General features: G+C 43.1%; 1 protein-coding gene across 4 annotated transcripts; it reads right to left on the bottom strand.

The window, feature by feature from the left end:
- Positions 1 to 46,293: 46,293 nt before the first annotated feature.
- On the bottom strand, positions 46,294 to 283,186 carry lamb2l (laminin, beta 2-like). Of its 4 annotated transcripts, XM_034172153.1 has the most exons (36): positions 283,108 to 283,159; positions 282,428 to 282,473; positions 236,311 to 236,377; positions 196,094 to 196,272; positions 178,647 to 178,782; positions 172,016 to 172,089; positions 157,506 to 157,694; positions 149,422 to 149,485; positions 146,415 to 146,617; positions 145,715 to 145,835; positions 145,109 to 145,297; positions 139,252 to 139,431; positions 139,031 to 139,143; positions 137,108 to 137,187; positions 135,840 to 135,996; positions 123,039 to 123,179; positions 111,253 to 111,414; positions 111,015 to 111,136; positions 99,181 to 99,301; positions 98,394 to 98,586; positions 98,157 to 98,300; positions 83,931 to 84,162; positions 83,691 to 83,854; positions 75,543 to 75,767; positions 74,975 to 75,189; positions 74,789 to 74,885; positions 64,022 to 64,403; positions 63,765 to 63,949; positions 59,443 to 59,690; positions 58,966 to 59,181; positions 58,564 to 58,708; positions 58,183 to 58,390; positions 52,647 to 52,788; positions 51,903 to 52,079; positions 51,624 to 51,786; positions 46,294 to 46,826 (listed from the first exon to the last, which is right to left on the bottom strand). In XM_034172153.1, exons 3-36 carry the CDS (start codon positions 236,360 to 236,362, stop codon positions 46,690 to 46,692), a joined length of 5,556 nt encoding a protein of 1,851 aa, XP_034028044.1. In that variant the 5' UTR covers positions 236,363 to 236,377; positions 282,428 to 282,473; positions 283,108 to 283,159; the 3' UTR covers positions 46,294 to 46,689. The 4 variants fall into 4 exon arrangements, with proteins under 4 accessions (XP_034028044.1, XP_034028041.1, XP_034028043.1 ...); XM_034172150.1 differs by lacking the exon at positions 282,428 to 282,473 and having other exon boundaries at positions 283,108 to 283,186; XM_034172152.1 differs by lacking the exons at positions 282,428 to 282,473; positions 283,108 to 283,159 and adding an exon at positions 248,325 to 248,448.
- Positions 283,187 to 288,358: the final 5,172 nt, after the last annotated feature.

Here is a 288,358-nt window from a genome sequence, read left to right as displayed (position 1 = left end):
GTTGAAACAGCTGTGTCCCATAATGGGTGACAGTTGTCACCTTGGCTGCTCTCACCAGGTGGCGACGCCCTCTGGTGGTGGTGGGCCAGCAGTACCTCCTCTTCAGCGGCCCACACATAACAGGACCCCCCCCTCAACGGGCGCCTCCTGGCGCACGACCGGGCTTCCCCGGATGGCGACGGTAAAAGTCGGCCAGGAGGGCCGGGTCCAGGATGAAGCTCCTCTTCACCCAGGAGCGTTCCTCGGGGCCGTACCCCTCCCAGTCCACCAGGTACTGAAGACCCCGGCCCATTCGACGGACATCGAGGAGCCGACGCACGGTCCATGCCGGTTCCCCGTCGATGATCCGGGCAGGAGGTGGTGCCGGACCCGGGGTGCAGAGGGGTGAGGTGTGATGGGGCTTTATCCGGGAGACGTGGAATACTGGGTGAATCCGCAGCGAGGCCGGCAACCGAAGCCTCACTGCGGCGGGATTGATGATCTTGAGGATCGTGAAGGGGCCGATGTATCGGTCCTGGAGCTTGGGGGAGTCCACTTGAAGGGGAATGTCCTTGGTGGATAACCACACCTCCTGCCCAGGACGATATGCGGGAGCCGGGGCCCGCCGCCGGTCTGCATGTGTCTTCGCCCTCGTCCGGGCCTTCAACAAGGCAGAGCGGGCGGTACGCCACACCCGACGGCACTTCCGTAGGTGGGCCTGGACCGAGGGCACACCGACCTCTCCCTTGACCACCGGAAACAAGGGGGGCTGATACCCCAAGCACACGTCAAACGGGGAGAGGCCGGTGGCAGATGACACTTGGCTGTTGTGAGCGTACTCGATCCAGGCCAGGTGGGTACTCCAGGCCGTCGGGTGCGCGGCTGTCACACAGCGTAGTGTCTGCTCCAAGTCCTGGTTCGCCCGCTCTGCTTGCCCGTTGGTCTGGGGATGATACCCAGACGAGAGGCTGACCGTGGCCCCCAGTTCCCGGCAGAAGCTCCTCCAGACATGTGAGGTGAACTGGGGACCGCGATCGGAGACGATGTCTGATGGTATACCATGCAGACGGACGACGTGGTGGACCAGGAGGTCCGCTGTCTCCTGGGCCGTCGGAAGCTTCGGGAGGGCCACGAAGTGGGCCGCCTTGGAGAACCGGTCCACTATCGTGAAGACGACGGTGTTTCCCTGGGACGGCGGGAGACCCGTGACGAAGTCCAGGCCGATGTGGGACCAGGGGCGATGAGGCACGGGCAGTGGCTGTAGCTGCCCTGAGGTCTTCTGGTGATTGGCCTTGCCCCTGGCGCAGGTGGTACAAGCCTGGACGTAGTCCCGGACGTCGGTCTCCAGGGATGCCCACCAGAAGCGTTGCCGGACGACTGCCACGGTCCTTCGCACCCCTGGGTGACAGGAGAGCTTAGAACCGTGACAGAAGTCTAGGACTGCGGCCCTGGCCTCTGGTGGGACGTATAGTTTGTTCTTTGGTCCGTTTCCGGGGTCCGGGACACGGGTCAGGGCCTCCCGGACGGTCTTCTCCACGTCCCAGGTGAGGGCGGCCACGATAGCGGACTCCGGGATGATGGGATCCGGGGGATCCGACGGTTCCGTTCTGACCTCCTCTTCGTGCACCCGGGACAATGCATCCGATCGCTGGTTCTTGGTCCCGGGGCGGTAGGTAATCCGGAAGTCAAAACGGCCAAAGAACAATGACCAGTGGGCTTGCCTGGGGTTCAGACGCTTAGCAGTCCTGATGTACTCCAGGTTCCGATGGTCAGTGAAAACCGTGAATGGCACGGCTGTTCCCTCCAACAGATGTCTCCACTCTTCGAGGGCCTCTTTCACAGCAAGGAGTTCCCGATTGCCGACGTCATAGTTCCGTTCAGCGGGGGTCAACCTGCGGGAAAAATAGGCACACGGGTGAAGGACCTTATCGGTCTTCCCGCTCTGGGAGAGCACCGCTCCTATCCCTGAGTCCGAGGCATCCACTTCAACCACTAACTGGCTGCTAGGATCGGGCTGCACCAGAACTGGTGCAGACGAGAAGCGCCGTTTCAACTCCTTGAACGCGGCCTCGCACCGGTCCGACCAGGTGAAGGGAACTTTTGGAGAGGTCAGGGCTGTCAGGGGGCTAACTACCTGACTGTAGCCCTTAATGAACCTCCTGTAGAAATTCGCAAAGCCGAGGAACTGTTGCAGCTTCCTACGGCTAGTGGGTTGGGGCCAATCTCTCACCGCCGCAACCTTGGCCGGATCCGGGGCGACGGAGTTAGAGGAGATGATAAACCCCAGGAAGGACAAAGAAGTGCGGTGGAACTCACACTTCTCGCCCTTCACAAACAGACGGTTCTCCAACAACCGCTGCAGGACCTGACGGACATGCCGGACATGAGTCTCAGGATCCGGGGAAAAGATGAGTATATCGTCTAGATATACGAAGACAAACCGGTGCAGGAAGTCCCGCAAGACATCGTTTACCAACGCTTGGAAGGTCGCGGGAGCATTAGTGAGACCGAACGGCATGACCAGGTACTCAAAATGACCTAAGGGGGTGTTGCATGCCGTCTTCCATTCGTCTCCCTTCCGAATCCGAACCAAATGATACGCATTCCTAAGATCCAGCTTGGTGAACATCTTGGCTCCATGCAGGGGGGTGAACACCGAATCTAACAAGGGCAACGGGTATCGATTGCGAACCGTGATCTCGTTCAACCCCCTATAATCAATGCATGGACGAAGCCCGCCATCCTTTTTACCCACAAAAAAGAAACCTGCGCCCATCGGTGAGGTGGAATTCCGGATCAACCCGGCAGCTAATGAGTCCCGGATGTAGGTCTCCATGGATTCGCGTTCCGGCCGTGAGAGGTTGTACAGCCTACTGGACGGAAACTCACTGCCTGGAACCAAATCAATGGCACAATCATACGGGCGGTGGGGAGGTAGCGTGAGGGCCAGATCCTTGCTGAACACGTCAGCGAGGTCATGGTACTCCGCTGGCACCGCCTTCAGATTGGGCGGGACTCGGACCTCCTCCTTAGCTTGGGAGCCAGGAGGAACCGAGGAACCGAGACACTCCCGATGGCAGGTTTCGCTCCACTGTACCACTACCCCGGACGGCCAATCAATCCGGGGATTGTGCTTCAGCATCCATGGAAACCCTAAAACCACACGGGAGGTGGCCTGAGTCACGAAGAACTCGATCACCTCCCGGTGGTTACCTGACACCACCAGAGTTACTGGAGGTGTCTTGTGCGTGATTGGTGGGAGTAGGGAGCCATCTAGTGCCCGAACCTGCACAGGCGAGGTAAGAGCCACCAGAGGGAGCCCTATCTCCCTGGCCCATCTGCTGTCAAGCAGATTCCCCTCAGAGCCCGTGTCCACCAGTGCTGGGGCCTTCAGGGTAGAATCCTCATACAGGATCGTGACTGGGAGTCGTGTAGCAATGTGGGTGTGTCCCACGTGCATGTTTTGGCCCACCCCTGGCCCAGTCTCTAGGGGCGGGCGTTGGAGTTTAACCGCTCGGGGCAGTCATTTGCCATATGCTCACTCGAGCCACAAACATAACAAGCTCCGTGGGCCCGCCTCCTTTGTGCTCCAGGTGCCCTAAATGTTGCCCTGCTCGTGTCCATAGCTTCGTCAGCAGGGGGAGCCGTAAGCGCACGGAGCGCCGGAACAGAGGAGCGTGGGGACGGCGGAACTCGACCGGACCCGGAAGGGAGAGGGACGACCCGTGCCTGGCCACGCCCTTCGCCTCGCTCCCGGCGACGTTCTTCTAACCGGTTGTCAAGCCGTATGACCAGATCTATGAGCCCATCTAAATCCCGCGGTTCGTCTTTAGCCACCAGGTGCTCTTTTAGGACCAGAGACAATCCATTTACAAAGGCAGCGCGGAGGGCAGTGCTATTCCAGCCGGATCTCGCTGCCGCGATGCGGAAGGCGACTGCATAGGCAGCTGCGCTCCGACGTCCCTGTCGTATGGACAGTAATGCGGTTGAAGCGGACTCTCCTCTGTTGGGATGATCGAACACCGTTCTGAGCTCCCGTACAAACCCGTCGTATGACTGAAGGAGCCGTGAGTTCTGCTCCCAGAGCGCTGTAGCCCAAGCGCGTGCCTCCCCGCGAAGCAGCTTTATCACATAAGCTACCCTGCTAGCATCAGCTGCGTACATCACGGGACGCTGAGCGAAGACGAGCGAACATTGCATAAGGAAGTCCGCGCACGTCTCCACACAGCCGTCGTACGGTTCTGGAGGGCTTATGTATGCTTCTGGGGACGGAGGAAGGGACCGTTGAACGACCAGAGGAACGTTACTTTCGCGCGCAGGGTCCTCAGGAGGGAGAGCCGCAGCGGCGCCCGAAGGGCGCGCTTCCACTTGTGCGGCGAGAGCCTCCACCCTGCGGTTCAGGAGTACGTGCTGCTCGGTCATCAAGTCGATCCGAGAGGTGAAAGCGGTGAGGATCCGCTGCAACTCACCGAGTACCCCTCCCGAAGCCTCCGCCGCGCCTTGGTCTTCCATTGGCCGTTCAACAGCCGGTTGACGCCCCTCGGAGTCCATGACGCTGGCCGAGATATCCTGTTGTGGAAGTGTAGGAACACGGACCCACAACAGGGGCGCAATGAACGGACAATGGAGGAAGATAAATAACAAGTTTTACTATTGTGAAACAAGCACAATAATTACAACAATCACACTTTGGGGCCGAATCCGCTGGTGTCGTGTGGGCAGGCTCGAAGGTAGGAGACGCCCGTCTCAGTAGAACCGGAACCACCCAGATCTCCTCTGCCACCGAACCCTGGAGATGCTGGAACCGCCAAGTCCCGAATTCCCAGGTGGCCACTGCCTCCGCTCGTCGGATCCGGTACTGCTGGCAGGAGAGAGCACACACACAGGTGGGATGCGAGCACCCGATAATGGAGAGGGGAGAAGCCGCCTCCACCTCTTGTCAATGTACAACAGGAAGGTGAGTACTTATCCAAGCAATAAGCTCCTAGTAGTCAACACTCCTGAAAAGGCTTTACAAATGATTAGTCAGTTTACACTAAATGTGCATGCGGAGATTACTACCTCAGTCGTAGACGATATCTCGGCACTGAGGTGGAGACGCCGTCCTCCTGATATACCCTGGTGCTGAGTTGAAACAGCTGTGTCCCATAATGGGTGACAGTTGTCACCTTGGCTGCTCTCACCAGGTGGCGACGCCCTCTGGTGGTGGTGGGCCAGCAGTACCTCCTCTTCAGCGGCCCACACATAACAGTCTCGCTTCCAAAGCGAATCGGTCGTGACGCGTGAAGCCTCCGCGCAGCTTTCCATGACAAAATCTCTTGTTAAAAGTGAAATCTGCCGGAAAATGGCTGATGTCCAGCTCTTGTGATAACCAGAGAAAGAGCACACGACGGTCTCATATACACAGAGCCATCCGTTTAAAAATGGTCCGGTGGCTTGTTCCGCGTCATCACAGCTCGGAGCGCGGTGCGCCGAGCGTCCTTAAAGGGGTCCTTAAAGCTGTACTAACAGACCTTATTCTCTGTGAAGCCTGTAAAATTTTCACCAAAAGCCAGATAAATTTTTCGAATGGTTTCCAGGTGCCAGTCTCTAACAGCTTCTGAAAAAATTCTGATGGAAAAAAAACCCAAATCATTCCGCCATTTCCAGACAATGAAAATCCGACGACGGGGCGGGACCACTCCTTCCACAAGGCGTGCTCACAGGCGAATGACGTCACCGACAGGCGTGGAAAAACTCACGCATGTGCACGAGGGTTCAAGCTTGTCTGACGTGAAAACATATGAATCAAATCCATATAGTTTTAAAAAAAAATAAAAAGGTACAATACTTTATGGACAGACCTCGTACATTGTTAGGGTTAGGGTTATGCACCATTGGCAGCCTTTGGGACGGCAATAGCTCAGTTGGCAGAACAAGCCATCTTATGACCGAATAATCAGCGGCTCGAATCCCAAGCAGTCAAAAAAAAAAAATGCATGTTGCCATTGTGTCCTTGGGCAAGACAGTTAACCCACTTTGCCTGTGCATGAATGAGGTGGTGGTCGGAGGGCCCACATGCGCAAAATGGCAGCTAGGCTTCCATCAGTTTGCCCCAGGGCAGCCGTGGCTACACAAGTAGCTTACCAAAACCAATGTGTGTGAATGTGCGAGTGAATGAATAATGCAACTTCTAAAACGTTTTGGGTGTCTTGAAAAGCGCTCTATAAATCCGAGTCTTTAATTACAGCATCAAGACATCTTGCAAACAACCCCAATTCCATTGAAGTTGGGATGTTGTGTAAAATGTAAATAAAAAGAGAGTACAATGATTTGCAAATCCTCTTCAACCTATATTCAATTGAATACACCACAAAGGAAGATATTTAATGTTCAAACTGATAAACTTCATTGTTTTTGTTTTTGTTCTTCACTTAGCCTGGAAAAAGAGTCTGTTGCTCTATAAAAAAGCCCTCCGTAAAGCTAGGACTTCTTTCTACTCATCACTAATTGAAGAAAATAAGAACAACCCCAGGATTCTTTTCAGCACTGTAGCCAGGCTGACAAAGAGTCAGAGCTCTATTGAGCTGAGTATTCCATTACTTTAACTAGTAATGACTTCATGACTTTCTTTGCTAACAAAATTTTAACTATTAGAGAAAAAATTACTCATAACCATCCCAAAGACGTATCGTTATCTTTGGCTGCTTTCAGTGATGCCGGTATTTGGTTAGACTCTTTCTCTCCGATTGTTCTGTCTGAGTTATTTTCATTAGTTACTTCATCCAAACCATCAACATGTTTATTAGACCCCATTCCTACCAGGCTGCTCAAGGAAGCCCTACCATTATTTAATGCTTCGATCTTAAATATGATCAATCTATCTTTGTTAGTTGGCTATGTACCACAGGCTTTTAAGGTGGCAGTAATTAAACCATTACTTAAAAATTCTTGAAAAGGGTAGTTGTAAAACAGCTAACTGATCATCTGCAGAGGAATGGTCTATTTGAAGAGTTTCAGTCAGGGTTTAGAATTCATCATAGTACAGAAACAGCATTAGTGAAGGTTACAAATGATCTTCTTATGGCCTCGGACAGTGGACTCATCTCTGTGCTTGTTCTGTTAGACCTCAGTGCTGCTTTTGATACTGTTGACCATAAAATTTTATTACAGAGATTAGAGCATGCCATAGGTATTAAAGGCACTGCGCTGCGGTGGTTTGAATCATATTTGTCTAATAGATTACGATTTGTTCATGTAAATGGGGAATCTTCTTCACAGACTAAAGTTAATTATGGAGTTCCACAAGGTTCTGTGCTAGGACCAATTTTATTCACTTTATACATGCTTCCCTTAGGCAGTATTATTAGACGGTATTGCTTACATTTTCATTGTTACGCAGATGATACCCAGCTTTATCTGTCCATGAAGCCAGAGGACACACACCAATTAGCTAAACTGCAGGATTGTCTTACAGACATAAAGACATGGATGACCTCTAATTTCCTGCTTTTAAACTCAGATAAAACTGAAGTTATTGTACTTGGCCCCACAAATCTTAGAAACATGGTGTCTAACCAGATCCTTACTCTGGATGGCATTACCCTGACCTCTAGTAATACTGTGAGAAATCTTGGAGTCATTTTTTATCAGGATATGTCATTCAAAGCGCATATTAAACAAATATGTAGGACTGCTTTTTTGCATTTACGCAATATCTCTAAAATTAGAAAGGTCTTGTCTCAGAGTGATGCTGAAAAACTAATTCATGCATTTATTTCCTCTAGGCTGGACTATTGTAATTCATTATTATCAGGTTGTCCTAAAAGTTTCCTAAAAAGCCTTCAGTTAATTCAAAATGCTGCAGCTAGAGTACTAACGGGGACTAGAAGGAGAGAGCATATCTCACCCATATTGGCCTCTCTTCATTGGCTTCCTGTTAATTCTAGAATAGAATTTAAAATTCTTCTTCTTACTTATAAGGTTTTGAATAATCAGGTCCCATCTTATCTTAGGGACCTCGTAGTACCATATCACCCCAATAGAGCGCTTCGCTCTCAGACTGCAGGCTTACTTGTAGTTCCTAGGGTTTGTAAGAGTAGAATGGGAGGCAGAGCCTTCAGCTTTCAGGCTCCTCTCCTGTGGAACCAGCTCCCAATTCAGATCAGGGAGACAGACACCCTCTCTACTTTTAAGATTAGGCTTAAAACTTTCCTTTTTGCTAAAGCTTATAGCTAGGGCTGGATCAGGTGACCCTGAACCATCCCTTAGTTATGCTGCTATAGACGTAGACTGCTGGGGGGTTCCCATGATGCACTGTTTCTTTTTGCTCTGTATGCACCACTCTGCATTTAATCATTAGTGATCGATCTCTGCTCCCCTCCACAGCATGTCTTTTTCCTGGTTCTCTCCCTCAGCCCCAACCAGTCCCAGCAGAAGACTGCCCCTCCCTGAGCCTGGTTCTGCTGGAGGTTTCTTCCTGTTAAAAGGGAGTTTTTCCTTCCCACTGTAGCCAAGTGCTTGCTCACAGGGGGTCGTTTTGACCGTTGGGGTTTTACATAATTATTGTATGGCCTTGCCTTACAATATAAAGCACCTTGGGGCAACTGTTTGTTGTGATTTGGCGCTATATAAAAAAAAAAAATTGATTGAAAATTGATTGATTGATTGTTTTTGTATAAATATTTGCTCATTTTGAAATGGATGCCTGCAACACGTTTCAAAAAAGCTATGACAGTGGTATGTTTACCACTGTGTTACATCACCTTTCCTTCTAACAACACTCAATAAGCGTGTGAGAACTGAGGACACAAATTGTTGAAGCTTTGTCGGTGGAATTCTTTCCCATTCTTGCTTGATGTATGACTTCAGTTGTTCAACAGTCCGGCGTCTCCGTTGTCGTATTTTGCGCTTCATAATGTGCCACACATTTTCAATGGGCGACAGGTCTGGACTGCAGGCAGGCCAGTCAAGTACCGACACTCTTCTACTACGAAGCCACGCTGTTGTCACGTGCAGAATGTGGCTTGGCATTGTCTTGCTGAAATAAGCAGGGATGTCCCTGAAAAAGACATTGCTTGAATGGCAACATGTGTTGCTCCAAATCTTGGATGTACCTTTCAGCATTGATGGTGCCATCACAGATGTGTAAGTTGCTCATGCCATGGGCCCTAACATACCCCCATACACACCTCCATACAGATGCTGGCTTTTGAACTTTTGCGCTCATAACAATCTGGTCTTTTTCGTCTTTTGTCTGGAGGACACGACAGCTATGATTTCCAAATTCCAAAAACAATTTCACGTGTAGACTCATCAGACCACAGCACACTTTTCCATTTTGAGTCTGTCCATTTCAAATGAGCTCGGGCCCAGAGAAGGCAGCGGCGTTTCTGGATATTGGTGATGTATGGCTTTCGCTTTGCATGGTAGAGTTTTAACTTGCACTTGTAGATGTAGCGACAAACTGTGTTAACTGACAATGGTTTTCTGAGGTGTTCCTGAACCCACGCGGTAAGATCCTTTACACAATGATGTTGGTTTTTAATGCAGTGCTATCTGAGGGATCGAAGGTAACGGGCATTCAATGTTGGTTTTCGGCCTTGCCGCTTACATATAGAAAGTTCTCCAGATTCTCTGAATTTTCTGATTATATTATGGACTGCAGATGATGGAATCCCTAAATTCCTTGCAATTGAACATTGAGAAACATTGTTCTTAAACTGTTGGACTATTTTTCCACACAGTTGTTCACAAAGTGTTGATCCTCACCCCATCTTTGCTTGTGAATGGCTGAGCCTTTTGGGGATGCTCCTTTTATACCCTCACCTGTTTCCAATTAACCTGTTCACCTGTGGAATGTTCTGTTAGAAAAGTAATGGACATTTTTATGTTTTCCAAAAACCATATGGATTTTTTGAATCACGTGTGATTGCATCAGCCAAGCTTGAACCTTCGTGCACATGCATGAGTTTTTTCACGCCTGTCAGTTGCGTCATTCGCCTGTGAGCACGCTTTGTGGGAGGAGTGGTCCAGCCCCCACGGTGGATTTTTATTGTCAGGAAAATGGCTGAGCGACTGCCGCTTTGCTGCTTCAAAATTTTTTTCAGAAACTGTGAGAGACAGCCAGGTGGAAACCATTCAGAAAATTCAGATGGCTTTCGGTGAAGATTCAATGGGCATCACAGAGATTAAGGAGCATTACAACTGGATTAAAGATGGCCCACAGCGGGCTGAGGGCGCGCCGCGCTCCGAACGGCCATCGACAGGCTGAAACGACCAGATCATTTCCAAAGTGAAGGCTGTGTTGATCCGGGACATCATGTGACAACCAGAGAAATAGCAAGAGAGGTGGACATAGCACTTTTTCGGCACATTACACTGTTACAGGAGATTTTGTAATGAAAGACGTGCAGCAGAATTTGCCCGTCAGGATGGAACCGCGTAATGGCGCAGAACAAAAAGCACCTCCGTGTTGGAAGTCTCACAGGACATGCCCAGCTCTTCAACCATTCGGAAGATTCAGATGGCTTTCCAGTCGAGTGAGTATCCGAGAAATTGTCGAAGAGCTGAGCATGTCACAACATGTCCTGTGAGACCAACACGGAGGTGCTTTTGTTCCGTGCCATTAGCGGCTCCGTGGCGAATTCCTCCGCTCCTGTTTTCATGACAAAATCTCCTTTGCCATTTCTCTGGCCAGACGACATCCCGGATCAACACAGCCTTCGCTTTGGAAATGATCCGTTCGTTTCAGCCTGTCGATGGCCGCTTGAAGCGCGGCGCGCCCTCAGCCGCTGTGGGCCGTCTTTAATCCGGTTGTCATGCTCCTTAATCTCTGTTATGTCCATAAGATTTTCACCAAAAGCCATCTGAATTTTCCGAATGGTTTCGACCTGGCTGTCTCTCACAGTTTCTGGAAAAATTTGATGCATTGCTGCTCCAGCTGTTCAGACATTTTCCTCACAATGAAAATCCGACAAGGGGGGAGGACCAGTGCTCACTCAAAGTGTGTTCACAGGTGAATGACGCAGGCGTGAAAAAACTCACGTATGCGCACGAAGGTTCAAGCTTGGCTGATGCAATCACACATGATTCAAATCCATAAGGTTATTGCAAAAAATAAAAAGGTCCGTTACTTTTCTAACAGGCCTCGTATTTGCACAAAAACAAAAAACTCTATTAGTTTGAACATTAAATATCTTGTCTTTGTGGTCTATTCAACTGAATATAGGTTCAAATCAAATCAAATCAAATCAATTTTATTTATATAGTGCCAAATCACAACAAACAGTTGCCCCAAGGTGCTTTATATTGTAAGGCAAAGCCATACAATAATTACGGAAAAACCCCAATGGTCAAAACGACCCCCTGTGAGCAAGCACTTGGCGACAGTGGGAAGGAAAAACTCCCTTTTAACAGGAAGAAACCTACAGCAGAACCAGGCTCAGGGAGGGGCAGTCTTCTGCTGGGACTGGTTGGGGCTGAGGGAGAGAACCAGGAAAAAGACATGCTGTGGAGGGAAGCAGAGATCAATCACTAATGATTAAATGCAGAGTGGTGCATACAGAGCAAAAAGAGAAAGAAACACTCAGTGCATCATGGGAACCCCCCAACAGTCTAAGTCTATAGCAGCATAACTAAGGGATGGTTCAGGGATCCAGCCCTAACTATAAGCTTTAGCAAAAAGGAAAGTTTTAAGCCTAATCTTAAAAGTAGAGAGGGTGTCTGTCTCCCTGATCCGAATTGGGAGCTGGCTCCAGAGGAGAGGAGCCTGAAAGCTGAAGGCTCTGCCTCCCATTCTACTCTTACAAACCCTAGGAACTACAAGTAAGCCTGCAGTCTGAGAGTGAAGCGCTCTATTGGGGTGATATGGTACTATGAGGTCCCTAAGATAAGATGGGACCTGATTATTCAAAACCTTATAAGTAAGAAGAAGAATTTTAAATTCTATTCTAGAATTAACAGGAAGCCAATGAAGAGAAGCCAATATGGGTGAAATATGCTCTCTCCTTCTAGTCCCTGTCAGTACTCTAGCTGCAGCATTTTGAATTAACTGAAGGCTTTTCAGGGAACTTTTAGGACAACCTGATAATAATGAATTACAATAGTCCAGCCTAGAGGAAATGAATGCATGAATTAGTTTTTCAGCATCACTCTGAGACAAGACCTTTCTAATTTTAGAGATATTGCACAAATGCAAAAAAGCAGTCCTACATATTTGTTTAATATGCGCATTGAATGACATATCTTGATCAAAAATGACTCCAACATTTCTCACAGTATTACTAGAGGTCAGGGTAATGCCATCCAGAGTAAGGATCTGGTTAGACACCATGTTTCTAAGATTTGTGGGGCCGAGTACAATAACTTCAGTTTTATCTGAGTTTAAAAGCAGGAAATTAGAGGTCATCCATGTCTTTATGTCTGTAAGACAATCCTGCAGTTTAGCTAATTGGTGTGTGTCCTCTGGCTTCATGGATAGATAAACCTGGGTATCATCTGCATAACAATGAAAATTTAAGCAATGCTGTCTAATAATACTGCCTAAGGGAAGCATGTATAAAGTGAATAAAATTGGTCCTAGCACAGAACCTTGTGGAACTCCACAATTAACCTTAGTCTGTGAAGAAGATTCCCCATTTATATGAACAAATTGTAATCTATTAGATAAATATGATTCAAACCACCGCAGCGCAGTGCCTTTAATACCTACGCCATGCTCTAATCTCTGTAATAAAATTTTATGGTCAACAGTATCAAAAGCAGCACTGAGGTCTAACAGAACAAGCACAGAGATGAGTCCACTGTCTGAGGCCATAAGACGCTCATTTGTAACCTTCTCTAATGCTGTTTCTGTACTATGATGAATTCTAAACCCTGACTGAAACTCTTCAAATAGACCATTCCTCTGCAGATGATCAGTTAGCTGTTTTACAACTACCCTTTCAAGAATTTTTGAGAGAAAAGGAAGGTTGGAGATTGGCCTATAATTAGCTAAGATAGCTGGGTCAAGTGATGGCTTTTTAAGTAATGGTTTAATTACTGCCACCTTAAAAGCCTGTGGTACATAGCCTACTAATAAAGATAGATTGATCATATTTAAGATCGAAGCATTAATTAATGGTAGGGCTTCCTTGAGCAGCCTGGTAGGAATCGGGTCTAATAGACATGTTGATGGTTTGGAGGAAGTAACTAATGAAAATAACTCAGACAGAACAATCGGAGAGAAAGAGTCTAACCAAATACCGGCATCACTGAAAGCAGCCAAAGAGAACGATATGTCTTTGGGATAGTTATGAGTAATTTTTTCTCTAATAGTTAAAATTTTATTAGCAAAGAAAGTCATGAAGTCATTACTAGTTAAAGTTAAAGAATACTCGGCTCAATAGAGCTCTGACTCTTTGTCAGCCTGGCTACAGTGCTGAAAAGAAACCTGGGGTTGTTCTTATTTTCTTCAATTAGTGATGAGTAGTAAGATGTCCTAGCTTTAGGGAGGGCTTTTTTATAGAGCAACAGATTATTTTTCCAGGCTAAGTGAAGATCTTCTAAATTAGTGAGACACCATTTCCTCTCCAGCTCACAGGTTATCTGCTTTAAGCTGCGAGTTTGTGAGTTATACCACGGAGTCAGGCACTTCTGATTTAAGACTCTCTTTTTCAGAGGAGCTACAGCATCCATAGTTGTCCTCAATGAGGATATAAAACTACTGACGAGATAATCTATCTCACTCACAGAGTTTAGGTAGCTACTCTGCCCTGTGTTGGTATATGGTATTGGAGAACATAAAGAAGAAATCATATCCTTAAACCTAGTTACAGCGCTTTCTGAAAGACTTCTACTGTAATGAAACTTATTCCCCACTGCTGGGTATTCCATCAGAGTAAATGTAAATGTTATTAAGAAATGATCAGACAGAAGGGGGTTTTCAGGGAATACTATTAAGTCTTCAATTTCCATACCATAAGTCAGAACAAGATCTAAGGTATGATTAAAGTGGTGGGTGGACTCATTTACATTTTGAGCAAAGCCAATCGAGTCTAACAATAGATTAAATGCAGTGCTGAGGCTGTCATTCTCAGCATCTGTGTGGATGTTAAAATCACCCACTATAATTATCTTATCTGAGCTAAGCACTAAGTCAGACAAAAGGTCCGAAAATTCACAGAGAAACTCACAGTAACAACCAGGACGATGATAGATAACAACAAATAAAACTGGTTTTTGGGACTTCCAATTTGGATGGACAAGACTAAGAGTCAAGCTTTCAAATGAATTAAAGCTCTGTCTGGGTTTTTGACTAATTAATAAGCTGGAATGGAAGATTGCTGCTAATCCTCCGCCTTGGCCCATGCTACGAGTGTTCTGGCAGTTAGTTAGGGGTGTTGACTCATTTAAACTAACATATTCATCCTGCTGTAACTAGGTTTCTGTAAGGCAGAATAAATCAATATGTTGATCAATTATTATATCATTTACTAACAGGGACTTAGAAGAGAGAGATCTAATGTTTAATAGACCACATTTAACTGTTTTATTCTGTGGTGCAGTTGAAGGTGCTATATTATTTTTTCTTTTTGAATTTTTATGCTTAAATACATTTTTGCTGGTTATTGGTAGTCTGGGAGCAGGCACCATCTCTACGGGGATGGGGTAATGAGGGGATGGCAGGGGGAGAGAAGCTGCAGAGAGGTGTGTAAGACTACAACTCTGCTTCCTGGTCCCAACCCTGGATAGTCACGGTTTGGAGGATTTAATAAAATTGGCCAGATTTCTAGAAATGAGAGCTGCTCCATCCAAAGTGGGATGGATGCCGTCTCTCCTAACAAGACCAGGTTTTCCCCAGAAGCTTTGCCAATTATCTAGAAGCCCACCTCATTTTTTGGACACCACTCAGACAGCCAGCAATTCAGGGAGAACATGCGGCTAAACATGTCACTCCCGGTCCGATTGGGGAGGGGCCCAGAGAAAACTACAGAGTCCGACATTGTTTTTGCAAAGTTACACACCGATTCAATGTTAATTTTAGTGACCTCCGATTGGCGTAACCGGGTGTCATTACTGCCGATGTGAATTACAATCTTACCAAATTTACGCTTAGCCTTAGCCAGCAGTTTCAAATTTCCTTCAATGTCGCCTGCTCTGGCCCCCGGAAGACAATTGACTATGGTTGCTGGTGTCGCTAACTTCACATTTCTCAAAACAGAGTCGCCAATAACCAGAGTTTGTTCCTTGGCGGGTGTGTCGCCGAGTGGGGAAAAACGGTTAGAAATGTGAACGGGTTGGCGGTGTACACTGGGCTTCTGTTTAGGACTACGCTTCCTCCTCCCAGTCACCCAGTCGGCCTGCTTTCCCAGCTGCTGGGGATCCGCTGGAAGGTAACTAACGGCGGCTAAGCTACCTTGGTCCGCACCGACTACAGGGGCCTGGCTAGCTGTAGGATTTTCCAAGGTGCAAGAGGATTTGCAAATCATTGTATTCTGTTTTTATTTACATTTTACACAACGTCCCAACTTCATTGGAATTGGGGTTGTAATCCAAGAAATCTTGTGTTGTAAAAGGAGAGTGACTTACATGTGGTTGTCAATGAATAAGTGTTGCCACCGTGTTGAACAAGAACTTTGAGTTATGCTTGTTTTTGTTGATCAAATCAGAGTAATAGGTCCACTTTGTAGCCAGTAGTGCATGCTTATAGTCTATGATAGCGTCATCCTACGCGAGGTGGCACACTTCTAATTCTGAACTATGCCATTTTCATTCTCGACCTCTAGCCTTATGCTTGAGATCACGCAAGCAATCTTTGAACCAAAGGTGACTGTGTTTTGGGGAGTGTGATTTTAATATAGGTGGCACAATCACGTCCAGTGTAATTTTGAGTGCTGAGTTTAAATTGTACACAAGACTGTCTACTGATTGAGCATTTTCCAAACGTGAAACTAAGATATTAGGCAGTATAGCTTCAAGTTCAGTTTTAGTTGAGGAGTTAATATGTCGCCGCAATGATAAATAAGGCTGTTGTTCCACTAAACACGGCAGTGAAACTGTAAACCTAATAAGTGAGTAATCGGAGACCACTGATGCAAGATGCATGATGTCAATATTCGTGACAGCAATACCACGTGTGAGAAGCAAATCCAGGGTATTTCCACTAATGTGTGTTGAATCCTGAATGCATTGTTGGAATCCTAATACATCCACAATTTCCATAAATGATTTGTAGAGGGGATCAAAAGGCTTATTTATATGAATGTTGAAGTCACCAATAATCATAATGTTGTCTGCACTAGTTAACAAGTTAAAGATGAACGCACCAAATCCATCTAAGAATTCAGAATATTGGCCAGGGGGCCTATATACAGTGATAAAGTAATATGGTTGATTTTTATTCTTGTGACCTTGGCAATACATAGCATCATAGGCAGAGTGGAGAATCAGATGTTCAAACAAATTATATTTGTGACCCCCAACAGCAAATAAACTAAACATAGATTTATAATTAAGAACAACACCCCCACCTTGCTTCGCATCACGAGGGACATGACTAAATGTGTACGCCAGTGCGCAGGCCTCATTTAAGGGGAGGACAGCTGTCAGTTTAAACCAGGTTTCACATAACCCAATCATATCTGAGTGGTGGACCATAATTAGATCATTAATTAACATTGATTTTGAGGACAGTGATCTTATGTTAATGACACCCAGACTAAGGACCTCAGTGGGACTGACAGTTAGATTGTTTGGATTTAGGGGTGGTTCCAGAGTAGCATATATAAGATGCCTGGAAGTAGGTTTAGGTTTGAGACATTCCATGTGGGTTGTTGGTAGTAACACAAAATATTTGATATTGCTGGAACAGGCAGCGGGCCATCCTCAATTTTAACATCATCCATAATGGGTATTAAGTTTGCAAAGCATGTCCCTCTATGATTTTTATGGGGATTTCTACAGAAACAGGCCACAGTGTCAACTGGACAAATTTCCCTCTCTGCCACATAAACTGCACTATCACCATAGTGGATTTTCTGCACTAATTTCTCCGCTAATGGATTCCACACCCACATTTGTCATAAGCCTTGCAGGGTCTCTAATCACCTGCTCTGTGGCCTGCTGTAAAGTCCTAATGTTACCCTCCCTGTAGAGCTCTATGTTTGCAGACAAGATGGTGGCGCCTTCTCCGATAGGGTGAAGGCCATCCTGCATCAGCAAGCCACGGCAGCCCCAAAACGATGACCAGTTATCAATAAAACTAAAGCCTTGCTGTCTACAAAATTGCGCCAGCCACCTATTTAACAATATCAGCCTGCTAAATGCCTCATCATTACCCTGGGAGGGGAGGGGACTATTAATTGATGCTGACACATCTTTCTGGCAAGGTCACAAGTCTGCTCTATGTCCATTTTTGAGACCTCAGAGTGCTTCATTCTCACATCATAGGTGCCGACATGAATAACTATGTCGCTGTATCTAGTGTCATGTTCCTTTGTCTGTATGCCCTTCTGCAGCGGCAGCACCCTAAGATGAGAGGCAATATCGGGAGCACTGGCCCCAGGAATACATTTAACATCAGCCGGCATCTCTAACCTGACTTTGCAGGCAATAGAATCCCCTACCACAAAAGGTCAGCATTTCAGCCTGGAGATAGGAGTGGACGATATCAAATTAAAGGGCTAACAACAGTCATATCGAAAGGAGAAAACCGGTTCACGGTTCACAGTGGCGAGTGTGACTGGGGTACCGCAACCGGGTACCAAGCCCTACGTGACTTCCTCCACCTAACCATGGTCTGAAAGCTGTCATCCACAGCCGGCATTTCTAGGCTAATGCTAATGGGCATGCTAGCCAGCCCAACACTAACCTCGTCTCTAGTGCCTGTAACATCTATAGGTACGGTCGGAAATCCGGGTCCTTGATGCACACACACATAGCAACGAACATAGTAACCAGAGAGCCGCTGAAAACAAACCACTGTCGTGCTCATTTCCTACTTGACGTCCATAGCGCTTGCATCATTTTGCCACGTTTTTTTCTAAATATACAGTCTTGATGATGATGGTATCTGACCGTCTTCGAACCTCAGACTTTCATTCTTGATTAATGAAAACATTCTTGGCAAATGCTTTCGCTTTCATCCGTCCTGTGCCGGTCCAAGAATTTCACCTCTAGTGGCACAATATGAATGCCCCCGGATGTCCCTCTTAATCATGGCCCCAGTTCAGAGAAGGAAAACCCACAAATTGAACCGAAGTCCTATTCCATTATTCCTAGCTGGGTTATTCAGGCGACCAGGCCTGTTTTGAACACTCTAATTTTTTCACAGTAAACGCTTCGGACACCGCGGGACACTCAGCTAAGAGCATTGAGGGGGTGCCAAGAGACTGAGGCTGGTACAGACGGCAGCTCACCTAGTGGTGGACCGTCAGCTCAATCCTGAGATCCAACTACGAGCTTTTTAACTGCAGCAACTTTTGCACACCTATCAAGGCTCTCCACATACTCATATGCCATTTGGCATGACCAAATTGGCAGGCCTTTGTGAATAAACAGCTATAAAGACGACCATATCAACAATGGTTGTGAGTGCACGTATGGTTTGTTTTCAGTGGTGATCCAAAATGACGATGTAAATGATGTAGGTCTGACCGTACCTATCTCCACTGAACAAAGAAGCTGTTCTAGCTTACGGACACAGGTCTCTAAGAGAGCCACCCTATCTGCCAACATCACGCAGGATTAATGTAAAGTGTAAAGTAGTGTACTTTGTGCACCAGAAAATCCAAGAGTGTAGCCAAACTAGCACAAGCTAACTGCTAACAAAAATGCTCACTACTCTGAAGATTCACACAGGAGTGAAATAATGAGCTTCAATTCACAGCAGTTACACTGAAAAACTAACAGAAGTATTAGACTGGTAACAGTAATAAATAGGGATGGTATTGATAAGATTTTATCGATATCGATACATTATCAATTCCGTTTATCGATCTGATTCCTTATCGATTCCCTTATCTATACCTCTTGTGAATTTTTTGTGTACTAAAAGTAGGCTTTACAGGTTTTCTATGTCAAAGGGTCAAAGAGCTTTTTCTTATCGTGCACCCGCTCTGTGGAGCGGTCTTCTTGCGACCATGAGGCAGTCAGAGTCCGTGGACATTTTTAAGTGAAGACTTAAAGCCTATTTTTATTCTCTTTCTTATGAATAGTTTTTATTTTTTTTTTATCTGTTATATTCTTTTACTTCTGTTTTTAATTATGTATTTGCTTTTTTAAATTTATTTATTTAAATTTTTTATGTTGAACTGTTTTATGTGAGGCGCCTTGAGATGGCTTTTGTTGTGATTTGGCGCTTTATAAGCCAATTAAATTGAAATTGAACAACATTTTATTGTGTCTTAAAGCAAATGAATATGAAATTGGTCACTGGATCCTTAAACTTTGGACATAATAAACTCTACATGGTGGATCCTTGATCTCTGGACATAAAATAAATATGAAATTGGTCACTGGATCCTTAAACTTTGGACATAATAAACTCTACATGGTGGATCCTTGATCTCTGGACATAAATAGAAATAAACAAAATCTGTAGTTTTTGTCAAAAGCATTTCCTTTCAGACATTATTGGCATGAATGTCTTTCCATATATCTCAGCTGAGCCCAGCTGGCTGTGCTGCGCATCAGGATGTAATTTATAAAGAATGCAGGACGTCTCATTTTGGGATAAAAAAAAAATGTTTTAGTCGATTGCAGTTTCTTGTCTGTATTACAACATTTGTAAGCGGTGTCATTTTATTCAAAGTGGCAATTTGTTTTGAAGTTATTCATTCTGACCGGACTCTGTCTCAGCAGAGAGATGCACAGCATTTGGAGCTGTGCTAACAGAAGGACGATTCACGTTTCCTGACTGCAACAAGACAAGAGTCCCAATTAGTGACTTTAATCCACACAAAAGTGACTCATGATATTTTAATGGCTTTGAGAGGGGTTACAAAGCGGACTTGCCGTTTCTGAAGAGCAGCGAATCAAAGAACCATGAGCCAGTCGATCGAAGCATTCATACTTCAAAGTGGTGTCGCGCTGCAGAAACGGTTGATTACAGAGCCGCTGCAGGGTCTGTAATCAACGTAGAGGAATGATCATTTTCCAGACAAACACCCCCAAAAACAATGGCTGTTCTGAAGGACTGATAAGGGAATCGTTAAGCAAAAAGGCTATTGATATCGGTGGATGGAATCATTTCTTAACGATACTCAAAAAGAAACGGTTCTCGATACGCATCCCTAGTAATAAAATAAAAAGATTACAGAGAAAAAAAAACATGGCACCAACCTAGCACAAGCTACCCGCTAACGAAAATGCTAACCACTCCCTAAGATTAAAACATGAGAATTTTAGTTAAATAAGATTCACAAAAAATGCACTTAAAAAAAAAAAGCAGAAATAGAAGTAATGAATACAACCTTGTAGTGATTAGAAGAACGTAATTCAGCATGCAGTTCGTTGGAAGCAAGTTGCCAGATCTGTGAACCAACGTCAGCACTCAGATTTGATGGGGAGTGTTGGTACACAGCCATTTTTAGATCTGTCCAGAGGTGTTCAATCATATTCAGGTCTGGGACCTGACTGGTCCACTCAAGGACATTCAAAGAGTTGTCCTGAAGCCGCTCCTTTGTTATCATGGCTGTGTGCTTAAGGTCATTGTCCTGCTGAAAGATGAACCGTCACAGGAGATTTTCATCCCGGATTTCTCAGTACATTGATGCATTCATCTGTCCCTTAATCCTGACTAGTCTCCCAGTTCTTGTTGCTGAAAAACATACACACAGCGTGATGCTGCCACAACCATGCTTCAGGGATGGTGCCTGGTTTCCTCCAAACATGACGTCTGGCATTCATGCTAAAGAGTTCAATCTTAGTCTCATCAGACCAGAGAATTTTGTTTCTCATTGTCCGAGAGTCCTTGAATGCCTTTTGGCAAACTCCAAGTGGGCTGCCATGTGTCTTTTATTAAGGAGTGGCTTCCCTCTGGCCGCTCTACCATACAGGCCAGATTGGTTGATTTCGTCAGAGATGGTTGTCCATCTGGAAGGTTCTCCTCTCTCCACAGAGGAATGCTGAAGCTCTAACAGAGTGGCCATCGGGTTCTTGGTCATCTCCTTGACTAAGGCCGTTACCCCCCGATTGCTTGGTTTACACGGACGGCCAGCTCTGGGAAGAGTCCTGGTGGATCTGAACTTCTTGCATTTACAGATGATGAAGGCCACTGTGCTCACTGGGAACTTCAAAGCATCCGAAATGTTTCTGTACCCTTCCCCAGATTTGTGCCTCAAGACAATCCTGTCTCTGAGGTCTACAGACAATTCCTTTGACTTTATGCTTGGTTTGTGCTCTGACCTGCACTGTCAGATGTTCAGGTGACCTTATATGTAGACAGGTGTGTGCCTTTCCAAACTATGTCCAGTCAACTGAATTTACCCCAGGTGGACTCCAATTAAGCTGTAGAAACATTTCAAGAATGATCAGTGGAAACAGGAGGGACCTGAGCTCAATTTTGAGCTTCATGTCAGAGGCTGTGAATACTTATGCACATGTGATTTCTTAGTTTTTTGTTGTGTGTCGTCCTGGTACCTGCTCTCTCTCTCTATCACTTCCCAGGTGGCATTCCTTGTGGAGCTGATGAGCACACCTGTCTGCAATCAACCTGCCTCCATATAAACCTTGGTTTAAGTACGGAACGTCATGCCAACCGCCACCACACCCCGGCCCCCATCTACCAGCCCGGGCAGGAGGTGTGGCTCGCCTTGTGGAACATTCCTCTGCAGACGGAGTCTCCCAAGCTCGCTCCTCGCTCCATTGGCCCGTTTGTAATTGATCGGGTGATCAACCCTACCTCTGTGCGACTCCGTCTGCCTCATTCCCTACGGATCCACCTGGTCTTCCACATGTCCCAGCTCAAGCCTGTCTGCTCCAGTCCACTGTGTTCACCTGCTCCGCAGCCTCCTCCTGCCCGGATTGTCGACGGTCATCAACAAGATCTTGGATGTTCATCAGCGCAGTCGGGGATTGCAATATCTGGTAGACTGGGAGGGCCTGATGGATGCTCCTGGGTCAAGCAGAGCCTCATCTTGGACCCTTCCCTCCTCCGGGACTTCTGCCGGGAGCATCCTGATCAGACCAGGCTCCCATTGAGCTGGGGGGGGGGGGGTTACTGTTGTGTGTCGTCCTGGTACCTGCTCTCTCTCTCTCTCTCTTCACAGGTGGCATTCCTTGTGGAGCTGATGAGCACACCTGTCTGCAATCAACCTGCCACCATATAAACCCTGGTTCAGCAGCTCATCGGTGCCAGAAACTCAGTGTTCATGACCTGGAACCTGGCCTATTTCTGGATAGAGCCTTTCTGTCTGCGTTCCGTCACAGTGTTCTCTTGACTCTCTGTTTGGCTACCTGCATGTTTCCTGTCACCTGTTCTAGTTTGGGTCTGAGTAATTGTGAGCAGTTACCCTCATACTGTTTCTCCTCCTCCATAGTGATACCGCTCTCCGTCAGCTCCACAGGGGGCCACCTGGACCACGGACCACTCACAACTCCACACCTTGGATCTCCACCTGCACACTGGGTCTATTTGGGCTGCGACCATCTGTATCCACCGTAACATTTTTATTTTTAATAAATTTGAAAAAAGATTTAAAAAAGCAAAACCCAAAAGAAAACCCCACCTTTTTCACATTGTCATTATGGGATATTGTGTGTGGAATTTTGAGGGAAAAAAGAGAAGAATTTCATCAATTTTGGAATAAGGCTGTAACAAAACAAAATGTGGAAAAAGTGAAGCACCGTGAATACTTTCCAGATGCACTGTAAATGAGTATTTCTGCATGTTTTCTTTGAGCTCACTGTGCCTCCAGCTCTTATGCAAGCTGCGAAGCCAACCCAACCTGATGTTATGGTTAGAGTAAAGACAAGAGAGAGGATTATAACTAGTAACATTTTTAAAAATGTGTCACAAAAGTGGGGCACTTTCTTGATGGAGGCACGAAAATGAAGCATGAGACTGGGCTGAGCCTCACACAGGATGAGCTGATGAGAAATAAATCAGCTCTGACATGAAATCTAGCCAACATTGCACGGTTTGGTATCAAGTTAATCAATTTCAATTTCTTTTCTGATTAATGTGATAAGTGATCTAGAAAACTTTCTTTAATATCCTACTCCCATTAATAACAATCAATATTCTCCAAACACTGTTTATGTGAAAATTAAAAATATGGAAATTTCAGAGGTGATATTTTCCTGGCATGCTCATGAATTAAAAACACATTTATACACATTAACACTAGGCTGTTTAAGACTTTGTGCCGTACTGTACGCAAAGTGACATAAGTTCTGACATTGAATGAGTGGACTCAACATTTACTCAACTTATATTAAAATGATAAAAGAAATGCTGATAAAATGCTTCCCATCTGCATGCGAGGAATCCTTTCCTTTCTACATGGTGGAAACCGGTTTAATTTCCTCTTTTAATATGTTATTGACTGTTTCCTTAGATAATGATGAAATCAATGAACTGTAATGTAAGTTAGCTCACATCAGAGCTTACCCTGCACATTTTAAAGGGTCTAAATGCTCAGTGCATCACTTTGGTCTAAATATTAACCCTGGTTAATGGGACTCCAATGGGACTGGCAAATATAACCCATGTGCCAGTCTCCTTAAGGGACTAAAAGAAAGATTTACCCTTCAATCTGAGACACTCAAATATGACCACTTACTTTGCCTGATTAAATCTGTCCAGTGATGGTAAACACTGTCCATTTCACATTGCCAGTTTTTTTTTTTTTTTTTTGCGGGGGGGGCAGTTTTTATTAATTAGGCTCTCACTAATTTGTAAAAAGTAAGCCCCTTCTGCTGTTCCCTTGTTTTTGCACTCGGGGTCGCCACAGGAAATCCAAGGTGGATCTGCATGTGTTAGTGGCACCTGGTCTGTTGTGTTTGTCAGTTCGTTATTTGACTGGCATCCATTCATCAACATTCTGATCAGATCTTTTTTTTATTCAGTACTTCTTCCTGGTCTTGTGTGGATAAGCAGGGAACAACCGAAAATAAAGACAGTTGTCATTCATTGTTCGTTGGGATTCGCTCATTAACAGATATCACATCATATGTACGCTGGTGCTAACTGAGCATAATACAGATTTCATTCAGAAAAGTTGGTACAGTATAGAAGATGCAAATATAATAATAAACCCTGCAGTGATTCTTCTTTGACTTTTATTTCATTGCAGACAGTGTGAACCCAAGATATTTTATATTTGGTATGGTCATCATTTCATTTGTTAATATACATTCATCCCTGCATTTCAGGCCTCCAACACATCACAAAAATGTAGGGATGGGGGAAATTTAGGGATAGTAACAAGATACAAAAAAAGTTATTTAAAAATTTTTCAATTTCTATTTTCAAAAGTGATGTAAGCAGGTGACGGCAATCACGGTTTCGTACAAAAGCAGTATCCATAAAAGGCTGTCTATGAGTTAGGCTGTCTAAAAGTTTGAACTGGGGTCGAAGTCCTTCTAACTACATTCAGAGTATTCTGATCGTGTTCGAGGGAACCTCAAAATGGATCAGGCACACCAAACCCTGCCAGCATGATTGTGCCCCCCCGGTGCATCCTGTTTGGGGTGTGCAAAGGAAATATTGTAATGTTCAAAGTCTGTGGCACACAATCATTATGTGCACTAGATGTGAACATTGTGCAATCACACCAAATACACTGTGTCACAGCCAGTCAGTGCGCCTCAGAGCCACAGCTGTCACATCCATAATCAGTGTTGCCACAGTTACTTTGAAAAGTAAAGTAATCCAATTACTGATTACTCCTTGAAAAGTAACTTAGTTACTTTACTGATTACTCAATTGGAAAAGTAACTAAGTTAGATTACTAGTTACTTTAGTTACTTTCCTCAGCTGCCGACAACAACCCTCTGCCACCTCAACATGACAATGATACCTGTTTTGCCAAAACTCACTTTATAGTCACCCTTTTTTGGCTTCAATGAAAATAAATACTTGTTTTATAAAAGTAAAATAAAGACCTCTTTCTTGACCTCATATTTAACTGTTGACAGCACTGTAACAGTAAAACTTGCAATTTCTAACCTACATTGTTTATAAATGTAACTATTAAATTCATTCTAACATTTAAATTCTCTCTAAACATTTTACTTGTCGAAATTATTATTATTTTAAGTAGTATTAGTAGTTGTAGTAAAAAAACGACTTCAAAACTGGACCTTTAATCCAGGGGTGTTGGGGGGGCACATCCTTGCCTAACGCCCCATTCTATCTGGATTCACCCCTGCTTTGGTGTTTGAGCACAAAGAATAGATAACATTTATTTATGCAGAAAACATGACCAGATTTACAGGTAAGAAAGTTTTATTGTGTTTTCACATCATGTGGTCCTCAGAAAGAGAGTTTAGGTGCATTTGAGTGGAAAATGGTGTTAGTTGTTGACACGTCGCGGTGGATCAGCTGTTTTTAGCAGCAGATACAGAGCGGCTCAGCTTAGAATTCTAAATAAAGGAGAAAATAAAGCATAAAAATGTCTTTGTAAAGCTCAGTGCATGTGTGCTGTTGTCACCGTGCTTTAAGAGGTGAGGACGAGTCGTAGCTGCTGCAAAAAAACGCGGATGAAAAGCTCACAGCTCACTTAAAGTGGGCAGTTCAGTCAAACCCCGACCCCCTGCCCACGGACCAAGTTTAATGCTGCTATCGACCCACAATGTAAAAATAATAGTAACGCACAGTGACTTGGAGAAGTAACTTTAATCTGATTACTGATTTGGAAAGATTAACGCGTTAGATTACTTGTTACTAAAAAAAGTGGTTAGAGTAACGCGTTACTAAGTAACGCATTACCGGCATCACTGTCCATAGTAGAGATTACAGGTACAATGACATCCCCACTTATGGGACAGATAATGTACCTGTATTACTGTGTGTAACATGCGTGGCGATACATCCTCTGACACATGGTGGACTGACAATGAATGCGTGATATCATGCTCATTCTGGACATTACACCGTGATCACAGGCGCCACGCGTCAACATGTCTCTGTGACCCTGTACACAGGTTCACTGCATTGCACCATGACTGGTGGCTATTACCAGTAATAACGGCTGTGGGTGTGCACATCGGTGATCAAATGTCCATAATACTCCAATCTTACATGCAATATAGTGAAGCAATTGTCTGGGGACCCTGGTTTACATGTAATCGGTCCATGGGTTGGATGTCATTCGACACCCAGCAGTGTGACACTGCAGGTCTTCAACAGAACAGACCACAGCGATTGCCCTGCCACCCCCCCTCACTTACCTTCCACCCAGACCTCAGGTGGCATGTACGGCATTGGAGGGAGATTCTGCATATTTCTGCTGCAGTCTGATGGAATTGTGGGGTTTCAAACTGTTATTTTAATTCTTCGAATTTTTCATTTTATTCTGTTTTAATTTTTCGTGTTACGTGTCCGCATTCAACCTGTATTCTGGGTAGTTGACCTGGATTCAGGAGCTGCTGCACTCCGAATGTGCACAAATCACCCGGGGCGGAGTGATGGGTGGGCCCGAATGTGCACAGGCCCAGCCAGATTGACAGATTGCCCACCCAGTGAGATATATGATTTATTTTTAAATATAATTTGCTTTAAAGGTTTCATGATATTTTTTTCTTGAACATTTAGAATTGAATATGGCCTACACAAAAAAATAAAAACAAACTTCATCTTTCACGTGATTGACTGATGTCTCACAATACTTAAGTTCAATAGCAATCAGAAGGCGGGTTATTTGGAGCAGGTGGATACAGCTGTTGACCAATGGCTCAACAGTTATCTTTGAGCCAGTTTTTCAAAAAACCACATTGTCTACAGACTGAAGAAAATTTGGATCATGCTGTGCAAGAGGCTGGTCATTACGAGGCATTTATTGGATCAGGGAATGAGGGAAAAATGTCCTCATTGCCATCACAGGAGAGTCATGCTAGCTTTTGTGCTAATGAACTAGCTCCAACCCACAGACCGCCACTGGTGGTATCTAATGAGTCAATCTGGATACCTTTGGATTTATCATCAATGGAGGAACCAGCCACTCAACCAAAGTTGATAAGATTTCCAGCTACTATTGTTGTTGGCAGTTTCCTCGCTTGCGAGTATAGTGGGAAGGCCTTTTTTTTTTAGTTTATTTTCTACAAGCCCTCTGGTGGCTGAAAAGTCTGATGTGGGATGCACAAGACCTGTTACACTTGGGGCAAATGAACACTTGAGTAGGCTGGGCTTGTGCTGCTGCCCGCTCTTTCTGTCTTTGATGCTTCTGGCGTGAGGCCTCTTTCTGCCTCAAACTTCAGGCTGGCGGATTTGATGCTGGAATGCCAGCTGAGTCTATCTGTAGCTAGATGCTGCCATGACTGATGCTGAATGCCTGCAAGGGAGAGGTGTTTCTTCAGCTGGTCCTTATAGCGCTTTTTGGGGGCCCCTTGGTTTCGTCTCCCTTCCTTGAGCTCGCCAAAGAGAATTAATTTCGGCATGCATGTATCATCCATCCTGGCTACGTGACCCGCCCAACAAAGCTGTTGTTTGAGTATAATAGACTCCATGCTGGGCAATTTGGCTCTGGTAAGGATGTCCTCATTTGAGACGTAGTCCTGCCACTTGATCCCGAAGATGTTTTGGAGACAACGCTGATGAAAGCGTTCCAGTAATCTGATCTGCTGGCGATACAGAACCCAGGTTTCAGCTCCATACAGGAGGGTAGGGACCACAATGGCTCTGTAGACCTGCACTTTTGTGGAAAGGCACAGTGCATGATTCTGCCAAACTTTCTTTGAGAGTCGACCAAAAGAACTGCTGGCCTTGGCAAGGTGACTGTCTAGGTCCTTGGCAACAGATGCGTCGTTTGAGATAACACTACCGAGATACGTGAAGTGCTCTACTGCATTCAGGCTGGTACCCTCGATGTTGACTTGGGATGGGGTATATGCTGTATGGGGGACCGGTTGATATAGCACTTCTGTCTTTCTCAGGCTGATGGTGAGGCCGAAGGCTCTTGCTGCTTCAGCAAAACAGTTGACAATGTGCTGCAAGGCTTGCTCCGTGTGGGTGACGAGGGCGCAGTCATCTGCGAAGAGCAGCTCCATGATTAGCTGTTCTGTGATCTTAGTGTGGGACAGAAGGCGCCGCAAGTTAAACAGACTTCCGTCGGTTCTGAAGCGGATATAGATGCCGTCTGTCAAGTCTTCTTTGGCCTCACGAAGCATCATGCTGAAGAAGATGGAGAACAGAGTGGGCACGAGGATGCAACCTTGTTTGACGCCATTTGAGATGGGGAAGCTGCCGGACAGAGTCCCGTTGTACTTCACTTGTCCCATCTGGCCTTCATGCAGCTGGCGGATGATGGTGAGGAGCTTTGGAGGGCAGCCAAGGCATGCAAGAATCTTCCACAAACCCTCACGACTGACGTGTCAAAAGCCTTGGTTAGGTCTATGAAGGCTGCATAAAGGGCCATGTTCTGTTCTCTGCACTTCTCCTGGATCTGTCTCAGGACGAAGATCATGTCGGTGGTTCCCCTGTTGGCCCGAAATCCGCACTGACTCTCGGGAGTATTTTCATGCGCTATGGTAGGGGTAAGCCTGTTGAGCAGCACTCGAGCCAAAAATCTTACCTGCTATTGAGAGGAGAGTGATGCCCTGGTAATTAGAACAGTCGGACTTGTCGCCCTTGTTCTTGTACAGGGAGACAATGACCGCATCCCGAAGGTCATGTGGAACCATTTCCTTTTCCCAGCAACTGGAGAAGATAATCTGAATCTTGAATCCAGCTACTATAATAGGTGGAAAAATCGCGGTCATTCAATGGCAACTGGTATGGGAAGTACAAATGGACTGAATGCAGTAAAGAACAAGATGCAGTATTTTGTAAAGCTTGCAGACATTTTCTGGAGATGAACACAGAGACAACTTTTATTAGAGGTGGCTACAAAAAATGGAAACGTCTCGGAGATGCCTGCGACAAACATGAGTGTAGTAAGCCGCATGCCATTGCGCTAACAAAACTGGCATGATTCAGGAGCAGCCATGGTGTTGTGTGGGCTGCTGAAGAGGAGGTACTGCTGGCCCACCACCACCAGATGGCGCCCTGCTTGAAGTGCGGGCTTCAAGCACGAGAGGGCGTCATAGCAACCGGGAGTGACAGCTGTCACTCATCATCAGCACCAGCTGTCACTCATCCACATCACCACCACCATAAAGGTCGGACTGCAACTCCACCTCCCCGCCGAGAAATCAGCTACCAGAAGAGGTAATTTCTCTGCTAAACTTAACTCTGACTTATAGTCTGATACCTTTTTGCAGCCATTTTCCTGTAGTGGTGCCTTATCTGTGGGATTGGCGTTTGGTGTGATCAGCGACGGCTTCGCTTCACACCCCAACCAGATAAGTGGTTAGACAGGAGCTGCACGAGTGTGTGATTGGAGGTGGAGGTGCTCCCTCCCAAAAGAACACAGACTGTGGGATTACTGAGTGTGCGAACTCACACTCATCTATACTGTTTCTGTTCTCTGCCAGCAGTACCAGGTCTGACAGCTGGAGACGGTGGCCACCTGGGGATCCAGGACTTGGCGGCTCCGGTGTTCTTCAGATCCGTTGGCGGTGAAGGCCGTGTGGGATCCGGCTCGGTTCTGGACGGACGTCTCCTATCCTCAAGCCTGCCCACACGTCACTCAACATATAATTGTTTGTAGTACCAAAACTGTATTTGTCTGTATTCCGTTGTGCACTTCACAACATTAAATTGTTACTGTTTGGCTTATCCATTGCCCGTTCATTTAACGCCCCCTGTTGTGGGTCCGTGTTCCTACATCTTCACAACACATGGACTGCAAAGCCGCAGGACAGTGTTGAACCAGCTGCACGGTGATGCGCCGGCATTTGTGGAGAGAAACCGGGAACATGTTAAAGTTGTCCTGGACATCGTTATATTGTGTGCCAAGCTTGAAATCCCATTCAGGGCCGACAGAGAAACCGGAGATGCTCAACAAGGGTAATTTTTTGGAGCTTTTTAAGTTTGTCTTAAAATATGCACCAGAAAATGAAAACTGACTGAAGGAACTGCCACGAAATGCGACATTGATGAGCCACCAGGTTCAGGATGAGCTGCTTGAGGCTGCAACATCAATCCTGTTTTGTAAGATAAAGGCTGAACTGCATGGACAATATTTTGCAATACTTGCAGATGAGTATAAAGATCTGGTGAAACAAGAGCTAATTGCTGTTTGTGTCAGATTCCTTCATGGAGGAGTGATCAAAGAGTGGGCAGTGGGCTTTGTCAAGGCCGTGGATTTGTCTGCCCAGGGACTATCACAGAAGATCCAGGAGGTCCTTCATCCACTTGACCTGGATCCTACTGTCTGTGTCGGGTTCTGTTTTAATGGAGCATGTGTTATGTCGGGACACAGGGCCGGAGTTCAGGTTGTCCTGAGAGAACATTTCCCTCAAGTCATTTATGTACATTGTAACTCTCATCGGCTTAACTTAGTGTTGTGCAGCCAAAGAATCTGGGCATGTCAGTATCTTTTTCGACGTTGTGAATCAAATACACAGTTTCTTCACGGGGGCTCAGCAGCACGCTTGGTTTATTGAGATCCAAAAGGAAATGCACCCCGACCGTCACAGCATGGAACTGGAGCAACCGAGTGACACCAGATGGAGCCCAAAATCTGGGTCGGTCCACAAGATACTGAAATTGTTGGATGTTACTGGAGGCTCTAGCTGAAGCTCTGTGGAACTGTGTTCTGGACAGGCAGATATTAGAGTTAAGCTGCTGATTTAAAGAGGACACATTTGGAGTCATGAACACATTGGCCTCTTTTGCACCTGGATCTGCCACGTTTGGCGACAAAGACATTTTAAAGGCTCCGTGTGACTTGTGTGGGATTGAAATAGCTGATGCCGAACATACTGTGTTCACTCAGCACATCAGAAGGAACACTGATCGGGGCAACTTCCCAACACTGATGGAAATACTGGGCAGCTGCCTTCCGGACATTTTTCCCAATATGAACAGTCTGTTAAGAGCCACCATAACGCTCCCTTTAAGCTCCTGCAGCATCGAGAGACTTTTCTTCACAACAAACAGGATCCAGATGCGCCTGAGATCATCCATGCTGTCTGGATGCCTCAAAAACTTGACACTTGTCATTTGAATAAGAAATGACTGACAGTTCGGATTATGATGACATAATCAATGCGTTTAACTTAAAGCCCAGAAGACTCCGCCTTGTGTAAAAACTGCCGGTAAGACACTGACTTTATTTCATGTATTCTGGCCCACTGTGGCATGTTATGATCGTGGTTGTGTTAGTTCCGCACTTCAGCCCAGGTGAGCTGATGTAGAGCTGTCCGAATGTTGCTCCTGGTCTGGAAATGAGGAAGAAAATTTAAGATAAAATGAATGAATGATGTTTGTTTGTTTGTTTGTTTTAGGGGGTCAAAGCTCTGATCTTTATTGGTACAGCGGACTAGTTATAACAGTTAGGAGAGATCGGCGCTGTTTGTAACAGTAATATTCGGGTTAAGGTCATTATTATATACCTATAAATGATACGCCAACGTGATTGGATAAAACACTAAAGAATAAATAGCAATACACCCTTTTCGCAGACGGGTAATATTTTTCATACCACCCGAGTAATCAGCCAATCAGGTGTCACATGCAATTCTTTCCGCCTCGCTTAGAAAACAGCGCTTGGAACTTGAGGTGGATGGATGATGAAAAAAGCAAAACACCTTTGCAATTTATGTTGCTATTTTAATGAATTTCTTCATTTACAGCAGCTTCATTAAACAAACGTACTCAAATGATTATCAGCACGACGGCAAGCTTACAGGCTAACCTCCGCTAACACTAGAAGACAGTTGCCAGTTATGGCTTCTGAAACAAGGGAGGAAAAAAAAAGAAACAGCACCGTTCAGCTGAAACATTAGTGGACGTAAAATATTCTGTCTGTTAAGAGCTTCACCTCTTGTTCCACGTGTGTATTTCCCACCGGTGTCACGTACTTCCACTAATGCTTCAGCTGAACCGTGCTGTTTCTTTTTTTTCTCCCTTCTTCAGGATGTAAAGCCATATTCATTGGTGAACAACTTCATAAATGATAATATTCCGGTTTCTGAATCATTAGGAATAACCCGTTCACATGCTTAAGCAGACAGAGTTACTCCTGTATACGAGGTCTGTTAGAAAACTATCCGACCTTTTCATTTTTTAAAAAAATTATATGGATTTAAATCATGTGTGCTTGCATCAGCCAAGCTTGAACCTTCGTGCGCATGCCTGAGTTTTTTTCACGCCTGTCGGTTGCATCATTCGCCTGTGGGCAGGCTTTGAGTGAGCACTGGTCCAGCCCCCTCATCGGATTTTCATTGTCAGGAAAATGGCTGAGCGATTGGAGCAGCGCTGAATCAAATTTTTCCAGAAACTGTGAGAGACAGCCAGGTGGAAACCATTTGGAAGATTCAGACGGCTTTCGATGAGGATACTCTGGGCATCACACAGATTAAGGAGCGTTACAACCGGTTTAAAGACAGTGCACAATGGCCGAGGGCGCGCCGCGCTCCGAGGGGCCATCGACAGGCTGAAATGACCAGATGATTTCCAAAGTGAATGCTGTGTTGATCTGGGACGTCGTCTGACTACCAGAGAAATTGCAGAAGAGTTGGACATCAGCACTTTTGCGGCACATTCCACTGTTACAGGAGATTTTGTAATGAAAGACGTGTGAAGGAATTCGTGCGTCAGGACGGAGCCGCAATGGCGCGCAACAAAAAGCACGTCCGTGTTGGAACTCTCACAGGACAAGTTGTGACATGCCCAGCTGTTACACAATTTCTCGGATACTCACTCGACTGAAAAGCCACCGAAAGCCGTCTGAATCTTCCGAATGGTTTCCAACACGGACGTGCTTTTTGTTGCGCACCATTGCGGCTCCGTCCCGACGCGTGAATTCCAAAGCATTTAATTAAGTGGTTTGGTATACTTAATTTGCTTTGTCCTCTACACTGTTAATTCATTTTTACCAATTTAATTTAAGGGTTTTGGTGTTATTAGTTAGCCATATTATTTAAGTTATTCGAGCTTCTTTATTTTGCCTCCATTCCACTCAGTAATGTTCATGAAAATTATTACCTTAGTTTTCTCTCTCTCTCTCTCTCTCTCACACACACACACACTCTCTCTCTCTCTTTTTTGGAAGGTGGTGTGAACATTGTAGTTTGTACAAAATGTTCGTCATTTGAGGAATTTTTCCATATTTTTCCATGTTTTTCCCCATTCAGCTGATTTGTACGGCATTTGCGCTCATTCATGCCGTTTGTGTGACGGGGCCCTTATATTTGCATCACGTATGATTGAGTTTTGACACCTGTGAAACTGATCATTGGCTCTACCTGTCCGACTGTTAAAAATTAAAATGGCTTGTCTGCTTTTTCAAGAGTAATGTCAAAGGAGTATTTATGATGAATTTGGTGCTTGTATCAACATTTGAAACATTCCTCTGTACATATTCTGTTATCTGCTGCAATATTTGTAGATATTTGTGGTGTGTAAATGTATTATCTCACAAAATGTCTATAATAAACCATGACTAATTTAAAGACTGCCTTTTTTTAAAGCTAAATTTGTATACGTTTACTGATATACGAGGTCTATTAGATAATAAACTGACCATTTTATTTTTTCAAAAACTATATGGATTTGAATGACATGCGATTACACCAATCATGCTTGAACCCTCGTGCGCATGCGTGAGTTTTTTCACGCGTGTCGGTGACGTCATTTCCCTGTGGGCAGGCCTTGAGTGAGATTTGGTCCCGCCCTCTCGGCTGAATTCCTTTGTTTCACACGCTGCTCGAGACGGCGCGCGTGAGGAATATCCGAGTGGACACTATTCGAGAAATTAAGCTGGTTTTCGGTGAAAAGTTTAACGGCTGATGAGAGATTATGGGGTGTTTCTGTCGGTGTAAGGACTTCCCACGGAGCGGGACGTCGTGCAGCGCTTCCAGGCGCCGTCGGCCTGTTTCGACCTGAAAACATCCTAATTTAAGGCTTAATTCACCCAGGACGTCGTGAGAGAACAGAGAAGATTCAGAAGAGGCCGGCATGAGGACTTTATGCGGACATTCCACTGTTTAAGGACATTTTTTAATGAAAGACGTGCGCGCAAATTTGCCGAGTCGTTTCCGTGACGACTCTGCAAATCTGTGTGCGCCGCGACAGGAAAAACACCTCCGTGTTGAAAACCATTTGTAACTGAGAAATTGTTTAACAGCTTGGGCATGTTCCAACTTGCCCGTTAAGGTTTCCAACACGGAGGTGTTTTTCCTGTCGCGACCCCCCGCGGTCGGGTCCGGCCCGACATGCGACTCTGCCCGCACGTTCCTTCATTACAAAATGTCCGTTAACAATGGAATGTCCGAATAAACTCCTCATGCCGACTTCTTCTGAAAGTTCTCTCTTCTCTGACGACTTACTGGGTCAACAGAGCCTGAAATGTGGAAGTTTTCAACTTGAAACGGCGAGACGCTGCCGCCTCGAAGCGCAGATCGCCGTCAGGCACCGTGGGCCATCCTTACGGCGACACTACCAGACCAAAATCTCTCATCAGCCGTTAAAATGTTTACCGAAAACCAGCTGAATTTATTGAATGGTGTCCACTCAGTTGTGCCTTACAGTTTTGAAAAAATTTTGATCAAACAAAGCAGCAGTCTCTGAGCCATTCCTAAACAATGAAAAAAATCGACGAGAGGGTGGGCGACTCCTCACTCAAAGACTGCCCACAGGCGAATGACGTAACCGACAGGCGTGAAAAAACTCTTGCATGCCCACGAGGGTTCAAGCATGTCTGATGTAATCACACGTGATTCAAATCCATATGGTTTTTGAAAAAAATAATAAGGTCGGATACTTTTCTAATAGACCTCGTAAAACATAATGTGCTGATCTTATTCTCATCTTAGAGTCAAAATTTCACTTTATTGCAGTGTTGATAGAATAATGGCCGAACTGTTTAAAATGTATTACCAGTTCTTCAAGCCTACCTGCCAAATGAAGTTTTTTCCTCAAACATTGCAATACATGATCATACATAATTTCCCACGCTTGCTTCATCGTAGTTTAGTCCAGTATGAAACCCATGGACATCGTAATGTTTGGGGAGGTGATGGTCTAGTGGTTAAGCATTGGGCTTGAGACCAGAGGATCCTCTGTTCAAATCCTAGCCTGAATGGAAATTCTCAAAGGGCCCATGGGCAAGGTCCTTAATCCCCTAGTTGCTCTCGGTGTGTAGTGAGCACCTTGTATGGCAGCACCCTGACATCGGGGTGAATGTGAGGCATTAGTGTGTAAAGTGCTTTGAGTGTCTGATGCAGATGGATAAGTGCTATATAAATGCAGTCCATTTCAATGTTTATAGCTCTCTTGTGACCAGATAAAAAACTACAAGGTCAAGGCATGGTCAGATGTCTAATTATGAGGATGAATATACATTACAGTGATGCAAATAAGACGAGACGACGAAAAGGAAGCAGAGACTGGGGACTCAGAGGCAGACTCATCCATTACCCAGGCCGAAGTCACTGAGGTGGTTAGAAAGCTCCTCTGTGGCAAGGCTCCTGGGGTGGATGAAATCCGTCCTGAGTACCTTAAGTCTCTGGATGTTGTGGGACTGTCTTGGCTGACACGCCTCTGCAACATCGCGTGGCAGTCGGGGATAGTGCCTCTGGACTGGCAGACCGGGGTGGTGGTCCCTCTGTTTAAGAAGGGGGACTGGAAGGTGCGTTCCAACTACAGGGGGATCACACTCCTCAGCCTCCCCGGAAAGGTCTATTCCAGAGTACTGGAGAGGAGAATTCGACCGATAGTCGAACCTCAGATTCAGGAGGAGCAGTGTGGTTTTTGTCCTGGTCGCGGCACACTGGACCAGCTCTACATGCTCCATCGGGTGCTCGAGGGTTCATGGGAGTTCGCCCAACCAGTCCACATGTGCTTTGTGGATCTGGATAAGGCAATCGACTGTGTCCCTCTGGGGCACCCTGCGGGGGGTGCTCCAGGAGTACGGGGTCCGGGGTCCTTTGCTAAGGGCTATCCGGTCCCTGTACGACCACAGCAGGAGCTTGGTTCGTATTGCCGGTAGTAAGTCAAACCTGTTTCCAGTGCATGTTGGCCTCTGCCAGGGCTGCCCTTTGTCACCGGTTCTGTTCATTATCTTTATGGACAGAATTTCTAGGCGTCTGGTTTGGGAACCGCAGAATCTCGTCTCTGCTGTTTGCAGACGATGTGGTTGGTTCTGTTGGCTTCGTCAAATCAGGACCTTCAGCGCGCAATGGGGCAGTTTGCAGCCGAGTGTGAAGCGTCTGGGATGAAAATCAACACCTCCAAATCCAAGGCCATGGTTCTCGACCGGAAAAAGGTTCTTTGCCCTCTTCAGGTCAGTGGAGTGTCCTTGCCTCAAGTGGAGGAGTTTAAGTATCTCGGAGTCTTGTTCACGAGTGAGGGACGGATGGAGCGTGAGATCGATAGACGGATCGGTGCAGCATCTGCAGTGATGCGGTCGCTGTATCGGACCGTCGTGGTGAAGAGAGAGCTGAGTAGGGGGGCAAAGCTCTCGATTTACCGATTGATCTACGTTCCGATCCTCAGCTATGGTCATGAGATTTGGCTCATGACCGAAAGAACAAGATCGCGAGTACAAGCGGCCGAGATGGGTTTCCTCCGCAGGGTGGCTGGGCGCTCCCTTAGAGATAGGGTGAGGAGCTTGGTCACTCGGGAGGAGCTCAGAGTCGAGCCGCTGCTCCTCCATGTCAAAAGGAACCAGTTGAGGTGGCTCGGGCATCTTTTCCGGAAGCCCCCTGGATGCCTCGCTGGAGAGGTGTTCCAGGCAGGCCCCGGGGAAGACCCAGGACACGCTGGAGGGACTACGTCTCTTGGCTGGCTTGGGAACGCCTTGGGGTTCCCCCGGAGGAGCTGGGCGAGGTGTGTGGATCGGGAGGTCTGGGCAGCTTTGCTTGAGCTGCTGCCCCCACGACCCGACTCCGGATAAAGCGGAAGAAAATGAATGGATGGATGGATGCAAATAAGTATTTGATCCACTGTCGATTTTGCAAGTTTTCCCACCTACAAAGAATGAAGAGATCTGTATTTTTTATCGTAGGTACACTTCAACTGTGAGAGACAGAATCTAAAAAAAAATAAAAAATCAGAAAATCACATGTATGATTTTTAAATAATTAATTTGCATTTTACTGCATGAAATAAGTATTTGATCCACTATAAAAACAGACGTTAATATTTGGTACAGAAATAATTCTTGGTAATTACAGAGGTCAGACGTTTCCTGTAGTTCTTGACCAAGTTTGCACACTGCAGCAGGGATTTTGGTCCACTCCTCCATACAGATCGTCTCCAGATCTTTCAGGTTTCGAGTTTCAGCTCCCTCCAAAGATTTTCTATTGAGTTCAGGTCTGGAGACTGGCCAGGCCACTCCAGTACCTTGAAATGCTTCTGACGGAGCCCCTCCTTAGCTGCCCTGGCTGTGTCTTTGGGGTCATTGTCATGCTGGAAGACTCAGCCACGACCCATCTTCAATGCTCCTACTGAGGGAAGTGGATTGTTTTCCAAAATCTTGCGATGCATGACCTCATCCATCCTCCCTTCACTACGGTGCAGTCGTCCTGTCCCCTTTGCAGAAAAGCACCCCCAAAAATCATGTTTCCACCCCCATGCGTCACAGTTGGGACGGTGTTGTTGGGGTTGTTCTCATCCTCCAAACACGGCGAGTGGAGTTGATGCCAATAACCTCAATTTTGGTCTCATCTGACAACATGATCTTCTCCCATGCCTCCTCTGGAACATCCAGATGGTCACTTGTGAACTTCAAACAGGCCTGGACATGTGCTGGTGTGAGCAGGGGGATCTTGCTTCCCTGCAGCAATTTAAACCATGACACCGTAGTGTGTTACTAATGTAATCTTTGTGAATGTGGTCCCAGCTCTCTTCAGGTCATTGACCAGGTCCTCCCTTGTAGTTCTGGGCTTTCTCAGAATCATCCTTACTCCACGAGGTGAGATCTTGCATGGACCCGCAGACCGAGGAAGATTGACAGTCATCTTGTGTTTCTTCCATTTTCTAATAATTATGCCAACAGTTGCTGTCTTCTCACCAAGCTGGTTGCTTATTGTCCTGTAGTCTATCCCAGCCTTGTGCAGATCTACAATTTTGTCCCTGGTGTCCTTAGACAGCTTGCTGGTCTTGGCCATAGTGGATAGGCTGGAGTGTGACTGATTGTGTGCACAGGTGTCATTTATACAGGTAAACAAGTTCATACAAGTGAAATTAATACAGGTAAAGAATGCAGAATAAGAGGGCTGCTGAAAGAAGAACTAACAAGTCTGTGAGAGCCAGAATTCTTGTTGGTTGGGAGGTGATCAAATACTTATTTCATGCAATAAAATGAAAATTAATTATTTAAAAATCATATAATGTGATTTTCTGAATTTTTTTTAGATTCTGTCTCTCATAGTTGAAGTGTACCTATGATAAAAATGACAGACCTCTCCATTCATTGTAGGTGGGAAAACTTGCAAAATCGACAGTGGATCAAATACTTATTTGCCTCATTGTATGTGCATTTCAGAGGTCTTTATATGTAATGTTAGGAGTCAAACTTATTATAATTGCTCTTGTTGTTCAGTGACATCACTCAATTGCACAGTGTATCCAGAAAGTACTCACAGTACTTCACTTTTCCACATTTTATGTTACAGCCTTATTCCAAAATGGAGTAAATTAATTTTTTTCCTCAAACTTCAACTCGCAGCACCCAATAATGACAACATGAAAAATGTTTTTTTTTTTTTTGGAACTTTATTAAAACTAAAAACTAATTAATCACATGTGCATAAGTATTCACACCCTTTGCTCTATATTTTGTTGCTGCACCTTTGGCAGCAATTACAGCCTCAAGTCTTCTTGAATATGATGCCACAAGCTTGGCACACCTATCTTTGGGCAGTTTTGCCAATTCCTCTTTACAGCATCTCTCAAGCTCCATCAGGTTGGATGGGGAGAGTCAGTGCACAGCCATTTTCAGATCTTTCCAGTCTGTTCAGTCAAATTCAGGTCTGGGCTCTGGCTGGGCCACTCAAGGACATTCACAGAGTTGTCCTGAAGCCACTTCTTTAATATCTTGGTTGTGTGTATCATTGTCCTGTAGAATGAACCGTCGCCCCAGTCTGAGATCAACAGGGCTCTGGAGCAGGTTTTCATCCAGGATGTCTCTGTACATTGCAGCATTCATCTGTCCCCTCCATCCTGACTAGTCTCTGAGTTCCTGCCGCTGAAAAACATCCAAGCAGCATGATGCTGCCACCAGCATGCTTCACTGTAGGCAGTGGTAGGCACAGCTAACCAAAACGTTAGCTTCGATAACCACTAATCCGGTAACTTAAAAGTTAACTTTTACAACGCTAAACTGATAAATCGCTAAAAAGTTACAGCTAATCACTAACTTTGAGTATTGACTCTGATACACTGACAAGCCACTTTCGAGTTTAAGCACCTCCAACGCTTTTGAGTAAAATCAAAGGCGATCACAAACTCAACATGAGCAACGGGTCAGAGCTTCTGTCTGCGGGTGCTGTGCCCACTGCTGTAAGGATGTGTTATTTACCTACAACATGGAACAGCACAGACGTGTGGCAGAAGACATTAAAAGTAAGGCAGTTTTCACTTATGGTTTGATTCATAAACAAAACTAATTCCAGACAGTTTATCGTCATTAACATCAACTCTGTCATTGTTACAAAGTGAAAATATCGCACATATCTTTTAGTTTTAAAGTAATGCGCTAATTCTGAAGGTTTGAGCATATATGCAAATATGTCATTTTCATTTGTTAAAAAATTTGTAAAACTGAAAATTCTGTTTGTTAAGTGTGATTCTGCACAAAACTGTGGTTGTTGGTCGTTATTCACACTTCCATCCAGTAGATGGCAGTGTTCTGTGCATTTTGACCCACTTAAAGAGAATTTTCAGTTTTGCAAATGCCTTTTTTTACAAATGAAAAAAGGCAATTTACAAATACACATTTATTTGTAAAAAAAAAAAAAAAAAAAACCAACATACACATTACAGTAACTTGTGTGTTGGTTTTTACAAATAAATAAACCAACTAACCAGTGATGACAGGAGGCTCATTTTCCCCCAATGCCTTTCGGTATCTGTGTGTGTTAATGCTCAAACTTTCAGAATTAGCACATTACTTTAAAACTAAAAGATGTGTGTGATATTTTCACTTTGTAAAAATGACAGAGTTGACGTTAATGTCAATAAACTGCCGGGAATTAGTTTTGCTTATAAATCAAACCATAAGTGAAAACTGCCTTGCTTTTGATGTCTTCTGCTACATGCCTAGGGCACTGTATGCTGAGTGTAAATTACTTTTTTTTATAACAGCCTGGCAGCCAGGCATCTTCTGCTGGGTTAGGGTTGAGCTCAGCTCCGTACAGCTGCCTGAGTGCTGCAAAACATGTAACAGATAGGAACTAACATGTATGGTTTTAGGGTTTACAAACACTTTTGACCCTTCAGCTTTACTAACTATTCCAGCAAAAAAATGTCAGTGAACTGAGAGTTAGCAGAACTCCTGTCTTGGAGGTCTACAGACGATTCCTTTGTGTTCATGCTTGGTTTGTGCTCTGACATGCACTGTCAACTGTGGGACATTATATGTAGACAGGTGTGTGTCTTTCCAAATCATGTCCAATCAACTGAATTTACCCCAGTTGGACTCCAATTAAGGTGTAGAAGCATCTCAAGGATGATAAGGAAACAGGATGCAGCTGAGCTCAATTTTGTGCTTCATGGCAAAGGTTGTGAATACTTATGTACATATGATTTCTTTCTTTCTTTTTATTTTTAAATAAATTTGCAAAAAAAAACAAAAAAAAAAAAAAAAACAAACAAAAACAAAAATGTGGTCATAATTTTGAAGGGAAAAATGAATTTCATCCATTTTGAAACACAACTGTAACATAAGAAAATGTGGGGAAAAAGGGAAGCGCTGTAAATCCTTTCTGAATGCACTGTATATCCAGAGTCTGAGGATCAGGATTGATGTGTTGTTATTCTAAAGTCCATCTCATGTTTTCCAAAGAGCCTTCATGGAAATGACGAGCATTGCCAGAGCAGGAATGCATGCTCCCATATGGATGGATTAGATTCCCTTTTGATTGCCCCAGTGAGCACAATGTGCACAAGCACAGATCCGTCTTGTGCATGTTGACACTCAGAGCATCAACCTCATCCAGTGCTTGGTGTGATATTTCCCATTAAAGTTTACAGTCAGGCAGGCAGAAACAGAGGGCAAGGTTCCATCATGATGCAATAAATAATCACATCTGCATGAAAAATGTGTCTGGTTCTGTTCAGGTTACCAGATTAAATTGAATCAGACTTTTTTTGTTTGTTTTGCCAGATCAGATCTGATTTTACTGTCAGTTCTGGATAACTTACATGTGTCCCTTAATCTGGTTCACCTCTGATCCCTGGAGATGTGACTACTATAGAACATAAAAAAAAACAGATTTCATGATGTGTCACACATTGGCCTGATTATAGTCAAGTAGGAATAACATTTAAGGGCTCCTTTGACTTAAATATATGCACCACAAGTTTCTATTTATTATGTAATGTGCACAGGTGTTTGAGACGTACATCAGCAGTAGCACAGAGATGGTTGTAAATCTGTCATATTACACATTCTCTGTGCTACCAGAGGACAGTACGTCTTTGTTACAGCCCAGGATCCAGTGCCAAAATGCAACATACAACAGCTCAGCTTCATCACAGTAAGATGGGATGAAAGGGAACAGAAAGTAAATGGCCTCCTGTTTTGGAAAGAAATCATAGAGCTCACCATCAAAGTGCTGAGCAGCAACTTAGTTTGATTATGTGAAAGAGTTGTGTGTGTGTGTGTGTGTGTGTTTGCATAACAAATAAACTTGCATAATCTGTTGATTCTGTAAGAAAGAGCACAGGTGCAATAGAGGGTGCCCCTTAGTGACCACCAACTTAAACATTATCTGTGGCATTTTGGTTCAAGGTGTTATGAATGGCAGTTTAAACATTACTCTGGCAAACAACTGTTTATTTGTGTCAAGTTTTATATAAGGATCCCAGATAACGAGTGCCAAATTGCGTGGGCAGTCCAAACTTGTGCATGTTGACATGGGCACATTTTTGCATGTGATTTACTAAAAATGAGTGCACAATTGACAGTTGGCGGTAACTTGACGTAAGTAGTACGTAAATGAGGATTTTGAGAGTTTTTATTGTAAACACAACACAAAAACAAGAGCAATCAGAGATGTCTCACATCCGCCAATCCGGATCAGAATCACCTCCAAAATTCACAAGAGTCTTCCATGGCTGAATGTTTGGTTAGAATCTGTTAAGTAGTTTTGACGTAATCCTTCAAAGGGTATATAAAGAGCAATCTTGATCCAGAATCCAGATCCGGATCCAGATCCCCTCCCAAATTCAGTGGAGTCTTCTATGGCCTAATATGTATCTGTGATGCAAATTTTGTGAGAATCTCTGAAGTAATCCTTCAAAGCCTGTATAATGTGAAAGTTGATCCAGAATCCAGTTCACCTCCAAAATTTAATAGTGTCTTCCATGGCCTAATATGTATCTGTAGTAAAAATTTTGTGAGAATCCGTGCACTAGTTTCGACGCAATCCTGCTAGCAGTAATCCTTCCAAGCCTATATAAAGTGAAACTTGATCCAGAATCCAGATCCGGATCCGGATCACCTCCAAAATTCAGTTGAGTCTTCCATGCCCTAATATCTATGAGGTCTATTAGAAAAGAAACCGACCTTTTTATTTTTTCAAAAACTATATTGATTTGAATCACGTGCGATTACATCAGACAAGCTTGAACCCTCATGCGCATGCGTGAGTTTTTTCACGCCTGTTGGTTGCGTCATTTGCCTGTGAGCAGGCTTTGAGTGAGCACTGGTCCACCCCTCCCGTTGGAATTCCTTTGTCTGAGAACTTCCTGAGAGACTGGCGCTTTGCTTGATCAAAATTTTTTCAGAAACTGTAAGGCACATCCAAGTGGACACCATTCGAGAAATTCAGACAGTTTTCGGTGAAAATTTTAACGGCTGATGAGAGATTAAGGAGTGTTACTATCGCTTTAAGGACAGCCCACGGCGCCGTACGGCGCGGTGCGCCCCGAGCCGCCATCGTCAGCCTGTTTCAAGCTGAAAACTTCCAAATTTAAGCCTCTGTTGACCCAGGACGTCGTGAGAGAGCAGAGAAGTTTCAGAAGAGGTCGGGATCAGCAGTTTATCCGGACATTCCACTGTTAAAGGAGATTTTGTAATGAAAGACGTGCGGACGGATTCGCGCGTCGGCACGCAGCCGCTCATCGCACGGCGCCACAGAAAAACACCTCCGTGTTGATAACCATTCGTAAGATTCAGGCGGTTTTCGATGGCTTTCAGTCGAGTGAGTATCCGAGAAATTGTTCAAACTTGTCCTGTGAGACTTCCAACGGAGTTGTTTTGCTGTGGCGCCGCGCCATGAGTGGCTGGGTGCCGACGCGCGAATCCGTCCGCACGTCTTTCATTACAAAATCTCCTTTAACAGTGGAATGTCCGGATAAACTGCTGATCCCGACCTCTTCTGAAACTTCTCTGCTCTCTCACGACGCCCTGGGTCAAGGAGGCTTTTCTCAAATTACCTTATTCAGCTTTTTTTTACAGGAATGTACGAAAGTGTATTGCATTCACTAGATGAAAAAAAAATTTGACCGCTCATCTCGTAATTACAAGAAAAGATCTCATAATTACGAGAAAAGATCTTGTAATTACGACATCAGGATCTTGTAATAACGAGAAAAGATCTCGGAATTACGACATTAGGCTATTTTTATGTTTATTTCTTGTGTGCACTGTTGGCAAAGTAACTTTGGAAAGTTACTTCATTAGTTACATTATACTGTTATACTATTTTACAGTTACTTTATCCAGTTACCTCATTAGCAGCTGCGGACAACTTGTCGGCAGCTGCTGAATGTAATTAATAAAGTAACTCATAATCTAATTTGGTTATTTTTAAGATTTGGTACTCAGAAAAGTAACTTTTAGTTACTTTGCTGATGAGTTGCTTTGCTGATTGCTCAATCTTAAAAGTAACCAAGTTAGATTACTAGTTACCTTATTAGTTACATTACTTATTAGATGCAAGTTTTCGGCAGATTCTAATAAAGTAAATGCATAAAGCTGCTAATGAAGTAACTGCATCAAGTAACTGTATAAAGCAACTAAAAAAGTAACTAAAAAAGTAACTTGTCAAAGTTACTTTCACAACACTGATTTTGTGTATGTGTGTGTGTGTGTGTGTGTAATCGCTTCCGTACTTCCAGTCAAAGTCGTACTTCTTGTCTTCCAGTCGTACTTCTTGTCTTTCCTCAGGAATTTTTACGCTTGTCTTTCCTGAGGCGAGGCACGGGGCCCACAGACTGACATGCGCCTGGGTGGAAGTGAGCCCCACTTTGTCCCTCAGTGGTCTTTGGGTCTGTGTGAGTGAAAGCTGGAAGACGCCCCGTGCTCCTCCCTGGACATTCATCAGGGAGCACTTCAGGGGAAAATTCACACTTTGTGTTTGATTACAGTGTGTTATCATCGGCTGAGCTCAGCCCGCCTCTTTACTGAGGGACTGGAAGCACGGAAGTACGAGGTCTGTCCGTAAAGTATAGGTCCTTTTTATTTTTTTCAAAAACTATATGGATTTCATTCATATGTTTTTACGTCAGACATGCTTGCACCCTCGTGCGCATGCGTGAGTTTTTCCATGCCTGTCGGTGACGTCATTCGCCTGTGAGCACTCCTTGTGGGAGGAGTCGTCCAGCCCCTCGTCGGAATTCCTTTGTCTGAGAAGTTGCTGAGAGACTGGCGCTTTGTTTGATCAAAATTTTTTCTAAACCTGTGAGACACATCGAAGTGGACATGGTTCGAAAAATTAAGCTGGTCTTCAGTGAAAATTTTAACAGCTGATGAGAGATTTTGAGGTGATTCTGTCGCTTTAAGGACTTTTCACGGTGCGAGACGTTGCGCAGCGCTCTCAGGCAGCGTCATCAGCCTGTTTCAAGCTTAAAACCTCCACATTTCAGGCTCTGTTGATCCAGGACGTCGTGAGAGAACAGAGAAGTTTCAGAAGAAGTCGGTTTCAGCATTTTATCCGGATATTCCACTGTTAAAGGAGATTTTTTTTAATGAAAGACGTGCGGGGCGGATTGCAGCGTTGGCTCGCAGCCGCCGCGACGCTCCGCCACAGGAAAAACACCTCTGTTGGAAGCCTTGAGGACAAGTTGGAACATCTCCAGCTGATAAACAATTTCTCATATACCCACTACACTGAAAGCCATCAAAAGCCAACTGGATTTTAACAAATGGTTATCAACACGGAGGTGTTTTTCCTGTGCCGCCGCGCCGCGTCGGCTGCGTCCCGACGCGCGGACCCGTCCGCACGTCTTTCATTAAAAAAATCTCCTTTAACAGTGGAATATCCGGATAAAATGCTGAAACCGACTTCTTCTAAAACTTCTCTGTTCTCTCACGACGTCCTGGATCAATAGAACCTGAAATGTGGAGGTTTTAAGCTTGAAACAGGCTGACGACGGCGCCTGAGAGCGCTGCACGACGTCTCGCACCGTGAAAAGTCCTTAAAGTGACAGAATCGCCTCAAAATCTCTCATCAGCTGTTAAAATTTTCACTGAAAACCAGCTTAATTTTTCGAACCATGTCCACTTCGATGTGTCTCATAGGTTTAGAAAAAATTTTGATCAAACAAAGCGCCAGTCTCTCAGCAACTTCTCAGACAAAGGAATTCCGACGAGGGGCTGGACGACTCCTCCCACAAGGAGTGCTCACAGGCGAATGACGTCACCGACAGGCATGGAAAAACTCACGCATGCGCACGAGGGTGCAAGCATGTCTGACGTAAAAACATATGAATGAAATCCATATAGTTTTTGAAAAAAATAAAAAGGACCTATACTTTACGGACAGCCCTCGTATATACATAAAACAATTTAGACACCTGATCTTTTCTCATAATTACGAAATCCTGATGTTGTAATTATGAGATCTTTTCTCGTAATTACGAGATCAGCGGTCAATTTTTTTTTTTTTTATCCAGTGAATGCAATACGCTTCTGTAGGAATGTGAGCATGTAAAAGCATAAAAATATGGACAAATGACGGGAAACATACAAAAGATTTTTGGTCAAAACAGAAAATTTACAACATATTCAAATATATTTATTCTGTGTATCTTATGAAATTAATTAACATGAGCTATACAGTGAAACTTGTTTTCATAGCTTAAAGACATTAACACCATACAGTAGCATTGATATCCTTGAGTCAAAATGTGACATAGTACATGAACAAAGAAAGGTATTCTGTGGAAATGATAATCTGTAAAATTTGAAATTCCACTGAAAGATCACAGGCACCAGAGCTGTGTCTGATTTTAGTGGTGATGTAGTTTTCTGTGAGTCACAAATCTCTTCTGGACTACAGCACCAAACAGTAAACAGAACCTTGACATCCTCACACACAGGTACTGTACTTTTGCACATGATTCTGGATCTCCTCTCGCGCTACAGTGGCGTTTCTCTCCAGCTCCGCCAGCTCTTCACGCTGCTCCTGCATGCGCTGCTCATTACTCTTGAATTTTTTCTCCAGTTCTGCAACAACACAAAAAAACAGAGATCAAACAGGGAAAAGTTAAGGAAAGTCTACACCTGATAACATATTAAATTAGACGGCCCTCGATGACGTGCATAATGACACAGTGGTTGAGGAATTACTCAGATCTTTTATTTCAGTAAAAGTGCTGCAGTAATGCCCAATGTAGAAATACTCTGCTACAAGTAAAAGACTTGCATTGAAGATTGTACTTAAATAAAAGCACAACAGAATTAACATCAAACTATGCTTACAATACCAAAAGTGAAAGTATACATATTCATTCATTCATTCATTTTCTATACTCTCTTGCTTCAATCAAAGGTCACGGGGGGCTGGAGCCTATACAAGCAGACATCAGATGAGAGGCAGGGTACATTCTGGACAGGATGCCAGTTTAGAGTCACCTTGACACATGCACGAATTTGATCCCTGTACTGCTGCGCAATTCGTCGTGCCAATGTGACCCGCTTTGTCTTACTGGACGCCACACTTTGTCTCGCTTGATGCCACTTCATATAAAATAATCATTTCATAGCCAGTGACACATTTGCTCTCAGAATGCGGCTGATGAAACCATCTCTTATCACTCCCAGAATCACAGAGCAATTATCTACAGCTGCAGGTTGTCTCATGCACATCGTGTGGTGGAGAATGCATTTGGAATCATCTCAAAGGTAATGATTTATAATGTTTATGGGTGATTCTTTAACTATGGGCACTATTGGCCTTGTAAATGTAATTTCCACCACACCATTGCACCACCAATATAAAGCACCTTGGGACAACTGTTTGTTGTGATTTGGCGCTATATACATGTGCTCTGATGTCACTGTTTATCTCCATAGAAACTACCCAAACAATCTTTCATACAAACTGTTTAGGGACATTACAGTGTTGTGGTGGAAATTACGGCAATAGTGTGGCACAACTACATTTTGTTTAAAAAAATCACAACAGTTGTATGACATTGAATACCCCAATTATGTTTTGATTATTTTACTGATATTTTATTCAAAGATATTTTAAAACATTAGAAAAAATGTTTCTTTACCATTCATTTTTATCATTGAAGATCAAAAGTGTGGGTGTGGGACAAGCACAAAACGGCAATATTTGCATATAATGATGCTGAAAAAAGGTGAAAAAGTCATCATAGACTACTAGAACAAATTTCTTAACACACTTTCATTGTAAAGATAACTATAAAAGTGTGAAATTTCCCCTTTTTTCTGTTTTTCATACAATATGATCAAAGGACATAATAAGTGCCCGTAGTCTAAGAATCACCCTTATATTGTAATGGCTTGGTAAAACAGTTGCATTTTCATTCCTTCTTGTGAGTTAGATAATGTATCTGTAAAATTATGTTTATTATGGAAGCAACATCTCGTCAATCGGTCAGATGCCCTGTGCACAATGAATTGCAGTAACACGCAGTGTTTTTGAATAGTTTGAGCAATGTTCACTATTAGTTCACAAAATTAATGCGTGCCAGAAGTTTTGAACATTTAGCACCCAATAGTCACAAGAAAACAAAACAACAACAACAACAACAAAACAGGATTCAGCTAAATGGGCTTGTTTTTGTCAGCCCAAATTGTCTAAAGCATCAGTTTCCATTTGCCTTCATACAGTTGTATGCAAAAGTTTGGGCTCCCCTGATAATTTTCATGATTTTCCTTTATAAATCATTGGTTGTTTGGCTCAGCAATTTCAGTTAAATATATTATATAGCAGACAAACACAGTGATATTTGAGAAGTGAAATTAATTAAGCTTATAGGATTTACAGAAAGTGTGCAATAATTCTTTAAACAAAGTTAGGCAGGTGCATAATTTTGGGCACCCCAACAGAAAAAATACATCAATATTTAGTAGAGCCTCCTTTTGCAGAAATAACAACCTCTAAACACTTCCTATAGCTTCCAATGAGAGTCTGGATTCTGGTTGAGGTTATTTTGGACCATTCTTCTTTACAAAACATCTCAGGTTTGTTGGTTTCTGAGCATGGACAGCCCACTTAAAATCACACCAGAGAGTTTCAATAATATTCAGGTCTGGGGACTGAGATGGCCATTCCAGAATGTTGTACTTGTTCATCTGCATGAATGCCTTAGTAGATTTTAAGGAGTGTTTAGGGTCGTTGTCTTGTTGAAAGATCCAGTACAACTTGAACTTTCTCACTGATTCATGAACATTGTTCTCAAGAATCTGCTGATATTGACTGGAATCCATGTGACCCTCAACTTTAACAAGATTCCCAATACCTGCACTGGCCACACAGCCCCATAGCATGATGGAACCACCACCAAATTTTAATGTAGGTAGCAAGTGTTTTTCTTGGAATGCTGTGTTCTTTTTCAGCCATGCATCCTGCCCCTTGTTATGTCCAAATAACTCTATTTTAGTTTCATCAGTCTACAGCACCAAATTCCAAAATGAAGCTGGCTTGTCCAAATACGTTTTAGCATACCTCAAGCGACTGTTTGTGGCGTGTACGCAGAAAAGGCTTACTCTACATTACAGCATCTCCTTGTGCACTGTATAGTTGAACAATGCACAGAGACACTATCTAGAGCAAGATCATGCTGTAGGTCCTTGGAGCAGGTCTGTGGGTTGACTATGACTGTTCTCTCAATCCTTCTCTTGAGCTTATCTTAGATTTTTCTTGGCCTGCCACTTCAGGCCTTAACTAGTACTGTGCCTGGGGTCTTCCATTTCTTCACTATGTTCCTCACAGTGGAAACTGACAGCTGAAATCTCTAAGATAGCTTTTTGTATCCTTCCCCTAAACCATGATGTTGAACAATCTTTGTTTTCAGGTCATTTAAGATTTGTTTAGAGGCTCCCATGTTGCAACTCATTAGAAGAGATGGAAAGATGGGAAACATTTACAAATGGCCACCTTAAACACCCTTTATCATGATTGGATTCACCTGTGTAAGGAAGTCAAGGGTCAATGAGCTTACCAAACCAATTTTGTGTTCCAATAATTCGTGCTACATGTATTCAAATCAATAAAATGACAAGGGTGCCCAAATTTATGCACCTGCCCAATTTTGTTTAAATAATTATTGCATACTTTCTGTAAATAGTAGAAACTTCATTTCATTTCTCAATATCAGCATGTTCATCTGCTATATGATATATTTAACTGAAATTTCTGATCCAGACAACCAATGATTTATAAAGGAAAATCATGAAAATTATCAGGGGTGCCCAAACTTTTGCATACAACTGTAGTGTGCATAGAGTCACAAGTGCCTGGCACACTCCCTTAATTTGCTCAGTATCTGGGCTGATTTCTTGCTAGCCCAACCCCCTGCTCCAGGAGCTTCCATTCATTTTCATGGTGTAGTGAGTGACAAGTGTCATGGTAGGCCTTCTTGATTTGGTCAACTTTTGGGCTAACTTCAATCAGCCCAGAGGCCTGAATTTCGACAAATGACAGCAGACGTTAAGAGTGTTGTGAGCGTGTGATGACGGGGGGGACCTTAGCAAACAAAGTGGTAGTTCTTTTTGTAGAATCCTTGTGTACCACTGAGATGCCTTTGTGTCAAATGAATGATTACTTTGGGAAATTCAGATGAGGACTATCACTTGCATTGTGAGGGAACATCAGGCCATGTGGCACGTTTTTCTTGGTATGATCCAGTGTAAGGGTACGACCATGATTCATATGGCTGTGGCAGACGGATGGCTACTTTCAAGAGTTAAAGATGGGCCATTTGTCTGCTTAGTGATTGCCACCCAAGACCTAATATTGTTACCTAATATTGTTACCTCCCTGCAAATACACAAGTGATGGTTCCTGTTTGCACTCACTGTGTGGAAAAGGGGGAGGGGGGTGAGTATGTATGTGAATATATATATATATGTATATTATACATCTTTTAATAAAAAAAACTGATCACAAAAAGGATCAGAATGCAGTAAGATGTGATGGTCTGTCTCTTCTGGATGCCCTCAGCATCCGAGAAAACAGAGACCATGAACTTTCCAGCAGATGAGACAGCTTGGACTTCCTTTGATGGGAGAGAACCCACGTTTCCATTACTTCAATTGTTTGAACGCTGGTTCGAAGTGATGGACCAAGGTCTCGTGTATGGCCAGGGATTGTCGCTTGACGTTATCCAGATCTGCCTCAAAAAGCAAAAGATTCTCCCTGGACATCTGGAACCTTGAGCATTTCTGAGTGGCCATGAGAAGCTTTGGGACCTGACGTGCTAAAAGTTTTATCATTCCCTGTTCTTCCATCAGAATGAAATTAACTCTCTCCTGGGAAATGCCTACAGTACTGGCTATGTGATGCTCATTTACTCTTCTGTTAGTGAGGACCATAATCATGAATCTTCTGGATCATATTGGTCGAGGTGGCAGTTCTGGGTCTTCCTGATACTGTTCTATCTTCAATGCTTGTTCTGCCCCTCTTGAATTCAGCTGACCAGCGTTTAACTGTAGCACAAGATGGGGCATCCTCCCTGAATGTCATCACCATGTCCTCATGGATCTCCTTTCGGAATCATTCCCTTTTTCATGAGATAGTGAATCACAGCACGCCCATTAGCTTTGTCCATTTTATCAATCTGACACTCCCCTACTCACTTCACTGAAGTATTGTGTCTGCAACATTGCACCCAGTGAGCCAAACTTTCACACATTCTCAAGAGAAATGTTGGTTTCTCAGAATGCTAAAGATGCAGAACCATGCCCTACTTTTTCTGGGTCAGACTGAAAGAGTTTTCATTCACCCCTTACAATGACAGCAGTTTAAACAGCTTTTGGCTTACTCACTCTTTAGTTTGTCTATCCCCTTGTTGGCTTTCTTGAGAAGGTCTTCTGCCTCCTTCTTCATATCCATAGCCTTCTGGTTGACATTTCCCATTACTCCAGACCCACTAAGAGAGTCCACCTTCTTTTGCAGCTCGTCGTACTGCTTCTCTGTGTCATTAAGACTCTGACAAACAGGAGAACATAAGCCACAGTGGCAGTGCAACTAATGCAGGAAAACAAATGGCATTTTCCCATCATCCACATCAGTTCAACCAAACACAATAAAGGTACGTAACTCACCTGAACCAGTGAGGATGCCAGCTCTGTGGCATTGTTTGCCAGTGCTTTGGCATCCATTGCCATCTCCATATTCTGCGCTGTTTTATTCTTGAGAGCATCCAAATCCACAGAGAGATTCTTCAAACGCATTATGATGTCCATCTGCTTGTCATCCAGCTGCATCAGCCTCTCTGCCACCTACAAAAAATGTAGGTGGCATAAAAAAATGTAGGTGATATAAACTTGTCAATACAATTTCATTTACATAACACACAACCTTACTTCAACGAGTGGACTCAACATGTTTTGCAATGAAACATGAAATCCATTGAATGCAAAGTATAAACATGCTCGCACGCACGCACATACTCACAAACCAGGTAGATTTAGCAGAAAAGCAGGCGAAACATTTCCACTGCAGGTTACAGTTGAGGTCACTTGATATTTTTAGCCATCACTGCACTTTCACACCCATAGCTTGTCTGTTTGGTATTCAGACCAGGAATAAAAATGCTACAGTGTTGCACTTTTCCCTCGGTTAAGTTTATTTTCACATGGCAGTATTTGTAAATTGATTTTTAAGATTTGTAAGTGATTTGTAAGTACTTTTTAAGACGCTGAATGTGGCCAGTAAGATAGTGGGCGTGAAGTTCAGTAGTCTTACTGAAATTCTGAACAAACATATCCAAGAATGACACTGGGTTCTAAATTTGTGTTTGAACCTCCCATTCTCGGAAACACACAATGCTTTCAAACAAACAGTACCTCATCAGTTGCATTTCTTGTGCTGTTCAGGTTCTTAATGGCCTCCTTCAGTGCCGCTGTTGCCTTCTTGATAGCCTTCTGAGAAGCATCCACTGCCTGCTTGGTACTGTTGGCTCTGTCCTTCACTCTGTCTGCTTGGCTCCTACACATTGACAACAAACACTACAGTTACACCATGCTGACAGGCAACAAACTGAACCATTTACTAGCCACAGCAGGGAGTGCATGAGGGAATCAGGATAGGAAAAAAGATTCAGAGTGGTATTTTGACAGTAAAACACAAAATCACTGTGAAATGTACTTAATTTAAGCTGTAATTAACTGTAAACAAAAATATATCATGACTGAAAGCAGTGGCACAAACAGTCTGTTTTATTGCACTGTAGCTGGGACATGGTTTTGAACAGAGATGATTGTTCATGTACAGCTACCACACAGTGTTACCTGTTCATGCACCCATGAACAATTATTCAATTATCTAAGTTCTGTTTAGTTGCAGACCCAGTGAGAAAACTGCACTGCACTATGGCAAGTACATCAGACTGATGCACTCTGGAGTGGCTTTCGCAACCGCTCACCAATGGAGCCTTAGCAGGATCACTAGGTATATTCCCAGAAAAGATAACTGAACAAGACCACCTCAAAGTTTTTTTCTGGTAAGGTTCTTTGGGTGCGTCATCACAGAGCAGGTGGCATGAAGCCTTCTGCTTCTCAGAGAGAACATAGCCTCCCTACATGATGACCACTGAATCTACAAAAAGCTGCAAAACATCATCACTGAGTTGACTGGACAGAGCCATCCTTAGTCCTTCTGAAACCTCTTATTCAAGAAACCAGAATCTTTACTTGTATGTAGCAGATGTTGGACCATTCAAGATGCTGGTTCCAGCTGGATGGCTGTAACATAGAGGACGTGACTGAGCATGTTGTTTTTGCACAGATTCATACCTACAGCAAATATGACCTGGCTCCAGTTGCAGCAGCCCTCTGATGTGCCTTGACAGATGATCATCTGACAGTGTAAACACAATGGTCTGTGAAGGATCAGATACCTGCAAAGACCTATGAGCCTTGAAAAGACTCCCAGACTGTACCAACTCTGCTTGCAACACGGTGGTGGCTTCTACTTCCTAGTGAGAAAGTACTTTTTCACATTTGTTAGCCTGATGTTTGTTCTCACATCTGACGCACCAATCTAGTACTCCAATCTAACAATGTTTGACATTTAAGTATTGTTTCCCAGGCTCTGTTTAATATTATGTCTAAATCACCAAACTTGAGGGTGTCCAGTTTGTTGATGTCAAATTTGCATCTCTCCTTCATGGATTGTCCCATCAGGGTCAGGGGAGAGTTACTGCCCCAAGTGTAGATTTTCAAGTATCTCAGGGTCTTGTTCACAAGTGGGGGTAAGATAGAGCATGACGTCAGACAGATTGGTGTTGTGTCCGAGGACCTGAGAACACTGTGCGGGACATCCATGGTGACCAAAGAGCTGAGCCAGAAGACAAGGCTCTAGATTTACCAGTCGATGTATGCTCCTATCCTCACCTATGGTCATGAGCTTTGGGCAATGGCTGAAAGAACAAGGTCGCAGATACAAGCAGTGAAAATAAGGTTCCTCCATAGGGTATCGGGGCTTACACTCAGGGACAGCTTGAGAAATTGTAATATCTGGGAGGGTCTTGGAGTAGAGCTGCTTCTTCACATCAAATGGAATTAGCTAAGGTAGTGAGAATGCCCCCTGGTCATCTCTTTAGGAAGGTCTTTCAGCGCATCAAACTAGGAGGAGACCCCAGGGAATACCCAGGACATGCTGGAGGTGTTATATTTCCCATTTGTCTTGGGAACACCCCAAGATCCTCCAGGAAGGGTTAGAGGACTTGGGTGAAGATAAAGGAATCTGGGATGAGCTGCTTCTTCTGCTGCCACTGTGACCTGGACCCAGATAAGCAGTATAAATTAAATGAATCAACCAATCAAAATCCTAAAAGAGACTATCATGCTTCAGGATGTTTCACTCATGTTTCACATGGTGCAGGAATGACATAAGGCAGGGGTAGGCAACCTGTTCCAGAAAGAGCCATGAGGGTGCAGGTTTTCTTTGCAGCCACTGACTCCACCAGGTGATTTCACTGATTAATATCACTTTGAGCAGATGGAATCAGTTAATTAGTGAAATCACCTGGTGGAGTCAGTGGCTGCAAAGAAAACCTGCACCCTCATGGCTCTTTCTGGAACAGGTTGCCTACCCCTGACATAAGGCCATGGAGATTTACTCTGGAAAGATCAGCATATTTTATCCTCAGACACAGGGGCTAGCAGAGCAATTTAATAAAACACTCAAAATTATAATAAAAATATTTGTGAGTGAGGATGCCTATAATTGACAAATAAAGCTAAACCCTCTGTTGCTTGGATGGAAGGAGTTGTCAGTTTCTATCAAGGACATCCAGGTCCTGATTTTAAAAAATAATAATAGGAGAAAGGTCCAAATCAGATCAAAAATAACGAGCAATATGTGCTGGACCTGAAAGTGAATCTGCCTGCACAAGATTCAAAATCCTACTGCTACTCCTCATACTACTCCCATCTTGTAACTCAAAATTACTCATCAGGTGGCAAGGGCCGTTTGCAGACCGTTTGCAGGGCCGTAGCTAGACACACCTTACACAGCACCACATACAGACATTCCCACTGAGTGACAATAACACAAACTGTACTGACTAGCTGAGTATAAAAATACAGGTTAGGAAGCAGAACTAGACTTGATGACCTCCTGTGGTAGAAAAGTCACACGGCTCCTTGTGTCATCTCATTTCACAAGATTCCAGTGTAAAGTTTTTACTGTTATCTTTGCTTATGAAAGACACCTGGAGAAAATCTGATCTTTCAGATCTGACCTATAATTCCTGTTGTGAGGATGTTTGTCGGCGCCTGGTGTTATTCCGTCAACTGGTAGGCTGAAATGGGTCAGACTGCTTCCAAACTGTGTGTGTGAAATAATGCCATTAATTATTCTAAGTCTATACAATACAGAATGTGAAACAATAAAGTCAAAATTAAAATAATCAATAATCAATATCTTAACACAAGTTGGGTCATTTTACTGCAATCATACAGACAAAAGGAATCAGTGAGCAAAAAGTAAGTCCCTTCGTTGCTTTACACTGGATGCCCTTCCTGATGTAGCTCCATTTTACACGGAGAAATGTGGCAGGGGTAGGGCTTGAACCGGTGGGTAGGTGATAATACTGCTACAGACTTGCATTGCAGGGGGTTAGAGGGATATATCCAGGATGGGGGTAAGATATCCTAGGACAACTAGGTACATATTGTCCATCTAAAAACTTACATTTTTGCATATTTAAACAATGCAATACATCCATCTTGACATGAGTCAAACCTCAGACTGAAGAGGAACAATGCGGGTTCCGTCCTGGTCATGGAACAACCGACCAGCATTTCCGGTGGATGTTGGCCTTCGCCAGGGCTTCGTTGGCCTTCGCCTTCTCACCAATCCTGTTTGTGACATCCATGGACAGGATATTGAGATATTAGTTGGGGGGAGGAGGGTTTCCCGTTTGGTGGGCTCAGGGTCTCATCACTGTTTTTTGCAGATGATGTGATCCTGTTGGCTTCATCAGCCTGTGACCTCCAACACTCACTGGATGGGTTCGCAGCTGAGTGTGAAGCGGCTGGGATGAGGATCAGCAGCTCTAAATCTGAGGCCATGGTTCTCAGCAGAAAATTGATGGATTGCCTACTCTGTGTAGGGAACACACTCTTGCCCCAAGTGAAGGAGATCAAGTACCTCGGGGTCTTATTCACGAGCGAGGAGACAATGGAGCATGAGATTGGCTGGAGAAACGGTGCAGCAGGGGCTGTATTGTATTCGCTCTACTGTACTGTTGTGACAAAAAGGGAGCTGAGCCAAAAGGCGAAGCTCTTGATCTACTGGTCAATCTGCGTTCCTACTCTCACCTATGGTCATGAGGGTTGGGTCATGACTGAAAGAACTAGATTGCCGGTATAAGCAGGTGAAATGGGCTTCCTTAGGAGGGTGGCAGGTGTCCCCCTTAGAGGTAGGGTGAGAAGCTCAGTCATCCATGGGGAGCTCAGAGTAGAGCACCTGCTCCTTCGTGTTGAAAGGAGTCAGTTCAGGTGTCTGGTAAAGTTCCCCCCTGAGCGCCTTCCTAGGGAGGTGTTCCAGGCACGTCCATCCGGGAGGAGATCCTTGGGAAGACCCAGGACTAAGTGGAGAGATTATATCTCCACACTGGCCTGGGAACACCTCGGGATCCCCCAGTCAGAGGTGGTCAATGTGGCCCGGGAAAGGGAAGTCTGGGGTCCCCTGCTGGAGTTGTTGCCCCATGACCCGATCCCGGATAAGCAGTTGAAGATGAGTGATAAGTGAAAATAACAACAAATATCCTGAGCATTTTAAAGTATGAACAGAAAATCTGATGTTGTTTGTCTTTCAGCTGCCCGGAGTGTTCAGGGTCCCCACAGTGGGTCCAGTACAGATTTGCATCTGGATTTTGGCACAAGCCTTATGCTGGTTGGCATTCCTGACACAACTCCAGTTCCACATTGAGAATCACACACAGTCTCCCAAAGAGGTGCCCCAACCAAATGTGCATCACAATCTACTCTGCTTCACTTCTGACCTCTGACAGGATCAGGTACACGCAAAGCAGCATGACTGAAAAGAAAAAAAAAGCTAAAATATTTAATACCTGCAAAAACATTTTGTTAGTGTATACGATATTTTTGTTGTATTTTATATTCGCAAAAATGGCAAATTTTCTGCTTTCTACTATGGCTTATTTCTTTATGTAGTGACTGCAAAACAAACATACCTGCCATTTTTGAATAATAATATTTATTTATTTATTTTTTGCCAATATACTTGTTTGTGCAGTGGTGGAGAAACTGTCCAACATGCAGAACGTGGTGAAAGCTCAGGATGCTGAAGCATGGTCGTACACATGTCAAGCATGGAAACGTTCAACCCAGTAAATTCAAATATGTTTGAGTCACCTCTCCAACTGGGAGAGGTGAAAGTTTCAAATGCCTTTCATCTGTACCAACAGAATATGATACTACTTATGATACTGAACTAATCTATAATGAAGTATCACCAACATTTTTTTAAACAAATGACATATTTCTGAGTCGCCCATCTGTATAGATAGCACATACATATAATCAAAATGTTTCAACTTATTATGTTTTTATGACTGATGGCGGCATCAAGGTTTTGACCGTGAACTATTTTTATCCATGTCACAAAGATCACAGAGCATTCATATGGTAACTAAGATTTTGGTCCAGAGAGGATGTGTATCCAATATGAAAGAAATACCTGCTCGTGTTGATGAATTGTTGTCACAAGAAGTGTGACGGACACACAGAAGCATTTATGAATGGATACAAACCATTTTACTGTCCTCCTTCTGGAGGGCATGGGAGAATAACTGATGAACTTTGCTGCCCTAAAATGGTCCAATTTCTTGGGTCCCTCCCCAACACTTACTTGACAGCTTTAGCTTTGCTGAGCAGCTCCTTGGCTTTGTTAACTTGCTCTGATGTTTGGTTGACAACCCCCTCAATGTTTGTGAGGTTGGAAAGGCTGCCTTTTATCTGTTCGACCATTTTGTTCAGACTGGTCTTATTGACCGGTAGGGTGATGGACAATACCTGTCGAGCCACCTTCTCAATGCTTTCTGGATCTGCTCCTTCCTCTGCACATCAAAGCAGAAAAAGAGGAGAAAATAGATGAAAAAGAAAATAACACCCACAAATACATCCTCAACAATATTTCTGTGAGAGCAGAGGTTCAGATGCAGGTGAACTCAAGTTGGACATAAAAATCATTAAAATTTTGCACCAGTCAAAGTAATTAATAGCAACATACCAGTGAGGAAGTCTCTGATCTTCTTAATAAATTCTTTGAGCTTCTTGCTAGACTTTTCAAAGTGCTCCTTCTTTTTCTGAGCTTTTGCTAGAGTGGTCATAGCCTGGTTCTTCACATCCTGCGTCAGAGAGAATATATCCTGCAGCTGGACAAAGAAAACCACTATTTGAGTTTAAACGATAAACCTTGCAGGTGAGATAATCTGTGAAGGTAGAAAACAGGATATATCACCCTTTATGGATAAACAACTGATCAAATACAGAAAATAGAAAATATGAAAATATACAGAAAATATGCCCAAACATAATTTAAGCATTTCACCCTATATGTCAACAATCTCAAATCCATTCCGAAATCCATCATATTAAAATTAAATAATAGTGTTTGAATATTTTAAAGCACCTTTCTTGCTACAGCTTGCAGCTCCTCATTGGCAGAGGTCAGATTGTTGGCAACATTCTTGGCATGTTTCAGTGCTGCTACTGAGGTGCCCACGGTCCCATTACAGCCTTCACCACCACAAACAGGATTACCTTTGTCATCAAGGCAACCGGCACCACCACATTGACTGCCTGGACAACTGCCATTGACGCTGGTATTGTAATGGCTACCGCACACCTAGGTGACGTAACATAACAGTTCACATAATGAACAAGAAAAGAACAAGAAGGAACAGTCGTGAGCTGAGCATCTGCAGTGGAAATTTGTACCATGACTTTGTCGGCTTATTGTTGACTTGATCACTTTGGTTGATAAATTTTTTTCTTCATCTAAAAAAAAAAAAGCTTCCCAAAGTGGGATGGCATTTTTTGCTTTCATGTGCAAGGTGTTCCCTGTGTGCAAAGTATAACGGGTAGACATACTGCCAACACTGCCTACCTTGTGACTGAGATGCTGGATCTTCTTATCCATGTCATCAGCTTTATCTTGCAGCTCCTCCAGCGATTTGTTCTGAGCAGCTAGATCATGGAGGAACTTGTTGTTTTGGGCATTCAGAAGGCCTTTGGTGACTGCACGGGTTTCTTTGGACTGTTCAACAGGACTAGAAGAACCAAACACTGAAGCGTTGCATTTCATCTCAGCCTCCACTGACTCCTGGTAGAACTTCTTCACATTGTCATACTGATCTGTGAGAGAAACAGTCAGTACAATGTGTACTGTGCAGCAGATACTGCAAGACAAATTCAGGCTGGCAGGGGAGTATCTCTTATAATTTGTAAATGAACAAAGTAGACAACATGGGAATATGAACATTCTCTTCAGCAGCTTGTCGATATTGACAGCAAATTCACTAGAGCCCCATTAACGTGTCTCAGCTATCCTATGTCATCCACACACGAAATCTCCATTGTGTAGTAGTAACAATAATAACTGCCAATAAAACACAATATTTCTTTCCTCAAACAACTGTATATTAACCATTTAAAACTAAGTAATTACAAATTTATCTGTGTCATTATTAACAAGACCTTATAACTGCAGACAGCAGCTAACAGAGTTGATAGCAGGATTTAATTAAACTGCCATCACACGGGGTGTTCTGACCAGATGTGGCAAACGTAATTTTTTTATAATGTGTTTTTGGCATATACCTGGTAACGTGCGACTTTTTAAGAACATAAAACATTAATAATAGCTTTTTTGTCATTCACTCTACTTTGTGATAACAGATGAAATAAGTACGGGTTCAAGCATAGATTTGTAGACGACTGGAGATTACAAAGGACTCAAGCTGTGACGATACATTCAGCTCACAAGACAAGACAGTACAAGACAAGACGGTACAAGACAAGATGGTACACAATATTGGGTTGTTGGCAGCTGCTAATAAAGTAACTGTATAAATCTGCTAATAAAGTAACTGTATAATTTCAATTTCAATTTATTAATTTGTATAGCGCCATCTCACGACAGAGTCGCCCCAAGGCACTTCACATAACACACAATTCATAACAACAGAGCAAATTAAAATCAACAAGGACACAATAAAAAGGTAAAACACAATAGAATAAAAAGATATTACAAGGCAAACATAAAAACAGAATAAACTGATGATAAGACAGTCTAAAAAAGTGGGTCTTCAGTCTTGATTTAAATGTCTCCACCGTGTCGGACTGCCTTATAGCTGCAGGTAGATCGTTCCAGAGAGTAGGGCCACGGCAGGAGAAGGCTCTATACCCCACATACTTCTTATTCACCCTTGGAACACACAGACGCTCTGCACCCTGCGAACGCAAGGGCCGCACCGGTACACAGGGCTTGACCAAGTCCACCAGGTAGGAAGGAGCCAGTCCGTGAACAATTTTACAGACCAGAAAAAGAACTTTAAAATCAGATCTGGCAGAAACCGGAAGCTAGTGAATGAGTGTAATGTGGTCAAACTTTCCACTTTGTGTGAAAGGTCTGGCAGCAGCATTCTGCACTAACTGTAGACCACTAATGCTGGACTGCGGCAGACCAGAAAATAAAGCATTACAATAATCCAATCTGGAAGAGATAAATGCATGTAAAATCTCAGCATTAGCCATAGACAGGATGGGACGAATCCTCGCTATGTTTCGCAGATGGAAGAAGGCAGTCCTCGTAATATCTCTAATGTGGAGGTCAAAGGACAACATAGGATCAAAAAGTACCCCAAGATTCCTCACCTTGTCCATATGTTGTATAACAAACAAACCCAAACTAAGCACCAGCTGGTCAAATTGATGCCGATGTCTGGATGGACCAAGAACCATCAGAATTTAAGAGCAGGAAGTTACTGGACAACCAACGTCTCACAGATACAAGGCAATCTTCTAAGGATTATATATGGGTAAGATTACCAGCAGTTATTGGCATGTATAATTGCATATCATCAGCATAGTAATGAAAGGCAATCCCATAATGCCGCAGAATATGCCCAAGGGGCGCTATATAAAGTGAGAAAAGCAAGGGGCCTAACACAGACCCCTGTGGAACCCAAATTTCATTTCACCAAGGTCAGAGGTAGTGTTATTATACACAACACAATGAGAACGACTGGACAAGTATGACGTCAACCAAGCAAGGACACTTCCAGTAATCCCAAAGTAATTTTCCAGCCTATCAAGTAAAACAGGATGATCCACAGTATCAAACACAGCACTAAGATCTAAAAGCACCAAAACCATCGTGGTGTCCAAATCCACTGCCTGCAGAAAATCATTCACCACTCTAATAAGCACTATCTCTGTGGAGTGATGTTTTCTAAAAGCAGACTGCAGTGGCTCAAAAAGATCATTCTCAGTAAGGTGGTCCACAAGCTGCCGTGAAACCACTTTTTCCAGAATTTTAGAGCAGAATGACAGATTTGATATCAGCCTATAATTATTCAATACACCAGGATCAAGACTAGATTTCTTAAGCAATGGTTTAATCACTGCAGATTTAAAACACCTAGGAACAGAAGCAGAGGTTAATACAAGATTAACAATTTCCAGCACAGTCGGCCCAAGAACAGGCCATAAGTCCTTAAACAACTTTGTTGGTATCGGATCAAATAAGCAGGTTGTGCTGTTTGTAGATGTCACGATACATTAACTTATAATGTAACTGTCTAAAGTTACTAATAAAGTAACTTTTCAAAGTAACTGTGGCAACACTGTTTGTAAATACATAAAAAATACATCGATGACAGAGGAAAGCAAAAACTCATTTCCACTGTGGTTCATTTAAAAATCAAATGACAAATTAGAAGTAATAATAAAATATAATAATACTGATAATAATAATAATAATGATGATGATGATGATAATAATAATAGTGTGTATATGATAACAAGAACCTAAACTATTTATAAATACATTAAGAAAGCAAATTAACATAAAAAAATTATGGGAAATACAGGAAGTAAAAGGGTTGAGTTCTTCTTTAAAAAATGTTGAGGTCTAAGGTTTTAAAACATTCTGGACTCACACGCCATTCCAACTCATTATAGAATATTTGCATAATTTATTACCACCCCTGAAAAATGTCAGCTACCTATTTTATAAACACTACCCATTCTAGAGCCTGTGGAGGAGCAACAGGGTAGTTTTTTTTTTTTTAATTTTGCTGACAGTTCAAGCCCCAGCCTCTGGCTGCCTGGGAAATCTTGTAGTTGCTTAAGTGGCGTCTCTCTCTCTCTCTCTCTCTCTCTCCTCTCGACACATGCACACTCTTCTTATAACTATTTACAACTGACTGGTGTGGATTAGAGAAGATCCAGAATTTAGTCAAACTTGTGCACCTGTTTCTTTTTTAAAAGTCATTAATGATGTATGCTGTGAATCCAACCTGGTCTCACGGCAAGTCGTGATTCAGCAGCACGAAATATACATGAATCTAAAGTGTCTCATTTTCATCACAGCAGCACGAATTCTTTCTAATTCATTCCGTGATGGCTGCACGAAATTAAAAGTGAAGCGGAGGGCTGGGGTGGTTATGGTTAGGGTGGGGGAAAGAGTAAGATTAGGTTATGGTTAAGGTTAGGGTCGGTGGTAGGAGTAAGGATAGGAATAGTGAGTTAAAAAAAACCCCGTCATGAAAATTTGACTCATTTAGTCACGAGAGCATGAAAAAAAACAAAAAAACAACAACAAAAAAAACGTGAGACTGGGCTGTGTAAATCATTCCACTCCGGCATGAACAGTTCAAAGACATCATTAAAAGGCCAAAATTACCATGACTTTCATGTCCATGATGAGCGCATGTAAATGTCCGACCACAACTCTATCTATCTATCTATCTATCTATCTATCTATCTATCTATCTATCTATCTATCTATCTATCTATCTATCCATCTATCTATCCATCTATCCATCTATCTATCTATCTATCTATCTATCTATCTATCTATCTATCTATCTATCTATCTATCTATCTATCTATCTATCTATCTATCTATCTATCTATCTATCTATCTATCTATCGTGCTTAAATGGAACTTATAAACATTCAATTGTCATTGCTCTAGATTTGGGACCTGTTACTGGTTCCTTAGTCTGTGGTTTTACCAAACAATTAATTAATAATGATGCCATCAGTGGTTGGTTGACTTACTCCACCCAAATTTCATGACATAATTGTCCACTTAAACAAAAAAGCTTAAATTATGCAACCCTCATTGCTGTCTATGACATTATTGCTGTAAATTTGATATATGTCACAAGTCATCCGTCAGATGACACATTTGCAATGTACCTGTAAATCCTGAGTTGATGTAGTTCTGCAGCTCATTCTGTTTACGAGCCACAGTCGTGTTGATGTCCCTCAGCTCCCGTTCCAGGTCACTCAGTGTGCGGCTCAATGCACCTTCTTTTTCTGCTGTTGCGTTTAGCTCCCGTGCAATCCCCATTAGACGCCCGTCAGTCAAGGCAATCTCAGCCCTAGAATTCACACAGAGCAGGGTGAGGACATGGTGGCTGTCTGTCTGAGGTCAGTGTTGATGATTTCATTACCTGATGTCATCGATGCTCTGTCCAATCAGCTGGTAGATTCTATCACTGTCCTCGCCACTAATCAGATACAGAATCTGCTTCAGCTTCTTTTCCAGTTCTTTTATGCGCATGTCCCCAACCCCAGGTGTGACCCCATGTGCTCCACTTTCAAGGATCTTCTGCATGGTGTACTGGATATATTCCAGGTCCCTTTTAATCTGACACACCACATCGTCCCACAGCTCGAAACATGGGTGACAGTGCACACACTTCGGGAAGATGCCTGTGAAGCCTCGAGCGCATTCATCACAGTGTTTCCCTGCTGCTCCTTCCACACATTCGCACACACCTGTTACGCTGTCACACTGAGCCATCTGTGAGCCAAAAGGGTGGCAGTTACACTCTGAATGGAAGGAGTAGAGAAGAGAAACAGAAAATGTAAGTGTGAAGCTCCAGGGTTAACATAAAATGCAGACAGAGTGCTAAAAAATTAATATTTCACAGCCTCAAAATGCCATGTTGATGAGTTTTGCTATTGCAAAAACCAAAGTGTGGTCATAACATCAGGATGCAAAGCTCTATCGTATTTGAAATGGGAAAGACAACTTCTCTTAATGTTTCTACAACATTCATCCTGTAATTGCTGAACATATCCAGCATTACTTTGAAAATGTGACCGATTTATGGAAACAAAGGCAACTAAAATTTTAATGGACTCAAGCTGGTCTCCCACTGCCGACTGTACTTTCTACCCACAAAAAACAATTGGATATGAAATGTGAATGAAAACATGCATTACCTGTGGTATTGGCAGTGTTGTAAAACATTGTGACCAATCGGGAAGATTTTGAACATGTTCAAAAAATTTGTGATTCCAGGATGAATGGTGATACCACAAAAGTGAGCTTTTGTGGTATCACAAAATGTGTTATCAGTAGATCTTAATTTAATTTTAATTTAATTTATTAATTTATGTAGCGCCAAATCATGACAAAGTCACACCAAGGCGCTTCACATAATTCACAACAACACAAATTAATCTAAATTCAAAATTAAAAGCAAGAAAAGCACAGTTAAAAGATAAAACACAGTAGAATAAAAATAAATTACAAAGCAAACACAAACAGATTAAAAAATTAATGATAAGACAGTCTAAAAAAGTGGGTCTTCAGTCTTGATTTAAAAATCTCCACCGTGTCAGACTGCCGAATAACAGCAGGTAGATCATTCCAAAGAGCCGGACCACGGTAGGAAAAGGCTCTATACCCCACAGACTTTTTGTTCATCCTCGGAACACACAGAAGCCCTGCGCCCTGCGAACGCAAAGGCCTCGCAGGTACGTAGGGCTTAACCAAGTCCGCCAAGTAGGAAGGCGCCAGTCCATGAACAATTTTATAAACCAACAATAAAACTTTAAAATCCAATCTGGCAGAAACCGGTAGCCAATGAAGGGATGCCAGAATGGGAGTAATGTGGTCAAACCTTGTACTTTGTGTCAAAATTCTGGCAGCAGCATTCTGTACCAACTGAAGTCCTCGAATGCTAGACTGTGGCAGACCAGAAAATAAAGCATTACAATAATCCAATCTAGAAGAGACAAATGCGTGAATCAGAGTCTCAGCATCAGCCATAGACAGGATGGGGCGAATCTTTGCTATATTTCTCAGATGAAAGAAAGCAGTCCTCGTAATGTCCCTAATGTGGAGGTCAAAGGACAACGTAGGATCAAAGATTACCCCAAGGTTCCTCACTTTGTCAGTATGATGTATAACACATGAACCTAGGCTAAGCACCAGCTGATCAAATTGGTGCCGATGTCTTGCTGGGCCAAGAACCATCATTGCAGTCTTGGCTTGCCTCTACTGGTGGTTGGCTCTCACTGCGGTATTGTATCACTTCCTGTTCCGGAGCACAGCGGTGTTTTTCTGTATCTGTTAGCTGTTTAATCTGCGCAGTTAGATTGATCTAGTTATCTAGATTACGATTTGTTTCCCAGTGTAATCTTTACGTGCCTTAACTAAAGCACTCCTTCTGCTGAATCACCTCTAAATTATTTACACATTATTCACTTTGCGTGTTTTTAGGAATCCGCTAGCTTAGCGTAGCTACTAGCTCTTAGCCGATTTAGCATGGCGGCTTCTCCTGTCTCTCCCGCACTTTTCTGCTCTGGGTGTGAAATGTTTAGTTATTCCTCGGCCTCCTTTAGCAGTAATGGTACTTGTAATAAGTGTAGCTTATTCGTAGCTTTGGAGGCCAGGCTGGGCGAATTGGAGACTCGGCTCCGCACCGTGGAAAATTCTACAGCTAGCCAGGCCCCTGTAGTCGGTGCGGACCAAGGTAGCTTAGCCGCCGTTAGTTCCCCCCTGGCAGATCCCGAGCAGCCGGGAAAGCAGGCTGACTGGGTGACTGTGAGGAGGAAGCGTAGCCCTAAACAGAAGCCCCGTGTACACCGCCAACCCGTTCACATCTCTAACCGTTTTTCCCCACTCGACGACACACCCGCCGAGGATCAAACTCTGGTTATTGGCGACTCTGTTTTGAGAAATGTGAAGTTAGCGACACCAGCAACCATAGTCAATTGTCTTCCGGGGGCCAGAGCAGGCGACATTGAAGGAAATTTGAAACTGCTGGTTAAGGCTAAGCGTAAATTTGGTAAGATTGTAATTCACGTCGGCAGTAATGACACCCGGTTACGCCAATCGGAGGTCACTAAAATTAACATTAAATCGGTGTGTAACTTTGCAAAAACAATGTCGGACTCTGTAGTTTTCTCTGGGCCCCTCCCCAATCAGACCGGGAGTGACATGTTTAGCCGCATGTTCTCCTTGAATTGCTGGCTGTCTGAGTGGTGTCCAAAAAATGAGGTGGGCTTCATAGATAATTGGCAAAGCTTCTGGGGAAAACCTGGTCTTGTTAGGAGAGACGGCATCCATCCCACTTTGGATGGAGCAGCTCTCATTTCTAGAAATCTGGCTAATTTTCTTAAATCCTCCAAACCGTGACTATCCAGGGTTGGGACCAGGAAGCAGAGTTGTAGTCTTACACACCTCTCTGCAGCTTCTCTCCCCCTGCCATCCCCTCATTACCCCATCCCCGTAGAGACGGTGCCTGCTCCCAGACTACCAATAACCAGCAAAAATCTATTTAAGCATAAAAATTCAAAAAGAAAAAATAATATAGCACCTTCAACTGCACCACAGACTAAAACAGTTAAATGTGGTCTATTAAACATTAGGTCTCTCTCTTCTAAGTCCCTGTTGGTAAATGATATAATAATTGATCAACATATTGATTTATTCTGCCTAACAGAAACCTGGTTACAGCAGGATGAATATGTTAGTTTAAATGAGTCAACACCCCCGAGTCACACTAACTGTCAGAATGCTCGTAGCACGGGCCGGGGCGGTGGATTAGCAGCAATCTTCCATTCCAGCTTATTAATTAATCAAAAACCCAGACAGAGCTTTAATTAATTTGAAAGCTTGTCTCTTAGTCTTGTCCATCCAAATTGGAAGTCCCAAAAACCAGTTTTATTTGTTATTATCTATCGTCCACCTGGTCGTTACTGTGAGTTTCTCTGTGAATTTTCAGACCTTTTGTCTGACTTAGTGCTTAGCTCAGATAAGATAATTATAGTGGGCGATTTTAACATCCACACAGATGCTGAGAATGACAGCCTCAACACTGCATTTAATCTATTATTAGACTCTATTGGCTTTGCTCAAAAAGTAAATGAGTCCACCCACCACTTTAATCATATCTTAGATCTTGTTCTGACTTATGGTATGGAAATAGAAGACTTAACAGTATTCCCTGAAAACTCCCTTCTGTCTGATCATTTTTTAATAACATTTACATTTACTCTGATGGACTACCCAGCAGTAGGGAATAAGTTTCATTACACTAGAAGTCTTTCAGAAAGCGCTGTAACTAGGTTTAAGGATATGATTCCTTCTTTATGTTCTCTAATGCCATATAACAACACAGTGCAGAGTAGCTACCTAAACTCTGTAAGGGAGATAGAGTATCTCGTCAATAGTTTTACATCCTCATTGAAGACAGCTTTGGATGCTGTAGCTCCTCTGAAAAAGAGAGCTTTAAATCAGAAGTGTCTGACTCCATGGTATAACTCTCAAACTCGTAGCTTAAAGCAGATAACCCGTAAGTTGGAGAGGAAATGGCGTCTCACTAATTTAGAAGATCTTCACTTAGCCTGGAAAAAGAGTCTGTTGCTCTATAAAAAAGCCCTCCGTAAAGCTAGGACATCTTTCTACTCATCACTAATTGAAGAAAATAAGAACAACCCCAGGTTTCTTTTCAGCACTGTAGCCAGGCTGACAAAGAGTCAGAGCTCTATTGAGCTGAGTATTCCATTAACTTTAACTAGTAATGAGTTCATGACTTTCTTTGCTAACAAAATTTTAACTATTAGAGAAAAAATTACTCATAACCATCCCAAAGACGTATCGTTATCTTTGGCTGCTTTCAGTGATGCCGGTATTTGGTTAGACTCTTTCTCTCCGATTGTTCTGTCTGAGTTATTTTCATTAGTTACTTCATCCAAACCATCAACATGTTTATTAGACCCCATTCCTACCAGGCTGCTCAAGGAAGCCCTACCATTATTTAATGCTTCGATCTTAAATATGATCAATCTATCTTTGTTAGTTGGCTATGTACCACAGGCTTTTAAGGTGGCAGTAATTAAACCATTACTTAAAAAGCCATCACTTGACCCAGCTATCTTAGCTAATTATAGGCCAATCTCCAACCTTCCTTTTCTCTCAAAAATTCTTGAAAGGGTAGTTGTAAAACAGCTAACTGATCATCTGCAGAGGAATGGTCTATTTGAAGAGTTTCAGTCAGGTTTTAGAATTCATCATAGTACAGAAACAGCATTAGTGAAGGTTACAAATGATCTTCTTATGGCCTCGGACAGTGGACTCATCTCTGTGCTTGTTCTGTTAGACCTCAGTGCTGCTTTTGATACTGTTGACCATAAAATTTTATTACAGAGATTAGAGCATGCCATAGGTATTAAAGGCACTGCGCTGCGGTGGTTTGAATCATATTTGTCTAATAGATTACAATTTGTTCATGTAAATGGGGAATCTTCTTCACAGACTAAAGTTAATTATGGAGTTCCACAAGGTTCTGTGCTAGGACCAATTTTATTCACTTTATATATGCTTCCCTTAGGCAGTATTATTAGACGGTATTGCTTAAATTTTCATTGTTACGCAGATGATACCCAGCTTTATCTATCCATGAAGCCAGACGACACACACCAATTAGCTAAACTGCAGGATTGTCTTACAGACATAAAGACATGGATGACCTCTAATTTCCTGCTTTTAAACTCAGATAAAACTGAAGTTATTGTACTTGGCCCCACAAATCTTAGAAACATGGTGTCTAACCAGATCCTTACTGTGGATGGCATTACCCTGACCTCTAGTAATACTGTGAGAAATCTTGGAGTCATTTTTGATCAGGATATGTCATTCAAAGCGCATATTAAACAAATATGTAGGACTGCTTTTTTGCATTTACGCAATATCTCTAAAATCAGAAAGGTCTTGTCTCAGAGTGATGCTGAAAAACTAATTCATGCATTTATTTCCTCTAGGCTGGACTATTGTAATTCATTATTATCAGGTTGTCCTAAAAGTTCCCTAAAAAGCCTTCAGTTAATTCAAAATGCTGCAGCTAGAGTACTGACGGGGACTAGAAGGAGAGAGCATATCTCACCCATATTGGCCTCTCTTCATTGGCTTCCTGTTAATTCTAGAATAGAATTTAAAATTCTTCTTCTTACTTATAAGGTTTTGAATAATCAGGTCCCATCTTATCTTAGGGACCTCGTAGTACCATATCACCCCAATAGAGCGCTTCGCTCTCAGACTGCAGGCTTACTTGTAGTTCCTAGGGTTTGTAAGAGTAGAATGGGAGGCAGAGCCTTCAGCTTTCAGGCTCCTCTCCTGTGGAACCAGCTCCCAATTCAGATCAGGGAGACAGACACCCTCTCTACTTTTAAGATTAGGCTTAAAACTTTCCTTTTTGCTAAAGCTTATAGTTAGGGCTGGATCAGGTGACCCTGAACCATCCCTTAGTTATGCTGCTATAGACGTAGACTGCTGGGGGGTTCCCATGATGCACTGTTTCTTTCTCTTTTTGCTCTGTATGCACCACTCTGCATTTAATCATTAGTGATCGATCTCTGCTCCCCTCCACAGCATGTCTTTTTCCTGGTTCTCTCCCTCAGCCCCAACCAGTCCCAGCAGAAGACTGCCCCTCCCTGAGCCTGGTTCTGCTGGAGGTTTCTTCCTGTTAAAAGGGAGTTTTTCCTTCCCACTGTAGCCAAGTGCTTGCTCACAGGGGGTCGTTTTGACCGTTGGGGTTTTACATAATTATTGTATGGCCTTGCCTTACAATATAAAGCGCCTTGGGGCAACTGTTTGTTGTGATTTGGCGCTATATAAAAAAAATTGATTGATTGATTGATTATCAGAGTTCAAAAGTAGAAAGTTGCTAGGCATCCAACTTTTCACTGCTGCAAGACAGTCCTGTAAAGATTTTATGTGGACAGGATTTCCAGCAGCTATCGGCATATACAACTGAGTATCATCAGCATAACAATGAAAAGCAACCCCAAAACGCCGCAAAATGTTCCCAAGGGGTGCCATATACAGGGAAAAATGCAAGGGACCCAGAACGGATCCCTGTGGAACCCCGAACTTCATGCCCTTAAAGTCAGAGGTAGTGTCATTGCACAAAACACAATGGGAACGACCAGACAGATAAGACGTCACCCACACAAGAGCAGTTCCAGTAATCCCGAAACAGTTTTCTAGCCTATCAAGTAGAATATGATGACCAACTGTGTCAAACGCAGCACTGAGCTCCAACAACACCAATGCTGTAGTAGTATCCGAGTCCATTGCTCGCAGAAGATCATTAACTACTTTAATAAGTGCTGTTTCTGTGGAGTGATGCCTTCTAAAAGCAGACTGCAGTGGCTCAAAAAGGTCATTCTCAGTAAGATAGTCCACAAGCTGCCGTGAAACCACCTTTTCCAGAATTTTAGAGCAGAATGATAGATTTGATATCGGCCTATAATTTTTCAATTCACCAGGATCAAGATTAGATTTCTTGAGTAGTGGTTTAACCACTGCAGATTTAAAACAATTTGGAACAGATCCAGAGTTTAAAGAAAGGCTGACAATTTCCAGCACAGTCGGCCCAAGAATGGGCCAAAGATCCTTAAACAATTTTGTTGGTATAAGATCAAATAAACAAGTTGTGCTTCTAGTAGACATCATGAGTTTCGTCAGCACACCTTGTGAGATACTGTTAAATTCCGTGAATCTAGGTAGCACCTCAGTAGTAGTCCCCAGCTCAGTAGCTGGATACAATGATTCAACCAAAGTATGCTGAGATGTGCTCAACCTAATATCTTCTATTTTCTTTTTGAAATAGTCCAGAAAGTCCTGTGCTGAAAAAGGAGAACGACCAACAGGTGGCTGTCCATGAATAAGAAATGCCACCGTATCAAACAAGAACTTTGAGTTATGCTTGTTTTTGTTGATCAATTCAGAATAATACGCCTGCTTCTTAGCCAATAAAGCATGCTTATAATCTAAAATAGCTTCACGCCACGCAAGGTGAAACACCTCTAGTTTGGAACTACGCCATTTCCGTTCCAACCCTCTAGCCTTCTTCCTAAGGTCACGCAAATAACTATTGAACCAGGGTGTCTGTGCTTTGGGAAGGCGTGGCTTTAATAGAGGAGGCGCAATCTTATCAAGTGTGGTTTTTAGCACTAAATTCAGGCTATCTGCAAGACTGTCTACTGACTGAAATTTCATCAAGCTTGAAGTTAGGATTTCAGGTAGTCTTGCTTCGAGTTCAGTCAAAGTTGAAGGTTTAATTTGTCGCCGCAATGATAGGCAAGGTTGTTGCTCCACTAAACGCGGCAGCGTAATTGTAAACCTAATAAGCGAGTGGTCAGAGACCACTGATGCAAGAGGCAGGATGTCGATATTTGTGACAGCAAGGCCACGTGCAAGAACCAAATCCAGAGTATTACCACTGATATGCGTTGAACCATGAACGAACTGCTGAAATCCTAATGCATCCATGATTTCCATAAATGATTTACCGAGGGGATCAGAGAGCTTATTTATATGAATGTTAAAGTCACCAATAATCAAAATGTTGTCTACACTAGTTGAAAGACTAGAGATGAATGTGCCAAATTCATCTAAAAAATCAGAATATGGGCCAGGAGGCCTGTAGACAGTGACAATATAACATAGCTGATTTCCAGTTTTATGACCGTGACAGTACTTAGCATCGTGGGCATAACGGAGAATCAGATGCTCAAATGAATTATATTTCTGACCCCCAACAGTTACTAAAGTAAACCTGGATTTATAAATAAAAGCAACACACCGGCCTTTCTTCACATCACGTGAAACGTGACTAAAAGTGTACTCTGGTGGGCAGGCCTCATTCAGAGGAAGGACAGCTGTGGATTTAATCCAGGTTTCACATAATCCAAGCATATCCAGACGATGATCCACAATTAAGTCATTCACCAGCAATGACTTCAGAGACAATGATCTGATGTTAATGAGACCCAAACTAAGGATCTTGGTGGGATCAGCAGGTTTTAATGAGGTCATGCGGAAGTTCTGCTCCTCAACAGCCAGTGACGCAGCGTGTTTCAACGGCTGGAGGAGCTCAGGTGGAACGCCGCGTCTGAGAGCCTGCAGACGACAGCACCGGCGTAAAAACTCCGCAGCCCGGCGAGAGGCAGCAGTGGGAAGCTGCGGCACAAACGGGCACAGCTTTAGCGGAGCTGGTGCGGTCATCAGTTCAGGAACAGGACGAATCCAGCAGCCTCTCGTGCGCAGCGCGCGCTCCCATGCCCAAAAATATCGTCCATCACAGAGGCGGCGAGGATCAGACCCTCTAGTGAAGGCTGCCAGGTAAAAATTAAGTTTCACCAACAGACCGCTCCACTTTCTGCGCCTTCTAAAGCGCCTCCTCCGGAGAGGAACGCAAGGAAAACGGAGCAGGTGGAGCGGGACGTCCGCGAGCACAGGTGGCAGAGCAGGGCGGGGCCCTCCAAGCCCGGACCCAGACGACAGCAGCGGCTCATAAAGAGCATTAATGTCCAAGAGAGACTGGCGACCATACACAAGCAAGGCTGAAGTGTCCCGGCAGAACACACAGAGCAAAAACACAGCATCAAATAGCAAAAAACTCGACGAGCGACAGGGCTGACGGCACGCCAAACACACAGGCGCCATCTTCCTCCTAATAACACACCAGTCTAATACCTACCTAGATCTTAGTGCTGCATTTGATATAGTTGATCATTGTATACTACTGAATGGGCTTGAGAATTACTTTGGGATTATTGGCAAGGTTGTCTTTTGGTTGACATTTTACTTATCTAGTCGCTGTCATTGCGTCTTGTATAATGTTACTTCAAACCCTGTTCCATTAAATTATGGGATACCACAAGGGTCGGTATAAAGCCCTCCCCTATTCTGTCTCTATATAGCACCTCTTGGTCAGTTATTGCAACACTATGGCATTGCTTTTCATTGCTATGCTGATGACTCATAGCAGTACATGCCAATAAACACACACTCAGACTTTAGAAGATTGCCTGGCTTTGGTGAAAAACCACATGTCTAGCAATTTCTTATTTTTAAATTCTGACAAGACTAAGATGATGGTCATTGGTCCTGTGAGACTCATGCTTAAGTTTGACCAACTAACACTAACCTTGGACTCATGTAACATTCATGGGGAGGTGATGGTCTAGTGCAGTGGTGTCCAAACTGTTCCAGAAAGCCAAGAGGGTGCAGGTTTTCTTAGCAGCCACTGACTCCAGCAGGTGATTTCACTGATTAACATCACTTTGAACGTGTGGGATGAGTTCATCAGTTAGTCGTTAAGCATAGGGCTAGCTGCCGGTGACCACATTAGCACCCTGTCTTTCTGTTTTTTGTTTTTTGTTTTCTGAGAAACTGTGGTCTGTGAGATGTTAATGCATACTGATTGATTTTGCTCTGTCTTTCTCTGCTTGAGGTGCAGTTGTTGAACTCTTCACTGATGGCTGTGGTGGAGAGGACCATCCAACTAGTGGTCCCCTGTTTGAGCACATGGTTTTGGGCTGAACTTGCAGGAGGATGGTCTCTACCCATTGTGATAAAGTTTGGGTCACAATGGATTCTGGATTTATGAATATTTCTTTTTCTATTTATGTTTTACATGTTTGACAATTCTTTGTCATACTTTTTTTATTTGAGCTTTGTTATTGTCAGTATGCCTTAACTAGTTGGTCACTCCTCTGAGTCTGGTCTGCTTGAGGTTTCTTCTTCAAAAAGGAGCTTTTCCTTGCCATTATTGCCTATGTGCTAGCTCGGGGGGGTTAAGGTTAGATCTTACCCTTGTGAAGCACCTTCTAGTGATTTATGTTGTAATCTGAGATATATAAATAAACTGAACTGAATTGCAGTAAGCAACAGTTTGTTGCACCCAAAAATCACAGGATTTCTGCCTATTCTTGTGCCCCAATTTCATCATTTTTGGAATCAGGACATCAGTCTGGGCCACAAACCAGCACTCAGAGAACAGCTTTACATTCATGCCATACATTTGCTAAATTCCCCACCAGAGACTGATTTGTAGATTATCTAATGTTCTATTTATGTGCATGAATTCTCCCTACTGTATCGATTCTGGAGTATCCTTCATGAGGCGCTTTACCTTGACATTGCACCTGTGGGTCCCCCCAATGAAACTGCTCACACTCAGTGCATTTTTTACCTCCAAAGCCTGGATGACAGTGGCACTGGCCTGTGAACTGCAGAAATTTTGAAGATACAGACCGACACATCAGCATACTGCACAATGAAGAGGACAGACGCCTATTTTTGACTGAAGCTTCTTTACCATGTTACAGTGAGTTCCCAGGGAGTGTTGAGGGTCACAGTCACAGACCTCACAGCCTCGGTCTGCACCATAGTTCCAGTAACTAGGAGCACACTGATCGCAATTATGGCCAACCACATTCTCCCTGCAAGGACAGGCCCCGGTGTGTCGGTCACAGTGACACTGACCATCACTGCAAGCGAACTGAGCAGTGCCAGCAGTCACACAAGTGCAACCTAAGAAAAGAAACACACCATGCATAAAGTTCACAGATAGGGAACAAACAGCAAAATTCTACTCTTCTGCTTCTGCTCAATTTTTGTTTTAGATAACCCACAGCACAGGCACACATGCTTAATTCATGGTTACAAAACTCTACTTTAATTCAAAATCTAAATGTGAGGGCAATTGTAAGTACGAGGTTGGAGGCAAAGTTTGGACCTGTTAGTGTTTCAGCCAGAATGAGAACAACAAATGTCCTGAAAAAGTATCCTATACTTAGTCAAATGGTTGGTGAAATGGTGAAATTGGCTACAGCTAAAAAATGAAGCTATTTATGGAGGTGTACATGGAATCAGCGATCACTCACGTCTGCAGTCCTGAGCCAAAGCATTGCCATAGAAACCTTGTTGACACTGAGCACATGATGGGCCGTCGGTGTAGTAAAGACACTTGAGGCACCGACCAGTCTCTGGGTCACATGAGCCAGGGTCCTGGGTATCGATGTTGCCATGACACTGACAAGGAATGCACTGCCCACCAGGTTGCTCAGGGTTGCCATAGTGACCAGGAGCGCATTTATCACAGCGAGAGCCTAAGGAAGGAAAAAGGGCATGTGACCTGACAGCAACTTTTTGAATATTGTTTGCTGATGAGAACCTTGAGGACACTGTCAGTGAGCTATTCAACAATTCAGTTCATTGATAAAGCAGCAAGGGAATGTTTGAACACTACATTATACTGCTGACTCACATAATGTGGGCACTGTGTGTGAAAATGACAGCTGCGTTGGTTGTACACCTGTGCTGTGTTCTGAATTTCCATTTGGTGTTTTAATTGGGTTTGAACTGTGATGATTTTAATATGAGTGCTTTTTAAATGAGTGCATAACACAACCAGTGATACGTGAAGCGATTTGTACATAGAGGCCTGGATTACCAACTACCTCACAGACCACCCACAGTATGTGAGACTTCAAGATATTACATACAACACCATCAAGAGCAGCACGGGGCACCACAGGGGATGGTCCTGTCTCCCTTCCTGTTCACACTCTACACTTCAGACTTCAGGTTCTGGTCACGGTTCTTTCATCTGCAGAAGTTTTCAGATGACTCTGCCATTGTGGGCTGCATCAGCAGGGACCAGGAGGCAGAGTACAGGAGTGTGGTGGACAGGTTTGTGCTGTGGTGCGGACTCAACCACCTACAGCTCAATGTATCTAAGTTGAAGGAGCTGGTGGTGGACTTCAGAAGACGGAAGACCTGTCCAAGCTCAGTTACCATCAGTGGAACAGAGGTGAACACTGTGGCTTACTATAAGTACCTGAGTGTCCACATAGAAAATAAACTGGACTGAACTGTAAACACAGATGCTGTGTATAAGAAGGGTCAGAGCCGACTGCACTTCCTCAGGAGGCTCAGATCTTTTAATGTATGCAGAAACACAGATGTTGCAGATGTTTTATCATTCAGTGGTCTGCAGCTTCATCTTCTACACTTTAGTGTGTTGGGACAGCAGGCTGAAGGCAGCTGACACACACAGACTCAACAAGTTCATCAGGAATGCTGGCTCTGTCCTGGGGGTTGAGCTGGAATCTGTGGTGGAGGTGTCAGAGAGGACGTTGAGGAAGCTGCTCAGCATCCTGGACAACACCTCCCACTCCCTACATGCCACACTGAGATCCTGTCAGAGCACCTTCAGCCAAAGACTGAGACCACTGAGGTGCACCACAGAACGTCAGAGGAGGTCTTTCATACCTGCGGCTATCCGATTGTATAACTCCTCCCCCTTCTGCAGGATGAATACACATTATGAAAAGAGTTATTCAGCTTATGTGCAATACTATCAAACATCTTGTGCAATATATCTTCTATCATTTTGCATAAATCTGTTGTACTTATTGTATTTCATTTTATCATTTTCAGCACTGTCCTACACTTGCTTTTGGTATTTGTATTCTAGTTGGCTTTTAAAAAAATTTCTATTTTTCTATTTAACTACTAGCACTTTCTGTAATTGTGTATTTACCTAATTGCTGTTTACTGTTTCAGTACTCTGGCAAAATAATTTCTTTCAAAATAAATAAAGTTTATATTTATCTTTATAACAAGGTAGAACACTTTCGGTGCTGGCTCTAAATTCTCAAGCTTCATTTATTAAATTACATTAAATATGTTGAAGACAAAATATATAATAATTTTAATAATCAAGTTAGGAGATAAAAATATATGATTAAAACAGATTTAATAAACGGCATCATAGTCACTGAGTGATAGTAGAGCCCTGAACCAAATGAGCAGCCCAGTGCTCATAGATTTAAAGAGTAGACAACACAGTGATTGTGCAATTTATTGCAATTATTTATAATAATAATAATAATGCATAATTTATGAAGTCTCCAGTTTTCCTTTGAGTGAAAATTAGGACTAATATGAGACAAGAGACTTTCTTTTATGCTTCAATGAACTGAAAAATACACTGGACTTTTGCGGTTATGGATGGTTTCACACAAATAAGAGTGGAAAAACGGCATTACACAAGGTAAGACCACTTTATGGTTAATTTAGGCTTATAAAGTGTGCTTGTATTGGGTGGTAGTGGAATTTTTGGTAGTAAATGTGGCATAAATGTTAATCTTATTTGTTGTGAAGACAGCATGTGAGCGCACACAGCCACTGATTAATCACTCCCTCTTGTGGTCAATTTTCACACTGCTCTGTGAAAGAAAAACAACACCCCCACCCCCCACCCACCCATCACGACCATACAACCATAGATGTTGATATGGAGAGATAGCTTCAACACCTGGCCACCACTGTTGGATGAGCTTTACAGCACTCATACGCAAGAAGAAGAAGAAGAATCCATGGCGTAATCGGGTTTGGTACCACTTCACTCCAGTGTGGGAAAGCAGAGCAAATGGAGCAACAGATGACGCTTCAAGTTTTTTTTGTTGTTGTTGTTTTTTCAGCAGTTACCTCGCAATAACTTTTGAGTCCATATTTCCAGCCTGTGGACACACAGATTCGTTGAATTGTTTGGATGGATTGCACACCATAACTTGATTAAGTTTTACTTTAACCTGGAGTTCACCTCCAATAATATACTGGAAGCTTTGACTGTGAGGCACGTGATTATGTGCCTGAAGACTCTGAAAGAAAAAACGTGTTGTGGGCTGGGGTGTTTGGCTGGCTTGGTTTTTGTTTTCTGTTTCTCCCACCAGGTGGTATGCATTCAGGACTGAGTGGCTGAGCATTAGGACCTCACTCTGAACACCTGAGGCTTGTAATCACGTGCAGGTCATCAGGACTCACAGCTGTGGTGTATTCTGTCTTGATCAGAGAATGCTGCATTTAAACCTTGAATGCACAGTGTGTGATTGCCAGAGACTCGACCTTGTGAGCAGACGTGTGAGATCGACGTCAGGAGAACAATCTCACCATCACGGATGCAGAGACCGCTCCAGGTTTGACGCCGCAGTCTGTGAAGGAGGATTGGGTGAGGTCTCACGCTCTTCAGCACACTTCCTGAGGTAATTTGGTTTTGGTGACTTTTATGAAGTAATGACAGTGGATTTGGTGTCCCTCACACCTTGTTGTATCGAGCTGTCACGTTATGCTAATTGTCTACTCAGCTTCTGCTGCAGTGGAGATTTGAACTGAGTTGTTCCGTGCCTGCAGGGTGAGAAGCTGATGTATAGATTTAAGCCAGGAAGTGTTTGCTGATTGCGTGCACCTTTGAGTTGTGTCTCTCTGTGTGGAGTTGGACTCACCTCCATGTTTTCTTTCTTCACAGACTTGGTTTGTCGCGGCCACCTGGGGGGTGTCGGCGGGGTCCCTGGGTCCGAACTGCTGTGGCTCCGGACCGTTTGCGCTGTTGAGAGCGCGCCGTGTTTCCACCTCACCAGACCGCGGACTTTTTAGTTGTTTAGCACTTCACTCACTGTTATGTTTATTAAATTCTGTTACCTTTTGAACCGTGCTCTGCTTATTTTATGCTGGGTCCTTTCAAACGCTGGGTCGGTGCTACGACCGCGTCCGAAACATAACAAAACGGTGTGTTTCGGCAAAGATATGATGCACTAGAAGATGCTGTGCGCTTTATTCGGGGGGAACGCCGAGGCTCTGGAAGGCTGCGTGGCTATCGAGTTATGCATGACAGATGCTGTTGTATAAATAAACTATATTTCATACGGAGTCTTACAGCTGTGCAAGTTGTAGCAACTTACTCCCTCATCTCACGGGATCCCATTCTCTCGTGAATCCTGTTGCTGTCTGCTGTGTGTGTGTGTGTGTGTGTGTGTGTGTGTGTGTGTGCACCTATGTGTTCAGTCTCCCCCCACCTGATTCCACTCACTGTGTGCTCTGAGAGGCATGAGGTGATTGCGAGGGAACACAAAAACTTTAGCGAGGGAATGCAATAATCTGGGCCAAAAGAAGATTAACCACCATGTCCCTAGGTGGGCTCCGTAGATATGAAAAAAGAGCAAGCTGACAAAAAAACAAGACACAAACAACAAAAAAAACAACAGCTACCAGAGAGAGGACGCTGTTCAGGATTGCTGGCGGTCCTTATACAGATTTGGTGAAACCTGATTACACACAAATTTAACCTCTTCCAAGGGGATTGGGGTTGGCCGATGCCTACTTCACTGGAAAATCACAATGTCTACAGTGAAACATTGTGATGGATATTGAAATGGGGTGGTGCGGGGGGGGTGTATGTGGGTTTGTACATACTTTATTTTCTGCTCTTTAAAATGTCTATTCATGAATTAAAAAAATACTATCTCTGTATTTCTTATTACCAATTAACGACTTTACCATAACTGACCAAGTAAGGGTGCACCTTCACTGATTTTCCAAGCAGCTCTCCTCAGCTTCATTCAGCTGAGTCAAGTCATGCTCAGTATAGTTAAAAAACAAAACAAAACAAACAACCCCCCCCCAAGAATTTCAGAGTGGGAGCCCCCAGCACATATCTCCCTAACTTCTGTGAGTCAAACTCTTCTTGATATCACAGATTCTTTTTCTTCTGGGCTCAGCAAGAAACGTGGACTCTGAGCTGTGCTATTAGAGCCGCTTCACACATAACACGAAGTTGGGCAAAAGAAGCACAAACCGGCTGAACAACCGGAAACAAAAAACGAAACATTCCACCTGCTGTCAGGAGGGGCACACAGTTGGACAGGTGTGCACGATACCGCGGTGACAGCTTCATGCATGCTCATGTGTGTGCACAAATACAGCGCGAGCACGTGGAACGCGTAGGCACCATATCGCGCTCCCACAGCGGTGGAGCAATTAGATGCTGGACATAAATCAATAAATATATGGAAGCCCACAATGATGTGAAGCACAGATTCAGAACATTAGAGGATCAATGAATGTGCTGTTTAAATGTAACAGTCATGTTACTGGTCATGAATCTGTTGTCACTGTATAAAAAAAAGAAAACACCAGTCTATAATAATTCATTCCTGTTATGAAGAGCGGACAATATAGGTCATCCCCCTGTTCCACATGACTCATGGTCATGCATGTAAACAGGCAGATGACAAGAATGAAGCCGTGTGCTAATTATGCGGACACATCAGTTGGCGCCGCGTGTACAGAGAGTGGTGTGCTGAAGGACATGGCATCATATGGCCCATAACCCATGCGGCGGACGTGACAGGCTGACTGCCAGCTGAGTGTTCACATGATCACACGGAGCTTGTCACATAGGGCAGCCCCTGATGTTGTGCGCACTGACGAGTTTGCTGCTGCGCGCTGATGAGTTTGCTGCTTCCCGCTGTAAAAAGTGACATGTGCTTTTATGTATTTCCACATGAAGACAGCATGCGCATGCACGCACCTCACTGTGGAGTGTTGTAAGGTCATGTCCGTCATAACGCGGCACGTGTTCTCCAGCTGTGACTTGCGGGTCCACAGATACCAACAGCTGCTGCTCACAGCGACAGACCCACCTTTGCGATCAGTGCACAGAACAAAGTGTAACTCTCTGTTTCTTTGTTATGTGATTATTTATTTGTTATGTAATTATGTATGTAGTTATTGTAGTATTTATGTATATACTTGTCCTGGCTGTGTTCTCTGTATTTTTAATGTAACATGTCATGTGCACTGAGCCGTCATTTCCAGCTGTCAGTGAGTCGCTGGCCGGCGATCAGCTGAGAGGCGCCTTGCTGTGCCGTGTGCACTCAAACGTAGCTGGCCGGTCCCCATGTGATCTTGTCTGTATATAACTGTCAGCATGTCATGAGAGCTTGAGAGCCCACCTATACATATGCATTGCATGGAGTCTTGTTCATGTTGTTGATGGCACGACATATGTCCTCCAGCTGAGTTGCGACTACACAGCGGTCAGCCGTTCCAGTTGGACATTACAGCTGTCCAGATGCACACTGCGCTGGACAGTGATCACACTCCAGCCACCTCAGTCGCACCTGACAATGTTGGTTCACCGGGGGGGGGGGACACACTTGCATGACATATGTGTTTCTTGGTAACAGCACACTTGTAGGGCACTTAGACATTGTGGGGCCATTTGCACAGCACAGCTCGAATGTGGTTACCTGCTCTTGTGCTGGCTGTGCAAGTAGCCCCGCCTTTTCTAAGTGCCCTGCGAGTGGTGTTGGATGTTTGTGAGTGGCACGTGGACTCCGGCCGACACCTGCTGAGGGGGGGTCAAATGGGCACTTGCCATCTTTTGGCCGCTGGTGTGAAGGTTGCCTCGATCACGTCAATCGGCCACAATGTGATATGGGCAATGATTTTGTGCAGCATATCGTGCTGCAGCACAACATGCCATGCGAATGCTGCAAACATGATCAACTGATAAATGCGACCTCATCATGCCCACGATTGGAATGGGTTACAGGCGCGATCAGGATGCAAATGTAGAGTACATGTGCTGTGCGTGTATGGTTGTGGCAACAGCTGCACAAGGCGTTTGAGGCGGCTCCAATTTTTCACGAGTGGCATGCAATTCCTCCTTTGTGCACAAGTTGTTTGAAGGGGCCCTTAACAGTGAACCACTCTGAACCCAAACACACAGACTCTTCCACCGGGGCTGGAGCAGACCCAAACTCCCCGCCTCATTTCAGCCTGCATACAGTTCACGATGGCTCAATGCATCTCAGGCAGGGGGACTGTTGGGAAAGTGTAGTGACACGGACCCACAACAGGGGGCGCAAATGAACGGTCAATAGATGAGCCAAAAGGTAACAATTTAATGTTGTGAATGTGCACAACGATTATACAGACAATCACAGAATCTGATAGCAGTCAATACACAAAGGTGACGTGTGGGCAGGCTCGAGGATAGAAGACGTCTGTCCTGAGAAGAGCCGGAACCACACGATTTCCACAGCCACAGAACCCGGAGAATACTGGAGCCGCCAAGTCCCGAATTCCCAGGTGATCACCGTCCCCGACTGTCGGATTTGGTACTGCTGGCGAGGAGCACAAACAGTGAGATGTGGGTGTGTGCACACCCAGTAACAAAAACAGTCAGAAGGTGGAAAGTCACCTCCACCTCTAATCACACACTCATGCAGCTCCTGTCTAACCACTTATCTGGTTTGGGTGTGAAGCGAAGCCGTCGCTGTTCACACCAAACGCCAATCCACAGATAATGAAACGCCACAGGAATACGGCTGCAAAGAAGTTCAGGTTATTATTCAATGATTTAAGTCAGCAGAGAAAAGTACCTTCACAGGTAGATGATATCTCGTCAGCGAGGTGGAGATGACATCCGGCTTTTATGAAGTGATGAAATGAAGATGGGTGACAACTGTCATGAGTTGATGTGTGACAGCTGTCACTCCCGGTTGTGTCCGTGTGCCCTCTTGTGCCTGAAGCCCGCACTTCAGGCAGGGCGCCATCTGGTGGTGGGCCAGCAGTACCTCCTCTTCTGGCGGCCCACACAACAGGGACTCTTCTTTACATATTTCAGATAACTTTTTTCTGTGCTATGCTTTAAACTTGGATGAAGAGTTATGTGCCACCACAGGCACCAAGCTGCTCTGAGCCAAGCAACAGCACATGCTGCTGGAGTGCGCTCATCTCTCGGCCACCATCCTTCATTTGTGCGGTCTCTGACCGGCACGCCTTAAAGTACATATTTATAAGTGCTCAGTTGGATCTCTGAGGAAATCTCTTGCATGAACAAATAAATATTTACATTAATGCAGGGGCAATGCAATTTTGTGTGTGTGTGTGTGTGCGCGCATGTGAAAGAGAGAGAGGGGTGTAGCATCACATAGGTGGCTCATCATCGTGATGTCACTCAGTCATCCACGAAGGCCATGGAATGCCAACCCTATTAGGGATGTTTCAGCTGAAATTTAGTGAACATCTGACAAATTTGGTTATAACAACAGAACAAAGAGTGACTGATGCATGTACAGACACATGCACTTCAATCCTGCGTCCCCTTTGTGGCCTTGTGGCCGGTGGGGGATAAGAATAAATATATGAGTTGAATTAAGAGAATATTTCTGAAATCTTACCAGCGTAGCCTTGTTTGCAGTTACAGATGATCTGGTTCGATGACTGGTCTGCATAGCAGGAGTGACCGTTAAAGTGATCCGTGTCAGGGTTACCGGGACAAGGGCAGGGGCGACAGTGTTCCCCTGAGCCAAGCACTGGATTTCCAAAGAACCCATCCACACAGCTTCAACAAATGAAAAACATTTAGCATTATTATTGTGATCAAATCAAAACTAAAAGAAATCGTCCATGATCCTTACCGCTCACAGAAGTGTCCTGCTGTGTAGTCTCTGCAGTCTCTACACTCTCCAGTGTGGGGGTCACAGCTGTCTGCATGGCCATTACACTGACAGGGGCTGCAACTCGGGAAGCCCCACTGACCTGGTTGGCAGTCTGAGCACTGGCGTCCAGTTACACCCTGTCTGCAGTGGCACTGGCCTGTAGCTGGATCACACTGGTTGCTCAGTGAACCCTGAGAATGGCAGTCACAGGCTGGATGGGAATGAGAGAATGATGTTCAAAGGTTACTCCAAAATGTCAAATGTTGAAAATAGCAAATAAAGTGCTGACAGAAAATGTCACATTCAAAAAAATGATAAATGATCTTTCAACATTCTTCGTTTTGGTTTACCCAGGGATCACTGAGTTGATGCCTCATCCGACTGAGGCGATCTGCTCTGATTAGTTCAGTTGGATTGGAAAATGTGCATTATTTTAGGTCCCAAGGACAAGGATCGGGAAACACTGCACTATATTCTGACTGAGACATTTAGTGCTGTCAGAAAAACAAATCCTAAAAGTCTTCATGTGCTCAGGGTTTTAATATTAACAGAGTTACAGTAGTGTTCAGAATAATAGTAGTGCTATGTGACTAAAATGATTAATCCAGGTTTTGAGTATATTTCTTATTGTTGCATGGGAAACAAGGCACCAGTAGATTCAGTAAATTCTCACAAATCCAACAAGACCAAGCATTCATGATATGCACACTCTTAAGGCTATGAAATTGTATTAGTAAATCACTGCCAAGCTGCAGTAGTTCAATGCATGACTCCATGTGATGATATTCACAGTGTCTCCAAACTGGACACTGGTAACTCTCAGAATACACAGTATCTTTCAGGTTTTGGACACGGAAGAACTCTCACATTTCATTTATGAGAACACTGTCAGTTGTGTCTCCAAGTCCTGAAGCCAGATTACTTGCAAATTCCAGAGAAACAGTCTGATAACTGAAGTATGGTCAGGTTTAATCTTATTGACTATATGATATACTGATATGGCAGAATGAGCATGACTGGAAAAGGAATTACCATATTCGTGCAGGCCCCAGGGTTATGTATAAGCCCACCACCTCTTTTCCAGAAAGTTAGTTAAATACCCACCCAAAATTACATTTTTTTTTGTAATTAAAGTTTATTAAACTCCTACCTAAAATAAATTAGTTCTGAGACCCCAACACATTGTAAAAATGAAATAATAATGAATTTTTACAATGTTTATCTTGTTTCTTCCATGTCTGACTTGTGATTATGTCATACTTTTGACCTGTAGTCTTATTTTGAAAGACTTGTGCAAGAAATGGGACATGTTAAGTAGCAATGGCTTGCTTTGTAGCCCCAGTCACACGGTGACTGCTATCAGTTTCTATCAGTTTCTGTTCGTTTTTGTCCAAGAAAAGTCTTTTTTCTATCTGCAAAATGAGTTCTTTGTCAGCTAATGTCTGCAAAATTTGTCAGAAAGTTTTGTGTGTGTTCAAAACTTAGAGAGGAGTTCAGAGTGAGATCCTTCCTGGACGTTAGTATGTATGAGTGTATGTTTGAGTGTGAGGAAGTGGGATACAGCAAGCACACACAGCGCTTCTGCACGCAAACATGGACAAAACTGAGTTCATGTGTTAGGGCCCCTTCACACACAGTGCGAATAAGTACAACTCAGGGCGACTCACGATGAAACAGCTTGTATGAACGAACCACGAAACATCACACCGACTGGCAAATGTGCATGATCCTGGTGCGACAGTGTGTGCATGCAACGGTGTCTTTTAAGCAGGAACACAGTGGGAGCAGCTGTAGCTGCTCCCACTGTGTTCCATGGGACGAGGTGCACCACATCGCGCCGCTGATGTGGAGGAAAATAAAATAAAAACCAGCTGTATAATTAGTGAATATCACTGGGTTGATATAAATAATACATAAAAGGGGACGCGATACAGAACCCCATGGTTAAATAACCCTGGTAAAAAAAAAAAAAAGCCACAGGATTCGAACTCGCACCCTCTGATTACCAGACAGAAACTTTACCACTGTCTTGTAACAGGAGCCTGAAATGGCTAAAATCAACAAGCAGATAAATGTATTTTTTAAAAAAAGAAAAAAAAAAATCTGCTGTGATAACTGACCAAACTGCATTTGTTACAGCGTATTTCTGCTGATATGTGACTGAAAATGGCGTATTTGTCTCACTCTTGGCTTGTCCTGGTCCTGCGGCATGCCGCTCACAGCCCTCACACCCCAATACGTGTGTCCCGTCAGACGTGACATTCAGATCACTTGCTGCATGTCCACATGAATGGACAGTCCATTTCTCCAACCTGTCGCAAAAGCAATATATATTTTTATGTATTTCCACACAAGCATACACATGCACATGTCCGTCAAAACACGGGACGTGTGCTGCAGCTGTGATGTCCAGAACCGGAGATGTTTCAACAGCTGTGGGCAGTCAGCCATGCCCCCTGTCCTGTCTGCACACAGAGCAAGATGTCACTCTGTGATCAGATGAGAAATGCCTCGCCTGCGCGGGGGGGGGGGGCAGCACGCGAAACACACGCACATGGGTTGTGGGGGGAGCTGACACTCTGGCACACCACATGTGCACTTGGCAACTTCACAGTTGTGGGCACTTCGACAAATTTCACTGCCAGCTTAACAGTGCAGACTGTTTTCGTGATGATAGTGCAAATGGCCACACATTTTCTAAATGCCATGCGAGCGGTGTTAGATGTTCATGCGTGTCACCTGGAATTTGGCCATCACCTTCCACGATAGGGTTCGATGGGCTCGCACAGCGCACACTCTGTCTTTCAGCTGCTGGTGTGCACAAATAGTTGTGGCAACAGGTGTACGAGACAGATGCAGCTACGATTTTACACCTTTTGCATACGATTCCTGCTTCATGCACACTTAATGCGCAATTCGACCAAGTTCGCACTATGTGTGAAGAGACCCTAAACAGCAACAGACTGGATGTTCCACTGTTTTCACTGAGAGGTTGAGTGGAAAATTATGGCTGTTTTATCTTCACAAGGTGGAAAAAATGGACTCCAACAAATGGATCATTTAACTGCAGTCACCTGCATTTAAACAGGTTGGAACCTTTGAAGGTTTCATGAGTGCCAGAGTTTTCTGCTTTAATATAAACGCTGTGCAAAATGTTTCAGTGGAGCAAATTATTGTCCTTGTGGTTAATATTAAAAACTGGCCGTGCAAGTGACATCATTTACTGTATTTGTTTGCTGCCAAGATGAAAAAGGACCAGGCATCAGCTGACAAGGGGCACATTTAATAAATGACAGAAGAATAGGAAAAAAAAAAAACACCAGACACAGACAGGTGATTTATTCTTTATTTGTGAAGAAATCAGACATTTTATTGAAGTGGATGGTCCGCCAAACATAATATTTGACAGAGTTTATGCAAAGGCTCATCCCCCTTCAGAGAAAATTTAGCACAGGGTGCTCAGGGCGCTCAGACACGCGAATACGGTCCATAAAAAGGCTGAACAAATGTTGTGTGGGCCGCTGAAGAGGAGGTACTGCTGGCCCACCACCACCAGAGGGCGCCCTGCCTGGAGTGCGGGCTCCAGGCACCAGAGGGCGCTGCCGCCTAACAGGAGCAGCCAGGGTGACAGCTGACGCTCATCATCCTTGACAGCTGTCACCACTCAACAGGATCAGCATTGGTATATCAGCCAGACGACATCTCCACCTCTTTGCCGAGATATCGTTCTACCTTGAAGGTAACGTACCTCAGCTGGTTGTGAGATAATAACCCTTTGTTGCTTGAGCGTTTTTTGTGAACTCTTTATTCGACGAGAGGAGGAGGTGGTTTTCCACCGTACGTATTGCTGGGTGCACACGCACCCACTTCTAACTGTGTTTGCTCCTCGCCAGCAGTACCAGATCCGACACGCGGAGGCAGTGGCCACCTGGGAGTTCGGGACTTGGAGGCTCCAGTATTCCCGGGGTTCGGTGGCGGAGGAAATCGTGTGGTTCCGGTTCGACTTCGGACTGATGTCTCCTATCTTCGAGCCTGCCCACATGACATCTTGTATTTCAATCAATCAACTCAATCAACTTTTTTTTTATATAGCGCCAAATCACAACAAACAGTTGCCCCAAGGCGCTCTATATTGTAAGGCAAGGCCATACAATAATTATGAAAAACCCCAACGGTCAAAACGACCCCCTATGAGCAAGCACTTGGCTACAGTTGGAAGGAAAAACTCCCTTTTAACAGGAAGAAACCTCCAGCAGAACCAGGCTCAGGGAGGGGCAGTCTTCTGCTGAGACTGGTTGGGGCTGAGGGAAAGAACCAGGAAAAAAGACATGCTGTGGAGGGGGGCAGAGATCGATCACTAATGATTAAATGCAGAGTGATGCATACGGAGCAAAAAGAGAAAGAAACAGTGCATCATAGGAACCCCCCCACAGTCTACGTCTAAAGCAGCATACACAAGGGATGGTCCAGGGTCACCTGATCCAGCCCTAACTATAAGCCTTAGCGAAAAGGAAAGTTTTAAGCCTAATCTTAAAAGTAGAGAGGGTATCTGTCTCCCTGATCTGAATTGGGAGCTGGTTCCACAGGAGAGGAGCCTGAAAGCTGAAGGCTCTGCCTCCCATTCTACTCTTACAAACCCTAGGAACTACAAGTAAGCCTGCAGTCTGAGAGCGAAGCGCTCTAATGGGGTAATATGGTACTACGAGGTCCCTAAGATAAGATGGGACCTGATACCTGATAACCTGATAATAATGAATTACAATAGTCCAGCCTAGAGGAAATAAATGCATGAATTAGTTTTTCAGCATCACTCTGAGACAAGACCTTTCTGATTTTAGAGATATTGCGTAAATGCAAAAAGGCAGTCCTACATATTTGTTTAATATGCGCTTTGAATGACATATCCTGATCAAAATGACTCCAAGATTTCTCACAGTATTACTAGAGGTCAGGGAAATGCCATCCAGAGTAAAGATCTGGTTAGACACCATGCTTCTAAGATTTGTGGGGCCAAGTACAATAACTTCAGTTTTATCTGAGTTTAAAAGCAGGAAATTAGAGGTCATCCATGTCTTTATGTCTGTAAGACAATCCTGCAGTTTAGCTAATTGGTGTGTATCCTCTGGCTTCATGGATAGATAAAGCTGGGTATCATCTGCGTAACAATGAAATTTAAGCAATACCGTCTAATAATACTGCCTAAGGGAAGCATGTATAAAGTGAATAAAATTGGTCCTAGCACAGAACCTTGTGGAACTCCATAATTAACTTTAGTCTGTGAAGAAGATTCCCCATTTACATGAATAAACTGTAATCTATTAGACAAATATGATTCAAACCACCGCAGCGCAGTGCCTTTAATACCTATGACATGCTCTAATCTCTGTAATAAAATTTTATGGTCAACAGTATCAAAAGCAGCACTGAGGTCCAACAGAACAAGCACAGAGATAGGTCCACTGTCCGAAGCCATAAGAAGATCATTTGTAACCTTCACTAATGCTGTTTCTGTACTATGATGAATTCTAAAACCTGACTGAAACTCTTCAATAGACCATTCCTCTGCAGGTGATCAGTTAGCTGTTTTACAACTACCCTCTCAAGAATCTTTGAGAGAAAAGGAAGGTTGGAGATTGGCCTATAATTAGCTAAGATAGCTGGGTCAAGTGATGGCTTTTTAAGTAATGGTTTAATTACTGCCACCTTAAAAGCCTGTGGTACATAGCCAACTAACAAAGATAGATTGATCATATTAAGATTGAAGCATTAAATAATGGTAGGACTTCCTTGAGCAGCCTGGCAGGAATGGGGTCTAATAAACATGTTGATGGTTTGGATGAAGTAACTAATGAAAATAACTCAGACAGAACAATCGGAGAGAAAGAGTCTAACCAAATACCGGCATCACTGAAAGCAGCCAAAGATAACGATACATCTTTGGGATGGTTATGAGTAATTTTTTCTCTAATAGTCAACATTTTGTTAGCAAAGAAAGTCATGAAGTCATTACTAGTTAAAGTTAATGGAATACTCAGCTCAATAGAGCTCTGACTCTTTGTCAGCCTGGCTACAGTGCTGAAAAGAAACCTGGGGTTGTTCTTATTTTCTTCAATTAGTGATGAGTAGAAAGATGTCCTAGCTTTACGGAGGGCTTTTTTATAGAGCAACAAACTCTTTTTCCAGGCTAAGTGAAGATCTTCTAAATTAGTGAGACGCCATTTCCTCTCCAACTTACGGGTTATCTGCTTTAAGCTACGAGTTTGTGAGTTATACCACGGAGTCAGACACTTCTGATTTAAAGCTCTCTTTTTCAGAGGAGCTACAGCATCCAAAGTTGTCTTCAATGAGGATGTAAAACTATTGACGAGATACTCTAACTCCCTTACAGAGTTTAGGTAGCTACTCTGCTCTGTGTTGGTATATGACATTAGAGAACATAAAGAAGGAATCATATCCTTAAACCTAGTTACAGCGCTTTCTGAAAGACTTCTAGTGTAATGAAACTTATTCCCCACTGCAGGGTAGTCCATCAGGGTAAATGTAAATGTTATTAAAAAATGATCAGACAGAAGGGAGTTTTCAGGGAATACTGTTAAGTCTTCTATTTCCATACCATAAGTCAGAACAAGATCTAAGATATGATTAAAGTGGTGGGTGGACTCATTTACTTTTTGAGCAAAGCCAATAGAGTCTAATAATAGATTAATGCAGTGTTGAGGCTGTCATTCTCAGCATCTGTGTGGATGTTAAAATCGCCCACTATAATTATCTTATCTGAGCTAAGCACTAAGTCAGACAAAAGGTCTGAAAATTCACAGAGAAACTCACAGTAACGACCAGGTGGACGATAGATAATAACAAATAAAACTGTTTTTTGGGACTTCCAATTTGGATGGACAAGACTAAGAGACAAGCTTTCAAATGAATTAAGCTCTGTCTAGGTTTTGATTAATTAATAAGCTGGAATGGAAGATTGCTGCTAATCCTCCGCCCCGGCCCGTGCTACGAGCATTCTGACAGTTAGTGTGACTCGGGGGTGTTGACTCATTTAAACTAACATATTCATCCTGCTGTAACCAGGTTTCTGTTAGGCAGAATAAATCAATACGTTGATCAATTATTATATCATTTACCAACAGGGACTTAGAAGAGAGAGACCTAATGTTTAAAAGACCACATTTAACTGTTTTAGTCTGTGGTGCAGTTGAAGGTGCTATATTATTTTTTCTTTTTGAATTTTTATGCTTAGATTTTTGCTGGTTATTGGTGGTCTGGGAGAAGGCACCGTCTCTACGGGGATGGGGTAATGAGGGGATGGCAGGGGGAGAGAAGCTGCAGAGAGGTGTATAAGACACAGCTCTGCCTCCTGGTCCCAACGCTGGACAGTCACAGTTTGGAGGATCCAGAAAATTGGCCAGATTTCTAGAAATGAGAGCTGCTCCATCCAAAGTGGGATGGATGCCGTCTCTCCTAACCAAGACCAGGTTTTCCCCAGAAGCTTTGCCAATTATCTATGAAGCCCACCTCATTTTTTGGACACCACTCAGACAGCCAGCAATTCAAGGAGAACATGCGGCTAAACATGTCACTCCCGGTCTGATTGGGGAGGGGCCCAGAGAAAACAACAGAGTCCGACATTGTTTTTGCAAAGTTACACACCGATTTAATGTTAATTTTAGTGACCTCCGATTGGCGTAACCGAGTGTCATTACTGCCGACGTGAATTACAATCTTACCAATTTACGCTTAGCCTTAGCCAGCAATTTCAAATGTCCCTTCGATGTCGCCTGCTCTGGCCCCCGGAAGACAACTGACAATGGTTGCTGGTGTCGCTAACTTCACATTTCTCAAAACAGAGTCGCCAATAACCAGAGTTTGATCCTCGGCGAGTGTATCGTCAAGTGGGGAAAAACGGTTAGAGATGTGAACGGGTTGGCGGTGTACACGGGGCTTCTGTTTAGGGCTACGCTTCCTCCTCACAGTCACCCAGTCAGCCTGCTTTCCCGACTGCCCGGGATCTGCCAGGGGGGAACTAACGGCGGCTAAGCTACCTTGGTCCGCACCGACTACAGGGGCCTGGCTAGCTGTAGAATTTTCCACGGTGCGGAGCCGAGTCTCCAATTCGCCCAGCCTGGCCTCCAAAGCTACGAATAAGCTGTACTTATTACAAGTACCGTTACTGCTAAAGGAGGCCGAGGAATAACTAAACATTTCACACCCAGAGCAGAAAAGTAAGGGAGAGACAGGAGAAGCCGCCATGCTAAATCGGCTAAGAGCTAGTAGCTACGCAACCTAGCGGATTCCTAAAAACACACAAAGTGAATAATGTGTAAATAATTTAGAGGTGATTCAGCAGAAGGAGTGCCTTAATTAAGGCACCAGACAGGCCATGAAGCAGCACAGGTAACGCACGACAACAGCGAACGCACGACAACGGTGCTAAAATAAAATAAAAATCGACTAAACACGCTGTGGAGCAGCACAGGTAACGCACGACAACAGTGCTAAAATAAAATAAAAACGAAAGCGTTAGCAAGCTAGTTAGCTTGCCAACGCTGATGAAAGTTAGCTGATAAAAGTGCTCCGTCGCGATGTTTCGACCGTTAGAGGTCTTCCTTAGGCGTTGGAGCACAGTGAAAAAGTAAAAAAAAAGTAAAAAAGTAAAAAAGTCTTGAAAAAGACTGTTAGTTCAAAGTCCAAAGCAGCAGGTAGCAGTCTCTGTGTAAACAGTCCCAACAGAGAGCCAAAATTCTGATGCAACGTCTTCCTCCTTCCTCCGCCCAATCAGAAATGAACATCCATCCATGCTACCAAGTCAAGTAGCTTATGTATTTGACTCACTATTGTAATCTGTTGTTGTTGTTGTGCATTTTCACAACAGTAAAGTGTTGTATTTGGCTTTATCCATTATCCGTTCATTTGCGCCCCCTGTTGTGGGTCCGTGCTCCTACACTTTCCCCAACAGGATATCTCGGCCAGCGTCATGGATCCCGAGGGGCGTCAACCGGCTGTTGAACGGCCAATGGAAGAACAGGGCGCGCAGGCATCCGCAGGAGGGGTGATCGGTGAGTTGCAGCGGATCCTCACCGCTTTCACGACTCGGTTGGATTTGATGACCGAGCAGAACGTCCTCCTGAACCGCAGGGTGGAGGCTCTCGCCGCGCAGGTGGAAGCGCGCCCTCCGGGCGCCGCTGCGGCTCTCCCTCCCGTCAACCCTGTGCGTAACAGTGACGTTCCACTGGTCGTTCAACGACCCCTCCCACCTTCCCCGGAAGCATACATAAGCCCTCCAGAGCCGTACGGAGGCTGTGTGGAGACGTGCGCGGATTTCCTTATGCAGTGTTCGCTCGTCTTCGCACAGCGTCCCGTCATGTACGCGACTGATGCTAGCAAAGTAGCTTATGTGATAAATCTGCTTCGTGGTGAGGCACGCGCTTGGGCTACAGCGCTCTGGGAGCAAAATTCACGGCTCCTTCAGACATATGATGGGTTTGTGAGGGAGTTCAGAACAGTGTTCGATCACCCAAATAGAGGAGAGACCGCTTCAGCCGTGCTGCTGTCAATGAGACAGGGGCGCCGGAGCGCAGCTGCCTATGCAGTCGACTTCCGCATCGCGGCTGCGAGGTCCGGCTGGAATAGCACTGCCCTCCGCGCCGCCTTTGTAAACGGACTGTCATTGGTTCTAAAGGAGCACCTGGTGGCTAAGGACGAACCGCGGGATTTAGACAGGCTTATCGATCTCGTCATACGATTAGACAATCGGTTAGAAGAACGCCGTCGGGAACGAGACGAAGGGCGTGGCCGGGCACGCGCCGTCCCTCTCCCTTCCGGTTCCGATCGCGTTCCGCCCTCCTCACGCTCCACGGCCCCCGCGCCATGTGTGGTCACAGCTCCCCCTGCTGACGAAGCTATGGACACGAGCAGGGCCACATTTAGGGCACCAGATAGACAGAGGAGGCTGGCCCGCGGAGCGTGTTTTGTTTGTGGTTCGATAGAGCATCAGCTAAGAGACTGCCCCGAGCGGTTAAACACCAACGCCCGCCCCTAGAAACTGGGCTAGGGGTGGGCCGAGACATTCACGTGGGACACACCCACATCGCCACACGACTCCCAGTTACAATCCTTTATGAGGATTTAACCCTGAAGGCCCCAGCACAGGTGGACACGGGCTCTGAAGGGAATTTGCTAGACAGCAAATGGGCCAGGGAGATAGGGCTCCCTCAGGTAGCGCTTACCTCGCCTGTGCAGGTGCGGGCACTAGATGGCTCCCTACTCCCTCCAATCACTCACAAGACACCACCAGTAACCCTGGTGGTGTCGGGAAATCACCGGGAGGAGATCGAGTTTTTTGTAACTCCGACCACCTCCCGTGTGATTCTAGGGTTCCCTTGGATGTTGAAACACAATCCCCGGATCGATTGGCCGTCCGGGGTAGTGGTTCAGTGGAGCGAGACCTGCCATCGGGTATGTTTAGGTTCCTCGGTTCCTCCCGGTTCCCAGGCCAGGGAGGAGGTCAGAGCCCCGCCCAATCTAGGGACGGTGCCGGTGCAATACCATTACCTTGCGGAGGTGTTTCGCAAGGATCTGGCGCTCACCCTTGCCCCGCACCGCCCGTATGATTGTGCCATTGATTTGGTTCCAGGCGTTGAGTTTCCGTCCAGCAGGCTGTACAACCTCTCACGACCTGAGCGCGAATCAATGGAGACCTACATCCGGGACTCTTTGGCTGCCGGGTTGATCCGGAATTCCACCTCCCCAATGGGTGCGGGTTTCTTTTTTGTGGGGAAAAAAGATGGCGGACTACGTCCATGCATTGATTACAGGGGGCTGAACGAAATCACGGTTCGTAACCGATACCCCTTACCCTTGTTGGATTCTGTGTTCACGCCCCTGCATGGAGCCAAGATATTCACCAAGCTTGATCTTAGAAATGCGTATCACCTGGTTCGGATCCGGAAGGGAGACGAGTGGAAGACGGCATTTAACACCCCGTTAGGTCACTTTGAGTACCTGGTCATGCCGTTCGGTCTTACAAACGCTCCCGCGACGTTCCAAGCATTAGTTAATGACGTCTTGCGGGACTTCCTGTACCGATTCGTCTTCGTATATCTGGACGATATACTCATCTTTTCTCCAGATCCTGAGACTCATGTCCGGCATGTACGTCAGGTCCTGCAGCGGTTGTTGGAGAACCGGCTGTTTGTGAAGGGCGAGAAGTGCGAGTTTCACCGCACTTCTTTGTCCTTCCTGGGGTTTATCATTTCCCCTAACTCCGTCGCTCCTGATCCGGCCAAGGTTGCGGCGGTGAGAGACTGGCCCCAACCCACTAGCCGTAGGAAGCTGCAACAGTTCCTCGGCTTTGCTAATTTCTACAGGAGGTTCATTAAGGGCTATAGTCAGGTAGCTAGCCCCCTGACAGCCCTGACCTCACCAAAAGTCCCCTTCACCTGGTCGGATCGTTGCGATGCCGCGTTCAAGGAGTTGAAACGGCGCTTCTCGTCTGCACCTGTTCTGGTGCAGCCCGATCCTAGTCGCCAGTTGGTGGTTGAAGTGGACGCCTCGGACTCAGGGATAGGAGCTGTGCTCTCCCAGAGCGGGAAGACCGATAAGGTCCTTCACCCGTGTGCCTATTTTTCCCGCAGGTTGACCCCGGCTGAACGGAACTATGACGTCGGCAATCGAGAACTCCTTGAGGTGAAAGAGGCTCTTGAAGAGTGGAGACATCTGTTGGAGGGAACGACCGTGCCATTCACGGTTTTCACTGACCACCGGAACCTGGAGTATATCAGGACCGCCAAGCGGCTGAATCCCAGGCAAGCCCGCTGGTCACTGTTCTTCGGCCGTTTTGACTTCCGGATCACCTACCGTCCCGGGACCAAAAATCAGAGATCGGATGCCTTGTCCCAGGTACATGAAGACGAAGTCAAAACGGAGTTGTCGGATCCACCGGAACCCATCATCCCGGAGTCCGCTATCGTGGCCACCCTCACCTGGGACGTCGAGAGAACCGTCCGGGAGGCCCTGGCACGAAGCCCGGACCATGGAACCGGGCCGAAGAACAAACTATACGTCCCACCAGAAGCTAGAGCTGCAGTCCTGGACTTCTGTCACGGCTCTAAGCTCTCCTGTCATCCAGGGGTGCGAAGAACCGTGGCAGTTGTCCGGCAGCGCTTCTGGTGGGCGTCCCTGGAAGCCGACGTCTGGCATTATATCCAGGCCTGTACCACCTGCGCCAGGGGCAAGGCCGACCATCGCAAGGTATCGGGATTGCTACAGCCGCTGCCCGTGCCTTATCGCCCGTGGTCTCACATCGGCCTGGATTTTGTCACGGGCCTCCCGCCGTCCCAGGGCAACACCGTCATCCTCACGATAGTGGACCGATTCTCCAAGGCGGCCCACTTTGTGGCCCTCCCGAAACTCCCAACGGCCCAGGAGACAGCGGACCTCCTGGTCCACCACGTCGTCCGGCTGCATGGGATTCCAACAGACATCGTCTCCGATGCGGGCCCCAGTTCTCCTCGCATGTCTGGAGGAGCTTCTGCCAGGAACTGGGGGCCACGGTCAGTCTCTCTTCCGGGTATCATCCCCAAACCAACGGGCAAGCAGAACGGGCCAACCAAGAGATGGAGCAGACCCTGCGTTGCGTGACAGCCGCGCACCCGGCGGCCTGGAGTACCCATCTGGCCTGGATCGAGTATGCCCACAACAGCCAAGTGTCATCAGCCACCGGCCTCTCCCCTTTGAGGTGTGCCTAGGGTATCAGCCCCCGTTGTTTCCGGTGGTTGAGGGAGAGGTCGGTGTGCCCTCGGTCCAGGCCCACCTGCGGAAGTGCCGTCGGGTGTGGCGAGCCGCCCGTTCTGCTTTGCTGAAGGCCCGGAGGAGGACAAAGGCCCATGCAGACCGACGGCGGACCCCGGCCCCTACGTATCGTCCAGGGCAGGAAGTGTGGTTGTCTACCAAGGACATACCCCTGCAAGTGGACTCCCCTAAACTCCAGGAACGATACATAGGACCCTTCAAAATTCTCAAGGTCATCAGTCCCAGCCGCAGTGAGGTTGCAGCTTCCGGCCTCGCTGCAGATCCATCCCGTCTTTCACGTGTCACGAATCAAACCACATCACACCTCACCCCTCTGTACTCCGGGTCCGGCACCACCTCCTGCCCGGATCATCGATGGCGAGCCGGCTTGGACTGTGCGCCGGCTCTTGGATGTCCGACGGATGGGCCGGGGCTTCCAGTATCTGGTGGACTGGGAGGGGTACGGCCCCGAAGAACGCTCCTGGGTGAAGAAGGGCTTCATCCTGGACCCGGCCCTCCTGGCCGACTTCTACCGCCGCCACCTGGACAAGCCTGGTCGGGCGCCAGGAGGCGCCCGTTGAGGGGGGGGTCCTGTTGTGTGGGCCGCTGAAGAGGAGGTACTGCTGGCCCACCACCACCAGAGGGCGCCCTGCCTGGAGTGCGGGCTCCAGGCACCAGAGGGCGCTGCCGCCTAACAGGAGCAGCCAGGGTGACAGCTGACGCTCATCATCCTTGACAGCTGTCACCACTCAACAGGATCAGCATTGGTATATCAGCCAGACGACATCTCCACCTCTTTGCCGAGATATCGTTCTACCTTGAAGGTAACGTACCTCAGCTGGTTGTGAGATAATAACCCTTTGTTGCTTGAGCGTTTTTTGTGAACTCTTTATTCGACGAGAGGAGGAGGTGGTTTTCCACCGTACGTATTGCTGGGTGCACACGAACCCACTTCTAACTGTGTTTGCTCCTCGCCAGCAGTACCAGATCCGACACGCGGAGGCAGTGGCCACCTGGGAGTTCGGGACTTGGCGGCTCCAGTATTCCCGGGGTTCGGTGGCGGAGGAAATCGTGTGGTTCCGGTTCGACTTCGGACTGATGTCTCCTATCTTCGAGCCTGCCCACATGACATCTTGTATTTGACTCACTATTGTAATCTGTTGTTGTTGTTGTGCATTTTCACAACAGTAAAGTGTTGTATTTGGCTTTATCCATTGTCCGTTCATTTGCGCCCCCTGTTGTGGGTCCGTGCTCCTACACTTTCCCCAACACCAAAGACACCATGAAAACAGGCTAATGTGCTTTGTATGCTCAGTGTAAATCTGCCTAACGGTCTGATGCAGGACAATAACCTGAAAATATACGCACCCACAGAACAAGTCTTTGGGGAAATGACAAGAGACTCACCCGCGCAGCCATAAGGTCCAAAGCCGTATGTTCCCGGGGCACACTGCTCACAGCGTTGACCAATCACATTGGTTTTACAACGACACTGGCCTCCTACCTTGTCGCACTCGGCACTGAGGGCCCCCTGAGGGTCACAATGACAGGCTGGACACAAGAGTTACAGAAAAAAAAGGTAGTTAGAAAATACGGCTGGGAACAATCCACAAACTTTAGCCAGTTTGCTTTAGTCCGACTTACACAGAGCACCATCATGAATGATGGAAGAAATGCTGCAGATGAGCTTGGAGCACATTTCAGCCAAAGGAGGCATCGGCGTGATCATGAAGGAATCCAGACACATGTATCGAAGCATTTCATCACGCCGCTGCTCTGCCGCCGCATCGTTACCTTGGAAACCAGGAAGCTCAGTGTATTTGGGGATCAAAACCAGCTAGTGGAGTAAAAGCATACATTTAAAAAAAGGAAAATTATTGTAATAAAAGAATAATAAGCCATGGTGTCAAGTCCTTCAACACGATCCTGTTTTTATAGAACCTAGAGAGTGTTAAAGCAATATGCACATTCTGTAAGAACAAATACAAAAATGCTACATTGATGTTAAAAACATGTAACATGAACATTAAAACAAGAAAGATTTGTAGAAAATGTATTTAAAAGATGCAACACAAGACCTTCAAAACATGTTTCCTGTATTAAGAAATGACAACATGCACAGACATTATTTAAATGCACACCTCTTTATCATATCTGGTGTGACTAATTGTTTTTTTTAATAAATCTGTGTCTAGTGTTTTGACTTTCACACCACTAGGTGTCGTCGCTGCTCTTGATATTTCAGTAACCTTTAGTCATCATTTATTGAGTTTGAACACCTCATGGCAGAATGACAAGACTTATTTGTCTTTTTATTTCATGAAACCAAACATTATGAAGCCAGAGATAATGGAGACATCACAAACCCAAGGTGATTTCCCAAACTGCTGCTACCTTTGCAACAGGATGAAGAGGAAAAGTGTGATCTCACCGAGTCGATAAGAATGAAGGCAGTCAGATGTCTGTGTGAGACTCTGTGACGCTGGAACCTGATTGCAATCACGTAACGATTACTGGGCTCAAAACAAAATGGTCTGGGCATCTGGATGAATCTGGAAGAACATAAGGCATGTTAAAAAATGCACATACTGTACACTATAGAAATAATCACCATTACAATCTTGACAGGTGTCTCTGTTTTTTGTTTGTTTCTTTTGTCTAACAGACTAAATCCAGGTTACAAAAACATCTCTTCTCTGCTCACAGAAACATATGATTTAAAACTGAAATTCTTCCATAAAGTTGCACCAGGGAACCATCATATGATCACAGAGGTCTGCATTATTTGTTGGAAAAAAATATGTCCATGTCTGATCAGTTTGTCCCTGGACTCACTTTTGTGCAGGTTTAGCCTCCATACTGTAGCTCTGCAGCCAACGCATACCTGCTGTGACACACCTGGACTGAATCAGCTGATACCCTCACCTCCATGTGACTCAGTTATTACTCATTTGGCCCACACTAAATAACCTCAGCACTGTGCACGAGGTCTCTGCTAAATTTTCATGCCTTTTCTGTTTTACAGCCATTTCACTGTCTGTCGGTGTTGTGACCGTGCCTGTGCCTTGTGAGACAACTTGTCCTTTTGGACCTGATTTGTGCATCGGTTTTGATTCCACTCACCTGTGATTATCATGTCTGTCTGAACTCTGACACTCACCTGGCTGAAGACCTGCCTGTGCCTGTTCTTTGGATTCTGTCTGATTGCTCTCCACAGTCTAACAAAAGAGTCTGATCCTGATCCTCTGCTTGTGTGTGTCTGCTTCTGGGTTCAGCCATTAATCCAGGCAGACAGACCTTGACATAAGTGTATATTACAGTCATGGCCTACAATTTCTTCAAATTAACATGACTGATCTTGGTCCTTTCTGGCAATATTAATCAACATCCAGTGTAAAAGTCCAACTCAGTTAAGTTTTAACTGTGTCAATTTTTTAGCAAAATTATGTGTAAAGGGACGTAGATCCCTAGGATTTAAGCTCTTCAAACTGAGAGCTGTGATGCCCTCAGGCGCACGGTTACGTACATTTATATAATTTACGTTTACTCAGTGTGCTCTTGAACTTAAGTAAAATGCTGTTATGTGCTGGGGTCTTTGGCTGGCCTTGTTTTTGTTTTCTGTTTCTCCCACCAGGTGGTATGCATTCAGGACTGAGTGGCTGAGTATTAGGACCTCACCCTGAACACCTGAGGCTTGTTTTCACGTGCAGGTCGTCAGGGCTCACAGCTGTGGTGTATTCTGTCTTGATCAGAGATTGCTGCACTTAAACCTTGAATGCACAGTGTGTGATTGCCAGAGACTCGACCTTGTGAGCAGATGTGTGAGATCGACGTCAGGAGAACAATCTCACCATTACGGACGCAGAGACCGCTCCAGGTTTGACGCCACAGTCTGTGAAGGAGGATTGGGTGAGGTCTCACGCTCTTCAGCACACTTCCTGAGGTAATTTGGTTTTGGTGACTTTTATGAAGTAATGACAGTGGATTTGGTGTCCCTCACACCTTGTGTTATTGAGCTGTCACATGGTAATTGTCTAATCAGCTTCTGCTGCAGTGGAGATTTGAACTGAGTTGTTCCGTGCCTGCAGGGTGAGAAGCTGATATATATTTAAGCCAGGAAGTGTTTGCTGATTGTGTGCACCCTTTTGAGCTGTGTCTCTCTGGGTGGTGAGTGTTGGACTCAACTCATGTTTTCTTTCTTCACAGACTCGGTTTGTCGCGGCCACCTGGGGGGTGTCGGCGGGGTCCCTGGGTCCGAACTGCTGTGGCTCCGGACCGTTTGCGCTGCTGAGAGTGCGCCGTGTTTTCACCTCACCAGACCGCGGACATTTTTGGTTGTTTATCACTGCACTTATTATGATTATTAAATTCTGTTATCTTTTGAACCGTGCTCTGCTTATTTCGTGCTGGGTCCTGTCAAATGCTGGGTCGGTGCTCCGACCGCGTCCGACACATAACAAATGCCGCATATTTTCACGAATACTGCTACTGTCCAACTGAGTACCTGCTTTAGATTTCTTTTCTCTCAGAGTCTGCGTTGGCGTCTTTGTTGCTGACACAGACACTGTCTTCTGTTTTAGTTATTTTTTAATATCACCGTCACTATCATGGTTTATATAATGGCTGAGTGGATCCTTGTCATTTGATTTTTGGGTTGTATGTCACATGACATGGATTATTCATACCATTTGCCGTTATGTTTCATTGACTGTGCAATAGTTCTTTTTTAGTGTGCAATGTTGGTGCTATATGAAATGTGCTATTGCATGCCCCGACCACCGGGGAACCGCAAATCATTGCTGCAGTATTAGAATTGAATCCTTGGTGGTGTGAGTCAGCTGTGATCTGTACTGAAGCTATAGATATCTGCAGACAACTGTGACTCCTTTTTTGCAATGCGAGTTTCTGTTGTAATTCTCAAGATTATTCTTGATCTCAGGGCTAGTCTTGAGACCACTTTTTTTTTAAAGACCTCATCTTGTACTAAACCATATTTCATTCAATCTTGTCTGGTTCTCAGATATATAGGTGTCTGGATTTTATTTTAAAATTAGCCAAGAGTAGACCACAACTACATGCATATCATTAAATTACCTGTGGTTTGTCCAGTGAATGTTTGAGCTGTGTGGATTGGGTATGTTATATAGATTTGAAAACATACAAAATAAACACTAGTAATTAGCTTACACTCTCAATGACTGTTCCTGAAAATGAACATATTACATATAATTATTACTATATATTACTTATATTATGATTTTGTGCTTGCTAAAAAAAATCTACCAGCTTCAATAGGTATTTACAGCTTGCTATATTTTCTGCATTTTGCTATGAACTTCATACTGAACGCATTCAGTCAACGAATTTTAGTTCAAAAATATCAACAACAAAAAATACTACATTGCTTTTGCAAAGACAGAGAAACTCCACTGAATTGTTTAATACATCCTGTATTTCATGATGTATCTAATCTAGGGGAAGACAAAGTCAACCACTAAATCTGATGCTTGCATAAAACATGTATTGTGTTCAGTGAATGGCAAAGTGGAGTGCTGAATAAAGATCTATTTAATTTCAGCTATTAGTGCTTGTTTGGGTGTTTGACAGTGGTGTGTTTTGACAGTGGTGGGCACAGTTTCACTAATCCACTCACCACTAATTAGCGAAGCTAACTTATTTGTTCACGGATTTGTTGTATGGGCCGCTGAAGAGGAGGTACTGCTGGCCCACCACCACCAGAGGGCACCCTGCCTGGAGTGCGGGCTCCAGGCACCAGAGGGCGCTGCCGCCTCACAGGAGCAGCCGGGGTGACAGCTGACACTCATCACCTATGACAGCTGTCACCACTCATCTGATCTGCATCGGTATATCAGCAAGACGTCATCTCCACCTCTTTGCCGAGATATCGTTCTACCGAGGAGGTAACGAACTCAGCCGTTGTGTTGTCTTTCAGACAGTGACTTTGTTGCTTGTGTTTTGACAGTGGTTGGTGAGTACTTGCAGCTGGAGACTGTACTGAACCCTTTTTTTGGATAAGTACTCACATTTTCCTGACAAGAGGTGGAGGTGGTTTTTTTCACCACCAAACGCACCCACATCTAACTGTTTTTGTTCCTCGCCAGCAGTACCAGATCCGACAAGCGGAGGCAGTGGCCACCTGGGAGTTCGGGACTTGGCGGCTCCAGTAATCCCGGGGTTCGGTGGCGGAGGAAATCGTGTGGTTCCGGTTCTGCTTTGGACAGACGTCTTCTATCTTTGAGCCTGCCCACATGACACCTTTGTGAATTGACTTTATTATTTTCTATTGTGATCTGTCGTGCTTGTTGTGCTTATTTCACAACAGTAAAAGTGCTATTTGACTTCCTCCATTGTCCGTTCATTTGCGCCCCCTGTTGTGGGTCCGTGTTCCAACACTTTCACAACAGGATTAGCTTTTCAGCTAAAACAATCAGCAGACCAAATAGCTTCCGCTAAGTTTAGTTCCGCTAACGTTTTTTTTGGTAGCATAGTTAGTAAGGCCGAACGGTCAAAACCGTTTGTAAACCCTGAAATCATACGTGCTAGTTCTTGTCTTACGTATTCTCTAGCAGTCAGGCAGCTGTGCCTGCCTGCTTATCAACACACATGTTACTGTAACGTGTGTGTTGGTTTTTACAAATAAATGTGTATTTGGAAATATGTCATTTTTTTCATTTGTAAAAAAGGGCATTTGTAAAACTGAAAATTCTGTGAAGTGTGATTCAGCGCAACAAATCACGACCGTGTGATAGTTGGACACTATTCATACTCCTAGTCAGTAGATGGCAGTGTTCTGTGGATTTTGACCCCAAATTTTTCACTTTGTAAAAATGACAGTGTTGACGTTAATTTGATAAACTATCCGGAATTAGTTTGGTTTTATAAATCAAACCATAAGTCAAAACTGCTTTGCTTTTGATGTCTTCTGCCACACGTCTGTGCTGTTCCATGTTGAAATTAAATTACTCTTCCTTACGGCAGTGGGCAGGGCGCTCAAAGACAGTAGCTCTGACTTGTTGTTTGTGTTGGGTTTGTGATCGCCTTTGATTTTACTCAGAAGCATTGGCAGTGCTTAAACTCAAAACTGGCTTGTAAGTAGATGACAATATACCAGAGTCAATACTAAAAGTTAGCGGTTAGCTGTAGCATTGATTATTGGTTATTGAAGCTAACTTTTTGGTTATCTGTGCCCATCACTGTATTTTGAGAATGAGGATCTTTCTGAAAAATGATGCTTGTGGTTTGAATAGTTCACATTTTATTGTATAATGTGTTGTATAAGTGTGGGACTCAGACTGAGCCAGTTTTGGTCCTGACTTGGACTCACCCTGCCTCAATCTTCCTCTTGACATGGTCATAATTCTTGAACATCTTGGTCTCATCTTGGTCTCAATACACTCTGGTTTTAGTCATGACTTGGTCACGGTTTTGGTGATCTTGACAACAACATTGGTGTGAGCAAGCATCATTCATTGCTCAGTGCAAAGAAGTCAGATTTTTTTGTGTGTTGTATTAGATGGATATTGGTATATTTTGTCAGACAGAAAAGATTCTTGCAGTTGCTCATCCAAAGGTCTAAGTTAGGAATTACTGAATGCTAACTGTTGTTATTATTTAACATAAGCTAAATATGTCAGAATGTGATTTATGATTTGATGGCCAATTTAAGCTGCAAATATTTGAGGATGTAATTTTTACCTATATCAAATTTTTGACCCAAATGGGAAAGAGAGATCAAATTGTTGTTTATGATGTGTTTCAGTTTACCAAGACTGAAAATAAAGGTGTTTTCTTTCAATCCAGTAAGAAATCTGGAATGTTCCAAATGGGAGATCTATTTGAGGGTAATTGTTGTGTGTCGTCCTGATATGGGCTCCTCTGTTCTCTCTCTCTCTAGCTCTCTCTCTCTTTCCAGGTGGCGCCCCTTGTGGAGCTGATAAGCACACCTGCCTGCAGTCAACCGGTCTCCATATAAACCCTGGTTCAATAGCTCATCAATGCCAGAAACTTAGTGTTCACAACCTGGTCTCTCTATTTCTGCATAGAGCCTTTCTGTCTGTGTTCCGTCGCAGTGTTTTTGACTCACTGTTTAAAGCTGCATTTTTTTTGCTGCCTTCTGATGCCTTGCATTTTTTCCAAAAATTTGTTCAGTTTGGTTACTGAGTGACTGTGAGCTGTCGTGCTCAGGTGTTCCTACACCTTCACTCATACTGTTTCTCCTCCTCTGTCAGTTCCACAGGGAGCCACCTGGACCTCGGGCTACCACCACCTCATCTCTCCTTGGATCTCCACCTGTACACCTGGTCTCATCGGGCTGCTGCCCCCTGTTTCCACCACGACGTGGGCTGGATCTCCACTCTCCAGACCTCCTTATCAGTATACACTCTTTCTGCGCATTTTACCTTGTACTCATTCCTGCACAATAAATCTGGTTTCCTTCATCTGTTCAGAATCCCTGCTTTGGAGTCCAATTCTGGTTTGTGGGTCACGACCATAACAGCAATAAAGTGGCGTTTTCAATTTTGTAGAAGTTACACCAAGGCTGCCAAAGCTGTTGAAATTGTTGGGGTTAAATGGCTTGGATACCAACATGGTGTGTTATAGTGAAGTGTAAATAATGCCACACACGTGACCCAGTGAGTCACGCAGTGGAAGATGGCTTCTGGATGATTGCAACCCTTGCCACTTTAGATGAAAGCAAGCTCAGATACAAAGCCTCCTTGTGGCATTTGTGAACAAGAATGTTCTTATGACGTTTGGAACTTAAAAATAAAATTTTAGTCTTCTGCAGCTTTATAGGAATGTAATACCTGTACCCCATTCAGTTAATTTCTACAGCACCAAATCATAACACACATCATCTCAAAGTGCTATACATGAAAGTTCCCGATCTTGCCCACCCCATGAGCCAGTACACTGGGGACAATGGAAAACCTCACTCTGCATTTTTTGATTTTTGATTATAGAAAGAATTCTCAAGCAGACCAGACTCAGCGGGTTGACCACCATACCAACAAACAAAACAAAAGCTTAACAAAGAACTGTGAAAACATGCAACCTACCATCCCTGGTTCTCAAGACCAGGCACCTAAGTGGCCCTACTCTACTCTTTTCTACTCTTCTATTTTACTCTTCCTTTGAATTGGAAGATATACCTTACTGAATTTTCATGCAGTTACAGAACTCTTGCAGCTAAGCAACCTTATACATTTCAATGACAGATGCTTGAAAAGACAAGTAGGAGGTGAAGAATGGAATTCCGATCAGTCTGCATTTGTCAGTGAGTCAGTCGTACTAATGCGAGATCGTTCACTGACATAGGAAAATAGGACATTCGCCAATTCTCACCCTAATGTATCTCCACCCTTACTACAAAATGGCCCCACATCCCACAAGCTGCAGTACAATCCTATTCAGACATGATGTTGCAAGAGTTCATCCCACAACTGCTCACCTCCCCTCATTCATCACAGAGCGATGTTACATCACAACATCTGATGCACATGTCTTAATGTTCAATCAGCATTGTTTTTCAGACTCTTTCTATGAAGGAGGTGCCATCTGCCAGCAGGTTATCACAGACCAGTGCTGAATACAAGAAAATGTATTTAAATACATTTATAATTTATCCCCAAGATGCCAATCCAAATTCAAATTCTTTGTTTATTTGGAGAAGCAAATGTTAAAGCACATCCCTTTCGGGTATAATAGTAGAATAACCACCCCTCGATCAGGGTAAGGAAAAAGAAAGCGTATTGCTTGTCCAGGTTTTTGTATCATGGGAAAATAAATAAATAAATAAATGATAATAAAAATAATAAGAAAGAAAGAAAAATAATAATCTACAGAATAGGTTAGCGGGAGGAGGAAGCTTACCACAGTTATCCCTGCATCAGGGAAAGGTCACTTCTGAGTGTGTTTGTTAACGACTGAACCGGAATGGATGTTTACATAATGCACAAGATCTCGCTAAATGGCTTCCTTTAATTTACAGTGAGAACAGGTTTTACATATTCTGTCCATTTTGACCAAATCCTGTAAAAACATTCCCTTTGGCCCCTGACTGAAAATGTCAACCTCCCCAGAATGTAAATGCTCTGAACAATTTCTGTCTTGGTTCATGGTGGCTTGACCCTGAAAGTTGTAGGAGGCAAATGCAGACTCACAGACACAGGTGTTGGAGTAAGGAAAAAGTAACTTTATCTGGTAAACTGGCAACTGGTTCGGTACACAGGAAATCAGTCAACGTAGTGGAGGTACAGGCAGGTAGCAAGCTGAGGCGGAGTCCAAAAAACAAGCACAGTTCCAAATACACGGCAACAGGAGTTCACAGGGCTGAGGAAGAGGCAAAGTCAAAAACGAGCAGAGTTCAGGGATAAGGCGAAGCGGAAGTTGGTAACACAGGCAAGGTCAGAAATATTACAAGTCAAAACAGGACAAAGGCGTGAGGCTGGAAAGTGCAACATGCAACAATCTGGCGAGGGACTGTGAGACTGTGAGGGCTTAAATACTAGTGGAAGAATCAGAGTGTGAAATGAGGAACAGGTGTGCAGAGAGTGCTGGAAAGGGGCGTGACCAGGGAAGACAAAGGTAAGTGCAAGAGAGTGCAGTAAGGCAAAAGCAACATGAACTGGGGCAAGATAATTAAATGACAGAAAAATCAGCGGTGCAAAATGTGACGTGCTTGATTAACCATAATAAACACGAACAAAACAGGGGCAAAACTAAAACTAAGGTGGCAAGTCGAGGAGTGACAGACCAGTGATAACTAAAAAGAGAGGACGTGACACAGGACGTGAATACACTAAACATGACAAAACAAACTATTGACAAAATAGGAAATAAATGATGAACAAATCAAAACCAGGGACTAGGTAATACAATGAATGACTAAACCATAAATAAATGATGCACGGAATAAAACCGGTAATAGAAGCATTACACAAAGTACAGAAACGAACAGAACCAAACCAAGACTTACACATGACCACATATAATAATATGAAAAGTAAAACTATAAAACCCTCAGTGGAAGCCTAGACCAAATAAGGGGAAAACCCAGACATGAACCCCAGGCTGGGGCAGGTCCTGACATCACCCCCCCCACTAAGGTAGCCAGCACCGACGGCTGCCAGAAACACCACCCCAAAAGCCAGAGAGCAGCAACCAGGCACCCACCCGACCAGGGGCGGGCAGGTGGGGGATTGGAGGAGGGACACAAAACCATGGAAAACCGGCAGAAAAACCTGAGGCAGGAGGCGGCATGACAGACAACCAACAACCCTCAACACGGGGAACAGAGTGCCTGAGCCCGAACGGGTGACCAAACCCAGAGAGACCCCAAATGGACGATAACAGGGCTGAACTAGGGACCAAGGAACCCCAAGAGTCTGGTCCTGGGGTACACAGCAGCCCACGGGAGAGCCAGGAGGGCAACCATTATGCCCAACAGGAGGCAAGGGTGCGACAGGAGGTTTCCCCGAGGGATGCACAGGAACAGAGATGAAACCAGAACCTGGGACAGGGCAGGGCATGGTAGTGGGACAAAACTTCCCCGGCATCACAGCAGTGAGTAAACGGGAGAGACCAACAAACCTGAGCAATGAACGAAGGGGACAAAGGACCTGCATGGCCACTCTCCGCACAATCCCAGGAATACAACAAGAAGGAAAAGCAGTCAGTAACAACCAGAAAAACCAAGAAAAGAATGGAGGGAGAGAAAAACAGATGACGGACACCAAAAATAGAACCCAAATACCACTAAAAACAACTATGCTGGAAAACCAAAACCACAAAGTGGATCGCCAAAACTGAAAATCCTGACAAAAAAATGAAGGGAGGAACAAAATAAAAAGAAAAGCCACTGAACAAAACTTCTACACGGACCAAGGAAAGTGGGGGAACCAAGAAGGGAACTACATGTAGAGGAACACTGTGAAATAAGGACAAACTAAACATGAAACAACCATCGGACAGAAATTTTATGGGAACCGTGGAGAGGATACAAACACAAAATACTGCTACATAAATAAATAAAAGGTAAAAGGTACAAAAAGGAACCAAACTGACATAGAGGGTAATCAAAAATTGAACCTTGAATAGAACAGAGAGTGGTATTCAATGCAAAAGGACCTGGAGGGATGACCCATGTCAAACGAGAACCGAGTAGGGACCAGGGAGACATGAGTTCCAGAAACCACCACAAAAATAGCATGTTTGCTACTAGCAGGGTAATGTTAGCAAGTAGGGACCAATCCGGAACGAGATTCAAAACACAAAACTGTTTACCAAACCAAAACAACCAGAAGAGCATTACTTGCGAGAAACGGGAACCTAATGAACGGAAAAACTTGCCAAAAATAGCAAAAGTGGAACCATGAAAAACTGACAGTAAAGCAGATGCTAACCCGGTCCAATACCACTTTATGGATCCAGAAAGAGAACTTCAGTAAATCAAGTCGTGGGAGGCTAACCAATTCCCAACAGAAATACAGATATGGAGAGAACTCATGCTTTAAGCAAATTTTGAAACAAATGACAACTGATAAGCCAAAAACTAGCTGAGCACCAAAGAAATGCAGGAGCCCCATGTTGTCCAGAACCGAGACACTAACGGGCCCTGAAAATGGGAAAGCATGATTAGGAAAAATAACAAAAGACTCACAGTTCCGCTGATTACGGCAGCAACAGTTCTTGTTGGGAAGACCTCTGAAGATCTGAATAGCAATGGAGGTGATGAAGGGATGTCCTGCGTAGGACGCGCCATAGTCGACCCGGCTGGCTCTGCAGTTGCACGTGGAAAAGAGCACAACTTGTCAGATGCAGCTGGCTTTGCTGAAGACTGAGAAGCTGTGCGCGCTGCTGCATGTTGGACTGACGGGACTGGAGATCGTGGCCGCTGCATGCTGGACTGACGGGACTGGAGAATGTGGCCTGGTGCGCACGGCGGCAGAATCAGCTGTTTTTGCTGAAGGCTGAGGAACAGGGCGTACTGCTGCTTCCTGGAGAAACGTGGCCGTTGATGGTGGCAGCGAGCGCACCGTGAAAACTTTGGATGTTGCTGGTTGAGTCTGGAGCGGAGTGTGCGCCGTATTTGACGCCAGTGATGTTGGCACAGTTGTTTGAAACTGAGGCGTGAGGAGCTGTGGTGACACGGGTTGTTCAGCTGGCTTCTGGAGTGTGTGCATCAGAGAAACTGGGGGCGTGTGTCTCTCCACTTGGCAGGTCCTGACAATTTCAACCCATTGTTCATTTGTGGGCGCTTCCAGTTTTAAGCACTTCCTACTAATAGTCTTTTTGCTTGCTGCCAAAAGAATTGTCAACAGATGCCTCTCTTTCAGAGTCCAGTTGTCCAATGGTATGTCTCCAAAGTACAGGGGTTCACAGCTGCTAGGAATGTCTTTGGTAAAAATGTTGTTTAGGTGCTCACCAAGCTGCACCCAGAAGGGTCTGATCACTCGATAAGTCCAAAAAATATGAAAATGATTTGCATTATTTGTTCCACAGGGTCTCTAGCAGGTGTCTCCACTATCCTGATATTTTTTTCTGGGCAGAAGTTACAAAAAAATGCACATTTTTCCAACAGAACTCCCTCCATGTGTTGGAGCTTGAGGTCATCTGTTGCAATCTGTGTATCTTTTCCCAACATTCAGTTGAAATAGAGAGATTCCCTTCTTTCTCCCACTTAAGCCTTATGTAATCCGTGTCACCCCATTTAGACAATTGAATACCATTATATAACCAAGAAACAACTTTAGTGCATGAACCTGATTTCAACAAAGACACAAAGACGCTGAAAAATCCTGACTTAACTATTTCCTCGGTTTCTCATAGATTTTGATCAAAATAGTTTCTATCTGTTGCCAATCCAAATTCAAAACATAAATGTGAATTGACAACTTCTCTATGACTGTACCAGTTTCTGCTTCTTTCCAACTGATTTTTACCTGTATTTAACTACAGTAAACAGAATTGCTGTCTTTCTTTCATGTCTCTGGATGGATCTGATATCAGCTTTCTGGCATGTTTGCCTTCCTATCAGTAAATCAACAGAAACATTCTGCAGGGTACATAGAAACACAGAAATAAGAACTGGAGTAGCGGCCTGGCCCACAGGGTTCTGACACGTCACAACAGGTTTAAGTAACAACAACACAATGTACGTTTTCCAGAGATTTGAAACAGCACAAAAGACAGACTAAAGAGTCTCATACACAAGTATAAATACTTACAGACACATTCTGGTACCTGTTATGATGCGGTAGGGTCACTGTGTACAGCTGTTCTGTTGGTAAAAGGTTTCCACACCTGAGGCTGGATGGCAGATGTACAGAGGTAATACTAACCATGGCCTCCCAGTCCTCTGTCGACTACACACAATACCGGGGCTTAAATTTAAAGACTTTCATGATTCAGGGTAAAACCTGTTCAAATAAAGTCAACAAATTAAAAGGAAGAGCTTCACTATTCACACAGATGCACACACCTCAGGTTCATAGCGAATCATGATGTCATACTCCATGGCATAGGGAATGTTGTCGATGGTAAATACCAGGCCAGCCCCGTCTTTGATGCGAGCAAAACCAGGTCCTGTCCATGTCACCATGTGGCTGTCACTATGTTCTCTGTGAACAGTTGTTACAGCTGGCTGAAAGAGACAGAGAGACATAACAGAAGGGATTTAGAGTAGATTAGATACAACATTATTGATCCCTTGGGAAGACTCCCTCAGGGAAATTGAGGTTCCAGCAGCATTGTATAGCAGCACACAGAGTATCAAAAGTAAAAGTAAAAAAGAAAAACAGTTTGCAAATATAAATATAAATACCAAACATACTGATCACTACTGGTTTACTGGCCACTACTGTTCCTCTCATTCCTGATGTATGTCTTCCTGTTACTCCTCCTCCCCAAGTGAAGATTTACCCTTAAGTTAGTTTATAACTGTGACTCTTTTTGTGTCAGATACAGTTGCCTTTTGTGCTTTGACGATCACGGTAAAGTCATGAAGCATCTTATTATCAGGTTTGACTGGCAAGGCAGGCTGGACACAAATGCAAGCCACAGGTACACAGCCCAGTGGAGTTAAGACTTTTACTGGAATCGTTTGCTGGGGTCGGTACACAGAAAGGCAGTCCAGGAAGAGCAACAGTACAAAAAACATGAGGCTTATGCGTGGTCGAGGTACACAGGCACATAGTCAAAAAACATGATGAGGTAACAAGAGCAAGGCAAAAAAAAACATACAAACTGAGCTGGAAGGAAGGCACAAGGCACATCAATCTGGTGAGAGAACAACTGCAAACATTGAGGCTTATAAATCACCCAGGTGATGAGCTGCAAATCAAGAACAGGTGTGAGAAAACCTCCAGAACCAGGGTGTGGCCAGACAGAGGGAAACGCCCACCACCAAGAACCAAGAGAGAGAGACAAGAAAGAGCAGGACAGAGAAAATCCAAACAGAAAGACAGAGCAAGAGACCAGACAGCTAACAAAACCAAACCAAAATAAGAATAAAACAGAACACATACCTGAACAAGTCCAAAGTCTGACAGTACCCCCCTCCCCCTCAAGGGCCGACCCCCGATGGCCCAGGAGCAGAAGGGTGAGAAGCATGGAACTCATGAATAAGAACAGGGTCCAAAACAAACCTGGAGGGAATCCAGGACCGCTTCTGGGGGCCATAACCTTCCCAATCCATCAAATACTGGAAGCCACGACCCTACCACCAGGAATCCAGGACGTGCTGCACGGTGAAGACGGAGCCCCCATTCACGCACTGTGCGGGAGGCGGTGGAGACTGGCAGGAGGGCACAAAGGGCTTGTCCGGATGGGTTTCAGATGGCTCACGTGGAAGGTAGGATGAATTTTCATGGACCTTGGGAGGCGATGACGGACAGAAACTGGGTTAATAATTTTGGATATGGGGAATGGGCCAGTGAACCTGGGAGCCATCTTCTGTGGGAACACCACGTAAGGATAGAGGCCGTGTAGATAACCAAACCCGCCAACCAGGGGCATAGGATGGCGCCATGGACCGTCTGCAATCAGCTGCTTTCTTGTAGTTTTCAGGTGATCTTAACAAAGTCACCCGGGACCGCAACCAAGTCCCTCAACACTGCATTATGAGTCAAAGAGCAGAGGAAACTGGTGAGCAAAGATCTGTAGAGGAGAATAGATACGGTTGATGGCCAAAAACAACATGAAACGGAGAGTAACCAGAAGCAGAAGTGGGAAGACTGTTGTGAGCAAGCTCTATCCATGGCAGCTGAGAGGACCATGAGGAGGGAAACTGTGAAGCAAGTATCAGGAGTCCTTTTTCAAGCTCTTGATTAAGGCGTTCAGTCTGGCCATTGGCTTGTGGATGATACCCTGAGGTCAGGATGGACATGACCCCGAGGAGGCGGCAAAACTCCCTCCAAGACTGAGACACAAATTGAGGACCCCGGTCTGAAACTATGTCCTGTGGCATGCTGTAGATTTTAAATACATGAGTCAATAAAGCTTCCGCAGTGTCCTTAGTGGAAGGAAGCTTAGGCATGGGTACGAAATAAACCATCTTGGACAATCTATTGACAACAGTCATAATTACAGAGTTACCCTTCAAGGGTGGAAATCCAGTTACCAATCAACCAAGATATGTGACTATGGCTGTACAGGAACAGGTAAAGTCAACAGAGCTCCCGCTGGAGGGCGGGTGGATGACTTGTGAATGGCACAGATGGAACACGCATTGACATATTCAGTAACATCTTTTAACATACGTAGCCACCAGAATCTTTGTGAGAGAACATACACAGTTCGCTGAATACCCGGATGTCAAGAAAAACAGCTGTCATGACCCCATCGAATGACCTCCCCCCTCAGTGAATCGGGTACAAACAATTTGTTCCGTAGACATTCCAGAGGTTTAAGCGCATTGCCGACTACAGACCTAATCTTGGATTCTATATCCCAGGTTAGAGCGGATACAAACAGGTTTCAGGTAGAATTGCTCCAAGGTTGGGGGCCGAGTCCATGGAGGCCCCTCTGACAAGAAATCGTGTCAGGTTTATTGTTCTTGGATCCGGGTCGATATGGAAGCACAAAATTGAACCTGCTAAAAAAGATAGCCCAGTGGGCCTGTCGCACGTTAAACCTCTTAGCTGAATGGAGAAATGCCAGGTTTTTGTGGTCTGTCCAAACAAGGAAAGGCACCTGTGCCCCCTCCAATCAATGGCGCCACTCCTCCAATGGCACTTTTACCACCAGCAGCTCACGGTCCCTGATGCTGTAATTATGCTCGGCAGCTGAAAGTTTTTTAGACAGAAAAGCACAAAGATGTAATTTATTGTCAGTGGCCTTAATTTGGGAGAGAATGCCCTCGACGCCAAAGTCAGATGCATCAACTTCAACCACGAACTGCCAGGCGGGGTCAGGAAGGCGCAGCACAGGAGCTGTAGTGAAACAATTCTGTACGTTCCGAAAAGCATCCTCACACTCAGGGATCCAAACAAAGGACCGGAGTGAGGAGGTGACTTCATGTAAGGGTGCCGCAATGGAACTAAAGTTGCGAATAAATTTACGGTAAACATTTGCCAAACTGAGGAACCTTTGGACATCCTTCCGGCAACTGGGAACTGCCCAGTCCTGGACCGCAGCAATTTTAGCGGGATCCAAGCAGATCTCTCCCTCAGAAATGACAAAACCCAAAAAGCATACAGTGGATTGGTGAAATTCACATTTCTCTGCTTTCACATAAAGATCATTTTGAAGCAACGTTTTAAGCATGGCATGGACTTGCTGGGTGGGGGTCTCAACATCAGGGGAAAAAATGAGAATGTCATCTAAATATACAAAAAAACACTTGTTGAGGTACTCTCTTAAGACGTCATACACTAGGTTCTGAAAAATGGCAGGCACATTTGTGAGTCTGAACGGCATTACAAGATACTCTTAGTGGCCAGTCGGGGTGTTAAATGCGGTCTTCCATTCATCATCAGGGCAAATCCTCACCAAATGGTACGTGTTGCACAAATCCAGCTTAGTAAAAATCTTTGACCTAAGACCTTTGATCTAAGAGCCTGAAAGTAGAGGAGATTCGTGGCAGAGGGTGCCGATTCTTAATCGTGACATCATTGAGACCTCTGTAATCAATACAGGGGTGGAGGGATTTATTCTTTTTCTCTATGAAAAAAAGCCCACCCCTGCAGGTGAGGACGAGGGATGCATTAAGCTGGCTGTGAGACACTCCTCAATATATGTGTTCATCGCCACTTGTTCAGGCGCAGATAGAGAAAACAGCTCCCCCCCACTCGTGGTGTGGTGGTAGCGACTTAGCCTTAGCTTTGCTTAAGACTTCAGCGAGCTCATGGTAGCAGATTGCGACCCCTTATAGATCTGACTTATTACACTAGATGGGCAACAGGCTTGAGCAGACAGGAATTGTTACATCAATCAATCAATTCAATCAATTTTTTTATATAGCGCCAAATCACAACAAACAGTTGCCCCAAGGCGCTTTATATTGTAAGGCAAGGCCATACAATAATTATGTAAAACCCCAACGGTCAAAACGACCCCCTGTGAGCAAGCACTTGGCTACAGTGGGAAGGAAAAACTCCCTTTTAACAGGAAGAAACCTCCAGCAGAACCAGGCTCAGGGAGGGGCAGTCTTCTGCTGGGACTGGTTGGGGCTGAGGGAGAGAACCAGGAAAAAGACATGCTGTGGAGGGGAGCAGAGATCGATCACTAATGATTAAATGCAGAGTGGTGCATACAGAGCAAAAAGAGAAAGAAACAGTGCATCAAGGGAACCCCCCAGCAGTCTACGTCTATAGCAGCATAACTAAGGGATGGTTCAGGGTCACCTGATCCAGCCCTAACTATAAGCTTTAGCAAAAAGGAAAGTTTTAAGCCTAATCTTAAAAGTAGAGAGGGTGTCTGTCTCCCTGATCTGAATTGGGAGCTGGTTCCACAGGAGAGGAGCCTGAAAGCTGAAGGCTCTGCCTCCCATTCTACTATTACAAACCCTAGGAACTACAAGTAAGCCTGCAGTCTGAGAGCGAAGCGCTCTATTGGGGTGATATGGTACTACGAGGTCCCTAAGATAAGATGGGACCTGATTATTCAAAACCTTATAAGTAAGAAGAAGAATTTTAAATTCTATTCTAGAATTAACAGGAAGCCAATGAAGAGAGGCCAATATGGGTGAGATATGCTCTCTCCTTCTAGTCCCCGTCAGTACTCTAGCTGCAGCATTTTGAATTAACTGAAGGCTTTTTAGGGAACTTTTAGGACAACCTGATAATAATGAATTACAATAGTCCAGCCTAGAGGAAATAAATGCATGAATTAGTTTTTCAGCATCACTCTGAGACAAGACCTTTCTGATTTTAGAGATATTGCGTAAATGCAAAAAAGCAGTCCTACATATTTGTTTAATATGCGCTTTGAATGACATATCCTGATCAAAAATGACTCCAAGATTTCTCACAGTATTACTAGAGGTCAGGGTAATGCCATCCAGAGTAAGGATCTGGTTAGACACCATGTTTCTAAGATTTGTGGGGCCAAGTACAATAACTTCAGTTTTATCTGAGTTTAAAAGCAGGAAATTAGAGGTCATCCATGTCTTTATGTCTGTAAGACAATCCTGCAGTTTAGCTAATTGGTGTGTGTCCTCTGGCTTCATGGATAGATAAAGCTGGGTATCATCTGCGTAACAATGAAAATTTAAGCAATACCGTCTAATAATACTGCCTAAGGGAAGCATGTATAAAGTGAATAAAATTGGTCCTAGCACAGAACCTTGTGGAACTCCATAATTAACTTTAGTCTGTGAAGAAGATTCCCCATTTACATGAACAAATTGTAATCTATTAGACAAATATGATTCAAACCACCGCAGCGCAGTGCCTTTAATACCTATGGCATGCTCTAATCTCTGTAATAAAATTTTATGGTCAACAGTATCAAAAGCAGCACTGAGGTCTAACAGAACAAGCACAGAGATGAGTCCACTGTCCGAGGCCATAAGAAGATCATTTGTAACCTTCACTAATGCTGTTTCTGTACTATGATGAATTCTAAAACCTGACTGAAACTCTTCAAATAGACCATTCCTCTGCAGATGATCAGTTAGCTGTTTTACAACTACCCTTTCAAGAATTTTTGAGAGAAAAGGAAGGTTGGAGATTGGCCTATAATTAGCTAAGATAGCTGGGTCAAGTGATGGCTTTTTAAGTAATGGTTTAATTACTGCCACCTTAAAAGCCTGTGGTACATAGCCAACTAACAAAGATAGATTGATCATATTTAAGATCGAAGCATTAAATAATGGTAGGGCTTCCTTGAGCAGCCTGGTAGGAATGGGGTCTAATAAACATGTTGATGGTTTGGATGAAGTAACTAATGAGAATAACTCAGACAGAACAATCGGAGAGAAAGAGTCTAACCAAATACCGGCATCACTGAAAGCAGCCAAAGATAACGATACGTCTTTGGGATGGTTATGAGTAATTTTTTCTCTAATAGTTAAAATTTTGTTAGCAAAGAAAGTCATGAAGTCATTACTAGTTAAAGTTAATGGAATACTCAGCTCAATAGAGCTCTGACTCTTTGTCAGCCTGGCTACAGTGCTGAAAAGAAACCTGGGGTTGTTCTTATTTTCTTCAATTAGTGATGAGTAGAAAGATGTCCTAGCTTTACGGAGGGCTTTTTTATAGAGCAACAGACTCTTTTTCCAGGCTAAGTGAAGATCTTCTAAATTAGTGAGACGCCATTTCCTCTCCAACTTACGGGTTATCTGCTTTAAGCTACGAGTTTGTGAGTTATACCACGGAGTCAGACACTTCTGATTTAAAGCTCTCTTTTTCAGAGGAGCTACAGCATCCAAAGTTGTCTTCAATGAGGATGTAAAACTATTGACGAGATACTCTATCTCCCTTACAGAGTTTAGGTAGCTACTCTGCACTGTGTTGGTATATGGCATTAGAGAACATAAAGAAGGAATCATATCCTTAAACCTAGTTACAGCGCTTTCTGAAAGACTTCTAGTGTAATGAAACTTATTCCCCACTGCTGGGTAGTCCATCAGAGTAAATGTAAATGTTATTAAGAAATGATCAGACAGAAGGGAGTTTTCAGGGAATACTGTTAAGTCTTCTATTTCCATACCATAAGTCAGAACAAGATCTAAGATATGATTAAAGTGGTGGGTGGACTCATTTACTTTTTGAGCAAAGCCAATAGAGTCTAATAATAGATTAAATGCAGTGTTGAGGCTGTCATTCTCAGCATCTGTGTGGATGTTAAAATCGCCCACTATAATTATCTTATCTGAGCTAAGCACTAAGTCAGACAAAAGGTCTGAAAATTCACAGAGAAACTCACAGTAACGACCAGGTGGACGATAGATAATAACAAATAAAACTGGTTTTTGGGACTTCCAATTTGGATGGACAAGACTAAGAGACAAGCTTTCAAATGAATTAAAGCTCTGTCTGGGTTTTGGATTAATTAATAAGCTGGAATGGAAGATTGCTGCTAATCCTCCACCCCGGCCCGTGCTACGAGCATTCTGACAGTTAGTGTGACTCGGGGGTGTTGACTCATTTAAACTAACATATTCATCCTGCTGTAACCAGGTTTCTGTTAGGCAGAATAAATCAATATGTTGATCAATTATTATATCATTTACCAACAGGGACTTAGAAGAGAGAGACCTAATGTTTAATAGACCACATTTAACTGTTTTAGTCTGTGGTGCAGTTGAAGGTGCTATATTATTTTTTTCTTTTTGAATTTTTATGCTTAAATAGATTTTTGCTGGTTATTGGTAGTCTGGGAGCAGGCACCGTCTCTACGGGGATGGGGTAATGAGGGGATGGCAGGGGGGAGAGAAGCTGCAGAGAGGTGTGTAAGACTACAACTCTGCTTCCTGGTCCCAACCCTGGATAGTCACGGTTTGGAGGATTTAAGAAAATTGGCCAGATTTCTAGAAATGAGAGCTGCTCCATCCAAAGTGGGATGGATGCCGTCTCTCCTAACAAGACCAGGTTTTCCCCAGAAGCTTTGCCAATTATCTATGAAGCCCACCTCATTTTTTGGACACCACTCAGACAGCCAGCAATTCAAGGAGAACATGCGGCTAAACATGTCACTCCCGGTCCGATTGGGGAGGGGCCCAGAGAAAACTACAGAGTCCGACATTGTTTTTTCAAAGTTACACACCGATTTACATGCAGGTCCCCACGACTCTGTACTTCCCTGAGACCAGTTAGTTCGCTACTGGGTTTGTGGCATTGTAGCCAAAGGTGCCCCAGAATTACAGAGTGAGTCATTTTATCAAAAATATGGAAACTAATGTTTTCAGAATGATTATCCTGAATGGTCATACGCACAGACTGTATGCGGAACAAAATTTGGCCCAAATTGTGACCAACCACCGCATGAACCACCAGGGGGCATGAAAGCCGGTACAATTGAAGGTGTAGGGACCTGGTGAGAGAGGATAACATAAGATTAGAATGGGCTCCTAAATCAATAAACACAGGACAGAAGAGCGTAGTATAATCAGACTTAAGTTCTGCTGGCACCTAATTTTGAAAGGAGGAAGAGATTGTGCTCTGATTCATCCGCACTACCAGTCTCGGCCACACTGGGGCACCCCTGACAGGACAGAGTGTGATTACATGACCTGATTATCCACAGTAAGAGCAAAGCCCCTAAACATGCCGGCGCTCCCGCTCCTCATCGGAGAGATGTTCCTGTCCCACTTGCATGGGTTCCTCGGCAGCATAGGAGGAGGCCTGGACTCCAGGCTGGCTGGAGGTGAACGATCGGTCAGTCGAAGACACTACCCATGGAGCAGGATGGTGGCTGTTCTGGTGTGGACAGTCAAGGAGGCGGTGATCAGTTCGGACTGCCAGCGCAATGAGGTCATCAAGGTCTTCGGGCAGATCTACTGCAATGAGCTGACTCTGGATGCTGTTGTTCAGGCCCTGGAAAAACACATCCTGGAGTCCCATGGAATTCCACTCACTCTTCGCGGCCAATATGCGAAGGTCTATGGTGTAGTCAGCCACCCGGCGATTGCCTTGCTTAAGCCTCATCAGCAAGTGCACCGTCTTGTGCCCAGGAGAGGTGTGTTGGAATACCTGCTACAGGGAGGTGATGAAGGCTGTGAGGGAGGAGCAAGATAGCAACTTGTGGCTCCACTCAGCCGTGGCCCATGCTGCCACCAAGCCGGTCAGATGAGTGATCACGAATGCTATCTTCGCCCTTTCAGACGGAAACATTGGTGACATTAACTCAAAGTGTAACTCACACTGCGTGATGAATGGCTTTACATCCCTTGACTCTCCAGAAAACAGCTCAGGCCTAGAGAGTTGGTTACAGACATCAGAAACGGGTACGCGAGCCGGGGGGGCTGCTGAAGGTCCCAGATGTGGTGAGGTGATGGGAACTGTGTCGGTCGTAGCTTGACGCTTCATGGTAGACAGTAGCTGCTTCATCTGAGAGTTCATGGAAGCCATGAAGGAGTTGTTCCGCTTAGCTAGTTCGCTAATCCCGGAGTTCATGGCAGCAAGCTGGTCCTCCTGTTGAGCTAACTGTCGGCTGTGGTGGTGTACCGCCAACTGGAAAGCGGTCTGCGTCTGCTGCGTCCATAGTTGGCCAGATCGATCTATCAGGTTTGACTGGCAAGGCAGGCTGGACACAAATGCAAGGCACAGGTATACAGCTCAGTGGAGTTAAGACATTTACTGGAATCATTTGCTGGGGTTGGTACACAGAAAGGCAGTGCAGGAAGAGCAACAGTACAAAAAACATCAGGCTTAAGCGTGGGTGAGGTACACAGGCAGGTAGTCAAAAAACACGAAGAGGTAACAAGAGCAAGGCAAAAAACACACAAACTGAGCTGGAAGGAAGGCACAAGGCACATCGATCTGGCAAGAGACAAGAGCAAACAGTGAGGCTTATAAAGCACCCAGGTGATGAGCTGCAAATTAGGAACAGTTGTGAGGAAACCTCCAGAACCAGGGTGTGGCCAGACAGAGGGAAACACCCTCCACCAAGAACAAAGAGAGAGATACAAGAAAGAGCAGGACAGAGAAAACCCAAGCAAAAAGACAGAGCAAGAGAACAGACAACAACAACAAAACCAAACCAAACCAAAATAAGAATAAAACAGAACACATACCCGAACAAGTCCAAAGTCTGACAGTACCTCCCCCTCAGGGGCCCACCCCCGATGGGGGTCACTGCTCACACCAAAATGCTAATACATAGGGATATTAGCACTTGTAAACAAACAGTATTTTCAGACTGCTATTATCCCATCACAAAAAGTGCCTAATAGACCCTGATACCATGTGGTGCCCTGCTAACAACCAGACCTCCTACTTGTGCACAACAGCCTTAGTCAACAAGATGACATCACAGTGACACCATGCTATTTCTTGTTGTTCTTGTGTAGCACTAATGTGGCTAAAAACTACATTTAAACTTTTAATGTGGTGGTGTTTTTTTTCTTGTTTTGAATGCAGCTGTGGTGTGTGAGGTGTCAAACCAAATGTAGACCATTCAGAATAAACTGCTGTATAAGTGAGAGCTATGTTTAGTGAATGCATTATACACCAGGAGACCTGGGGTCTCAGGCACAAAGGTTGCATGCACACAAAAATGTGGCATACGCCTGTCTTCATGCAAACGTCCAGATGTATCAAAAGTGAAATGACTGTAGAAATGTGCAGGGCCCATTTCTACAGCTATTGTTCCTTTGGCAACACTTAGAGGTGAGGCTGGTAAACTGTTAATAATGTGAAAACAAGAAGTCATCACATTGATGTGCACACCAGTGAGTAAACAGTTTATTTGTTTAATTGTCCCAAATGAAAACCAGCACAGGCACATTTGGGCATGTGCACGTTCAAATATGGTTTTGTTCATTTATTTATTTTGTTTTGCTGGTGAAACTAGAGCTGCAGAGCTTCCTGACAACCTCCCGATTGTCTCCCTGTGTTCAGTATTTGTCAATAAACACATGCGTAAATTTGTGAATGTCACATAGTATTAGCTGTGGCGTAGCTCAGCATTCATTGAAAATGTGGTTCATTTAAGTGATCTGACCCCAGTCATCAGCCACATTCTTAGCGAGTAGCTTATTTACATTTTACACAATGTCCCAACTTCATTGGAATTGGGGTTGTAGCACAACAATTTACAGTCTTAACGACCAGCCCAGCAATCGCTACAATATTCATCCCGGTTGACGGGGTACCAAATACAACATCACTACGTGTCTCCACTTCATCTCTAGCTCAGACTTGGTAAAGTTTCTTTTCTTTCCTTTTTTCATGTTGAATGATCAGACAGAGAGGGGAATCCCAGGTCCCATGGCATATCTAAATTAAGTTGCATATTTAAATGGGGGCATGAAATGTTACTTCTGCATGTGTACTTAATTTCACATTGATTGGGATATACAAAAGCAACATGCTTGGATCCATGCGTACGCACACTTTGATACATCTGAATTTTTTTGTGTGTACGATAGTTTCTGGGTTTTAGCGAATACCATGTTTCAGTAGAAAATCCATGCAAGTCTTTGTAAATGAAGCCCCTGGAGTTTTTTAGTGAAATGAAAGACTAAAATGACTCAGGATTAAATGGATTCTGCAATACATTACATTTTCATACTAATTCACACCATTTGACTCAAAAGGAACTCATTATGGTGCATTCATCCAGCAAGGCTCAAAATGCCACTGTTAATTTTTTCCCTTAAAAGTTGACATGAACAGAGACATAGTGATAATGATGTCATGCTGTGTCTTGTTGGGCAGTTCTATGTGATGCTGGTATAATTTACTCGTCGCTGTGATCATCCATGTTCCCCGCCATGTGCAGTAGCAAGATGCCATCGTGTGCATGCGTAGAATAATAGGAACTGGAAGTACAAGTCATGAGTGTCAATCACCCAGCTCCTTCATCTGAGGGAGGTGTTCACGGAGGTCTCACAGACTGGGAGCGAGCCCACATGGCATTACCCCTTAACACATGTGAATGTCATAATCACTTATCCATGATTGTCGATGTCAAGCTTTGATGGTCATTGCAGAGCAGTAAAGTCAACAACTCTTTGCAACCCATACTATCTACACACTTAAAAGTATCAAAGGTTAAATTATGTTACAACGTTGGTTATAAATGTTATGACTGTACCATGCTATTTCCTTATTTTTGTGTCTTGCAAATCACAGATGAAATCACAAGAAGGATATGTCCTACTGTTTGCTGAAGCTGGCGAATGCGTCTCAGCGCTGCCCTCTGTTGTTGCACATTGGCAATACGGCGATGACGTCGGTGCCTCCTCAGCTGGTTGCTGAGGTGCTCAACACAGTCGATCTCTGCCTGAGGACGAGCTTTGCCCTGACAGATAACAGCAAAGGAAACAGTGTTTCTTCTCACACATAACAGAGGTCACGTCTTCTGTTCTTAAATGTTTTCAAACGATACAATTTTACAGCCTTTAGTCAAGATAACTGCTGGATACAAAATCTCCTTTGTGATAGTTATGTCATTTATGTGGTTCATCTCTCTGCTTGTCTCAAGAGGGTTCACGCTTCAAAATTACAATATTTTACAACAACATTTATTGCTGCTGGCGAGGATTCATTCTGCATAACATGTTAATTCCAAAAGAAGACTGCGCAGAACAAAATACTACACTGAAACAGTGTGTTTTTCTTTGTGTTGCATTGTAGGGGTGAGAACACTTGGTGCAGTGGTATTTGTGCCACTTTGTGGCGTTTTTTGAGTCACATTAGCTGTGGAGTTTGAACTCTGCACAGAAATTCTGCATCGGTCCTTCATATCTCTGCAGTGCGTGCAAACAAGTTCACTTGCAGAAATTATTTCACAGTGAACCTCTTACCACTGAAACACTTCCAAAATGTTTTTATATTGACAAACTCTACAGTCTACATTTTGACTTGGAACCGTGAAGTCTATCTATCAGTGTTTGCAGTAAGATACAACACATTTTCGGGGATACTGAGTTAAAGTTGTTTGTGCGTTTGCCACACGTCAGTCTGATGTCAAAAGGATTGCTTGCTAAATAAAATGGTTGCAAGTATTTTAGTGTGTTTCCTGTAGCATTATGTTAATTTTCAGTTTATCTGGTAAACAAGCCACAATAACTTTAAACCAGTGTAAAATTTCCAAATTGGATTTTTTTTTTATACTGGGGTCCTAAAACCTGATCATAATGTATCAATCATGTAAGTTTGGAACCATGTGTTGGTGCAGCATTTAACTGCATCCACCATAACAACAAAACTCCCTGGGTGTACCAGTTTTCCGTTTAAAAGACACTGCATCAATCTCAAAACTTTAGATTCAATTAAGTTCAAGTAAAATTAGAGTACCATTCCTTTAGCCATCAAACATTGTGGGGGTAGTGTAGCCAAAGTTCAAGCAAGACACAACCCGAGGCAAAATGACACAATGGAGACAATCAAGCATGATAGCAGCATGTTTTGGGTGTCCCAAAAAATATGCGACATTTTATCAGCAAAGAAAATGGTCAAAGCATATGTCTAGGAAATAAATTTATGGCTGGATAGAAAGCTGAAAGGTTGAAGTTTTTCATACCAATGTCAATATTGGCCCTGCATTTTGTCAGTCTAGCATAAAGTCACTGCACCTGTTTGACACTCTTGGTCTGGTGCCAAAACTCAATCATTTTTGTTTGTTGTAGTATGGTTAATCTTGGCATTTTCCTGAGTCTTTTTTGGCATCAACATAAACTTCAGGGTCTCTGCAAGTAAAAAAGAAACATAAGTGATTAAGTTTGTAGCATTTAAGGGTCAAACTGAGTGTTTTAAATGTTGTATATTTTTTGGGACACCCTATATACAACCCCTGGCAAAAATTATGGAATCACCGGCCTCAGAGGATGTTCATTCAGTTGTTTAATTTTGTAGAAAAAAAGCAGATCACAGACATGACACAAAACTAAAGTCATTTCAAATGGCAACTTTCTGGCTTTAAGAAACACTATAAGAAATCAAGAAAAAAAGATTGTGGCAGTCAGTAACGGTTACTTTTTTAGACCAAGCAGAGGAAAAAAAATATGGAATCACTCATCCCCCAAATTAACACCTGCATCAAATCAGATCTGCTCATTGACATTGACCCTATGCCATGACATTGACCCTATGTGTCTTTTTGCTAAGGAATGTTTTTGCAGTTTTTGCTCTATGGCAAGATGCATTATCATCTTGAAAAATGATTTCATCATCCCCAAACATCCTTTCAATTGTCCAAAATATCAACATAAACTTGTGCATTTATTGATGATGTAATGACAGCCATCTCCCCAGTGCCTTTACCTGACATGCAGCCCCATATCATCAATGACTGTGGAAATTTACATGTTCTCTTCAGGCAGTCATCTTTATAAATCTCATTGGAAAGGCACCAAACAAAAGTTCCAGCATCATCACCTTGCCCAATGCAGATTCGAGATTCATCACTGAATATGACTTTCATCCAGTCATCCACAGTCCACAATTGTTTTTCCTTAGCCCATTGTAACCTTGTTTTTTTCTGTTTAGGTGTTAATGATGCCTTTCGTTTAGCTTTTCTGCATGTAAATCCCATTTCCTTTAGGCGGTTTCTTACAGTTCGGTCACAGACGTTGACTTCAGTTTCCTCCCATTCGTTCCTCATTTGTTTTGTTGTACATTTTTCGATTTTTGAGACATATTACTTTAAGTTTTCTGTCTTGACGCTTTGTTGTCTTCCTTGGTCTACCAGTATGTTTGCCTTTAACAACCTTCCCATGTTGTTTGTATTTGGTCCAGAGTTTAGACACAGCTGACTGTGAACAACCAACATCTTTTGCAACATTGCGTGATGATTTACTCTCTTTTAAGAGTTTGATAATCCTCTCCTTTGTTTCAATTGACATCTCTCGTGTTGGAGCCATGATTCATGTCAGTCCACTTGGTGCAACAGCTCTCCAAGGTGTGTTCACTCCTTTTTAGATGCAGACTAACAAGCAGATCTGATATGATGCAGGTGTTAGTTTTAGGGATGAAAATGTACAGGGTGATTCCATAATTTTTTCCTCAGAATTGAGTGATTCCATATTTTTTTCCTCTGCTTGGTCTAAAAAAGTAACCGTTACTGACTGCCACAATCTTTTTTTCTTGATTTCTTATAGTGTTTCTTAAAGCCAGAAAGTTGCCATTTGAAATGACTTTAGTTTTGTGTCATGTCTGTGATCTGCTTTTTTTCTACAAAATTAAACAACTGAATGAACATCCTCCGAGGCCGGTGATTCCATAATTTTTGCCAGGGGTTGTATAGTGCATTTGGAAATTATTCAAAGCGCTTCACTTTTTCCACATTTTGTTATGTTACAGCCTTATTCCAAAATTGAGTAAATTCATTTTTCCCCCTTAAAATTCTACTCACAAAACCCCATAATGACAACATTAACATTTTGTTTTTTAAATTTTTGCAAATTTATTAAAAATAAAAAACTCAGAAATCACGTGTACATAAGTATTCACACCTTTTGCTCAATACTTTGTTGATGCACCTTTGGCAGCAAATACAGTTTCAAGTCTTCTTGAATATGATGCCACAAGCTTGGCACACCTATCTTTGGGGAGTTTTGCCCATTCCTCTTTGCAGCACCTCTCAAGCTCCATCAGGTTGGATGGGGAGCGTCGGTGCACAGCCATTTTCACATCTCTCCAGAGATGTTCAATCAGATTCAGGTCTGGGCTCTGGCTGGGCCACTCAAGGACATTCACAGAGTTGTTCTGAAGCCACTCCTTTGATATCTTGACTATGTGCTTAGAGTCATTGTCCTACTGAAAAATGTTGCTCCAGCCTGAGGTCAAGAGCGCTCTGGAGCAGCTTTTCATCCAGGATGTCTCCGTACATTGCTGCATTCATCTTCCCCTCAAACCTGACTAGTCTCCCAGTTCCTGCCACTGAAATCCCCACAGTATGATGCTGCCACCACCATGCTTCATTTTAGGGATGGTGCCTGGTTTCCTCCAAACATATGACACCTGGCATTCATGCTAATGCGTTCAATCTTTGTCTCATCACACCAGAGAATTTTGTCATGGTCTGAGAGTCCTCCAGGTGCTTTTACGCAAACTCCAGGTGGGCTGCCATGTGCCTTTTACAAAAGGAGTGGCTTCTGTCTGGCCACTCAACCATACAGACCTGATTGATGGATTGCTGCAGAAATGGTTGTCCTTCTGGAAGGCTTTCCTCTCTCTACAGAGGAATGCTGGAGCTCTGACAGAGTGACCATCATGTTCTTGGTCACCTTGGTCACTTTTTTAAAAATAAACAAATATATAAAGCCTGCAGCCATTCTTACATTTTGTCAAAATTAAGGTTTTTCTTAAGGACCCCTCTTGCAATGAGTATCAACATTATACAAATTACATACTTAATTAGCACAAGAGACAAGAACTCAGGAAAACAGTTTTAACAAAGGCTTCCCAAAAGATGGTCCACAAGAGCCTAAGGCAGAGTTCACATCCAGCCAGTGTTTACTAACATGAAATGACAGTGACTTGCTACTTACTGTCAACAGAGGGCAGGAGAGGGCTAAACAAAGATAACTTGCATGGTCCATCCAAGAAGTAATAAAAAAAAAAACATGGTGAACCAAGAAAGGCAAGAATACGAGCACTGCACTTCAAAAGAAACAAATACTTTTTGCTGGAAACCTCCAGGTTTTACTTGGATGAAAAAAGTGAATGGCTGAATATCCGGTGGATGGAACTGACGGCATCCTAATTATGGCATAACTAAAGATAACACATATCTGGTGGAGATCCAGATCTGGTGGAGGTCAAGCACACATGTGCCTTAGTGTTGCGGATCCACGTTGGTGGAAAAGGCCAAAGGAACACCCACGTTTTCACCTGGCTGAGGCTGATAGAGAGTTACTTTCAAGAGCTGGCAATGGACCATTTGCCTGCCTGGGTAGTTGCCATTCCTCCCTGGGTTGACCCAAAGCATTTCCGTAGCATGGAATTGTGTGCAGCATAAGCGCAAGTTCTAAGACCTTGTCTGACCTGAAAACACTGCCCAAACAACATAATCATAACATATTGTCAGTTGTTTTGTTTTCAATGAGATAATGACAAAAAAAAAACAATAATAATAATAATTCTGTCACCACAATCTGTGAAAGCAACACCCTGCACACTGCAATGGCACATGCCACCAAAAGCTAAACATTTTTTCTATTTGCTGCCACTACAAGGACAAAATGAATGCTGATTTATCATCAACAATGGTCAAAAATAGCCTGAAAGTATGAATTCTCAATGCAAAGGCACATGATTTTGTGTCAAACAGGAATAACTTGTATGAAATTGCAAAGATGTAACACAAAAAAAGTTGATACTTTCAACAGCAGAGCCAGTGCCTCCTCTTTTAATGTAAAGCTGGGTGAAACATTCAAATACTGCTATGTCTTTGAAATAAGTCATGGTTTGATCTAACACCCTCCCTTTATTTGTGGAAAAAGCAATGAATGCAAAAAAGACATGGATTTTACATATACGTAGTATCCTGGGGCCGAATGATGAATGACATGTAAACTCTCCTGGTATGGATTCTCTTTAGAGCAATTGTTACTGCAAGAGCACTGAGCAGAGTTTAGCTTTATGGGAATTTGGCTGCATTTTGTTTTCCCTTGGCTGCAGAGAGAATGTTTCAGTCAGAGCGACTGACAAAGTGATGAGACAGAGAGCAAGGCGACCAGGGAATGTGATCGTCTCCACAAAACTATTAATCAGACAAACAAAACATGATTTTGGGATTGTTTCACTGTGGTTAAGCTGCAAAATAAAAATAAACATGGACATACCACAGTAAAAGCTTATTCCTTCTGTCTTTTGGTGGCTGCGCTAGTGTGTGTGTGCGCTAGTGTGTGTGTGCAGATTGTTTTGGTCTGGCTTGGCAATTGACAACCTCTCTCAAATTAATAAATTACTCTTAAATAAAAGTGATTTTATTATGTTCAAATTTTATTTTAGATTTATAATAAACATTTTCTATAACATATAATACATTTAGTGGAAATCATATTTTTGGCCCATGGCCCTTGATTTTAATTCACAGCCACAGGAAAGAATTTGGACACCTTCATTTTTAAGAGGAAAAATAAATAAAAAGAACAGATTGATAAGGTCCCCCAGGACAGAGCTTGTTGCATTTGCATTATCACAAGTACAAAAAGAATAAACTGTAAGTTCCATGAAATATGCATGATTTGTGATAAACTGACAAGCCATGCTGTCTGTCTGTGGGACAAACCGTGTGTGAATAAAAGATAAAGAAAATAGTTTTCAATAAAATGCCTCACTCGAACAACTTCCTTTTTATTTTAATGTATTATACAATATAATAATGGGACTCATTTGTGAACTGTTCTTACAAACAAATTTGTTCCTAAGTCCTACTTACAAAGTTTTTATGAAGATCGTGGCATTCATGAATATTTTCCTATCCACGATTTGTTCTTAGGAAAGAACAAATCCTATGAACACTCAGGAGTATTCTTACCCACATTTCAGTGCCAACATATTGTCACATTGGTTGCCTTTTCCTGCTTATGTGAAGGTCATTAAAATATGATATTGCAGTGATATGACCGTGATATCTCTCTTCATGATTATACGTTATGTTTTGGTAATTTACAGACAGTAGTGGGCACAGCTAACCAAAAGGTTAGCTTTGATAACCGCTAATCTGCGAACTGAAAAGTTACTGTAACTTTTATAACAATAAACCGATAAACTGAAAAAAAATTAGTGGAAGCTACAGATAACCACTAACTGCTAACTTTTGGTATTGACTCTGGTACACTATCAGCTACTGACAAGCCAGTTTTGAGTTTAAGCACTGCCTGCGCTTCTGAGTAGAATCAAAGGTGATCACAAACCCAACACAAACAATGAGCCAGAGCTTCTGTCTTCTGCCCCCTGCTTTAAGGAAGAGTCATTTACGTTCAACATAAAGTCCCCCAGACGTGCGGAAAAAGGCATTAAAGGCAAAGCAGGTTTGACTCAGGGTTTGATTTAAAAACCAACCTAATTCCAGCCATTTTATTGATTTTAACGTCAACTCTGTCATTTTCACAAATTGAAAATATCACAAATATCTTTTAGTTTTAAATTAATAAACTAATTCTGAAGGATTGAGCATTACAACTCAGAGATGCCAAAAGGAATTATGGGAAAATGAGCCTCCTCATCACTGGTTGGCTGTTTATTTATTTCTAAAAAAAAACCCAACAAAGTTACTGTAACATGTGTGTTGGTTTTTACAAATAAATGTGTTTTGGTAAATCTGTAATTTGTTTTTCATTTGTAAAAAAAGCATTTGCCAAACTGAAAATTCTGTTTGCTAAGTGCGATTCATGGTGATGTTCTATGCATTTGGGGTAAAAAAAAAATCCATAGAACACAACCATCTACTGGATGGGAGTGTAAATAGCATCTAACTGTCACATGGTCGCCATTCAGTGAACTGAATCAATTAATAGTCTCTGATTCCCTCCCCTCCCGGGGTAATGATGAGGCGTTTAGCAGGCTGACATCATTACATAGGTGGCTGATGCAATTTTGTAGACAGCAAGGCTTTAGTTTATTGATAACTGGCCTTTGTTCTGGGGGCCGCTGTGGCTTGCTGATGCCGGACAGCTTTCAACCTACTGCAGAAGGCGTCACCATCTTGTATGCGAACATAAATAGAGCTCTACAGGGAGGGTAACATTAGGACTTTACAGCAGGCCACGGAGCAGGTGATTAGAGACCCTGCAAGGCTTATGACAAATGTGGATGTGGAATCCATTATCTTAGCAGGGAAATTAATGCATAAAATCCACTATGATGATAGTGCAGTTTATGTGGCAAATGTAAACCTACTTCCAGGCATCTGAAATATGCTACTCTGGAACCACCCCTAAATCCAAACAGTCCAACTGTCAACCCCACTGAGGTCCTTAGCCTGGGTCTCATGAACATAAGATCACTGTCCTCAAAGTCATTGTTAATTAATGATCTAATTATGGATCATCACTTAGATATGATTGGGTTATGTGAAACGTGGATTGTACCTACAGCTCCCCTTAAATGAGGCCTGCCCACCGGCGTATACATTTAGTCACATCCCTTGTGATGCGAAGCAAGGCGGGGGTGTTGCTCTTATTTATAAATCTAGGTTTAGTTTATTAGCTATTGGGGGTCACAAATATAACTCATTTGAACATCTGATTCTCCACTCTGCCCACGATGCTACGTATTGTCAAGGTCAGAAGAATAAAAATCAGCCATATTATTTTGTCACTGTATATAGGCCCCCTGGCACCATACTCTGAATTCTTAGATGAATTTGGTGAGTTCATCTCTGACTTGTTGACCAGTGCAGATAATATTCTGATCACTGGTGATTTCAACATTCATATAAATAAGCCTTCTGATCCCCGTTGCAAATCATTTATGGAAATTATGGATGCATTGGGATTCCAGCAATGCATTCAGCATTTGACGTACATTAATGGAAATACCCTGGATTTGGTTCTCGCATGTGGTATTGCTGTCACAAATATTGACATCATGACTCTTGCATCGGTGGTCTCTGACCACTCACTTATTAGGTTTACAGTTTCGCTGCTGTGTTTAGTGGAACAAGAACCCTATTTATCACTGCGGCAACACATCAACTGCTCAACTACAACTGAACTCGAAGCTAGACTGCCTGATATCTTAGCTTCACATATGGAAAATTGCCAATCAGTAGACAGTCATGTGGATAGTTTAAACTCAGCGCTAAAAACTACACTTCACATGATTGCACCACTTATATTAAAACCACACCCCTCCCCCAAAACACAGTCACCTTGGTTCAATGATTACTTGAGTGTGACCTCAAGCACAAGGCTAGAGGTCTAGAACGGAAATGGCGTAGTTCAAAGTTAGAAGTATTCCACATCGCATGGTGTGATGCTGTCTTAGACTATACGTAAGCATGCACTACTGGCTACAAAGCGGACTTATTACTCTGATTTGATCAACAAAACCAAGCATAACTCAAAGTTCTTGTTTGACACGGTGGCAACACTTATTGACAACCACCTGTGAGTCGCTCTCCTTTTACACCACAAGATGTCTTGGATTACTTAGAGAAGAAAATAGACAACATTAGGTTAAACATATCCCAGCATGCCTTAACCCAGCCACCACACCCTGCTATTGAGGTGGATGCCATTACTGAAGTATTACCTAGATTTACAGAATTTGATAGTATCTCACTAGGCGTGCTGATGAAACTCGTAACCTCTACAAAAAGCACTACCTGCTTATTTGATCCCATACCAACAAAACTGTTTAAGGACCTGTGGCCCACTCTTGGGCTGACTGTGCTGGAAATTATTAATCTCTCTTTAACCTCTGGATCTATTCCTAAATGTTTAAAACCTGCAGTGATTAAACCATTACTTAAGTAACCTAATCTTGACCCTAGTGCATTGAAAAACAATAGGCCAATATCAAATCTATCATTTTGCTCTGAAATTCTGGACAAGGGGGTTTCACGGCAGCTCGTGGACCACCTTACTGAGAATAATCTTTTGCAGTCTGCTTTTAGAAAATATCATTCCACAGAAACAACTCTCACTAAAGTGGTGAATGAGCTTCGATTGTAATGGATTCGGACACCACTACGGTTCTGATCTTGTTAGATCTTAGTGCTGCATTTGATACAGTGGATCATCATATTCTACCCGATAGGCTGGAGAATCATTTTGGGATTACTGCGAGTGCCCTTGCATGGTTGACATCATACCTGATCAGTCTTTCTCACTGTGTTTTGTACAATAACACACCACCTCTAACCTTAGTGACATGAAATTTGGGGTTCCACAGGGGTCCGTCTTAGGCCCCCTGCTTTTCTCCCTTTATATAGCAGGCCTTGGGCACATACTGGGGAGTTTTGGGTTTACCTTTCATTGCTATACTAATGATACTCAGTTATACATGCCAATAACTCCTGGTAATCTCATCCACATACAATCCTTAGAAGACTGCCTTGCATCAGTGAAAAGCTGGATGTCTAGCAATTTCCTGCTTTTAAACTCTGATAAGACTGAAATGATGGTTCTTGGTCCAGTGAGACATCTGCATCAATTTGAACAGCAAACGCTTTGCTTAGGCTTGTGTGTCAGACATCATACTGACAAAGTGAGGAACGTTGGAGTAATTTTTGATCCTACGTTGTCCTTTGACATCCACATTAGAGATATTACAAGGACTGCTTTCTTCCACCTACGATATAGCGAAGATTCATCCCATCCTGTATATGGCTGATGCTGAGACCCTGATTCATGCGCTTGTCTCTTCTAGATTGGACTACTACAATGTTCTATTTTCTGGTTTACCGCAGTCCAGTATTAGGGTTCTCCAAATGGTTCAAAATGCTGCTGCCAGACTTTTTACAGGAAGCAGAAACTTTGACCACATTACACCCATTTTGTCATCTCTTCACTGGCTTCCTGTCCCTGAGAGATCAGATTATTTAGTAGGTTCTGCTACTAGCCTATAAAACTGTTCATGGACTGGCACCTCCTTTCTTAGCAGACCTAATTAAACCCTATGTACCGGCCCGGGCTTTGCGTTTTCAGGGTGCAGGACTACTTTGTGTCCATAGGGTGAATAAAAAGTCTGCAGGTCACAGAGCTTTCTCTTATCGTGTTTTGTGGAATGATCTCCCTGCATCAATAAAACAGATTCTGTAGAGACTTTCAAGTCCAGACTTAAGACACACTTATTTTCCTTTTTGTATAGCTGGCATGCTGGCATAGTATGTTACTATGCTTTTTACTCTTTTAAATTCATTTTATTAGGAAATGGAGCGGGCCGCGGCCTCAACTTTATCTAAAGTCTGGGTCTTTTAGTGAAGCTTAGGGCTAGTGGCCGGCGATCACCTTAGTATTTCTTCTGTTTTTCTTGTTGCTTAATGCTGACAAATTATACGGTATTTGTTGTCTTTCCGATGCCTGATTCTGTCTTTCTCTCTGTGTGGCTCCATCCAGAGATGGGCGTGGTGTCCACTTCTGTAACCTTCCCATCCTATGCCCCATCAAAATTTCCTGTATATTCATTTTGTAAATTGTTTTGTCAAATGTGTTGTGAGCATGGCCCAAGCAGAGGGTCGCTCCTTTGAGTCTGGTCTGCTTAAGGTTTCTTCCTCAAATCATCAGAGGGAGTTTTTCTTTACCACTGTCACCTGTGTGCTTGCTCTTGGGGTTAGTAAGGTTAGACCTTACTTGTGTGAAGCGCCTTGAGGCAACTTTGTTGTGATTTGGTGCTATATAAATGAAAATAAATTGAAACTGAAAAATTTCCTTTTGCTTTCGGTATTTTCTTTCCTCTTTATGAAATCTGTGTCTGGCCATGCCCTTTTATGAGCATTGATGGGCTGTTATTTATGGTAATCATATGTTAATTAGACTCACCAGACACACACTTTCAGTTTACGAGGAGAGATTCACCAACTTAAGAACACAGCTGTGAACAATTCTGCGGTTTAAGAACACATTGATGAATTTGACGTAGAGTTTTCATAAAAACCTTCTTAGGAACAGCTTAAGAAGGAATCTAAGATTCTTAAGAAGATACTGGTGAATGAGGCCCAATGATGATAAGCTGTGAATACCATGCAGGGAACGTAAGTGGGTTGTATTCAATTGTACATCTCATGTGAATGTCAAATCTCATTGACTGAAGAGTACTCCATCAAATGGCAATCGATCTCCAATTTTTTTTACCCCATGGAGTCCCAGGAACACCACATTTCCACACCCTAAACTGAACCCTGATAAGCATAATCATTTTCTAATTAATACAAACAAAACTACAGTGCCTATTGTCATCAGCTACCACCTGTCACTACAGACATCGGTAATCTACAATAACGCCTTCAACCTGTGACTTTGGGGAGGTGATGATTTAGTGGTTAAGGTGTTGGGCTTAAGACGGTTCAAATCCCAGCCAGATCATTTCCAAAGTGAACGCTGTGTTGATCTGGGACGTCGTCTGACTACCAGAGAAATTGCAGAAGAGGTGGACATCAGCACTTTTGCAGCACATTCCACTGTTACAGGAGATTTTGCAATGAAAGACGTGCGGAGGAATTCGCGTGTCGGGACAGAGCCGCAATGGCGCGCAACAAAAAGCACGTCCGTGTTGGAAACCATTCGGAAGATTCAGACGGCTTTCGGTGGCTTTTCAGTCGAGTGAGTATCCGAGAAATTGTGTAACAGCTGGGCATGTCACAACTTGTCCTTCCTGTGAGACTTCCAACACGGATGTACTTTTTGGTGCGCGCCATTGCGGCTCCGTTTCGACGCGCAAATTCCTCCGCACGTCTTTCATTACAAAATCTCCTGTAACAGTGGAATGTGCCGCAAAAGTGCTGATGTCCAACTCTTCTGCAATTTCTCTGGTAGTCAGACGACGTCCCGGATCAACACAGCCTTCACTTTGGAAATGATCTGGTCGTTTCAGCCTGTCGATGGCCGCTCGGAGCGCGGAGCGCCCTCCGCCGCTGTGGGCCGTCTTTAATCTGGTTGTAATGCTCCTTAATCTGTGTGACGTCCAGAGTATCCTCACCGAAAGCCATCTGAATCTTCCGAATGGTTTCCACCTGGCTGTCTCTCACAGTTTCTGGAAAAATTTGATTCAGCGCTGCTCCAATCGCTCAGCCATTTCCCTGACAATAAAAATCCGACGAGGGGGCTGGACCACTCCTCCCACAAAGCCTGCTCACAGGCGAATGACGCAACCAACAGGCGTGAAAAAACTCACGCATGCGCACGAAGGTTCAAGCTTGGCTGATGCAAGCGCACATGATTCAAATCCATATAGTTTTTAAAAAAATAAAAAGGTCGGATAGTTTTCTAACAGACCTTGTATAAATGCAGTCCATTTAATGTGGTATATAAAAGTCACAGTTCCACAGATTGTGTTGTGAGCTCACCGGCAGTATGAGGTCATTTGGAGAATGTCCGGTGGCATCTTCAGCCTCGTATTTATAGTAGTCAAGCGGTGCACAGAAATACCCAAGTTGCACATCTGAACACTGGCGACCAGTCATATGTTTCCTGCAGTCACACTGCCCATTCTCCATCATGCACCTAAGAAATACAAAAAAAAAAACATTAAATGCTTTTGACATATTTCTTTGTCTACTCATAAATTCTTGAAATCTCAGCAAGAAACAGAATGAATCATTCACAGCTTCATCTCATGATTCACTGAACTGGAAAAGATTGGCTTAACGTGCCTCAATGAACACATTTTACCAAACACTTGCACAGTATAAGACATCTCTTTGAGTAACTGCCATGTAACATGATCTTATGCCTGGTCCACATGACAGAATTTTTAAATTATCTTTAGGTTTCCAAAACCTGAGAGACCACACATGTAAAGATAAAAAAAAATCATAGATCGTACAGTGTGTGGTGTTCAGCCAAACAGTAAGGACAACAACACCACATACGAGCAGATTTCACACACGAACATTCCCAGCTCAGACAACAAATCTCGCAAAATCTCTCAAGATTAAATGTGACTTCAGAGTAAACAAACGGAGATACTTTGTAGACTATTTAAAACACAGGGGAAAAAAAAACAATACAAAAAGAAAAAGAAAAGGTGCTCTTTAAGGAGTGGAGACAGCGCGACCACAGGACTTTCTGGTAAGTCAGAACAGCTGTTTTGATTTTAGTTACCGCTCCGTACATCCGTCACATCACTTTCTGATTGGCTGCACATCACATTCCTGCGTCGTCTGTGGTCGGAGGACACCACACACGCTGCAATATCGGGCCAAAAAAATCCAACATGCTGAATATCCCCGATTTGCAATCGGTGCGCTCCTGACGTCCTTCCGAGCAGATCAGAGCGCTCTGAACACACCACACACGGCAGGAATATCTGATAAGATTATCGTTAGTATCATCACGATTGGTGGGGCGTCCTTAAGATTGTCAGTAGGGGAAGATCGGGTCCAATATTGGCCTAATTATCCTGCCGTGTGAACCAGGCCTATGTGTGGTGGTGTTTATTAAAGCTGAGATCTTGTTGTTTTTATTTATTGTTTGTTCTGCTGCTGATCTTTGACAGGACAGAAAAGAGGCTTTTATTTTCAAAGGGTTCTTTCCTGGTTAAATAAAGCTTAATGATACACACACACACACAAAAAGGCACAGCTAAAACTGCATCTGAAATTTAAACACATACCTGTTGTTGTAAGATCCACCAAACTCACAGTCACATGGTCTGCAGCCGGCCAGGTCATAACTGAGTCCCCAGTATTCAGGCTAAGGGGGCGAAAATCAAACTCAGCAGTGTTTCGTGTAGAGTTTTCAGTCTGTATAGTCTGCATCTTTAACTTCTGCTTCCAAGCAAGAAGATCACAGGTTTGGATATGAAGTAAAATCTTAAAGTTCAACAGTGATGACACATAAAATTGGCCTTTGAGCTTTTATTTTGCAAAGCAAGCAGAGAAAAAAACAGGTTTTCACATCACCAAAAGCAGCGCAGTCATTCTCATTCACATACACCTAGACATCGCAAGTAATGGCAGCGAGTGCTGACAAGTATTTCACAGCAAAGCTGCCCATTAACAGATGCACAGACATTCTGTCCAAGCGGCAACCATTAACGCCATCAGATGAGGTCAGTGAGGAAGTGCAGTTCCCTGACTGGCCACTTGAGGTTGGCTCCAAAGCAGAGCACTTTCATATAGGACTTTAAGGGCCACTTCACACATAGTGCGAATTTGGTCGATTTTTGTATAAAGTGCGCATGAAGCAGGAATCGTGTGCAAAACATGTAAAATCGTAGCTGCCTCATACACCTGATGCTACAACTATTTGTGCACACCAGCGGCTGAAAGACATCTAACACCGCTCGTTTGGCACTTAGAAAATGTGTGGCCATTCGCACTATTAACACGAAAACAGTCAACAGACAATCACTGTCGTGCTGGCAGTGAAATTTGTCTAAGTGCCCTACGAGTGTGGCTTTGGTGTGTTTGCTAAACTGACAGGAGTTGTGGCCAGCAACAGAAGCAGTTGTGGAGATCTGTCGATCTGGACATCCCAGCTGGACAACACGTACTGTGTGTGGACGGACATGGACTAACAACTGCCCACTGTGACGCATGGGTGTCTGCTTACTGTCATCACGTGGACATAAATAACAACATATATCGCTTGGCAATGGGCTGCAGCGAGCACGCACATGCTGTAGCCCATGGCCAGACTGCCCCCAGGTTGAAACGGACTGTCAGATCATAACACGCAGCGGGCAATCTGACTGTCACACCACCCATGAGAGCTCTGATCCATATGACACGGTGTCAGTCCTGCGACGCAGCATCCACTGGACACGCATGTCAGACAGAACATACGCGTGCGGCCAGCTGGACGCACTGTACCAGTACATGTGGACATGAGAAGAGCGAACTGCTTCTCATTCATGTCATTTCATGACTGTACATCTGTGACCATGGGTCATCTACAGAGGTACAGACGGATCATATTTGTATTGCCCTTTTGATAAGAGGGATTCAGTAAAATGCTGTGTAAATAAAACCGCACATATGGTGTGCGGTTTTATTTTTTTTAGTAGGATTTTATTACGAACACTTGGAAAAATATGACTTGTACGGTGAAACGTCTGATCATTCAAGATGTCTTTTGCAATATTCATGCTGAGTGAAATTCTCATCTGATTTAATGCTGCACACTAATGTTGGTCGCAATTTTAAGCCCCTCTCACACCGGGCCTGCGTAGAGCAGCATTGTGCTGCGTATCTAGTGACACTTTTATTTTTTTGAAACAACTTATAGGGTTCCTTGTAAAAAGGTACCAAGCTATGTCCTTCATTCTTTTTTCCCTGGATGTAAGTTTTTCTCGTGGTTACCCATCAAAACCTCAGGTCATTTTGAAACTGCTAAAACTCTCTTCCACTGCTTTCTGGGTTGCCTTCTCTCCGTGATGATCCTATGAATTGTCTCTTGGATGTCATTTTTTGATTCTGATCTCACAAATTTAGGTTAATAACAGTATCCACTGCCATGCTTCCTTCACACTGATAATTCTTACCCCTCATTATTATTATTATATTACCTTGATTTAATTAAAGTTATTACTCACCAGACACTGGTTACAATAGCGTCCACTAACATATCTTTTGCAGGAGCAATCCCCACTGATCTGGTCACAAGGAGTTCCCATTATAATAATGCCACGAGGGTCACAGTTGCATGCTGAAGGAAACAGGCTATGTTATTTCGTATATTTAAAAAATCCTGCATCAATATAGATCTTTCTTAACTGCTCATCAAACCAAACATGTCAGTAAGAGAGATACTTACGCTGACAGCCCAGCGGGTCATTGTGACTCAGCCCATAATAGCCTTCTTTGCAATAATCACAGCGTGCTCCTTTGACATTGGCTTTGCAGCGACACTGTCCAGCGATCATCCCCATGTCCTGATCAGTGTAGCTGTCGCACACTCCACCTTCTAATGACCCGACCGGGTCACAGTCACAGGCTTCAGGGCAGAGGTCAGAGTACGGGCAACAAAGAAGTAAAAGAGTAATGAGAAATTACTCAAACGACACTCAAAATTTAGGCAAAGCCAGACAACAAAATGTACAGTCAGACCAAATAACTAACTGTTAGTTAGCAGTGTTATAAACTGAGGACAACCTTCGTTTTAGGCCTAATTCATGGAGGATCAGTTTAATAAATGCTGATCCATATCTACGCTTTAAAAAAAAGTTTTAGTTTAAGAAAGTATAATGCCACGTTCACACCGGGCGCGACCAGACGCCACAATGCGACGGACACGCCACCATCGCCAGGTGTGTTGCTCTGCTTTCACTGCGAAAATTCGCCCCAGTGCGTCATCAAATAGGAGGAGCTTCTATTCCGCTCGCTGGCTCCAGTTGTCAGTCAAGTTAACATGAACCTTGATCACACGGAGTGAGTTGCTGTGCTCTTAATTGTTGTGGAAAGCTGGGTTCACAACATCCTCACGAGACGTTCCCAATTCGGGGAGTATCATTATTTGCTGCAGGAGCTGCGTCTGGATGGCGACCACTTTCAGCGGTCCTTCCGCCTCTGCAGGACCCAGTTTGAGGACCTCCTGTTCCGTTCACGCGCGCACATGTAAACAATAAACAAAAACTCTGCTGCCCCTGCTGCGGGGCTGCTGCTCGCTCTCTGTCATAATTGTGTTTATAAACCCGTCACCATTTGTTTGATTATACATCTGTGTAGTTCATAACTAAAATAATCTTCACGGACAATTCGCACGCACGTTCTCTCCCCAAACTCTGTCATAATTGTGTTGATGAACCAGTCACCATTTGTTTTATTATACATCTGTGTAGTTAATAAATAAAATAATCTTCACAGACGATTCGCTTGCACGAGCACATGAAAGACAAAATAACAAAAACTCTCCGCTGCCTGCTGTGGGGCTGCTGCATGCTCTTCCCCCAAAAACTCTGTCATAATTGTGTTTAGAAACCAGTCACCATTTGTTTTATTATACATCTGTGTAGTTAATAAATAAAATAATCTTCATGGATGATTCGCTTGTGCGTGCACGTGAAAGAAAGAAAAAACTCTCCGTTGCCTGCTGTGGGGCTGCAGCTCGCTCTTTCCCCAAAAACTCTGTCATAATTGTGAAATAAAGGACAAAAGGGACATAAGTCCTGCTCACAGCCTGGCTACCAGAGACAGGACATGTTCACATCCAACTCAGTCAAACTCCAGACATCTCACGTCACTACATATCCAGTCCCTGTTCAGTTCTAAGTTCAGATTTTTCAACTTGGGGAGGAGGGCAACGCGACGTGATGCGACGCAATATTGCGCTGCAAACGTGCCAATCACTCAAAATCGCTTCACTCGCGTCACTTCATTCGCATCCATCGTGTCACGTTGCGTGGCTTGGCGCCACAATGCCTCCTTCCATAGGGATTACATGGCAACCTGTTGCTGCTGTCGCGCCCGGTGTGAATGTGGCATAAGCCATAAAGTTATGAATAATTAGAGGTGTGGCCACTTTGAGTCATCAGCTGTGCACCTTGAGAGTCCAATCTTAGGGCCTTGCTAACAGCGACTGCTAGCTGCTGTGCACATGACTGTGTTTGGCCTTTCTGAGCACTTCTATTAGAAACATCTGGGATAATTGACTTGTTATGTGGTTAATTGTATCAATCACCCATTGAACGTCTGTGTGCCAATATTTCTGTTGAGTGAAATTGTATTATTTGATTTGTATGTTAGCAGTGGCTTGGTGACATTAAGGCCACATGGTGCTACTGTTACTGAGGCAATGTGCCAGGCATGCTTTGCATGGAAAACCACTACCCAAAAATATCCATTCATCAATGACCCAAACCAAATTTAGCCTGTTAGCCTTAGCTCGTTTGGAAACTGTGAGATGGGGGGTATTTTCTGGCTTCATTTGCCCCACCAAGGGTACGCCGGCCTCGCCCATGCTCCACCTCTTTACTTATTTATGGGTTGACTCAGAAATAGGCAGAGGTAAGCACTGCAAAGATGTGGACACACCCCATTTAAGCTTCAAAACAGCTCTTCAGAAAATCTGTTGGTGATGTTACGGAGGGTTTGTCTAGTATCTATACAGTCCATGAGTTTTGTGCTTATGGAGTCATGGAGTCACTGAACAAAGGTGTTTGTAGATGCTGATATTTAATCAAAGGTCCAAATCATTCAGGTCCTGGTGCTAGACACTAACCAAAGGCAATGACTGGAAGTCTTTGGTAGTACTGCTGGAACAACTCTGAGTCAAACAAGTGGTTACTTAAAGTGCGCACCACTAGTAAACTAGAGCCCCATGCTCGTAGAGCACAAACCTTTGCCAACACTAGTTTGGAATTCCACAAATTTTTACCTTGGAAAAATTTTCAAGGTCAAAGTCCTGTTAGAAGTGGCTTTTCCTTAGCTAAAATATAATATAAAATACAGATCCAAAGGGCTTTTAAATGTTAAAATCAAATATCCGCAAAATCTGCAATACCGATTAGTTTGCACCTTATTGTCACAAATGAGAGTGATTGAGATACAACCCCAATTCCAATGAAGTTGGGACGTTGTGTAAAATGTAAATCAAAACAGAATACAATGATTTGCAAATCCTCTTCAACCTATATTCAATTGAATACACCACAAAGACAAGAAATATTTGTGCAAATATTTGCTCATTTTGAAATGGATGCCTGCAACACATTTCAAAAAAGTTGGGACGGGGCAACAAAAGACTGGGAAAGTTGATGAATGCTCAAAGAACACCTAATTGGAAACAGGTGAGTGCCATGACTGGGTACAAAAGGAGCATCCCCAAAAGGCTCAGCCGTTCACAAGCAAAGATGGGGTGAAGATCACCACTTTGTGAACTGCGTGAAAAAATAGTCCAACAGTTTAAGAACAACATTTCTCAATGTTCAATTGCAAAGAATTTAGGGATTCCATCATCTACAGTCCATAAAATAATCAGAAGATTCAGAGAATCTGGAGAACTTTCTACACATAAGCGGCAAGGCCAAAAACCAACACTGAATGCCTGTGACCTTCTATCCCTCAGGCGGCACTGCATTACAAATCAACATCATTGTGTAAAGGATCTTACCGCATGGGCTCAGGAACACTTCAGAAAACCATTGCCAGTTAACACAGTTTGTCGCTACCTCCACAAGTGCAAGTTAAAACTCTACCATGCAAAGTGAAAGCCATACATCAACAACATCCAGAAATGCCGCCACCTTCTCTGGGCCTGAGCTCATTTGAAATGGACAGACGCAAAGTGGAAAAGTGTGCTGTGGTCTGATGAGTCTAAATTTCAAATTGTTTTTGTAAATCATGGACGTTGTTTCCTCTGGACAAAAGAAGAAAAAGACCATCCAGATTGTTAGCAGCACAAAGTTCAAAAGCTAGCATCTGTGATGGTATGGGGTGTGTTAGTGCCCATGGCATGGGCAACTTACACATCTGTGATGGCACCATCGATGCTGAAAGGTACATCCAGGTTTTGTAGCAACACATGCTGCCATCCAAGCAAGGTCTTTTTCAGGGACGTCCCTGCTTATTTCAGCAAGACAATGCCAAGCCATATTCTGCACATATTACAACAGTGTGGCTTCGTAGTAAAAGAGTGCGGGTACTAGACTGGCTTGCCTGCAGTCCAGACCTGTCGCCTATTGAAAATGTGTGGCGCATTATGAAGCCCAAAATACGACAACGGCGACCCCGGACTGTTAAACAACTGAAGTCGTACATCAAGCAAGAATGGGAAAGAATTCCACCTACAAAGCTTCAACAATTAGTGTCCTCAGTTCCCAAACACTTATTGAGTGTTGTTAGTAGGAAAGGTAATGTAACACAGTGGTAAACATACCACTTCCCAGCTTTTTTGAAATGTGTTGCAGGCATCCATTTCAAAATGAGCAAATATTTGCACAAAACAATAAAGTTTATCAGTTTATAAACTAAATAAACTAATAATTTAGTAAATATCTTGTCTTTGTGGTGTACTGAATTGAATATAGGTTGAAGAGGATTTGCAAATCGTTGCATTCTGGTGGGTTTTTTTTACACATTACACAATATCCCAACTTCATTGGAATTGGGGTTGTACTTTTCAACTTAAATTTAATTTAATTTGTATAGCGCCAAATCACAACAGAGTTGCCTCAAGGCGCTTCACACAAGTAAAGTCTAACCTTAGTAACCCCCAGAGCAGCAGCAGTAAGGAAAAACTCCCTCTGAGGAAGAAACCTCAAGCAGACCAGACTCAAAGGGGTGACACTCTGCTTGGGCCATACTACAGACACAAATTACAGAAACAATTCACAAAATGAATATACAGGAAATGCTGCTGGTGCACAGGACAGGAGTGTCTCCAGCACAAATACCACACCCATCTCTGGATGGAGCTGCACCTTAAACAGAAAGAAAAAACAGAATCAGGTATCAGAAAGACAAGAAATACAGTATAATTTGCCAATGATTGAGATATAATGCAAAATGCACATGAAATGGGCTTTTCAATATTAAATTCAAATGTATACAAAATCCACATCCGGATCAGAGCTGGATCAAACTTTGCCAGTCCATAAAGGATACCATCCTTCATAAAGCTCTCAAATATGAAAGAAATCAGAGTTATGAATTTTTTGAAAATTTGTTCAATGTTAAAGACAGAGATTTTTCCAATTTTCCAAGATTTTTCTTGACTTTGACCTTTGACCTTGAAAACTGAATCAGTTCTTGCCCATCAGGATATGAATCTTCAGTAAAAATTTCATAATGATATATGAAAAATTGTGTGCACCAGGCTGTTCACAAACAAACAAGCAAGCAGGGCTGAAAAAACATAACTTCCTCCAGCTTCATTGGCAGAAGTAATTAAAGCCATGTTACATTTACAGACAAAAAACAACCCAAACTGACTGTGTGTACTGGAGTAAATCATGAAGTGTGCTGTAGCTGAACGCAGGTGGAGTGACCTTCAGGTAGTCAATACTCAGCACCTGAGGTTACGTTACTTTTATGGCTAAAAAATAGCTCAGAATCTGTGTGCCTTTTTCAGACACTGTGTGGCTAATTTTAATTTTGTACGGTTACATCAGGACTCACACTCTGGTACATATTTTTTAAAACATAGTGTTGTTTGGAGTGCGATATGCCCTTTAAGTAAACTAATTTGCATTGCGAGGGAGCACCAGCTCCAACATTTTGGACATGTGGCACATTTCTCTATACACGATTCAGCAAGCAGGTGTCTCAGTGTTGAGGAACCCAGTAGCTGGAGAAGGCCAAGGTGACGCTTCTGCTTCACCTGGGTGCAGCAGATAGACAGTTAATTTGGACAGGTGGAGATGGATCGAATGCCTGCCTGGGAGGTTGCCATCAGGACCATTTTTGTGGTGTGGTGGGTGCAGTGACACGTGGCATCAGCACATGCTCCAGAATTAACCTGATTTGACTTGTGCAGCACATGCACAGACATGCAAATGAATAACACATTTAAGAAGTTTTATGTTCAAAAAGTATTTTACCAGTAATCTTTAACGGCAGATGCTTAAGATGTTTGGAACACTCCTACGTCGACACCATATTTAATCATGATGCTATTTCTTCATAGTATTACAGAAGGACCACTTAATTTCATCTGCAGAAATGTTTTCACTCACCAGTACAAACCCGTGGGTCTCTGATATCTTTGGTGGGGTTTTGGTAGAAGAATGGTTTGCATATTTCACAGTTGCGTCCCATCGTGTTGTGCAAACAATCATCACAAACTCCTCCACTGATATTGCCCGTGGCCAAATACACTGCCATGTCAAAGTGGCACTGACTGGAGTGGCCATTACAGTTACATTCTGCAGAAACAGACACGACCTTGGCCATGAGGGATAACAGCATTCCCTCGCCCAGCACACAATAACAAAATAGGTCAGAGTTGATGCTCAGTCACAAAGAATTTTGGGTTGGCAGGCAGTGTGCATGTGTTTTGTGACAGTCTGTATGTAGTCACATGAAAAAGCTGGCTCAGACGCCCAGAAACAAGATAAAGAAGAAAAAGAAAAAACTAATGAGACCAAGACATGGAATGATTTTAGAAACATTACTATTATAACAGGAGGTAATGAAGAAGCACAGTAGGAAGTAAATGTGTGGAGGTCAGAGTAGTCCTCTGTAGGAAAACACTTAAAGTGAGAAAAAGTAGCCTCTGTCTGAATTCACATTTATTCCATGTTTATAATGCTGTGAGACACCATACAAGTGTGTTGTCCCACCTTTGCAGGTGTGTGGATTTTCTGCTTCAGCTGGCCTCCAGGGGAGATCGTGGTAGAAATCTCGACAGCGTTCACAGTTCAGACCTTCAGTATTATGTTTGCACACACAGTGTCCGTGTATCTGGTACAATCAGAACACAGCAAAACCACTAAGGAATCAACAACAACTCCAGGTGGAAAATCAATGATTGTTATGTCACTTATTGAAGAAATTTAAACATGGTCTTTAATTATCTCTTGTAGTTCTCATCCAACGTGTCAATTCAACAAGCACAATTTATGTTTAAGTGAAAATTAGCATAATTAAAATTACTGCATCTCATTATTCTGGAAGAGAGAGTGGGCAGGCTTTCTCCCAATTTTAATATTTTCTCTTAAATCAGTTGTGGACTGAGAAGTTGGTGGTTCATGGCCATGCAGGGATGCCATGAAGAGCAGGTAGCTTAGTGGAATAGGAATAGGTCTACCAATATGTATACCAAGGCTCAATCCCAGGCCACATTACCTGTCTGTGTCCTTTAACAAGACACTTCGTCTGCATTGTCCCATTTCACCCAGCTGTACATGGGTATTGACCTTGGCTGCGTAAGTAATAAGGGATATACTGACTACTTTTCACACTAGAGTATCCAGAGATAACCGCCAGCAGCAATGGCCAGCTTCTAATAAACAGATTGAAATCCACTGTGAACAAGCTCACCATGCCATTCTCCCGGGTTTTGACCCCTGGCACAGGGGTGCACTCTGAAGCGTGTCCATAACAGAAACAGCTCCCTCTAACAACCAGTTCATAGATGGCGTAGTAATATTTCTGCAGGACATCAGAGCGTCGGTCCAACAGGTCATCTCCCAGTGTGTGAAGCTTAGTGAAGTTAATACGTAGGTTGGTGATACGGAGAAGATCTACACAAAAGAGGAAGAAAAGGACCAATAGGACCAATCATGACAGAGTTGTGTAAAGTTGTATATCATTATTATATTCTGAATTGTTCAGATCTACTGCAATCTATTTAAGATGACAATTGTTTGTATCTGTAATATTGCTGTGGAATCTATGTGATTATTAATGAAAGGGCCCCTTCACACATAGTACGACTAAGTACAAATCAGGGTGAACCACGCAAACATCGAGCCGACTGGCAGGTGTGCACGTTGCCACTGCAACAGTTTGTGCATGTGACGGTGTTTTTCAAGCAGGAACACAGTACAAGCAGTTGCACCACATCACGCCACTTGACAACCTGGTCTCACGGCAAGTCGTGACTCAGCAGCACGAAATAGACATTAATCTATTGGTTCGTGATATTGTGATGAAAAGTGCCTCATTTTCGTCACGGCAACACAAATTCATTCTAATTCATTCCGTGATGGCTGCACAAAATGAAAAGTGAAGTGGGGGTCGGGTGGCTATGGTTAGGGTTGGGGGAAGGAGTAGGATTAGGTTATGGTTAAGGTTAGGGTTGGGGGTAAGAGTATGGTTAGTAATAGTGAGTTAAAAAAAACCCTGTCATGAAAATTTGACTCATTTCGTCACAGGAGCACAAAAAAAGTGAGACTGGGCTGCCACTGATGTGGAGAACAATAAAATAAAAGCCAGCTGTATAATTAATAATATCACTGGGTTGATAGAAATAATACATAAAAGTGGATGCAATACAGAACCTCGCGGTTAAATAACCCTGGTAAAAAAAAAATAATGTCACTCACGGGATTCGAACCCGTAAGCTCTGATTACCAGATGGAAACATTACCACTGCACTATCATCGCTGGCCTGTAATCAGTGTGGAAAAATGCCTGAAATCAAGAAAGACATGGACAAGGTGCACTGTGTACGGCAGCTGCAGTCCGTCGCAAATCCAAAAGATGTTTTACGTATTTCCACGTGAGGACAGCAGGCAGAGACATGCGCATCACGGAGGAATGTTGTAAGTTCAAGTCCTTCCAAACACGGAAAGTGTTCTCAAGCTAGGCCATCCAGGAGCACACATCTTTACAGCCGCGGCTGTGGGCAGACTCCCCCCCCATCCATTCAGCACACAGACCAATGTGTCACTCTGTGTTATGTGGTCATTCATTTTCTTTGTTATGTAATTGTGTATGCAGGTATTGTCGTAATTATTTATATAACTGTCCTGACGGTGGTTTCTGTGTTTGTAATGTGTGCACTGAGACATCATCCAGCTGTCAGTGTGCTGTGATCAGATGACAGGCCCCTGCACGTGCTGTGTGCGCTCAGACCTTGCTGTCTGGCCCCCATTATAATCAGATCTGTACATACATATAAGCATTTTATGCAAGTGTGCCCCCTCCTGGAATGCCAGATGTGTTGGGGGGAACGGGGGGAGCGCCAAGTCTAAGTGCCAAGCAAGTGGTGTTAAATGTTTGTGTGTGTCAGCTGGAATTTGGCTGACACCTGGGGTCAGAGGGTTCGATGGGCTCGCACAGCACACACTCTTCTCTTTCAGCCACTGGTGTGCGCAAATAGTTGTAGCAACATGTGTATGAGGCATTAGAGGCAACTATGATTTTACTAATTTTGCATATGATTACTGCTTCATGCACACTTCATGCGCAATTCGACTGCATTCGCACTATGTGTGAAGGGGCCCTAAGTTATCCGCTGTAAGAGCACAATCTCCATCGCTGACAAATGCTGTTTTGGTAAAAGTGCTTGCTACATTCTGGTAACATTTCAAGGAATTGTACCAGGTTTCTCAAAATTCCTCCTAAAAATTTGAAAGGAGTTGATTTCAGAATGCAGGCACCAATCTGGCAGTGTCTAGGTTTGTTAATCACTTTGTTAATAACTCTGGTAAAATGGATGTAACTTGAACAATATTACAATGTGCGTATTATCAATGTATAACAAGGACTTGGTAAAATGAGCCCAACTGGAACAATATGAAAATATGCATATTATTCAAGATTCAAGATTCAAAGAAATTTATTGTCATATGCACAGTACAGAAGAACATCTTCCCTGCACAATGAAATGTGGCTACTGCATTTAACCCAATCCTATTTGCCAGTAGGAGCAGAAGTCGCCTTTAGGCGCCCGGGGACCAGCTCCAGATGTACATCCCTGCCTTGGTCAACAGCAGGGCTGAGCAAACCAACACCGACCCATAACAAACAACACACACACAACACATAGGCCGGCATTATCAACCTATAACAAGGAATTGTACCAAGTTACACGAAATTCCTACTAAAATTTGTGAGAGGAATTGATTTCAGAATGCAGGCACCCACTCATGAAACTGTCAGAGTCTAGATTTGTTAATCAAGGGCCATAACTCATGGGCCCAATGCCAATGATATAATAATATGTGTATTACCAACCTATAACACAGACTTATACAAAGTTTCACGAAATTCCTCCTGAAAGTGTGACAGGAGTTGATTTCAGACTGCTCATACCCTTTTTCAGCAGGATGGATGGATGCACGGGCAGACAGGCAGACAGAGAAAAACTGCCATGACATAATCCCGCTTCGGGCTTCAGCCAGCGGGGGACTGCGCAACTTCATATCTTAAAATGATGAATTCAGAAAACTATTCATCGGCTTTTGGTAATATTACATCTGTTTCTGAACAGTACCACACAGATGGCACAGAGATGGAAAATCTGTAGCTTTTATGTGAGGTTTAATACAATGAACCAAGTGTCTGGTGAATGACTAATCACAAAGAACACCTTACTGACCTTGAATGTTCAAGCTGTATGGGTCCTTCACATGAATGGCAGGATCCAATACTTTATAAATGACCTTGAGAACAAAAGAAACAAATAAACAGTATCAAAGAGAAATTCAAACAGAATCAAGAATCATATTTGAATAAATAATGTGTGCGGCCCAAAAGTGTGTTTGGACTGAATTGACTACACGTGTCTGTAGTTGATCTGAATGAATCAGCACGAGTCAGTCCAATCCTCTCGATCTGGCATCCCATGTTGAAATATGTGAGCCGGGTCGCGACAGCATGACTTTATTAACTCATAGTGCATACTCCACCCTCTAATGGATTGTCCTGTCGTTATGCATCTGGGAAACCACTTCTGGGATTAGTGGGATGCTACGTACCCCAGTCAAGCTACCATGACCCTGACCTTGAATGATGAAGTTTTGATGTTATTCCAACATTTAGACGTGCAATAGCTCAAGGGCTCACAAATGCTTGATCACCATCTGCCACAGCCAGCTGAAATGCCAGCATCCCTTTGACCTTCTCCAGCTGCTGGAGCCCTCAACACTGAAGCACTTGTGTGTCTCAATGTTTACCCCACAGTAAAAAAAAAAACGTTTCTGTAGAAGCCACGTTTCCAAACACATACACGTATTAAACTCGATGTGTGGATAATTCTTGGGATAGCGGTGCATCATGTACCAAATTTATCCTCCTTTGTCCTTGACTTATGATTCACATCATAGAAAATGCTTGTCAGGGCTATGTACCTGCAAGTGTAAAACCTACAAAGAATATAGTCAAAGTATCTTTAATGCTGTGTTCATGTTTCCACTGTACTGAAAACAGTCATTTTTGTGTACCATTAAAAAACTGTTTTTAGTTGTTTCAGAATATAAGTCATATGACCTCCCAAGATAGTAAAAAAAAAAACTGATTTATAGTCTGGAAAATATGGTAATCTGATTTTTTTTAAGAACACAGAGAAAACCTCATAACCAAGTTTGTGGATGTTTTTAAATTTAATTATAACGCAATGCTAAAATAGCTAGATAGCTAGATAGACAGATAGATAGATAGATAGACAGATAGATAGATAGACAGATAGATAGATATAGATAGATAGATAGATAGATAGATAGATAGATAGACAGATGAGATTTATTATCATTCTCATTACACAAGTGCAACAACAACCAGATTACGTCCACACTCCAATTACCACATACAAGATACAGCAATTAATCCACGATTATTACTTGTTTACCGTAATAATGGCACACATCAGAATTAAAGACAACACATATACATTTGACATTGTTTATGTGCACTAAACTTTGAAACAGTCCGTTATCCGAATTGAGGCAATGTGAGTGTGGGGGAGCCGCAGAAACATATAGTCGTGCAGCCGCCAGCTTGGGGGGGAATGGGGAACAACAGCCCTTGTCAGATTCCCAAGCAGTTTACCCTCAAAATACCCTCAGCCATATGAGCATAAAAATAGAAAACAGGCCTTTTGACCACTTAGAATAAATCAAAGTTAGCCATCTTTGAACTTGTCCAGGGTCTGTGTCTCAAGAACGTTCCTTGTGAATTTGAAGATCTTGGCAGTAATAGGACTGGACCTATGCTGAGCACAGACAGCTGGACAGACAGACGTAAGGACGCAAAGTCTTCACAATACCCAATGGCCATATTTGGCCTCGGATAAAAATTCAATACAAGGGTACATCAAGAGTTCTCAGCCTCATATGGAAACAAAAGTATCTCAAGGCTCAAGATGCGACCTTCTTCCTCAAAAGGATAGCGAAGCTTGAACATCTGTGGACCAAGTGCACAGAAATTAAATTAGACTGTTGAAAATTCAAGAATAATCTTGCTCCTGTGATTTTTTTCTGGTGGAGTCTAAAAACTTTTTGACGTACCCCCATATATCTATCCCTTGATGCAATTTTGCTAAGTTCTCTTGTGGCCAACTATGTGTTGCCAAGCAACACATCTTCTGTGACTTACAGTATCCCCTAAAATAACACATCCAAATATAGTATTCACAGGACTCTATTAAGAGTATTACATCTGCCAAGAATGTAATAAAATCATTGGCGATTATTTATTTATTTGTCTGTCTGTTATCAGGATTACGTTAAAACTACTGCACAGATTTTTATAAAATGTTCACCACAGATAGATATTAGGCCATTGAAGACTTTTAACAAAGGGAATCTCAGTCAGGAATTACCAAAATACAAACAGTTTGTTAAATGCCCGACCAGAGAAGGGAGCACGTTAGATCACTGTTACATGACAGTGAGTGGTGCGCACCAAGCGGTGGCCCGTGCAGCTTTGGGACTCTCAGATCACGTGATGGTCCACTTGATCCCCGCATACAGACAGAAACTAAAACGCTCTAAACCTGTTGTGAGGACATCTAAAGTGTGGAGCAATGAAGCTGTGGAGGAGCTATGCGTGTGCTTGGGCACTACGGATTGGGATATGTTTGAGGCTTCAACAGACAGTCTAGATGACTACACGGACACTGTGACGTCATATATTCATTTCTGCGAAGACAGCATCATCCCACAGCGCACCAGGGTGAGATATAACAATGACAAGCCCTGGTTCACACCTAAACTCCGGCAGCTCCGTCAGCAGAAAGAGGTGGCATTCAGAGAAGGAGACAGAGACAGCTATAGAGGTGCAAAGTACAGATTTAGCAAGGAGGTGGAAAAGGCTAAATCCATGTACAGTTCACGTCTGCAGCAAAGGTTCTCTGCCAACAACTCAGCCTCTGTGTGGAGGGGGTTGAAAGAGATCACCAACTACAAGCCCAAAGCACCTTGTTCTATTGACGACCTGAAGCTGGCCAACGACCTGAACGTCTTCTATTCACGCTTTGAAGACAAGGACTCACACCTCCCCACCCCCCACACAACTGGATATTCAAACACCATGGACCTCCCCCCTCTCACGGCTGCCCTCCCCCCTCCCCCCGTTGCCCTCTCCGTCCAAGAGGAGGACGTCAGAAGACACTTCAAAAGGCTGAATCCACGTAAGGCCCCGGGCCCAGACTGTGTCTCTCCTGCCACCCTGAGACACTGTGCTGATGAGCTGGCCCCAGTCTTCACGGGGATCTTCAACACCTCCCTGGAGTCATGCCATGTTCCAGTCTGCTTCAAGTCCTCCATTATAGTTCCAGTCCTCAAGAAACCACGCATCACTGGACTTTAATGACTACAGGCCTGTGGTTCTCACATCTGTAGTCATGAAGACCTTCGAACGCCTGGTTTTATCCCACCTGAAGTCCATCACCGACCCCCTCCTGGACCCCCTGCAGTTTGCCTACAGAGCCAACAGGTCTGTAGATGACACCATAAACCTGGCCCTGCACTCCATCCTGCAGCACCTGGACTCCCCAGGAACCTACGCTAGGATCATGTTTGTGGACTTCAGCTCTGCATTCAACACCATCCTTCCGGCTTTGCTCCAGGACAAGCTTTCTCTGCTCCACGTGCCCGACTCCACCTGCAGATGGATCACAGACTTCCTGACGGACCGGAGTCAGCATGTGAGGCTGGGAAAGAATGTCTCAAACACTCGGGCTCTCAGCACAGGATCTCCACAGGGCTGTGTCCTTTCCCCTCTGCTCTTCTCCCTGTACACTAACTGCTGCACCTCCAGCCACGACTCCGTAAAGCTCATCAAGTTTGCGGACGACACCACCCTCATCGGACTCATTTCGGATGGGGATGAGTCTGCCTACAGGAGGGAGGTGGACCGGCTGGTGACCTGGTGCAGCAGCAACAACTTGGAGCTCAATGCCCAGAAAACAGTGGAGATGATCGTGGACTTCAGGAAAGCCACAGCCCCCCCACCCTCCCTCGCCCTCACCAACAGCCCCATCACCACTGTGGACTGTCACCGCTTCCACCACCATCACCCAGGACCTCAAGTGGGAGTCAACCATCAGCTCCCTCATCAAGAAGGCCCAGCAGAGGATGTACTTCCTATGGCAGCTGAAGAAGGCCAAGCTGCCTGTCCAGCTGATGGTGCAGTTCTACACGGCCATCATCGAGTCCATCCTCTGCTCCTCCATCACGGTGTGGTACGCCAGGGCCACAGCCAGGGACAGACACAGACTGCAGCGCATTGTGGCCTCTGCTGAGAAGGTGATCGGCTGTAGCCTTCCATCTCTCCACGACCTGCACGTCTCCAGGACTCTGGGCCGAGCAGGTCGGATCACAGCCGACCCTTCTCACCCTGCACACAGTCTATTCAAACCACTCCCCTCGGGCAGGAGGCTACGGTCCATCTGGACCAGAACCTCCCGCCATAAGAACAGTTTCTTCCCCTCTGCCATTAGACTCATGAACACCTCATAACTCAGTCACCTTAACCTTAACTCTGTCACTTTATCATTTTATCATGGGTCACTTTAGACAATGTACTTTGGTTTTAATTGGACTCCTCCCACTGCACTGTTTTTTTCTGTTCCTCTGTTGCACACAGCCTTTCATATTTCATATGTCATTTTTTATCTTATATTTTGTCTTATTTTGGCACATATTGTACATTTTATCTTAGCATTTTATATTGCTCTCTGTTTAATGTTGCACCATTATATCGAAGCAAATTCCTAGTCTGTGAATCCTGTTCATTGGCAATGGCAATAAACTTCTTCTGATTCTGATTCATATTTACTGTCCTTTTAACAATGCAGTATTTGTAGATACTGTATTATGTGCTATTATGTGTGTTACTCAAAATGCATGCATTTAAATTATTTGTGCATCCTGCCGTTTGTTCGCCTGTTCACTGCACAGACTGCCAGTGGTTCACACAGAGTGGTGCCAAGTATGGGTTGCTGTGAAACAGGACACAAAAGAACATGTGGAATTTACAGACTTACTTGTGGCAAGTGGTCTAGTCCCCAGGGTGCCAGCTGGATGAAATGGTGCCTTGGCAAAGATCAGCTTCTTGTTGGATTGGAGATCTGTGGCTGTGCTTATGTGCAAGTCTTAAGATGCCAGTAGAGAAGCAGCCCTTAACAATCTATTCTTTGGACTGTTGCTCAGAAGGGTGGATGAAGAACTGGTGAGCTCTCTTTTTGCTCCTTGTCTGGGGACATTCAACTGTCCAACCATTTTGATGTCCTGGATGAGGGGGTTTTCCTTTGCACTGGTTGCAGCCTCATAGCAGTGTCCCTCCTCACATTGGGCAATGTCATCTGATCAGGTAAATGAAGCAGATCGTACATTGTGACGCTCTGCCAGTGGTTATGGAGGGAGACCACAGAACACTGACACTGGAGGGTGTCAGGAGTTTACAGGTGCTTCGGAGCCTTTCAGCAGGTTCACTACTTACTCCAGTCATCAGTGACTCAATCAAGCTCAAAGGAACTTTGTATGTGGAGGCTGCTGGGAGCCAGGGTCACATCACCAGGCAGATACAGCAGCCTTTGGACTGTAACCTGGAGGTGATGAGTCCGGCCATTCATGTGAGAGTGAATGGCATCTTTTGTGATAAATCCAAGTTGCTCAAGCAGGATTTTAACATTCACTTTTACAAGCCTACTGATTCATCATGTGGTGCTTGTCTGGCAGCACTGGACGTGTCTGGGTTCCATCACAATGTGCATGATCCAAGACAAGCTCTGAGAGAATTTTAAGCTTCTGTGGATTTGAGTGGAAAAACTGGGAATGGTGCAACAATGAGCTGTTGCATCCCTATTCATGCCTTCATGTTGGAATGGAAAAGAGAAAGATTTAAAAAAAGATCAAATCTAGGCTAGGGTTTGCCATGTGTCTGCTGGCAACCTGCAGCTGAAATTTTCCATGCTAGGTGTCGTGATGCAACTGGTAAAAGTTGCACTATGCATGCTACCACCCACAACCACAGAAGCCTATAACCCCTTCAGAGTTGTCTGGCTGTCTTGGTGGCTTCCCTCACTAGTCTCCTTCCAGCCTAATCACTCAATTTTTTAAGAACTGCCTATTTGACACATTTGCTGTACAGTGCCATAATGTTTGCATTTCTTAATGACATATAAATGAATTCTAAGAGTGACTTGGAAATGTTCATGTATCCATCAACTGAATCATCTCAAGACACCGGCTGAAAAAGTGACAATTTTCTTGTGTAATTGAGAATAAATTGCCACATCTTAACTGTTAAGGAATATGTTGGAGGCCTTAAATGCAGGAATGGATGTCAATGGAAATGTTAATTACCTCTGCCAACGAAGTTGGAGGAGGTTATGTTATCACCCCTGTTTGTTTGTCTGTCTGTTTGTGAACAGCCTGGAGCCCATGATTTTTCACATATCATCAATGATATTTTTACTGAAGATGAATATCCTGATAGGGAAGAACTGATTCAACTGTCAAGGTCATAGGTCAAAGGTCAAAGAAAGGAAAAATCTTGGAAAATGGGAAAAATCCCTATCTTTAACATTGACTGAATATTCAAAAATTCATAACTCTGTCAAAAAAGATTGAATTTCTTTCATATATGACAGCATTATGTGGGATGGTGTCCTTTGAAAAAGGTTGATCCATATCTGATCCAGATTACAGATTTTGTGGACATTTAAATTTAACAGTGAAAGCCCCATTTAATGTATATTTTACATTATATCTTAATCAAACATGCCCCAATCACTTTCATATTTGGTGCACATTTTGCATTATATGTCAATCAAATGTGCCTCAATCACTCTCATTTTTCTTTTATGGATTTAGTTATTTGTCTATCTTCCAGTTATCAATCAGAAATCAAGTGCCAAAAAACAATGGCAAATTGTGCATAGTAGGGGAGGTGATGGCCTACAGCAGTGGGCTTCAGAGTGAAGATATCAAGCTATCACTCATTGCAGTTGGCACAGAGACTGAGAGAACAGAAATAAGAATCAAAGGATGCTTGGGTCTGAGCTTTCTAATATAATCTTTGAAACCTGACACCACTGGACAGAACCGCTGGCAGAAATGATGATCCACGCACCCATCCACATGAGCCTCCTGTAGTTTGGACTTCTCCTGGCTGACAGGGCCAGTGACATATTACTGTTTATATAACACTTAAATAGATCCTTGTTATTTGATTGGTGGTTTGTATATCACGTGATATTGATCATTGGTCGCATTTGCCATTGTGTTCCATTTAACACGCAATGTTGGTTCCATACGTTTTGTACCACTGTATCAGTGACCACTGCACACTCACACTAGTGGCAGCAGCTTAAAAACAATCATAGTGGGGTTTGTTTTGGTGACAGATGACGATTTGAATGAGCTTAGCGGCGGTACACAGTAAGTCATTTGGAGACATTTGCTGAAGTAGAAACGCTGTTGGATGAAGAACTCGACAAATTTCTGTTGAGATTTTTTCTGGACTAAGGAAAGCAGACGTCAGTCTGTACACAAAGAAAATGCACGGCATTGGGTACAGATTACATCCTCATTTTAAGACCGTGAGAGATGTTCACATTACCAAAGCTGATAAGATTCATCATTTGGGCTGGATTGGGATTTAAAGATCGTGTTGGATTGTTTGAAACCTCTTGACCTCAAAGGAGCAATGACGCACACCACAATGTAAGTCCCTTTTCTCTTGTTTATAAATTAATAAAATATCAAATGACAAGCATCTATTTTAGGCCTTATATAAAACAAATAATGAATGTTTTTTCATTAGTGCAATGGAAAGAATATTTCATGAGGTGAAAGATGAAATGTTCCATTCAACTCGGCTTCTTTCCATTGCACACATAAACACTGATTATTTGTGTAACATTTTGGTGGTTCAACCCCGAAACCCTTCCCTAAAAAAGTCAAGCCATCAGACCAGTGTTGATGCCGACTCCTGTATTAAACACGTTATACCTGAATAAAAACATTGTGCTCTCTGAAATGTGTTTTCAACTTTCAGCTTTCAACTTTATTGCTGTATTCATGCTCATATGGTTCATGCTTTCCCTCCAAACATGCATCTTATATGCCAGTTATCTTTAAAAGCAATATTGTCTCTTTTAAAACAAAAACAAAAAGCTGCTTGCAGTCTGATATATGCTTCTGCTGTTACTGCTGCTATGGATTACTGTATACTCACTTCTCCATGCGTGGAAGGCTCGATGTCAGAGTAACGTTCATCACAGATGATGTCATTGATATGGTGGAGGCCATGAGCAGGGATGTTAGGAAATGTCTTGGTACAGTTGTAGGCAAAATAGCGGTATGGGCGCCATGTACGGCCAAAATTAATGGAACGCTCAATAACCATGGCTGCAGGTCGGAAGGTCTAAGGAGAAAAAGAAAAAGCAGTTTTTCAACACAATTGTTCAGCCCACTTTCAAACTTAAAGGGCCCTATTTTGGCACAAGCTTTGCACTGGATGCCCTTCCTGACGCAACTCCACATTACATGTGGAAGGGGCAGTCTTGAACCAGGAACCTTCTGCTCTGGAAACAAGTGCATTAACTGCTTCACTCCATATATATGGCTTCATATAAAGACATATAAAGCCTGTCCTTCATGAATAAATAAGGGATTTATCAATCAATCATACTGCATGCATGACAAGACCTCCTGTCTTTCATACATGCAAAAACAGGTGTGTCTGGATGTTTTTATCTGCACTGTGGACAATGTAGCACACTCAAATGTGCCAAAGTGCATGCGCCTCCAGAAACAATGAAAGATTTTACACAAATGTTTGTGTTCAGACAAGATAATATAACCTGATAATCTGAGGTAATTTATGTGAATTATTTTAAAGAAGGCAAAAAGCTCACTGCATGAATGCACACATTCTGCATTCAGATGCTGCAGATTACTGAGTATTTTACCCACCTCCCAACTTAAAACCATATAAAAAGTATCCCCCCTGCAATAAGGGATTTATGTTGGGAAAGTGTAGTGACACGGACCCACAACAGGGGGCGTAAATGAACAGACAATGGAAGGAGTCAAATTAGAACACTTTACTGTTGTGAATGACACAACCAAACACAGCAGATTACAGAATGTGCAAAAGTCAATCAATAAGGTGTCGTGTGGGCAGGCTCGACGATAGGAGACGCCCGTCTGGAAACGAACCGGAACCACACGATTTCCACTGCCACCGAACCCGAGGAATACTGGAGCTGCCAAGTCCCGAAGTCCCCAGGTGGCCACCTTCACGGCGTGCCGGATCTGGTACTGCTGGCAGAAAGCAAAGACAGTCAAGGGTGGGTGTGTGAACACCCAGTAACAATCCTGGTGGGAATTCCACCTCCACCTCTCACTCAATACTTGCAGCGATCCCTCAGAGGAAAAAGAGTGCCGTCTTGCACAGCCCCCACAAAAAGGACCGGTACTCCTGCAAACACTCACAATAAACTGATTTACAAAATATCACAAAAAGGCTGAGGATATTACCTCTGGTAGAAGATGATATCTCAGCAGTGTGGTGGAGGTGTCTTCCTGCTTTTATTCCAGATGTGGATTGGATGATTAGTGACAGCTGTCACGGATGATGGGTGACAGCTGTCACCACGGCTTGTTCCTGAGGCGGCAGCGCCCTCTCGTGCCTGAAGCCCGCACTTCAGGCAGGGCGCCCTCTGGTGGTGGGCCAGCAGTACCTCCTCTTCTGGCGGCCCACACAACAGGACCTCCCCCTCAATGGGCGCCTCCTGGCGCCCGACCAGGCTTGTTCGGGTGGCGACGATAGAAATCGGCCAGGAGGGCCGGGTCCAGGATGAAGCTCCTCTTCACCCAGGAGCGTTCTTCGGGTCCATACCCCTCCCAGTCCACCAAATACTGAAAGCCCCGGCCCATTCGACGGACGTCCAAGAGCCGGCGAACTGTCCAAGCCGGCTCCCCGTCGATAATACGGGCAGGAGGCGGCGCCGGACTGGGTGCACAGAGGGGTGAGGTGTGATGCGGCTAGATTCTGGAGACATGGAAAACCGGATGGATCCGCAGTGAGGCCGGGAGTTGGAACCTTGAGGATGGGAAAGGGTCCAATGAAGCGGTCTTTCAGTTTGGGAGACTCGACCTGTAGTGGAATGTCCCTGGTGGAAAGCCATACCTCCTGCCCGGGCTGGTATGCAGGGGCCGGGGACCGTCGACGGTCTGCATGGGCTTTTGCCCTCGTCCGGGCCCTCAACAAAGCCGAACGGGCGGTGCGCCACACCCGACGGCATCTCCGCAGGTGGGCCTGGACCGAGGGCACACCGACCTCTCCCTCCACCAAAGGAAACAAAGGGGGTTGGTACCCTAGACACACCTCGAACGGGGAGAAGCCGGTGGCAGAGGACACTTGGCTGTTATGAGCGTACTCGATCCAGGCCAGATGTTCACTCCAAGCCGTCGGGTGTGCGGAGGTCGTGCACCTAAGCGCCTGCTCCAACTCCTGGTTGGCCCGTTCGACCTGTCCGTTAGTCTGTGGGTGATACACAGACGAGAGGCTTACGGTGGCCCCCAGTTCCCGGCAGAAACTTCTCCACACCTGCGAGGAGAACTGGGGACCGCGATCCGAAACGATGTCTGTTGGTATCCCATGCAGCCGGACGACATGGTGGACCAGGAGATCCGCCGTCTCCTGGGCCGACGGGAGCTTCGGGAGGGCCACGAAGTGGGCTGCCTTGGAGAATCGGTCCACTATCGTGAGAATGGTGGTGTGTCCCCGGGATGGCGGGAGGCCCGTGACAAAATCCAGACCGATGTGGGACCAGGGGCGGTGAGGCACAGGAAGTGGCTGTAGGAGTCCCTGTGCCTTCTGGTGGTCCGCCTTGCCCCTGGCGCAGGTGGTGCAGGCCTGGATGTAAGCCCGGACATCAGTCTCCAGGGACGCCCACCAGAAGCGCTGCCGGACCACTGCCACGGTCCTACGCACCCCTGGGTGGCAGGAGAGCTTGGACCCGTGACAGAAGTCCAGTTTCTAGGGGCGGGCGTTGGTGTTTAACCGTTCGGGGCAATTGCTCAATTGATGCTCCATTGAGCCACAAACAAAACACGCCCCGCGTGGAAACCTCCTCTGTCTATTAGGTGGTCCAAATGTGGCCCTGCTCGTGTCCATAGCTTCGTCAGCAGGGGGAGCTGTCGCCCCACGGGACGTAGAGGCCAGGGAGCGTGGGAAGGGCGGACCTTTCTCAGACCCGGAAGGAAGAGGGACGGCGCGCGCCCGGCCACGTCCTTCGTCTCGTTCCTGACGGCGTTCCTCCAACCGATTGTCTAACCGTATAACGAGATCAATAAGCCCATCTAGTTCCCGCGGTTCATCCTTGGCCACTAGGTGCTCCTTTAGGACTGACGACAGTCCGTTTACAAAGGCGACGCAGAGCGCAGCGTTATTCCAGCCGGACCTCGCAGCCGCGATGCGGAAGTCGACTGCATAAGCAGCTGCGCTTCGGCGTCCCTGTCTCATCGACAGCAGCACAGTTGAAGCGGTCTCTCCCCTGTTAGGGTGATCAAACACAGTTCTGAACTCCCTCACAAACCCAGTGTACGTGTGAAGGAGCCGTGAATTTTGCTCCCAAAGCGCTGTAGCCCAAGCGCGTGCCTCTCCCCGAAGCAGAGTGATCACATAAGCTATTTTGCTTGCGTCTGACGCGTACATGACGGGACGTTGTGTGAAGACGAGCGAACACTGCATAAGAAAGTCTGCGCACGTCTCCACACAACCTCTGTACGGCTCAGGAGGGCTTATGTATGCTTCAGGGGATGGTGGGAGGGGTTGTTGAACCACCACTGGAACATTTATATCCTGCACAGGGTTGGCAGGAGGAGGAGCTGCAGCAGCGCCCTGAGTGCTCCCCGCCACTTGCGCGGAGAGAGCCTCCACCCTGCGGTTCAGGAGGATGTTTTGCTCGGCTATTTGATCCATCCGAGCCGTAAAGGCGGTGAGAATATGCTGTAGCTCACCAATCACGCCTCCTGCAGACGCCTGCGCTCCCTGCTCTCCCATTGGTTGTTCAACAGCCTGGTGACGCCCCTCGGAGTCCATGACGCTGGCTGAGATATCCTGTTGGGAAAGTGTAGTGACACGGACCCACAACAGGGGGCGTAAATGAACGGACAATGGAAGGAGTCAAATTAGAACACTTTACTGTTGTGAATGACACAACCAAACACAGCAGATTACAGAATGTGCAAAAGTCAATCAATAAGGTGTCGTGTGGGCAGGCTCGACGATAGGAGACGCCCGTCTGGAAACGAACCGGAACCACATGATTTCCACTGTCACCGAACCCGAGGAATACTGGAGCCGCCAAGTCCCGAAGTCCCCAGGTGGCCACCTTCACGGCGTGCCGGATCTGGTACTGCTGGCAGAAAGCAAAGACAGTCAAGGGTGGGTGTGTGAAGACCCAGTAACAATCCTGGTGGGAATTCCACCTCCACCTCTCACTCAATACTTGCAGCGATCCCTCAGAGGAAAAAGAGTGCCGTCTTGCACAGCCTACACAAAAAGGACCGGTACTCCTGCAAACACTCACAATAAACTGATTTACAAAATATCACAAAAAGGCTGAGGATATTACCTCTGGTAGAAGATGATATCTCGGCAGTGTGGTGGAGGTGTCTTCCTGCTTTTATTCCAGATGTGGATTGGATGATTAGTGACAGCTGTCACGGATGATGGGTGACAGCTGTCACCACGGCTTGTTCCTGAGGCGGCAGCGCCCTCTCGTGCCTGAAGCCCGCACTTCAGGCAGGGCGCCCTCTGGTGGTGGGCCAGCAGTACCTCCTCTTCTGGCGGCCCACACAACAATTTATCAATGATCCTACTGCATGCATGGTAAGATTTGCATGAAGGCAAACAAAATAAATATTTTGCAGCTTTGCGTGCTGACCATCATTCACATTCATTAATAAGGTCTGAAATCAGACCTGTTTTCAATCTTGCTCAGAGACTGTATTATAATATTAAAGGATTATTAACAAAGTGAGAGGTCTGTACGGGGAAATATCAGATTGAGGTGTTGACAGTACAGGCCAAGCGTCAGCGAGGTCCGTGTGAACAACAGAGTTTTTCACCCAATTTTGGAGAAATTAGGGATAATAGCTAGTAAACAATAAACAATGGACATTGATAATTAAATTCTGGACTCACACACTATTCCAGCAGAGGGCAGTAAATCATCTATATATTAAAAGCAAAGTGGCCTCTGTATATGTGTATGCATGCGTGTGTATGTGCTTGTGCATAACTTCAATCACAGACAAAATGGGGAGAGCTGACATTTGCCTTTTGATATGGTTATATACGAGGTCTATTAGAAAAGTATCCGACCTTATTATTTTTTTAAAAAACCATATGGATTTGAATCACGTGTGATTACATCAGCCAAGCTTGAACCCTCGTGGGCATGCGAGAGTTTTTTCACGCCTGTCGGTGACGTCATTCGCCTGTGCGCACGCCTTGTGGGAGGAGTGGTCCAGCCCCCTCGTCGGAATTCCTTTGTCTGAGAAGTTGCTGAGAGACTGGCGCTGTGCTTCATCAAAATTTTTTCCAAAACTGTGAGGCACATCCGAGTGGATACCATTCGACAAATTAAGCTGGTTTTCAGTGAAAATTTTAACGGCTGATGAGAGATTTTGGATTGTTTCTATCGCTGTAAGGACTTCCCACGAAGTGGGACGTCGCGCAGCGCCCCGAGGCGACGTCGTCAACCTGTTTCAAGCTGAAAACCTCCAAATTTAAGCCTCTGTTGACCCAGGACGTCATGAGAGAACAGAGAACTTTCAGATGAAGTCGGGATCAGCAGTTTATCCGGACATTCCACTGTTAAAGGAGATTTTTTTAATGAAAGACATGCGGACGGATTGGCGCGTCGGCTCGCAGCCGGCGCAGCGCGCCCGCCACAGGAAAAACACCTCCGTTGGAAGCCTTAAGGACAAGTTGGAACATGCCCTGCTGTTGAAAAAAATTCTCAGATACTCACTCAACTGAAAGCCACCAAAAGCCACCTGGATTTTACAAATGGTTATCAACACGGAGATGTTTTTCCTGTGGCGGGTGCGCTGCGCCGGCTGCGAGCTGACGCGCCAATCCGTCCGCACGTCTTTCATTAAAAAAAAATATCCTTTAACAGTGGAATGTCCGAATGTGCTGATCCCGACTTCTTCTGAAAGTTCTCTGTTCTCTCACGACGTCCTGGGTCAACAGAGGCTTAAATTTGGAGGTTTTCAGCTTGAAACAGGATGATGACGTCGCCTCGGAGCACTGTGTGATGTCCCGCTCCGTGGGAAGTCCTTACAGCGACAGAAACAATCCAAAATCTCTCATCAGCCGTTAAAATTTTCACTGAAAACCAGCTTAATTTGTCGAATGGTATCCACTCGGATGTGCCTCACAGTTTTGGAAAAATTTTGATGATGCACAGCGCCAGTCTCTCAGCAACTTCTCAGACAAAGGAATTCCGACGAGGGGGCTGGACCACTCCTCCCACAAGGAGTGCTCACAGGCGAATGACGTCACCGACAGGTGTGGAAAAACTCACGCATGTGCACAAAGGTTCAAGCTTGGTTGACATAAAAACATATGAATCAAATCCATATAGTTTTTTTTTAAATAAAAAGGTAGGATACTTTTCTAATAGACCTCGTATTTTGAGTCAAGGATGAACGCCTCCAAAACGGAACACTGGTCGAACTAATATTTTTGGATAAACTACGGATATTAGCGAACAACACTGAATAATGGATATTGATAATTACATTCTGGACTCACTCCATTCCAGCAGGGGGCGGTAAATCATCTATAAATGAAAAGCGTTTGTGTACGTGTATGTGTGTGTGTATGCGTACATGCTTTTATTTAGTAAGTTCAATGTAAGTACAAAATATAATTGCAAATACATTAAAAATACATGAATGACACCAGAAAGTGTCATCCATGAAGATCTTGTCTTAATAAAGGTGGAGTTGTTGAACCTGCGTTCTTGGACTTAAGCAAAGCTGACACAGTTAACCATAAAGTTCTCATGTCCAAACTCTCCAATGTCAATCTATCATCCAACACAATTGCATGGATATCATCATACCTATCCGAGAGAAGGCAGTGTGTGAAAATCAAAGATGCATGCTCCAGTTTTCTGAAGTGCACAATGGGTTCACCACAGGGATCTGTGTTAGGCCCACTGCTTTTTAGTCTTTTCATTAATGACCTCTCACATGTGTTGTGTTAAAAGATTGATTCGCTGATTTTAAATCGATTTTCATTTTAATTCCCTCAGATAGATTCATACATCCAAAGATTGATTTTTTTTTCAAAAATAATAAATATACATAAGTATATATGCACTTCTCACCAGTGTAATAACAGCATGTGTGAAAAAAATTATGCTGCAGTTGGGCTGTTGCGCTGTTTCCGAGGGTGCCTATTAGCCATTTAAAGATGTGAATCATGACTACTGGGACTGTTGTTGCAGGCAAGAAAAGACGATCGTCCGCTGTTTAATTCATGCAGTTTTTTTTTCTCAGTTCCTCATAATGTGCCATATCTGTGGAACAGAGCATGAAGATTCTCTAGTGTGGACTGTGGGAGCCACGTTCTCCTGCTGCAGAAGAACTTAGGAGAACTTCCCCCCCTGCAGGATAACTTTTCAAATAGCCGCATTGTCCTGCTGCAGCGAGTGGTGCAGCCACAGGTTTTGTAGGGGGAGACCAGGGCCATTATACCCCAGACAACTTTTTAATTTATAACTATCTGAAACACTATTACCTGCATTTTAAGGGCCAAATTTTGTGAAATAGTATTATTAATATGTTGCATAACTAGACAATCATGTAAAAGCTCAAAAAATAGTTTTAATAATAATAATAACCCAAATCGATATCAGATCGAATTGAATCAAAATAATTGATTCTGAAGCTTAAGAATCAGAATTGAATAGATTCTTGAAATTTGAATCGATTCCCAGCTCTACTCCCATAGTGTTGTCATGACATAGAGGTGAAACTCTATGCTAATGACACTGTTCTATATACCCATGCAAAGTCAGCTCAGCAAGTAGATAAAAACTAACCCATGCTGTGGCTGGAGTGGCTGAGTGACTAGACTGCTCCTGTCTCACCTTAAATGCAGGTAAAACAAAAGGTATGTTCTTTTCCAAAAGTAAGCTGAACATCCCAGATGTAAAAATCTGCATTGGGGGTGAACAGATTGAGACTGTCACTGAATTCAAATATCTTGGTGTGATACTGGATCCAAATCTGAGGTACAAGAAGAAAATCAAAAAATGACAAAACTATTACATTGTGCTGCATATCTAGTACGCAGAAAAGGCTGCATAAGTTGTGCGCAGGAAAAAGAAAATCCTTGTGTGCAGGGGGGAGAAGTTTGGCTCCATGACACTGTTTACAGACTGCCTGGACATGCAGATGGATTTGATACATTGGAAAAAGTCAGAATACATTATTTCCAGGAGTTAATAGACTTTATTTAACATGCCACAATCGTGAAAGGACTTAAGAAGGTGAAAGCACCACAGAGCTGCAGCCAGTGATCGCGCGCACGTGATCCATCCATGAGGAGTAAGTGGACATGGACATGTCCTCTCACTGGTGATCGGTCCATGAGCAGGAGTTAATGGAGTTTATTTAATGTGCCACAATCTTGAGAGAACGTGAGGAGGTGAAGGTGGCGATGGCGCACGTGATCCGTCCATGAGGAGTTAGCGAATGTGGAAGTTTGGCCAGCCGTCTCTTCTTCTTCCATGGTTTTGAAGCTTCACCGCCAGCAAAGTCCAGCGGAATGAATAAAATCTAGCAATGCAGGTATGTACTGATAAAAACCGAAAAGGATTTTTCGCCCTGGCGTAGGGTTGTGTACAATTGCAAAGCTTGGTGTACAGTAGTGCAGTGTTGTGTAGATTTACATACAGTAGCAGAGTGTTGTGTAGTGTTGTGTAAAGCACTGTGTCTGTGCTCTACGCAGTCCTTGAAAAAAAATTAAACGTTTAAATTTTTGCGTCCATTTTGCAGACCCCTTTGCGTCCCTCAGTGAATTGCCACGTAGGGCTTCATAAAATCTGCGTACAGCTGCATAAGATCGAAATAGTCAGTACGCGGCATTACGCATCTCTATGTGTGAAAGGGGCTTTAGAATCCCTGTACAGACTTTGAAAATCTTTCACAAAATGTCACTGAGGTATCATCACAGTAACATAATATACAAGCACAATTTACTAACTTTTGAAAATTTCAGAATATTTTCTAATTTATGTACAGTTTGCGAAATCTTAAAAGGCTTGGCCTTCACCTGTTGGTGCGATTTTGTCTGTCACCATGGGTTTGTAAGGTCTACTAGAATAGCTGCTGTACATGATTGCATTTTACCTAAATACAATGCACCCATCAATATGTTAGGGCCCTGTCCCACTGGGGAGAGGATTAATTGTGCATGAATTGAGTATACAAAGTAAGGCATTCGTTGTTGTCTGCAACAAAAATGGCCAAAAATGACAAATGTCCCAGTATGAATTACGGATATATTAATAATATATAGCGAATATCAAATCAAATCAAATCAATTTTATTTATATAGCGCCAAATCACAACAACAGTTGCCCCAAGGCGCTTTATGTTGTAAGGCAAAAGCCATACAATAATTACAGAAAAACCCCAACGGTCAAAACGACCCCCTGTGAGCAAGCACTTGGCGACAGTGGGAAGGAAAAACTCCCTTTTAACAAGAAGAAACCTCCAGCAGAACCATGCTCAGGGAGGGGCAGTCTTCTGCTGGGACTGGTTGGGGCTGAGGGGAGAGAATCAGGAAAAAGACATGCTGTGGAAGAGAGCAGAGCTCAATCGCTAATGATTAAATGCAGAGTGGTGCATACAGAGCAAAAAGAGAAAGAAACACTCAGTGCATCATGGGAACCCCCCAGCAGTCTAAGTCTAAAGCAGCATAACTAAGGGATGGTTCAGGGTCACCTGATCCAGCAACTATAAGCTTTAACAAAAAGGAAAGTTTTAAGCCTAATCTTAAAAGTAGAGAGGGTGTCTGTCTCCCTGATCTGAATTGGGAGCTGGTTCCACAGGAGAGGAGCCTGAAAGCTGAAGGCTCTGCCTCCAATTCTACTCTTAAAAACCCTAGGAACTACAAGTAAGCCCGCAGTCTGAGAGCCTATTGTTGTGATATGGTACTATGAGGTCCCTAAGATAAGATGGGACCTGATTATTCAAAACCTTATAAGTAAGAAGAATTTTAAATTCTATTCTAGAATTAACAGGAAGCCAATGAAGAGAGGCCAATATGGGTGAAATATGCTCTCTCCTTCTAGATCCCGTCAGTACTCTAGCTGCAGCATTTTGAATTAACTGAAGGCTTTTCAGGAAACTTTTAGGACAACCTGATAATAATGAATTACAATAGTCCAGCCTAGAGGAAATAAATGCATGAATTAGCTTTTCAGCATCACTCTGAGACAAGACCTTTCTAATTTTAGAGATATTGCACAAATGCAAAAAAGCAGTCCTACATATTTGCTTAATATGCACATTGAAGGACATATCCTTATCAAAAATGACTCCAAGATTTCTCACAGTATTACTAGAGGTCAGGGTAATGCCATTCAGAGTAAAGATCTGGTTAGACACCATGTTTCTAAGATTTGTGGGGCCAAGTACAATAACTTCAGTTTTATCTGAATTTAAAACCAGGAAATTAGAGGTCATCCATGTCTTTATGTCTGTAAGACAATCCTGCAGTTTAATTAATTGGTGTGTGTCCTCTGGCTTCATGGATAGATAAAGCTGGGTATCATCTGCGTAACAATTAAAATTTAAGCAATGCTTTCTAATAATATTGCCTAAGGGAAGCATGTATAAAGTGAATAAAATTGGTCCTAGCACAGAACCTTGTGGAACTCCATAATTAACTTTAGTCTGTGAAGAAGACTCCCCATTTACATGAACAAACTGTAATCTATTAGATAAATATGATTCAAACCACCACAGCACAGTGCCTTTAATACCTATGGCATGCTCTAATCTCTGTAATAAATTTTATGGTCAACAGTATCAAAAGCAGCACTGAGGTCTAACAGGACAAGCACAGAGATGAGTCCTCTGTCTGAGGCCATAAGAAGATCATTTGTAACCTTCACTAATGCTGTTTCTGTACTATGATGAATTCTAAAACCTGACTGAAACTCTTCAGATAGACCATTCCTCTGCAGATGATCAGTTAGCTGTTTTACAACTACCCTTTCAAGAATTTTTGAGAGAAAAGGAAGGCTGGAGATTGGCCTATAATTAGCTAAGATAGCTGGGTCAAGTGATGGCTTTTTAAGTAATGGTTTAATTACTGCCACCTTAAAAGCCTGTGGTACATAGCCAACTAATAAAGATAGATTGATCATATTTAAGATCGAAGCATTAATTAATGGTAGGGCTTCCTTGAGCAGCCCGGTAGGAATGGGGTCTAATAGACATGTTGATGGTTTGGAGGAAGTAACTAATGAAAATAACTCAGAACAATCGGAGAGAAAGAGTCTAACCAAATATCAGCATTACTCAAAGCAGCCAAAGATAACGATATGTCTTTGGGATGGTTATGAGTAATTTTTTCTCTAATAGTTAAAATTTTATTAGCAAAGAAAGAATATATGATGAACAATCACGGTTATATAACGCATGTAGTGAGAAAACTGATCCGACACACTGAGATTATCACGGCAGTATTACGGGTGTATTATGAATGCATCGCGCACGTGTTGTGCGTGCACGGCATCTGCATTGCGGTCATAGAAGAAGCGCACTTGGGCCTTTCGGCATCACTATTCACACCAACAATACAGCCTCTGGAGCATTTGCTGGACTTGGACAAGTTGATCACAGAGTTAATGTTCATGTGGTCATGCGAGGGTTAACTGTTCATGAGTTTGGGGAGCGGGAGGGGGGGAAGGCGTTGGGGTGTGAGACTGTGTTTTTTTTTTTTTTTTGAGAGTGTCACAGAAAACAGACTTCAGCATGAGTTGTGGCTAAACAGCAACTCTTCCTTTTGTTGGTGTTAAATAAAAGTCCTGGAGGACACCCCATTGCAGCAGCTATTACGTCTTTGTAGATCTACACAGCTGGACAAGCACTGACTGGCAGGTATGTCGCTTTCTGCCACATACGAGGGCTGTCCATAAAGTATAGGTCCTTTTTATTTTATTCAAAAACTATATGGATTTCATTCATATGTTCTTACGTCAGACATGCTTGAACCCTCGTGCGCATGCGTGAGTTTTTCCACGCCTGTCGGTGACGTCATTCGCCTGTGAGCACTCCTTGTGGGAGGAGTCGTCCAGCCCCTCGTCAGAATTCCTTTGTCTGAGAAGTTGCTGAGAGACTGGCGCTTTGTTTGATCAAAATTTTTTCTAAACCTGTGAGACACATCGAAGTGGACACGGTTCGAAAAATTAAGCTGGTTTTCAGTGAAAATTTTAACAGCTGATGAGAGATTTTGAGGTGATACTGTCGCTTTACGGACTTCCCACGTCCGTGCGTCGGGACGCAGCCGGCGCGGTGTGGCGGCACAGGAAAACACCTCCGTGTTGATAACCATTTGTAAAATCCAGGCGGCTTTTGATGGCTTTCAGTGGAGTGAGTATATGAGAAATTGTTTAACAGCTGGACATGTTCCAACTTGTCCTTAAGGCTTCCAACGGAGGTGTTTTTCCTGTGGCAGGAGCGTCGCGGCGGCTGCGAGCCGACGCTGCAATCCGCCCGCACGTCTTTCATTAAAAACATCTCCTTTAACAGTGGAATATCCGGATAAAATGCTGAAACCGACTTCTTCTGAAAACTTCTCTGTTCTCTCACGACATCCTGGATCAATAGAGCCTGAAATGTGGAGGTTTTCAGCTTGAAACAGGCTGACGACGGCGCCTGGGAGTGCTGCACGACGTCTCGCTCCGTGGGAAGTCCTTAAAGCGACAGTATCACCTCAAAATCTCTCATCAGCCGTTAAAATTTTCACCGAAAACCAGCTTAATTTTTTGAACCGTGTCCACTTCGATGTGTCTCACAGGTTTAGAAAAAATTTTGATCAAACAAAGCGCCAGTCTCTCAGCAACTTCTCAGACAAAGGAATTCCGACGAGGGGCTGGACGACTCCTCCCACAAGGAGTGCTCACAGGCGAATGACGTCACCGACAGGCGTGGAAAAACTCACGAGGGTTCAAGCATGTCTGACGTAAAAACATATGAATGAAATCCATATGTTTTTGAAAAAAATAAAAAGGACCTATACTTTATGGACAGCCCTCGTATAGTACTCTGGGTTTATGTGACGTGTTTGTTATGCATTCACAGATTGTCCACAAATCAGCTGCAAAGCAGATGTAATAAAACGCTTTATTCGTGGCCAATCTGTATGCAGTCGCAACAACATATTTTAGTTTGTGATGTGGACGTGATGGGCATGATATATATCTGTTTTCCACACTGTCCCGGTCTGCTGCCAAGCCGCAAATCCCCGCCAGTTGCGGATATCAGCAGTTAACGGCAGATATACAGCGCATACAGTGAGTATGTATTGTGTATGAATTGAGTATGTATGGAGTATGTCAGGCGGATATCATCCGCAGCCAAATTTTGTGCAGCTCAAAAATCCTGGCAACGGAAAAACGTGCCTCTGCAGATAATTGCACACGTGTGCGGGTGTCGGCCGACTCAAACAAGCATGTTTCACGCATATTGCAGACGTTAAGCGAATATGAGCCAATTTCGTGCGCAATCCATACGCAAATCCTCCTAAACGCCAGTGGGACAGGCCCTTAGCGACCATTATAAAAAAATTTTAAAGGTGTGTGTGGGTGTGGTGTTGTATGCTGCATATGTTGTTACACCCTTTGATTATGCAATTGTGTGTGTGTGTGTGGGGGGGGCATTGAAAAATCAAACGACAAAATAGAAGAAATAATAATAAATACAGATGATGATGATGCTAAAGGTGTGTATGTGATAACAAGAACCTAAACAATTTATGAAAACATTAAGACAGTAAATTAACATTACAAAATTACATAATTAACAGAAAAAAAAGGGTTGAGTTCCTCCTCTGAAAGGTTGTAAAAAACATTCTGGACTCACCCACCATTCCAACTCATTATAGAAACTTTAGGTAATTTATTACCACCCTTGAAAAATGTCAGCTACCTATTCTATAAAAACTACCCAATCTAGAGCCCGTGGATCCCCACGGACAACATGTCAGTGTAATCATTATTCAGTCTTACTGCGATGTATACAATGGTTTCTTTAAACACAATTACTGATGCTTAAATTACTTAAATTAAGACTGAACCCATTGATGTAGTCTGATGTAGTTACTTTTCTCAAACAGTTTCTCGTTCAACATATTATGTAGGTGTACATTTGATGGTGCACAGAGTTAGCTAGTGGTTCCCATAGTTTTATCAAAATCAAAAACTAAATTAAAATTTTGTCAAAATTCACCTATTGCTGGAATCGTCTCCCCATCCCACAATGGCTCGGTGCCCACTTATGAGCACGTGTGTGTGCGTACACACACACACACACACACACACACACACACACACACACACACACACACACACACACACACACACACACACACACACACACACACACACACACACACACACACACACACACACACACCTTGAACTTTATGATGAGATGTGTGAAGTGGAATTCAGCCTCCAGGTTCAGTCTGATGCTGACATCTTCCTGTCCTGTAAAGAAAGTAAATGTCAAACAATATCACAACAACATAACCTGACTTCTCACTGTATTTTTTCTTCCATCATGACCTTTATTTATACAACATTATGTCACTTTGTCTCAACAGCAATCCTCACCTTACTATGGAGTTACATAATGTAATGTTACAGACTTATAATCATACTATAAAATGTATACTGGCAGTGGGGTGGAGCTGTGGAATGTGCTGTACATACACTCAACAAAAATATAAATGCAACACTTTTTGTTTTGCTCCCATTTTGTATGAGATGAACTCAAAGATCTAAAACTTTTTCCACATACACAATATCACCATTTCCCTCAAATATTGTTCACAAACCAGTCTAAATCTGTGATAGTGAGCACTTCTCCTTTGCTGAGATAATCCATCCCACCTCACAGGTGTGCCATATCAAGATGCTGATTAGACACCATGATTAGTGCACAGTTCATGTTCATTTCTCTACCATAAGCCGTCTCCAAAGGCGTTTCAGAGAATTTGGCAGTACATTCAACCAGCCTCACAACCGCAGACCACGTGTAACCACACCAGCCCAGGACCTCCACATCCAGCGTGTTCACCTCCAAGATCGTCTGAGACCAGCCACTCGGACAGCTGCTGAAATAATCGGTTTGCATAACCAAAGAATTTCTGCACAAACTGTCTGAAACCGTCTCAGGGAAGCTCATCTGCATGCTCGTCGTCCTCATCGGGGTCTCGACCTGACTCCAGTTTGTCGTCGTAACAGACCTGAGTGGGCAAATGCTCACATTCGCTGGTGTTTGGCACGTTGGAGAGGTGTTCTCTTCACGGATGAATCCCGGTTCACACTGTCCAGGGCAGATGGCAGACCAGACAGTGTGTGGCGTCGTGTGGGTGACCGGTTTTCTGATGTCAATGTTGTGGATCGAGTGGCCCATGGTGGCGGTGGGGTTATGGTATGGGCAGGCGTCTGTTATGGACGAAGAACACAGGTGCATTTTATTGATGGCGTGTACCAGTTCCTGCCAATATCCAGCAACTTCGCACAGCCATTGAAGAGGAGTGGACCAACATTCCACAGGCCACAATTGACAACCTGATCAACTCTATGCGAAGGAGATGTGTTGCACTGCATGAGGCAAATGGTGGTCACACCAGATACTGACTGGTATCCCCCCCAATAAAACAAAACTGCACCTTTCAGAGTGGCCTTTTATTGTGGACATTCTAAGGCACACCTGTGCACTAATAATGGTGTCTAATCAGCATCTTGGTATGGCACACCTGTGAGGTGGGATGGATTATCTCAGCAAAGGAGAAGTGCTCACTAACACAGATTTAGACTGGTTTGTGAACAATATTTGAGGGAAATGGTGATATTGTGTATGTGGAAAAAGTTTTAGATCTTTGAGTTCATCTCATACAAAATGGGAGCAAAACCAAAAGTGTTGCGTTTATATTTTTGTTGAGTATATGTGGTGTCATGTTGGGGGATGACAAGAAAATGTATCTTTCTGACAACATAACACACAGTACCTTTTGCGTCAGACCATGAAGCACAAATATTCAAATATATGGCATTATATATATATATTAATATACGGCAGTATTTCTTCCTTTCAGACTGGTTGTACCCATGAAGACGATCGGTATTGTTAAAAGGTATAAGCCAATATGAGGACACCAGAGCTGCCCACGGCAGGAAAGCAAGTCCTTTGGCAGCCACTGCAAAATTTAATATACCCAGAAAAAGAAATAAATGAATAGAAAGAATGAGTGTACTGAGCAATACTTATCAAATAATTCAATTCAAGAAAACCATAGCAAACAATAGAAACATTATGAAAACTTTGAAGATAAACATGAGTGACTGACATCACCACAGACTACAACTGTTCAAAGTGAACTTCAAAAGCAGAAACAGAGAGAAGCTCCCACAAAATGAAAACAAATCAAACCAGGCGTAAAGCCTGTCTCTCATTACCCAACTGTGTACATTTTTTTGTTGGTGAATACTGTGAGCAATTGGCAACATTTTAAACATGGGAATTGGTAAAGTTTTAAACTGTGGATTTGATCTTTTCCATTCATTTTAATGATGGCTTTGTTTTTTTGTTTGTATGTTTTTGTTCAAGCATCTTTAAATAAATAATTTCTGCTTGGATGTGGACGTGGCTGCTCAGTTATTTTGACAACAGAATACAGTTTAAACTAAAATTAAAATACAATGCAGACTGTTTTCTGTTTTGGGGTGAGCGATGGATTTCATTGGAGTGGGGTGAAAATTGACAAGCGTGGGGAGCGATCACCAGCAAAGTAGTCTGCTGTGGCTATGCATGAGAAGCTATACAGCTATACAGCTCTGTGAGGTCTGCTAAAAGCATAGAAGTGGTGGTGGGCATGCGGGTACAACATGCAGTGATAGACACCAAATGTTCTGTGAGTGAAAGCCTCTCGAGTCTCCTCTGCAAAATAAATCCACAGCATGAAGTCTATGAAAAGCCTGTTGCACTCTTCAAAAGAAGACAGTTTTGAGATGTTTTCAGACACAATTCAACTTTGCAGAAAAGCGTGGTAATACCTGCGGGAGGTTTGTGGTAAAGCGTGGACATAATTGGAGGTGTACCGCATAAGCTATGGAGTAACTTTGTGCAGTGCACGAGCGCAAGCACTCATGTCATGTGACTTGTCTGTACTCATGTGTAAGTTGGCAATCATAGTCAGAAACACAAATTCTGCCTGCTATTCAAATAAACAGAATCTGATTTCCTCCTTTTCAGATTTGGGATGTACCGGTAAATTGTGGCCAACAACCTGCAATGTGAGACTGGCTTAAGAATTGAAAAGCCAGATTGCAACCTGCAGAAACGTACACCTATAAGGCATAATGGAAAAGAAAGAAAAGTGTTTGGAATAAGGAGACTAAGATTAACTGCCACCATTGTGATGAAAAGGCCAAACTGTGGAGGATGAAATGATCTGTCTATGATCAAAAATACAACCTCATTTATTAAACATGGTGGGGGTAGTATCGCAGCGGGGGCTCGTACTTCTGGAACAGATTCAGTAATCTTCAATGATAATGATGATGTAAATCATAATCGTGACATTCTTCTGATCATGAGGACAATATGAACAGAGGTACCGACAACACTTGTTACGAATATATTAGTCCCCACTGGGCTGATAACAATAGTGAAACAGGTTCAACACCCCTTGACTTTGAAAAACATCAAAGACTACAAATGGCTAGATCCTGTTTCCAGTATCCTGGGACCACTGGACAGAGTGCTCAAATACTGTAGTGTACCTCAGGAATTTTATTGAAAAGACACTAGCAAATCCTGTAGAACTGAAGGGTCTACAGAGATTTCCATCTTGTGAATGCTGGCTGTGTATTTGTTGCATTCATAAGGATTCAGCCAAAATGCTGCAAACTGCTGTCGGTGCAGTGTTCCAGATTTTATCTGGGTAGACCTCAAGACCTGACTGTTTTGCAGGAGTTTCTATGCAATCTGGATTGAAGTCGTGCAAACGGTTCTAGGGCATTTCTGCCCCCATCATGTCCTCCCAGATAATACCCCCCTGGACATTTCCCACCTAGGCCATTGCACTCCCCCCCCCCCACACACACACACCTGCCCTTTTCCCCCGGGTCTTTTTCAACCCAGTCCTTTCCTGATTATCCCTCCCCCACCCCACTGCATGTTTTCTTTTGTACTACATTGCATTTATCTTTCAAACTGTACATACAACAGTAAATATAATCAAAACATATTTCTGTTTTATTGGGACTTTATTTGTAATAAGTAAATACTTACAAAACAAGCATGAAAAATTTACATTACTATTTAATAGTTTGGCATGTAGAGTGTTGTATCAATGAGTCTTTTCAAATATGCAAAATTTTAATTATTTTAGGACATTGCTTATAGCGGCAAATTGTGGGCAATACTGCAGAGGAAGTCCAAGCGATCTCTCTCTTGGTAGTCGGTCACAATGATTTGAATTCTGTGGGTGGTGTCCTGGTACACTTGGCACTGTGGTGGGGCACTTTCATCCACTCCCAACTGCTGGACAATGAGTCTGTTCATTGCTTGTTCCTTCTTTAGTATATCCAACAACACCCAGATGTTCGGGTGGTGACAGCCAACGCTAGCAGCCATGCGTCAGTGCCATCCTTCTACACTGTTGTTTATGCGCGGCAGCCCTTCCTGTATTCTGGCTAATACGTTCCAGATAGCGAGGTCGAAAACTGAACCCCTGCAGATTCTTCAACCTGGGCGACTGATGAAGGTGTCCTCAAAGTAGTTGACCACAGGCAGTCCCTCCTGAACAGCTCAAATGAAATGACCACATCTTCTGGTGGCACAAAGCAAAGGCGACAGCAGGCAACATCCTGTTTGCAAGGGAAAACTCAGCATCAACAGCATATCCCTCCTGGAGCCCTTCTGCCTGCACTACTAGTGACCCTGAAGGAGTGTGAAAGTTCTTTTGTGTACCAAAACCCCTCAAAAGTACCATGGTTTTCATTGGAAACACAAATTTTGACAAAATTAAATATTTCAATTTAGGAGACACTCACAATATCATCCAAAAGAATCACATTTCACAGGCTGTACAAGAAGCTAAGAAACCAGCCTGAAAAATGCACCCACCACAATCATAGCAAGTTAAGACACAGTCCTGAAAGATGACTCTGCTGTCCCACAGAGCTGGCTTCTTCAAATACTTGTACTGCTGTAATGCTGAACAACTCTCCTACAACGGTCTTGTGTCTGCTTGTCCATTTGGCCGTTAGCCATCAAAGTCAGCGTGATTGCAGTGGTGGTGAAACAGCAAGTAAAGTAACAACAAGCAAAACTGCATGTCTTTGAGGTATCAATGCTGAGCTTCATCAGGTCAGTGGAGATCATGCTGGCATTGTAAGCAATATTTGCTTTAATTTGGGGGACAGATATCATTTCAATAGGTCAGAAGGAAAGCCTGATTACACTTCTTTGGAAATAAAGGCCAATCAATTGCATCTCAACAATTATAGAAGTATTCCACTGCTCTCCGTGTCAGATAAGGTACTTGCAAGGATCATTCTCAATAAAATTCAGCATTAACTGCATGCTGCTGAAGAAATCAACCACTGACCGTATCCTACCTCTGTGAACTTTCACCACAGGAAGTTTAGTGGTTAAGCGTTGGGCTTCATACCAGAGGATTCTTGGTTCAAATCCCAGCCTGACCGGAAAATCACTAAGGGCCCTTGGGCAAGGTCCTTAATCCCCGGGTTGCTCCCGGTGTGTAGTGAGCTCCTTTTATGGCAGCGCCCTGACATCAGGGTGAATGTGAGGCATTATTGTAAAGCGCTTTGAGCATCTGAAGCAGATGGAAAAGCGCTGTATAAATGCAGTCCGTTTACTACATAAATGCAGTCCATTCAAGTGATGGGTGTTGAGATCCTGATAACTGAGAAGAGCTTATAGATTCATAAGGTTCCTTGGCTGAGGTTTATGGCAATGCTGACACATTTACAGTCCTGGTGCTTCTGATCTTGCCGTATGGATATGAGAGCTGAACCCAACAAGTGAGCTAAGATGATTACTGGATGCCCAGTACTAGGTGCCTTCAAAGAATCCCAGGGATTTGCAGGATTGACTTTGTGCCACATTAACAGATACTTTAGTATTAGTTAGAATATTACAGCTAAGTGGCTCATTTCCATCAGCATGATCCATTGGTACTGGGCACCCCGGTGCTGGTACCCTGGCAACTAGAAAAGGCCATGGGAACACTCACATATCCTGTGGCTGTAGCAGATAGACGTTACTTTGGAGAGGTGTAAATTAACTGATAATCTGTGGGGTGCTTGCTAATCAGGATCCAGGATGTGGTGATGTGCAGCACCGCTATATGCTCCCACAACAGACATGGCACAAATATGTGCTATGTGTTTTATGAATTAGCTGTTCTAATACTTTTGCTTGCCGATAAATTGGGTGAACTGGTATAAAACATGTTTTATTCTGAGCTGTTTAACATGTATAGATGTAAATACCAGGAAATAAAAGTTGTAATTTCAAACTGTCTTCCCATATTCATCTTTAAGTTTGAAATATAAATGTCTTCAGTGTACAGAAAAAGAAATGTACTGGCCTTGCCAATCCAATAGTTTTGGAGGGGACGAGATAGTTGCTCCTGCACCAAAAATAATTATTTCATTATCCAGGTGCTATTTAGGCTTAGGGCAGGCAAGAGTTTTCAAACATAACAAAACCTGAAGGACAGCTAAATCAGCTGGGGAGAAAAGAATTTGCCTTGGTTACGCTGACTGGATGAAGAAACAGAGAAAGAATTATGGTGACAGTGAGAGAAAGAGAGCAAAGGATCCTCCTGTGGACACTTTAGTTTTGCTGTAATGTACCTTCATATACCTTGGCTTCTCTCATACTAATCATTTGTCCATGTCTGTACCATGTCAGTGAACTAGTTCACAGAATTTTTTTTTTTTATCATCATGGTTAACTTACACAAATATGACTACCAGAACATAAAAACATACATGAAAAATACCATTTACAGACTGCCACCAGGTATTGACTTCATTACTGTCCTTGAGGTAGATCACATTTTCAATGCGGTGGCTGGTTCTGTGGTGGTGCGGGTCGTAGGGACGCTGGGAGTTACAGTCGAAGCACTTGTCTGACTCCTGTCAAAGAAGAAAACATACTTTTAGTGACATTGTGCTTAATTTGAACAATTATACATTTGTACCAATAAAATGTGATAAAGAAACTTTATATTAAACTGTCTGTGTCATTGTGACCTCTTACATCCTGAAAATTATTACATTTTTCAGAAGACTGTCATAAAAACATCAGATAAATCTCTCTCTCTCTCTCTGTATAGATAGATAGATAGATAGATAGATAGATAGATAGATAGATAGATAGATAGATAGATAGATAGATAGATAGATAGATAGATAGATAGATAGATAGATAGATAGATAGATAGATAAAACAGTGCAACCTCAGCGGCAGCCTACAACCCCAATTCCAATGAAGTTGGGACGTTGTGTAAAATGTAAATAAAAGAATACAATGATTTGTAAATCCTCTTCAACATATACTTAATTGAATACACCACAAAGACAAGATATTTAATGTTCAAACTGATAGACTTTTTTGTTTTTGGGCAAATATTTGCTCATTTTGAAATGGGTGCCTGCAACACATTTCAAAAAAGCTGGGGCGGGGGCAACAAAAGACTGGGAAAGTTGATGAATGCTCAAACAACACCTGTTTGGAACATTCCATAGGTGAACAATTGGAAACAGGTGAGTGTCATGATTCGGTGTAAAAGTAACATCCCTAAAAGGCTCAGCCGTTCACAAGACGGGGTGAGGATCACCACTTTGTGAACAACTGTGTGAAAAAATAGTCCAACAGTTTAAGAACAATGTTTCTCAATGTTCAGTTAAGATAAGATAAGATAAACTTTACTGTTCCTCTCGGAGAAATGTGTCTTGGGATGAAGCACAGGAAGCTGTCACATACATCAAAAACAGACATGTAAGGGCCACAAAGACAACAAGGACAACAATACAGTGCAAAGATGTGTAAATAATTAAAGTGCCACAAAATCGCATGCAAAACCTGCACAACACAACGCCATAAAAAAAACAAACAAAAAACAAAAACTGCACACCTGCACCTCCTCCTCCCACCCTAGGAGGGATGAGGAGGAGGTGGCAAGGACCGAGATGTATTTAACTGTTTGCTGAGGAAAGAAATGGAAACAGGAATGAAAGAAAATTTATACCGGTTACTCTTGCATTTGCAAACTCTATAACACTTTCCTGAGGGCAGCAGGTCGTATTCTAAGAATAGAACATGAGATCAATCAGATGCAATTTAGAAAGCTTGTCTAACAACCACCTCCTCATACATAGCCGGAAGAGGCTGCTGGTGTGTCTTTTACACTAGTTTTAATGGTGTTGATACCATTCTGTGGAGTTTGGTCTTATTCTGGACAGTAACACCACAAGGCCATACCATATCTTATATATGGCATGGCCTTATATATCTATATCACAGTACTTGCAAAAAAAATATTGAATAATATGGCCCTAATCCGTGGGCTCACACCAAACAGATGCAGCCTTCTGAAGAAATGTAGTCTCTGTGCTAATCTACTGCACAGAAAGTCCACGTGTTCACTCCAGCTCAGCTGCAAGGAATTTTGGGATTCCATCATCTACAGTCCATAATATAATCAGAAGATTCAGAGAATCTGGAGAACTTTCTACATGTAAGCAGCAAGGCTGAAAACCAACACTGAATGCCCGTGACCTTCGATTACGGCACTGCATTAAAAACCGACATCATTGTGTAAAGGATCTTACAGTGTGGGCTCAGGAACACTTCAGAAAACCATTGTCAGTTAACACAGTTCATCGCTACATCTGCAAGTGCAAGTTAAAACTGTACCATGCAAAGCGAAAGCCATATATCAGCAACATCCAGAAATGCTGCTGCCTTCTCTGGGCCCGAGCTCATTTGAAATGGACAGATGCTAAGTGGAAAAAGTGTGCTGTAGTCTGATGAGTCCACATTTCAAATTGTTTTTGGAAATCATGGCCATCATGTCCTCAGGACAAAAGAGGAAAAAGACCATCCAGATTGTTACCAGCGCAAAGTTCAAAAGCCAGCATCTGTGATGGTATGGGGGTGTGTTAGTGCCCATGGCATGGACAACTTACACATCTGTGATGGCACCATCAATGCTGAAAAGTACATCCAGGTTTTGGAGCAACACATGCTGCCATCCAAGCAACGTGTTTTTCAGGGACGTCCCTGCTTATTTCAGCAACACAATGCCAAGCCACATTCTGCACGTTACAACAGTGTAGCTTCGTAGTAAAAGAGTGCGGGTACTAGACTGGCCTGCCTGCAGTCCAGATCGGTCACCCATTGAAAATGTGTGGCGCATTATGAAGCGCAAAATACGACAACGGAGACCCCGGACTGTTGAACAACTGAAGTCGTACATCAAGCAAGAATGGGAAAGAATTCCACCTACAAAGCTTCAACAATTAGTGTCCTCAGTTCCCAAATGCTCAGTGAGTGTTGTTAGAAGGAAAGGTGATGTAACACAGTGGTAAACATACCACTGTCCCAGCTTTTTTTAAATGTGCTGCAGGCATCCATTTCAAAATTTAGCAAATATTTGCACAAAAACAATAAAGTTAATCAGTCTGAACATTAAATATCTTGTCTTTGTCGTGAATTCAATTTAATATAGGTTGAAAAGGATTTGCAAATCATTGTGTTCTGTTTTTATTTACATTTTACACCACGTCCCAACTTCATTGGAATTGGGGTTGTACACAGCGTCCAGTGCACAGCTCGTGGCAGCCAGTGGAACAAAGCACGGCGTCCAGCTGGGAACACGGCGGGTGGGATCGTCACGACAACGTTCGTGCAAGTGTGTGCATCAAAGTTGTGCAAGTGTCAGGGGGCCTTTAGACATTACGCTTTTGAAAAAATCAATTGGCCACTTGAATTATGAATAGGCAGCCAGGTGGGGGGTCAGTTGAAAAATTACACAGGGTCAAAATTAAAAGATGCCCCAGTCATATTGACAAATATGCTACATTGTTTGTCTGTTCATTGTTTGACTGAATGTTATGTGGTATAAACAGCAAGAATGGTGACAAAGGTCAAAAGTTAAAGTTGCTCCAATTTTAGGTAAAAAGTGATGCAAATTATTGGTTGAGTTAATAGGGTTTTAAAATAGAATGGAATAGTTTGCACCATGTATCATGCTTAGTTATCATGTTACGGAGTAACGTATGTCACATGTCATAGAATCCAATGGACATCGACAATGTTTAATCTTTACTTTGCAGACCAAGGAACACAGTAAAAACACAGTCTATTCAATCAATCAATTCAATCAATTTTATTTATATAGCGCCAAATCACAACAAACAGTTGCCCCAAGGCGCTTTATATTGTAAGGCAAGGCCATACAATAATTACGTAAAAACCCCAACGGTCAAAACGACCCCTGTGTGCAAGCACTTGGTGACAGTGGGAAGGAAAAACTCCCTTTTAACAGGAAGAAACCTCCAGTAGAACTAGGCCATTATTCAACATAGTCAAATAATACCAATGCACCAGCACGACATATGATCAATTCATCTAATTTTTAGACAAACATGCCCATGAGGGCACAAGCCAGTACAAGTGAAATTGTAATTTAAGAAAGTGGGCACCGACTTTGACAATAACTGTCAGCTGGTAGTGAGGAATGATGCTTGTGTTCTTGTGTGCTCCTTTGCACCAGGTGGAAGATAGGGCCCTATATGTGTGACCATGTGGAATGAATGAAAACAAAAAGAGATGACAGTCACCTAGTGCTCTTAGTCAGTTATGCTACTGAATATTAATCTTTAGGAACTTGAGCTGAAAGAAACTATGCAGTAATATGTGACTAACCAGGTATGCTTTCACTTGGGAGATAAAATAAGAAGAGAGCTATCACAGATAAATGGAAAAATAAAAATGGAAACATACGTTCGCATGTGAAAAGGATACCGAAGTGCATTTTTTTTTTACATTTTATGGAAAATCCTCAAACTTTGTACCCGAAAAAAAGCTGATGGATGCATTTTTCCTTTTCTGCCACCACCGCTGGACTGATAGTATTGCACACCGGGCATTTGCCCGCTGGCCTGATGGCCTACTGGCCTGCGGATTTTTTTTTTTTTTTTAACGAAGTAAAGCGAGCTGTGAGCTTTTCATCCGCGTTTTTTTTTTCTTGTAGCAGCTACGACTTGTCGTCACCTCTTAAAGCGCGGTGATAACAGCACACCTGCACTGAGCTTTACAAAGACATTTTTATGCTTTTTTCCTCCTTTATTTAGAGCTGAGCTGAGCTGCTCCATATCTGCACGTTAAAACAGCTGATCCTCCACGACGCGTCAACAACTAACACTATTTTCCACTCAAATGCACCTAAACTCTCTTTCTGGGGAGCGCATGATGTGATAACGCAATAAAACTTTCTGACCTGTAAATCTGGTCATGTTTTCTGCATAAATAAATGTTATCCATTCTTTGTGCTCAAACGCCAAAGCAGGGGCGAATCCAGATGGAATGGGGGTGTGGGGCAAGGATGTCCCCCCCTCATAACACCCCTAGATTAAAGGTCCAGTTTTGAAGCCTTTTTTTAGTACAACTACTAATACTACTTAAAATAATAATAATTTCGACAAGTAAAATGTTTAGAGAAAATTTAAATGTTAGAAAAATGTTAGAAAGAATTTAATAGTTACATTTATTAACAATGTAGGTTAGAAATTACAAGTTTTACTGTTACAGTGCTGTCAACAGTTAAATATGAGGTCAAGAAAGAGGTCTTTATTTTACTTTTTATAAAACAAGTATTTATTTTCATTGAAGTCAAGAAAGGGTGACTATAAAGTGAGGTGGGGACCACTACGGCCATGACGGTAAGTGAAGGTTAACTTCAGCTATTAATTGATGAACAGCAACCTAACTTGCTCATAAATCAGACATCTGTGTGTGAGAGAGACATTCTGATCTTCTGGTCCGAAGTAAAGTGCTGTCTAACTGGGTCACTCAGATATGAATTAAGGTTGGATATTATTTTCATTCGTGCTAACTCTGCCAGTCACGTAACCTAGCCTAGCAATGTAACCTGTGCAAATGGTGTGCATGGCTAGCTACCATGCTGTCGCCGCCAGGTTGTTTCTTTATTCTTTATTCTATTTGTGTGACGGTCATGCTTCGGTCATACGAAGTATGCTGTTTTGCACAGTCTGCGGTGCGGTGGCGTGGTATAACGGCGTCCCTGTCTAAAATGTATTTTCCCAAGTCCTGGCATAATTTCACATACCTAACATTTTACTTTAAATTGAGAGTCATTCTCTAAGTTGATTAGCAACACAAATTGGTAATAAAAGAAATCCTTGATGCTTGTAGTTTGTAGTGAGATAGACAACTCTCTCCATCTTGTGGCCTTTTTGTGTATTGCAGTTTCAAAAGTTCAACCTTTGTATCCAGTCATTGGTCCAGTCATCCAGTCATTTCTTGCTTTATATGATGAATTGTATCATACAAGTAATGATATATTACTTATAGTATAGCCTACAGTATTTCTATAACAAATGTTTTTATATAATTTCTATTTCTAAATTTAAGTAACAAGGCTGAATGAAATGACGGCTTATTATGTCTAAAAAGTAATGTGACCTACTGTCAATAGATCGCACTTTTCATAAGCGTATGATAACTGTATTTCGGGAGAACTTTTCATAATGCTTCTTATAGTGTTAAAATGTATGTGTCTCCTGGTGCACATTGATCGGTTAAGGGACCAAAAAAAAAAACACACTGTCACAGCAGGCTTAATTTTTTTCCCCTTCAATACCTGGTAGTGGCCTGGTCTTGGTTAAAAATGCCCGGCCTGAAAAATTTCCCAAGTCCAGCCCTGTCTGCCACTGCACACAGAAAACATCAACCACATTCTAGCTTTGCAAATATCAGCAGTGCTTCTTTCTTTCAGTATAATGGAGGGTTAGTTTTTGAAAAGTGTGAGGGCGACAACACAAAAACAACAGGACACACATGAGGAAACTGAGGTTGCAACGGACTCAAGCAGCACAACAGGAAAATAAAGAGCACAGGCAGAAGCCGAGGAGCTGAAGTAAAAAGGCGAGTGGAGAATGAGGGAAACCTTCTAAGAGGGTAGAAAGTGGCACATTTAAAGCAGATTCAAAAAGAGCAGATTGTAGAACACGAGCTGGCAGGGAGGTGTGGTGGATAACTCGGCATTGTGCAACAGTGAAGCCTAATACAGTTTCTTAATTAAGTTGTTGTCAAGGGTGATTAAGCTGTGAACAACAACATGCCCGTTAATAACACTCAGCTGAAACCAGACGTCTGAGGTGTGCTGAGAGTGGTCTGTGTGTGTGTGTGTGTGTGTGTGTGTGTGTGTGTGTGTGTGTGTGTGTGTGTGTGTGTGTGTGTGTGTGAAGTTCCCTCAGCACACAGGCCCATAGCGAACAAGTGTACAGTCCAAAGTCTGTCTCTTTTCACATGCATGCTTGCCTTCTTCATCTCCCGTCTCAAATCCCAGCATAAATCAGATCCTACCCTCATCTAGCAGCTTGCACAGTATCCCATCAATGCCATGATTTTAAAAACACTTTCTCTAAGCTGGCCAGTTCCAAACATAAAAGTTATGCAATTTGTTGGAGTTTATGAAGATTAAAATCGAACATTCTTTATTAAAGATTTTTTTCATGGACAATGTAAGTTTTATTTCTGACTAAAACTCTGGATTGTACCCCGCAGACTCAAGCGCCTACCTTGAATATTTAAGGCCAAGAACCACAAGAATTAAGCTCTGTGCAACACAATAACCACTATTGACAAATAGATGACCCAATCATGGGTAAGTATTACCAAAACAACCGTCATCTACTGTGTGTAACTGGGCCAAAAGTACAGTACAAGTCACACGTGGGAGCATGTGCTGGTGGCACATCCCACTAAACATTAGACGTCTTATGGACATTCAATGGACCCTACGGACGCAATATAGATATGATCTGCACAATGTCTAATGTTTAGTGGGGTGCTGCCAAATCCACGACACCAATGAACCACTTTGCATCCTCGATGGCAACCAGCCAGGCACACAACTGGTCAATACCCACCTCTTAAAAGTAATCATCCATCCGCAGTTAGCTGAAGTGTGGGTATCACCTTGCATTCTCCAGTTTTTTTGGGTCCTCAACACTCAGGCATTGTATGCTGCACAGAGAAATGCACCACATGGCCAAATATTCGTAGCTGACACGACCTCATGATACAAGTGATACTCAGGAAATGACGTCTTTTATAATAACACCAATCATATAGTATCATATCACATAATCATATATTTTATATGATTGTTGTTATTATAAAAGACGTCATTTCCTGAATGGCCTCACACACTGAGGAAGACCTAGTCGAAACGCGTCTGTGCTCCTGATCCTGTTGTTTTGTCGTGAGTCATTAAAACCTTTATTAAGAAGGACACTTGAGTGTTGCTGGCTTTATTCTTATACTGACCCTATAAAAATTTACCAAAAAAAAAAAAACCCCAAAACAACCCACAATCAGGTAGAAATCTATAACAACACAAAACTAAAAAAAGAAACACTAATGATTCATAAATACTTACAGTTTGTGTAATCATTGTTTGGTGTAGGTCTTGACAGTACTTTCCCACAGACTGACATGGGATGAGATCATGCAGCTGGGTTTCCTATATGACCGGTTGTCAACATGTTAAACTGCTTCCGGCACTTGATCAATCACAAGTTAGAACATATCAATCATGTTCACATGGAAATGGACACCGTTGGCTTTCTCTGCCCAACGGCATGTAAATGCAGGCACATACATGTAGACATTCAGAAATGACGGTGCGGTGCAGATTTAAGAGAAGACCTATCAACACGATAATGAAGATGTCAAGAATCAGGTAAAGCAGGAGAAGACATGAACTCAATCTGGTGACAGATATGAGTCTCAGAGCTATTTTTCTTCATTTTCTAACCTCTCTGTCGGGTATACGTGTTTTGATGTAGCTCATCTTGCATCACTACTCATCCACCTTTCGTTTAAACTTTGTCTCATTCCCACTTCAGCCCTGCTCTCTTTCTCTCTCTCTCTCTCTCTCTTCACCTGCACTTCCACTGTTATCACTTTTTATTATCTCCTCTCATCACATATCAGAATCGCTCCATTTCCTTTTAATTTCTTTGTTTTCCAGCTCTTGATGTACCTTTTATTGTTCATATTTGAAGCTCTGTCAAATTTTGCAACATCAATGTCAGTATTCTCCTTTTTTCCAAATCATCATCATCATCATCATCATCATCATCATCATCATCATCGTCGTCGTCGTCGACCCAAATCATCATTGCTGTCTTAATGACCTGATTTTTACAGTCACCTTGATTCTTTGCTCACACACACTCATGATACCTTCTTAATGTTACTTTTCATTCTGTGGGATTTGCCTGCATTCAATTCAGAATCTGGAATTACCATTGACCCTCAGAAACTGAACATAATGATGCCTATAACTCTCATCAATTTTCAGTCAACCTCAGATATTCTGAATTATTCTTCTTAATCTTGCATTTTCTTCCACAGCCCTCCTCCATTGTTTTTTTTTTCTTCTATACTTCCTTCTTTCTGTTGCTGGACAACACAAGGTCATTTGCAAAAAGCAAGAAATAGGTGGACTGTTCTTTAATCCCAAATGTCATAACATTCATAACTCACACCAGACCACATCTGCCAACTCTTGGAGAGCTGTCTTAACACCACGTATTTCCTGTTTAGGGGGAATTACTACAGGCAGATCCATGGTTGTGCGATGGGTTCTCCGGTATCGCCCATTGTGGCCAATCTGTACATGGAGCGAGTGGAGAAGACAGCCTTGACGTCTTTCACGGGCATCTCTCCCAGTCACTGGTTCAGATATGTCGATGACACATGGGTTAAAATCAAGCAACAGGAGGTTGAGGACTTTACAGAACACATCAACTCGGTGGACTCCAATATCAAGTTCACACATGAGGATGTCAGAAACAACCATTTAGCCTTCTTGGACTGTGATGTTATGATTGGAGAGAACAGGCAGCTCCAGACAGGGGTTTACAGAAAACCCACTCATACTGACCAATATCTGCTCTTTGGCTCAAACCACCCCCTTGAACACAAGCTCGGGGTGATCAGGACACTTCAACACAGAGCCCTACAGGTGCCCACAACTGCAGAGGGAAGGGCTAAAGAACAACAACTCGTCCGGAAAGTTCTCACAGTATGTGGGTACCCACGATGGTCCCTGGACAAAGTGCAGAAGTCCCAGAGAACAAAGAGACCAGATAGACAGGAGATGGAGACAAGAAGAAGAGGAGTGTCTCTCCCTTATTTAGCAGGAGTAGGGGAAAAACTACAGAGGATCTTCAGACAGCACAAAATCCCAGTTTATTTTAAACCGGTTAACACCTTGAACACTGCAGAAACACCACAGAACACCACAGAAATTAGTTCACCCTAAGGACAGGATCCTTAGTTACAAACACAGCAATGTAGTGTATTCTATCAGATGTCAGGAAAACTGTAACGAACACTACATAGGTGAGACTAAGCAACCTTTACACAAAAGGCTATACCAGCACCATAGAGGGGGCGCCAGTGGACCTCAGTCTGCAGTTCATCTCCACCTTAAAGACACTAACCACACGTTTGAGAACAAGGAAGTTAAAATCTTAGCCAGAGAGAAGAAATGGTTTGAGAGAGGGGTCAAGGAGGCATTCTATGTGAAACAGTTGAAACCCAGCCTTAACCGGGGAAGGGGTCTGAGACACGCTTTGTCCCCTATTTACAATGGAGTACTCAGGTCAAAGCAGTTTCAGTCTTTTGTTCATGGTAATGAGTCATTCACGTCATCAGGAGAGTCATCAAGGGAGCGATCAGGAGAGGCGCCCATCCCATCATTAGGAGGGACAGCTGCCCTGTCATTAGGAGGGTGCTAACTGGAGCACAATAGGTGCTAATTAGAGCTATTGTTTAGTCACTAGCCTATAGCAGTCTGTCTCTCGGTGGGAGGGGTCTGGTTAGGTTTAAAACTCCAGCTTTTGGGGCTTCTGTTTATTCTTCTCTACAAGAGTCAAGACAGAAGTCAGACTACCAGAGCAAGACTTTTAGCTGAGGAAGCTTCTGTGATTTGAAGCGAAACGTCCTCGCGTCAAGCAACCCAGTCCAGTCGAAGATTCAAGCTTCTCTACTATTCATAACCAGATTAAAAAGTATTAATGTTGTCTGTAAAACCAGTGCAGTTGGTCTGCTCTGTGTCAGCCTGATCCCGTCTGATCTCAGAAGCTAAGCAGTGTGGGACATGGTTAGTGTTTGGAAGGGAGACCTCGTTGGAACACCAGCGGCTGTGTGTGTTTCTCCGGTTAAAACTGAAGTTGCGTCAGGAAGGGCATCTGGCATAAAACTTGTGCCAAAAAACCAATGCGGATCTGGCTGTGTCCACTGTGGGGACCCCGAACAAATGGAAGCAGCCGAAGGGACAACAACAACAACAACAACGTTGTCTGTAAGACCAGTACTGCATTATACTGGATCGTTGTTACCTCATATAAACTTTGAACAATTCTGACACAGTTCTTTAGTTTTCTTTTCTCCCTCATCTATCTCCAGACCTCCTGACTTGGTACCTTATCTTGTCTTTCCCAGCTAATAAACACCAAATTAAACACATGGGTTTTTAAATGTAATTAATACTATTATTTTCAATATAATTGCAATTGTTAATTTTAAGGATTTAAGTAACAATGTTTCATTTGATTTAATTAATTTCAACTACAATATCGTTTTGCACTTAATTGACAATGTTATGTGGAAAAAGCTACCTTAACTTTATCAATTAAATTCAACATTTATTTCTAAGAGTGTGTAAGCCTTTATTTTTTTCATCTTATGCATCTCCAAGAGCTATGACAATTCAAATACTATGTACATCCGTTGTTCTTCGAATTAGCAAAAACTTAACTGCTCCTCCTCTATGCTGGCTAGTTTTTCTATAATCAGCTTGATGCCTCTGTTGTGTCCTACATGGGCACCGGTTTATGTTTTACCTGTCAAACATCCTACCTCGCCTTGTCTCTTGCCTTTGTTATTGTAAAAAAAAATCCTCCTCACTCTCGTACATTCAATATCCTGACTCCTACCTACGTCGTGCCTTCTGTCTCATTCTGTTTCTTTAAAGGAGTGTGACCTTGGGCAATAGCACGCTCTCATTTCTCACAAGACAAGGCAAAGCAGTTTATTTATCAAGTTCATTTCCTAAACAAAACCACTCAATGTGATCACAGCAGATAGAATGTACCAATAAAATTACCAGATCACTAGAAGTGTCATATTAGTTGAAAATATTGTAAGACATACAGTTTTCAAGAAGAATTTCAAGAAGCATATTTTTTTTTAAATGAAGCATGCAGGCTCAATCCCGATAGACAAATAAATATAATATCCAAATGTAAATTTCCTCTGTACCTCAAACACATAACTGTAGTTTCAGCTGAATGCATTGAGTAAGCATGGCAAGATTCTTAATTAATAATGGTTTCGGAGAATATTTCATTTTTACTCGAGGCCATCAAATATGGCCATTGGGTAGTGCAAAGGCTTTTCGTCCATCTGTCCGTCTGTCTGTACTCAGCATTAGTCCAGTCCTATGACTGTCAGGGTCTTCAAATTCACAGGAACATTCTTGTGACACAGACCTTGGACAAGTTCAAAGATGGCTAACCTTGACCTACTTTAAGGGGTTAAAAAGTCACATTCTATTTCAATCTGTTCAGTTTTGTTTTTGAGTGGGTGCGTGACAGCCAATCAGAGTAAAGCTCAGTGACTGGTATGTCCCAAATCACTTCCTTTTGTGTCTCTCATATATTATGTAAAAGCTAGCGAGGAATAAACACTTATAAAACTGAAAACAGTTTTTGGAACCTAATAACACCTCTGAACTTATTTACAAGACCTTTTGCAGATGTTAGTATGGTGACATCACAGGCTGGTTAGCTAGCTGCAAAACTCTGTGTTTTTGTAACCTGATAACAATTTGTACGCCAGAGAGTTACTGCAGTGTATAAAACACCTTATATATATTACTCTGGAGCAAAGAGGACACACACTGTTGTCAAGGAGTTAAGAGAGCAAACTTCACTTTCCCCAGAACGACATGAACAGGAAGCGATCACGGCTCACAGAAATTCCCACTGAAAATAACGGAGAAACAACCCGAGCTTCTCGTATGTTAACATAAAACAAACACAGTGACAACATCTAAAAACCCAAATAATACGAGGTCTATTAGATAATAAACCAACCCTTTTATTTTTTTTTTAACTATATGGGTTTGAATGACGTGCAATTACACCAATCATGCTTGAACCCTCGAGCGCATGCGTGAGTTTTTTCACGCGTGTCGGTGACGTCATTTTCCTGTGGGCAGGCCTTGAGTGAGATGTGGTCCCGCCCTCTCGGCTGAATTCCTTTGTTTCACACGCTGCTCGAGACGACGCGCGTTGCTTTATCAAAAATTTTTCTGGACCTGTGAGGAATATCCGAGTGGACACTATTCGAGAAATTAAGCTGGTTTTCGGTGAAAAGTTTAACGGCTGATGAGAGATTATGGGGTGTTTCTGTCGGTGTAAGGACTTCCCATGGAGCGGGACGTCGTGCACCGCTTCCAGGCGCCGTCGTCGGCCTGTTTCGACCTGAAAACTTCCTAATTTAAGGCTTAATTCACCCAGGACGTTCATGAGAGAACAGAGAAGATTCAGAAGAGGCCGGCATGAGGACGTTATGCGGACATTTCACTGTTTAAGGACATTTTTTAATGAAAGACGTGCGCGCAAATGACTCGGCGAATCTGTGTGCGCCGCGACAGGAAAAACACATCCGTGTTGAAAACCATTTGTAAAATTCAGGCGGCTTTTGATGGCTTTCAACAAGTGAGTAACTGAGAAATTGTTTAACAGCTTGGACATGTTCCAACTTGCCCGTTAAGGTTTCCAACGGAGGTGTTTTTCCTGTCGCGACCCCCCGCGGTTGGGTCCGGCCCGCCATGCGACTCTGCCCGCACGTTCTTTCATTACAAAATGTCCGTTAACAAAGGAATGTCCGAATAAACTCCTCATGCCGACTTCTTCTGAAAGTTCTCTGTTCTCTGACGACTTCCTGGGTCAACAGAGCCTGAAATGTGGAAGTTTTGAACTTGAAACGGTGAGACGCTGCCGCCTCGAAGCGCAGATCGCCGTCAGGCGCCGTGGGCCGTCCTTACGGCGACACTACCAGACCAAAATCTCTCATCAGCCGTTAAAATTTTTACCGAAAACCAGCTGAATTTATCGAATGGTGTCCACTCAGTTGTGCCTTACAGTTTTGAAAAAATTTTGATCAAACAAAGCAGCAGTCTCTGAGCCATTCCTAAACAATGAAAAAATCGACGAGAGGGTGGGCCACTCCTCACTCAAAGACTGCCCACAGGCGAATGACGTAACCGACAGGCGTGAAAAAACTCTCGCATCCCCACGAGGGTTCAAGCATGTCTGACGTAATCACACGTGATTCACATCCATATGGTTTTTGAAAAAAAAAAAAAATAATAATAATAATAATACTTTTCTAATAGACCTCGTATATTCACAAGCGTTTGAGGCACAATATACAGAGTTTTATGTTGCGATTTCAATACTGTTGTCCGTGTGCAGCGCTTAAATTGTAGCGTGATCAGAGTGACTCAACTGCATTTCTCAATGTTACTGACATCTCACAGACAGAGCAGTGAACTCTACGAGATTTTGCAGGATTTGAAACCTCAATAGGGCGAATGGAGTTAAATTTGTCTCATTAATACCTGCAAATGCACAGAGGGTGATCTACAAATATTCCTTTATTTGCACAACTTCTGCTCTTAAAACGTAAATATGTTTATGATTGACTAACTGATAGAGGGGTTTTACTGAACATGTACAAAGTGTATGTTAAGACAATAGGATCTTAATAATTAATTAAACAACTGCAAATTATAAAAAAGACAATGCTCATACAGCCGAGGGTATTTTAGCACTGCGTTGTATTTAAGTTTATTTCTGAAATTAGACACTAACGAGGTGTTTATTATTTCTGTAAGCTGAGCAGCAAGTTCACTGACTGAAAAACAAGAAAGAGGTCACGAAATTAATTTTAAATCTAACTACGAGCCAAGTCACACATTTAACAATTTTTTAAGTAGTAAGAAACTACCTGAATCAACCGGCACAGGCTGACTGAGCTCGTGCAAAAATAAAAGCTTCTGCAATTTTTTCCCAGGCTTTACTCCTTGATCAGCACATGTTTAAGCCTTGGTGATGGAGTGATCACTTCAACGTGGACGTCACATTGTTATTTGGTGCCTCCAACTCCATCAACTATTCTTTATTTGTGATCCTTGGGTTCTTTTGTCCTTTTGAACAAACTTTAGTTAATTCCTAGATGTTTCCTCAATGATGTAACATCTGTATGGTCCCAAGCTTTGTTTATTTTTGCAAAACAGACTGTCCACTTGCTCATGGTACCATGAATCTGACTTAGAGGGATAAAAAAAACAAACTGTCTTTTGCCAAGGTTTAATTCTTTAAAACTAGAAGCATTCAGAGAGTGCAAACCTCTGCCATGGCCATGGGGTCACTGACGCCATAACATCTACACACCATGGAATCACTGAACCTAAAAAAGTCTAACTTTGCTCAGTAGTAAAAAAGTTTCATCTGCTGTGACTGTACAGCATGTATCCTTAGCACTTGGCATCACAGTTTATTGCAACTTGCACCTTTCCCAGAAGCTACTGTCATCTGAGCACTGACATTGATATTGCATGTGCTTATAGACAAAAACAAATGAGAAAAATTCAATTTATTATTCAATGAAACTGCAAATATATGAATTTTTTAACATTTATGAAACACTTCTCTAAACAAGGCCACAGGGTCACTGACCCTAAAGAGATTCCCTCCTTGGCACAGTGATCTATTTCTTTTTGTCTCTTTCTCTAAAATTGTATATAATAATCATTAGATTATTAATATATAAACAAAAATAAATGTAAGAAATATTACAATTTGGAAACAAATGCACCCGAACGTGATGACAGCTGCAACTGCTTAATGCTAACTTTTAACATTGAAAATGCCATAGACATGCTAACGCGTTAGCATCGGGATCCGGATCGTGATCCGGATCACCACTAAAATTTAATCACTTGTTCCTCTTGTCATTTCCAACCACGCCACAAAATTTCATCAAAATCTGTTCAAAACCTTTTGAGTTATCCTGCTGACAGACAGACAAACAAACAAACACGACAGAAAACATAACCTCCTTGGTGGAGGTAAAAATTAACTGCTGCCATTACATACAAGACCTAGTGACAATTTCCATGACCTCCAAAAATAGGATAATCAGAACACGAGGACAACAAAGGAGGACAGAGATAGGGGCTCCGACAGGACACATAGGGTCAACATCAACACGATGTATAGGAAGTTAACACAGACTGGGGTGAGTTACATCATGAATCAGTTACACAAATTACAAAGACTACAAAGGAAAATCACACCACACAAAACTGTAATCATCAAGGAAAAAAAACTGGTTCTATAAACTAATGAGATAAAGTTGCTGACATTCAACTGACCAAAGGTGACATTTTGACCCTCAAGATGTTTTATGTAGTTTAAAAATCTTTCTATTGGTTTACAAAGTTTAGTTCATCTATATACAGTGCAAATACATATCCACACACAATTCTTTTACTTTCTTTGTTATTTTTCCTACTCTTGATGTACCTTTTATTGTTTAGATTTGAGCTCTCTCTCTCTCGCTCTCTCTATGTATATATATATATACATACATAGAGAGAGAGAGAGAGAGAGAGAGAGAGAGAGAGAGAGAGAGAGATAGAACACTGCAACCTCAGCAGTAGCATAATGCTGGATAATGAATGAATACAATAGGGGACTGTAGAAATTACAACAGAGCAGCAGAAAGAGATTTATGGCAACTTTTGTGGGACAACAAGGTCAAAGCAGTGAAAGAAAACCTGAACGCGGAAAAGAGATAAGTTGGCAGTGTGTGTAAAGAAGGTGTGGATAATGTGTGTCGACACAGAGAGCCTGATTTCATAAGGTTAGTTAGAGAGTGGGGGGGCATTGTTCATAGAAACTACACTAAAACAGACAGGTGATGAAGATGCATGGATTCATGAAACAGAGAAAATAAACCATCACATTTTTTTCTTTGCGGACTACAGAATGACATGAAGGACAAGATGTGCAGAAATGAAGCTTTCCATGCAGCAGAAACAGGGACAAGTATAAAGGCAACAGAAATATTCAGTAAATGATACAAATTCAGATACAGATTGAACCAGATACTCATGCAACAACATGTAAGCACTCTACATTTCTCCATGAGTATTTGTATATGGAGAAAACCACAGCCCCAGTGTGTTGTGTGGGCCGCTGAAGAGGAGGTACTGCAGGCCCACCACCACCAGATGGCGCCCTGTGTGGAGTGCGGGCTTCAAGCACGAGAGGGCCTCGGAGCCACTGGGAGTGACAGCTGTCACTCATCATCAGCACCAGCTGTCACTCATACAACTCATCACCATCACCATAAAGGCCGGACTGCAACTCCACCTCCTCGCCGAGAAATCAGCTACCATAAGAGGTAATTTTCTCTGCAGTAAAAGTATAGTCAGAACTGCTTTGCAGCCGTTTTCCTGTGGTGTTTGTTGCCTTATCTGAGGGATTGGCGTTAGGTGTGACCAGCGACGGCTTCGCTTCACACTCCAACCAGATAAGTGGTTAGACAGGAGCTGCACGAGTGTGTGATTGGAGGTGGAGGTGCTCCCTCCCAAAAGAACACAGACTGTGGGATTACTGAGTGTGCGAACTCACACTCATCAACTCTGTTTCTGTTCTCTGCCAGCAGTACCAGGTCTGACAGCTGGAGACGGTGGCCACCTGGGGATCCAGGACTTGGCGGCTCCGGTGTTCTTCAGATCCGTTGGCGGTGAGGGCCGTGTGGGATCCGGCTCGGTTCTGGACGGACGTCTCCTATCCTCAAGCCTGCCCACACGTCACTCAACATATAATTGTTTGTAGTACCAAGAACTGTATTTGTCTGTATTCCGTTGTGCACTTCACAACATTAAATCATTACTGTTTGGCTTATCCATTGCCCGTTCATTTAACGCCCCCTGTTGTGGGTCTGTGTTCCTACAATTTCACAACACAGTGGGTCCGAATGAATTAAATCTATGTTATTTGTATCAGTTCATTGGCCCGAGTTTGTGTGATCTCCAACCTGTAGATGGCTGACAATGCAGTACTGCTCTGGGCCATCCAAACCACAGGTTGAAGTGGCAGTCAAGTTGACACCTCGTCCAATCAGAAGGTTTCCTGTTGCTGGGTAACAGCTTCCGTGCGAACAGCCATGAGGGCCTGATGGGAACTCCTGTCCAAACACAGACAGACCTGGAAATGCTGAGATGGGGCACAGAAACAAAAAAGAGAAATAATGTTATTATCACAGGCAGAAATAATAATTTAAATGAAAATAAATAGTGATGTTGCGGGGGTTGAATGTCCTTATACATTGTTTACCTCTAAGAAAGCTAATGCTGTTCATTTTACATTGAAAAACAGAGAAAGACAAGGTTTTTTACAGAGCACAGCACCATTCACAAAGAGCCAGAGCAAAGTCAAAGTCAGACCTTGGTACTCATAGTGCAGGCAGCTCAGTGGATGAGGAGAAGACCTGCCAATAATGTATGTAGACCAGGGTTTGAGTTCTGCTCATGCTACCTGTCTGTGTCCTTGGACAAGACACTTAATCTATATTGTCTCAGTCCACTCAGCTGTAAATGGGTAGTGGCCTCAGCTGGGGAAGTAACTTACATCAGACTGGTGTCCCATTCAGGGGAGAAAACCTAATTAAACTGCTTCAGCTGGTAACGTGCAAATGAATTAAGTTTGTCCAAGTAATATTTATGTCAACTTAATGTGTAAAAATGTGATTTATTTAAAAGTCACCAACTGAAGCAGTTTAAATACGTACATTTTCACTTTTTCAGTGTACAATGGTGTATTAATAATGTGATAGAGAATTATGACCAGTATTGCAGCCTCTATTCAATTATTCACCAATGGCAATACAGTGCATTCAGAAAGTATTCACAGTGCTTCACATTTTCCACATTTTGTTATGCTACAGCCTTATTCCAAATGGATGACATTCATTCATTTTTCCCCTCAAAATTCTACTCACAACACCCCATAATGACAACATGAAAAACATTTTTTTTAACTTTTTGCAAGTTTATTAAAAATACAAACTAAGAAATCACATGTACATAAGTATTTGCACCCTTTGCTCAATACTTTGTTGATGCAACTTTGGCAGCAATTACAGCCTCAAGTCTTCTTGAAAATGATGCCACCAGCTTGTTGCACCTATCTGTGGGACGTTTTGCTCTTTCCTCTGTGCAGCACTTCTCAAGCTCCATCTGGTTGGATGGGGAGTGTCGTGCACAGCCATTTTCAGAGCTCTCCAGAGATGTTCTCCAGAGATGTTCAGTCGAATTCAGGTCTGGTCTCTGGCTGGGCTACTCAAGGACATTCTGAGTTGTCCCGAAGCCACTCCTGTGATATCTTGGCTGTGTGCTCAGGGTCACTGTCCTGCTGAAAGATGAACTGCTGCCCAAGTTTGAGGTCAAGAGCTCGCTGAAGCAGGTTTTCATCCAGGATGTCTCTGTACATTGATGCATTCATCTTTCCCTCAATCTTGACTTGTCTCTCAGTTCCTGCTGCTGAAAAACATCCCCACAGCATGATGCTGCCACCACCATGCTTCACTGTAGGGATGGTGCCTAGTTTCCTCTAAACATGATGCCTGGCATTCACACCAAAGAGTTCAATCGTTGTCTCATCAGACCAGAGAATTTTGTTTCTCATAGTCTGAGAGTCCTTCGGGTGCCTCTTGGCAAACTCAAGGTGGGCTGCCATGTGCCTTTTACTAAGGAGTAGCTTCTGTCTGGCCACTACACTACACAGCCCTGATTGGTGGATTGCAGCAGAGATGGTTTTCCTTCTGGAAGCTTCTCCTCTCTCCACAGAGGAATGCTGGAGCTCTGACAGAGTGACCATCGGGTTCTTGGTCACCTCCCTGACTCAGGCCCTTCTCCCACGATTGCTCACTGTAGGAAGAGTCCTGGTGGATCTGAACCGCTTCCATTTATGGATGATGGAGGCCACTGTGCTCATTGGGACTGTCAAAACAGCAGAAATGTTCCTGTAACTTTCCTCAGATTTGTGTCTCCAGACAATCCTGTCTCAGAGATCTACAGACAATTCCTTTGGCTTCATGCTTGGTTTGTGCTCTTACATGCACTGGCAACTGCTGGACCTTATATGTAGACAGGTGTGTGCCTTTCCAAATCATGTCCATTACACTGAATGTACCCCAGGTGGACTCCAGTTAAGCTGAAGAAGCATCTCAAGGATGATCAGTGGAAACAGGATGCACCTAAGATCAATTTTGAGCTTCATGGCAAATGCTGTAAACACTTATGTACATGTGATTTCTTAGTTTTCTTATTTTTAATAAATTTGCAAAAATCTTAAAAAAACAAACAAACAAAAAAAAAAACAACAACACATTGTCGTCGTGGGATATTGTGTGTACAATTTTGAGGAAAACAATGTTTCTCATCCATTTTGGAATAAGGCTGTAACATAAAAAAAGTCAAAAAGTGAAGCGCTGTTAATACTTTCCGGATGCACTGTAACTGAAAAGTGCCTCTAGAAAAAACAGCTTTCCTTTTCTTCTACTCATAACTACAGTATACGATGAAAACTGTTAGACATTTATAAAAATGCAGGTGGATGACATCCAGAAACTGCTAGAAACTATTCAATACATTGAGCTGCAGTCAAGCTCCCTGTGTAGACAACAAATTAAAACCTAGGTAGTATCACAGTAATGCAGTACTTCTATGAAGCCCAGAAGGCTGAGACAGATCAAATATTTTTCACATATCAGGATACTAGCATACTGCCAGCCATTATGAATTTGAGCTGGATCTCAAATGAGAAGGGCCTTGTTGGCATTCAAGAAGAATGTCACATTGTTCTTCTGCTCATATCCTGCACAGTATCCATCTGACTGCAGCAAATGAAAATCTGAGTAATTTCTGATGGGAAGGGTCTCACTGAGAAAGAGCCCCATATTTGCTGCATAGGATGGCTTTAATGGAGTTAAGGTCCACTCACACCGGGTTTTACAACCATCTTGTCACAGGTTCAAGACAAAAGCTTGCAGGTGTCCTGCCTGTCCAACTCTGTTTTTCATCATGTCTCTCTTAATAGATTACAGATGAAATGTCCCAGAGGCTCCATTCGACCACTTTGTCAAACTACAGAGTGTCACCTCTAGTTTCAGTCCCTATTGCACATGATTTTTCCCTTACAGCCAATCCCAGAGTCCGGAGAATGTCACAGGGGTCTCTCTCTCTCTCTCTCAGTCTCTCAGTCTCTCTCTCTCTCTCTCTCTCTCTCTCCCCTTTTGCAGCTACAACAGGCACTGTCACACTGTTCAAGTGTCAGATTGAGTGACACTGCCACCAAACCTTCACAAATGTCAAAAAATAAAATGGAACTGTCAGCCTGTAAATAAACTTATTCCGACAGACAACAGATACGGTTGGGAAAAAAAGGGGTATTTTTCTTTATGTGAGGGATTTTCCCGTTTTCATCTAATGATGGATATTTATGGGCATTTCTGTATGGAGTGAAGAAAAAAACATCTAGCGAGAAATGGTGAGTGATTTACATTTATTATCCATGATCTATATTTTCCTTCATATCTTACACTATTTTTGTGAGCCATATATTTTGATAAACCCATTTCTAGCACCAAAACATTTTGCCCAGATGAATAAAGGCATATCTTCAATAAAGATTTGAAGAATTTTCTAAAAGCACACATTTTTCAGATTTAGAGATAAATTATTTCTACAAACAGTGTATGAGTCAAATGTGACGCATATTCTGAAAGCTGAGATTGTTGTGAACTTTTTAACATGCAACATATGGGCATTATACCAAAAAAGTACCCTAAAAAGGGGACTACTAAAAGTATGATTAAAATTGAGAAAATACCCCTGGACCTCAAATGTTTAAACTCACGCCAGAAATGTTTGGTCAGTGGACCTGTGTTGTTTGTGCTCAGACTCCACGAGGCATGTCTTTGCACATCAGAGACACTACTTTTGGAAATCTGGCCATTAGGAAGCTTAACATAAAACATCCTTTCAATCAGCATATTTAGACAGGTTAAACTACTACACACTGTCAGTGCTACACATTGTAACTCAAGGATGGAGCCTCCACTCAACAGAAAACTGAACCCATCTGTATTTGATCATTTGCCCACTTGGTCAGAATACCTTTGCCATCTCACTAATATTTGGTGCTTCACAGTTGTCTGGAGAAACAGTCACAAGAACCCTTGTACTGGAGGTGACAAACATCCTAGCAAAAAGATCAGCCTTATACAACTGCTCAAAAAAGTAGTCAACCCAAAACGAGTACAGCAGAGCTGTAATGGGATGAAGCGTCGATTTGGAGGAACAGAGTGCTTTCATTCCTCTGTAAGCAGGCCAAGGGTCATTCGACCACAGACGGAGAATCATCTGATTATGGATTCCTCCAACAAGCACTTCCTTGTCTACCCTCGGGCTGTCAAAACCTGCTTTTTCAGCTCCCTTGAAGATGGTCATCCTTACTGATAGAAAGAATGTTCCAGCTGCCTCCATCTTTTCCATATGGTTCCATATGGCTTTCCACCATCCCTGTCCTAACATGTGCTGCCCTCCATTGGAAGACAGCAGCAGAATTACTTCGACAGAGTGCGGAAACATAAGATCATCTTTTCCAGTGTCGATCTTTGAGAAGGATTTTATTGCAACTGAAGTGCCAATTTCATCACCAGTTCACAAGAGCAGCCATCTGTAAAACAACACGCATACAAAAACTGACTTACCTGAACAAATTCAAACAGTCTATGCCTAATTACTATGGAGATATACAGTAATGTATGATGTTTGGTAGTTACACTGGAACCTGTTATCCTTTTTTTTAATCCTCCAAAAGCCATAAAAAGTACATATTGATCAGGGAAATCAAGATTTTGTCCACAAACCTCATTACAAAGTCAGTTGTTGGGCATCAGTATTTCTAAAAAGCAAACAATAAAAAAGAAGAACCTCTGCGTGTAACCATGGTCACACCCTGAGACAGCTTTATACAGGTGAGCATACTGAATGTCCTGACTGTTTCTAAGGAAAGTTACAGTATCTTTTGCTGCCACTAAGTGGGCTCATTGACTTTTCAAAATGTTAAGGGATGATGACAGGTCTATCCTGGTTCCATCACCCAGAGTTACACTGCTGAGCATGGTGCTACGATTCTGGAGTAGTAGTTAAAAAGACTGGTCACATTCTTGTGGGAAGATGCTGGAATCTCCTGTAGAACCAAAATAAGTATGTAAAAGTGCCCTGTTTATGAACTTCTGCTTTCCTACACATTCAGCTGAGATTTAGCAGATTGTCATCTGATCAGACTCTGAGATCAGGCTGCGGCTGCTAAGGAGTTTGCATGCAATTTGGTGGAGGATTTGCAGTTGGGACCAAGAGCAGGTTTGTCAGATTATAGATGAGGCAAAACACAACATCAGGACATGCTCCAGAACTTGATCTGCTCATTCATATTTATCAATCATCAGCTTCACTCACATTTCTCACTTGCAATATTCCATCATATTCTTCCATTCAGTTCTTGCTATCAGACTGCCATTGTTTTCATGCTAATGGTGTGCGCTACTCAATTTCCCAACGCCACAACAAACTTATTAATTAGCACTTATTAATGTTCTTTGCGAGATCGGATGTTCTAGTGTGACTGTGATAATGCTGGAGAGAATAAAGCTGGGCAGACACTGTACGATATTTTCAATCATACTCGGCTCCAGCCCAAACTGTACGACAAAACCCCAGAGTGTAAAAGTTCAGAGCACACAATTTGTGTTCTCACACTATACGACCTGATGCTCTGATGCGATCTGACTACTCACATTGTACGTTCAAAAACCACACGTCGGACTCGTGTTTCTGGAAGCAAAACGTAAACAGTAGTTTTTTTGTTCTTGCTTTTTTTGTTGTTGTTGAAACTTTATTTTCATTTCTTATTTTTACAAAAACTCTCGATGGGAGACATCAAATTTTTAACAAAAAACAATACAAGACTTTACATGAGTTAAAGAATAAGGGGTTAAAAAGAAACAGAAGCTGTTTTCCCAAAGAGATGATCAGTGTTTATGATCTCTCCAATTTCGCATCGGTGTTTGCACATGCACAGTGTGAGAGGTTGGGGTAAATCAGCTCATAGACGATTGTAGCGCTGCTTCAACAGGGTGATACCCTCATGAGGGCCAACCAGAATATCGAACAGGTTTGATTATCATCCGACCATATGATTGCCGATCAGGAGGTGGTCGTGAGAGGTTAAACGCAGCTCGTTACTCCATCCATACCACGATGCAGGACTCATGATTAAGCTGAAACTTGGTGTGATCCAAAAAAGTCTTGCACGAGTGAAAAATCGGCTCAAAAAGAGCCAAAACTCACACAGTGTGAACCCAGCTTTACTGAGTCATGAGAAACTTTTTGTGCTGCGTTTACACATAACAACGACAAGTCATGAATGCCATGAAATATACATTCTTGGCCGCTGATCACGAATGTGATGATTCGGCGCAGAGGCATCAGGAGTCCTCAGGAACTGCTGCAACCTGTTACCACGCGTTACGATTAATTGCACGTATCGCTGGCGAATTATCAGGAACCATTACGCACGGTCAATAATAATAATGTTCCGCGCTGTTGCACATAACAGTGCATCGTTACGCTGTGTCCCATTGTGAATCATACGAATAGTCTCCACACAACCCCCATTTCATCCTGCCGTCAGCTGCTGAACAGTTTGCTCCAGTTTGCTCCTCAAAATCCAGATGAATCCACAGCAGAAGAACTTTGTGACTGCATGTTTAGTTGGGTTCTGTGCCAAGAAGTGGCGCAGAAAGGAGGAGCAGATGGAGAGAGCCAGACGTCTGGCTGCATGCGGCTTTCATCTGGCTCAGACTCGTTCTCCTGAACATCAGGCACAACAGCAGGTGGAACACCTGCAGGAGCGCAACGGGGAGCACTGGAATGAGACTTAGCCAACTTGGCGTCACTGTCCTTTGGCATACTGCAGCAAAGACATTGAATGCGGTGCAGCAGAGGTTTAATTGTGCACATGTGAGAGAAGTGATTCATAGTGGCGCACAGTGAACTGTGATGCTGCGTTACAATTTGTGTCAAAACTTGACCGTTTCCGTGTCAATTCGTAACAACGCGTGACAGTTTGGGCTCCAAGAACCATCACAGGAACCATTACGAATGCTGTCATGCTCTATTAAGGATCACCACTAATCACCACTTATCAACATGTTCAGTTGCAACGTGCATGACATGAGGTGAAATGAGGGTGGTGCGTGACATTCGTGGTAGATTTTTGGACAGCTAAAAACATACTCCATGAAAATCACAAGCATCACGCACTGACACACACTGTTAAGAAACCTATTCAGATGCATTAAATCATGTTAAGAATGTCAGGAATGCGCCATGAATGACAGAAAAATGACATTCGGAACGTGTCCTGCCTATGTGTAAACGCACCATTACGTGAACTCATTGAACACAGTTTAATTTGCATAATGTTTGCTCTAAGTGTTCCATTATGTGGGTGGTTTAAATTCATAAAAATGTAAATTCATAAAATACAAATGCTGAGGCAAGAGAAAGGAGTTAAATTTGTTGAGAAGTGGGTTGTGACGTATAGAGGTGGGCGATAACGGGAATTTTGGTATTGATCCGATACCAAGTAAATACAGGCCCAGTATCGCCGATATCGATACCGATACTTTTTCATATTTAAGCTTCATAGATCCAAAGGATCCAAAAGACCTAGGATCGAATTTCGCCAAACATTGTGCATGACAACAAAATACTTTATTATCACAATCAACATTTTTGTTTAAAAAAAATCACTTAGCACAACTTAAAACAAAATCTCCTGAGGTAGAGGGCTGACAAACCACAATACAAGGGTGCGCTGCTCCGTGTTGTGTGACACAGCACAGTGCTGCTCTTACAGATAGAGAGTAGAGTTTGATGAATCTGCGTGTGCAGCAGTCAGTGCGTGCGGGAGAGAAAAAAAGCTTGAGTATCGATCTTTTTAAATGAGGATCGTTCAATATCAATACCAGCGCTGGTATTGATATTATCGATATTAGGATCGATCGGCCCATCTCTAGTGACGTAGAAGCAAATACTGTGTTGTGAGGATTACATGGATCACCTTATGTTCTAAACCCTATATGGAACATGTGACTACAGAATTAATTCCATGTCTACCTGAATTACAGCTGAATTACTCGCAGTGCATGAAGTGTTTGGGTTTGGCAGATTTTGAAAGAGATCAGAGAGCTTTTCATGTAGTACAACAAAGCAGCAGCATGTTGAGGCATGTTCAGACCAACATGGATGACAGAAGGAATCATGAGCATCTACTTCGTGAACATGGAAGGATCTTGAACCACTGTTTAATCTACTCAAACAGCAAGATGTCTGAGACCCTTGAAGAAAGATTTATTGTGAATATTTGACACAGTGTTGAATGCACCAAAATTTGAAGAAAAAGGCAGCAGTTACAGCAGCCAAAAGAGGAGGGGGGACCTTCAAAAAGTATTGCTTCTCCTGTCCCTACTTGATGGTAGTGTGGCACACAGAAATCCATTGTTTAAAAAATCATATCAAGAAATCTAGGATGCAGTTTAACAGAAGGAATGCAGAACACACCAGCAACAGACAAATGTTGTGTCTCTCTGCCGCCACTGAGGCTTGTAACTTTATCAGAGCTGTTATGGTATCTGTCATGGTATCTTGGTTTCACTCACTCATCTCCATTGTGCAAAATAAAAAAAAAAACAGCCCGGTATAAACAAATTTATACTACTGTGTTAAATGGACTGCATTTTATAATGCTTTACAGTGATGCCTCACATTCACACACCCCCCACACACACACACATCAGGTTGCTGCCATGCAAGGCACTCAGTACACACCAGGAGCCACATGGTGATTAATGACCATTCCCAAATGCCCTCAGTGACTTTCCGGTTTAACAGGGATTTGAACCGAGGATCGTCTGGTCACAAAGCCACTGCTTTAACCCCTTGACCATCACCTCATAACATGTATATGTCACAGACATGACGAGTGAAGCTCTTCAGCATCTCACCATGTCATTTAGGTCCTTCAGACGCCCACCTTTTATTTTTCTTTCTTTATTTATTTTGCCTTTCAGCTTCTGGGGGAGCTCCACCCCCAAGACTCCCCCACCTTTTTAAACATTTTTCTTTTTTTTTTGCCTACAATATGGCCAAATTATCATATTGCAATGTTGTCATATCAATATGATATATGATATGACTATAATTTCACATAAAGTGCAGCAACAGTGAAAATCAAACATTCTTAAACAAAACAGTAATAATACCACACTCATTTTGCACTCATCATAAGGTTAGGATACAGTGGCCTCCAAATGTATTGGAACACTTGGTATTTCACACATATTATGTTAGAAAGATTAAAAAAGAAAATAAGATTATAAAATCAAACCTTCACTGTGCCTTGTGATAAAATCACTATGATGACCGCTCCAAGATGGCGGCCACATTTCTTGCATCTCAGCAACCAATGCAGTGTCTACTTTTCTTTATAATGTCTATGTTTGTCTACCGTCGGTTTGTGACTTTTTACAGCTTTTTACGACAATGGTTTGTAGCTTTTCCCCACTGCGGAGTTTTTTTGTGCCATTTCTGGTTTGTGCCTTAGTCTACCATAGAGTGAGCCTCGGTATCGTGCATGAAACCGTCGCAGCTGGAACACAGTGCAAGGGGTTGGTAAGGTTAGACCTACTTGTGTGAAGTGCCTTGAGGCAACTTTGTTGCAATTTGAAACAAATGAATGAAATAAATTGAAATTGAAAGTAAGCAGCTGGAGCATGTACAACCACATCGCGCAGGAGCTGTGAAAAAAAAATATACATGCCACCAACGGGATTCGATCATGCAATTTACAAAAGCTCTGATTGCCAGCCAGAAACTTTACCACTGCTCTACCATTGCTATCCTGTAAAGGGTGCGGAAATATGCCTGACATCAACAAGGACATTAACGTATTTTTTCAAAAAAGAGAAAAAAGTGCAGTGATAACTGATCAAACGTCATTTGTTACGGCGTATTTCTGCTGATACGTGACACAAAGTGGTGTATTTGTCGCACTGTTGGCTTGTCATATAGTCCAGAGGTGCGCCAATCACAGGACACGTGTGTCCTGTCAGACGGATGTGACATTCAGATTGCCTGTTGCATGTCCACATGAACTGACGGTCCGTTTCAGCTGGGACAGTTGTCAATGTGCGCACACTCCAGCCCGTCACAAAAGCGATATATGTTTTTATGTATTTCCACGTGAGGACAGCAAGCACAGACACACACACACACACACACACACACACACACACACACACACATGCGTCTGTCAAAACAAGGTATGTATTCTGCAGCTGTGACGCCCAGGATCAGAGATGTCAACAGCTCCTGCTGTTGACAGCCAGCCACGCCCACGTCCAGTCAGCGCACAGACCAAGGTGTCACTCTGTGATCAGATGAGAGGGGCCTTGTCTGCAGGGGGCTCATGAACCACATGCACACACGTGCTGGGGGCAGGGGGAGAGCATGAAACACACACAGGTGTTGTGGGGGAGCTAACACCCTGGTATGCCACATGTGTATCGGCAACTCCACAGTCATGGGGGCACTTACAACCCCTGGCAAAAATTATGGAATCACCGGCCTCGGAGGATGTTCATTCAGTTGTTTAATTTTGTAGAAAAAAAGCAGATCACAGACATGACACAAAACTAAAGTCATTTCAAATGGCAACTTTCTGGCTTTAAGAAACACTATAAGAAATCAAGAAAAAAAGATTGTGGCAGTCAGTAACGGTTACTTTTTTAGACCAAGCAGAGGAAAAAATATGGAATCACTCAATTCTGAGGAAAAAATTATGGAATCACCCTGTAAATTTTCATCCCCAAAACTAACACATGCATCATATCAGATCTGCTCGTTAGTCTGCATCTAAAAAGGAGTGATCACACCTTGGAGAGCTGTTGCACCAAGTGGACTGACATGAATCACTGCTCCAACACGAGAGATGTCAATTGAAACAAAGGAGAGGATTATCAAACTCTTAAAAGAGAGTAAATCATCACGCAATGTTGCAAAAGATGTTGGTTGTTCACAGTCAGCTGTGTCTAAACTCTGGACCAAATACAAACAACATGGGAAGGTTGTTAAAGGCAAACATACTGGTAGACCAAGGAAGACATCAAAGTGTCAAGACAGAAAACTTAAAGCAATATGTCTCAAAAATCGAAAAATGTACAACAAAACAAATGAGGAACGAATGGGAGGAAACTGGAGTCAACGTCTGTGACCGAACTGTAAGAAACCGCCTAAAGGAAATGGGATTTACATACAGAAAAGCTAAACGAAAGGCATCATTAACACCTAAACAGAAAAAAACACGGTTACAATGGGCTAAGGAAAAGCAATTGTGGACTGTGGCTGACTGGATGAAAGTCATATTCAGTGATGAATCTCGAATCTGCATTGGGCAAGGTGATGATGCTGGAACTTTTGTTTGGTGCCTTTCCAATGAGATTTATAAAGATGACTGCCTGAAGAGAACATGTAAATTTCCACAGTCATTGATGATATGGGGCTGCATGTCAGGTAAAGGCACTGGGGAGATGGCTGTCATTACATCATCAATAAATGCACAAGTTTATGTTGATATTTTGGACAACTGAAAGGATGTTTGGGGATGATGAAATCATTTTTCAAGATGATAATGCATCTTGCCATAGAGCAAAAACTGCAAAAACATTCCTTGCAAAAAGACACATAGGGTCAATGTCATGGCATAGGGTCAATGTCAATGAGCAGATCTGATTTGATGCAGGTGTTAATTTGGGGGATGAAAATTTACAGGGTGATTCCATAATTTTTTCCTCAGAATTGAGTGATTCCATATTTTTTTCCTCTGCTTGGTCTAAAAAAGTAACCGTTACTGACTGCCACAATCTTTTTTTCTTGATTTCTTATAGTGTTTCTTAAAGCCAGAAAGTTGCCATTTGAAATGACTTTAGTTTTGTGTCATGTCTGTGATCTGCTTTTTTTCTACAAAATTGAACAACTGAATGAACATCCTCTGAGGCCGGTGATTCCATAATTTTTGCCAGGGGTTGTAGACAAATTTCACCGCCAGCTCGAAAGTGATCGCCTGCTGACTGTTTTCGTGCTAATAGCGTGAATGGCCACACATTTTCTAAGTGAAAACACTCTATTGTGGTGTGCTCCCCCGCAACTCGAGCGTGTGGCCTGGAAACATTGGTACAGATTCACTCTCTTTAACTGTATGCTTTACAAAAAGAGCCATGGCAGACAAACCAGGTGCACGTTAACATGTGCTATAGGCCAGTACATGCATGTACTGTGCAGCCCACACATGCAGACTTTCTGTCCTGCACATGACAAGGTAACCCTGTAAACTGCAGATAAGGATCAAACGCACTAGAGTGAAGCAGAAGGTGCAAGAAATGCTTGGCCATGGCAACTCAAAGGAATAGACTGAAAGCTGCACATTCAAGAAAAAAGAACTGCAGTAAAATACGATAATATTAGGTTGACAGCCTTCAAGGGGAAAAAGCTACCAAAGTGCCATATAATTCTTTTGTAAACACAAAAGCGAGGCCAACTGGTGCCACCTCATTTTCAAATAAAAAGAAGGGAGGGGGAGAGAGAGAGAGAGAGAGAGAGAGAGAGAGAGAGAGAGAGAGAGAGAGAGAGAGAGAGACAAGATACAGATACTGATTCAAAGCTGTATCTTTGTTTCAGCTGACTTCACATCACAAGTATGACCATGACACAATGGAATTACAAACTGCTAAGGGCCCTGTCCCACTGGTGTTTAGAAGGATTTGCGTATGGATTGCGCAAAAAATTGGCTCATATTCGCCAAACATCCGCAATATCCGTGTAACATGCCTGTATGAGTTGGCCGTCATCTGAACACGTCTGTGATCATCCGCAGAGGCACGCATGTCCGCAGCCAGGATTTTTGAGCTGTTCAAAAATCTGAATGCGGATGACATCCGCCTTACATACTTCATATATACTCAATTCATACACAATCCATACTCACTCTATGCGCTGTATATCTGCCGTTAACCGCTGATATCCGCAACTGATGGGGATTTGCGGCTGGACAGGGGACCGGGACAGTGTGTAAAACAGATATATCGTGTCCATCATGTCCACATCACAAACTAAAATATGTTGTAGCGAATGCATACAAATTGGCCACGAATAAAGCGTTTTTATTACATCTGCTTTGCAGCTGATTTGCGGACAATCTGTGAATGCATAAACACGTCAAACACGTCACGTAAACCCAAAGTGTGGCAGAAAGCGACATACCTGCCAGTCAGTGCGGTCCGGCTGTGCAGATCCACAAAGACGTAGCTGCTGCAATCCAGGACTTTTATTTAACACCAACAAAAGGAAAAGTTGGTGTTTTAGCCACAACTCACTCAAAAAAAAAGAAAAAAAAGAACACCGTCTCACACCCCGAGCAGCTTCTCCCCTCCCGCTCCCCAAACTCATGAACAGTTAACCCTGGCATGACAAAATGAACATTAACTCTGTGATCAACTTGTCCAAGTCCAGCAAATGCTCCAGAGGCTGTATTGTTGGTGTGAATAGTGATGCCGACGGTGTTGGGAAAGTGTAGTGACACGGACCCACAACAGGGGGCGTAAATGAATGGACAATGAAAGAGTCGAATATGAACACTTTACTTTTGTGAATGAGCACAACCAAAATACAGAGGATTACAGAATTTTGCAGTCAATCCACAAAGGTGACGTGTGGGCAGGTTCAAGGATAGAAGATGTCTGTCCTGAGAGGAACCGGAACCACATGATTTCCTCCGCCACGGAACCCGGAGAATACTGGAGCCGCCAAGTCCCGAGTCCCCAGGTGGCCACCGTCTCCGAATGTCGGATCTGGTACTGCTGGCGAGGAGCAAAAACAGTGAGATGTGGGTGTGTGAACACCCAGTAACAACAATGGTGGGAATTCCACCTCCACCTCTAACACAGTTCAACTCCGGTTGTCTCTGCTGTTCGGTGTGACAAATGAACGCCCTTCACTTTGTGACCAGGTACTCAAAATGACCTAATGGGGTGTTAAATGCCGTCTTCCACTCGTCTCCCTTCCGGACCCGAACCAGGTGGTACGCATTCCTAAGATCCAACTTGGTGAAGATTTTGGCTCCATGCAGGGGCGTGAACACCGAATCTAACAGGGGCAACGGGTATCGACTGCGAACCGTAATCTCATTCAGTCCCCTGTAATCAATGCATGGACGGAGTCCGCCGTCTTTCTTGCCCACAAAAAAGAAACCTGCACCCATCGGGGAGGTGGAATTCCGGATTAGCCCGGCAGCTAATGAGTCCCGGATGTAGGTCTCCATTGATTCGCGCTCAGGTTGTGAGAGGTTGTACAGCCTGCTGGACGGGAACTCAACGCCCGGAATCAAATCAATGGCACAATCGTACGGACGGTGCAGGGGAAGGGTGAGTGCCAGATCGTTGAAGACGTCAGCAAGGTCATGGTACTCAACCAGCACTGCCGTCAGATTGGGAGGGACTTTGACCTCCTCCTTAGCATGTAAACCGGGAGGATCCGAGGATCCTAAACACAACCGATGGCAGATTTCGCTCCACTGAACCACCACCCCAGACGGCCAATCAATCCAGGGATTGTGTTTCAACATCCACGGGAAGCCCAAAATCACGCGGGAGGTAGAAGGAGTCACAAAAAACTCGATCTCCTCCCGATGATTTCCAGACACCACCAGAGTTACAGGTTGTGTCTTGTGCGTGATTAAAGGGAGAAGGGTGCCATCTAGTGCCCGCACCTGCAATGGTGAAGGGAGCGCCACCAGAGGGAGCCCTACCTCCCTAGCCCATCTGCTGTCTTGCAGATTCCCTTCTGATCCCATGTCCACCAGTGCTGGGGCTTGAAGGGTTAAATCCCCGCTCAGGATTGTAACTGGGAGTCGTGTGGAAATATGTGTATGTCCCACGTGAATGTCTTGGCCCACCCTAAGCCCAGTTTCTAGGGGCGGGCGTTGGTGTTTAACCACTTGGGGCAGTCTCTTAACTGATGCTCACTCGAGCCGCAGACAAAGCACTCCCCGTGGGCCAGCCTCCTCTGTCTGTTAGGTGGTCTAAATGTGGCCCTGCTCGTGTCCATAGCTTCGTCAGCAGGGGGAGCTGTAGCCACACAGAGCGTTGAGGCTGTGGAGCGTGGGGAGGGCGGAACCTTTTCGGACCCGGAAGGAAGAGGGACGGCGCGTGCCCGGCCACGTCCTTCGTCTCGCTCCCGACGGCGTTCCTCTAACCGATTGTCTAACTGTATAACGAGATCAATAAGCCCATCTAAATCCTGCGGTTCTTCCTTGGCTACCAGGTGCTCTTCAGGACCGACGACAGTCCGTTTATGAAGGCGGCGCGGAGCGCAGTCGTATTCCAGCCGGACCTCGCAGCCACGATGCGGAAGTCGACTGCATATTCGGCTGCGCTCCGGCGCTCCTGTCTCATTGACAGCAGCACTGTTGAAGCAGTCTCTCCTCTGTTAGGGTGATCAAAAACCGTTTTGAACTCCCTCACAAACCCAGTATAAGTGGTAAGGAGCTGTGAATTTTGCTCCCAAAGCGCCGTAGCCCAAGCGCGTGCCTCACCACGAAGCAAGTTAATCACATAAGCCACCTTACTGGTGTCAGACGCGTACATTACGGGACGTTGTGCAAAGACGAGCGAACACTGTATAAGAAAGTCCGCGCACGTCTCCACACAACCTCCGTACGGCTCTGGGGGACTTATGTATGCTTCAGGGGATGGTGCGGGGGGGGGGGGGGGTCGTTGAATGACCAGTGGAACGTCTATATTCTGCACCGGGTCAGCAGGAGGAGGAGCTGCAGCAGCACCCTGAGCGCGCGCTTCCACCTGCGCAGTGAGAGCGTCCATCTTGCGATTAAGGATGACGTTTTGCTCGGTCATCAGATCCGAGCAGTAAAGGCGATGAGGATTTGCTGCAACTTACCAATCACGCCTCCTGCAGACGCCTGTGCACCCTGCTCTTCCATTGGTTGTCCAACAGATGGTTGATGCCCCTCGGGATCCATGACGCTGGCCGAGATATCCTGTTGGGAAAGTGTAGGGACACGGACCCACAACAGGGGGCGTAAATGAATGGACAATGAAAGAGTTGAATATGAACACTTTACTGTTGTGAATGAGCACAACCAAAATACAGAGGATTACAGAATTTTGCAAACAGTCAATCCACAAAGGTGACGTGTGGGCAGGCTCGAGGATAGAAGACGTTTGTCCTGAGAGGAACTGGAACCACACGATTTCCTCTGCCACCGAACCCGGAGAATACTGGAGCCACCAAGTCCCGAGTCCCCAGGTGGCCACCGTCTCCGAATGTCGGATCTGGTACTGCTGGCAAGGAGCAAAAACAGTGAGATGTGGGTGCGTGAACACCCAGTAACAACAATGGTGGGAATTCCACCTCCACCTCTAACACAGTTCAACTCCGGTTGTCTCTGCTGTTCGGTGTGACAAGTGAACGCCCTTCACTTTGTCACCACTCCGTACTCCGCCACACGACAACAGTGAGTAGTCTCCTGAAACAATATCACACAATAGAAAAGTAACATGCGCACGGCACAATCACGGATGAGGTATTACCTTCACAGATAGAAGATATCTCGGCAACGAGGTGGAGATGACGTCCGGTTTTTATGGAGTGGAATGATGAAGTGAAGATGGATGACAGCTGTCATGAGATAATGAGTGACAGCTGTCACCCCCGGCTGTGTCCGTGGCGGCAGCACCCTCTCGTGCCTGAAGTCCGCACTTCAGGCAGGGCGCCCTCTGGTGGTGGGCCAGCAGTACCTCCTCTTCTGGCGGCCCACACAATAGACGGCCCGAGTGCACTTCTTTTATGACCGCAATGCAGATGCCGTGCACGCGCAACATGTGCGCGATGCATTCATAATACACCCGTAATACTGCCGTGATAATCTCAATGTGTCGGATCAGTTTCCTCACTACATGCGTTATATAACCGTGATTGTTCATCATATATTCGCTATATATTATTAATATATCCGTAATTCATACTGGGACATTTGTCATTTTTGGCCATTTTTGTTGCAGACGACAACTAACGCCCACGATTTGTATCCTCAATTCATGCGCAATTAATCCTCTCCCCAGTGGGACAGGGCCCTAAAATACCTTGCGCTCCAAGAGGTGTCACAAAATACTGTGCATAGAAAACACTACTGTGCATATACAATTGTGACCGTACTATTAACAGGGACTGAAAATATCATGTGAAATTATAGTTTGGCTTTTCTCATTCTGGATTTAAAATAATGCATCTCACACCACAGTTTGTATGCTTTGACCAAAAAAAAAAAAAAAAAAAAAAAAAAAAAAAAAACCTGGTTAAAATGCATGTAAAAAACAAATTAGAGTATTGTGAAAAGTTCAGTATTTTGGTAAAATATTTCAGAAAATGAAAAATTTATATATACTAGACTCATTACATATTAATTCAATGTTTCAGACATTTTTTATTTAAATTTTGATAAGTAAATGGTAAATGGACTGCATTTATATAGCGCTTTTCCATCTGCGTCAGATGCTCAAAGCGCTTTACAATTATGCCTCACATTCACCCTGATGTCAGGGTGCTGCCATACAAGGTGCTCACTACACACCGGGAGCAACTAGGGGATTAAAGACCTTGCCCAAGAGCCCTTAGTGATTTTCCAGTCAGGCAGGGATCTGAACCGAGGATCTTCTGGTCTCAAGCCCAACACCTTAACCACTAGACCATCACCTCCACCAAGTGGAAATAACCACTGCCAGGGGCACTGACACAATCCCATTCAATGAAAGACCCTGGATTTTAGGGCCCTGTACCACTGGGGAGAGGATTAAGTGTGCATGAATTGAGTACACAAATTGCAGGCATTCGTTGTCGTCTGCAACAAAAATGGCCAAAAATGACAAATGTCCCAGTATGAATTACGGATATATTAATAATATATAGCGAATATATGATGAACAATCACGGTTGTATAATGCATGTAGTAAGGAAACGGATCTGACGCATTGCAATTATCATTACGGGTGTATTATGATGCATCGTGCACGTGTTGCGCGTGCACGGCATCTGCACTGTGGTCATAAATGAAGTGCACTTTTGCTGTCGGCACCACTATTCACACCAACAATCCAGCCTCTGGAGCATTTGCTGGACTTGGACAAGTTGATTGGAGTAAAGAAGCAGTGAACAGGATGAGTGGTGACGTCAGCGGATTGCACCAGAGTGCAGCTCATCTCAACGATTATAACAAGAAGTTAAATCTGTTATAAACATAGGAATAAATACTGTAACAGCTGCAGACAAGAAGGAAAAAACACGCAACTGTTTTATCAAGCCTTGACAATGTAAACAAGTCAAATAATTACCTTTTTAGACAGCTCAAAATGCTTTCTGCAGCTGGAACCGTTCGCACGTGCACGCGCGAACAGCTCCAGCTGCAGCTTCCTGATTCAGGAGGTGATTAGAGCCGTTTTCAACAGGCAATTTGCAGAATAAAATGATTAATCCGCCACGAAATAATTATTTTATATAGGCAGCATCCAGCGCAGAGCGCATGGCAGCCGGTAGAACAAAGAACGGCATCCAGCTGCGAACATAGCACATCTGATTTGCATCCGCCACAAATCAGATGCAAAGCAGACGTAATAAAAACGCTTTATTCGTGGCGAGTCTGTATGCAGTCGCTGCAACTTATTTTAGTTTGTGATGTGGACATGATGGGCACACAAACTATCCGATTTACACACTGTCCCAGTCCGCTGCCAAGCCGCAAATCCCTGTCAGTTGCAGATATCAGCAGATGACGGCAAATATACATCGCATAGATTGAGTATGTATTGTGTATGTATTGAGTATGCATGGAGTATGTAAGGCGGATGTCATCTGCAGCCAAAATTTTGTGCAGCTCAAAAATCCTGGAAACGGAAAAACGTGCCTCTGAAGATAATTGCGGACATGTGCGGGTGTCGCCCGACTCATACAAGCATGTTTCATGCATATTGCGGATGTTAAGTGAATATGAGCCAATTTTGTGCGCAATCCATATGCAAATTCTCCTAAACGCCAGTGGGACAGGGCCCTTAGAGTCATTGCTGATAATAGTCTGGATGGTTCTTTTTGTCTTTTGGTCCAAAGCACATTCCATGTCCATTTCTTCCAAGATCCGGAATACTGATTTGTCTGACCATGTCACGTGCCCATGGCTCAGAGGACAGTGACAAGGAGGAGACACAAACGAGAGGATTAGGAAAATATAAGTATTTATTTACAATAGTTTAAGTCAATAAGTTAAAAGGTGCAAAGATGTGCAACCATGCAAAAAGGCGCTCTGTTACCGGTCGGCGCAGCGAGACGTCCTAGAGAGAGGGAGAGAACAAAACAAATTAGTTGGGCCCACTTAAATAAGAGACAGGGACACCAGGCCCAGGTGCCCCTGATTATGGGCCCGCCCCGCTACAAGACGGCGGGGGCCGTCACAGACCACAATATATGCTTCAGTTGTGTGATGATCCAACTCAGATGTCTCTGAGTCCAGAGACATTGGCCCTGCTTGCGGACAAGACAAAGGTAAGGCTTCTTTCTTGTTGCACAGTGAGATTTTAAGCAGCATTTGTACTACTACTATTTGTACTACTGTAGCGCTTGACAATTTCTTCGCAAAGCATAGGGAAAAATTGCCCATGGTGCTATATCAGCTATTGATGAATGACGGTTCTTGATGCAGTGCCATCTGAGGGATTGGAGATCATGAGTGTTTAGCTTTGGCTTGCACCCTTGTCCTTTCCTCCAGATTCCTTGATTACTTTAATGATATTATGCACTGTAGAGGGTAAAATATGAAAATGCCTTCTGAGTCTTTTTGAGAAACACTGTTTTTAACATTTTAACAATTTTACCATGCATTTGTTATTCATTGTATTTATTTCAAACATATTCAAACATTTACATTTCACATTTCCTTCTCCCGATGTGTTCAAAATGGAGTAGGCAGAAGTATAAACTTATATATTCCTACTCCGATACATAATTTTTTCAACTATTTACAATATACAGTTTCAAAACAATATTCAGTTTTCTTATTGAAAACAACAAACAAAAAATAACTAAATTAAATAATATTTCTTCTTAGAATGCCAGTGCTGTGGATTAAACTGCTACACTACATCTTGATATTTATTTAAAATATTATTTTGTACATTATTTTAAACTGATGCATGTTTTTACTTTGCTTAAGTTAATCTGTTAGACTACGAGTATTCCCTAATTTTTACCCCTGACACAGAAACACACATACTTCTCAAAGTTGTCCTGACACATGGCATTTTTAATTCAGTTCCCCTCTGAAGTTATATCCCCCTTCTCTCTTTGGAAGTATGGTAGATTATTTCTTGCTTTGAATAGTATTTGTGCTGTTTTAAAATTAACCAGATCCTGAAAATTTATAGCTCGTGTTTTTTTTTTAAAGTTCATTTGTATGGTCCCTATATCCAGCATTATTTATTAATCTAAAGGTCCTTTTCTGCATTGTATTTATTGCAAATTACTTGTGTATGCGTTTCTCCAAACCTCTACACAATAACTCAAATATGGTAAAAAACAATGTACAATATAAAGTACATTTGCTGACAAACTGGAGATGCTCTTCCCATCTTTGCTTCTCAAAAGACTCAACCTTTCATGAATACTGGATATGTTCAATACAGTCCCAACTTTTTTCTGATATGTGGTTGTAATAGAAGATGACGCATGCCATCAACAAAAACAGGCCAACAACAGACATGGGTACATCTGGTTCTTTGTAAAATAATGAAAATGTTAATTATATTAAAATAAAATCTAATAAAATTAAAATAATAATATAATAATGAAACTATTATGCTTTTAAAAAAGGAAGCAGTGATATATATATATATATATACTCGTTTGCACTCGGGGTCGCCACAGCAAATCCAAGGTGGATCTGCATGTTGATTTGGCACAGGTTTTACGCTGGATGCCCTTCCTGACGCAACTCCACATTACATGGAGAAATGTGGCAGGGGTGGGATTTGAACCCAGAACCTTCCGAACTGAAACCAAGCGCATTAACCACTTGGCCACCACCCCTGCTAGCTAGCTAGCTATCTAGCTAGCTAGCTAGCTAGCTATCTATCTATCTATCTATCTATCTATCTATCTATCTATCTATCTATCTATCTATCTATCTATCTATCTATCTATCTATCTATCTATCTATCTATCTATCTATATATATATATGTTGTGTGTTGGGGGGTGTGGCTGGATATTTTGGTGTTCTTTTCTTTTCTTTGCTCTCCAGGTGGCATGAGAACTGATTTGTCTGTGGAGAAGGTGCTGGCTGAAGAATCCTTCACCCTCATCAACATCATGTGCAGCACCTGAAGGTTACAAATGATCTTCTTATGGCTTCGGACAGTGGACTTATCTCTGTGCTTGTTCTGTTGGACCTCAGTGCTGCTTTTGATACTGTTGACCATAAAATTTTATTACAGAGATTAGAGCATGTCATAGGTATTAAAGGCACTGCGCTGCGGTGGTTTGAATCATATTTGTCTAATAGATTACAGGTTGTTCATGTAAATGGGGAATCTTCTTCACAGACTAAAGTTAATTATGGAGTTCCACAAGGTTCTGTGATAGGACCAATTTTATTCACTTTATACATGCTTCCCTTGGGCAGTATTATTAGACGGTATTGCTTAAATTTTCATTGTTACGCAGATGATACCCAGCTTTATCTATCCATGAAGCCAGAGGATACACACCAATTAGCTAAACTGCAGGATTGTCTTACAGACATAAAGACATGGATGACCTCTAATTTCCTGCTTTTAAACTCAGATAAAACTGAAGTTATTGTACTTGGCCCCACAAATCTTAGAAGCATGGTGTCTAACCAGATCGTTACTCTGGATGGCATTTCCCTGATCTCTGGTAATACTGTGAGAAATCTTGGAGTTATTTTTGATCAGGATATGTCATTCAAAGCGCATATTAAACAAATATGTAGGACTGCCTTTTTTCATTTACGCAATATCTCTAAAATCAGAAAGGTCTTGTCTCAGAGTGATGCTGAAAAACTAATTCATGCATTTATTTCCTCTAGGCTGGACTATTGTAATTCATTATTATCAGGTTGTCCTAAAAGTTCCCTAAAAAGCCTTCAGTTGGTTCAGAATGCTGCAGCTAGAGTACTGACTGGGACTAGCAGGAGAGAGCATATCTCACCCGTGTTGGCCTCTCTTCATTGGCTTCCTGTTAATTCTAGAATAGAATTTAAAATTCTTCTTCTTACTTATAAGGTTTTGAATAATCAGGTCCCATCTTATCTTAGGGACCTCGTAGTACCATATTACCCCATTAGAGCGCTTCGCTCTCAGACTGCGGGCTTACTTGTAGTTCCTAGGGTTTGTAAGAGTAGAATGGGAGGCAGAGCCTTCAGCTTTCAGGCTCCTCTCCTGTGGAACCAGCTCCCAATTCAGATCAGGGAGACAGATACCCTCTCTACTTTTAAGATTAGGCTTAAAACTTTCCTTTTCGCTAAGGCTTATAGTTAGGGCTGGATCGGGTGACCCTGGACCATCCCTTGGTTATGTTGCTTTAGACGTAGACTGTGGGGGGGTTCCCATGATGCACTGTTTCTTTCTTTTTTTGCTCCGTATGCATCACTCTGCATTTAATCATTAGTGATCGATCTCTGCCCCCCTTCTCGGCATGTCTTTTTCCTGGTTCTTTCCCTCAGCCCCAACCAGTCTCAGCAGAAGACTGCCCCTCCCTGAGCCTGGTTCTGCTGGAGGTTTCTTCCTGTTAAAAGGGAGTTTTTCCTTCCCACTGTGGCCAAGTGCTTGCTCATAGGGGGTCGTTTTGACCGTTGGGGTTTTTCATGGTCATTGTATGGCCTTGCCTTGCAATATGGAGCGCCTTGGGGCAACTGTTTGTTGTGATTTGGCGCTATATAAGAAAAAAGTTGATTGATTGATTGATTGACCTGTGAATGGTGCTCACATGCAACCTTAAAGACTTTCAGCTGAAGCAGATAATTGGATGGCGTTCTGCATTTAAGTCATGTGTGATTCAAGCAGAACTGCCGGGAACTCGACCTTGTGACGTTCGTTTGTGAGACGCTGAGGACCGCGCCTGGGTTTGACATATCGAGCCCGTGAAGCAAGGAAGGGTGAGGGACACATGCTGTCAGCACACATCAAAGGTGATTAAGTGTTTGACTAATTGTTGATAGTAACTTGGTATTTTGTTACGCAGTATACTTGAATTGTGATGAGGATTGTGCAGCTCGCTTCTCACTGCTGTGGCATGCGGACAAGTGGTCCTCCACCTGTTGTGAGAAGCTGCTCATTTGCATAAAGCTTAAAATACAGACCTGCATGTGTTGCTGATAGTGTGTGTCTTTTGAAGGATATTAGTTGTAACTGCTAACTTACCTCACCTCTTCTATGCTTCGCAGAGAGTCGGTTTATCGTGTCCACCTGGGGGGTGTTTGGCGGTGGTAGTGGGTCCAGGAGCGCCGGGCTTCGATCCTTTTGGGCGCTGGAGAGCGTGCCAGCCTTCACTCCACCAGAAGGACGCTATTTCTGTTTTTACACTTTTTATGCACCAGCGGGTGAAATAAATATATTGTTTTTGGAACCGCTTTTCTGGTTATTTGTAGCGCTGGGTTCCGTCTGACGCAGGTCCGCTTCTCAACCCGCGTCGACACATAACAGTAGTTCCCGGCCATTCCATAATGGACCCAGCGGCAGAGGCGGTTCCTTTTGCCGAAAAAGTTCAAGAACACTTGGAGAAAATATGGAAGCAATTACAGCATCTCGCAAACCAAATTAAACAAACAGACGCCCGTGTTACGGAGCTTGCAGCGCAAGCCATTCCGCTTCCTGCTGCTCCAGCTGCGGCACCATCGATACTGGTGCAGATAACTCCGTCACCCAGAGATTCGGCGTCCGAACCGATTGTTTGTCGTCCGGAGCCTTGTACGGGAGATGTCGAAGCCTGTGCTTTGATGCAATGTTCTCTGGTTTCTGCTCAGTCAGGTTGGAATGCCGCAGCTTTACGAGGAATGTTTGTAGATGGGTTAAATTAACAATGTGTTGCAGTAATATCATTTTATGATCAGTTTCTGAAACAAACAAATAAACAAACAACAAAAAAAGTAAAAATGTTGAGATTTTTGTGCCAAAACCATGCATGGCATGGCAGAAGTCCAAGATGTCATGTCATAGCTACGGCAAGTAAAAATACAGACATGATATGGATACTCAATACATGGCATTACTGGCTTAACAGCAAAAGGAGTAGAAGGAGTAGTAGTAGTAGTAGTAGTAGTAGTAGTAGTAGTGCTGCAATAGATGGTGAATACATTGTTAATCTACATTGTACTGGGTTCTGTCGTAGCCATTCAGTGTCAGAATACCACCCTCTCAGTACTACAGCTGGGCATGTGCTACTAGTTACACCTTCATGGTGAATTGTATAAGAGAAGAATTGTGATGCAAGAAGACAGATCAAATCTCAGTATGAATCACCAGTGTGCCTTTAGGCAAACTGTAGCTAAAGTTTCATGTCTTCTTTTTTTTTTTAAAACATATCAACAGTGATACAACAGACAAAAGCTGCACTATGAAGTTTCCCAAATCACAGCCACAAAAGCCAACATTTTTACTGTTGCACTGGATGGTTTTCTAAGTCTAGCAGGTTCCTTTGACAATAGCAATGAATATTTAATGAAGCTGAATCTAGCTATGTACAACTGAGCTATGAGGTGCAGGTACCTGCCAGATGCCTTGATTGGGGCACTCCTTCTGCTGAATCACCTTTAAATTATTTACACATTATTCACTTTGTGTGTTTTTAGGAATCCGCTAGGTTGCGTAGCTACTAGCTCTTAGCCGATTTAGCATGGCGGCTTCTCCTGTCTCTCCCTTACTTTTCTGCTCTGGGTGTGAAATGTTTAGTTATTCCTCAGCCTCCTTTAGCAGTAACGGTACTTGTAATAAGTGCAGCTTATTCGTAGCTTTGGAGGCCAGGCTGGGCGAATTGGAGACTCGGCTCCGCACCGTGGAAAATTCTACAGCTAGCCAGGCCCCTGTAGTCGGTGCGGACCAAGGTAGCTTAGCCGCCGCTAGTTCCCCCCTGGCAGATCCCGGGCAGTCGGGAAAGCAGGCTGACTGGGTGACTGTGAGGAGGAAGCGTAGTCCTAAACAGAAGCCCCGTGTACACCGTCAACCCGTTCACATCTCTAACCGTTTTTCCCCACTCGACGATACACTCGCCGAGGATCAAACTCTGGTTATTGGCGACTCTGTTTTGAGAAATGTGAAGTTAGCGACACCAGCAACCATTGTCAATTGTCTTCCGGGGGCCAGAGCAGGCGACATCGAAGGACATTTGAAATTGCTGGCTAAGGCTAAGCGTAAATTTGGTAAGATTGTAATTCACGTCGGCAGTAATGACACTCGGTTACGCCAATCGGAGGTCACTAAAATTAACATTAAATCGGTGTGTAACTTTGCAAAAACAATGTCGGACTCTGTTGTTTTCTCTGGGCCCCTCCCCAATCAGACCGGGAGTGACATGTTTAGCCGCATGTTCTCCTTGAATTGCTGTCTGTCTGAGTGGTGTCCAAAAAATGAGGTGGGCTTCATTGATAATTGGCAAAGCTTCTGGGGAAAACCTGGTCTTGTTAGGAGAGACGGCATCCATCCCACTTTAGATGGAGCAGCTCTCATTTCTAGAAATCTGGCCAATTTTCTTGGATCCTCCAAACTGTGACTGTCCAGCGTTGGGACCAGGAGGCAGAGCTGTGGTCTTATACACCTCTCTGCAGCTTCTCTCCCCCTGCCATCCCCTCATTACCCCATCCCCGTAGAGACGGTGCCTGCTCCCAGACCACCAATAACCAGCAAAAATCTATTTAAGCATAAAAATTCAAAAAGAAAAAATAATATAGTACGTTCAATTGCACCACAGACTAAAACAGTTAAATGTGGTCTATTAAACATTAGGTCTCTCTCTTCTAAGTCCCTGTTGGTAAATTATATAATAATTGATCAACGTATTGATTTATTCTGCCTAACAGAAACCTGGTTACAGCAGGATGAATATGTTAGTTTAAATGAGTCAACACCCCCGAGTCACACTAACTGTCAGAATGCTCGTAGCACGGGCCGTGGCGGAGGATTAGCAGCAATCTTCCATTCCAGCTTATTAATTAATCCAAAACCGAGACAGAGCTTTAATTCATTTGAAAGCTTGTCTCTTAGTCTTGTCCATCCAAATTGGAAGTCCCAAAAACCAGTTTTATTTGTTATTATCTATCGTCCACCTGGTCGTTACTGTGAGTTTCTCTGTGAATTTTCTGACCTTTTGTCTGACTTAGTGCTTAGCTCAGATAAGATAATTATAGTGGGCGATTTTAATATCCACACAGATGCTGAGAATGACAGCCTCAACACTGCATTTAATCTATTATTAGACTCTATCGGCTTTGCTCAAAAAGTAAATGAGTCCACCCACCACTTTAATCATATCTTAGATCTTGTTCTGACTTATGGTATGGAAATAGAAGACTTAACAGTATTCCCTGAAAACTCCCTTCTGTCTGATCATTTTTTAATAACATTTACATTTACCCTGATGGACTACCCTGCAGTGGGGAATAAGTTTCATTACACTAGAAGTCTTTCAGAAAGCGCTGTAACTAGGTTTAAGGATATGATTCCTTCGTTATGTTCTCTAATGTCATATACCAACACAGAGCAGAGTAGCTACCTAAACTCTGTAAGGGAGTTAGAGTATCTCGTCAATAGTTTTACATCCTCTTTGAAGACAACTTTGGATGCTGTAGCTCCTCTGAAAAAGAGAGCTTTAAATCAGAAGTGTCTGACTCCGTGGTATAACTCACAAACTCGTAGCTTAAAGCAGATAACCCGTAAGTTGGAGAGGAAATGGCGTCTCACTAATTTAGAAGATCTTCACTTAGCCTGGAAAAAGAGTTTGTTGCTCTATAAAAAAGCCCTCCGTAAAGCTAGGACATCTTTCTACTCATCACTAATTGAAGAAAATAAGAATAACTTCAGGTTTCTTTTCAGCACTGTAGCTAGGCTGACAAAGAGTCAGAGCTCTATTGAGCTGAGTATTCCATTAACTTTAACTAGTAATGACTTCATGACTTTCTTTGCTAACAAAATTTTGACTATTAGAGAAAAAATTACTCATAACCATCCCAAAGATGTATCGTTATCTTTGGCTGCTTTCAGTGATGCCGGTATTTGGTTAGACTCTTTCTCTCCGGTTGTTCTGTCTGAGTTATTTTCATTGGTTGCTTCGTCCAAACCATCGGCATGTTTATTGGACCCCATTCCTGCCAGGCTGCTCAAGGAAGTCCTACCATTATTTAATGCTTCAATCTTAAATATGATCAATCTATCTTTGTTAGTTGGTTATGTACCACAGGCCTTTAAGGTGGCAGTAATTAAACCATTACTTAAAAAGCCATCACCTGACCCAGCTATCTTAGCTAATTATAGGCCAATTTCCAACCTTCCTTTTCTCTCAAAGATTCTTGAGAGGGTAGTTGTAAAACAGCTAACTGATCACCTGCAGAGGAATGGTCTATTTGAAGAGTTTCAGTCAGGTTTTAGAATTCATCATAGTACAGAAACAGCATTAGTGAAGGTTACAAATGATCTTCTTATGGCTTCGGACAGTGGACTTATCTCTGTGCTTGTTCTGTTGGACCTCAGTGCTGCTTTTGATACTGTTGACCATAAAATTTTATTACAGAGATTAGAGCATGTCATAGGTATTAAAGGCACTGCGCTGCGGTGGTTTGAATCATATTTGTCTAATAGATTACAGTTTGTTCATGTAAATGGGGAATCTTCTTCACAGACTAAAGTTAATTATGGAGTTCCACAAGGTTCTGTGCTAGGACCAATTTTATTCACTTTATACATGCTTCCCTTAGGCAGTATTATTAGACGGTATTGCTTAAATTTTCATTGTTACGCAGATGATACCCAGCTTTATCTATCCATGAAGCCAGAGGATACACACCAATTAGCTAAACTGCAGGATTGTCTTACAGACATAAAGACATGGATGACCTCTAATTTCCTGCTTTTAAACTCAGATAAAACTGAAGTTATTGTACTTGGCCCCACAAATCTTAGAAGCATGGTGTCTAACCAGATCGTTACTCTGGATGGCATTTCCCTGATCTCTAGTAATACTGTGAGAAATCTTGGAGTCATTTTTGATCAGGATATGTCATTCAAAGCGCATATTAAACAAATATGTAGGACTGCCTTTTTGCATTTACGCAATATCTCTAAAATCAGAAAGGTCTTGTCTCAGAGTGATGCTGAAAAACTAATTCATGCATTTATTTCCTCTAGGCTGGACTATTGTAATTCATTATTATCAGGTTGTCCTAAAAGTTCCCTAAAAAGCCTTCAGTTGGTTCAGAATGCTGCAGCTAGAGTACTGACGGGGACTAGCAGGAGAGAGCATATCTCACCCGTGTTGGCCTCTCTTCATTGGCTTCCTGTTAATTCTAGAATAGAATTTAAAATTCTTCTTCTTACTTATAAGGTTTTGAATAATCAGGTCCCATCTTATCTTAGGGACCTCGTAGTACCATATTACCCCATTAGAGCGCTTCGCTCTCAGACTGCGGGCTTACTTGTAGTTCCTAGGGTTTGTAAGAGTAGAATGGGAGGCAGAGCCTTCAGCTTTCAGGCTCCTCTCCTGTGGAACCAGCTCCCAATTCAGATCAGGGAGAAAGATACCCTCTCTACTTTTAAGATTAGGCTTAAAACTTTCCTTTTCACTAAGGCTTGTAGTTAGGGCTGGATCGGGTGACCCTGGACCATCCCTTGGTTATGCTGCTTTAGACGTAGATTGTGGGGGGTTTCCCATGATGCACTGTTTCTTTCTCTTTTTGTTCCGTATGCATCACTCTGCATTTAATCATTAGTGATCGATCTCTGCCCCCCTTCACGGCATGTCTTTTTCCTGTTTTTTTCCCTCAGCCCCAACCAGTCTCAGCAGAAGACTGCCCCTCCCTGAGCCTGGTTCTGCTGGAGGTTTCTTCCTGTTAAAAGGGAGTTTTTCCTTCCCACTGTTGCCAAGTGCTTGCTCATAGGGGGTCGTTTTGACCGTTGGGGTTTTTCATAATTATTGTATGGCCTTGCCTTACAATATGGAGCGCCTTGGGGCAACTGTTTGTTGTGATTTGGCGCTATATAAGAAAAAAGTTGATTGATTGATTGATGTTAGACACCAGCTGTTTAAGCAGAGTGTAATGAAGGTGTTGACTGAGCTCAGCACAATAACACACATACAGTGTGCACAAAAATGGGAACAGTCACAGGTAAACACACCCTGAGGCTCCTGTGTACAGGGCTATAGGAGGAATGCAGAGCCAGAAAGGAAAATGTTACTCATTACAGGAAGCATTCCAGGTGTCAGTGTTGTGGACAAAATTCATGCAGACATGCCCTCCATTTGTCTACAGCAGGGGTGCTCAAGTTCGGTCCTCGAGAGCTACCTTCCTGATACTCTTAGTTGTCTCCCTGCTCCAACACACCTAAATCCAATGAAAGACTCGTTAGCAGACTTTTAATGAGCCTTTCATTGGATTCAGGTGTGTTGGAGCAGGGAGACAACTAAGAGTATCAGGAAGGTAGCTCTCGAGGACCGAACTTGAGCACCCCTGGTCTACAGTATGCTACACATTGGACAGCGGGAAAAATAAGCATTGAACTTATCATTTTTCTCAGTAAATATCTTTCTAAATGTGCTATTGACATGAAATTTTCACTAGACACAAAGAAATTAAACCACAGGTCCATGTCCATGTGTAATAATTTGAAATAACACAGGGAAAAAGTTTTTAACACATGACAAAAGGTAGGTGCAAAAAGGTATGAAAAGCCAGGACGCCAGCTGAAATTGATTAGTAATTAGAAAGCAAGCCTGTCCCTTGTCAGTGCAAATATCAGCTGGTTCAGTGCCACACAAGAAATATTTGGATTTCATTTCACCATAAACCAGCCACAACCAGGTGCTCCTCACAAGATTTCTGACAGAGGAGTGAAAAGAATTATCAGAAGAGCTGTCCAAGAGCCAAGGACCACTTGTGGAGATCTTCAGAAAGACCTGGAATTAGCAGGTACAATTGTTTAAAAGAAAATAGTAAGTAATGCACTCAACTGCCTTGGCCTTTATGCATGCTCACCACATAAGACTCCATTGCTGAAGAAATGTTTAAAGTTTTCTGCACAACATTTAGACAAGCCCGTGAAATACTGGGAGAATATACTTTCATCAGATGAGACCAAAACTGAGCTCTTTGGATGCCATATCACACACCATGTTTGGAGGTCAATTGGAACTGCACATCACCCCAAAATCACCATATTATACCCCCATCATACAAGAGCACGAATTGTATGAATGCTGTATGAATTGACATTTGAACAAAATTCATGCAATTCGTGCTGCATTCCAACTGCACTCAAACGCCTCATTCAGTATTCCTACAGCAATCGGCACATTTGTGTGTGGCTTGAGCTGGAAAACATATGAATGGTGGTGGAGTCAGTTGTACTGTATTTGTACTGCCATAGGAATGGACATTCGAACATCATTTGTGCAAGTCGGCCTGCAGTCGTACTGCATTCGACCTGCAGCACGAATGCCGTACAAAGTGACATCTGAACTACAGTCATGCAAGTTGTGCTGCAGTCCAGGTGCATTGAATTCCCCAGAGCATTCATGTGGCACATAGAGAAATACGCCAAATTGGCAGGCCAGCACAAATGTAGAGATTATGCACACTACTGTCGTGCTGCAGTGGAACTAGGGAATATTTGTACAGTGGTCATACTGTGTGACTACTCGCCTGAATGGCATTCAAAGTGGCATACAACTGGCATCTGAAATAGCAACCCACCAGCATTTAGAGCAGTCTGACTGTGCTGGCATGTCCCGATTGTGCCCCCGATGAGCCACCCCCACTCCCCGCATCCTGTTTGGTGCACAAACAGGATGCGGAACAGCTGATTTCCAGAGAGGGGGAGAGAGTGCGGACAGAGAGAGAGAGACAGTGAGAGAGATGAGGAAAGGTGGAAGGCATGTGTGCGCTGGGGGGGGATCTAAAATGTATCTAACATCTGAAAAATTTGTGTTGTTTTGAATGCACGTCTTTCATGGGATTATGGGTGTATGGTATCTGGTATATTTCAAGAGGAGATTTAAAGATGTCAGTGAATGGTGAGTATTTGAACTGCACACACACTGACCACTGTGCTTCCTTCACAAATAACACAATCTGCATTTTATTTTAACTTTTGTTTACATTGTAGCCAGGCATTGTCAAAATAACTAAGCTGGCCTGTGCACATTCAAGTAGACGTTATTTATTTTAAGAGACACTGACAAAATAATAGCAAATCCATCTATAACAATGTCATCCGTACAAATAAAGCAGACTAATGGTGTGGGCGGTCTGGTACCGGTATGCAAGAAATAGCCCATACAGCCTATGTGCAAACCTCTGTTGTGCTTTTGTCAGAGCAATGAGTGGAGCTGTGAGCCTTTGCATGGTGCCACGTGTGGGGTTCAAATTTGTGCAAGTGTCAAGGTGGCTGTAGTCTTACAAAACTTGATCATTGGCAAAAATTCTACATACAGTATCACAGAAATCAAAATATATATCACTTGAAAAAAAACTACATGTAAAAATTAAAGAGTGAGATAAAGTCTGCTTTTAAATCAGGTTATGGGGCACCCGCATTTTCTGAAAAATTAAACTTCAGACACTGTTGAATCAAGTCAAAACAAAGGAAGGGTAGGGGAAATTAGGAAGCCTTGATTAACACATTTTCACAGCTGAATTAATGAGCTATTACCTGTCTGTCACCACAAAACCAAAACAATGTTCACACTAAAGAGTCATCACCCCTGTTGCACACCAGATACAGTGTGTGATGTTGCACTGCTGGGTTTCACATCACCTTATGTCGCAAGATCAGAGAGGGAGCATTCCTTGAGAAAAGATGTCTGCAATGCAAAGCATATTACAGGAGATAGAGGTGAAGCTTACTCACCTCTGTGACTGTCAAAATCTGTCAAATACACAACAGTTTCTGATGTCTGATACCGCAGGACAAAAGATCAAATGATGACACCATGATAGTGAAATTGTGGAGATGAAGACTATTTCTTCAAGAAGAAAAAGCAGAAACACAGGGGCCTGGATGAACATATAAACAGTTTCCACCCTCTGGATAAATGAGGCACAGTGAGTAGTGTCATACATCTGTCAAGGACAACATGGCCATTCTTCCAGTCATTAGCTTCTCTGTCTCCCAGAGGGAAGCAAAGATTTCATACAACCCCAGAAGAACAAAATCTACACAGAAATTTAGTGGGTCTTTGTTATACAGCTGCTCAAAGGAGTAGGACACGTTCAGTCAGGACTGTGCCATCACGTGATTGTAACAAAGGCAAAGCTTTGTTTTGGGCTAAAAACAGGGTGGGGTTGACTGGACCAAAGGTGTTCTGTCAGTTCTTTACCAAATGCCTCCTTTTCAACACTCGTTGCCTTCACAACCTAATTGGGCAGCACAATTTCATTTGAGGGTGGGCACTAAAGGGGTAAAATGCCAATGATGCAATTTCTCTACTTCTGGGGACAGAAACGCGGCACTTTCTCTGAGTTTTTGGGCAAATTACACGCAAACAAAGTGAAAATGTAAAGAAAAAGTGGTGATGCGGTAGAAAGTGGACGTGTTGCAGTTTGTTTATGACCCGGAGCTCAAACGCGCTGAGGCGGTTGTGCAGGCGAGAGAACACAGCTACTCTGGTTAGCTGTGTAGGCTAACACTTACTGACATGACCGTTCCCCATTTGCCTTGTCTTCCCTTCTCCACTGGGAACAGAACTGCATTTTTCGCGACTGCTTCAGTGATTGCAGCCGAAAACAAAACAGTACAGTATTTTCCCATTAGAATTGACGCTGTTATGGGAAGAGACTAATCCCTGGGTGGAATCTGGGAGTGTCAGCACAAATCATTCGGCGGATGGAGGTTTCAGCGGAAATCATTTTAAACCTGCATGTCTTAAACCGGCAGGTCCACTAGGTGAAGGAAGTATGCTTTTAAGTTGGCCAAGCCAGGATCAGACTGGACAGACAGAAACGTCTGGACACAATTGCAGGACTCAACACAGTAGCTGTGGTTGATAAACGTGTTTACTGAAGGATTCAGTGGGGTCCGGTGCACAGCAAGGCAGTCAATAATGAGCAAATAGATCCAAAGCATCAGGCATAAGGCGTGGTTGGTACAAACAGGCAGGTGGTCGAAACACAATGTGGTAGCAGGACTTGGAAACGTAGAACACATAGGTGGAAGTGATGGCACAAGGCGCAATGATCTGGTGGAGAGCAAGTGCAACTAGTGGAGCTTAAATACACCCAGGTGATGAGGTACAGATTAGAAACAGGTGTGTTGAAAGTTCCAGAACAGGGTGTGGCCCAGACAGAGTGCAACGGCCACCACCAAGCACCAAGAGAGACGGACAAGAGAGATAGGGACAGACAAGGCCCAAGCAGGAAAAACCCAGCAAGAGAAATCACACATAAAGAAACACAGAACTCTAAACTAAGCCTAAACAAACTACAACCTAAACTAAACATGGTAAAACAAAAATACATGGCACAATAAAACACAAGGCAAAACAGAAACACAAGGCAAAGAGTCCCGACCATGACAGCCGGGCTGAATGGTTGGTGCTGAAACCCCCAAACTCCGCCCGGGGATTCTCTGCCATGTTCATGCCAGCTGTTCTGATATGTGGTCAAATCTCATGATATTATGTAGGGGTTCAAACGAGACTGTGCTGCACTATTTCGACCCTACAATTGCCACCAATCCACGCACTACAACTCCTCTGGAATTCATGGCAACCTGTAGGGTTTTGGATTTGGAGTGTTTGTCATGTAAGGCTGTAATTCCTGTGTGCACACTCCTTAAAATTCACTTGGTTTCAGAGTTAAACTGGATTAAACCTTGGACTTTAAGCAGATGACAAGCTGTTGGATGGACCTTGAGGGGGACAACAACTCCGAGGTCAGGTCACAAAACATACAGTGACGGCTACAAATCAGACTGGACAAAACATCAAACTAAACTCATTTACTTTTAAATAAACTCTGTAAAATTCTTTCACATATGTCTACCCATGTCACCTTGCTAAGTTAAAAAAACAATGACAAGATGTTTTCAACAGAAAAAAACCCTCATTTATGACCTCAAAGCTTGCTTAGACTTTGTCTTTGCAAACTTTTCATTCAATTCCTTGTGACTGATTCATTCATTCTCAGTTGCCAATGTACACTACCCCCCCACACAAGCAGTATTTGCCTGTTAAATACTGATAATCATTAACACACTACAACTGACCTAGATACTTGTGAATGGGTGTGGAAGAAAAGTAACAATTGCAATACACTTAATCATGCTGTTTCAAAGTGTGTAGGTAGCTGACTGAATCCAAATCACTAACTTTACTCGCATTAAAGTAAAGGTACTTTACAACATCCTGTAAACCTAAACTCATCAATAGGTGATTACACAATAGACCTTGCACAGACTGGACAGATTATAGTATATACAACCCCTGGCAAAAATTATGGAATCACCGGCCTCGGAGGATGTTCATTCAGTTGTTTAATTTTGTAGAAAAAAAGCAGATCACAGACATGACACAAAACTAAAGTCATTTCAAATGGCAACTTTCTGGCTTTAAGAAACACTATAAGAAATCAAGAAAAAAATTGTGGCAGTCAGTAACGGTTATTTTTTTAGACCAAGCAGAGGGAAAAAAATATGGAATCACTCAATTCTGAGGAATAAATTATGGAATCATGAAAAACAAAAAAACGCTCCAACACATCACTAGTATTTTGTTGCACCACCTCTGGCTTTTATAACAGCTTGCAGTCTCTGAGGCATGGACTTAATGAGTGACAAACAGTACTCTTCATCAATCTGGCTCCAACTTTCTCTAATTGCTGTTGTCAGATCAGCTTTGCAGGTTGGAGCCTTGTCATGGACCATTTTCTTCAACTTCCACCAAAGATTTTCAATTGGATTAAGATCCGGACTATTTGCAGGCCATGACATTGACCCTATGTGTCTTTTTGCAAGGAATGTTTTCACAGTTTTTGCTCTATGGCAAGATGCATTATCATCTTGAAAAATGATTTCATCATCCCCAAACATCCTTTCAATTGATGGGATAAGAAAAGTGTCCAAAATATCAACGTAAACTTGTGCATTTATTGATGATGTAATGACAGCCATCTCCCCAGTGCCTTTACCTGACATGCTGTTGTGTGGGCCGCTGAAGAGGAGGTACTGCTGGCCCACCACCACCAGATGGCGCCCTGCTTGAAGTGCGGGCTTCAAGCACGAGAGGGCGTCGGAGCCACTGGGAGTGACAGCTGTCACTTATCATCTGCACCAGCTGTCACTCATCCAACTCATCACCATCACTATAAAGGCCGGACTGCAACTCCACCTCCTCGTCAAGAAATCAGCTACCACTCAAGGTAACTTTCTCTGCGGTAATTGTCTGTGACTAAACATTGTTCTGTGTGCAGCTGTTTTCCTGTGGCTACGGTCTGAAGCTGGATTGGCGGATAGTGTGAGTGCGACGTCTTCGCCTCTCACTCCTTCCAGGGAAGTGACTGACAGGAGCTGCACGGGTGATTCTGTTTCTGGAGGTGGAGGTTCTCCGTCCCGGAGGAACTGAGCAAGGAAGGATTACTGGGTGTGTCTTCACACACCCACCATTAACTGTTTCTGTTTCTGCCAGCAGTACCAGGTCTGACAGCTGGAGACGGTGGCCACCTGGGACTCGGGACTTGGCAGCTCCGGTGTTCTTCAGATCCGCTGGCGGTGGAAGCCGTGTGGGATCCGGCTCTTCTCTGGACAGACGTCTTCTATCCTCGAGCCTGCCCACACGTCACCTTGTGTATGATTGACTGTACTCCTCAATTGTTATTGTCTGTATTCCGTTGTGCAATTCACAACATTAAATTGTTACTTTTTGGCTTATCTATTGTCCGTTCATTAACACCCCCTGTTGTGGGTCCGTGTTACTACACTTTCACAACAGGATTTCTCGGCCAGTGTCATGGATCCCGAGGGGCGTCAACCATCGCTTGAACATCCAATGGAAGAGCGAGGTGCACAGGCGCCAGCAGGAGGCGTGTTAGGTGAGCTGCAGCACATCATAACCGCTTTCACTGCTCGGTTGGACGTGGTAACCGAGCAGAACGTTATTCTCAATCGGAGGATGGAGGCTCTCACCGCCCAGGTGGAAGCGCGCGCACAGGGTGCCGCTGCAGCACCTCCTCCTGCTGACCGAATGCCAGACACAGACATTCCAGTGGTCGTTCAACGAATTTAGGGAGTTGAAACGCCGGTTCTCGACTGCACCAGTCCTGGTGCAGCCTGATCCTAATCGCCAGTTTATAGTTGAAGTGGACACCTCTGACTCAGGGATAGGAGCTGTGCAATCCCAGAGCGGGGAGTCCGACAAGGTTCTCCACCCATGTGCCTACTTTTCCCGCAGGTTGACCCCGGCTGAAAGGAACTATGACGTCGGCAATCGGGAACTTCTTGCAGTGAAGGAGGCTCTGGAGGAGTGGAGACACCTGTTGGAGGGAGCTTCGGTACCATTCACGGTTTTCACAGACCATTGGAACCTGGAGTACATTCGGACCGCCAAGCGTCTGAACCCCAGGCAAGCCCGCTGGTCACTGTTCTTCAGGCGTTTTGACTTTCAGATCACATACCGCCCCGTGACGAAGAACCAACGGCCTGACGCCCTGTCCCGGGTGCACGAGGAGGAAGTCAGGACCGAGCTGTCAGACCCAACAGAAACCATCATCCCCGATCCACTGTCATGGCCACCTTCACCGGGGACGTGGAGAAGACCGTCCGGGAGGCCCTGTCACGGAACCCGGACCCGGGGACTGGACCGAAGAACAAGATGTACGTCCTACCAGAGGCCAGGGCTGCAGTCCTGGACTTCTGTCACGGTTCCAAGCTCTCCTGTCATCCAGGGGTGCGAAGAACCATGGCAGTGGTCCGGCAGCGCTTCTGGTGGGCGTCTCTGCAAGCCGACGTCTGGGAGTACGTCCAGGCCTGCACCACCTGCGCCAGGGGCAAAGCCGACCACCACAAGACCCAAGGCCTCCTCCAGCCTCTGCCCGTGCCTCATCGCCCCTGGTCTCACATCGGCCTGGACTTCGTCATGGGGCTCCCGCCGTCCCAGGGCATGACTGCCATCCTCACGATAGTGGACCGGTTCTCCAAGGCGGCCCACTTCGTGGCCCTCCCGAAGCTCCCGACGGCCCAGGAGACTGCAGACCTCCTGGTCCACCACGTCGTGCGTCTGCATGGGATTCCATCGGACATTGTCTCAGATCATGGTCCTCAGTTCTCCTCCCAGGTCTGCAGGAGTTTCTGCAGGGAACTGGGGGCCACCGTAAGTCTCTCGTCTGTGTACCACCCCCAGACGAACGGGCAGGCAGAGCAGACGAACCAGGAACTGGAGCAGGCCCTCCGCTGCGTGACCTCCACGCACCCGAAGGCCTGGAGCAACCATCTGGCCTGGATCGAGTACGCTCATAATAGCCAAGTTTAATCTGCCACCGGCCTCTCCCCGTTTGAGGTATGTTTGGGGTACCAGCCCCCATTGTTTCCGCTAGTGGAGGGAGAGGTCGGGGTGCCCTCGGTCCAGGCCCATCTGAGGAGGTGCCGTCGGGTGTGGCGTACTGCCTGCTCTGCCCTGCTCAAAGCTCGGACAAGGGCTAAGGCCCAGGCAGACCGCTGGCGTGCCCCGGCCCCTACGTATCAGCCCGGGCAGGCGGTTTGGCTATCTACAAAGGACATCCCCCTGCAAGTGGAATCCCAGAAACTAAAGGACAGATTCAAAGGACCCTTCACCATCACTAAAGTCCTCAGTCCAGCCGCAGTGAAGCTGGCAGCTTCAGCTTCACTGCGGATTCATCCGGTTTTTCATGTGTCACGCCTCAAACCCTGCCATACCTCTCCGCTCTGTGCCCCTGGACTGGTGCCGCCACCTGCCCGGATCATTGACGGGGAGCCGGCTTGGACTGTGCGCCGGCTCCTGGACGTCCGTCGGAAGGGCCGGGGGTTCCAGTACTTAGTGGACTGGGAGGGATACGTACCCGAAGAACGCTCCTGGGTGAAGAGGAGCTTCATCCTGGACCCGGCCCTCCTGGCCAACTTCTACGCCCGGCACCCGGACAAGCCTGGTAGCGCGCCAGGAGGCGCCCGTTGAGGGGGGGGGGGGTCCTGTTGTGTGGGCCGCTGAAGAGGAGGTACCGCTGGCCCACCACCACCAGATGGCGCCCTGCTTGAAGTGCGGGCTTCAAGTACGAGAGGGCGTCGGAGCCACTGGGAGTGACAGCTGTCACTTATCATCTGCACCAGCTGTCACTCATCCAACTCATCACCATCACTATAAAGGCCGGACTGCAACTCCACCTCCTCGCTGAGAAATCAGCTACCACTCAAGGTAACTTTCTCTGCAGTAATTGTCTGTGACTAAACGTTGTTCTGTGTGCAGCTGTTTTCCTGTGGCTACGGTCTGAAGCTGGATTGGCGGATAGTGTGAGTGCGACGTCTTCGCCTCTCACTCCTTCCAGGGAAGTGACTGACAGGAGCTGCACGGGTGATTCTGTTTCTGGAGGTGGAGGTTCTCCGTCCCGGAGGAACTGAGCAAGGAAGGATTACTGGGTGTGTCTTCACACACCCACCATTAACTGTTTCTGTTTCTGCCAGCAGTACCAGGTCTGACAGCTGGAGACGGTGGCCACCTGGGACTCGGGGCTTGGCGGCTCCGGTGTTCTTCAGATCCGCTGGAGGTGGAAGCCGTGTGGGATCCGGCTCTTCTCTGGACAGACGTCTTCTATCCTCGAGCCTGCCCACACGTCACCTTGTGTATGATTGACTGTACTCCTCAATTGTTATTGTCTGTATTCCGTTGTGCAATTCACAACATTAAATTGTTACTTTTTGGCTTATCCATTGTCCGTTCATTAACGCCCCCTGTTGTGGGTCCGTGTCACTACACTTTCACAACACATGCAGCCCCATATCATCAATGACTGTGGAAATTTATATGTTCATATAAATTTAAATTTATATGAACAACCAACATCTTTTGCAACACTGCGTGATGATTTACCCTCTTTTAAGAGTTTGATCATCCTCTCCTTTGTTTCAATTGACATCTCTTGTGTTGGAGCCATGATTCATGTCAGTCCACTTGGTGCAACAGCTCTCCAAGGTGTGATCACTCCTTTTTAGATGCAGACTAACGAGCAGATCTGATTTGATGCAGGTGTTAGTTTTGGGGATGAAAATTTAGAGTGATTCCATAATTTATTCCTCAGAATTGAGTGAGTCCATATTTTTTTCCCTCTACTTGGTCTAAAAAAGTAACCGTTACTGACTGCCACAATTTTTTTTTCCTGATTTCTTATAGTGTTTCTTAAAGCCAGAAAGTTGCCATTTGAAATGACTTTAGTTTTGTGTCATGTCTGTGATCTGCTTTTTTTCTACAAAATTAAACAACTGAATGAACATGGGCTTAAGTGTTGTCATCATTCAACAAATGCCCATCAGTCCCCCTTTTGTATATAGTCACATGTAACAAAATGTATTCTGAACATGCAGTATTTCAAAAGTACTTCCTGCATGTGTTCTTCCTGCTCCACTCTCAGGCAATTAACTGTATCATTCAACCTCCATTCAACCCCTGACAGCAGCAATAAGCCACAGTTTGGTTCACCTGTTGTGTACATGGCAGTAAAAAAATGCTCTGAGGAACTGTGGCAACCTGTAGTGTTTTATTCTTTTATCTAAAGACTAAACTTATCTGTGACTCACCCAGATACATGGCCACGAGGGGCATCAAAGAGCCTGGGTGCATGAACATCATTCCGTCTCTCTCTGGCTGTAAAAATTGAAAGAATATAAGATTTAGGATAATGATAGAGAAATCAGTAATGAATACTATAGACAATGAATGAATACTATAGACAAAAGCAATTTGTCCACGGGTGAACATTAATCTTGTAAAATGTTGTAAACACAGTCAGGACAGAACCAAAAGCTAATGTCACACAAAGTCCACCGTTTTTGGGCTCAGATATTGTTCATGCTGTAAAAGAAGCACAAAGCTCTAAAATGTCTTGATATTAAAAGCCCAGTAGTCAATATGCGTTCCTGTTCCTACCTTGTTGTCAATGTTTAATTGTAGTTTTATTAGTACATTTAATGTATCAGCATTAAATGAGCCTGATACATTAAATGTATCAGGCTCATTTAATGCTGATACATTAAATTAGGCTGATACATTAAATGTATCAGCCTCACCGAAACCTGGCACAAAACAGAGGTGTGCGCTGAATGAAGCTTGTCCCCCTGGCTACACATATCTGGAGGAGGCCAGGGCCACCGGACGAGGAGGAGGGCTAGCAGTTATATATTGCTCAGATCTGCACGTGTCTCTTGTCACTCTGCCAAAGTTGACATCCTTTGAACGTTTGGGCTTTACATGTGCAAAACCCCTCCATTTTACAGCCATCCTCATTTACCAAGCTTCATTTCAGAACTAACTGAGCTACTTTTGTCAATATGTACAACATCCAATAATGTTATAATTATTGGTGATTTCAATATCCATATACACTCACCCACAAGCCATTATATCACTGAATTCACACAACTTCTAGACACACTAAATTTGATAGAACATGTGACAGACCCTACACACATAAAAGGGCAAACACTGAAACTGATCATTACAAATTTCTCCATCAATAATGTTGTGTACAACCTTGGAATATCGGATCATAACTCAGTTTCCCTTGAAACACCACTTCAGTCACCACTTAATAAATCAAAACATCAGATACACTTCTGTAAAATAAAGAACATTAACCTTGAACACATCTCAGATGATTTTCAACAACTGACAATATCTGCCCATTATACCTCTCACTGGACTTCAACAGTAAGTAAGTAAGTAATGTTTATTTATATAGCACCTTTCACAGACAAGACACACATAGATAAAAATTCTGAGAATAAAAGACAATGTACATCACAATAAAATAACTCGAAGACACACACAGTGGTCATAAAACAGCCCTCTCGCTACTAAGGATTGAATGCCTGGAGAAACAGATAGGTTTTAAGGTTGCTCTTAAAAACACCGACAGAGTCCAGCGAACGAAGACACAAAGGGAGAACTTTCCAGAGCCTTGGTGCAACGGCCTGGAAAGAGTGATCTCCTCGGGTCTTAAAGTGGGTACGAGGGAGCCCCAGAAGGTTCTGATTCACTGACCTCAGGCTTCGAGTGGGAGCGTAGGGACATAACAGGTCTCTAATGTAGGAGGGAGCCTGGCCATGCAAAGCTCTAAAAGTCAACACTAGGATCTTAAAATGGAAATGCAACGACACTGGGAGCCAATGAAGAGACTTTAAAATAGGAGAGATATGAGTCCTTCTGCTTGAGCGAGACAGCAGCCTTGCTGCAGAATTTTGGACCTGCTGCAGACGGGACAGCTCCTTTTTGTTCAGACAGGAAAACAAACTGTTGCAGCAGTCCAAACGAGAAGATACAAAGGCATGAATAATCAGCTCAAGATCATCTTTTGAAATAACTGAGTTTGGAAATCTTCCTCAGCTGGTAGAAACAGTTTTTGGTTAGCTGCTTGGAATGATGCTCAAATGACATTTCTTTAACAAAGATAACACGTAGGTTAATAAGGCTAGATTTTGCAGATGAGCTCAAAAGACCTAAATACTGTTTAATCCCTGGAATGACATCATCGGGGGCAACCACCAGCACCTCGGTTTTATCCAAATTTAACTGCAGCGAATTTGCACCGAGCCATTGTTTTATTTTCTCAAGGCAGTTCAGTAGAGAGTCCAATTTCTGGATCTCAGGGGCTTTAAATGAGCAGTAAATTTGGATGTCATCAGCAAATAAATGATAAGAAACATCAACAAACTCCTGCATAATCTTTCCCAAGGGGAAAACAGAGCAAAAACAAAACTGGCCCCAAAACAGAACCCTGGGGTACACCACACGTCAAACTGGCAGAGTCAGAAATGAACTGGTTTGCAGTGACAGTAAAGCTACAACCTGACAAATAAGAGATGAACCACGCTAGAACAGTCCCTGACAAACCAACCGAATTGCGGAGTCTTGTTTGCAGGATTTTATGATCGACGGTGTCAAATGCGGAGGAGAGGTCTAATAGGACTAGAACGGTGCATTTTCCACAATCCGCAGACATCAAAATATCACTAGATACTTTAAGTAGGGCGGTTTCCATAGAGTGATGCCTGCGGAACTAGACTGATAGGTGTCAAACATGTTGGAAGTCACTAAGAAGGAAATTAGCTGATCATAAACCACCTTCTCCAAGACTTTGGACAGGAATGGAAGTTTGGAGATAGGTCGGACGTTTTTCAGATCAGAAGGGTCCAGATTAGACTTTTTGAGAAGTGGTTCCACAAATGCATGTTTAAAAGAGCTGGGGAATACACCAGAAGACAGGGAGACATTTATCAACTTGGTAACCCAGGGGCCAATGACATCAAACACATTAACAAGGAGTCTACACAGTAGAACATCAGAAGGACATACAGAGGGCATCATCCTGGTTGTCAAAGCTGAGATATCAGCCTGTGTTACAGGATTAAAAGAGGACCATGTACGAGGAGCAGGCTCAACAACATCAGGGACACCGTATGTGTGCAAAGGGAGATTAACTTTGATGTCCTGAATTTTGCAGACAAAAAACTTAAGGAAACCATTGCTGTCAGCTTTGCAGGATACAGGTGTTAATGGAGCAACAGGACACACCATAGAGCTGATAGTGTCAAACAGCACCTGGGGTTTTTTCTTATTTAAGATGATAAGCTGACGAAAATATTCCAGATCTGGCATTTTTAACCATTTCATTTAAAGAGGACATAAGTTCCCTGAGGTGCAACCTATGGACCTTAAGTTTAGAAGACTTCCACAAACGCTCAGTTTTCTGACAGTCGCTTCAAATCTCGGATACAGTCATTAAGCCAAGGATTTATGGTCTTCTTAGTCACCAAGTTGGATTTAAAAGGTGCGACCTCATCCAAAATGGATTCACAATGACCGCTGAAAGTGTGAAGAAAGCTGTCCACATTATGACACTCCATGAATAGCTTAGAGTCAAACCTGGCTGAGAAACCAGCTGCAGTGTTCTCAGTGATGATGTGCCTCTGAGACCTAATCTCAGATCGCGCAGGCTCAGGAGTGAAAGAAAAATCAAATAAAACACACCAATGGTTGCTCATGTGAACATCCTCTATACAGAGTTTGGCAACATTAAGGCCAAGAGAGAAAACCAAGTCAAGAGTGTGACCTTTCTGATGTGTGGGACCAGAAACAATGCTGCTCAAAATGAAAAGTCTCAGTCAATGTTAAAAGTTCCATTGCAGTGGAAGAAGTGCTGTCATCAACATGAATATTAAAATCACCAATAATTAAAATGCTTTCCAACTTTATTATTGATGAAAAAAAGTCACTAAAGTCCTTTAAAAAGACAGCAGTGTGTACAGGAGGGCGATAAATCAGCACACAATACAAAGAGTCAGCAGAACCAACTTTAAACACCTGTGACTCAAAGGAGGGGAAGGTTTGAGTGTTCATCACTTTGCAAGTGAAACTGTTCCTGAAGACCACCGCGAGACCACCTCCTCGACGAGAGGGGCGGGGCATCCCAAAAACAGAGCATCCATCAGGACAGAGTTAATTTAAAAGAATAAACTCCACTTCTCTCTGCCATGTCTCCGTGAGGAATAAAAAAATCCAAGTTATGCCTGATAAAAAGTTCATTCAGGGAAAAAGATTTGTTCGCAATTGAGCGCACATTCAACAGACCCATCCGAGAAGAGGGTGATGTCACAGTCTTCACATCGGCCGGGCACAGCGGGATTGGATGAAGACACGGGACACGGCTACGCGGTCTCCATTCACGTCTGGAAGCCACACGCCAGCCGATAGGTGCAGACACTGGAAGACACGAAGGCAAAACTCTCCAGCAGTCCCAACTCCAGCATCCCACTGGCTCCGGATCACCGGGCGTGAAGACCCCGGCAGAGGGTCATCACTGACCACCGACACCACAGCGCGCCTCGAGGACAGGAATTGCCCGTAAACACCGGTGATCCAGCATGGCGGTCCGCAGGCGCAAAACCCGTCTGCGCCTCACTTGGACGCCGGATCGAATGCCTCGTTTCAAAAGATACTTGAAACCCATGCCCCTCTGAAGACATGATCTGTAACCTTCACACGCTCTGCCCCATGGTACACTGGTGCGCTGCGTAGACAGAAAACGGCTGGGAGGGTCCTCGAGAGGCTACTCCTTGCTGCAAACTGGATATCTCCCAACTTCTCTCAAAACAGCTCTTTTCAACCCCCTGCTAAAGAAACCTTCTCTTGATCCTGATATTCTCTCTAGTTACCAGCCCATCTCCAATCTCCCTTTTCTTTCAAAAATCACAGAAAAAACTGTTGCCACCCAAATTCACTATCACCTACACTCTCACAGTCTTTATGAAATATTCCAGTCAGGGTTTCGCACTGCACACAGCACAGAGATAGCCCTCGTCAGGGTCACCAATGGTTTGCGGGTGGCCTCTGACCAGGGCTCTCCATTTCTCTTATTACTCTTGGACCTATCAGCCGCCTTCGATACTGTGGACCATTCCATTCTCCTCCACCATTTGCAATGATTCATTGGCATCTCCCACACAGCACTCCAGCGGTTTCAGTCCTACCTGACTGACAGAGCTGAGTATGTGGCTCTGGGGAGAGCCAGGTCAAGGGCCCACACTGTCACCTGTGGAGTACCTCAATGGTCAGTCCTCGGTCCCACACTATTCTCCATGTACATGCTCCCCCTGGGCCACATCATCAGCAAGCATGAAGTTGCCTTTCATTGCTATGCTGATGATACTCAGCTCTATGTCAGGTTGGACCCTACATCGCCCTCACTTTCAGCAACTGCTCTTACAGCCTGCCTAGAGGAGATGGGGCGTGGATGAATGACAATTTTCTTCAGCTTAACAGGAACAAAACCGAAGGTCCGCTCGTTGGTACCCCTCACCATCTTCGGTCCTTTCCTGTGACTGTTTTTTCATTCGCCGGCCCCAGCATTCCCCTCAATTCCTCTGTCACTAACCTCTGGGTATGGTTTCATCCCCACCTGTCATTTGACATCCATATCCAGCACTTCTGCAAAACGGCATTCTTTCATCTCCGGATCATCGCCAAGATCCATCCCTCCCTTTCCCTACCTGATGCTGAGAAATTGGTCCATGCTTTTGTCTCCTCCAGGCTGGACTACTGCAACGCACTCCTCATTGGGATACCTGGCAGGAGCCTGCAGAGACTGCAGTATATTCATAACTGCACTTCCAGATCCTGATGGGGGTGCGGAGATCCACGCACATCATATCCATCCTCAAAAATCTCCACTGGCTACCTGTTAGGTTCAGGATTAAATATAAGATCTGTCTTCTGACCTATCAGTGTGCCCATGGCAGCGCACCGGTGTATCTCAAAGATCTGATCAGTTCCTACAAGCCATCACGCCATCTTTGCTCTGCTGACAGTTACCAACTCCAGCTTTTGAAGGCCAAACTCCGCACTACGGGAGATAGGGCCTTCCAGACGGCTGCACCTCAACTGTGGAATGCTCTTCACAACCATCTGACTGCCACAGTCAGCTGAAACTTTTAAAAAACACTTAAAGACTTGCCTGTTTTTAAAAGCTTTTTCTTAACTGTTTTTTTTCCCCCTTGTACTGTGTTTTATTCTTTGTACTTTTATGATAGCGCCTTGAGATTTGCTTGTCAAATGTAAGGCGCTTTATATATAAAATCTATTATTATTAGCATTGTGTGATTGTAAACTGTACTGTGTTATTTAGAACATAATTAAAATATATACTTGTGCATGCTCAACATTTCTCAGCTCTCAAACAAATCAAACATAGAAACTAACAAATCACACCATGCAAATACTATATTGCATCTTGGGTGCACAAAGTAATGTTCAACCCCTGCGCGGAGCACAGGCAGGACTGTACACCTGTGCACTGCATGCTCCCTGTGCTCTGTCCCTCCACTGCAGAGCAGACAGGACTACACAACGTAACTCTATTAATCTGTATGCCTGTAATACCCTCCTTCCTCACGCTGATGTCGTGATGTCGTCCGCCATCATTTTGTTATCAACTGGCTACATGGAGCACGTACGAAAACATGTCATCAACATTCTCATTTTGATTGCAGGCTGAAAAATTACTGAGGTTGAGAGAATTTCTACCAGTATATCAACAATAAAATATGGCCCATCCCTACATGACATATTTACATGTGCTTGAGTTCAGCGGGTCATATTTTATATGATAGCGACATTATGCGGCATAGTAATGAAGTATGATTCATAAATAAGTATCAATTTATCAAAAAAGTATCATGAGTGGCACAAGCTCGCTCATGGTACAGGGAGTCCCAAACAGGAAGTGCCAAATTTTGAGGCCACAGTGAAACAGAAAATGTCAAGTGTTGAACACTTCCTGGAGCTACAGCAGAGGATATTAACCCTCTGGGGTCTGAGGACATTTTTTTGGACAGTTCACTCGCCTGGCATAAATGTTTTATTATTGCTGTTAACAGCTCTCCCTACATCCCACAATCAAGTTTTATGTCTCTTTTTTCAGGACAACCTGTGCTTTCAGAATATATATGTTTTTGTTGTGTTTTATAAGTGTAATAAAGGTTTACAATCAAAAACAGGCAAGGAAAAAATAAAGCAAAAAATAATTTTCTACACACATTTATTCAAAACACACAGCAAACTATAATACACAACTGTTTTAACACTTTATGAAGGTAATTTGAGGTCTTGTGTGAAAGACTGTACAACAAAAAGGTTCAAACAATAAATACAAATGCACATTTTGAACAATATATACAAACTGGTCTATGCGTTTTGTTGTCCATTGATATGGTAAACAGTGCTTTACGCAGAGAAAGCAACAGAGTTATCCAGTAACATTCACATGCAAACTAGTGGAGCAATCCTGATAGTTACACACTCTTTGTTTGAGCACGTGAGATTGTCATCAGAGGCTCTCTGTTTGCTCCTGCTTTCACTGATCGCTGTGTGTAATGGTGCAGGGCACAGTGAGTATGTACTAATAGTATGTACTCATTGGAGCACCGAGGGGCCTATTCAAACGAGCCAACTAGTAACACATCACTCCTGAAAATGATCTGTGGCTTTTCATGTGAGGTAAATCTGCCCTACGATTGGATTTTGGAAAACCATGTGACGGTGAACCAATTCCGATTGGACACTCACATTGCGTACGTCATCACACAGCTTCTATGAGGAGGCCTTGACAGCTCATTAGGTCAGTCAGTGACTATTTAGTGTGTAAACTGCATGAAGTTTTTTTAGCCATGCTAATGCTCCCCAGAGCCATTTACTGAAAATAAAGTGTGAGGAAACCTAAATGACATGGTGATGACTTTTCAGGCATGTGAGAGGCAAATAAAGAAAAAAGCTTAAAGTGGAAGGGGGTTAAAATGTGAGTAGTTTGGGGGGGGGGGGGGAGTCGGGAGCTTCACCCCCCAGAAGCTGATGTTTTTTTTTTAGCCATGTTAATACTCTCCAGAAGCATTTACTGAAAATAAAGTCTGAAAGATCTAAATGACATGCCATCGCTTGTTCATGTGGGAGACATACACATATTAAAAAGTATCAGAGAGGCAATGCATACTCTGCAGCCGCACATAGCAAATGTGTTTTTCAGACTATAGTGACATCATGAAATGACGTTTTAGTGGCATCCTCTGTGGGTCTTTGGGCAAAACTGCCCAAAGATAGTTGTGTCAAGCTTGTGGCATCATATTCAACAAGACCTGAGGCTGTAATTGCTGCCAAAAGTGCATCAAGCATCAGTGAGCAAACATGTGAATAAGAAATCACATGTACATGTGACTTCTTAGTTTTTTATTTTTGATAAATTTGCAAAAATTACAAAAAAAAAAAAAAAAAAACTTTTTTTAATGTTGTCATTATGGGGTGTTGTGAGTAGAATTTTGAGGCAAAAATGAATGTACTCTGTTTAAGAATAAGGCTGTAACATAACAAAATGTGTAAAAAGTGACGCGCTGTGAATACTTTCCGGATGCACTATATAGACACTTTTTCAGTTTATTCTCTGACTAATATAACATGGTCACCGCACTTACTTTATCTTTTGCATTACCCATTTTAACCAACAAGTATGTCTGCTAGTTTGATTAACTGATAAACATAAACATGATTTAGTTAAATCGTGAATAAAGCTATATAGTGCAACTGAACATCTTGTTGGTCTTCAAGTAACTTGTTCAGTCCAACTAACAGAGTCACTTAGATGACTTGCTGAAGAATAACCTTCTAGATGAGCCATAGCCAGACTTAAGAACTCCACAATGCCTTTTGAAATCTGAAATCTTCTGTGGCCTACCCACACCAATCAATTTTGATTGACAGGAGACAAAAATGAAGTATTTTTGAAGTATTATGTACAACTAGCTCAGAAAAATGAAGAATAACAAGATTTTAATCCCATGGCTTTGTATTATTCATCCTAATTACATTTCATAGACCATTTAAAATTTAAAACTGAAAATCAAAAACACATGTATTTACTTATTATTAATTACCTCTCACTGTCCCCTTGCCTGTGTTTTTGTGGCCCACCAGGGGACCACAGCCTGCACTTTGGGAATAACTGTTCTATTTATCTCCTACCTGGCTGACTGACAACCTTCACTGACAGTCTGAATAAAACTGTTTCTCACCCACAGGTGCAAATCAGCTACTTTGTCAATATTAAAAACAACTGTTGATGTGTCTTTCTAACTTCAATTTGATTTTGATCTACATACTGTAGAGTGTATGAAAAGGACATGAACAGTTTATGAAAAATATGGTCTTGGGCTACATTTGTGCATGTAGAGAGAGAATACTATGAAACTGAATACCTAGTGGTACAAGAAACCGTCAAAATGGCAAGTAAATTATTTGAAAACTGTTGTCCTAGTTACTGTGTCAAAGTGAGACAATGGAGCAGAATGACTTGTTGGATTTGCAATCAATCAATTTAAATTTTTCAATCAATTTTTTTATATAGCGCCAAATCACAACAAACAGTTGCCCCAAGGCGCTTTATATTGTAAGGCAAGGCCATACAATAATTATGTAAAACCCCAACGGTCAAAACGACCCCCTGTGAGCAAGCACTTGGCTACAGTGGGAAGGAAAAACTCCCTTTTAACAGGAAGAAACCTCCAGCAGAACCAGGCTCAGGGAGGGGCAGTCTTCTGCTGGGACTGGTTGGGGCTGAGGGAGAGAACCAGGAAAAAGACATGCTGTGGAGGGGAGCAGAGATCGATCACTAATGATTAAATGCAGAGTGGTGCATACAGAGCAAAAACAGAAAGAAACAGTGCATCATGGGAACCCCCCAGCAGTCTAAGTCTATAGCAGCATAACTAAGGGATGGTTCAGGGTCACCTGATCCAGCCCTAACTATAAGCTTTAGCAAAAAGGAAAGTTTTAAGCCTAATCTTAAAAGTAGAGAGGGTGTCTGTCTCCCTGATCTGAATTGGGAGCTGGTTCCACAGGAGAGGAGCCTGAAAGCTGAAGGCTCTGCCTCCCATTCTACTCTTACAAACCCTAGGAACTACAAGTAAGCCTGCAGTCTGACAGCGAAGCGCTCTATTGGGGTGATATGGTACTACGAGGTCCCTAAGATAAGATGGGACCTGATTATTCAAAACCTTATAAGTAAGAAGAAGAATTTTAAATTCTATTCTAGAATTAACAGGAAGCCAATGAAGAGAGGCCAATATGGGTGAGATATGCTCTCTCCTTCTAGTCCCCGTCAGTAATCTAGCTGCAGCATTTTGAATTAACTGAAGGCTTTTTAGGGAACTTTTAGGACAACCTGATAATAATGAATTACAATAGTCCAGCCTAGAGGAAATAAATGCATGAATTAGTTTTTCAGCATCACTCTGAGACAAGACCTTTCTGATTTTAGAGATATTGCGTAAATGCAAAAAAGCAGTCCTACATATTTGTTTAATATGCGCTTTGAATGACATATCCTGATCAAAAATGACTCCAAGATTTCTCACAGTATTACTAGAGGTCAGGGTAATGCCATCCAGAGTAAGGATCTGGTTAGACACCATGTTTCTAAGATTTGTGGAGCCAAGTACAATAACTTCAGTTTTATCTGAGTTTAAAAGCAGGAAATTAGAGGTCATCCATGTCTTTATGTCTGTAAGACAATCCTGCAGTTTAGCTAATTGGTGTGTGTCCTCTGGCTTCATGGATAGATAAAGCTGGGTATCATCTGCGTAACAATGAAAATTTAAGCAATACCGTCTAATAATACTGCCTAAGGGAAGCATGTATAAAGTGAATAAAATTGGTCCTAGCACAGAACCTTGTGGAACTCCATAATTAACTTTAGTCTGTGAAGAAGATTCCCCATTTACATGAACAAATTGTAATCTATTAGACAAATATGATTCAAACCACCGCAGCGCAGTGCCTTTAATACCTATGGCATGCTCTAATCTCTGTAATAAAATTTTATGGTAAACAGTATCAAAAGCAGCACTGAGGTCTAACAGAACAAGCACAGAGATGAGTCCACTGTCCGAGGCCATAAGAAGATCATTTGTAACCTTCACTAATGCTGTTTCTGTACTATGATGAATTCTAAAACCTGACTGAAACTCTTCAAATAGACCATTCCTCTGCAGATGATCAGTTAGCTGTTTTACAACTACCCTTTCAAGAATTTTTGAGAGAAAAGGAAGGTTGGAGATTGGCCTATAATTAGCTAAGATAGCTGGGTCAAGTGATGGCTTTTTAAGTAATGGTTTAATTACTGCCACCTTAAAAGCCTGTGGTACATAGCCAACTAGCAAAGATAGATTGATCATATTTAAGATCGAAGCATTAAATAATGGTAGGGCTTCCTTGAGCAGCCTGGTAGGAATGGGGTCTAATAAACATGTTGATGGTTTGGATGAAGTAACTAATGAAAATAACTCAGACAGAACAATCGGAGAGAAAGAGTCTAACCAAAAACCGGCATCACTGAAAGCAGCCAAAGATAACGATACGTCTTTGGGATGGTTATGAGTAATTTTTTCTCTAATAGTTAAAATTTTGTTAGCAAAGAAAGTCATGAAGTCATTACTAGTTAAAGTTAATGGAATACTCAGCTCAATAGAGCTCTGACTCTGGAGGCGGCAATAGAGGCCCCTGTCCACATACTTTCATAACCCGCTTACCAATGAAAAACTGTGCACTGCCAAATGATTTGGCATTAGAATAACAAACTTTAATCATCTACCTATCTTTAATGAAATGTACAAATGGCCTGCACAAGTATGAAAAGCTTTTATGGATATTAATTAAATTGTTCCGTGATAAATCTATTTATCAGCAATTAACACTTTTGACTTCATGTTACCACAAGTGCAACAGCCTGTGAGCTGCTACAGTGAAGTGAGTTAAACTATTTACATTTTAACAAAAGGTAAGATGACATTAATCAATTTGATGTTTTAATTTTAAAACTTCATGACACCAACAGAGCAAAGCATAATGATTTATGTTCAACACACCAAAGTAAGTTGTACAAGTGAGCAAAATGGTCATTGATACACAACACAAACAAATGGTTTGAATGATAATATAATTTCAGTAACATAAACTAGTCTGAACAAGATAAAGCGATTTCAGCTTTAGTACTCACACAGCCACAAGTCACCTCTCCTCTGCACTACGTAGTCTCACTCACACAGTCTCTATCTCTGCGCACCAGATTGTGTGGAGGGTGCAAGTGTGCAGATTCCTGTATCTGAGTGTGCACATGTGCACGGCTGGACTCCAAAGTGTATATTTACGCGTGCATGCACATACACGGTGTGTCGTTGTGCCAGTATGCATAAACCCAAGTTGAAAGCAGAACTCATGGTGGCAAAGTAAAAACAGAGGGAATGCCGCCGGCCAATGAGAATGCAGAGTGCGTGCAGGACCCCCTTCATTCGCTCCCTCACTCCCAGCCCGTCATTGGGGCACTGGGGTGAATGGACAGCTATTCTTATTCTAATTCCCCTGTCACTCTGTGGGCCACTGACTGAAAGAGGGTATGGTCTCCAGGCTGGAGGAATGCATCACCCCTTTCTCTGGATACTAAGAGAGAGTGAAGGGAGCAAGCATGGAGACAAGAGGAAGAGAGGATGGTAGGGAATACCAGAAAAAGAACAGAGAAAGAAGAATAACAACAGAAGATAGTTAGACTTTTAGAAGAAGGCAAAAATTGTAACGAGCAGCATTTTCTTTCACCAAAAGAGATCAAATCTAGGTTTGCATCTCAGATGTACCTTCTGACAAATTGTAGCTGACTTTCAGGTCTTCTTTTTAAGAAAACCCTCCTTTATACCACTTCATCAGGAAGCTGAATAACTGGTGATACAAAATGCAAAACATCCACTATGCACAATTTCTTCAATCACAGCCACAGAAGCTTATAACTTCTTCTGGGTTGTCTGGGTGTCTTGGTGGCTTTCCTCACTCTTCTCCTTCTTTTCTCTTCTCAATTTTTGAGAACTGTCTACTCCATACAGATTTACCATAGAGTGACATATTTTTTGTATTTCTTCATAACTGATGTAAATAAAGTTCAAGACATATTCACTGACTTGGAAATGTTCATGTATCCATCTCCTGACTTGTCTGAAGAAAACTGGCAATAAATCTCATTATTTACAGGTATTATACCAATATGTTCCATTACATATGCAACCCACCATCTTGGCTTTTATATTTTTAATTAATTGATATCAAGGTGTAGAGATCTGATTTGAGTTTGAGTTTAAGGAAGACACTTTTAGAAATTTTTATATTGAGAAGCCTGATTTAATTTTTGTATTTGATATGGCATAAATAAATTGAAATGTGTGAAATGTCAAATGGGGCGGAATATTTTTTCAAGGCACTGTATATGGCTGCTTACCATCAATATTTCGGTCACTACAGGTTCACATAATTATGAGCTGGTTTATTTGTTAGTATGACCAAAGCAGATGATCACCTTGCTCTGCCTGACGTTTCTTCTGATGTGGTTGCTCAAGCGGTGGATGGTTTAAATCTTGTTTGTGTGTTGCTCCTTGGGCCAACTTGTGTTGTGATTTGGCACTGTACAAATACATTAAATTGAACTGAATTGATTTTGGGCAGCACGGTGGCTTAGTGGCTATCATTGTTACCTCACATGAAGAAGGTTGTGGGATCACTTCCCACCTTTTCCATTCTGTGTGGAGTTTGAATGTTCTCCCATCACTGTGTGGGTTTCTGACATACTGGAAATTTTAAACTGGCAGTAAGCAGGAGTATGGATGTGTTTGTCTGTTTATTTGTGGCCGTGCGATAGACTGACATCCTGTCGGGGGGTGTACCCCTCCTCTCACCCAATGATCACTGGGTTAGTCTTCAGCTCCCCCATGACCCTTGATTGGAATAAGTGTGTATAGAATATAAATTAATTAATTAAATTTGAACAGGTGTGACATGAAGTCATAGTTTTCTCGTGAACATTTGAAAACATCCATTAATATGTGTGCAGTCTGCACTGGAACGTTTGAGTTTGGGAAGTGACTTTGTTGGATAAGGGGGCATCTTGGGCAGCTCATTGATTAATATGGCATCAACATACTCACTGGCTTATGAATGTAGTCAGTTTTAGAGTCTTTAGAGTCTTGACTCTAAAATACAGTAAAATCATCAGTGTACATATGGTCCCACTCTGGCCAGAGTGGGACCATATGTTCAGTGTCAGTGTTAATTTAACACTGGTGATTTTACTGTGCACCTTGTGTTGTGTGGGCTGCCAGAAGAGGAGGTACTGCTGGCCCACCACCAGAGGGCGCCCTGCCTGAAGTGCGGGCTTCAGGCACGAGAGGGCGCTGCCGCCTCCAGGAACTGCCGAGGTGACAGCTGTCACCCATCAACCATGACAGCTGTCACTGATCATCTACATTACACCAGGAATAAAAGCAGGAAGACACCTCCACCACATCGCCGAGATATCAACTTCATTGAGAGGTAATATCCTCAGCCGTTTGTGTGGTACAATATATTCTGTATATTGTGAGTGTTTGCAGGAGTACCGGTCCCTCTGTCGGTGGAAGCTGAGTGAGTGCTGGACGGCACTCTTTTCCCCTGAGGAATCACTGCGGTACTCTGCAAGATATTGAGTGAGAGGTGGAGGTGGAATTCCCACCATAATTGTTACTGGGTGTACATACACCCACACTTGACTGTCTTTGCTTTCTGCCAGCAGTACCAGATCCGACACGCCGAGACGGTGGCCACCTGGGGACTTCGGGACTTGGCAGCTCCAGTATCCCTCGGGTTCGGTGGCGGTGGAAATCGTGTGGTTCCGGTTCGTCTCCAGACGGGCGTCTCCTATCGTCGAGCCTGCTCACACGACACCTTTATTGATTGACTTATATTCATTCTGTAATCTGCTGTGTTTGGTTGTGGCATTCACAACAGTAAAGTGTTCTAATTTAACTCCTTCTATTGTCCGTTCATTTACGCCCCCTGTTGTGGGTCCGTGTCACTACACTTTCCCAACACCTTGTTGCTGCCATGACAACTTGATTCCTTAATCAAGAGCCATAACTCTGGTAAAATGGGCCCAACTCGAACAATATGATAATATGTGTATTACTAACCTATAACAAGGACTTGTAACAAGTTTCACGAAATTCCTCCTGAAAGTGTGAAAGGAGTTGAATTCAGGACGCTAGTACCCTTTCTGGGACGGATGGACAAAGACAGACAGACAGACGGATGGAAAATGCCACAACATAATTCCCCTTTGGGCCTTTGGCTAGCGGGGGATAACACCTAATTGGTGATATCATTATCAGTTTATTTTTGTGGCATACTATCCAACAGACAGACACAAAGGTTGGCTGTACAGAATGCAAACATATTTACTGCCACAAATTTGCTGTCGATACAAGTTGAAAAATTTCCTCCTCTGATAAAAGTATTCCATGGTGTAATAATTTGTATTCTGCACTCTAAATTCAGCAATCCTTGTTCAAAATTTGGTGAAGTCTACATTTACAGTCTTCTTTTGTTTGAGTTAACACAGAATGCACCCTGAACCTTTTGCACATAGATGACAATTGTAGCCTTTGTTTCTGAAATCTCAAACTGTCACACAGCAAAAAACTTCCTTTGTTCAGCTTTACATTAGAAGTGTAATAAATATGGAATCCAACCTGTCTCACAATGCCTCACAAAGGTCACTCCATCGAAGCATGTCATAATTTTAGAAACAAATGTGATAGCAAAAGGTGCCAAATACCCCCAGAGAAAATGTTGTTTGGATAATTAGAACTTTTGTTTGTCACACATGTTGAAAAAGCCATGAACATTGAAGGCACTTTTCCACTGCAAATGTAACTAGAAGCTACAACCTCGGAATCATAACCATACCCTATTGAGACAGTTGCCAGGTGTGTTTGTGGTTTTGGTTTACTTTTCCACTAGCTTCAGCATGAAGTGCAGCACGGTGGCTTAGTGGTTAGCACTGTTGCCTCACAGCAAGAAACTCATGGGATCAATTCCCACCTGTGGCCTTTCTGTGTGGAGTTTGCATGTTTTCCCCGTGTTTGCGTGAGTTCCCTCCAGGTGCTCTGGTTTCCTCCCACATCCAAAGACATGTAGGTTAGGTGGATTGAAACTTTAAAAATGGTCCAGGTCTCCCTTGTAAAAGAGATCTCAATCTCAATGTGACTAACCTGGTTAAAGAAAGATTAAATTAAAAGTACATCACACCTGGTTCACTGTGTACGCTGTTCAGCCTCATGGTAACACTGATGTTCCCTTATTTTTGCAAATGCCTCATCATTTCTTTTTATTCTTTACAGCTCATGCTGCATGTGCAGTTGTAGAGACAATGGTTTTGTGTGTGTGTGTGTGAGTGTCAATGAGTGATACTGTATTTGCCTCAGGCTGTTTAACACATTCCATTTCATGCAGTGTTACCGTCTAACAAGATTACATTATGGGCTGTTGGTCATCAGATCAACGCATTTTTATACGAAGCAGGATTTGCACGAACGCCAGATCAAATCAAGGACCGGTGGACGACATGCATCGCTGTTTAGATGGGGATATTCCAAATGATACCAATGACCATGTATACAGGAGTAACTCTGTCTGCTTAAGCATGTAAACGGGTTATTCCTAATTATTCAGAAACCAGAATATTGACCTTAACCCGAATATTAACGGCATGTAAACGTAGTCACTGTTTTCTGACTTTTTATGGTGGAAATAGATGACAGTAATCAGCACTCTGTGAAGTTTACACAGTGGAGCCAAAAGGAGTGTGACTAATAATTTACAGCCACTTAGCAATCAGCAGTGCAATAGGTGGTGGGGGAAACAAATCAATTCTTAAGGTGCCCTGACACTTGCACGACTTTTATCCACGCACTTGCACTCGTGGTCGTGACGATGCCACCCGCTGTGTTCCCAGCTGGACGCTGTGCTTTGTTCCACTGGCTGGTACGCGTTGTGTGCTGGACACTGCGTATATAAAATAATTATTTTGTAGTGGATTCATCATTTTCTTTCCAACTTAGCTGTTAAAAATGCCTCTAATCGCTTCTGGAACCACAGAGGAGTGCTCCAGCTGCTGCTTTTCTCGCTCATGCGTGCTGAACAAGACGGAGAAAGCATTTGGAGCTGTCTAAAAAGGTAATTATTTGTCATGTTTACATTGTCATGGCTTGGTAAAACAGTTGCATGTTCTTTCCTTCTTGTGTGCAGCTGTAAAAGTATATTTATGAAAGATTTAACATCTTGTTATAATCGCTCAGACAAGCTGCGCTCTGATGCGGTGTACTGACGCGACCACTCGCGCTGTTCACTTCTTCTTTACTCAACTTGCTGAGCTGCACATAGTGTTGGCGAATAGATCGCGCAACGTTCACTACCACTTCACGTTTGTTGCACGACATTTATACGTGAAAGATTTTTTTGAACATTTCGAAATTCTCATTGTGCAATTGCATGCGCCGGCGCCCCTCTCACTTTCAGTCTACAACTGTTAACAACGAGTTTACTCTCCTTCACGACAGAGTGCGTGCAGCAAAGTCGTCAGGGGGCCTTAAGATGCTTTGCAATGGAGATGTTGGACAATACATACATGTATTATTAAGATCCTGTTGTCTTACTTACAACATGTACATGTTCAATAAAGACCCTCTTTCAAGCAATCAATCATAAACAATATTTACATTTATGAGCTTTTAACAAGAGCGTAAGTTAACTTTGAGTTAGCGGAAGTTAGCATGCACGCTGATGTCCACAAAATGTCTTGTAAATCACTCCAGAGGTGTGATCAGGTTACAAAAACAGCGTTTTCAGTTTTATAAGTTGATTTCTCGGTAGCTTTTACAGAATATATGAGAAACATTATATAAACACAAAAATGAAGCGGTTTAACAGAGATCTGCCACTGATGTCACGGTGCCACTCTACTCTGAGTGGCTGTCACCCCCGCCACCCAAAATAAATAACTAAATAAAACGGAGCAGAATAAAACAGAATGTGACTTTTTAAACCTCTTAAACTAGATCAAGGTTAGCCATCTTTGAACTTGTCCAAGGTCTGTATTCCAAGAATGTACCCTGTGTGTTGGGAAAGTGTAGTGACACGGACCCACAAAAGGGGGCGCAAATGAACGGACAATAGAGGGAGTTAAATTTGAACACTTTACTGTTGTGAATGTCACAACCACACACAGCAGATTATAGAATAAATACAAGTCAATGGATAAAGGTGTCGTGTGGGCAGGCTCGACGATAGGAGACATCCGTCTGGAGATGAACCGGAACCACACGATTTCCACCGCCACCGAACCCGAAGAATACTGGAGCCGCCAGGTCCCGAATTCCCCAGGTGGCCACCGTCTCAGCGTGTCGGATCTGGTACTGCTGGCGAAGAGCAAAGACAGTCAAGTGTGGGTGTGTGTACACCCCGTAACAACAACGGTGGGAATTCCACCTCCACCTCTAACACACACTCGTGCAGCGTCTGAGTACCACTTATCTGGTGGGACGTAGAACGAAACAGTCGCGGCCCACACCGGTCCTCTGGGTAGACAGCTGCAACAAAGTAGCTCTTGAAATCAATTAGTACAATACGCAGGCAGAGAAAGATACCTCCAAGAAGTACGATATTTCGGCGACGTGGTGGAGGTGTCATCCTGCTTTTATCCGGGGTGAAGTGCAGATGATCGGTGACAGCTGTCATAGTTGATGAGTGACAGCTGTCACCTCGGCTGTTCCTGTAAGGCGGCAGCGCCCCCTCGTGCCTGAAGCCCGCACTTCAGGCAGGGCGCCCTCTGGTGGTGGGCCAGCAGTACCTCCTCTTCTGGCGGCCCACACAACACTGTGAATTTGAAGACTCTGGCAGTAATAGAACTGGATTTATGCTGAGCACAGACATATGGACAGATGAACAGTTGGACGCAAAGTCGTCACAATACCCGATGGCCATATTTGATAGCCTCTGGTAAAAATGAATTTTATAATCATTAATTGGAGGGGGAGGAAAGCAGGGAGCCTGCCACTGTTAACGAGTACTTTCCACTTTCTTATGTAAATTTGTATTTCAACTTTTATTTACTGAAGTACATTTTCGATATGGCTTAATTACAGCCACTCTGTTTCAAATCTTGGGGGTCAGACAGTGTGGAGCAGCTGCAGGTGCTGAAAGCCGCACTGCTATATTTTGGACTATTATGAGAAGACACACAACAAAGTCTGTCTAGATTTACACAGTTTTTACACAAAATAGATTTATTACGATTCAAAACATTCAAAAATCGACTCTTAAAATAATGTCTCCATTTTGTTTGTTTCTCCTCACTGCCATGAACTCACTCAACAACGTTTCAGTGAGTTGCTTCTAGGGCTGTGCAATTAACCGAATTTCGATTGCGATATCGATATTTGTATCAAACGATCTCCAAACTCGTATAATTGAGTGAAACATCATGATGGAGCAAACCCACTCAGTCTGAAATCTCCCACTTTTTGGATATATGCGAAGTCCCAGTTTGCCCAACGGAGTTTAGTTCTGCAGCTTTATCGAGGTGAGAATAATGTAAAAATAAAACGTGACGTTTACTGAACTGCTGTGAAGGTTTAATGATCGGTTAACATTAGCTTAGCCTTTTAGCACAGTTGATCTCAGTGAACGCTTTAATTTGTAAATGGTTCAGTCTTTTTTTTATTTTTTACCAAATAAAGCTACAGCTTTTTTCAGACACCACAAAAGCTTAACTTTAAATAACTTATTTTTTCGGGTGTTGTTTTTCCATAATTTTTCCCTGTTTTTTTTTCCTTTTTTATATATAAACTGTTTAGTGTTTCTTTATATTTAAAGAAATATTTTTATTTGTCTTAATCAGGAAAATCTGCTGTGCAGACAACCAAACTTCCATTGATGAGCTGAACACCACGTCCAGTTGAAAGAAAACATCTCTGCTCTTCAAAATAGGACAAAAGTGTCTTCAGCAACACCACCAGAGTTCAAAGCTGCAGAAGAGACCTTCATCTGGTCCTGAGAATTCAGCATAAGATCACCTGCTTCTAAATAAAAGGCTCTTTCAACAGCAACTATTTTATTATTTTTAAAAAAAGCTGTTTCATTGTATACGAGGTCTGTGATGAAAAAAGCGGTCCTTTTTATTTTTTCAAAAAATAAATGGATTTAATTCATATGTTTTTATGTCAGACATGCTTGAACCCTCGTGCGCATGCGTGAGTTTCTTCACGCGTGTCGGTGACGTCATTCGCCTGTGGGCAGGCCTTGAGTGAGGAGTGCTCCACCCCGCCCGTCGGAATCTCTTTGTCTGAATAGCCGCTGCGGACGGCGCGCGTTGCTTTATCAACATTTTTTCTGGACCTGTGAGGGATATCCGAGTGGACACTATTGGAGAAATTAAGCTGGTTTTCGGTGAAAAGTTTGACGGCTGATGAGAGATTATGGGGTGTTTCTGTCGCTGTAAGGACTTCCCATGGAGCGGGACGTCGCGCAGGGTTTCCAGGCGCCGTCGTCGGCCTGTTTCGACCTGAAAACATTCTAATTTAAGGCTTAATTCACCCAGGATGTCGTGAGAGAACAGAGAAGATTCAGAAAGGCCGGCATGAGGACTTTATGAGGACATTCCACTGTTTAAGGACATTTTGTAATGAAAGACATGCACGCAAATTCGCCGAGTCGTTTCCGTGACGACTCGGCAAATCTGTGTGCGCTGCAACAGGAAAAACACCTCCGTGTTGAAAACCATTTGTAAAATTCAGGCAGCTTTTGATGGCTTTCAACAAGTGAGTAACTGTGAAATTGTTTAACAGCTTGGGCATGTTCCAACTTCAATCAATCAATCAATTTTTTTTTTATATAACTTGCCCGTTAAGGTTTCCAACGGAGGTGTTTTTCCTGTCGCGACCCCCCGCAGTTGGGTCCAGCCCGACATGCGACTCTGCCCGCACGTTCTTTCATTACAAAATGTCCGTTAACAATGGAATGTCCGAATAAACTCCTCATGCCGACTTCTTCTGCAAGTTCTCTGTTCTCTGACGACTTCCTGAGTCAACAGAGCCTGAAATGTGGAAGTTTTCAACTTGAAACGGCGATACGCTGACGCCTCGAAGCGCAGATCGCCGTCAGGCGCCGTGGGCCGTCCTTAAAGTGACACTACCAGACCAAAATCTCTCATCAACCGTTAAAATTTTTACTGAAAACCAGCTGAATTTATCGAATGGTGTCCACTCAGTTGTGCCTTACAGTTTTGAAAAAATTTTGATCAAACAAAGCAGGAGTCTCTGAGCCATTCATAAACAATGAAAAAACGAGGAGAGGGTAGGCGACTCCTCACTCAAAGACTGCCCACAGGCGAATGACGTAACCGACAGGTGTGAAAAAACTCTCGCATGGCCACGAGGGTTCAAGCATGTCTGATGTAATCACACGTGATTCAAATCCATATGGTTTTTGAAAAAAATAATAAGGTCCATTACTTTTATCACAGACCTCGTATTTTAACAATAAATGAACGGATAAATTTTTCCAAAAGGAGATAAGGAGACGTGGTCAAGGGAATGATGACAAAAACACAAACTAATGAACATAAATTGAAACAAAAACAATGCAGCCGCACTATGTCCTAGTAGCACAAGTCAGGGAGATGCCCAAAGACACTGACCAACTGGTCAGTGACAACAGGGAAGGGAACAGAAAAATAATATATAATATGATATTTTTAACATTTATTTTATTCATTTTATGTTTTATACAGGTAAGGTACAGTACATTTTCAATTTGGAGGTTTTGCACACATTGTCTATAACAATTTTTTTTTAGAGTGAGAGAAATGCTGAATAAATGCATTGTGTAACTAAAAAAATAATCGTTTGAATAATCGTGATTTCAGTATTTACCTAAATAATCGTGATACTGATTTTTTCCATAATCGAGCAACCATACGAGGTCTGTTAGAAAAGTAACGGACCTTTAAATTTTTTGCAAAAACTATATTGAATTGAATCGTGTGTGATTGCATCAGCCAAGCTTGAACCTTCATGCGCATGCGTGAGTTTTTTCACGCCTGTCGGTTGTGTCATTCACCTGTGAGCACGCCTTGTGGGAGGAGTGGTCCAGCCCCCTCGTCGGATTTTCATTGTCAGGAAATTTGCTGATCGACTGCCGCTTTGCTTCATCAAAATTTTTTCAGAAAGTGTGAGAGACAGCCAAGTGGAAACCATTTGGAAAATTCAGATGGCTTTCAGTGAAGCTCTTATGGGGATCACACAGATTAAGGACAATTACAACTGGATTAAAGACGGCCCCAAGCTGCGGATTGCGCGCCGTGCACCGAGCGGCGATCGACAGGCTCAAACGACCAGATCATTTCCAAAGTGAACGCTTTGTTGATCCGGGACGTCATCTGACTACCAGAGAAATGGCAAGACAACTGGACATAGCACTTTTGCGGCACATTCCACTGTTACAGGAGTTTTTGTAATCAAATCAAATCAAATCAATTTTATTTATACAGCGCCAAATCACAACAAACAGTTGCCCCAAGGCGCTTTATATTGTAAGGCAAGGCCATACAATAATTACGGAAAAACCCCAACGGTCAAAACGACCCCCTGTGAGCAAGCACTTGGCAACAGTGGGAAGGAAAAACTCCCTTTTAACAGGAAGAAACCTCCAGCAGAACCAGGCTCAGGGAGGGGCAGTCTTCTGCTGGGACTGGTTGGGGCTGAGGGAGAGAACCAGTAATGGAAAGAGGAGCGGAGAAATTCACCACGGAGCCGCTCATGGCACGGGACAAAAGCACCTCCGTGTTGGTCTCACAGGACAAGCCCTAACATGCCCAGCTCTTGCACCATTCGGAAAATTCAGACGGCTTTCGGTGGCTTTTCAGTCGTGTGACTATCCGAGAAATTGTGGACGAGCTGGACAAGCCACAACATGTCCTGTGAAGCTTCATCATGGCGTTGCTTTTTGTTCTGTGCCCTGCGCCTCCGTCCCGACGCGCGAATTCCTCCGCACGTCTTTTCATGCCGAAAAAGTGCTGATGTCAAACTCTTCTGCCATTTCTGTGGTTGTCAGACGACGTCCCGGATCAACAAAGTGTTTACTTTGGAAATGAACGGCACATTCCACTGTTACAGGAGTTTTTCGGCATGAAAAGACGTGCGGAGGAATTCGCGCGTCGGGACGGTGCGCGGCGCGCCATCCGCCACCGTGGGCCGTCTTTAATCCAGTTGTAATTGTCCTTAATCTGTGTGATCCCCATAAGATCTTCACCGAAAGCCATCTGAATTTTCCAAATGGTTTCCACTTGGCTGTCTCTCACACTTTCTGAAAAAATTTGGATGAAGCAAAGCGGCAGTCGATCAGCAAATTTCCTAACAATGAAAATCCGACGAGGGGGCTGGACCACTCCTCCCACAAGGCGTGCTCACAGGCGAATGACGCAACCGACAGGCGCGAAAAAACTCACGCATGCGTATGAAGGTTCAAGCTTGGCTGATGCAATCACACATGATTCAAATCCATATAGTTTTTGCAAAAAATTAAAAAGGTCCGTTACTTTTCTAACGGACCTCGTAGTTGCTTCTCTCTCTGTCTCGTGCTTTGGAAAAATAAATGGAATTGGTTTACTTTTTTACTTCCAAATATGGAACCTAAAAGCCAAAGCGTACCGATCCACATGTGTTGAATCACTGTCACCATATGAAGACAGACCACGCTGCATCTGAGTTGGCACAGACAACCTGACCAACTTAATACCATATTGACATTTTATACGAATTGGTAAAAGATTTCACAGATGGTTCACCAAACAGAGATGTTGCCCACTGTTGTGTCCCCTCTAGTTTCCACAAAATTTTTAATCTGTACAGAGTGATGGTTAATCACATGTTGTAATTTGCACAAAAATAAAAAAACTTAAAATTTATGAAATATTGAAGGCTGTCTGGCATGACACTTCATGTGACTATTTAAGAAAACAATCAAAACATAAACAACGTGCTACAGAGTAAATTCATCCAAATGACAAGTTCAAAAATATTTTCCATTTACACTCTGTCTCATGTTATTAAAGTGTTTGACGCAGCTCTCTGCTGCTCAGATAAATGACACTATATGTAATTTTTTTTAACACAGCAGCAAATGCTATATCCAGCCAATATTATTGTGTTTGTAACATTTTGATCATTATTCATGACCTATCTATAACAACAATTTACGTGAAATATAACACAAAATGATGAAATAAGAAATTCCCACCATATGTAACTTTAACTTAAATTGTTGTGGCTTTTACAATAGATTAAAAAACATTTACAAACCTCAAATTATTTATTTAATTTTATTCTGCTTGACTTAACAAATGTCTACCCTTCTTAGGTACAATACTGGGCTATAATTTAAATCCATGATTTAGAAAAATATGGAACAATGAATGGTTCACATGACAGAAATATCTTTAATGCAACAGTTTACTGACTTGGCACTCAAACATTGCACATATTTGTATCCAAGGCCAAAAAACATCTTTTCTGCAAACACAGAACACATAAAATATACTTAATGCTCCAGAAGCATGTAAGGTATGCAGGTATTTTCAAAGGGCAAAAAGTCAGACTGTACCCTTCCCGAGACATTGAGCAATGACTTTGACATGAACATACACAATCACTCACAGAAAAGATAAGACAAGCCCACATAACTCCTGTGTAGCAGCCAGACAAAGCCAAGGAATCTCAAAACCCTAGTCCAAACAATCCTAAAACTCCCACATCCTTGAACACAATAACACAATAAGCCTGGCTGTGTGTGTATCTGCAGGCACATGCATGAGTTTGTGTACACAACATGTGAACAACTACAGAATGAGAAACTGGATACACTGCAGCGTGAGACAGGGCTGAGGTACTGTACAATAGAGATGGGATCAGATCATTCAGATGAGCTCATGGAGGAAGTATTCTTTCTCTACACAGGCAGGTGACCCAATATAACAAGGTGCTGCTACTGCCTACGCTGTTACAATGGAAAAAGCAAAGAGCAGCAACAATGAGAACAGAAAGCAATAAAATAGACGGATGACAGAACTCACCATCAGTAAAAAATAGATGTATCAACAACTGTAAATCAAACTAACAAAGAGAAGCAAAATAAAAGAAAGAGTAGTCTGGAAATTTAGGTTGCCAATAAGAGAGAAATGACATCCAGTAATGGAAAAATAACAGTTGTTACATGCAGTATAAAAGTTGCAATACAATGCTGTACTTAAGAAGAAAGATACCCAACTAAAAGTTCATATTTCATTTTATGACAAAAATAAAAAATAAAAAATTTAGTCATACGCTACATCACAATGTGCAATCTTGAGGATACATCACAAATATTTTTTTTAATCTATGTTGCTTATAGCGTATGGGCTGGTTTTTGTGAAACTAAATACCAGCCCATATACATTCATTAATTTTCTAAAGCAGCTTATGCCAATAAAGGATTCCTGTGCAGTAGGTGGCAGTATGCAATGAATGTCAGTTAACTACAACAATAAGGGTTCAAAACATTTTGAATTCGTGTTTCAAGTCAGGGATCAGACACATCCATGAAATATTACATAGGCAACGCAAAGTTGGTTTTGGGATTGATCTGTTCCATCAAAGATCACCACAAACTAATCATTTCATCCTCATAATGTTCTCTTCTTAATATGGAGAGTTATAAAATGACTAGTGCATTGCCCTTGGGGATCCACGGGCTCTAGATTGGGTAATGTTTATAAAATAGGTAGCTGACATTTTGGGTGGTAAAAAATTAGTATAAGTTTATATAAAGAGTTGGGATGGCGTGTGAGTCCACAATGCTTTTAGAATCTAAGACCTCAGCAGTTTTTAGAAGAAGACCTCAAACTTTTTATTTCCTGTTATAATTAATCTTAATGTATTTATAAATTGTTTAGGTTCTTATCATATACGCACTATTATTATTATCATTATTATTATTATAAGTATGACATTACTGTGGTTGGGCTGATTCACAACAACGATGAGATGGCCTACAGAGAGGAGGTCCTGAACCTCACTACTTGGTGCTCCCTAAATAACCTGGCACTTAACTCCTCAAACACAAAGGAGTTGGTGCTAGATTTTAGGCGGAAGAGGGAGGACCCCCCCCCCCCCCCCATTCAGGGAGACATCGTAGAAAGGGTCAGTTCCTGGGAACATACATTTCTCAGGACCTTACATGGGGCACCAACATCAATGCCCTTGTGAAAAAGGCACAGCAGCGTCTGTACTTTTTAAGGTCACTGAGGAAGGTCAACCTGTCCCAAGAACTGCTGCTGTCCTTCTATAGGTGTTCTGTAGAGAGCGTCCTCACCATCAGCATCTTGGTGTGGTATAGGAGCTGCTCTCAGGCTGACAAGAAGGCTCTGGAGAGAGTCAGAAAGTCAGCACAGAACATCATAGGAGCGCAGCTGTCCTCTCTGTCAGACATCTATAACACCAGATGTCTGCGCAGGGCTAGAAGCATCAGCTTCGATGGTTCACACCCCGGGCACAGCGTGTTCTCACTGCTGCCCTCAGGAAAGAGGTACCGGTCCATCAAGGCCCGCACATCCAGACTCAACAACATGTTCTACCCAAGTGCAATATGGGTATTGAATGCACATTAGCCTACAGTCTGCACTATTCATTGCATTTATTTTTTATAAAGGTGAATGCAATGAATAGTACAGACTTCTATTTATATACACTTACTGACTCTTTTGTAAATACATGTACATATTCTTATTTGTGTTTTTATATTTACTTTTACACCTTTGCACTACGGGAGTTGTCTTTTCATTTCGTTGTACCTTGTGTATAATGACAATAAAAAGCATTCTATTCTATTCTATTATTTTTATTTTATTATTACTTCTATTTTATCATTTGATTTTTAAATGGACCACAATGGAAATAAGTGTTTTCATTTTCTTGTGTCATCATTGTATTTTTTTTTACGTATTTACAATTATGTTATCTACGTACATTGACGTTACTAAGTAAAATCATGCACGCACACATGCATGCATGCTTTTAATATATAGATGATTTACCGCCCTCCGCTGGAATGGAGTGTAAGTCCAGAATGCAATTATCAACGTCCATTGTTCAATGTCTGTAGTTTCTCCAAAAATATTAGTCCTATCAACGTTCTGTTTTGGCGATGTTCATCCTTAGCCCAAAATACATAAGCATACCAAAGGGCAAATGTCAGCTCTCACCAGTGTGCCCGTGATCAAAGCGTGCATGCATGCGGATGCACGCATGCACGCTTTTTGTCTTTTCTGCATTCTGCCACAAGCAGGTGCTTTTATTTTTACACACCCACAAACAGATAAGTGGTGGAAGACATCAAGCACACTGCACTTCTCAGTCATGGTCACGGCAACATGACACCTAACTAAATTGACTAAACCAACTGAAGAACAAAAACACAATAAAGTGATGGTAAATGGACTGCATTCATACAGCACTTTTCCATCTGCATCAGATGCTCAAAATGCTTTACAATAATGCCTCACATTCACCTCAATGTCAGGGTGCTGCCATACAAACCGCGAACTTCTATGGTGCATTGCAGCACAACGTCCATTGGTCGCTGTTGTTAGCCAATAATTTCTACAAACATATCAGTCCTTTCAACCTTTTGCTTTTGCAGCAATCATCCTTGACCCAAAATACATAAGCATACCAAACATCAGCTCTCCCCAGTTTGTCCGTGATTGAAGCCATACACATGCACACACGCACACAGAGGCCACTAGGCTATTATAATATAGATAGTATGTTGTCTTTCAGTTATTGTCTACACCAAGTGGCTGTGAGGACAAACACTCATTCCATTCATCTACATGTCTGCATTCATCTACATGTCCCCCCCCACACACCCCCCCCCCCCCCCCCCCCCCCACACACACACACAGAGAAAGCTTATAGGAGAAAAACTGCCAAATGTACAAAAAAGCTTCTGAAAAGACATTGCAATACACTATGGATGTGCAGCTACAGAAACACTTCACAGCACTTTTCTGAATTCAAGGTAATTTTACTTTGAAATTAATTTCAGCATGAAGTAGGTAGGGGAGGTTGCACTGGTGATATCAATCCTCTTTACCTGAAGTGCAAGCATGAACTTATCTAAACATCAAACACAGGAGTTTTATGTGAGAAGGTAAATCAGTTGATCCTCACATTACACTTTACACTGCCAGCTCCCAAGTGCAAAGTCCACGTAATGTCCAACTGAACCCATGTATGAAAAGCACAGGTCACTCTCCAGAAGATTGATTGCAAGTGACTAGCGTTGTTGGTGAAGGTTCTCTTATGCTACTGGCACGAAACTGGAAGAATATACTCTAAACATCCGAGTGAAGAAGTGAAATTCAGAAAATCTTTGGGTAATATCAGAGAAACAGTCTCAGTGTTCCATGATACTGAACAAACTTGGCTTTGGTGTCCCTCTTCAAAGTCGTAGGTATTTGTGGTGAGGACAAAATCAGGTCAACTCATGGTCAATACTTTAAAATCCTTCACTCTGCTATGCAGGAATTATAAGGGCTTGTCGATGAGTGATCGTGTTATAATGTACGTGTCAAACCCATTACTCAAGGTGTAAGCAAGGTACAGTCTGACACTTTGCCCTTAAAAAACTCAGATTATATATATATATATATATATATATATATATATATATAAACAGAAAAAAATAATGAAAAATGTGAATAACTGCATAAAAAGTTAAAAAATAACACAAGTTCAACTTGAAACAGTAGTCTTACAGATAATATAGCAGGAAATCAATATACCCTGTACTAAAACCTAAAGTATGTTAAACTTAAGGTAGGTACCACCCAAAGTCATAAAAGAACAAAGTAAATCATTAACTGTCCACGAGTCATAATTCAAACATCCATGGATTTAAAGTAAAACAGACCACCCAAACTCACCACCTTCAAGCAAAGGGGATTTAAGTTAACCATAGTGTCTAACAAGAAAACAGCTTTGCTTCAAAGAGTTCCCTAATCCAATGCCAACACCATCAGATAATTGCCAATGGAACCAAAGGAAATCTCATAATGCTGTCTGGATGTTTAAGTCATAATGCCATTTTATAGTAACAGCAAGATTAACATGGAAGATTATTCTCCATTTCAGGATTGTAAAGACAGCAATGTGTCTCCAAAATTAAGTCATGCAATGTGAGCTGTATATTTCTTTTTCACTGTTACTGATCAAAAACATAAAAGAATATATTACCAACACCAGAGACTGCCTGGCCTTCACTCAATGCCCTTTGTATCCAAGAGTGTTTTTGCATTCTTGCCCATCTCCACACAGTGCTGTTTGTTGTGTGTGTGTACATACATATATATATATATATATATATATATATATATATATATATATGTATGTACACACACACACACACACACACACACACACACACACACACACACACACACACACACACACACACACACACACACACACACACACACACACAGTGGTGGGCACAGACACACACTGAGGAAGACCTAGTCGAAACGCGTCTGTGCTCCTGATCCTGTCGCCTTGCCGTGAGTCATTAAAACCTTTATTAAGAAGGACACTTGAGTGTTGCTGGCTATATTTTTACACTGACTTAGTTTTTGAGCCGTGCACCTCCACTCCTGGTCCCTGTGAGTGCTCGTTTTTCCTCTGCTTCAAAGTTAAGATATAACATATATCTTTTAATGTTGAATAATGCACTAATTCTGAAGTTTTGTAACAAACACAGAAAGATGGCAAAGGATTCTGGGTAAAATGTGCCTCCGCTAGCACTGATTGGTTGACTCTTTGATTATGTAAACCAACACGTGTCGTGTGTTGGTGTTTACAGATAAATGTGCTTTTGTAAAATATGCCATTTTTTATTTGTAAAAAAAAAAGGCATTTTCAAAAAAAAAAGGGCCAAGTTGTAATTAGATAACCGTCTGACATAACTGGTGTCAAAATAAATAGAACACTGCCATGATCTACTGGTGCCATTGCGAGTTTTGACCCTTTTCAGCTAATTTTTCATTCGTGCGAGAAATTTTTGGTTTGAGTTTCAGGTTAATCGCGCTTCCTGCATCGTTTAGTATACATAGCGTAATGAGCTGCGTTTAACATTCACAACCACCTCCTAATCGGCAACCGTATGGTCACATGAAAATCAAACCTGTTTGATATTCTGGTCGAATGTCATGAGGGTATCCCGCTGCTGAAGCTCTACAAGCAATCAACCTCTCGCACTGTGCCTGTGCAAACACCGCAGACCTGTCTTGTAATTTTTTTAAAACTCTGATGTCTCCCATCGAGAGTTTTTGTAAAAAATAAGAAAAGTAAGTTAAGTTTGAAAAAAAAGCATCTGTTTATGTTTTGCTTCTGGAAACACGAGTCCGACGTGTGGTTTTTGAACGTACAATGTGCGTGAGAACATAAATCGTGCGCTCTGAACTTTTACACCGTGCGGTTTTGTCGTACAGTTTGAACTGGAACCGAGTACAGTGATTGAAAATATCAGCCCAGCTTCAGGGCGAATACTGCTATGAACCCTACTGGCCAGTAGATGGCAGTAGAGACCGTGAAAACTTGCCAAAACAAAATTCCAGATAATCCGTATCTGCTACATTTAAGATGCGTGGAATTTAATAAACGCAAACACAATAACAACGTCTATAAACCCAGAGAATATATTCACGAGAGTTTTAGGCACTAGAGTTTAATGCTGTTGTCCGTGGAGCGTGATCAGAGTATCTCAGATGCATTTCTCTTGTCGTGAACGTACTGAGATTATCCTATCCTACCCATAATGCACTGGGCACAGCATGTCCACACTAATACCTTAAAAATGAGTGCATTACTTTAAAACTAAATCATATATCTGATATTTTCACATTATAAAACTTCAGACGTGACGTTAATTTAAATAACTTGTCCGAAATTAGTTTGGTTAAAATTTGAACCATAAGTTAAAAATGTATGCCTCTGGATGACTTGGGTGATATTGCCCACATATCAGTATGGGGTTAAAAGAAATGATTTTTTTTGTGACTAGTTCTCTTTTGCCTGCAGAGGAAAGAGCAGTTTCTTCTTGAAGTAGCTCTCCTCTCTTTGCAGAGGGTAGAACTACACATCTGCTACAAAACATTCAACAGGTAGGTGCTCAACTGATTTTAAATTTTATAAATGTTTATAGCTGTTCAGTTTTGTTTACCATGTTAATGGTCTAAAAATTATCAGACAAAAATTTATCGCAAGATAATTAGTCCGATAATGGTCAAAGTTATCTGAAAAGATAATCCGATAATGAAAACATTATCTTCAATAAATATCGGTTATCGGATTATCAGAACTGTGCCCACCGCTGTATATATACACACACACACATCATATACAGTCCATCATATACATATAACAGACTGATTTAATTAATTCATTTATTATTAAAATGTGTGTTTTGCAAGGGTGTTGCTTATTTGGTGGACAGATTTTTCAAGGATAATATTTTGAGGAGGAAAGTGAGAGGGTTTGTTTTTTGTTTGTTTTATGAGTGCCTCTGGGCCAGACTTCAGAAATGAAGCCCAACACACCGCAAGAATAGTAAAAAAAAAAAACATGGATCTAACCACAGAATTTATCCCTTCAATTCATGTGGCCAGGACAATGCTTAAATTGTGTTTCCTCTCCCAAAAGTGTGGAATCAGTCGTATTTGTGGTTTACACCACTGTGTCGTAGCTAAACTGCTATGGGCAGGAAACCTGCGAGCCTCATTGAGGAAGCCGCTTCTGTAATCACAGAGTCGGACAGAAAGGCAACGACGAGTGACTGCTGCTAACAGGACAGCTGAGATGTGGACCAACCTCAGCGTTTGTGTTACTGGCTAAGCTGAGCTAAATCAACCACTAACCTAAGATAAGATAAGCTACTGGGAGTCCCGGCAAGTATCGAGAAGGCTGACGGATGAACGCTGTGGACAGAAGACAGCGCCACACAGTGGAACAATAATTGTACATGGCTCTGTCTCTGAACACAACAGGAGTGAAATCAGAGGCACCACTTTCACAATATGTATTCATTATTATTCAGTCTCACTGAGACGTATGCAATATTTTTTTCCGAATGCACTGTGGGTTCCAAAGAAGGGGAGACAGGCATATGTTGATCACAAAATACAAGAATTTGAATCGAAAGCCAAATTAAAGCCATATTACATTTGGATACAAAAAGCAACCTGGATTGACTGTGTGTAGTCACAGGTGGAGTGACTTTCAGGCAGCGAATATTCAGCATTTGAAGTTTCATTACTTTTTTTACAGTATGGCTAAAATAGCTCTGAATCTGTTTGCATTTTTCAGATGCTGTGTGGTGAATTTTATTTGTTTTATATATGTTTTGGCCCTGGACCTGCCCAGAATCTGCTTTTGTCCCCCAGTCTTCGTTTGTTTCCCTGTCTTTATCCTTCTGTCCGTCCCTGTGTTTATTTTCTGTTTCTTCCACTTTAGTCTTGGTTTTATTATCTGTGATGCTTCTGCCACGTTAAGTTCTGTTCTAGTTTAGTCTCTTGCTTTTTATTTGTCATTCTGTGTGATCACGTTAGGTTTTGAGTTATCTGTTACACTTCAACCACTTACTGAGTTCTGTTCTAGTTTCATCTTCATCCTTTATTTTCTGGTTAGTCAGTCACTCTGTTTTGAGCCTGTTAGTCCCTCAGGTTTTTCTGTTACTCTTCAGCCACTTGTTGAGTTCTCCTCTAGTTTATATCCATCCTTTAATTTTCTGTTATCTATTTCTGCTTTTTCATTTGTTTACTGTTTCCCGCACATTTGTATTTTAGGTATCATTAGCTCCTTATTGTTTCACGTTTGTTCTGTCATTCACTTTCCTCTCTTGCTCTGACACGCCCACCTGTCACTCCACTGTCTTGTCCAGCCACGCCTTCTTCACTGCACCTGCTTCTCATCACGCCCTGATTTACCTCTGCTTTTAAACCCCTTGTCTTCCACAGTACACTGCTAGTTCGCTGTGCTCGTTCCACGCCTCTCGTTCTGCCATAGTCTGATTTCTCGCCGTGTTTGACCCTCGCCTGTTTTGACCTTGCCTTTTGCCTGAGCCACTCTGTGCCTGAACCCTGCTTGTTTTTTGACTCCGTTTTTGCCTCCTCTGATACACCTGTTTGCTTGTGCTGGAACTCTGCTCGTTACTGACCACACCGCCACCTCACGACCGTCTGTACCTCCGCCTGCCTGCTTGTCACCCTGTGTATCAACCTGAGCCTGTTTTTGATGAAACCTTTTGCTAAATCCCACCTCTGAGCGATGAGTCTGCATTTGTGTCCACCTGCCTGTCATGCCATGTCCTCACAGCTCCTGACATACATCAGGACTTGTACAAGTCAAAAAGTTGGAAGTAATGATTCATAATCTGGTGTATAATTTTTTAAAACATAGTGTTGACTGGAGTGAAATATGCCCTTTAATGATACTGTAAATATAAATAGGTGGGTAATCTCTTAAGCCCCCGTCACACATCGTAAGAATGTGGATAAACCATACCCGATACAGCAAATATTGCCATAATCTGACGCAGTCGGCAGGAAAAGAGGTGTGGTCAGCCATGTCAGAACGCATCCAGATTACTTCGTCCACACTTACACAATGGCATCCAAAGTGTATATAGACAACAGATAGGATGACACAGACTACTGTCAGACGGCCATAAAAGGCGCTGAAGACTGCCCGTTGTCCAAACGTCTGGATGGCGCATGCCACTGGGCAGCTTTGCTGAAAGTTTGTTGGCAGTGGGCCAAGTAGTCCCATGCATCAGACAGACCCTTTCCAGGGAACTTTAATTTCTTTTTTCTTTTTTGCTCACTTCAGCAGCACAACACAACTCTGGACGCCACGATGGTTGGATTATCACATGGGATTTATTTTTGCGTGGTTTATTCCAGCACACAGCAGCAGGGTGAGAGGATTTTAACCACAGGCTGCGGTCCGGCTCCACATCCGCGCTGTGAAACACTCCTGGATCATTGTTGGAGGTGAGATTCATGTTTATTAATGCTGTAACGGCCTGACACAACAGTTCCATGTCATATCTCCTAAAGAGTTAGAAGGGGATCATATATTTCAGTGGTGAGATCCGTCCAGCTCCGAGCCTGCTGCGTGCAATGATGCGTTACTGCGTACCATGGAGAGGCGCAGCTTGTGGTATATACAGATGTGACGGAGACAATAGTTCACATTATTTACATCGCCCATGGGAAGGAATGGACAAATATCTGTACTGTAAGGTCTATTGTGGATATAACAGCCTGTTGAGATTTGCGGCAGTGTGCGCACAGTAGTGCACGGTGCTTTTAGTTTGATGGCCTCTGTTCACATAATAAATCATAATTATTATGATTTATTATCATAATATATATGACAGTTCCTTTGCACTCAAATTGTAGCTCAACTTTCAGGTCTCCTTTTAAGAAAATCCTCATATAAAATCAACAATAATGATATTAATAACATTAAAGCAAACAGAGCTTTGGTATTGGATCAGAAAAGTATCGGTATCGGCAGATATCCAAATTCATGTATTGGGATCAGATCAGAAGTGAAAAATTGTGGATCGGTGCATCCCTAGTCTAATCTCCTGGATAGGCCTGTCACACCTTGATGATTTAGCCAGCGTATACCAACTTATGAAAAGTTTGGTGAATACGCTGGCTACGTTGAATAGATTCTATGCAGACATTTTTTGAATGAAACTAATAAAAAAAGAAATCACTTCGCACATCCCTTGACGACAGGTGCGTAAGAGAAGGCACAAAGGCTGCTAAACAAACAAAAAAACTCTCGCACACTGCCTCACTTGCAACACAACACAAGGGTGAATTTAATCAAGCAAACAAGCAAGCAACGTTTCGGCCAAAGGCCATCATCAGGCAAATAATTAATATAATATTAATAAATAATTAATATAATATTAATAAATAATTAATATAATATTAATAAATAATAAATAATTAATATAATTATTTGCCTGATGATGGCCTTTGGCCGAAACGTTGCTTGCTTGTTTGCTTGATTAAATTCACCCTTGTGTTGTGTTGCAAGTGAGGCAGTGTGCGAGAGTTTTTTTTTTGTTTGAATGAAACTAATAAAATTGAGTTTCTTGGTTGTTGAGATATGCAACAAGAGCATCAATGCAGAGCTTATCCAGTTTTATTCTTCAAACTATACGTATTTCCTCACTCTATGCTGGTGAAAAAATGATGACATACTGCAAATAAAATTCGTTACCAATAGTTAGAAATTTTCAAACAGTTATTTTAGCATTTACCTGAACTAACAGATCCAATGTTTCAGCAGCAAGTAAACTGGCTTGGGTGACAGTAATTTACTGTTAATATTTGCTGTAAATATTTTTGCTGGTAGTTAATGTTCACATCCAACATCTTTGGGACACTGTGTAAATTTTCTTAGATAATGTGCTATTTTGGTGAATTTTTTTCTCAGCAACCATGCAATTTGGGAACATGCACTATATTGAGTGAATTTCACTATTTTTATCACAAAGAGTTCAAACTGTAGTGAGGAAGAATTGTGAACAATGCATAGATGAAGCACACAAACTAATTGAAAATAAAATCAACAACTGAAGGAGAAGAAGCATTGTGCATGAACTGTATATGGACGGGCGATGGATGGCATTGTGATGGATGCTTGACATTAACTCATCAGACTTTTGGTCAAGATGAGCAGAAAAAAGGGGTCTTTTTCAAACCACATTTTCCTTAACTTTTATCTAATTTATTTAGATATAATATAACAAACTTTGAAGGAAAAACATAGAACCATTTTTTACTTATCTTGTCCAGTGAAAACACGGCGTTCATTGGTTCGCCAGCATGCAGAGTAACAATAATAATGTACTTGGTGACCTTTGACACCTGGGGTGCTCATGAATTTATAGATTTGTTCCTGAAAAAGACATATTTGTCTGCATTAACTGAACTTGGTTAGACAGCACCAAGAAATGAGTGAGAAAAAAGAAAGAGGCGTACAGAACCAGATATGAAAAAGCATAGTACTAATCTTGTCAGCCTACAAACAAGGAGTTGATTTGTATCAGGGGACATGATTATGAGAGACTTGGGGGCCCAGAGAGCAGCTCACATATCAAAGCTCACAACGATGCAGTGCTTCACAGGGAATGACAGCAGCAGGTCTTTGGAGAGGCCTCCTGATCTAAAGATTAATCATACACACACCACAGAAACATTATAGCCCATCCTTTCAACCGCACACAGTCCTACCTGACCCTGAGCTAATCCCACTGAGAAGGACATGCTGACCAGTGTGCCATCAGACAAGATGACAGTGAAGTAAAGAATGAGAGAGAGAAAAAAGGCATTCACCACAATCCATCCACAAAAATGCCAAGAACAAGACATTATTACCCTAAGAAGATCAGCCCTCTGTTCTTCTCAAGCCTCCTGATTGCATTAATTCAGTTGGACAGCTGGGTCATAGTCATGTGAATGAGCATAGCAACACTGTTGACAGTGAAGTGGACCGCAACTCAGCCACGTGGGGTGTGCAGCCAGTACACTCTGAGTGCCAGTCCCAAGCCCAGATAAATGAAGAAGGTAGAAGGAAGCAACGTGCTTACCAGAAATTCTTTTAAATCTCAGCCACTTGCGGTGTACAGCAAGTACATTATGTGTGGAACAGACGGTTCATACTTATATTGGAATTCAATAAATTGTGGTGTTTTTTTATGGTGTGTGTTTTTTTTTTCTCCACAGCAGAGGCATGATGTGGTGCAATACGTTCCAGCTGCTTGCACTGTGTTCGTGCACACGCACGAGCATGCACGAAACCATCGCTGGTGTATTGTCCATGCCTGTCCGACCGTGCGTCCCTTCCGACAGCAGGTGGAATGTTTCGTGGTTCCTCATTTTGTTTTTGGTTCGCGAATTTTCTTCCAGTTTCTGCGTCTTTCGTGTTAAGTGTGAAGGGGCCCTAAAGGAAGCGTACAAGGTCTGTCACAAAAGTATCCGACCTTATATTTTTTTCAAAAACCATATGGATTTGAATCACGTGTGATTACATCAGACATGCTTGAACCCTCGTGGGCATGCAAGAGTTTTTTCACACCTGTCGGTTACGTCATTCGCCTGTGGGCAGTCTTTGAGTGAGGAGTCGCCCACCCTCTCGTCATTTTTTCATTGTTTAGGAATGGCTCAGAGACTGCTGCTTTGTTTGATAAAAATGTTTTCAAAAACTGTAAGGCACAACTGAGTGGACTCCATTTGATAAATTCAGCTGGTTTTCGGTAAAAATTTTAATGGCTGATGAGAGATTTTGGTCTGGTAGTGTCACTTTAAGGACGGCCCACGGCGCCTGACGGCGATCTGCGGGTCCGGCCCGACAGGAAAAACACCTCCATTGGAAACCTTAACGGGCAAGTTGGAACATGCCCAAGCTGTTAAACAATTTCTCAGTTACTCACTTGTTGAAAGCCATCAAAAGCCGCCTGAATTTTACAAATGGTTTTCAACACGGAGGTGTTTTTCCTGTTGCGGCGCACACAGATTCGCCGAGTCGTCACGGAAACGACTCTGCGAATTTGCGCGCACGTCTTTCATTACAAAATGTCCTTAAACAGTGGAATGTCCGCATAAAGTCCTCATGCCGGCCTCTTCTGAATCTTCTCTGTTCTCTCACGACGTCCTGGGTGAATTAAGCCTTAAATTAGGATGTTTTCAGGTCGAAACAGGCCGACGACGGCGCCTGGAAGCACTGCGTGATGTCCCCTCCATGGGAAGTCCATCAGCCATTAAACTTTTCACAGAAAACCAGCTAAATTTCTCGAATAGTGTCCACTCAGATATTCCTCACAGGTCCAGAAAATTTTTTGATAAAGCAACGCGCGCCATCTCAAGCAGCGTGTGAAACAAAGGAATTCAGCCAAGAGGGCTGAACCACATCTCACTCAAGGCCTGCCCACAGGGAAATGACGTCACCGACACGCGTGAAAAAACTCACGCATGCGCACGAGGGTTCAAGCATGATTGGTGTAATCGCACGTCATTCAAATCCATATAGTTAAAAAAAAAATAAAAGTGTCGGTTTCTTATCTAATAGACCTCGTATATTAAAAGTGTATTGAGGTTAAGCGAGTGTCTGACACGGTGATGAGTGTGAAGCTGGAAACTGAAGGGGTGATTTTGAATGTCATCAGTGCATACTGACATCAATGGGCATGCTGATGAAGGGGTGAGAGGTGATGAGAAAGTAAAGGTTCAATATGTTATCAAGGAGAGGAACGTGGAAGGTCAGATTGTTGTAGACTTTTCAAGATGATGGAAACAGTTGTTATGAATACTTAGTTTCAGAAGAAGAAGGCAGCGCACAGGGTTTCATGTGAGTGGAACAAGGTACACACAGGTGGGCAACATTCTCTGTATAAAATGCAACCTAAAAATGGGAGACTATAAGGTGGTAGCAGGGGAGATCACAGCTACCACTTGATAACACTGGATGGTGGATTGCAGGATAACATTGGAGATGAGAAGAACAGGAAGAGAGTGAGAGCTGAGCCAAAGATCAGATGATGGAAGGTGAAGGATGAACACTGTTTCAGGGAGGGGTAAGACAGGCACTGGATGGAGGTGAAGTGATTTTGGACAATTTGTGAATTACTGCATATGTTGTGGAGGAGACAGCTAAGAAGATACTGGGTGTGACATCTAGACAGTGGGACAAAGACAAGGGAGTCTTGGTGTTTGGATTGAAGATGTTCAAGAAAGTGATCAGAAAAAAGACGGTTGATGAAAAGAACTGATATAGTGGTAGAGATAATGAAAGTAGACAGGAGTTCAAAGAGATGCTGTGTAAGGTAAACAGAGAAGTGGCAAAGGCTACGGAAAAAGCATAAAGCAAGCTGTACATGAAGCTGAACATGAAAGAAGGAGGGAAAAAAAAGGCTTGTTACTGATTAGCAGACAGAGTGACAGAGATGGAAAGGATGTACAGTATGTTAGGGTGATAAAGGATACCGCTGGTGAAGTGCTGACAAGTAAGGCCTGTGTGTTGAGAAGGTGGAGCGAATATTTTGAGGAGCACATGAATGAAGAAATGAGGAAAGTGAGAATGTTAGATGATGTATAGAGAGCAAATCAGAAGTGCAAGATGATTAGTAAGGCTGAAGTAAGGACAGCTTATGAAGAGGATGAATCCAGTGGAGGATGGAAATGTTAAAGTAGAGATGGCAGTGAAGTTTTTAAGCCAGACTGTTTAATAAAATCCTATAAGCCTGAAAAGCTAGGAAGTGTGCTGCTTCTGATTTTTAAGAACAAGGGTGATCTGCAGAGCTACAATAATTACAGAAGCATTAAGACAATTAGCAGCAGCATGACGTTGTGTGAAAGAGTAGTGGAAGCAATGCTTAGAAAAGAGGTGAAGGTATGCAAGCAGCAATATGGTTACATGCTGAGAAAGAGCACTACCGAAGTATGTGGGGGTGGTGCAGGATATGTACAAGGACAGTGTGACAATGGTAAAATGTGCAGTAGGAATGACAGATGCATTCAAGGTGGAGATCTGATTACATCAAGGATCAGCTCTGAGCCCTTTCTAGTTTGTGATGGTGGACAGGTACATGGACAAGATCATACAGGAGTCTCCATGGACTATGATGTTTGCAGATGACATGGTGATGTGTAGTGAGAGTAAAGAACAGGATGAAACTAGCCTGGAAAGCTGGAGATAGTACGATGTGGACAGAAGGCAAATGAAAGTCAGTTAGAGCAAGACTGAGCACATGTGTGGGAATGACCATTTTGACTGACAGATGCATTATTAGCTCCAATGCCAGAGTGATTGTGCACTGATCACAATGTAAAACATACATAAGTTTATACATAGTGTGTCGGAGCTACATTTCCGGCTTTTACAGTATATTATAATTATGGCTGTCAAAATAACAGAATAATTTAGATTAATCAATTGTAGAGCCTGTAGCAGCAGAATAATTAAACTCAATTAATGTCATCAGTACCAAGACAGGTATTTTTAATAGCACCAACGAAAAATAACACCAAATATCATTATTATGGAAATTAATAACAATTTCAGCGCATCTGCAGAAAAAAATGAGAGAGCTGTTTATTTTTTCTATAGTTATGCTATATACATGTTAAACACCCATCCATTCCTTTTAAAGTAACTTGCTTTAATAACAGTCCTAAAAATATCTGTTGTTTTATGTTAAATAGCAGATTTTTATGCTAAAACACTTTTTAAGCCTTCAACGATTGTTAATTAAACACAGCCATGGAAATGTGTAAACTGTAAAAGGTTAGATTCATGTTGTTTTCATCCATATTTTAATGTTCAAGGAAAAGATACAGGCTTGCTACTCACATGCATATATGAGTAGCAAGTGAAATTATAATTTCTTATAATTCATAAATTATAAGAAATTATATGACACCTGGCGGAACAGTGGCTTAGTGGTTACAACTGCTGCTTCACAGCCAGAAGGTTGTGGGATCGGTGCCCACCTGACACTTTCTGTGTGGAGTTTGCATGATGATGGTGATGTTGTTACCCCTCGCTCACACTGCCTCCGGTGTTACCATTGCAGGGTATGGATGCAGGACCCGCAAAGAATCCAAGTCATTAAAAAGATACAAACCTCTCTCAGTGGACATGGAGCTCTGCGGCCGCGGTTACTGAGACCGTGCAGCGCTGCAGATTTTTCCGCAAGACGTCTATCCTTGCTGCCGGCTCACTCCACATCAAAACAGCGAGCATAGTCTCTGGACTTGTTTCCAAAGTTGGCCGCACCTCCATTCAGTAGACAGGGAGGTGGTGCCGGAGTTGGCTGCAGCCCTGCACAGCAGACACGGGGGCGGTGTGAGTGGCCTGCTGCGGCATTTACCAAGCCTGCAGACTCGGTAAGCGCATCGGAGGCAGTGAGAGCAACTCGTTATTGTTATTGTTTAGGTGATGTTGTTATGATGATGGTGATGTTGTTATTGTTTAAGTGATGTTGTTATGATGATGGCGATATTGTTATTGTTTAGGTGATGTTGTTATGATACTGGCGATGTTGTTATTGTTTAGGTGATGTTGTTATGATGATGGTGATGTTGTTATTGTTTAGGTGATGTTGTTATGATGCTGGTGATGTTGTTATTGTTTAGGTGATATTGTTATGATGATGGTGATGTTGTTATTGTTTAGGTGATATTGTTATGATGATTGCAATGTTGTTATTGTTTAGGTGATGTTATGGTGATGGCGATGTTGTTATTGTTTAGGTGATGTTGTTATGGTGATGGTGATGTTGTTATTGTTTAGGTGTTGTTATTGTTTAGGTGATGTTATGATGATGGCGATGATGTTATTGTTTAGGTGATGTTATGATGATGGCGATGATGTTATTGTTTAGGTGATGTTACTGTTTAGGTGATGTTGTTATGATGATGGTGATGTTGTTACTGTTTAGGTGATGTTGTTATGATGATGGTGATGTTGTTATTGTTTAGGTGAAATTGTTATGATGATGGTGATGTTACTGTTTAGGTGATGTTGTTATGATGATGGTGATGTTGTTATTGTTTAGGTGATGTTATGATGATGGCGATGATGTTATGATGATGGTGATGTTGTTATTGTTTAGGTGATGTTATGATGATGGCGATGATGTTATTGTTTAGGTGATGTTACTGTTTAGGTGATGTTGTTATGATGATGGTGATGTTGTTACTGTTTAGGTGATGTTGTTATGATGATGGTGATGCTGTTATTGTTTAGGTGATATTATTATAATGTTGTTGTTATTGTTAAGGTGATGTTGCTATTATGATGATGTTGTTACTGTTTAGGTGATGTTGTTATGATGATGGTGATGTTGTTTTGTTTAGGTGATGTTATTATGATGATGTTGTTATTATGATGATGTTGTTTTGTTTAGGTGATGTTGTTATTATGATGATGTTTTGTTTAGGTGATGTTATTATGATGATGTTGTTATTATGATGATGTTGTTTTGTTTAGGTGATGTTGTTATTATGATGATGTTGTTATTATGATGATGTTGTTATTGTTAAGGTGATGTTGCTATTATGATGATGTTGTTATTATGATGATGTTGTTTTGTTTAGGTGATGTTGTTATTATGATGATGGTGGTGTTGTTATTGTTTAGGTGATGTTGTTATGATGATGGTGGTGGTGTTATTGTTTAGGTGATGTTACGATGATGGTGATGTTATTGTTTAGGTGATGTTGTTATGATGATGGTGGTGTTGTTATTGTTTAGGTGATGTTACAATGATGGTGATGTTGTTATTGTTTAGGTGATATTGTTCTGATGATGGTGATGTTATTATGATGATGGTGATGTTGTTATTGTTTAGGTGATGTTGTTATTATAATGATGTTGTTATTGTTATTGTTTAGGTGATGTTGCTATTATGATGATGTTGTTATTATGATGATGTTGTTTTGTTTAGGTGATGTTGTTATGATAGTGGTGATGTTATTATTGGAATTGTTTAGGTGATATTATGTTGATGGTGATGTTGTTATTGGTATTGTTTAGGTGATGTTATGATAATGGTGATGTTGTTATTGATATTGTTTAGGTGATGTTATGTTGATGGTGAAGATGTTGTTGTTTAGGTGATAATGTTATGATGATGGTGATGCTGTCATTGTTTAGGTGATATTGTTATGATGATAGTGATGTTGTTATTGTTATTGTTTAGGTGATATTGTTATGATGATGGTGATGTTGTTATGGGTATTGTTTAGGTGATATTGTTATGATGATGGTGATGTTGTTATTGGTATTGTTTAGGTGATGTTACGATAATGGTGATGTTGTTATTGGTAGTGTTTAGGTGATGCTGTTATGATAATGGTGATGTTGTTATTGTTAGGGCAGCACAGTCTCATTTATCACTTGATGTCGCGGGATTTGACCACTTATGGGGACGGCTGCTCCTGTTGCGAAATATAAACACAGCATAGCTTCACACGGGGAAATGGTGTACTGTTTTGTTTTCAGCTGCAATCGCAGAAGCAGTCGCGAAAAGTGCAGTTTTTTTCGGTAGGAAAGATGAGGCAAATGGGAGACGTCGTGTCGGTAAGTGTTAGCTTACACAGCTAACCAGATTAGCTGCAGTCTCTCACCTGCACAACTGTACCGACACGTTTGAGCTCCGGGTCATAAACAAGCCTCAACACATGTCCACTTACCACCACATCGTCACTTTTTCTTTGTATTTTCACTTTGTTTGCACGTAATTTGCCCAAAATCTCAGAGAAAGTGCAGTGTTTCTGTCCCCGAAAGTAGAGAAATAACATCATATGCACCTTATTTGACCCCGTTTAGCGCTCACCCTCAAACGCACAGACTGCACTGCCCAGTTGTTTAGGTAATGTTGTAACCTATTCAATGCCATAAACAGTCTGTATAAACGTGCATTTGTGGAGGCTTTTCCCTACATGTTTGGACTGCTGTTTGTGTGATAACATATTACATCGGTTTAAAAAATTGAACTGGGTGAGGGAGGGGGATGAAGGTGGAACCCCTTTTGAGTCCGACTACCCCCCCCCCCCCCCATTTAACTCATAGTACTATCATTTTATTCTGTTCAAATAAAGGCTTCAAAACCTTGCATTGGCAACACAGTCAAAACTTGCCTGAAAACAAATACAGCTGCAATGTTTATTCTTGGTTTTGCCAAAATCAGTCAGTGGCAGAAATTAACTTGTTCAAAAAAAATTTTTTTTTTCAATCAGTTTGTTCTGAGCAGCATTAGTATTTTACCATTTCCAGTTTTGGGTTCCAACATAAAATTACAATTCCTGAAGTGGTTAGAACCTAAAGAAATACCATTTAATAGCCTTCCATATGACATTACCTTAAGTATGTCCTCGTTTGTCCTGTTGAAGAGTTCTGAATTCAAACAGAGACACTGGTGAACTTGACATTCTCATCTAAAATGGATTTGTCATGTCTAAGAATTGCTATCATACCTGTTGATGGAAATATCTTATCAGGTGTGAACTGTACCTCATATCTATAAGACCAAATAGTAATAATAATAATAAAACAGGCATTCATTCAAGGACACACCTGCACCAAGACCCAAACAGCCCTCCCTCACAATGTTAATGAATGAAGGGGAACACAAACTTCTCAATCAAGAATTAGATTCTCACGCTCTAATAACTATTATCACCACAAGTACAAATACACAGTACTCATCCAAAATGGATCTTGAGACAAAGCGGCCACACACCAGTTTCCCTCTTCTTTCCTCCATCGTTGTTTCTACAATCAGAGGTCAGAGTAAATCACCGGCCCTTTAACCCTCCAGGCTAGAGCTGATCTCAGCCACAGGGTGAGAGGCCAGGTCCTTGAGCTGATTAAAACTAGACTAAGCCTGAGAGGGCCATGGGAACCTATACTTCAAACCTACATGTCTAAATTCTTTGTGCTATGCAGTGCTCAGCACAACAGACCTGGAAAGAAATGAGGATTCACTGTGAGGGAAAATAAATAAACTGCCAGAATTCTACAAAAAATTGGGCTAAGGGCTGACAAACACAAATCACCTGACTGTTGGGTAACATATATTTTACTGCAGTTAAATTTATTAAATGTTTTTGAGATTAAAAAAAAAGATAAACATTCGAGATAAGATTTTTTTAATCAAGTTGTATATAGACTGTATACCAGACTCTCATTAAAAAATACAAATGTGATCAAACGAGTGAAAATAAAGTACCATACTTTACAGTCTATAAGTCACTGGGTGTTTTTTTGTTTTGTTTTTTAACTAGTTTGGGAGGTCGATATACGATACATTTCAAAGCCACTTACACATTAAAAAAACACTGCATCATCATATATGGCCACAAGATGGCACTGTCCACGTGCATAACACGCTGCTCCTATATACTGAATGAGGTACTGCGATCCACAATCTGATGAAGAAGAGAGAAAATTAAAAAACTTTTTTTTTCACAGCACTGTCCGCGAAGTAAAGGTCAGTAAAAGATTCCACACCAACAAGGACACCTTACCACAGCCCTCCCCAACACATAGTCCCTGCAAGGGCTGACCAGAATATGAACTAAAAGATATCCCTGACAAACACCAATATTTACTGACAAAAATTCAGAGATTCTGCTCTGCTCAGCAGAATTTTCACGGTAACTGCGTACAGGCTGGCTGTGGATATTACGTTTTCATTTAAAAAAATTTGCAGGATGTCCAGAGAAAAGCCTGTTCAATTGAATCCAAAGCTTTGTGAAAACCAACATAGAAGAAGAAAAAAAAAAAAAAAGAACCAGATAGTTACATGTGCACTCATTGAGTGTGTGGGTGTGAAGCCAGAATGGTCTGATCACTGATGTGGCAAATAATTGGAACTGAACCCTATTAAGAATAATACCTGTAAACACTTTTCTTGGTACAGAAAGCAGCATAAAACCCATGTCATTCCTGTAATCAAAACAACTGCCCTTTCCCTTCCAGTGTGGAACAACAACTCCTTTCTTCCTATAGGGATGATACCCATCTCCCAGATTGAAAAAAGATTGTCTGCAAAGCCAGAAGAACAGCATCTCCACCCGCATCGAGGAGTTCAGCTCCAATGATGCAGATCCCTGGAGCTTCCCCTGCCCTCAGCTGTTTTCAGTGTGTGTGTGTATATATATATATATATACAACCCCAATTCCAATGAAGTTGGGACGTTGTGTAAAATGTAAATAAAAACTGAATACAAAGATTTGCAAATCCTCTTCAACCTATATTCAATTGAATACACCACAAAGACAAGATATTTAATGTTTGGACTCCAAACTATTCCTTTTTAAAACACTGTTAACTCAACTAATAATGTGCATCTTCTACCAAAATTGGAGCAACTTTAACTTTTGACCCCTGTACAAACTGAAACTGACCTTTGTCACTATTCTTGTTGTTTTTATCCCATATCTCCATGGAATTCAGTCACAGATAGTCAGAAATGTACCTTTTTGAAATTATGATCAGACAAATAATGTGGTATAAGTTTCAACATGATTGGAGCATTTTTAAATTTTGACCCCTGTGTAATTCTTTACTGACCCCTGTAGCTCATCAGAGGTCAGCTCCAGGATGGTGATGATGATATCTGAAAATAAACATTCGTTAATTTAGAATATGTGTGCCAAATTCCATGCTTTTATCACAAAATGAACAATTTTTATGGAAATTTTAACTAAGCTGCACCATTTGCTTCATTTCAAACAGCTCAAACCAGATCACAAATATTCAAATAAAGTCAAAAACTGGGTTTTTGACTGTGCTTGGTCAAATCCAGATTTTAAAATTTTCACCTGAATGCTCTATCGGGATTTGAGAACACACCTCCTCCCCCCACCGGCCCCCAACACCTGCTGTCCGGCTCTCTGGCGCCCCCTCGCGGTTTGACCTGAGTCGTACATTAGCAAGTTAGAAAATCTCAGAGACAGTGAAACAAGTTGAATAAACCTGTTTATCGCCTCTGTAAGTACCGTCCGTTATATAATATAAAACTGTGCTTAAATACACACATTTATTCAATTATTTTGCAACATTTCAGTATAACTGGTCAAAGTACAGTAATAAAAGCACACAAAGCTGATATTTGTAAATACTTATAGACTGCCATCACGGCAGGAGACGGCAATAATAAAGTACAAAGGTCCCGTTTGTCTCAGTATTATTGTTGGTGTTTCTGTCTGAGGCGCGTGCTCGTCTGAAATGTGAGTGAAGTATGAGCTCACCTGCTGGGTTATTAGTTTGTCACGACTCCTCTTATCTCCGCTCCACAGTCCGTCTGAGCTCCCTTCGCTCCGCAGCGGTGCACCGTCTGGAGGAGGAGGAGCCCAAACAAGACTACCGCCGAGGAAACACGGAGCAGGTGGGTTTGTCCTTCCTCCCTGCTGGACTCCACCCACAACTCTCTGGCCACGCCCCTTACAGGTAAGGCTTCAGCCGCGTTCACGGCTCAAGGACAACTGAACCCTAAAATATATACTTTTAGGAATTACACCGCTTGAAACTGAAGAAGTGACATAAGTCATATGTAGTAGACCACATCAACTCAAAAAGGTGATTTTCAGAGTCAAATATTTCAGTGAAAGAAATTAACATGTATTCAGTTGTGGTTCAATTTATGATATGGCAACCACACCCAACCAAAATCATCAACATCATATACAAATACAGTGCCCTTCAAAAGTAGTGGAACACTTGGTATTTCACACATTTTAATTTGTTTATGCCATTTCAAATACAAATAAATAAATAAATAAAAATACAAAAAATAAAATTTTCTAAAATGATCTTCCTTATAATCAATCTGAAAGCAAATCTTCAAAGTCCAAGACATATTCAGTGACTTGGAAATGTTTTGTATCCATCCGTGACTTGTCTGAAGAAAACTGGCAATAAAACTAATTATTTACAGGTATTACACCAAAGTGTTCCATTACTTATGCAACAAATCGTCTTGGCTTTTATAAATTTACATCAGGTTGTAGAGATTTGCTTTGAGTTTGAGTTTAAGGAAGATCATTTTAGAAATTGTAATTAATTTTGTGTGTGTGTGTGTGTGTGTGTGTGTGTGTGTGTGTGTGTGTGTGTGTGTGTGTGTGTGTGTGTGTGTGTGTGTGTGTGTGTGTGTGTGTGTGTGTGTGTTTGAAATGATTGGTTTGTGTGTAGAGTGTCAGATTCAGATGTGCTGGGTTTCATTAATCTCAGGTGATTTTTAGGACTTTCTGTAATAGTTATTATTAAATTATGCTGAATTTATGTGAAAATGATTGTTGTACAAAAGCTGCAGAGATCTGTCACTGAGACAGATGATAACTGGATTGTAATTTTAAGCGAATACGAGGGAATAATCGGTTAATGACTGCTGATGCTGTGAAATGACGCATGTGCAGTGAAGGCAGGGGGACTGATCAGAGGGGGGAGCCAATCAGACAGAGGGACTGATCAGACCGTGACACCGGACACAGTCCTAGATGTCACAGGCGGTCAATGACCAATGCAAAAACGCTTTAAGCCATCAATTTCAGTTTAAACTGATCTAAATCATAGTAATTCATGCTGCTTTTTACTATTTTGAGCTGTTGTGTTGTAACCAAGATCCCACAATGCAGGGGGTGAGGTAAGATGTGCAAACCTCTTTGTACACTTGGATTCTTCCAGGAAGTTTTCCTCACCACTGTTACCAACATGCTTGCTCAGGGGGTGGATAAGGTTAGACTTTAGTCTTTTGAAGTGGTGACTTGGAGCAACTGGCTTATGATTTCACACTATATAAATAAGTTGAGTTGAACTGAATTATCTTAATTCTGGTTGTAATTGTGGTACTTGAAAAGCCAAATATTTTCTAAGTTGGTAAAGATTGAGAACCACTGCTCTAAAGCTTATATTAAGTAGCAAAATACCTGTGATTGATTGGTATGGCTGATGTTAAAATGAAGTCATATATAGTCAAAAACACCACTTCAGACACGTGTATATTGACATGTACATTTGCTTGTATGCATCAGCCCTTTGATGCCTTTCTTTAAATCATGTATTCTAATTATTTTTTTCCATTTGAATTGTTGGCCATTGGTCTTTATTTTGTGTCATATTCCTTAACAATTTATCACTTCATAAAACGAATATAGGCGCTAAATAATTTACTCAGAAATGCAAATAGTCATCATTGCTACTCACTCTGATTATTATATTAAGCCATCATGCAGATGGAAACACTGTGTCTGTGCTTCAAAGCCAATTTGCTATACTTTGCAGACAAGATGAAAATGTCATTAGCAGCTGTGAAAGCTTGTGTGTTCATTCTGATAAGACTATGTTGGAGGAAGATTATATGATAGGTCCTCACTGACAGCAGATGTCCCACTGGAGTTATGAAGACATGATGACAGGCTGCATCAACAAGCTCATTATATGGTGCCAGACAATTCAACAGATACATATCATGTATCCCAGCCAGCAGCCACCCAACACAATCACAGGCTCCTCTGCAAAAGCTGCATATGTGTTTGATCACATGATCTCGAGCACAAGCTGTAATAAGTTGTCACAGTTCCATAGAGTACATATGTTCAAAACTGTCATGGCAGCTACCAAAAAAAGGTACTGTGGTGACAGTGGTATTAAATCTGTGTTGGTATCAGACTGAGTGCAGACACGAGACAGAGTGAGAATGCAAGAAAGTGGCTGAGAGAAAGAGGGCAGAAGAGGAATGAAGCCTGGATGTGCAAGGTGAAACCCAAGAATGGCTGGAATCTATAATTATCAACAATTTTGTGCAAGAATATTCTTTTCGAATGCAAGCACACAAAGTAAACAGCAGTACAAGAATAGGACTGTACACCACCTTAAAAATAGTGCTACCCCTCCACCTTTGGGGAATTTATACTACTTTTTTTTGACAAACGTAGGTTGGACAGACATTTGTGTTCAAGAAAATGATTAGTTACAGTAGATGGTGTTATGATCGGCCATTCTGCTTGTTTGATTTCTGCTTTGTTCTCTGTCTAAGACCCTGCCTGTTGGAGACATGACTGTAATGGCTCAACAAACTGGATGAAGATGGAGAGTGAAGGTGACAAGGCACCACTAGAATTTAATTTAATTTAATTAGCTTATAATGCACCAAATCACAGCAAAAGCCGTCTCAAGGCACCTTACATAAAACAAGTCAACATAAAATTTAATAAATAATTACTGTAAAAATGAATTAAAAAAAATTCAAATACATAAATAAAAACAGAAGCAAAAGAATAAAACAAATAAAAATAAAAGCTATTCACAAGAAAGAGAATAAAAATAAGTTTTGAGTCTTGACTTAAAAATGTCCACAGACTCAGACTGCCTCACGGTCGCAGGAAGACTGTTCCACAGGGTGGGTGCACGATACGAAAAGGCTCTTTGACTTGGTGACTTCTTCTTCACCCTGGGAACACAAAGAAGAAATAGGAGATGCCTCTCTTGCATTCCATGTAGGCACAGAGGAGCAGTGGGGAGTGACGGTGCCTGTCAGGAGATGGTTCCAGTCGGTGGCATGTTGCAGGCATTCAATCATCCAATCATCCATCATTCAAGCCATCCATTCATACATCCAAGATTCTTCCATGATTATGACATAGGGGCGGGGGCTGTTTGAGATCCAGAGCATCCCTATGGGGTAATGGAATATTGTGGAGTCAAAAGAAATGTGAAAGGGTAAAAACTGTTGTGTGGGCCGCCAGAAGAGGAGGTACTGCTGGCCCACCACCAGAGGGCGCCCTGTCTGGAGTGCGGGCTCCAGGCACCAGAGGGCGCAGCCGCCTCACAGGAGCAGCCAGGGTGACAGCTGTCACGCATCACCTGCAACAGCTGTTACCAATCATCTGATGGCAGGAGTATATCAGCAGGACAACGTCTCCACCTCTTTGCCGAGATACCGTTCTACCTGGAAGGTAACGTACCTCAGCTGTCTGCATGACAATAACCTTTGTGACTTTTTGTGCATTATCTTTTGGACTGTTTTTCCAACGAGAGGTGGAGGTAGCTTTCCTGCCGTGCTGATTCCTGGGTGCAAACGCATCCTCATTCAATCAATCAATCAATCAATCAATTTTTTAAATAGCGCCAAATCACAACAAACAGTTGCTCCAAGGCACTTTATATTGTAAGGCAAGGCCATACAATAATTATGTAAAACCCCAACGGTCAAAACGACCCCCTGTGAGCAAGCACTTGGCTACAGTGGGAAGGAAAAACTCCCTTTTAACAGGAAGAAACCTCCAGCAGAACCAGGCTCAGGGAGGGGCAGTCTTCTGCTGGGACTGGTTGGGGCTGAGGGAGAGAACCAGGAAAAAGACATGCTGTGGAGGGGAGCAGAGATCGATCACTAATGATTAAATGCAGAGTGGTGCATACAGAGCAAAAAGAGCAAGAAACAGTGCATCATGGGAACCCCCCAGCAGTCTACGTCTATAGCAGCATAACTAAGGGATGGTTCAGGGTCACCTGATCCAGCCCTAACTATAAGCTTTAGCAAAAAGGAAAGTTTTAAGCCTAATCTTAAAAGTAGAGAGGGTGTCTGTCTCCCTGATCTGAATTGGGAGCTGGTTCCACAGGAGAGGAGCCTGAAAGCTGAAGGCTCTGCCTCCCATTCTACTCTTACAAACCCTAGGAACTACAAGTAAGCCTGCAGTCTGAGAGCGAAGCGCTCTATTGGGGTGATATGGTACTACGAGGTCCCTAAGATAAGATGGGACCTGATTATTCAAAACCTTATAAGTAAGAAGAAGAATTTTAAATTCTATTCTAGAATTAACAGGAAGCCAATGAAGAGAGGCCAATATGGGTGAGATATGCTCTCTCCTTCTAGTCCCCGTCAGTACTCTAGCTGCAGCATTTGAATTAACTGAAGGCTTTTTAGGGAACTTTTAGGACAACCTGATAATAATGAATTACAATAGTCCAGCCTAGAGGAAATAAATGCATGAATTAGTTGTTCAGCATCACTCTGAGACAAGACCTTTCTGATTTTAGAGATATTGCGTAAATGCAAAAAAGCAGTCCTACATATTTGTTTAATATGCGCTTTGAATGACATATCCTGATTAAAAATGACTCCAAGATTTCTCACAGTATTACTAGAGGTCAGGGTAATGCCATCCACAGTAAGGATCTGGTTAGACACCATGTTTCTAAGATTTGTGGGGCCAAGTACAATAACTTCAGTTTTATCTGAGTTTAAAAGCAGGAAATTAGAGGTCATCCATGTCTTTATGTCTGTCTTTATGTTCACTTGCTTTTTGTTCCTCGCCAGCAGTACCAGATCCGACACGCGGAGGCAGTGGCCACCTGGGAGTTCGGGACTTGGCGGCTCCAGTATTCCCGGGGTCTGGTGGTGGAGGAAATCGTGTGGTTCCAGTTCTGCTTTGGACAGGCGTCTCCTATCTTCGAGCCTGCCCACACGACACCTTGTGAATTGACTGTTGTCTATTGTTGCAATCT

The sequence above is a fragment of the Thalassophryne amazonica genome, chromosome 6, assembly GCF_902500255.1.
Source record: "Thalassophryne amazonica chromosome 6, fThaAma1.1, whole genome shotgun sequence".
In the NCBI taxonomy this organism is placed as follows: Eukaryota; Metazoa; Chordata; class Actinopteri; order Batrachoidiformes; family Batrachoididae; genus Thalassophryne; species Thalassophryne amazonica.
This window is presented reverse-complemented; position numbering and strand designations above follow the sequence as displayed.

Bases quoted from the DNA above. Each gene is read 5' to 3' on its own strand.
- lamb2l (XM_034172150.1), bottom strand. From the start codon at position 236,362: ATGATGTTCATGCACCCAGGCTCTTTGATGCCCCTCGTGGCCATGTAT. The intron at 172,090-178,646 runs GTATTTTTCATG...CTTTCTTTACAG, and splicing joins CTGGTGGCAGTCTGTAAATG to GACAGGAAGATGTCAGCATC. The intron at 46,827-51,623 runs GTGAGTAAGCCA...GTGTTGTTGCAG, and splicing joins GGGGATAGACAAACTAAAGA to AACTGGAGAAAAAATTCAAG.